This window comes from Grus americana, chromosome 1 (assembly GCF_028858705.1).
Source record: "Grus americana isolate bGruAme1 chromosome 1, bGruAme1.mat, whole genome shotgun sequence".
NCBI classification, from domain to species: domain Eukaryota; kingdom Metazoa; phylum Chordata; class Aves; order Gruiformes; family Gruidae; genus Grus; species Grus americana.
In genome coordinates this window covers 65,636,810-65,925,167 of record NC_072852.1, presented here as the reverse complement: position 1 = coordinate 65,925,167, position 288,358 = coordinate 65,636,810, and the positions used below count along the sequence as shown (strand labels likewise).

The window sequence follows — 288,358 nt, the reverse complement described above, 5'->3', positions numbered from 1 at the left end:
ATCTGGTGAGGTTAATTAGCTGATGTTTGTGCAGTGTTTTGACAAATTAAAAGTGCTATTTACAGTCTAAGTGTTATTATTAGAGTGCATTGAAACTTCTTCATAAAAGCCGTTTTCACTGGAAAATGCAATAATTATGAAAGAAACATTTTCCCTGGGAAGCTATTCTCTTTCTTCTAGAGGATGTAACAAAACAGAAGAACATGGTCCCTTCCCTCTGACAGAAAAAAAAGGGGTAGAAATTCAGTGGTGTGAACTACAAAAGAGGTTTCCTCCCTGCAGATCCGGCCCATCTGCTCCCTGCCTGACACGGGGATCCGAACCTGCATCACACCCATAACCACCCTCATCTGAGGCAGTGACACAGACAAGCATCAGAGCCATCCAGTGTGGGGAAGGTGACGGAGCAAAGCCTCAATTACCTGCATAAATGGGATGGAAGATTAAAGTTTGCTTTCCCAAAACCTGTGTGTGACTCAAGTTATTTGAAGAATGGGCTGGAGAAATTTGTTTTCTATTTATTACATAACTGTATTTGAAAGTCTGAAAAGCCCAAGTGAGAGAAAAGGTGTATCTCCAAATACATGGCAATTCGTCACAGGTATTCCCAAAAATATTTGATTTGATGATGCAGCTATAGCTTATCATTTTCCTGTCCTCGTGTGGAAAAGGAACAGAAATCAAAGTAAGTTATAAATGGATTTTCCAGTGATACAAAGTTCACTGAAAGTTTGCCTTTGGCTGACTTGAGTGGCTAATAATAGAAATGAGCTACTTCTCTCATTTATTTTTCAAAGCCTAGAGGCAAAAGTTGGATTCCCTTATGCTCCTCCTACCCTTACACTTTCTATTTTTATTTGTTTCAATGACACTGGAGGGGAATTGTAATTTTTAGTGTGACAGGGCAACACTGTAAAGTCTTTTGACTGATGAAAAGTTTGACTTCTGATTATTCTTTTTAGTTTTGCAGACATTAAAAGGACGCCTGATTTTATTCTGACTCCACATAGCTCTAATAGAGACAAATAGGTTTGGGAGAGGGGGGTAAATTTTTATTTCATCTTTTGATTTTTAGTGAAAATCCTCACTGGAATATAAGGAGGAATAAGAAGAAAGAAAATTAAAAACTTTAAGAATGTTTCTCAGCTTTCCAAACAGCTCTAACTCAGCTTTTCTGGCATATAAACATTCAAATGAAAGAAGAATCTGTTTTCAGCAAGGGTTTGCTTCCAGGTTTTCTTCTCCATAACAAATACATTTTCAAGTGAATACAGGGAACAAATCAATCACAGACATCTTTACAGCAACCTTTATGGATTTAAAGAAACTTTTCTTTCCCTCCAGCCTCAGAATTCTGTTTCCTGACTCGAACACCCCTGATCCTTTCCATTTTTTCTCACAGGCTATGGCTGCTGAACTGCTTATAGGAGTTGTCAATGTACTCCAGAATCCCTCCGGTTTGTCTACAGCTTTTGTAATAACAATGCCCCAAAATGACGTCATATTCTAGCTGAGGACTCTGCAGTACTGACAGGAGTTCATTAATTATTTTTTACTTATGCATCTCAGAATGATGGTTCCTTTGTCTACCACAGCATCATTTTGTTGACTCCGGTTCAGTTTGGGATTCATTACAAGCCCTGTATTACTATTTTCTGTCCAAACAGGGTTTCTCCATTTCTACTTGTGCATTAGTACTTCTTGAATACCGAGCACTTGTTTTTGTTGAATTTCTATTCTAAGTTTAAACTAATATCTCAAGATACCTTTGAATTTTAATTCCATCCTCCCACGTGTTGACAACCTCTTGCAGCTTGTCATTCACCCCCAATTTCAGAGGCATGCTGTCTGATCGGTTATGCAACTTAATAAAAATATAGAATTCATACTTAAACACGTCCTTTCAATTCCCAGGTAATAAGTCTTCCCAGTGTGGACATAAAGTACTTATGATAACTCTGATTCTGACAACTGTTTTCAAACTGTTCTGTGTCCATCTGATAAGACAAGTTATAGCCATATTCTCTACAATATTGCCATAAACCCAGCATTTTAATTGTTGGTTTGGGGGGTCGTTTTGTTTTGGTTTTGGTTGGTTTTGTTTGTTGGTTTTGGTTTTGTTTTTTTTTTTTTTTTAAGAAACATAACTTATATAAAACATTCTTCTATTAAGTATTTAATTATCTAATACATCTATTTGAGTTTTTCTTGAGGCTTAATTTCTAGGGAGAGTCTATAATTCAACTTTAGGATAAAGGAAACATTTTTTACAACCTCTATTATCAATAATACTCCTATCACTCTGAAAACCAGGTGTTAAAAAATTGGGGTTTGGCAGAGACTTTGAGTTAAATAATTATTGGTCAGAGTCTCAAAGCCTTTGCTTCTCCTGGGTTTTAAAATTTGTTTTACAGCTGTATTTAAGACCAGTAAAATTATGGCTACAGCTAAATTACTTTGCACACTGTTTAGTCTGTCAGGATGGACAGAGTTAAGCCATATTAAGCAGTACTTTCAAACATCCCTTAGACTAAGGGTTTATTCTTCTGCTCCTTACCTTGTGCAGTCACCTGCATCTTCTCAAAGACACTATGTGCATGTTCTAATCCAGCAACATTTCACTTTCAGCTTGCACGCACTGAGACAAATCCTTAGCCAGGGAATATTGGTAATATTCTATTGCCTTCAGCAGAATAAAACCTCTATTTTAAACTAGCTGAGGATGCTCTGGCCCACTTCCTTTAAGTTTTGAGAATAGCACCTACATCCCTCTTTGCTGGGGCCAGTACCCACCTACCCTAGTAGGTAATTTTATTGTACAATCATCTGTTTAGTAGCAAAAGCAAAGCACTGAGTCATTTCTGATCATTGCTTTACATAAAAGGGAGTAAAGGAGAACATTTACCTTTTTTAGTCCTAATTACAGTATAGATCACCTGGTTTACTGCCTCTAGCTGAATCTCCTAATTACCAAAAATGTTTTAATCATTATGTACTCTTGAAGTGAACATAATATTATGACAGCTGTTTCCAATACAATGAACAGCAGCTGAACCGCATCACCACTGCATGGAGCAAATCCCTTCAATGACTTTGTTCCTTTCATCACTCAGATCTGTCCTCTGTATCACGACTAGCTCAGGAGATTTCTCCCCACCACCCCACCCCCCCCCCCCACCAGCTGCTGTTCTTCAGTTCCAGGAGGTGATTGCTGGTGGGATTTGCAGACAGGTACGGTCACCTTTGCACACTTTACAGGCTCATTAATGCTGCCCGCCTGGGCTGATGGTGGAGGAACGCAGGAAGGTGAGGAAGGTTGAGGTTTACCATGCTAGAGGGAAAAGTGCTGCTGCTGTTACCCAGAGTGGATCTTGGTTATCTTGGAGAGCTGTGTTAAAACTCACAGGCAAATCAGGGAAAAATGTCTCTCTAAAGAGAGGCAGAGCTCATGGCTGCACTTGTGAGCACTGCTTTAAATAGTGTTAGTGTTCAGAGCAACAGTTGTGGACAAATTAAGTGGTTTATAACTTTTAAAAAAATTTACAAAGGAGTGATGCATGCCTCCTTGTGCCAAGGTCTACTACATGACACATCTATTTTTGCAACTCCACTCCTGCAATTGCTGACCCTATCAATACCTATGTGTTTTCTTATGAGCACTGCTAAATGTAACTGGGGCATCTCTCATGACCAGAAAGGTACAAAAGTGTGGGAGCTGTTATTGCAGAGCCATTCACGGTGAGCAAGCTGCATGGATGAGGTAAAAATCTTTTGATTCTTCCATTAAATAGAAACTGAAGAATTTGTTTAATTGGAAAAATTGTGTTTCTGGCAGAAATCTAGTCACTTAATTGGGTGGCGAGAAAGGTACAACTTGATACAGCAAAGGGACTGAACAGGCTGTGTACTGGGGATGCTTAATTTTACAGCTGTAAAGAACTACTGAAACCAATCTTGACATTGAGCTATCTACAGTGTAGACATCCAGGGACTTTCTTCATTTTTTTAGAAATGGTTATATGAAGGATTGGTGGAAACTGCTCAGTCACTTGCTTTATATCTAGGAGTTAAGTCTGTATGTGCAGCACCTTTTCAAGTCTCCTTTTTCTGATTGCCTGTTGTGGAATTGCTCCTTCTGTTTCTCTGTTACCTGAGAACAGTGAGTACAGTGCACAGAATGTCACTCTAACTACTGCTGACATTATCTGAAACATATTTTATGCTTGTACTTGAACTAGAAGCCCAGAGTCAAAGCAGCTAATCTGGAAGATTGTTCCCCAATAGATTTTACTAGGCAGTGTTTTACACAGATGTCGCTGAAAGGTCAAATACCACATAATTCTGCTCTGGACCCATCATTGAGTAATTTTTACTTTTACCCAGAGTTTGCTCTGATCTAAGGGCTGCAAAGTCATTGTGGTTTGGCTGTCACTGAAGTAAAAAACATTAAACGTCATCTTTGTATTTCTTTTTTGGGGGGGAGTACAGTGTCTCCAAGCAGATGGAAGGGAAAGGGGCACATTGACTCTCTGGTTTCACCCCTTCCCTAGCATCTGGGACAGGAAAATACCCTTGGCATTTCCATAGCAAAGGGAAGATGGTTTTCCCAAACTCCTGTGCAGCAAAGAGCTCTTCTTGTGCCTGTGTCTTTTACACATTAAAAAAAAATAATTACAATTTGAGCTCAATCTTCCCAGAAAACTAGAGCAAGCAATGAAGAAAAGAAGTAGCAATTTTTTGAAAAAGAAGGAGATAGCTTGTGGGAAATATGAAGTAATTCAACATATTCTCTTTTACTAAGGATAAAGCTAAGACCATGTGGGCAATCAGGTCCTGTGTTTCAGCTGACGTGGTAACTTGTTAACCCACTGTAATTCAGCAGCATATGGGGGTGAAAGGGAAGGGAGCAAGCAGCACTAGAAGCATGTGGAGGTCCCAGAAACTTGGGCTGAGCTGAAATTTGGTGCTATTGAGATCAATAATAAAAATCCTAGTGACCTATCAACAGCCAGATTTCCTTCTGGGTATTCAAAATCAATTACCCGTGAGCCAAGGAGATGGACTTAATGTTCATGTTTATGTTTTTGCAATGTTTATCTTCTGAAATGATGGCGCTGACTGGATGTGTTGGCATGCTGGTTTCCTCCTGACAGTGGGCCAGTGCCCAGGCCTCACTTTTGAGTGCATCACCTACAAACTGCAAGATCTTTCTTTACACTATTCTGGTATCTCTAATTTTTACTAACATTCACTAAGCCCCACAAAGTATCTCTAAGAGCATTAGGGCTTTGGATTTTCCCTTTAGAAACTGGACAAGGTGAGAAACGGAAGTGTCCTGAGTCATACAGAAAATAAGTTTTCTGCAGAGCCTAAGATAGAAATCAGGCCCTCCTTCCCTGATCTCACCACATTTTCACATAATGAAAAAGATGCCCTTGAAGCTGTCTGTAGAATCTGTTTCATTTGCACTATATTCGTCAGCTGGCAATGTAAACAAACAAAAAAAAAAACCCAAAAAAACTCTTGCAGAGGAGCATAGTAGGTTATTAAGGAACATTTCAGAGGGGCAATTTTGTCAGGGAACATGTGTAGAGACTTTTTTTTTTTATTTCTGCAGCAGATTCTTGAAATTCCAGACACTATTTTCTTCCCTCTACTAGACATTCAGCAGCTCATGACCCAGATGTAACACTGCAGACCCCCAAGGGTAGACAGGGAAAATTGTTTCTGAACGAGTTCATTTTGTAACTGCTTGAAAAATGTGTAATAACTTTCCAAGCAAATCAGTGCTTGCTATCTACTGCTTGCTGAATGAAGCACAACTGCACACTTAAACCCCTTGAAATGTCAACACAGAATATCACCGAGAAGGGTAGGGAGTTTCCAACTGATCCATCTATGTATTTTCTCAGAACTGCTTTGATGGGCCCCTTTTTGGGGAAAATAACTCTCTCAAAACCAATCCTAAAAAGGGCAATGTTGTCTGGCATTTTCAAAATAGTGTTTAGTCTTGAAATGTCGAAAAAATCTGTCCATTTGCTAAATTCTCACTGTTCTTCACAAAAACACAATAGTTTTATTCTGTTAAGTGATCTCTTACTACACTGAAATCTAGTCTTACTTTTTTAGTTCATTTACAACTGTTATTTTTCTTGTACAAAATCCTTCCAATACATCCTCTTCACATTTTTTTTCTGTTGTTTTCTTAGAATAAACCATTAGATTTGAATGAATGACAGGGAAAATGCCCAAAACCAAAGTGTGAATGCCAGAAGGCAGAGAATGGAGGGACAGCATTTACAGTCAGCAGCGAACCATAGGAAACTGAAGACCTGTTTTTTTCTACAGGTGCTCATGCTCTTTGACTCCTCTTAACCCTCAGTTAGGGTCGTGGGTGTTCAATGTTTCTGAAACACATCCTCAAATATGCATAGACCGGGGACTGTGGTATGAGCTCAGCTCAGAATAGATCTCGGGAGGTCTGACTCATGGTCTCTTGCTCTAATTGCTAGACGTTGCAGAGTTTGCAGGGAAATTACTATTGTTATTCAGGAAGGCTGTATTTAACTGTATATATAGATCCACATGTTCGACTAGTGTAAATTGCAGTCATTCCATTGAATTCCACCAGCTGAGAATCTTGTCTTTTGCATTTTAGTAACGATTCACATAAAGTTCTGACTATTACAATGGAAACTAGGCTTGCTTTATTCGTTTATGGTTCCCTCTTCCGTCATTGCTAACTGTCCAGCCACAGCAACCATGTACAAATAGACACACCATCATGCTTTCTAATTAATAGCTGCCTTCTGAAATGAATTCACAAGTATGATCACAATCCTATCTTGATATCACAGCTAAAAATTATCACTAAGGAGTAATGAATGTATAAGCAAGGGTGATTAGAAAAAGGATTTTTTTTTTTTACCTTGTATATGGATTCACTGTTTATAATATAAAGATGAATTGATAATAAGGAGAGGATTCTAGCTTATAGGAGTACATACATGTTCCTAGTAGTAGTTCTTTATGAATAGCTGTTTGCTCTTATTAATGTGACAGTTACAGAAATGAGGGCTGATGCGCTGAAGGGCTTTTGGTAGATGGAAACCCACAAATCATATCCACTTATTTGTATTTCCCATCGCACTAAAAAACCCATACAGTTATTAATATTTTATAATAAAATATGGTTGTTCCTTCTTTTTCCTGGGTGCTTTCTGGTGTGATTCTTATTTCAAACTAAAAATCCAACTGCATATTTTCTCTAAGATGATAATCAAGTTATTTTGTGCAACAGGAGAGCAAATGCTTGCTAATGGCATAATGCAGATCACTGTTGCATGCGACACTTTGGTTTTGCTCATGTTAGTCCAGGAAACTTGGAATAAAAGACACATTTTTAACAGCTCTCTGCAGCAAATACAAGCATAAGAAACTGCCTTGCAAGCGAATTCTGATTAAAAAATTACTGCCACTTCTTCTCTCTTCCTCACATGTACACCTTCAGCACAGATTGCATGGAGAGCAGATAAAGCACCTGCAGAAGAAATGTCACACTCACTCCAAAGAGGCCAAATTTTGAAATCAGACCATTTTTATCCTAGGTGAAAATATGTCCCAACTAAAAAGAAACCAGCATTGTTTCCACAGGGTATGGTTTACTGCTGTCGGCTTTCCCTTTTTCATGTCAGCCGCAGTGTACAAGTATATCCTTCCTCTATTTTTTTTTTCTCTTCTATTTTACAACAAAAAGACAAGACATTGCTCTGAGACCTGCACTTACAGATTGTTGTAGTTACAGCAAAGTCAAAGCTGGGGTGCAAAGACTTGCTTCTTTATTGCAGATGGAAGAACTGGCTTGGAAAAAATAAAGAACAGACTGACTTCTGTGTCATAACTCAAACCATATCCAAATTCTGATGTTGAGGAAAGCTAAAATATATAAGATTTAAATCTTGCTAGAATTGACCAAAAATAAATTCCTGCCAATTATTTTTTTGACGTAGAAAAAGCATTTGTACTTGTGTGTGTGTGTGTGTGTGTGTGTAACTTTTGTTACTGGTTGTTTTTCTTTATGTTTGTGATTCCTGATGAAGGAATGTAAAGATTTTGAAATCTATCTGGAAAGGCAATAAATTTAAAAGTTAGTTTAAGCAAAATTTCATAACCACCCTGTTTCTTCAAACCTTTTACTGAGTTCTGCTTATTCACAAGGTTTGGGTAAGCAGCCTCACATTTTCCAGCATTAATCAGAACCAATCTTTGTTTTCTTCCAATTCAGGCTACTGTCACTCCTGACGCAAAGAATGGGATCTAGGTGCCTGAGTAAGACCTCTGGGCTTCAGCTACCACTCTAGAAAGGACAGTCTCACACAGATTTTGTGTCATGTCTGTCAGCCTTGTGGAGATGTCTCAGCCAGTATGTGATGTCCAAGATGGCATGAGAGGCCCGTGTCTGGGCAGCAGGATTGTTCTCAAGGTGTCTAGATATCAACCGTCACCACTAGTCGCTCCAGGGGAGTAATGTTTCATTATTTTCTTCACCCTCTTTAATGTTCTCCACAATTGCCCGATCAATATGTCCTGATGTTTTTATTACATTTGTTCTTGACCTATAGAATTTTCATTTCAATCCTGGACTCAAATGGTTTCCTACAAAATGTCTCTCTGGATTTATTGTTTGACTTGTACAAGCCTTTGCTGGTCACTTCTACACCTTCGTCCTGTAAGACAAAACTTTTCTTCCAGTTGTAATTAGTTTTTGTTTTGATTCATCTTGGGTATTTAAAAAAAAAAAAAAAAATTGATCCTTTTGCATTGGGCTGAATGTTCAAGCTCAGTAAATTTGCTCTTTGCTCATTATGCACTCAGTGTTCAGCCTAGCACTACCTAACAAGCAATTTTCAATCCCTTATATAACTCCTGAAAACTTTCATTTTAATCAGGGCATTGAGAGAGCTGTGGTCTAAGAGAAAGATTAACATCTGGGCTTTCCTAAATGTAACCCCGATGGTGACATTGACTTCCTCTGTGACCTTGGAGAAGTCATTTGGATCAATGTGCCCTTGGATTCATAAGCATTTAGGTCATAAAAGACAAGGCTAATGGCCCACATGTATCTGTCAAGAGCAAGTGGTGCAGAGAAAATGAGCCATAACTGACTATGACAAGGTCCAGATTTTTGTTTAAGGAGAAGCAAAAGATACCTTTGAGTCCGCTAGGAATTTCAGGCAGACAGTCTAGGCTCCAGGTAAGTTTGAAAGTTCATGAACAGCTATACTTGCAGAGTAATAACCAAGCAGGTTTCTGCAGAAATCTATCCCAAATTTTTATTCACATGCAGAGTGATGGCATAGAGCATATGAATTGGATGAGGACAGCAAATTAGCGAGAGTTGTGAGCACATCAGAGGGCAGGGGCAAAATTCAGAATGTTTTTGACTAATTAGAGCAGAATTATGTAATACATTAAGGACAAATACAATTATCTGCACTTAGGAGTAACTGTTTGCCAAAATGAAGTGTGAGGAATGAGTGACTGGAAAGTAATGTCTCATTAACCTGGAATATAGAGAGGAACACAAATTTAACACCAGTTAACAACGTTGTGAATAGGGCAAGGAGTATAAGAAAATACATAAAAAAATGTATCTGCTACAAGCCACTTGAGATGATCTTTCTTCTGGTGTTTGTAAGGCATCATTTGGATCACTATATACAGTTTCAGGCACAGGATATTTTAAAAAGAAAAGGATGTGTGGGAATGATCAGAGTCTAAATACACTAAGTGATTGAAGTGACAAAGCATAATGGATAAATATCTTAAAGAATTTAAATTTCATCTCCTAGTGGCTAACTCAGATGTTTTCAACAATTAGCAGATCTTGGAAGGAGGACTGTGAATTCTCCTCTGAATCTGCCCACACTGCACAATAGGCCCTTTGGACTTTACCAAAATATATAAATGCTAAAGTTGAGGAAATGGGAAAATTCGACTTAAGGAACATTCACGATCCTTTTTCAGTGGAGGTACAATTGCTCCAAAAAAGGAAAAGGGAGAGCAGTAATTTCATTTTTCAACATTTTCTTTTGACATGTATATTACTTTTCACATCTGGAGTTAACCGGTTTAAAGTGTGATTCTGGTCTCTGGCACCAGGGGCTCTGTGTTTATTGTCTCTCTTTAGTTCCAAGAGCAAGTTCAAAAGGGAATGAACAAATATATGAAAAGAAATCTAGCTGTCAGTCACACAAATTCATCTTCAGTCAAGATTGGCTCTTTTATTTATTTCTGACACATTATTACTGTTATCAATACAACTGCCATTTTTCATCATGATTCTTATTTACTTCTTAATTGCCCTGAAAGGTATTCATTTTTTTGCAAGAAATCCTTTCCTTTGGCCATATCTTATCATGTGCAGCTATCTTGACCTCTGGGTGATGCATAGCAAATGAAGTTAAGATGTATCCTTAGGAAAACCTTATGCAGTACTAGCAGATACCTAACAGAAATGGAAGAGTCACCTTCTGTGACCAAAAAAAAAAAAAAATATAGGCAAAATGGCTTTAAGAAGAAGGTGTAGAGAAATCTTGGAGAAAGATAACATTAGTTACTTGTATCACCTTTGCAGTTAGCAAGAGGCATTGCAGACCAAACTGTCCAACAGTCACAAGGTCCTTGTGACTTGTGTACAAACAGTAACAATTGGATGAGGCAGAGAAGGGTTGACCTCAGGCATGAGCTTCTCATGTCATTCCCCGCGGCGCTTCACTGGTGAGACCCCTGAGGTGGAACAACAGCAAAACACTGATAAATCTGGGTCTTGGCAAGTGCTGGAGACTCTCTGTGTGTCACTGGCCAGCTCAATACTTTGTGAGGTTGCAGAGCTAAGCAATAGTGCAAAAGGGCAGAAGATTTTGCAGCAATATATGAGGCAAATTTTATGGATATTTAGATGATTACTTTTCATGTGTTGCTTAATTACCTCTGCAAAACTGCTCTAAATCCCTATCGTGCAAAATCCTCTGAAACTGAGAAAGTTTTCAATTTCTAATGGATTCCCTGAACGCTGTATTTAAGAACATTACTCTAGACCTGATTCAAAGTAGTATATGACAAAATATCTTGATTCTCTGAGAGAGCATGCAGGCATATGGTACAAATACATTTTCAGCTCTCCTGGTCAAATGAGAGCCCCTTTCTTTCCCATTAGGGGGATTATAAATTGCTTCTTTTATGCAGTAAATTCAAATAACTGCTGAATACATAGAACCAAAAGTATTAGTGGGTCTCGGATAAAGTGAATTCGGGAATTTCCAGATAAAAGGTGAATCAAAAGGTTGTGTTGAATAGAGAGGAAGAGCGTAAGACCATTAGCTCCCAGGCAGTGGCTATGAAGCTCTTCTGAGCTGTCACTACCAACAATTTGAGAACAAATGTTTTAATTTGAAATTATTTTTGAACTGAAAGTTTGCAAAGAACAAGAACTTCTGTTAGTGCTAACACAGTGGAGATGAAACCAGAATACCACTAGGTCGGTATATCTTGCAGTTTCTAGTGTTACCGTTGCTCAGTCACTTTTACTCCTGGCTAATACCGTACTGAACTCAGCTGAAGGTGCCTATGCCCGGTTCTGATAGTGCAGTGTGGTGCTGAGGGTGGTAGGGGTAGCTGCTGCACTGTAAGTAGACAAGTTTTTCAGAGGACATATTAAGGATTGGTTTGGTTGCCCATGTGGAAATTAAAGATCCCATGGCAAGTTTTAAAAAGAGTAGAAGATAAACCAAGCAATGATTTGCCTTCAGAGCCACTGGACTATTCAAGCATCAAACTCATTGCTTTATAAACCGCATGGGAATAGTTGCACAGTGTATGAAATGCACTAATCCAGCCATTTTTTTCTTTTTTTATTACCTGGAACTGTGTAGGTTACACAATCTCTCAGCAGAGACACTTTGTTCAGCTCAACTTCTTCCTGAGCAGAGAGGAGCCCTGCCAGCACAGCCAATTCAAAGTCTCTCTGTAGCATGGAGGAGTTTTCAGGCTGAACCAACAGTTTTGCAGACATACTGGTCTCATTTGTCTTTCTGTGTTTGTGATTTGAGAGCAGTGATATCCTCCGTAATCACAGCCACGGTCTCAAGACTGTCCTGTCCCACGCGCCCTCCCACAGCTGAAGGGTGGCAGGTATTCCAGAGCCACTCATGACTGGTTCCAATTGCAGGTGCTGAACACAAGCCAGGCAGCTACTGCTCGGCTTAATTTTCTATTGATTTTACTTCAGAGCACCTACCCAAGAGAGATTAAAGTCTCATAACTGAAATAAGATTATATTGACCCTCCCTTTTAAGAAAATAAATAGCTTATTTTCTTATTTGACTACCATTTTTTGGAGCAGGAAAGCTAGTCACTCTTCATGATTTTTGTCTACCACATTCACATTATTTTTTTTTTCTTTTCTGTTAAGCTGACATTGTTATTGGTGTACTACTTCCAGACTACCAATGCATTTCACTTTCACAGTCTAAGATTTTGTATTGGATGTATATGGTGTATATAAAAGGCAGATGAAAGAATAACTTCACAAACTGATAAACGAGACCTGTGGCTGTAGGGGAAATGGAGGCGTCAATGGGTTGCAGCTAGGAAATAGAGGCAGGTTGTACCCTGTGAACCCTTGAAGGCTCTAGTAAAATGAAATAACCCTTGAGGGCCAGAAACAAAATGTGTTGGCACACTTGCACTCTCTGGTGCATGCGTGAAGGCAGGACGTCAGCGGTCTCAGGACACAGGTTGAAAGACAGGCTTGTTTGGGGAAGCAAATGGCAGAGCAGATTGTGAAGGATCCTGAACTCCGATTCTCGTAAAGTCCACCCTGATTCTTTCTGTGGGTTACTTTTAAGTAGGAATCTACTGTGTATTTGGAATGTCAATGATTTTATTCTCTGTCTCTTAAATTATGGAGAATAGCTCTTGAGCAACTTTGGGAAAAGTTTTAGTTTTTCCATATACTCCTTGAATTTTAACCTACAGAAGAATATGTAGCCATTTTAAGTTACACAACATTAAAGCACTTGACAATTTCCATAATAGAAAAGCATAGGACTTGAATGAAAATATCCATGAAAGTTAATTGAATCAAGAAAAATATTAAAATGTGAAGACTTAATGGATAAAATCATCAGGATCAGGGAAGAAGGTTACTCACTATGTGGAGATAAAACTCTTTAAAACACATAAAAAATTAATTCATGCGACATGGAAAAAGAATTTCCTTCTTAGATAGGATGGAGAGATAACTACTGTACTCTTCTTTAGGTCAGATCTTTTTGAACATAAATCAGAAAAAATTCTTTGGCTCTAGCTGAACTATAATTATTTACTGCAACTGAGAATCTGCTCCTAATAGTTTTTGAAGTGAGGTAAGTATAACTTATGAAACAAAGTGAAATGATAGGTTGTATCTATGTACAGTTTTATGAGTTTGACATTTTGTAAAAGTTTCTACTCTGACAGATGCAACTGAAGGATCCCTAGCAATAACTTTGGGTCCTCAGGCTTGTCTAAATAGTTCCCATCATGCAAGAAATGACATGAAACTGTTTAACCTATTGGACTGACCCAGAAAGACAGATGAGGATATTTTAGGATTGAAAGCATCAGTCCTAACCATTGACTTTGGTGGAATTAGGTGGGATTTACACTGCTGAATGGGGAGCTGGAGTCACTGGCAGCATCCAAGGAAATAAAGAGCAGAGGAAAACGGTGCCCTTTCCACAAAACCCAAAATGTATTGCACAGAAATAAAGGCATTGTTAATGTTGTAGCTCCATGTAAACACGTACAGGAATGGCTGAAGGGATGTGGCAGAAGTGACCTGTAATGTTGTAAACTGTGAGAAGAAATTTCAGGGGACTCTCCCCCTTAAATATCTTCTGGGCCCAAAGAAGTTTGACAAAGCTTGGATCCCCCTGTACTCTGTATGAGAAGAATGCCTGCAGAGTAACAGTTGTTGTTATAGTCATTAAAATTACTCATGTTGTAGCATAGTCATAGAAATAATAAGATTTCTTGATGTGTGTTTATTTCCCACTGGTACGGTATGTTGTATTATGATAGCTTTGCAGTCGCAGTGTGCTTGTTCTGGTTGAAGAGGCGCATTCATTATAAACCCTTCTTTTCAGATGCTTATAAATTTCTGGAAGAGACTAATCCTTTGGCCTGACATTTCCTTTGTTCCTGTCAAACAAAAGGTGCCGATTGTTTTAACTCTTTCTTCTCCTGTATTTGTTAAAACAGATTGGTTGCTTTGGGGTTAACAAGCCAATAATACCCATCCAGTTTGCCATCACATATTCACATAATATTTTTACCCACAGACAATCCAAAATTTACTGTATTTGAATATATTACACTTCAAGTGGACATAATTATCAGGACAAGCTGTCTGGGGAAATCTGAAGAAAATTGAAACAAAGCTCATAGAGATCAGAAAACTCTAATGCTAAATGTCATATAATCTTGATCCATGATGCAAACAGTTTCAGTCTTTCTTTCAAGTCATAAGTGTGATGTTTCCATTTTTACAGAGCATAAATTTTGTTGACTTAAATGAAATGAGTACTTAGTGTATAATCACTATTAGATGGTTTTCCTGAATAACTGAAGCAAGATTTTTGAGACTGAGTATGGCTTTCAAGGTTTGGCTCTGTTGGCTATTATTCGTCTGTCTTCACTTGCTACGGTGCTAAATTCCAGATATCCACTATATGCTTTGTGTACTTGCCACCGCTGACACGTCTGGAGCATCGCTCTCTGAAACACAACAGCAGTTGTTTAAGAGGTGTTATTTAGTCTGTCCTAATATTAGCCGCTCTTGACCTTCTGCACATAGCCATCCTTCCTGTGAAGTCCCGCTAGGATGTTTAGATGAAGGCGTGATTATCATAGCTTTCATTCCAATCAACTTTTTCATGCTTGAGGGCTCTGCATCCCGCAGCACACCACAGCCTACGCTGTACGTGCGTGCCTGCCTCAGACTCGAGCTGGGCATTCGGCAGCAAAAGGAAAGGAGAAAAAAACCTGACAGATCTATTTGGTCCACCATATCAATTCAAGGCTAATCTACCAATTTCCCTGTGCTGCTGCTATGAACTGAGAGATGTTTATTAAAGCTGGTGGACCAGCAGAGAGACTGAAGACCAGACCAAACAACATCTGGACCCCAATTTTAAAAGTTTCTGTGTTTTCTCCCCATAAAAGCAGGGATGTACACAGTTCAGATTACCCTGTCCTTGAAATTTTGAATAGCAAATTTAAAATGCCTTCTACGTCGTACTTGCTCATGAGATCCTAGGGGAAAGATTTATATTCAAATACCTACAGCCATGTCTCTTTAAGGACATCAGACATTTATCTTTTAACAAGAATTTCTGAATTGCACTTCTAGCTAAATGTGCTAGCTCTCTTGTTTCTTGAAATGTGCTGAAGAATAAGTATTACATTTTCTTCATAAATTCAGGGGTACTGCTACAGCTGGCATGAACTGTCATAGCTTTTCTGAAGTGAAAGGGGCTATGATAATTTACAGCAGCTATTCTATAAATGTCAGTAGTACCTTTCAAAACTATGTTCCCTGGCCCAGATTTAGTTACCTTGGGAACAATTATTCTCTATTGTATATTTAGATTCTCATTGTCACATCTTTTCTGGTACTGAACCCCAGTGGTCACTCCCACTGTAAAATCCCCAGTATGTAACATGATGGCAGACATGTCCCATAGCATAGTTCAGGAGCAACAGAATAAGAGGAAATTACACAGTCATTTAGAAAAGGCAGGTAGAAGGGTCTGGCATATAAAGAGAGAACCCACACAATTAAAGCAAGCAGATGTTCTACTATCGGCCTTAGTGGGAACAGGAACATACTCCTTGTTGTGAAAGATCTGAGCATTTAATGACATGGTCAATATAACAGTACAAAAGGAGACAGAGATGACTCAGAATAAAAACAGAGAATGATGTATTGTAGGGAAATAATATCGTGGATGCAATAAACTCCTCAAGGAAGGAGTAAGGGGATGCTACGTCATTCCTTCCTGCTTTCTGAAATCAGAGCTCTGATCCACAAAGCCATTCTGACCACAGTATTTGAAATGATAATGAGGCAGAATATTAATTTCAAAGAGTAACTTTGAGAAAGCTTCCCACGTGGGTGAAGTCCAAGAATCTGAAGAAAGTGTGTGTATGTTTGCAATGTACATGGAGATTCCCCTGCAGGATTGTATCTAATGAAGAGAGACTGGCCATACAACAAATGCAACATAAAACATTCTTCTGGTGCAGAGCAATAATGAATTACCCACTGTCCCAGGCTGTGTGAATGGGAGCTGTGATTTTCAAGCCTATTGAGCTCTTCAGCTGACTAAACCTCTCTTTGTACCTTACAGCCATGTAATAGTATTCTGAATTTATCATAATGTTCCACCATGAGACAGATATGTACTAAATAGTTGGGAGTTACTGATCTTGAATCTTCTAGAATTAGAAAGTATTCCCAAAAAATTGCACGCGTGTTTCCTGTGTGGATCTTTGATGTTTCTGGATGGCAGCTGCATCCTCATGACCTTGTTACCTGAGTTATCTTGATCAAGGATATCTCAAGTGTCCTACATATACTGCAGATATATTTCATTATTCCACTGGAGAAAGAGCCTAAAAGCTCAAAGGAAGAAATCACGTTGCCACAAGTATAACATGTTTTTAACACAGGTAAGTGTTAGAGTGTAGTTGTACCATCACCCAGAGAAGTAGCTGACAAAGATGGTGAAGCTGGCATATTTGAATCCTATCCTAGAAATCAGTTTTAACTGTCCCTGGGATATTATGTGTGACTGCCACAGTTTTTTCCTGGTATTATTAAATTTGATTTCTGTTGTTAATTGTTCGGGTTTTTTTCAAATGTATTGGAATAGCTTCTCTTCTTTGACCAAATCATGCCTGATGTGCATCTATCCAACTTTCAGAGCAAGTTAGCTTGATGATAGGCCTTCCTAGAGATGGGGAAATGTGTTTAGAACCTGAATTTTGAGGTTTTCTGTCCCTGTTTTAAATGCAGTGGAAGTTAGAGGTAGCTAATCTGTCATGAGATTGGTGCAGCTTTAGATGCATATCAGGTCTCTGGTCCTTGTCTCAGTTTTAACACAGATTTTCAGAGCAGATCTGGATATCATCACTAAATTCGCAGTATCAATTTTCTTTGTGGGTAGTGTAGAAGTGATTATAGTTTCTTGCCAATCTCTGATGAGGGTGAGTTATGCTTGTAAAGCTCTTTATAGATCAAATGAGCTATATGAGCTTCACAAGGGCTAAGGTAATGTTCCTTGACTGTGGATGCCCTCAGGAACTGGAGGAGTATGAAAAAAAGTCTCCTCTTTGCCATGGCAGTAATTTTTGGTGCTGAAGGAGACGGATGAAGAATGGACTTTGCCCGCTCTCCAGATCCCATTTGACTCTAGAGGTCTGGGATTAAAAATCCAGTCTAGAACAGGTATTTACAAAGTCTCAGGGACTCTCCGATTCTGCTTTCTGTATGTCATTTTCAAACACTGCCCACCCCCTGCCCCTCCCTGAGGACAGTGACAGGTACATTTCTGCACTTGAAAGGACAATGGTGTGGGCTTTGCCATTAAGGAAAACAGCCCATACCCTTTCCCACTGTCCTATTTTTTGAAGTGGTACTGAATAGATCATCAACATCTGTGATGATCGTGGCCTGGCAGCACCAGACAGTGATTTTCTGTAATGCAAGAAAGTTGGATGCATAGGTTCCAAACTGATTATATTGTACATCCTTTCTACACAAACCTCATTTACATAACTGAATCATGAAGCATCTTTGTGCTAAACAAAGCTACAGTAAAAGATCACCAGTTTTTGGCTAGGTAGCTTGCTTGCTTTTTCTCTCTCCTTTTTGAATCTCTGAAATGGACTGTGGACAAGAGTGCCATTTCCCAAACCGCTCTTTGGAGGTGCAGCATCAGGAATACCACCCCTTGTTCCCTTACTTTCCCTTTTTTGCCTGCCAGTGGTTTATCCTTTGTATAAGCTCCTTTTCCATCCTTGCTTTCTCAACATACCCCCTGAACAAAAAAAGCCTTAGTATTCTTCCCCTTGCTACGCAAGCAAATATCTTGCTTGGTTAATCATTTAGCTGCACACTTCCTCTGTCACAACACCTTTTTGGTCATTTATCCCCTCATATCACTTTTATGAGATTTTATGTATCTTTCCAAGCATGAAATAAGTACATGCATTTCCAGGAAATATATTTTACAGACCAGCGGGACAGATACTCTCACTGGGGTTAACAGCTCTATTCCATTTTTTACTCACTATTTGCATGGTACCAGAGACAGCTGCTTTTCATTGCCACATTTTGATTTTCTTTTGTTATTGTTATTTTTTAATGGCAGTAACATATGAATTTTTAAATTCACTGAAAATAGTCTGAGAATAGTAATTTCAACTTAAAATCCTTAAAATCCCTTGAATATATGATTCCATATCCTTGTTTTAATAGAACAGAACTTAAAGAATTTAGTGAAGCTAAGCACTTTTTAGAAGTACTTTTGTGATAAATGGGTCAAAATCTTCTCTCTCTCCCATGTAAGATACATCTGGGAATTTTTCTTCAAAATGCATTCAAAACTTTTTAAGGTGCTTTTAATAAACTACATGCAAGAATTTTCAAATCACTTGCCTAAAAAAAAATATAAATAATCGAATATGACAGAATGCATCATGGATGTCTCCTCCAGTACCAGCAAAACTATGCTGGAGCTTTCAATTTAATATACTAACTGGAATTTTGTCCACTGCAAATTTCAAATTATCCTTCTGGAAAGTAAGAATCTATTCTTCAAATAGCAAAAGCAGTAGAAAAGAGGCTTCCCATCAGAGAAGAATTTGATACTTAGTCTGAGACAAATTTTTAACCTCCAGAAAAAGCTCCATATTTGGAGCCAAAAGAAATTACCAATTTACTGAAGAACAGCTGTCTTAACTAATCCATATCAAGTGCACGTACTCAAAAGTAAGGGTAATCTGTGTTAGTTTTTCCTGTGTTGTTTGTACCCTCTAAGGGACTGACAGTCAAATACTGTTTGAAGAAGTAGTAACTTACTTGCGTCCTTCACAAGGAGGAAGCAGTGGCTTGAAATCTTTTTTTTTTTTTTTAATTTCTTTTTTTTTTCTGTCCTACTCATCACCTGCATGAATTCTGGTGATGTTACTATGGGCGTTTAAATTTCTGTAGCATATGGAGAAGAAAGTAAGACTTTTCTATCATGTAACTGGGCCAAGAAAGCTGCCTGTTGACCTTATGCTATTTAAACAAGCAGCCACTTAGTCATCAAAGTCCATAATCCTGGAAAGCATCTTTTTTTTCAATGTTTAAGCATAAACTTAACTTTCAACATGAGCTTAAGCCCTATTGCTGTCAGCAGGATAAGAGCATGTCCCCAGATTCTTTCCTGAATGACAGTTTTATCTCAGCTGACTTCGTCATCCTAAACACTTTTCCTAAGATGGGAAAAATTTCTTGTCAGAGGTTTTCTTCATCTTTTATGAGCCCAAACTACTAAGCTACACAAAGCAACTAACTTGTATATATCGCTAAATGGATCTGATTCTTAGAGGCTTTATTAATATTTTCAAGAACAGACTCACCAAAAAAAAAAAAAAAAAAAAAAAGATCGAGCTTACAATCAACTGGAAACATCAGTGGATACACCAAAATGCATTTCCCAATGTTTGCCATATTACAATCAGATGTACACAGTACCCTATTAAATCAGGGATTATATCCCACCAGAGGCTCAGCTAATGGTGTTTCGACTTTCAATGACCCTTAGAACCGTTTAGCCAGACCTTTAAATTGTATAAACAGAAATCAACAGAGTTGTGCCAGTTCACACCTCTTGGTTATCCATCGCACAGTAGCAATTCTGTAATTCTTCAAATGCATGTTTTTAAGTATACGACTTCTTTATTTGCTCATTCAGAACTCTTTCTTTGGCCACTGCCAGACACACAAATGAGGTGTGACCTCATTTGTTTTCTACAGCAGCACACCGATTTGCTTGGGGCACTACACAATTCAGAGGCAGGAAGATGCAGCTCTGCACAAAGCAAACTCACGCGTGTCCCATGGTTTGCTCTCTCTATTGACATGAATATCTCCCAGGGCTTGCTGTGATGGCCAGAACACATGCTGAACCTGGGCTGTCTGGGCTGTGCTAGCGAGGCTACTGTTAATTATTGTGCAAGTGTTTCTAGATTCCCTATGCTCCTGACTTCTGCCGACACTGTGAGGCATGTCCAAATATAGATAAATTGATTTCAGCCTTAACCCACAAGTTAGAGATTTCTGTGAGCTTTGCATAAAAGGAACCAAATTGTTATTTCTTCTACTTATCTGCTCTTTATTCTTTATTCCTGCTCTGTCTTCACCTCATTTCAGTGCTCTTAAGACCTTGTTCCATTTAATTCACTTCTGGGGCCTTCTGGTTATTAATTTTGAGTTAATTTAATACAATAGTTTGGATTTGATTATCTGAGAGGCTATTACCTATGAGTGTCTCCATGGTAAAGAGCAGAAAAGTTCAAGTTGAAAATGGGTTTGAATGAAGCACTACTGAATTGCTTTAGATAAACTTGGACTCCTTCCTCAAACTTTTACTCATTGCTAGTACCACATGTAACTGATCTTTTTTTAAAAGATCCATATTTTATGTATGTATGCGTGTATATTCATTTGTGTATGCATACTCTCAAACTTGTAGGCTTCTCACGTGACAAAAACAATTCGTTTGGTATTTCCAGCTGGGATCAAAACCAGAACTGCCAGGCAGCTTCAAGCAGATTGGTGAGATTTCAGGTCAGGCTTTACAGACCTGAGACTTATATATTTGGGATATTTAATTATATTTAAAGCACTAGCTGTCAGCAAAGCTATAGATGGTCACAAATGTTTCCAATCTATTGCAGTTCAAGACTTCACAACAGGCTAGGAAGGTACATATGAAGTGCAATTTTTGTCCCAAAGACATCATATTTTATCTTTTGCAGATGATTCAGTCCTGGTTATATCTAATGCCTGGAGGGATTTGAGTAGCAGCATACGCCAGAACCAAAAAAGAGTGATGTAGTTGATGCCTTTTTGGAAATACAGAACAATTGAGTGACCAAAAGTTGCATTCTGCATATTTCTGCAAGGGGAGGAGAAGGGACAAGGAATAAAGCTTGCTCAAAGGTCAGAAATACAAACACCTAGGTAAAGTCTGATTCTAAAAGCTTTACCACCTAGTGAGCGTTGATTAAGTCCTCACCTGCATGACATTCACTTCAAGTAAAATTAAATATTGCATTAATTACTTTTCCAAGCTCACTACCAGGTAGCCCTGCCAAGATGACTCGGTCCTGCCTGGCAGTGTGCTCCAGCCTCCTGTTTTGGATCCTCCCCAGCGAACGTTATCGATTGTGCTGCACTCAGGTAGTAGCTCAGTGAAAATGAAATGAGTTGGACCTCAGTGTCCCAGGCTGTGGGCAGAACCCAGGCTGCAGGGGTTTCTGATATAGCCCTCTGATGCTCGCAAGGCTGAGGGCGAATAGTGAAATACGCACAATCCCAGCCACTGCCACCTCTTTCCGCACGCATACCCAGGCAGCCCCCGGGACTGCCCAAGCCCCTGCTCTGTGGGCACGTCCCATAGCAGCAGCGGGCACTAGAGTTTGGACCAGCCAGGGCAGACCATCAAGCAGACTTGCACTCACACTGCAAGCCAGGATTCACGATCACCTTGTCAGATTTATGGCCTCTTTGATGCGACTGCTCTCTCCTTGTTCCTCCTTGACCTGCTGCCATCCAGCACACAGAAATCACCATTAACGCTGTGGGAAACTACACCTTCTCAGTTCTTGTTGCCTGAACAAGCTCTTTGCAATGCTTTGGCTCAGCTGATTTCTGTCTCCTCTCAGACTAAATCTACTGTGTCAGCTTTCTTTCTGACTAACCTAAACATTGTAGCATTTTGTTCCTACTTCTATTATTTATGTAATTGTTTTGATACTTTTAAAAATAAAAAATTGGTCTACTAAATGCCAATGTACAGCTACTTGTTTAATACCTGTGCACAATAGTTATGTGCTGCCGTTTTCCCATGAGATGTCTTTCACTTTAATTAACATTGGATTGTATTTTTGATACAGTTACTCATCTCACAGATGCTCAGACCTCTGTTTGATTTCAGTGGGACTTTACCTGGACTAAGTGGGGATAGCGGCACTTACCTCTTTTGAAAAGTACTTTAATCTGGGACTGGAAAAGTCTTTTTCAAAGCTCAACACTTCTTTTTTAAAAAAAAAAAAACCTACCATGAATGAAGCTTTGCAGGACCGGGCCCTCAATGATACAATCATTCTGTTAAATAAAAACCCATGAAAAATTATTTCAAAATGTGAGGGTATGTGAAGCATCACAAAGAGGCTACAAAACATAAGCAAAGCTTGTCTACACAGAGACAACCCCACAAGATTAAAATAACCCTGTCTGACTTTGCTTGGCTCCTATATAGGACCCAGGACTGTCAAAATTACACAGATGGTTAGAAAATCTATTGGAGTCCCTATCCTCCACAAGAGATAAGCAATCACAGCAGGGAATCAGAAGTAAGCTCTATAAAACCCATGGTATTCCCTTTCCTAATAAAAGAAGGTATTTGTGTGGGTGTGGTTTTTGGCTTGGTTTGGTTTTCAACCTTTGGTGCTACCCAGCAAAGCACTGAACTAATGTACACTTCAGTGGTTGATTTGTTTTTCCACTTTATGAATTTTTTTTTGGCTGCAATTTTTGCACTTTGGAACTACTTGTATTCCCTGTCTATTCAATAGATGTAAGTGGCAAATACTGTGTATGACAAGAATGACTAAAACAAATTCAGTGTAATTCCTCTAATAACTTTCCTCCAGAAAGGTATTACTACAGAAAGAGACAGTCATAGAGCATGTGCACAACAGTGGATTTGCAGTCATTATCTCCTAAATGTGTTTGTTAATAGCTAGATTCTGGGCAAGCAACCCAATATGTTTGTGTACCAGTTCATACTCTGGCTCAAGAACTACCGATAAATGTCATAAAAATATTATCCTAATTCATCTGAGAGTTTTATTTTTTTGCAATTTCATTTCCCGTAATACCTTAAAGCCACCATTTTCACTTACGTGCTTATTTGGGAGCTTGCAAGATTTGGAAGCAGAATGCTGAGTATGGGTAAGATCAATATGCAGTTTTTCTAGCATAGCAGTGTTGCATTTCTGTAACTGATGGTATCGCTGTGTTTGAGCCTCTGGTAGATGAAAATCACACTGTAGCCTAGTAAACAATTTAAGATTATACTCCACTGTAAAGTCTGCCAGGGAATTAATTCCATAAGTAGTTCACTGATGCCAGAAGAAAGCAGGTATGATCATATAAATATATATACAAAGGCTTACTGAAATTAGACTGGATTAATTCTATGCAGGCCATGCGATTAGTTCCAAAGACAGCAGCTTTTTTTGATAGAGAGAGGCTGATTTGAGGTTTTTGGCAATAACTACCTAAAAGCTGAAGATATTACCCCAGGTTTAAGCACATGAGAACAGGTTCAGAATCTGTGAATTTCATATCAGCCTTATCTGAGACCTAGACAATAAGATATGTTTAAGGAAATCTAGATTAGTTTTGTCTTAACATGAAAGAGTTTCATAGCTATAAATAAGAATATGGCATGTATATTTGACTCTCGTTCATTGCAATTAGTGAGACTTCAAGAAGTAATTCAGTAGTAAGAATTATAAGCCATGTTTCTTTTCAAATCACCTGGGGTTTGTTGATAACACTGCCTGATATTACAAGACCTTTCTGGATTTAATATTTAGAGGTAGCTCTCCCACTGTAATGAGATGTGAAACCTCTTTCAAGGCAACATTAATTAATCTTTTTTTAATAATCGTAATCATCCAGAAACTGTAATTGCATGCATACACCTCTGATACGTGTACTTACATTACATATGTGCATGAACAGGCACACGGATAGGAACACGCGTGCATGCAAGCACATGTGCAAATGCACACACTCATGAACTCCTGCACTCTCTAGGAATAGCGTATGCAAGTGCTTTATGACAGATAAACACTTTACTAATACTCCAATTTCTACAGGAAAATTCGAAATTACTTCAATTTCTTTGTGTTAACATGCACCTCAAAAAAGAGAGAATTATTATCAATAATGGCATGAGTTGCTAGGCATGTGCCTAAATATGTTTGATTATTATATCCTGGTAAAACAGCACAGAGCATTCCAACTTTGCAGCAAAAGTGAGAGCAGAATATTAGGTCACTGTTTAATAACTGACAGCCTGCCTGCCTGCCTAAGGAAGACTACAGAATAATAATATCCTGCAGACTGACTCTATTCCTACTAAATTATTCTTATTATTTTTTAATTTACAGGAAGCCATAGAACTGAAACTCCTTAGAATTCATTGCTCTGCAGCTGAAAACGCCAACTTTTTGACAAAGCAAACAAGCAGATAGAGTTGGGGTAGAAAAGCAGAGCTGAATTTCAAGTCTTAGATTGTAAAAAAACCATTTCTGAATATTCTGCAAATATTGTTTTGAATCACTTGCCCTATCTCTGCAGCAGTTTTCTTCAACTGAACTTAACGAAATGTCTAACACAAGGTGTATGGGGGGTGTCCTCTGTATGGCAGGCACAGTGCAAACACATGATGAGAAGTAATACCTTTGCTAAGATGCTTTCAGCCCCAGCTGGAATTTCTGAAGAGAGATGGCTTCCATACCCCGCAGCCGTTTAGTAGCTTCTGTCATCTTTTTATGTAAACCCCTTGGGAAATTTCAGCCCAGATTTCTATCAAATACAGATAAATAACAGGTTGGGAATTAAGGCATAAAGGTACCTGATGAGAAGATTCTCTCTAACTGAGGAAGGACATTTAAGTGCATGCCAGAGTGATTTCCATGTGGGTTAGGGAGATTTAAGGTGCTGTTTCCAAAAGCAGTTCTCTCTCCTCTTTTTTAGATAACCCATCACAGCTTCATCTATTAGTGTTCTTCTTTGGAGTAGTAGAGCATTTTGAAGCGAACTGCCTGTCTGAATGAACTACAAACAGAAGCTCCACTTCAAAAGTTGACCAAATGCAGCCCACTTCCTCAGGGACAGCAGGGTCCAAAACAAGACCTGGTCCTATGGACAGTTTCAAACCATTTCTTCAGTGATGACTCTCAGTCCAGGAGATCAGACTAAATCTAGTCCGAAGCAGAAGTCTCAAACTGCAAACAGTGGGCACACAGGAAGCTCAGCATGGGGTACATCAACCTACTACTTTGCTCCTCTTGCACCAAATTACTCGGTAACGTAGATATAGACATCGAATGGGCACATGTCTGACCACAGTCTTTGGTGAAGTCCCACTGGTATCCTGACTGAATTCTGGCCTGATCAGCCAAGTCCTTCCTGGACCAGCATCTATGAAGATAATGACTCAATGTGGCATTTAACAGATATCCAGCATTAAGTAAAAAAGTAGAATAATTGATCAAATTATTTAAAAGTATTTAAGTGTTTTGCTGACCTGAGGCCAAGCGAAACTGCTAAGGCCTCTTGAAAATCTGGCTGTTTTCTTTGGCGAAGGAGCTGAACTTTTTGGAAAATCTGACTGCTGTTAATTTGATGGTTCTCATCAGGCTAGTGTCCTTCAAGTCCAAAGTTTGTTGCATAACCACAAAACCATTTCTTTTGTCACTGCACAGGCTCCTCTTCGTCTCCTTTCCTATTACAAGTAACTGTGGCAGAGGCGTTCCCCAAGCACAGTATTTCCTTGAAGGGATCGTGCTGGTTGAATCTCATGTGAATTGTTTAAAATTACATGGAAAATGAAACAAGTCAAATTTCTGCTCTCCATGATAAAGTGTGAGAGAATATAAAGGGAACAAAGCAAGACTATGTATCTTACCTATCATATTTTGGGGGTTAGATTTCCTTAAATTGTACATGGTATTAATCTAATAGGCTTAACAGTGACAAAAAATGTTTATGAAACAGACAGTTTCTTCTTTTTTTTTTTTTTTTTTTAAAGACTGACCAGAGTATTTCTGTAGCATTTATAATATCATTAAGTGAGGACAGAATTCACTGAAGTGAAATAACAATTACTGACTTTTAATAGATAATTTTGTGCTATTCTATTATGTTCTTACGTGTTTTATCCATTGTCACCCAAAATGACTAGAAGTGGCTTTGGGTAGTAAAAGGACAATTAAATAAATTATATTAGTGGCTGTTTCATCTTCTGGATCCCAAATGCTTCATATTCACTAATATTCATATATTATATTATATGTTTTATATTCAGGAATTGCTTTACCACTGAAATTGAGCCAGTTGCACAGCACTGAGGAGCCAGAGACGGGGTGAGGGATACTGAATAGCTGTCACACCCCTGTCAGAGAGGTCTCAATTAGGAGACTCCAAAATGTCTAGTCCGAACCCCTTGGACTCTGTCCCATATTTCAAACATCTGTAAAAACACATGCATGTATAGTGTTTTTTACTACAGCCAGGGAATCAGGCAATTCTGCTTGTATTTAATGTAAAGCATTCTTTGTGAATAGGTTTTCAGCTATGTAACTCTGTAGCTAAATTCTCTGCCTTTTGTTGCAAAGGTAGAGAGTCCAAAGCCCAAGGGGTTTTATTTTATTAGGAATGCTTCATATCTATTATTCTTGCAATTTCAAATAGATAGCTACATTTTCAACACATAATTAATTCTGGCATCCAAAGGTACTCTCCAAATTTAACAAAAATATTTAATCTTTCTTTCATTTAAGCACATACTCATTGTAGTTATAAGTTCATGAAATTCGAAGAAAAAAAAAATGCTGCATCATATGAGGCATATCTGTATGAACAGCAGCCACAGACGTCAACCAAAGGAACTGGCTGGCCACACATGTATGACTACTTTAATAGATATTTTGTATTACTGAGAAATTAATATATTCCCATAAAACCCTATGTGTGTCCCACTCATCAGAGAACTAATCCAAAGCCCTCAGTGATATTGATGGAAAACTTCAAATGGCATTTAAAGGGCTTTAAATTAGGCCTTCAATCTCTTCAGCGTGGGCCATTGAAAGTCTCCTATCAGTCAGTTTGACTGTGAGCTTGTTTATCCTTTTCTGTTTTGTTGTGAACTACCAGCTTTAAAACTACTGAGGAAACTAATTAGAGGATCTTATTCTTTCTCCAGCCAGCAAGACTGGAGACCGAGAGTGAGTGTATCTGTGGCCAGAGGAGATGATAGACGGTGTTTGCATGAAGATGTTGCCTCCTGCTTTGTTTCCCCTGCAAAAGAGTAAGGTGCTGGTTTTTCCTCTCTTTGCTGCAATCCATATGTTGCAAGAGAGAGACAGAGGAGAAAAAAAATGTCATGATTCAGTATATGTGAGTCTTGAGCAAATGAACTCTAAATCAGTCCAGATGATGAGGAAAGTGCATGTGTTCCTGGTCTGGAGTCAGCCTATGTCCACAGTTCAGGTCGGCTGCAGCGGCCGAGGGAGTGTTTAACTGGGTTTGCCCTGTTTTACCATAATTGCCATTCTCCTGCAGGAGTGGGAGAAGGTGTCTTTGTCCTGCATTGCTCTCAGCAGACTGTGGGTCACTTTGGGCTGTGGAGCAGGCCCCTGGCATCCTTAAAAACCCATCAGGAATTAGAGAATTTGAAACTGTTCTCACTTATGCCAGGCTTTATTTTCGATTTCCAAATTCCCAGAGTGACAAGGAGTCGCTATGTACAGTCCTAATGCAAGTGGCTTTATCTGACACAAGTCAAAGAGGCAGGGAAAGATGCAGAGGATCAGTATTTCTATATCCAATACTGTTATGTACGCTATGGACATTTAGCAAACTATTGCCTTTTGTAAACATATCAATTCCATCCCTCCTTCAAAGGCACAGCAGAGAGATCATAAACCCCATGGGTTCTGTGGAGTTTCAAATCTCCTGCAGGTGAAATCCAGAGAGGAACTCTCCCAGAAGAGAGACTCTCACATCACAGAGCATCATATCTCCAAAATGGGGAGCTGAAAGTGTTTGTTCTTGGACTGGGGCTTGACAGAGAGAATAAATAAGATAGGATACATACTTTACCAATGTGGTATCATTTTCATTCACTTTAATTCTTTAATTTGGAGTCCATCCAAATATGCCTTTTGAAAGACATGTTCACGGTTTCTATCAAGTGCATAAGCACAGCAAAGTACTCATTTTTGCAGAAGAATACCCAAGTCCCTGCTGCATGGCTTGGTGTGCGGGCAGCAAATGGCAGCTCATCTCACTGCACTGTCTTCGCTCTCCCATTCTCCACACATGGTAAGATGAGGACAGAAAACCTCTTCCTTTAAATGTTGCTTTGAGATCTCCTGGTGACAAATGCTTTAGAATAGGTAGGATTTGCCAAGGATCTTAGTGGTCTCACCCTCCATGTCAGAGCTTACAGCCAGAGTTTTAAAAGAACAAAACAAGCTGAGGGACATAATTAATAAAAAGTTACTATTAATCTATTTTTATGCCTAAATGGGAGCTTTAGTCACAGTGTTGTCCTCTGTAACTGCTTGTGCCAGTGATATCTCTTGTAACTTGTGTCCATTAGGGTTTTTAACTTTTATAAGAGCAAGCGTCTTTAACGTATAAGTAATGCTTGTAATGGCATGGACTGTCCTGAAAGCAGGGAGAGAGATAGGGAATGCATGAATTTGTTACAGAAAATCAGTTTGCTGTATTACCTTAGTGTTTGAAAGTCCACTTCAGGAAAAAAGCTTCTTACGTTTTCCCTGAAATGTAAGCTTTGTACGGTCCACTGGTCTTCAGCTGATATGCACAAAAGCAGAAGAGACATAGGAAACCAAGCCCGTGATTGCATTATGAGCCTGTTTGCTCCTTCCTAGTGATGCTTGTACATTGGCCAGTTTCAAAGTAAATTTAACAAGATGGGAAAGACCTCACAGTTATTCAGTTTCTGTAGATTTCAGGAAAAAAAAAAAAAAAGGATGTGAATGGAGGAAAAGATGCAAATAAATATCCCTAGCTGAGAGGAAGGTTGAAGAGTGTCCTGGTTTCAGCTGGGATAGAGTTAATTTTCTTCCTAGTAGAGGGTATAGTGATGGTTTTTGGATTTAGGATGAGAATAATGTCGATAACACACTGATGGTTTGGTTGTTGTCAAGCAGTCAAGGACCTTTTAGCTTCTCATACTGCCCCGCCAGCAAGAGAGGGGACATGGCCAGGACAGCTGACACATACTAGTCAAAGGGATATTCCATACCATATGACATCATGCTCAGTATACAACTTGGGGGAAGCTGGCTGGGGGTTTAGACCATGGCTTGGTAACTAGCTGGGCATCAGTGATCTGTGGGTGGTGAGCAACTGTGAGGTGCATCACTTGTTTTGCATATTCTATTATCATCATCATCATCATCGTCATCATCATCTTCGTTTTCTGCCCTATTAAACTCTTTTTACCTCAACCCACAAGTTCTACTTTTTTTCAGATTCTCTCCTCCAACTCACAAAAGGGGGAGTGAGCGAACGGCTGTGCAGTTGTTTTAGCCACCTGCTGGGTTAAACCACTACAAAGAGTAGTCTCAGAACAAATTAGGCATTAATGAATCTACATCACAATATGGATGCAGAAAAACTGAGAGCAGAGAAACATAGCACAAGCATGAGGCAAACATCTGAAGGAAATCAAGTTTCATTAGTTCTATTGCTCACAAAATGTTTTTTTACCCATGCATAGCTAACAACAGGTACATTGCAAAGACAGATCATTTCCATCTCTGGTACAGCTGAACATCAGAAGGAATCAGCAATATCACTTTATCCTCCCCAGCTTACCCCATCCTTTCTTTCAGCTTGGAGACTGCATCTCAGATGCCTGTCAGCTGACAACCCTCTTGAGCATGATGGAGGTGACCTTGGGTGAATCACTTAACTTCTTTTTTCCATTTTAAAAACTGATATAATAATAATAATAATAATAATAATCTAATATGTACTTCAGGGAAGCGGGAGGCTTAATTAATGTTTATGAAGTGCTTCGAGATGAGATCTGAGGATGAAAGCACTATGTAAGTGCAAAGTATTATTATTTTTTATTATAGCTTACAGCTATATAATTGATGAAATATTCCAAACCTAATCCCACACAGACTCACTTCTGTACTATAAACCTTGATTATCTTCATGCACAAACAGCTGATACTTACCTTGACCTGATGACATTAACTGCATCAGTGGTCTCTTTTTGCTACTATTTCTACTGCCCAATTGCTGACCTTCTCCTCCATTATCATGTTTGGCTTTAAATTGAAATTACTTTCTTCAGTCACCAATGAATGCCAGCAAAGGGTGGTATTGGTATTAAATCACATTTTTAGGTGGCAGGTAACAAAGTGGCCTTGTTTAACCATTAGAATTACTTGGGCCCATATAAATCATTTAAGCTTTCCTGAAATCTGTGGGGCTGTGCCAACACAAACCAGTGGATGGGCTAGGCACCTTCACTTTTACCATGGTGTCTGCATGGGAGAGGAGGCAGTGGCCCCACCTTAGCTGGGTAAGAGAGGATAAATGCAGTGCACAATGCAAATAAGTCCCTGCAAAGTTCCTGAGACCTAAGCAGTAGAGAAAGGTTAGGCTAAGGGGGGAGACCATTAACTGCAGGACACAATAGAGACCAGTGCAGCAATGCCTGGATTTAAACCAGTTAAACTAAGTCCAGAACTGAGCCTTGTCCTCTGTATGAATGCACCAGCCTGCTCAGAAATAGTGTGGGTATCTCTAATACAGAGCTTATAGACTGGCCATGCAAACACCTTGAGTAGGAATATTTGAGAAGGGCTTTTTCAAGGGAAATAAAGATATGGAGAAAGCTAGACAATGGCAGACTGTCGTGGTTTAGGCCCAGCCGGTAGCTGGGTGCCACGCGGCCCCTCACTCACCCCTCCCCCAGCGGGATGGGGAGGAGAAGTGTAACAAAAGGCTTGGGTCGAGATAAGGACAGGGAGAGATCACTCACTAATTACCGTCACGAGCAAAACAGGCTGAATGTAGAGAGGAGATTCATCTAATTTATTACTAGGCAAAACAGAGTAGAGCAATGAGAAAATACAATCAAGTCTTAAAACACCTCCCCCCACCCCTCCCATCTTCCCGGGCTCAACTTCACTCCCGGCTTCAACCTCCTCCCCCCTCAGCGGCACAGGGGGCAGGGAATGGGGGTTGCGGTCAGTTCAGCACACGTTGTCTCTGCCGCTTCTCTGTCCTCAGGGGGAGGACTCCTCTCAACGTTCCCCTGCTCCAACATGGAGTCTCTCCCACGGGCTACAGTCCTTCACGAACTGCTCCAGCGTGGGGTCTTTCCCACGGGGTGCAGACCTTCAGGAGCAGACTGCTCCAGCGTGGGGTCCCCCACGGGGTCACAAGTCCTGCCAGCAAACCTGCCCTGGCGTGGGGTCCTCTCTCCACGGGTCTACCGGTCCTGCCAGGAACTTGCTCCAGCGTGGGCTTCCCACGGGCCACAGCCTCCTTCAGGTGCCTCCACCTGCTCCGGCGTGGGGTCCTCCACGGGCTGCAGGTGGAATCTCTACACCCCCTCATCCTTCCTCCATGGGCTGCACGGGGACAGCCTGCCTCACCATGGTTTTCACCACGGGCTGCAGGGGGATCTCTGCTCCGGTGTCTGGAGCGCCTCCTCCCCCTCCTTCTTCACTGACCTTGGTGTCTGCAGAGTTTCTTACATCTTCTCACTCCTCTCTCCGGCTGCAAAAGTTTTGTTCAACTGTTTTGTTTTCCTTCTTAAATATGTTATCACAGAGGCGCTGATTGGCTCGGCCTTGGCCAGGGGCGGGTCCATCTTGGAGCCGGCTGGCATTGGCTCTATCAGACACAGGGGAAGCTTCTAGCAGCTTCTCACAGAAGCCACCCCTGTAGCCCCCCCCGCTACCAAAACCTTGCCACGCAAACCCAACACACAGACTAATCAAGGTTGTGATGGAAAGCAAATTTGAAGGCAGAGGATGGTAGAATAAAAGCCCTTCTCGACTTTATCCAGTTTGCTTTGACACTGAAGAGCTTTCACAGAGTTTTATCTGAAGAAGGCAGCACACACAAGCCTATGAGGAAGCTCCCCAGTGGCTAGCTGAGCTCCTGACCTGTGCCTGGTGGGTTTGTTGGCTTATGGGTTCCAGTTGCTTTGTGTGAGCCTAGTGCTGTACAGGGATGTCATGGCAATTACAGAGCCGAGCACTTTAATGGGACACACTGCCAGGCATGCTGACATTGGCTGAGTAATTCCTTCCAGCAGGAAGGAAGAGGAGAGACTGCTATTAAAATGGCAAACACTTTCTATGCCGGTACACCTGTAAGAGAAGTCAGATTTTGCAGTGAAAGTGGAACATACTCAGTTCCTCCCAAGTGTGACAATGAGGTCTCATGATGGGTACTGGTCATCCTGGGTTGGCCTTGTATCGACGTGCCTACAGTAGGACTGCGCTAGGGGTGAGGGTAGACAAGCCCAGGCTAGAAAAGCCCAGGCTTCACTGAGCTGCCCTCAGACGGCCGGCACATCTGGGCTAGCTCTCCTAAAGTTGTCGCGATCTCTCTACGCTACCACCCACCAGCGGCCACCAGTACCAGACAGTAGTGTAGACAAAGCCATACATAACACCGCAGTCCCCTGTCTTCTAAGCACAAGAGGAGCAGCAAATTAAAGAGACTGTGACAAAAGCTGCTGGGTGTTCTGTTTATTTAGAGATCCTGAAACAGAGTCCAAGTACTAACAGCACCCCTATTCTGAGTGAGATTAAGTTTCTGTAAGGGTCACAAGAATATATAGATCATCGTCCCCCTACCATATCTGTATGTGAGGAAAAGGTTATTTCCTCACTCAAAATATACAAACCAACCAAGTTTTGCAATCTTCAGAATGACAACATTGCAGATATTTACAGCCAAATATAGGTAATCACAGGGTTTGGGTTTGCTTCCTCCTCTCCCCCACCCCACCCCCCCTTCAAAAAGCCTTCATATCCATTTAACTAGTCTCAGATTTTACCTGGGGTCTTGTCATACCAATTTACATTTTTTCTGGTGCCCTTTGTTCTCAGTATTTTGGGGGCTCCCAGGCACTATATTTCAGCTGCCCAAATGTTGGCTGAAAGGGAGTGAGGAAGGAAAAGGTGGTTCTTTGTAATCTCCAATGGCAAACAGTCCTCACATCCTAAGAAACCCTCAAAGCCTACTGAAGGAAACAAAAAGTCTGAGTATACACAGACTGTCATCCTCAGCACTAACAATGTAAAAAGGGGACAGGGGTTTGCTAGGGGGGCTTAATGAGCAACTTGTTTCCATGGCAGCCAGTTTGGAAATCTGTATCTTGCTGCAACCCTTGTTAAGAAGAACCTATTAATAAAGATCTGCCCTGAGATCAGGGAAGGTACCAAAAGATAATGGCTCACAAAGCAATTCTAACTGCAGAGATACTTTTCCCATTTACTGTAGCCTCTTGCCCTTTTCATAGCACTGATCTCCTGCCAATCTCACAGATAATTATTTCAAAGTTAAAAATATGCAGAAAAGGCTACAAATGGGTGCTACATACCTGCTAGGCAGAAAACTGAGAGCTTAAATAACCCATGATAAATCTTTCTCCCTTCTACATGACCTCTCAGACAATAGGATTTAAACTGACTGGCATTTGACATCCCTTTGTTTCACAGACACTAGGAAATGAAATGTAATCTTCATTTTATAATCGTGTCTGTATGTACCCCCTCCCTCTTTTGTGTTTTCTTGTCTTGCTGTTCCTCAGAGGAGTTGGTAAATGTTTGTATTCCCTCTACTGCTTTTCAAAGTCAATTCCACTCCATTATCCCCAAATTAAACTGTCACAGAGAAATGACCTAGAAATGATGGGCTTCCAGTAGTTAAGTACAAAATTGAAAGTTAAAAGTTAGAACAAGAATGCAACAATGGATAGAGATTTGGACTACGTACCTCTTACTCTGTGTGAGTTATCCCTACCTTGGCTTCCCCTGTGGAAGAGAATGTGTTCCCTTCCAGAAGGACATGGGCAGTCCAGAGGTTATAGGCTGGAGTTGCTGAGGCCTTGCAAGCTGGGCAGCTGTGGGGAAGGGTCACGGTCAATGGCCAAAAGCAAACTTCTGTCTTGCCCCAGGAGAGAGGAAACCTGACTGAAATCTGACTTGATACCTCAGATCCAGAACAGCAACCCTAGAAAACTGCAGGTAGCCTTCCAGGGGCACATGTAGCTCCCTTTTTGTTCTTGCACAGGTTCATTTGGTACCTTCTGCCAGTGTTTGGTTAATCAGTTGCAGTCACAGAAACAAACAGCTTTTTGCATGCTGTGGTTGATGGAGAGATAAAATCCTCTGTCAGGTTTCCTTGTTCCATTCTCAGTGTGAATCTTTCCTTTCTGCTTTATTTATATGGGGAACTCCCCTTGGCATCGAAAGGGCTGTCATGCCAGCAGCTCCAGTGAGAGCAATCCATATAGCAGTTGTGGAAGAACCAGCTGGGCCTGGACGAGTATTAATCATTAATGGTAATCTTATAATAAACATGGGAGCTGTTATGCTTCTGCAGGATGCTGTGCCAAGCTCTTTGCTCTCTGACAACCCAGCTGTGGAGCTCTTCACAATCTAGTCTGTGGGCTGATTTTTGCACCTTAGGAAGATAATTGTTTGGTCTTGATCCAGGTTTTGTTTTCTTTTTTCTTTTTCTTTCTACTTGTATTGAAGTATGTGAATAGTTCCTGTTATTTCTGCAGAGAAGTGCCTCACAGCCTTGACTTTAGTGATCTCCACAGTATTCTTATGACTTCTAAAACAAAGTTGCAGAATTTGTCTGAGAAGACAACCTAGTGATGGTCATGTCACTTGAGGTGGGAAGACTGCCCACATTAAGTGACATGACATGTCGATGGACCTCTTGATGGCCTTTCTTCCATCCTGTATCCCTTTTCTCTTGACTTCTGCTGTGGTCAAGTCACTGTGGTGTTAGGACCATGTCCTTAATCCACAAGCCACAGAGAAGCACACACCTTGTCTTGCTTCAAAAGCCTGCCAGCCAGAGGTCAGCAGGTCTCCCTTCTGCATGTGACACGTAGGAGAAAGGAGCCAGTGAGACACTCTGCAATATCCAGGGCTTGCACACCAGCACGGGGAGCTAGGACCAATGCAAGGGCTTCCCCATGGCAGTGAATGCCTGCTTGCTGAAATCACAGGACTCACAGAGAAAATCCATTGCAAAGCAGAGATTTGAACTTATTTCTCCCGAGCCTCAGAGTTATTGCCAACTGCAAGAGGATAAGCAGTGAGAACCTCCATGGACCTTGGTACTCACTCACTTCCAGATGGGGCCCCTCCATGTCCCAGCATGTTAAGAAATATTGTAAGCTCTTCACAGTGTTTCTGTTTGACGATATGAGAAAACAGGTCTGCAGAGCTCTGCAAGGAAATCCCTGCAGCCATTTCAGCTTGTTTCCTGCAGGTTTCCAGCATGGGACAAGAGGGGTGTCAGAATAAGGAAATTTAGATTCTTTGTCATTTTTCTCTAGGCACGCCAGACAGAGCACACCATTCTGCATACCAGGTGCCATCCCTGCAGCAGGACCTCCATGGCTGAACTAGGACTGGATTGAACCCAGTACCATGTTGACCTGGTGGTTCCTGACTCATTGACAGGTTTATCTATGACTTGGAGGGACTTCTTGGAACATTTTTCATGGGCCATTGAAATGTCTAGTGCAGGTCTTGCTTTGCAACAATATTTAACTGACAAACTTGTTTTCTAGTGACAAGCTGACTTAGAGGCCAGACTGATTCCCAGATGAAGATAAAAATCATCAGTGCCAAGCAGAATTAACAGTGACTGGGAAAAGAAAACCAGTCACAACTTCACAGCATCTAAAATGCAATTATGGGAGAGTGTGTTAAAAAAAATTATTGGAGCAACATAGTGAATCAGAGAATTGACAATGCACCATCTTCATTTCATTTTTGCTTAATATACAAAGACTTACTTTATTAGGCAAAAATATCTCCCTGTTTATGATGCTGGTTGTCTTTGTTCCCCTCCTCAGAAAAAAGGAAACATTTGGAAAAAAATAACCTGATGATGTCTTAATTCAGTATTTGCAGTGAGTAGGCTGGGCTGATGATCCTCTTTGTAGAACAAAGAGGCAGACAAAACACATTGAATAACCAGAATGGCTGAAGCCCAAGGTATTTTGGACTCAGAGACAAAAATAAGCCTTTAATTGGTATTGAAAAGTAAACTGGGCAGAAAAGAAGAATAAATAATAAATATGCCCTATGGCAGCAGAGCAAGAGGCTGCCTGTTTGTCTGCTTGCTTCCAAAGCGGGCCAGTACATCGTGTTCTCCCCACACAAGTTCCGAACAACTTTGTTTGGACTGAGAAATTTAAATCCATGCTTCTAAAACAAATCTATCTAAATATTTTTATATTAGCAGCAGCACAAGAAAACCCAACCTGTCTTCACTTTCTACACAGCAGTGATGTGTTATTGTTATTGTTGCTATTAATTACAGCTGCTGTTATTACCAGTGACGGCAGAAGATCGCAGAAGACAGTCCAGGAGCACTGCACCTCACCTCCCGCAGTGACAGACTGTCCCGTCACCAAGCAGGCTGTAGCATATAGATAGGATAGAAAATGTTATCCCCACTTTAAAGATGAGATATAACAAGGGTACAATTAGTACCAAAGTAATTTACAAATCTTCAGAGTTTTTTAAACAATCATGACAGGAGTCTCTTACTGGAAGATCAAGAACCTCATGTCTCAGGACCACAATGCTAATAGACACACAATAGTATCTGCACACGTCTAAATGACAGTTTCAGAGCTATTACCTTCAGATACAAAAAAAACCCCCAAAAAACCATTGCGAATTCATCCCAAAGCACTTAAATTGCTTTAATAATGAAAAAAAAAAAAGTCATTTAGTCTTTCCACCCAAGAAGCCAAAAGGTAAAATTAAATCTAACTCTACAGAGTATTTAGGGTCCCTGTAGAGTTTAAACTGTGCTCAGAAGAAATGGCATTTGCTGATCAACTACATCTTTAACACACAAAATGTTTGTGGGAGCAACACTGAGGTAATCCAGTTGGTATGGAGAGGTGAGGAGTGATGGAGAAAAAATATCATTACATACTCAGGAGTGTATTTATCTCTTAGTTTTCCTGAAAGCTGATTATCTCTCCAGTTATGGAAGTTCATCTGCTTCTTAATAAAATCTGTAAATGAACAAGAGTAATTCTATCGCCTTTATTTAAAAAAAAAAAAAAAGAAAAAAAGCAGTAAGAGATATCATTTATTCTAAGAGTTACAGGCATGAAACTTAAGAAAAATAATTTATTAGAGATGGTTGAATCTTTGGAACAAAGAGTCTTTATCTTAAAATATGTGCTGTATTATTCCAATTTAAATATTTAGCAAAAAGTTGTTTCCATTGCTATTATTTTTCATGGCGTCTGAAAAGCGTTACTGTTGTGATTTAACCCAGCAGGCAGCTAAAACAACCACACATCCGTTTGCTCACTCCCCCCCGCCCCCTGCCTCAGTTGGATAGGGGAGAGAATTGCAAAAAAGTTAAAACTCGTGGGTGAGCTAAAAACAGTTTATTATGACAGAAAAGGAAGATAATAATAATAATAATAATAATAATAAAATATGCAAAACAAGTGATGCACAGCATAATTTCTCACCACCCGCAGACCACCAATGCCCAGCTAGGTCCCAAGTTGTGGTCACGTCCCCAGCCAGTTATATACTGAGCATGATGCCATATGGTATGGGATATCCCTTTGGCCAGTTTGGGTCAGCTGTCCTGGCTGTGTCCCCTCCCAGCTTCTTGTGCACCCCCAGCCTCCTCACTGGTGGGGCAGTATGAGAAGCTGAAAAGTCCTGGACTTGGTGTAAACACTGCCTAGCAACAACTAAAACATCAGTGTGTTATTAACATTATTCTCATCCTAAATCCAAAACCCAGCACTATACCTGCTACTAGGAAGAAAATTAACTCTATCCCAGCTGAAACCAGGACTGTTACACCGTTAAGGTTTTAAGATTCTTAAAAAGATTATTTAAAGTTATTAGCAGGAGGGAAAAAAAATCCATAGTCATTTGATTCAATTTCTTAATAATGTTTACAGAGAAAGTCTGCAGGTAAAGGTTATAAAAAAAAAGTTGATGAAATTAAAAATGGACCTAAACTTTTCAAAAGAGAACAATTTTTTTTCCTGAAGACTTGTGTGTGTGTGTGTATGTGAGTAGACTAATGATCCTATTTTTAATTATTTCCTCAAGATTTCTCCTGAAATGTCATCTTGATTTTCAAGCTAAGGATAATTCCAGTCTTCCCTCACATCTAGAATGGTTATTCTGTAAGGAAAGTTATTTTTCAGCATAACAGAATGAGAAGGAAAAGAAAAAGGAAGGAAGGAAGGAAGGAAGGAAGGAAGGAAGGAAGGAAGGAAGGAAGGAAGGAAGGAAGGAAGAAAGAAGAAGGCTCACGTGCATATTGGGAAGCACCTGGTTATCAGAAATGGACTAATGGATTTGAAGCATATCTGCGATGGAGGTTCATCTCACCTGCTTTCAGACATTTCATTTAGCTGAGGCTGCTAAATTCCGTCTATGACCAATGAAGGGAGACAAGAGTCATGGGCTGACAATTCACTCTGTCCTCAGTTAGTGCCTGTGATAGATGGGATGTGCTTTCTTCAGGATATACCTACACCCCTTGCTTGGCTATAGCTGGAGCCTGGATAAATATAACTTCCAGATGAATCCTGCTCTGTCTGCTTCTGTCTAGTCATTCTTATTGGCAGACAGGAACCTCTGCCTATTTCTAACACGGAAAAGAGATTATCAAAGCTGATTGAACAATGAAACAAAAAGAAGTTGCTTTGATATGTACAGAAATAAAATGTGGGTAAGGTTTTCTGGCTGTGGACACAAGCAAATGCATATGTTTTATTTAGATGGTAGCAATTTCCACTGACTCATTCAGGGCACTGCTCAAGTTCACTTGTTCTTTAAAACACTGCTTTTTTGGCTGTCACCCTAAATTTATGACAACTGGATATACCACTTTTATTTTTCTCTTCAACTTTTCTAGCATATGAAGTAATTGAATTTTAAGGACTTTACATCCTTGATGTGGACATTGCTGAGGGCCACAGAGAAAGAAATAAAATTCCCTCATGCCATAAACAGGAAAATTGCATGTGGTCTTAAAATGCACTCTTTCATTAGTGAAAAGTTCTTACACTTGGAAGGAGAAGCTGTTCTTCACAAGATCACTCCAAATCGTTTAGATCTTCCCATCTTGTAATATTATTCACACAAGCCACGTCTGCCCATTCAGACCATCTTCTCCTCTGAAGAAGTTTGTTTGCAAAAGAGAAGCTATAATAAAATTATGCCTCATCTTAAACTTACAATTCACAATTGTGAAAAAGAATTGGCATCAGCAGAAAAAGAATCCATCTCACTGCTGTTTAGTTTAATTTTGTGCAAATCTTGTTCCCTTTTTATGCTTTGTGAAAGCAGATCTGGATAGAAACAATAGCCTTCTGTTTAAGCTTGCAGCTTCTGGTGCTGTACAACAGTGACAAAATAGCCTTTAAAAAAAAAAAAAAAAAAAAAAAGCAAAACCAGAACTGTAGCCTTTAACTTTCCAGATTTCCTGTTCACCAACCTATGTGTAACTCTCCCCGTGTATCTGGCTGAGTCTGCAGCTAGCTGCTGCTGCTGCTCAGCTGCGTGGGAGACGGCACCCAGGTGTAGCAGCAGAGTTATTGCAGCGAGAGACCTGTCTGATGGAGTGTGAAGTCAGCGGATTTCCACCCTGCGGGCCTCTAGAAGTGCTTTCCTCTAAAAATGTGATGGAAGAGCAGCAGTTCTGCTTCCATAAACCTGAGACAGTTGTTTTTTTTTTTTATTTGCAAAGAGAAAGAAAAGTCTAACTGCCATTGAATAACATGGGCAAGAATACTCAGGCAAAGCCAGCAGTATATAGTCTGTAGTAAGTACATGCTCCTAGAATGATAATTATATTTACAGAGGAAATTTGACACAGGATTAAGGAAGAGGGAGGGATGAAACTTCGCTTAAACATTTTTACTTGACTGCAAAGAAGAAAATTCTTGCTGATTGTGAGTGGTCCTGGGATTTGTAACCACAGATTTTAAGCAAAGGTAAACATTTTGATGTGTGTGCCCACTTTTAAAACATTAGCCACCGAGTCTCACCTGGTCACCCCTACCCTAAGCTGAAAAACATGTCAAAAGGTCTGATCAGAGACAGACACTGGTTTTGGATTTTCAACTTTTTTCTTTTTCACTATGACCAGCCTGAGTAGAAGAAGAGATACTACTACCTGAATTTTTGGCCACACAGTCATTTATTTACCTCTCAGCTTTCCTGATAGCTTTCAAAAGATATCTCATTCAAGTTTCTAAAAAAACAGTCTTGAGTCTCCTTCATGTGTAACAACAATGTGTGTGTCACCTGCCTACACTACCACAACAGCAGGTACTGTAAATCCCAGACTGATCTCCAGGAACATGAGGAAAATGTTGTATCCATCTGTACTTTAACATTTCTCCTTTGCAAATTTTAATTAACTTTTCCAATATTTTCTTTATTTTCCTCTAATATACGCCTGCTGCTTGTGAGAGACTAAGTTTAACATTTTTAGTCTTAAATGCTTGCAGAACCATGAGATGTGCTAGAAAAGCACATACAGAGACAGTGGGTGGTGGGGGTGTGTGGCAGAGGGCATTCATTCACTGTCCACTGAGATGCGATTTCAGAGCAGACCAGGCGGAGGGCTGAGATGAATTCAAGACTGTTGGTAGCAGCAGGAATCTTTTGAGCATGTCTGAAAGTCAAATCCATGGCATCTCCCCTTGGAGAAACCCTGGTCAGTGAATGCTTCTGAAAAATGGAATGACTTTTCAGCCTGTGCCTTTGTCACGTGTGCCTGAGAGAGGGGTTGGTTGTTACTCTCTTTTTACCCGTAGCTTCTGCCCTCTGCCCTCTGCCCGCAAAGTTTGTAGGGATATACATGTGTGCACGTGTATATCCACCCAGGTTTCTACCAGTGGATAACCTTACTCATAGTTCAGTAGCCTTGATGAAATTTTAATGTCCTTATAGAATAACAGTCTTTATTCCTTACTGGTCACTGAGATTTCAAAATGATGTTTTGGTTTATTTACTTGGTTAATCTTCCTAGTTAAAAGATTGCTGTTAGACTAATGTACCTCCACTTCTGCTAAAACAGCATGAAAAACCCTGTAAACTTATAAACCAGCTGCAGAAAAAGAGGCAATAAACAACAGCCATGACTATTTCCAAATCCTCTCTTTGTATTACCCTAAAAACCAATAACAATAAGCAATTCAATGTGGATGGTACTAAGGTAGGCTAGAAACAGCTGTTCGCAGGGGCTGAATCAGATTTTCAATTGATATAAATCAGGTAAATCCAGTGACTTCAGTAGAGGGATGTTGATACACTCTGAAGATTTGGGCTGCTGCACTTCATGTCTGTTGTGTTTTCCTTACAACTTCCTTTTTAAATGGCTTGTAAATGACTAATGCTGTAGAGAGAGAAGGGAATAACAGTCAGCTTGTTTTGTTGGGTAGAGTTTGTGCCAAAGCTATTACCATGAATGGTCTGCATCAGTAAATTTGGGAGGAGTTCATTTTAAGCAGTTACTACTGATGTCAAACTTTTTTTACCCCTTCCAAGAAGTAAGGGCACTTCCCCTGTAAGGAATCTAACAGAGTTTCAAGCTATTATTTTAATGAAGCAAAAATAAATTTTGGGATAATAATGTACGTGAGAAATATCTAACATAAGAGAAGAAGGCCAAGTATAGATGCTTCTTGTCATTCAGAAAGCTGAAAGGCTTGCCAAATAACTTCTTGTTAGACAGTACAGAAGTGGGGTCTGTTTTCACAGAAGACATCTGCTTAAAACAAACAGCCACCCCTGCTCTCTCATATCCAATTCATCAGTTTGGAAACATTTTAGTCAGTATAAAAAAACAGAAACCATTTCCAATAGCAGTAACTGATATCTGTTTATTTCTGTATACTTTTCTGTTATAGTCCCTGTGATACGATTAAAAAATCTTTAATGTGCAACTACAACCATTTGTCGTTGCACTAGGCTAAATATTTGCAAATGATACTGAAGACTCTAAAAGTCTAGGCCAGTTCTGAGAATAGGATTTCAGCATCTGCTTTGCTTGTTTGGGGGTTGTTTGGACAGTTCAGGTGGGAAGGGACCTGGGATGGTCTCTAGTTGAACTTACTGCTCAGAGCACCTTGTTCAGGACTTGATTAAGTTGGTTCTCAAACTTCCAAGGGTGGAGACTCTGCAAAATCTGTGCACAGCTTTTTCTGATGGTTAATTATCCTCACAATGAAAAGCTTTTCTAATATCCAGTGGCAGTCTCTTCTGGTTCAATTTAGGAGCCCTGTTCTCCACTGTCCTTCCATGCACCCTAGGAAGGGTAGGGTAGGACCTGGGTTGCTCTTCATGGTAACCTCCTCCTAGGCAGAAGGCTAATCCTAAAACTTCTCTAAACCTTCTCTTTTCCAGGATACTGCTGATTCCCATGCACCCTCGCACTCAGTCTGGGAATCAAGCTGGTTGGTTTGGGGTTTTTTGGTTGGTTGATTGGTTGGGTTTTGGTGGGTTTGGCAGAAGGGGAGGAGTAGTTTCAAACTGAACAACCAAACTAAAATGTTCAGAAAACATAACTTCATACTGTCCTTTAAGTAAACTACTGTATACACCTGTCTGTATATAAATATGTATGTATTAAGAAGCATCAGTAAGGTTTATGACCCCTTAGCATATATTGTTAATCCTTCTATCTCACTTTTTTTCCTGTCCTTTGTTGTGGTTTGTTTTGGTTTGTTTTGTTGTTTTGATTGTAAATTCTTCAGAGACTGAGTTTTCTCATTTGGCTCTATAAAACCTAAGACAATGGCTAAGGATCTAATTTGTGGTGTTTAGGTGTTACAACAATAGAAGTAATTATCAGAAATATCAACATTGTTTTATGTCGGCTAAATCCTGCCAAGAACAAATAATAAGATTACTTCATTCTCTGCAACCATCTCTGGCCTCTGTCATTGCAGAAAAAAGTGAGAGCTGATTTAGGCTGAAAAAGAATATTTAATCCAATTGTAGCTGAAGAGAGGATTTGGGGTAGGCTGAACAACTGCATTTGTCATACAGTTATGTATTGTAGTCCTTATAGCAGTGTGAAGAGGAGCCCAGAGTGTGTTTGCATACTTGGTTTTGCATTATAAAGTCAATATTTTATATAGCAAAGATTCTTCAAAGACATCATTAGAGATAGGACATGAAAGCAGTTAAGCAAAATGGACAGGTCCTTGATGGCCACTGCCTTACAGCCATGCATAATATAGGGCTATTTTACATGAAAGTGACAAACAAAAATGTAATTGATAATCAGACTTTCTTCTAAAACTGATGCACCTGTCAAGATCTTTTGAGCCAAAGAAGGAAAAGATTCGAAATATGTGAAATAACCCAAAAATTATTTTGTCTCACATTTCGTGCTAAGTAGCTACATCGCTCTGATGGGAGAGCTGGTAAAGACAGGAAATTTCACCTGCTGGATGAAAATTAATTCTTTCCTTCTATCAAAAGCGAATAAATAAATAAATTCAAGATTTCTTATAAGCTGCCGCTTCTAAGAGATTTTAACTTTTGAAACATCGACAGATGGCAACACCTAGATTGGAAACCAGGTAGCAGATGTGGCTCTGCTGTCTTGAACCAGGACATGACTCTGCCATGGTTTGAAGCAGGTCCTTTGGGTACAGTGAAGCAGCTGACTGAGTCTAGCTCTGTGCAAACCCTCCTCTGCATGCAACCTGCATGATGAGAGTTCACCACAAAAATAAAAATAGTACAGAAGTGACCATCACCTGGAAGGCCAGCCTCAGCTAGCCAAGTTACTCTGCCAAATACTGAGCATGGCATAAATAATATTTATGCCCAACACTAAGAGTAAAATGTTATCACTTAGTTCAGTACTGAACACATGCAAGGAATGCTTATGGGGCATCTAAGTATTGTTAGAGGGCAAATTCTCTGCAGAAATTACTGCTGATAACTATTCCCTCCCCTCTGATCATTACTACATTTAACACTGGCAGCACAATGGTAAAGCTTTCATATAAGAAGGAAACAAAAGCACTGTACCTCACATCATCAACATCATCTGGAAGAAATCTTACAGACTCATTAGGCAGCAAATTAACACTGTTTAGAAAAATTATGATGCAAATATGAAACACGGTAATCAGCTACAGCTAGTGAACTGGAATCCTCAGTTTAGCTAATTGAGGAGATCCATAGATTAGGCATGTATATCCCATCCTTCACTTTCTGCAGAGAAAAACTTCACCTGCGCTTCAGATGTACGGGAAAAGTCTCTGTGACAGTGTAATTCTGTCCTGAAGTCTGCAGTACCAGTGGGACCAAAGTTACCTCAGTGATGTGTGCTCTTATGACTGGTTGAGCCTTTTGCAGGGGACAGTCACAAGGGCAGGGTGGCTCCATCTTTAAAGGAAATCTAAGTTTCCAGACCTTTGTAGAAGATAGGCTCCAGCTTAGTAAAGCACTTCAGCAATTCTGCAATAATGGAGACAATCAACCTGGTTTTCACAGCAACAGTCAGGCCTTACAAATCAATGAGCTTTGTCCACAAAGTGCTGCGAATAAATGTGATCAGCTGCAGTGGGATTTTTTCCTATAGCTTCCTACCAAAAAGCTAATGAAAAAACTAAAATTTCAAGAAAAGAGGGAAATCATCTCTGTGATTTAATAACTGATTACAGGCTGGAAAAGAAAGGGAGGAGTTCCTTTCTGAGTTTTCGCAGAGGTTGGACATAGCCAGTGGAGCCCCAGAGGAACCCATGTTGAAGACCATGTTGTATCTCACTCTTGTCGAATCTGGAAGCCTGGCAAAACAAGTGTAGAATGAGGTGGCAAAATCTGATGACACCAAGTTAAGCAAGGTGATGAAATTACTATGTAGAGTAGAGAACCACCTCACAGCACTAAATGATTGGGCAATGAAATGACAGAAGAAATTTGGTGCTGATAGATGTAGAGTAATGCAGACAGAGAAAGCCTGTCCTAAATACACACTGGTGGACTCCAAACTGTCTATCAAAAAAAGCTTCTTGGAGCTGTAGCAGATAGTTTTATTAAAATGTCAATTCATCACGCAGTCGTGAGTAAAGAAAAGAAATTAATAGGAAAGAAATGGAAAACAAAACAGAAAACACTTTGTAGCGATATAAATCCACAGTGTGCCCAAATCACGAAGAGCAAAAGCATTTCTGGTTGCAGTGTCTTGAAGAATTGATGCAGCAGAACTAGAAAAGTTGCAGAGAGTGGTGATAAGACTGATCAAAGGTATGAATGTCTTCCATTTGAGGGAGATTAAATAAACTAGGGCTCATCTGCATGAAAAAAAGAGATAATTAAATAGGATAGAGTATGGGACTGTGAAATTATCAGTGGCAAGGAGATGATAAATAAGGAATTATTATTCACAGGGTTTGATAACACACAAATGAGAGGCCATCAATTGAAATTATCAGGAGGAAAGTATCACCTAAATTATATGACATTATTTTTTTCCCCACCTTTCAATTCACAAAGTGTTATTCAACCCAGAGATAGCACCTCTGGCTTAGGAGGGTTTTGATCTGGGCCAGTAGATAAAGAAGAAACATTATAAGCTTGGCCTGCTCTTACAATTTTCCCTTAGTATCCATGGCTAGACATTTTGTGGGGCTAAATAGACCTTTGGCTTGACTCTCTGTCTGTTGTTCTTAAATAGTAGATATCAAAAAATACTGCAGTTAGGCACATTTGCAGACTTTCCAGACCAGAATGCTTGTCCTTGCTACAAAGGCTCAAACTGAACTTTTCCATCCCAACATGGCTGGCTCATGTGGTGGAGACTTCCTGGTGTTATACTTCAAGCACTCAAGACTTTCCAGATAACTGCTATAGGAGACCTAAAATTCTTATGTGGTATAGAAACTTATTCCCTGATTCTTTTCTAAAAAGTAGTTAGTCTGGAGTTAAGGTAGACACGAGGTACTGAAGAGAAAACACTAACAGAGATGCACTGAGTTTCAGTTTGAATACTCTGGGGTTCTACTTCTTTATTTTACTTAATTCTTTTAATGAAAACTTTTCCTTAATTGAAATCTGTGTGCAACCTTCGTACTGCTCCTGTATGCCTCCTAGTCCGCTTTTCTGGGACAAGCTTTTCCGCATGGGGCTGTAGAGAGCTAAAGTTCCTCTGTTAGCAGTGCCTACCTTGTTGGGGGTTCCACGTTACGTGCAGCAGAGCAGCACATAACCCGCCTTACTCTCTCCTTTTGAGTCAGGACATGTCTTACATCCATGAACCCTGAAAACTGGAATCATTGCTGAGACATATAATTTAGCATCAAAAGCACAATAGGAGTTCTTGGATACCCTGACAGTAACCCATGTGCAGGTGCATGGCGAGAAAGAAAATACACATAATTAATGAACCAGGCTTCTATTTCTGGCATCTGTCATTAGTTATAAATGGAATAATAATGGTTTTATGCTGGAAAACAGCTTGACAAGACATATTACTTCAGTTTCCAAGCTGCTGTGTATATGGGCATTATTAAAACTGCTACTAAATATGAAGAACTACTAAAAAATTCCATGAAAGTAGTATAATGCTATCACAAAAGAGAAGATCATCTCACTACAATATGGCTTCATGCTTAGCCTAAGGCCATGGTTCAGCTCTGCAAAATGACAAAGTTATGATTTCTTGATTTAAAAATCTATTCTTTGTGTGTATTCAAAGTTGCCATTATTTTAGGGACAAAAGTTGCCACTCCTTTTAACACTGCTGACACAGCCCAGATATGAGGAAATGAAGGCTGGATTTTTCTCCTGACAAATCTGTCTTCAAGAGAAGTGTTAACTAATTTCAAGCAATGAAGGTAGAGTCTGCCTTCAATCACAAGCAGACAGTTCAGGATTACACAAGTTTTATGGCACATAGGACCTTTATTACTGGTGATGATGAACAAGCTAGACAAAAAGCAGCTGGGCTTTTAAACTTCAGGTTGTTTGTAGAGCTGACAGTTAGAAAAATCTCTTTTTTTTTTTTTCCCCTCTCCAACCTGAGAAGTTGTTATGGGAGTTCCTAGGAGATAACAAACATGGAACTTAGGCTGACGTTTTGTTTTTTTAAAGGTACATGTGAAGACCAAACAAAATGAAAAAGAAAAGACTCCTAGGTTACATCCAGTCCTCCAAATCACCCTGATATAAATATCTGCTCTCTGGGCTGCTCTTACTTTTGGTCACTACATGGCCAGTCCCTAGAGATTGTTTTACCCAGCAGCTGAATGTGGGCATCTCTAGAACTTTCTTGACCTCGAGGGACCCCAGGTGTCCTGAAAGTGCAGTGTCTGAAGCAAAGGGGAATACAAAAGAAATCCTAAAGTTTTCCATTGGAAGTAAATGAGTGGAAACAAAATTTAGAATTCAGTAGCTTCTTTTTGCTATTCTTTACTTTTCCATTCCACTTTCTCATTTATAGTGAAGCCAACAAAATACTTCAAATTCTCTCCCACGTACATTCTTGGTATTAAGATACAGACCCCATTTGTTGTTGAGTGATCCCCTAATAGGCACCTTTCCATTCTATATTGCTAGGAGAATATTTTCCCCTTAACATATGGTTCCTGTTATGTTGTAATTTATTGCTACACAGCTATTTGTTTGTTTAAAAAAGTTATTTTTATTACTCTTCAGAAAGGTCATGTAGGATTATTCTTGTCACTCTCCTTAACGAATACAGGTGGCTGGAAACTTAGGCTACATCCAAAAAAGTAGCACTGAAATCTTCGTTTACTCAAACTTAGAAGGAAGAAAAAGCGCATTTGTCAAGGCACGGCACAGCTCTGAGGCAGTTATTCTGCTGTCAGCACACAGGCTACACCCTCGGCTGCTGTGCAGCCCTCAGACATAGTGCTGCATTGCATAACATCAACAGGCAAGAGCTTTCTAGTGTCGTGTGATGGTTTAATTTTACTTCCTGACTCAGTAGTGTTCTAAGATTTATTTCTCTCTGTAATTTCTCTTTTTTTAGATGAACAGAAGTTCACTTTTATACAGAGAGCTTGTACAGTATAAAGTCCCATTTAAGACCTTCGTGGAATAGTTTATAGGCTTCTGAATTAAAAAATCTGTTTAGATTCCTAAATTCAAATAAAAATCCCATCTCTCTGGATAGCAGTTGCTCAACAAATATAGATGTCACCAGTGAAAACTTATGAATTACTGAGCTTGTTTCAGAAAGTTTGCTCTTAACAAAATGCCCATTCAAGAAACCTGTCACATGAAAGCCTACGTTAAAAAGCCAATTACGACATCTTGGTGCAGAGTTTGTTTTCTGAAAAGGCAAATGTCTATTTTAGATGTTCTATGTGTTGGATTCTGTGTGGAGCATTTTTTATTCACTTAAAATATGAGATATTTAGTGAGAGGTGTCTTGATATCCCATCTTAGATAATAGGAAACAGAATACGGAAATGCCTGTGAAATGTCTTCAAAAGCATGGAAGAACCATTTATACACTAGCTTTAGCAAGAGTCACTGTCATTCTTCCTGTAACAACACAAGCACACAAGACTCTGAATGCATCCCTTATGGCAATGGCTACCTAATGGCGTTTCTCCAATGAAGTTTTTACTGATCCCATGCAGGTGACCTTGCACTCCGTCCTTCCCTTCACATATGAAACTAAATATAGCACCAAGGTGCAGAGCACATGTGGTCCTACTTTGAGTTTGTGAGCCCTTTGGTGGATTTTGTTTAGCATATTTACCTCTTAAGCATGGTAATTTGGACCCTACATCTATACCTTTTTCATACTTTTATTACTCTTATATATCACAGAAATGGGGGGGGGGGGGGGAACAAGAAAAAAAAGTAGAACAGTTTTGCTCCTGCATATAAATATTTGTCAATCTTTTTTGTCATGTCCTGAACACAGGATAAGATAACAAGATAAATAAAAATTAAGGAATAACACTACAAAATCTGGTGATAGCAAACTATTGGAACCGAAATTGCATCCACAGCAATGTTTTAAGTGCCTTTCTGGAAAGATAAATTTAAAAACAAAGTTATAGCAGTACATGCAGAAGCACATCAGGTTCTTGAAAGTTATATGGTGTTTTCAAGTTCTTTAGACTACACAGAGGTAGATCTGAAGGGGAAAAAAAAAAATCCTACCAAAAAGGCACGGACAAATCTTTTTAATTCATATCAGATAGACTAAATTGCTTCAGTCAAAATGCAGAACAAAGACAAATGAGAGAAAATGTGAATCTTCCATCTGGTATTTCCCAGGCCAAGCATTTCAGGGCTTTCAATTCAAAGTGTTTCCTTTTGAAATTTATGGGGCAAAAATATCTCAGGCTTTCATTTTGCAATGGCTTTTGTTTCAAATTTTATTTCATTTATTGTATGGAAATAGCTGACAATCCCCAACCACTACACAAAACACTTTGTTTTATCTGAAATTAATACTTTCTGACTCTTCAATTAACCAAAGTAACCTTCAGACTCTAAGTACTGCAGGCAGTAAATGTCAGACCAATAGAAGCCTACCCTCCTGCTTTTCTCCCACCCTTTTTCTTTCCTTTTCTTTTCTTTTTTTTTTTTTTTTGGTAATGAAATTTAATGGATGAATTAGTTACTTGGGTAGGATTGCACTGAGACTGAAAGTGTTACTCGATGTTTTGGCTGGTTATTACACGAAGAAACATTCAGAACTGGGGCCAATGTGCTGTGTTTTGTTGGTTGGGTTTTTTGGGGTTTTTTTGGGGGAGGGGTAGTCTCATCCTTTTAAAATTAAGAGACAATGGTGAAATAAAGTCTAAATGGTCAAAATTCTTTAAAATTAAGTCTATTGCAAGATAATTTGGCAATAGACAGATACAAAATACAGAACACTTTATTCCGTTTTATGTAATCAACATCAAGTGCTGATAACATCAGATAAAACCTTAAGTTGCATTCTCTGTGCATAATTCGCTTTATTGTAGGCTGTGGTGTATAACTTAAGATATTTAGTCACATTCATGCAACCTGATCCTGTGATGATGTTTATGCTTACAGCAAAATAGAAATACTATTTCAAAGATCAGAGCACAGACGATTGGCAAAATAAGTCAACTTGAGGGGAATCATGGAGAAATCTTCATGGAGTTTCATATAATGCGTTAACTTTGATCACAGAGATCAGAGTGTTCTACTGGAAAAGCAAACTGGGAATAGCTTAAAATATTTATTTTAAATGGAACAGGGGAAGAAATAATCCACCCTCCCATAACATGTACTTGCAAGAGTATTTTGGGGGAAAACATCATAAATGCTAGTTGATGACAAACCCTTTAATTAACATGCCATATCTGCTTAGGTATGCAGCAGTGGAAAATTAGGTAGCTTTTACATATTTAAGAGGTTAGAATATTAATCAAGGAAGGGCTTATTATTATTATTATCAGACCAGAAAGGATGCAGACAGAATAGTTAAACAGAGATTAGCCAGAATACATTCCCCAGTGTAATTCAGGCTGCAAATACATCAGTTTCACAGCTAACCAGTATTTATGGTGCCAGATCGTCCTCCTGTTCAGCAAGGGAAATGGGACAGGCAAATACATCTTTCTGATGCTAAGGCAAGAGTCATGTCTATTCAATCCCTGACTGGCCCTGAAGTCTTCATATATCAGAAACTTCTACTTGAACATATCTCTTTAGCCCACCTGAAGGACCAGAAGTACATTAAACATGTTCTGGGCTCTCTTTAAGCTTATCTTTCCAGGAAATGTTGGACATGAGTAAAGTCTTTAGTCAAGGAACTCCTTAGATGCTATTCTGGCCCTAAAAGTTTGTCTGAAGCTCAGGGATAGGAGCCAAGGTAAGACACACAGCTTCAGTCCTCTTGCCTTATTCCAGAAGGAGATACACACAATTTTCTCTTGTTCTGAGGCTGCTAAAAAACTGCCAATAGACAAAGCCCAAGTCAAATTGCACTACTTTCTGTCAAAAGGGATAAGCACCCTCTTCGACTTCTTGGCTAGTGAGCACACATGAAAGCAAGACACTAAAAAAGCAGCCATCTTCCCTGCTCTGAGCAGAGGGCAAACCCCATGTGATAGATGGTATCTGCACTCCGGAGTCTAGTACTGGATCGATGCAGAACTCAGCAATAAAGAACATGTCAAGGACAGATTTGTTTCAGATAGCTTGTAAGGTACCACAAACACGGCCAGCTGGTGATCGCCCCAGGCGCACATCTACTGCTGGGAGCAGCAGGAGCAAAGCAGGTGTCGGTCATGAGCTGCCCTTGGCTTTCTCAGGATGGACACCTCTGTTGCACAGCAGCACATGAGAGATGGTGTGAGCACCACTCCTTCAGGCCACCAGCTAATGACTTCTGTGTGTTGGAGAACACCCATTGTAGAGGATCAGTGTAAAGGGAATGAGATGGGCCATAAATATACAGTCTCACCATCCCCTCCTGGGAATAATGAGCACTGGGGAAAATGGGGTCATGCATTTTGCCATAAAAAGTTAATTGCTCTGGCTGTCTGAAGGGAGAACAATGTATAATTTAAACTGTTTCTTTCCTTTGCTTTCAACAAGTTTCTCATCCGTTGCTTTTGAGAGGCATAGACCTCTTCAGATTGGTGAAGATTTTTATTTTGTTTTAAAGTAGTTAATGTTTCTACTAAGCAGTTAGGAAGCATCCAGCTGTTAAAAGCCTTTAATTGGCGAGTTGGCACTTCTTCAGCCCCTAGGGGCTGGTGACAAATAAATAATCTGGTCTTTTAGAAATACCAACAATAACTGCAGATGCTATTGAAGTCAAGGTGAAAACAGATAATTTTGACTTACTAAAACAACCAATTCAAGGACTAAGCGCACCTTGTTCTTTGCAATTGCAGTGGGATACCCAGAATTTTCCATGCTGCAATCCAATGATTTGCTGCTTACATTGTTTTGCACTTCTTCAATAGGACCCAAGCTATTGGGAACTACATCACCAGTAACCCCAACAATTTACTTGGAATGTTGTGATTTATCTTCCTTCATTACATTAGAGCTTGAAATACAGCTGCATCCATCAGTACATTCCTAACTTTTCATGACATGATAATTTGAGACTTTTGTGAATTTCAGTGCACTGAAACCCAATCAGCAGTGGCTGAATTCCAGCATATCTTCAATTTATTCAAATATTTTAGCTACTTAAATTATTTCAGAAATTCAGTCTTTCTTTGACAAACATGACATCAATTCCCCACCTGGAATCTGTATTCTTTGTCTTATATCACTACAAGTTGCAAATCCTGCAGCAGCTTCATTTAAACTTTTTAGTGGAAGTTTGTACTGCTGTCTCTTGTACAAGCATACAAGAGTACAATAATTTTCCTGCTGCCTGGCTTGAAAATAAGCTCAATGCATTTTGTATTGTCCTCAGGTCTTCTCTGTGCTGTGGCTGCTTTAATTCGTTACCATTTAATGGCATTGCCAAGACTGCTTTGGGAAGGTGACTGACAGAAAGAAATGGAGTCTGAGGGCATAAGAGAAGGGTTGAGAAACATTTTGGAGTTATGAGGGTAATTAATCAGTGAGGTGGTTCTGGAAGATGGGTGGTTAATTCCTCAGGAAAATGTCTCCTGTAATGTCTCTGTGCCTCATGCTTCCTATAACTAGCGTTCAGCCTGTACCGTCGGCTGTTCTCAGCTCCCGCATACTGCTTGCCAAAGAGGGACGGACTGTTGCCTGCCGATCTAGGTGGTGTGCAGGATGATCTGTAGAGCTGCCATGTCTTCCCTGGCTCCTGCAAGGCAAAGCACAGGAATCTCCTGTCTCTGCTTTCATTCCCTGAGGCACCAAGTCCCTGGGACATCAGTCTGGCCTGGGCAGAGAGACACTGTCTGCAGAGTCAGATTTGCCTAAGTCAAATTCTCATCCAGTTCAATCTTATTACCTGACTGGGTATAAATGAGGTCAGTGGACCAGGTGAGAGTTAAGCACCTATATACAGCAGTTACTGGATTATGAAGAGATAAAACCATAAAACATGTTGTTAATAACTTCACTGCACACTTAGTTGAGAGGTAGGGATTTCTCCCTCAAGTAACTGCTCGGTCCTCAGGCTAGAGGCATATCCCAGCAAACCTTACCTCTGCCAGGACAGAACTTCCTCGCTCTGTCCTTTCCTTTAAGTCTAGCTCACCACTTGGACACTTGTTTCATCAGAGCCATCAGGGAATGTCAATGGTGTCTCAGTAGGGGTATCTCTGATAAAAATGCCCTTCATTTTTGCCATCACGTTCCTCCTGTACCTTAGCCAAAACAAGATGGAACACAGACCTTCTTACTTGCTCCACAGTAACCTTCCAGGTACCTATTAATAAAAGTGTACTGGTAGAGTAAAGTATCTGACAGACCTAACAGTGCTTTGTAATGCCAAAACTGCGTGCTTCCCATGGATGACACACAACAAGCCAGAAATTACATCAATAACTGGGCAGCTGGAGTCTCTCTATCTCCCAGCTTTGGCATATCTAATCAGTTTTGTCACCTTTCCCACCTACAAAATAGTGATCCAAGCTATATAAATGCATTATCAGAAAACTTTTTAAATTAATTAAGAAGGACACAAGGAATTGAAAAGTGTTGTTCTTCACAAGTGCTGCCTTTCTCAAAGGCTTCTATGTCGACATTGCTGATTTTACAAATCAAACTTAATGTTTCTAACTGCCAGTGTTGCAGACCCAAACCAGAGCGGAAAATTGAACTGCATTCTTTCTCCATCATCAGAAATAGAAGTCCTGCAATCAGAGCTGAGCTGACAGGTTTATTAATGATGTGTGAAGCAAAACTGAATCCAGCTCAGCCTTCCATGGCTGTGTTGGCTCTGCAATTCTAACAGTGGTAAAATCATCGTTACAGTTATCACTAAAAAGATCCCCAAATGCAATTCAAAGAGACACAGAGGGAGCCAATACACTGAGCATGATGATACTGGCTTCTACAATCCCTCTGCTTGCTATAATCACAATTTAAGTAACAGTTTGTGTGTGTATGTGTAATTGTTGCTGTATTTATATAGAAATAAAATGTAATTTGATGACATTGACTTCCTTGGAGAGTGAAGCTACATTTATAATAACCTTGGAAGAAAGCAAAAAGGGTCTCTGAAATAACTGAACAATAACTAGTCAGAATCAGAGACTGGAACAAAAATTTAACATGCAGAGAAACTGGAGAAAGCATCCAAATAGATGATCTTAAACTTCAGGAAGCAGAAAGCCGTATAGAAACTATGAAGTTAAAATCTAAAAAGACAAAACTCTTTTAACAGTTATGAGAAAGTCTGCATAATACTGGTAAATGGCTATGGCTCATAGGTTTGATATTTTGTAATAGAACATGTAAGAGAAAGAAAAGAGCTGCATTCTTTGAAGAGTGCCAACCACAAAATATTATATAATGGAGTATGTTTTTCGATCTCCTCTTATGATGATGTGTTTAGGGCTGACTTTGGAAGGAAAACCTTATGGGATTATTCTTCTCTTGTTTTCTTTCCTTGGATTTATCTGTAAAAGAGAGCTGTGTGAATGTCAATGGCTGTTTGCTTGTCATTGAAGTAATAGTAGCAGACCATCTGAATTCACAGTTTTGCATTACAAAGCACAGTATTTAAAGGATTAGAATATCATTTCCAGATAATTTTTTAAAAGGGGGGCTGGCAGTGTAAGAGGAATACACCAGATAGTGCTAATTTTGGTCCAATTCTATTCCTAAATAATGTCATACTGTGAATAAACAAATTGGATGTCATCCAAGTACAAAATATCACTAACAGTAATTGTGCTATATAAGCAAAACAGAAATCCTGATATTGATTTAAATAGGACAAAGATGTTATGCATGATCAGAAGTAAAAGATTACAAAGGAGGCTTTTTATATTTACATTATTCTGTGTTGTGATTTTGCTTCAAATGGAAATGCTTCATGCATCACTATATCTCCCTTCTAAGGAAAGGGTGAGACTTTGGGGTCAAACTACCATAGAAATCTAGGTCTCAGGCTGGGTCAGCTTTCAATTATTTATTATTGAACACCGCCCTTTTATTCTTACTATGACAAATACTTGTGGTTCATTACCTTACCCAAAATACCAGATTGTGAATAGAAACATGCTTAGGGAATGTACGATCTTATGTGTCATTATTGCACTTTATTGATACCAGTCATTAACTATGTCTAATTAAGAGCTTTCCAGGCAAAAGTACCTCCAGTTGGTCTCCTGAGTTAGAATCAAATGCGTCAGAAAGTGTAAAAGTAAACACAGCTGAATATTCACATGCTTATTACTTGTTTAGATTACAGCAGTGACCATGCAGTTTCCAGATGGAAAGAGTCACAGACCACAGTTCAGAAATGCATTAAATGCTGGTTTAGGGCCCCCTGTGGTGTTGAATGAAAGATAGTGATGGCACATAACATTCTACTGCTGTAAATTAACACCAGTATTGGAAATTTGTTCATTAACTTTGTACCTGTGATTATGATGCCAGACCAGGCACACTCTATGACATTCTAATATGATGCTCTACCAAGTACAGCAGCTTCTTCCGCAGCTGGCATCAAAGCAAAAAGTCCATATAAACTTTGTACTGTGTGTTCCTGCATATGAGAGAAATTCAGTCATATGCACACACTTATTTGGATTAAGTTTATACTGGTGTAAAATTCCGGCAGTAGCTGATCAGATGTTCAGGACTGTGAATCCAGAGCAACCATCACTGCCGCAGACCATGTTTAGTGTTTGCTGTGGAAGAGCAGGGAGCCAAAGTGAAACAGTGATTTGCTGCGAAGTCAGGTTGAACACCAGACAAGCACAGCATATCACCAGTCAACAGGCTGCCACCAAGGGGCTGCCATCCCATCTCCCAGGCTGAGAAAGTTGGGCTTGTTCAGCCTGGAGAACAGAAGGCTCCAGGGAGACCTTATAGCAGCCTTCCACTGCCTGAGGGGCCTACAGGGAAGACGGGGAGGAACTCTTTGTCAGGCAGTGTAGTGGTAATGGCTTTAAACTGAAAGAGGGCAGATTTAGATTAAATATTAGGAAGAAATTCTTTACTGTGAGGGTGGTGCGGCACTGGAACAGGTTGCCCAGAGAGGTTGTGGATGCCCCATCCCTGGAAGTGTTCAAGGCCAGGTTGGATGGGGCTTTGGGCAACGTGGTCTAGTGGAGGGTGTCCCTGCCCACAGCAGGGGGTTTGGAACTGGATGATCTTTAAGGTCCTTCCAACTCAAGCCATTCTATGATTCTGTGGTCCACTAAAGTCAGATGCGCGCACACACACACACAGTCCCAGTAAAATGCTTTTTTGTGTATTGTACTTCACGAGTAGGGTCATAGATTTGGATTGGGTCTAGAAGTCCAGTCCCTCCTGTCGCAGGCAGCTGGAGCCACTTCTGAAGGAATAAAGTGTTTGCTCGTCCTGCTCCTCTGGGAACATTGTTCCCGAAGCTCACCCTTCTTGTGCTTAACAACCTTTTAAAAGTAACCTGGATGTACTCATAGGTGATTTATCCTTATCTGGTTTTGTGTTAACATAATTCTTTAGCTCAAATGACACTCCCTTTTTCCTTTGTTTTGGTATACACTACTTTTAAAATTAACAGTCATATCTTCTATCACCATCCAGTCTAGTAAGCTTAAAATCCCAACTCTCCAAGTTTCTTCTGATAGAATAAACTCTCCTTTCTTCTGCTTATCCCACATACCCCATTCATTTGAGCTCATACTGAACCTTTCTGGGCAGGTGACCAAACTTGTACTACATAGTCCCACCAGCACTTCCCCAGTGGCACACTTCTTCGCTGAATAACTCCCACCTGCAATACTTACAGACTGCATTTGCTCTCTTCAGAGCTACATCACATTCGTGGCTTAGTCAGGCCTTCATCAGCCACAGTGCCCAGGTTTTTCTTCTCTTCTTGTGGTTCCAGTAGGCAAGACCCAGCTTGTAGCAGAAGTTCTTAGTATAAGCCCTTCTGCATATGGCCTTGCACGTTGCAGCGTTAGTATTTCATTGCATTTCTGTTAACAACGTCAACCATTACTTTTTGCAATACGCCAAACCTTATCAATATTGATAGCTTCCAATGTGACACTGTAAGCAAATTTCATGGAAGTACACTCCCACTCTTTCTATTTGAATCACTAATAAAAAATAATAAGTAAAAGAAGTGTAGTTAAGCTCCAAATAATCATATCTACCAGCTCTATACACTCCGGTGATGCTTTACATTATTTACAAAGAACAGCAATGATTATTTCCTAGTTCATTAAGTACACAATCTCTAAGAACATACATGGAAGTAAACTGTGTACTTCTGCATGATTGCAAGGCTCACAGGGCAGTGAAGAGGGCGGTCACTTACCTAAAGACTAATAGGTGCTGAATAAGTACTGAACTTTGTCAGAACATTAAGAATGAGATAAAAGGAATTTTGTTTACAGTCTCTGCTTTCTACACAGAGGCAGCTCTTAGCTCATCAGCAAAGGCACTAACTCCTGGGTCTCAGATTTTGTAATATTAACCAGTAGACAGATGTTCATATAACATGGTTATCAGAACAACTAACATTGATGGTAGAGAGGCTAGCAATCTAATCTGAAAGACCAAGGAGAGAGGACTAGAGGTCTGCAATGCAGCCAGAAAACCACTCCTGTGCATCTGGTTCAGGATCTAGAGTATGGGTGGTAACGCTGTAGCACAAACTCTGCTCCTCCTCTGGCACACTGGAGAAAGAGGGAAAGTCAGTGGTGCTGTTTGTCCAGCAGCATTAATAGTCTCTTGTGTGTTTGTGACACCTGAGCCCTGTCTTTTCTCATTCAGGGTGGACATGGTAAGATTGACTGACCCATTCACCCTTCCTTACCTCTACATCTAAAGCAAACAGAACTCAGAAATGAATCAGTGCTTAGGAGGATCTCAGAGGTGGATGCTACAGAGGCATTGCTGTGATTAACCTTTCTAGCCACTGAGTACCTCTGATGCTCCTTGTAAATCCAGTAGAACTAACAGAAACTCACAAACAAGCCTCCTGGAGAAAGGAAGAAAACACAGTGACATTTCTGATAGGCAAGAGAATGATGTGGCACTGTAGGACCAAGCTGTCTTCCTCGGCAAAAGCAACAAATCTTATGTAGCTTCTCTGCTAGGACATGAAGAAAGTAAAGGGGTGCTTCCTTTAGGATGTCATTTCTTTGTCCTCTACAGATCCTTTAGGTGTGTGTGCCTGGGGGAATGACATCTGAGGGAGAAAGTGCATTTTGAGGCAGTCTATGGAGAAAAAACATAATGTTATTCATTTTGCCCCTTGGAACCTGTACACTTATTAATACTGCAGAAAATTCCAGCATGTTGGCATTGATTTTTTTTTCTCCTAATCACAGCAAAAATTAAAAAAAAAAAAAAAATCAAACACAAAAACCCCAACAATGTGAAATAGAAATTTCAAAATTTCAAACGTTGAAGATGTTGCATTTACTTTGACTGACATTAGTCCATCTGAAAAGCTGCAGCCCTTCCGCGCAGTTTGTTTCAAGACTCTTGTGCCCATTTTCTGCCCTCTTGCTCCTTCATGCACTGTGATTTATTCATGATGCAACCCCATCAGGAACTGGAAACAAAATGTTTTCATTATCTTCCTCTGGTGAAAAATTCAACTAAAAACATCCTATTTTTTTAACAGAAATGTGTTCAAACTTGACAAAGCTGTGTCCTGACATTAAAAACACTGTTGCAGTATAGCGTTTCATGCAGTCCTAATTTGAGCCCAATCACATGGATTCATCTGGATGGCAAAGAATCAGATCACAGCTTTGGTGCTGTATATACAAAACATATTCTTGCTTTGGAAAGCACAGTGCCCTTTCCACAATGAAATTAGAGCATTAGCATGGTGACAGAGACAAAGCAGAGCCAGCCGTGTTCATCCAGCATAAGAGAATGAGCACTGGTTTTGTTCCCGAAAACGGTCATGGGCACGATGTGTGCACGGTGAGTGGCAGGCGCATTGGAGGAGCGTGGCCTTTTCTCCCACGGCTGAGACCGAGAGCCCCATTACTGGCTCATTCAAGTAGTATTTCATGTTTGTGCTTGGTCTGCTTATGAGCATAAATAGCTGCATTTCAACCTCATAAATACTCATGGCATATGACTCAAAGGGCAAAGTTGTACTGATGAGCTGCTCTTGTTCCAAGGCCTGTGTCTGTGCTTTAGGGGTGCTTGGGGTCTGAAGCTTGCTGCGTGGGTGATGCCTTTAACTATAGGTCAGCAGCAAACGTGAGAAAGCCAGAGCCATACCCAAGTCCTACTATCGAAAACACATGATGTCAGCTAACCAAATCTTAGGGAAGAAATGACTGTACCTTGCAAAAATAATATGCATGAGGAGTCATTGTGAAGACAAGGGACCTGCTTGTGGAGGTAGTCCAAAAGCCTTGCAGAACTGCTATACTCATTAGACTCTCTTACGTTTGACTATTATCAAACTGTAGGTTTTAAAATGGTATCTCTGTGATACAAAATAAAAACTGCTATTTTTTTATTATTCTGATTGTTAATAAATGGAAATTCTGGAGGGATCATGAAGCATTTTGCCATCACACATAGCTGGATAGCTGGATTCTCATTTTATTCATTTTTCTTCTGCTTCATCTTTGAGGAAAAGCAGAGGCACCTACTCTTAGCATGAGTTTACATTCTGAAGTCAGTAAATTTGGACAAAATCTGTACTGCCCTGTGCTCTTCCCACTTCTATACAACCAAAATAAAATATCTAATTGCAAAGATAAGTGATATTGTTCTTTCCCAGGATTTAACATTCCAGAACAAATCATCAGCCTGGCACAATGGTTAACACACTAACTTTCTTTTAAACCTCAAAGAGGGCCAGTATCTATTTGTCTTCTGTATTTTGCTTTTCTAAAATTGAAGCCTCCAGAACCGAAGGCTGTCCTGAAATTCTCCACCAGTGCAGAAAGGGAGCCCTAGCTCAAATGTTTCCTGAGTATCAGGTGTGACCATATTTTCTGAGAGAGGAAAATGACATCACTGGTAATGAAATTTCAATCTGTTGTAAGATAGTCTTCCATTCCAATAGGATAATTCCTTGTCAATCCAAGCAAGTCCCAGTATGAATATCTTAATAATCAGCTTTGTCGTATATACCAGTGTCAGGGCTATATTTCCCCACAGAGATCATGAAATAAATGCAATTTCCAGATGCAAAAGCATACAAAATATGGCTAGGTCCCTCTTCTAACGGAAAAGTTTGTGCTCTCTTCCACGCTTTTAGCTGAATCTATCTGATCATTCAGAAAAGAATGGGAATCTGTCACACATTTAGACAATGTACAAATACAACAAAATTACTATCCCTGATTTGTCAGTTATGGGTGACAGACTGCATCCTACCAGTCCTTCCAAACTGGAACAAATTGAATGCAGTTAGTCCATTCCCAGATGGATCCTCTTTCCACTAAGACATCTGCAATATAACACAAAGACAAAATACTCCAGCAAAATGGATCAGAATTTAATTTTTTCTTTTGCATGTTCTGCAAATGGAGGGCACCAAGTATCTTGATTATCAGCTTCCAGTAATAATCATAAAACCTTGCTGACTCAATAACGTTGCCATTCAATGACAGAACTTCATCAGTTTATGGCAGCGTATCAAGCTCCCAAGAAGTGAACCACTACATTCAGTCAACATCAGGTATGCCCTCAGTCCTCACTGCCTTCGATCTTGGAAAAAATGCTGTTCTTCCAAAGGGTTTCACATGTACTTGAAATTCGTCTGATTATTAGTGGCAAACTATGCATTGACTACAGAATGTGAAAGTGAGAAAGTAGAAGTGTAGGTGGCTTAGTGGAATTATCATATCCAAAGTAAAACTGCTCATGGAGAACAGGTGGAGATATGAAATCATGGCACATCCCAGAATTAAAAGACTAAGTATTGTTAAAACCACTTCCTGGGCTACCGCTCTGCAGATCTGCAGCAGCAAAGAGCTTTCTCTGCTACAGCAACTAACACCACCCACTCTCAAAAGCAACCTGCAGATCCCAGTGGTAAAATTCAGTTTATTTTAATGAGAGAGAGAGAGAGAGAAAACATGTACTGTATTTTGGAAATAACCTTACAGAGTATATTTAGTGTGATCTTTATTTTATACCAGTAGAATGCAGTGTAAGTTTTTTGGGGGAGGTTGTTCTGAAACCCAGATAGTTAAGCTGATACTGATACACAACTGTGAACTGACTATGAAGGAAATTTTCTGAGACATAACCTTGGTATATTTTTCCTGCTTCCTGTTAAATTATCTGTCAGTTCACCAGTAGTGATCAAATCACCAAGGGGCTAATAAGAGCTCAACCTTCCTGTTTATCCAAGTCCTGTCCTACACAGAAATAATTCTTCTCCTCTCTTCTCATGAGTATGTCATTCATGAGTGCAGGTATTGCTATTGTCATCTTCCTGAAAATGAGTCATCGGTGGCAGGAACTTTTCTACTACTTTGATTACCATCAGAAGAAAATTCAGTCTGGGCCTGGAATCTATGTAATTACTTTGTACTGACAACTGTTTTTTCTTGCATTCAGTCTGAAGAATCATTATGTATCCAAGTAGTGTGCTGTACTATGATGAGCTGCACTATAGAAACATATTCAGGCTTCAGCAGGGAATTACGCTAGTGAAGGGTCATTTTGGCCATTTATAGCCTCCCACTGTATTTAAGATGGGACGCTTTAGATTTAAAAATTCCATTTATCTTTGTGTATCTTGAGGCTAATTAAGCAATATCTAACAAACCCTAAATTGCTTTAAAAAAAAAGAAAAAGAAAGAAAGAAAGAAGACCTCCTTTGGAATTAACATTGCCAATAACTTTAAGTAAATAGGAGAGGTTGTCAGGACTTGCAAGAGATGTTCCTTACTTTTATGTCACCTCAGCTTGTAGCACTGCTAATGTGCCTCATTCTGGACAGATTAGTGAGAATCTGATCTGAAACTTTGCCTGAGGAGAAGGAGGGGAATGGCTTGGATGCACACATTTGCTCAACATTTGGTCTACCTTCTGCTTATCAACAGTTCTTCACGTAAAAAAGAAACTATTGACCCTGTACCATTATGGTCACTGCCTGGCATTTTACATGCTATTATATTCCTTTGACACATCCTGTCCCTCTGGGTGGTAAATTTTTTTCTGAATTTGTAGAAATAACCCCAGAGGTTTAAAGGCTTCCTTGCTGTGGAGTGAATTTTTCCCCATTTTTAAATAGAGTCGTTGTACATTTGTCTTTTCTTCATTATCTCCCTCCCATTGTGTTTCACTGAAAATAGCGAGAGGGGAAGAGCTAACAACATGCACAGAAACAGCCTCATTATTCGTGAACCGATTGTGTGGAAAACATCTGTTTTCTGACTGGGTTCACTTGTTTGCACACACTCACTGCTTCCAATGATGCAGTGCTGTGAGGAAAAAGGACAACAAAACACGGCAAATCTGCCTTGCTTGTTCATTGTCCTAGTGGCTCTCAGCCCCGCTAGTGCAGCAGCTCCCAGTTCATCAACAAGAAATAATGAGACACCCAAGTAAGTGTATTAGCTGAATTCAAGTCAGTACCGTACTGTCATCTAAGGAATCTTCATTTGTGTATGAAGACTAGTAAGCTTTGCCTTTGCCTTTTTGCCCTGCCTGTGGACATCTGGGGTTTTTAGGTAGTCCCAGTGTGCAATTCTGAGTGCTCTGCTCACTGTCTGCCTTCTGGATATAACCATATGATGACATAAATGTGAATGGTAGATGACAAATAGCACTATTCAACTGTATACCAAGACTGGAATCAGGGTTATCGAATGGGAAAAGCATTTGTTATATTTAAATAGATATTTAGATTTATCACATTTTTAAACTGTTACCTCTTCCATCTCCCCCTTTGCAACTGAAGTGCTATATGAAGTTTTCTTAAAGTTTGACATTTTCTGACAAAGAAAACTAAGTCAATAGCATTATGCTTCCTAGCTGTTTCCGGTCACCCGCTTTTCTTCATTGCTGGATTCTGTTTTTCCTTATAGACCACCTTTCCTCTTTCAGACTGGTATGCTGACAGCTCTCATTGAGTAAGTTCAGCAAGGTCCCCTTTCACCATCAGGTGATCTTTCTTTACGCTGGCCATCCTCACTATAGCCTCACTTGAACTTGAATCTGGTGTCATTGTTTTCTCTGAATAATACTGAGTTCTGCTGGAAGTCCCAGACATACCTGTACATTTTTTATGTAGTACAGTTTGACAAAGCATCGTGATATTTTGAAGTTTTCTTACAGTGATATCAGAAGGTCCCAAGCAAGACCAGGAATTCAGCTGCACGCTATCCAGTTATACAGCAAAAGAAAATATTGACTGGAGAACTAGCAATCCAGGAAGGAGGGTCTTACCTCCCTAGCCCAATCCTCTCACAAGGTTTACACTCTTCATGCCCTCCAAGAGTCTTTCATGCAGTGGCTTATGGCCTCTTCCATACTGAGATGAAATTCTGTGGTCGTAAGTCTCTGTTATCTCTTCATTATGTATGTACTTTGTCGAGCAGGCTTTTCTAAAATGTCTTATCCCAATGAACATGAGTACTTGTACATATTCTGCTGTTGCTAATGAACCCAACTTCTTTCTCATTTATTCCCTTACAAAAACTGCTGCTTCTTCCCATGGCATCTTTCTGACAAGCAAGGCTGGATAAGGAGCATTCCTTAAAGTGTTCCTAAATGTTATTTTTACTCAGCCCCACATTGTTTTAATTCAGTCCCAGAATAAGGTATTTTGCAGAAATCCCACAGGGAAATGCTTTCAATCTTCAGTGTAGACCCTGGCCTCCATGATGCACTCACAGCTGAGAAGGGGGCCAGGACATGGGAAGATAGGCACACCCTGAAGCTGGCCCAGATCATTACTTGTTGATCTAATTTTGTATCCCTCAGATAAGGTGTTTTCCAACTGAAATGAAACTTGTTTCGCAAAGGCACTATGCTGTTTTCCCCAAAGCTTCATCCTAGCCTCTTTGCTGCAGTGGTCTGTGGTTTGCAGTGAAAAGGGTATTGTGGGAGAACCTCAGCAAGTGTAACTCAGTGTAGCTCTGGTAGAGTCAATGGTGGTGTATCGACTTAAATCAGCTGAGGTCCTTGAGAGGTGGTTTTGACTGACAGGTTCTGTTCCCTCGGAAATGGATGGAATAATCAATGACTCGTGCTAGCATGGCTTAATATTAACAGCTCTTTAAGAGACAAGCATCCCCAAAGCTTTGTTCAAAGAGGATAGAATTGTGTGGACCCTGGAGGATGGCTGTGGTTGAACACAAAGGAAGAATAATCTTTCTTGTGGAAATCCTCTAGCATTTTTTTCAAATGATTTCCATGTCAGCCCTCAGAAAGGGTTCTTTCATAATCCTCGGCTTTTGTAGGGGAGTCATATTAAAAAGCATGGCTTCTTATTTAGAACAAATACTAAAGGAAAAAATTCTTCTGAACTGGAATTGGAGGAATTCCTCTCCCCCTACCACCCCCAAAATAAAGTTTGATCACCTACTCCTTCCATTCTATCATCAATATCTTCATTTATCAACTAGAAATATGTCTGTGTTCAATGTCAGTTTGATAAGCTTGTTTATAAAAAAATTATCTTCTATCTTTTTTTTTTAAACTATCGATTATTCTCACCATGGTCAAAGGCAAAGGTCCAGCATCCACAAATAATCTTAAAAGAGAAAATAAGTGTCCAAAATACACCACTACTGGATAACCTGCTCCTAGCATACCATATTCTGCTAATGTTGAGTAAAAAATAAAAGGCAGTGAGGACATTTATTTCACTCACTTGATCCCACAGACCCTGTGAACAGTGTGAGAGCACTATTTTACTATCAGGAAGAATGTCAGTAAACATCCTGGCAAAATTAATTTTGTAATTCAAGGTGTTCTCTGTAACTTTTTAATTTGTATTAACATTTGGTAGGCTGAGCTGTTTACCTTAATAGCTGTTCTTCTCTCATCTCATTGTTTTTCACTCTTCAGTCCCACATAAGTTATTAGTCTGCAAAGAGCCGTCATTATTTTGTGGTTCTTGCAGGACAGTATGGCTTGCTAGCTTTTGCCTCAATGCACTTCTATTGTTTCTCTTATACAATGCATGCAAACCACAGTGTCAAAGACAATTTTATCGCAGATCTAATAATAATGTTCTAGTGTTGGAAAGGGCAATGATCTGCTTTTTTCTTGGACACAAAGTATTTGGCTTTGTCAACTTTTCTATTTAGAAGTTGGATTAGTACCTATAAAGGAGTACCCTTGGGCCCTTCTCACTTAATTATAGCTCACAGCCTCTGCAAGTAATTCTACTTGGAGTTCTGCAGTCATTACAACCAGCTCTTGCAGAATGCTTTTCTTGCATAGATCTCAAAGCAGTTTATGCAAGAAGTCAGGGTCATTCTGCAGATGTGAAACCTGAGAAATGAGGAGATGGAAGTGAGTTGCTGAAGTTCATCCAGAATTTGAGTAGAAAACAAAACATAGAAGAATATTAGTTCTTAGTACTGTAGTCATTACACCATAGCTATCTTGAGGGAAAAATACAGGTTCAAGTCTAGGGGCAAGTAAAAAGATACTAAATACAAAGGAATTAAAACCATCCATCAGAGTGTTTTTCAAAGTTTAAAATGTGTCTCTTCTTTCTTTCACCTATTCCTACAGAAAAAAAAAGATGTTCCTGTACAGAATGAGTCCCTCTTATCTTCATACCTTTTTATAATAATGCTGTGGATCTGAACATTATATCTTATCAAAATTTTAACCAAAATTTCTCACCTTTTCAGCAAGACTATAAGGTTCTGGAACATGCTCTATTTCAGTCAATGTCTAGATGGACTACTTGGAGAAACACAACTAGAGATGAGAAATCTCATGGAGAAAGGGAAGCAGCTTCAGCCACTAGAAGCAAGACCTGAAGATTTGAGTTATTACCCCTCAATAAACCCTGAAATCTGACCATTAGAAATATGGTCTCCAAAGCCTGTTGTGCAACGCAAGTCATATGCATTTTTTCAGCACAATTTCAATTTGCTTGGTTGAACTAGAAGTGATTTCTCAGTGTTAATGCATAAATGTGTAACATCAGCTGTCCAGTTTTAAAGGATTCATACAGTGATGATACAGACCCTAGTATTTTCAAACTGCCAAACACTTTTTGACTTGGATGGGAATCTCACAACTAGCTAAATATCTACCCACTGTCATTTATGCTAGCTCTAGCACAACTAGCATTTTCTAGATGAGCAGCCAGATTTATTACACAAAGTGGGTTTAGATTGAAAGATTCTCCAAAACATTACAAGTTGCATAAATGAGTAACAGATGCATCAAGAATTTTCCATCTTTTTTGTCCAGGTCAGTCAACAAAGATGTTATCCGAAAATGTCTTCACAGTGGCCTGTGAACTTCATGGTATACTTCAGTAAGACGTTAGTAGATTAGCATTCACATCGAAATCATGATAGCACTTGGCACATTAAGAAACCTTGCTAGAAAGGTGAAAAAAATAATTATCTGACAAATGGATGTGTCTTCTCATCAAGATCAGAAGACTCAGGCTTATGTAACACCTCTGTGACTTAGGATTTCACATGAAAAAAAAAAAATTAAAACATAACAGTACACATTAGATCTCTTAATGCACATCATCCTGACACAGCAGTCTACCTTGAAAGAAGGAAGCTAGGGACTCTGTCTCAATATTTATTTTCTTCTCTTATACACATTCTAGTAATAACCCAAGTGTTTTATGATTAACTTCTGTTGATGTGGAAATCAAAGGTAATCCAGGCAGATAGCTGTCAGCATGTTCATATGCTTTTGCAGCACACTGTTATCACTGGGGCAACAGAAGAGGCGTGACAGCCTCAAATTTCAGGCATGGGTCAAAATGTGGGAAGGACAGGTTCTGCATCCAGGTCACCAGAAATCATCTGGGAGTGGGGCACCTACATCCTGTTGGCTCCCTTTAAAAACTGTAGTTTGAGTCTCTCACCAGCTTTGTTACTTTTCTTTTAAAAAGGATTATTACCTCTCTCTCTGCTTGTCTGCTTAGGTGATATATGCAGTGGGGTCAAGGATCATCTATTAAGGTCTTGATGCAATGGAGTTACATTCTTAAATAGGAATCTTTCATTGCAACCATACTGTGAATCTGTCTTATGACAGCAGAAATTTTTTCCTCCGGAGTCTTGAACACAATGTTGTCTGTGATCATTTAGCCTCAATATTTAAAAAAAAAAAAACAGAGCAACACCCCCACCCCCCAAATTATTCCTATATTTCAAACTACGTTCCTCTTTTTCCCTGAGGAATACAGATTTTGAATCAATAATTACTTTGAGATGAATAATAGCATCTTAGCTAAGAAACTTTCAGTGTGATTTTAATTTGAAGATGAGAAGTACTGATTTGACTCTAACAGGACGTTTACATGCTACACAGAGATGTCAAGTACAGAGATGTCATGTGGCCTCTCCATTTAACAGAATGACAGCAAGAGGAAAAGAAGGCTCTTGGGAGGTCAATACAATCATGACTTTCAAGATGCTTCTGTTTGAAGGAACCATCATTGTACACAGATTAATTTCTTGAGAAGAGGAACCTAAAGCAAAGCCTGTAAGGGCTCACCAACCGTCTGAGAAGGATCCAGGTCCAGAAGAGGCACAAGGGGCATTCACTGAGCGTATTTTCATTAAAGCTTTTCAGACTTAACTATCAGCACCAACACTCGTATCCCTGCCACCTTGACTGAAAAAAACTCTTTTTCTTCTCTCTGACTCTTGCTTTAGCTATGGCTCATAAATCAAGTCTGTCACTAAATTCAGCTAGTGGTTTCACTGCAACATACCTGAAAGCGCATCCCTCTTCAGCTAAATAATAATCTCTTACTGTCCTGGTTTCAGCTGGGACAGGACACAGCCAGGACAGGTTACCCAAACTAGCCAAAGGGGTATTCCATGCCATATGATGTCACGCTTACCATAAAAGGGGGCTGGTCAGGGAGGGGCAGGGTGGCTCTGGGGCAGGCTGAGTGTGGGCTGAGTGTCCGGTTGGTCATCAGGTCAGTAAATTGCCTTGTGTTATCACCTGTTTTTTATATTCTGTTATAAGTACTGTTGTTGTTTTCCTCTCCCTTTGCCGTCCCAGTAAACTGTCCTTATCCCAACCCACGAGTTTTACCTTTTTCTTCCCATTCTCCTCCCCATCCAGCTGGGGGGAGGGATGAGCAAGTGGCCACGTGGTGCTCAGCTGCTGGCTGGGGCTAAACCATGACACTTACACATCTTTCATCACAGTTACTTCTACATAGTCCTCCTAATCCCCACAGTAGACAGGAGTTACTGCAAATCCCATAAACCACTTGGTGCTTGTATCAGTTTATACCTAGCTCAGCTCCAACAGAAATGCAGAATCTTGGTAGAGAAAAGCCTGGAACCACCAAGGTGGTCTCCATAACCCAGCAGGGTCCAGGTGCCAGATATAAAAGGGAAAGAAAGCCCTTTCAGGAGCTTTATGGGGGTAGGGCTGGGTCTGTGGAGGTGGTGTTTTCTTACTAATGTCAGAAGGGCTTTTTCTTTGAAACCCTAGGGAGGATACAGGAAGGTTATGGAGCTCATCATTGGTACTCTATGAAAGGCAGAAGTGCCCTGATGTTCAATGAGATGGAGTTTTGAGAACTGGAGTATGTGGAGAGCCCTCTTTTTCTAAATACCTTGCAGTTTATCATCAAAGTAGCAGTTACTAATCTCTTGGAAATCCCTCCTAGGCTATATCACAGTCTATCTACACTGCCTTACTGCTTCCTTCTGTTTTTAGCATCAAATTAATTTGTTTCATCTTCTCTTTTTGTTCTCCGAGCATTACTTCTACAAGGATCTCTGTTCTACTTTCACATCAAACTGATTGTCCTTGCTGTATTGCTTTTCTAACTCACTACCCCTTCGGTTTCTGATTCTTTTCTTTTCTCTGTATTTCCATCTATATCTTGAATGATCTCAGTTCACACCATTAGTAAAATCTCACCTCTATCCTTATAACATCTTAGAGCCATGCAAATGTTAATTCACAGCAGTTGGTTAGGCAAGGAAAAACAAACAAGAGTCTTACAGTGCATCATATACTGGTAAATGAGCATTTCAGTATTAATACATCACCACTAAAGACAAATTACTTAAAAGCTTAACTGCCTCTGAATTTGCATCTTTTCATATGCTGGATTATTAAGGAAAGGAGACAGTCATCTAAACATGAATAATCTAAGATTAGGTAAGAATTTGGGCATCAAAATGAACTCATGAGTGCAAGGGTAGTATCTTATTCTTCACATCCTTAACATAGTCACAGTAACGATTCCTCTGTACAATAAGAGGTGCAAAGGTAAAGCACAAACAGCAAACTGAGGACAGGACTTGAGCCTTTAGATTGCAATTCTTGTTTTGTCAGCATTTTATTTAACAAATAGAACCTGAAGTAAAATATCCAAATCCAAAAGCTCTGCTTATTTTAAAATACTCAGTATTGAGTATGAGGGTGAAGAAGTCAAAATAACTACAAAGGATGATATTATAGTATGTATTCTCCACATTATTAAAATAACACTCCGTCTTAACTTCTTTAATGCACTTTCACAGAAAAAAACAACTGACTTATTTTTATATGTTAAGTGTGAGAGCTACTAGATTTGATGGACTACAGGGGGCAAGTCCTTGGACATCAGTGTTGGTAGGGCTGCTCAAGTGCAAAATGTAAGGGTCCTTGCCAAGTTTGGAAGTCAGAAAACAATTATTTCTCTGTAATACAGATATTTTCACATTGCAGTTATGCAGTGATCTAGGTGATTCACATTTACCCTTTCTTGTCAAAAGCTCATGTATTGAAAGAGGTTTTTTGTTCTACAGAAGCTATCTGGAAAAAATAGATAGGTAGTGCCAGATATTATTTAGGTACCCCATGTAATTTTAGCCATAAACTGAAGCTAATAATCCCTCAAAGATGACAAAACACTCCCTAATTTGAAGCTTCCTTGTTATCTAACAGGCACAGAAACTTTCTTCAGAACAGTAGTAAAGACGGAAATACCACTTACTGATCTATGTCTCCTCGTTCTCAATTTTTTTTCAGAATGGGATGTGTACTAAATGTGCACATTTTCTAGTGCATGCGTGACCAGGGTGTTCACTACAACAGTTTTCTGAGAATGAATATGGAGTCTTGCAGTATGGAGAACAAGGCAGTCTGACTGAAAGCTCCAACACAAAGGCAATTTTAAGTTCAGAAATACACTTTATCTCCTTCTATTCCCAGTTCCCTGGGTTTTTCATGAGAGAATTTCTTCTGCATAACGCACACTGTGTTCTTCTCTTCCTGTCTCCTCCCTGTGGAGTCAGGTCACCATTACCATTTCAGTCTCCCTAAAGTTTGTTATGACCTCTGGTATCACTAAATGAATTATCTGCTCTCTTTGCATTCTTGTCACGCCTTGCAAGGAAGCACTAAGGCTGGAATTTAGCAGCCCTGTAGAGGGAGTGTAATTCCCAGACAATGTTCTACAAATTGGCAAATTCCCTGTGGCTTTATAGTGTGTAACCCTCTGTAGCTGTTGTCTTTCTCCCACTTTACTTTTTTGCTACTTCAGTGCAAATAGGTTTTCCACTGTGAGTTGCCTGGGGCAGGTGAGTTTACAAGATGAGAGCACCATCAAACACTTTACACTTCCATCGGTTTTGCCCAGCAAACATTGAGAGACTTGAACTGATTACTTTTTTGGAATTTTGAGGAACAATCAAGGTCATGCCATGTTGATTGATCCCTTGTTTTCTACTGAGGTTACAGTCTTCTGTCTACATTTTGGAGATAAACTATAAAAGCAACAGAAGGTCGTGGACTATGAATAAGACTTACTTAGAAAAGTGGAAACTAAATGAGAACGTTGATGATTTTCGTGAAATCTGTGTAGATTACAACTATTTTTAAGGCTATAAAATCATGCCTTCGAAAGGTCACACTCCATGTAAGGGATTATATTTAAAATCCTAAATAAAAATAAAATCAGGGAAGGAACAGATCCACCTGTAATTTACCCAAATAAAATGAAATGGTCAAGACCTTTCCCCTGACCTCAAGTCCTGTAAAACAATTTACTGTCTGAAGACTTCTGCTGTAATATCTACATTTTCCCTGTACAAAGACTGTAATTTCATGTTAGAGTCACAGTAACAGCTCTCCCAATGCCTTCATTTCTATCAACAGTAGACACGGACAAGCTATGAAATGCTTAACATTTTTTTTTATTATTATTCTGAGACACTAATGAAGCCTGTAGAGACATTGTGAAGTATTAAAATAAAGTATCTATCTCCATTAAGAGACTGACAATAATATGCTCTCTATTTTATAAACATTTTATTGCCTACAAGAGAGACAAATATCCATATGTTGAAGTTCCAGGAGTCCAATGCTATAGAAAGAAATTAGTAGAATTGAATAAGATTCTTCATTAATTGAAGCTGAATGGTTTATGGTTATCCTCTTGCCAACCCATACCACCAGTCTCCTCACAGAGTACTGACCTTTTTTTTTTTTCTGCTCTCGTTATCAAAGCTACTATCTTTCTATGAGTCAGCAAATGCAGAGGGCTATTTTCTACTTCTTACTATGATGAAAGAGCAATTTTTTACGTATTTCCAGCTCTGCCTGTGTAATCCTGCTGGTCAAGAATTATCAAACACTGTCATCAAAATGAAGTACAACAGTGGCTGCTTCAAAGGCCTATCAGATATATAAATAGTAATGATGCAAAATACAGTGTGGTGAGTTCATACTGAGCCAGCAGCACCTATATAGCTGAAAAACTCCAACATGCTTCCAAGACTGCCCTCAGGGATTTACCCCACTGAAGCACAGCCCTGAGATCAGCAAAGACAGGCGGGATGCTAGACAGCCTGTCTGTAGAGGTGAGCTCAGCAGTAACCATGGCATAGTCAATCCCCAATGCCAAAAAGTGGTAATACAGGTTTCAAAATGATCACAGAGTGGGTCCACATATTTTAAACTATGGGTGTTTCTAAATGTGTTTTTAAATATCAAGGTTTTAACCATCATTTGGGAGACACAAAAGTGAGTGCATGAACAAGTCATAAAAATTTGGAGTCTGAACTACTAGCAAAAACACAGACTTCTCCATCTGCTTGCTCCATCTATTCTCTCGCTTGCCAGGGATAAGCTATTGGTTTACTTTCCTTTACTTCTCACTAGTCTGCCTTTCTCCTTTTTTCCACTATCCCTTTCTCATCCTGTGCCCATTCCTCTCATCTCATGCCCTCTCTCTCTCTCATTTTTTCTTTTGGATAAAGTATACATTTCACCCTGTTTCCCTGAGACAAAATTTGTTCATAGTTTCTAAGGATCTCCACGGTATCCTAGACCTTCACCACCATCAAAACTGAAAGGATCTATGAAGCCTATGGAAGGAGCTAGTGAATATGGCCAGGATATTATTTTTCCCATTTAGATATCCTGTGTTTGTATTTCACCTTGTCTAGTAGGTGACTAGACTGGAAATGTCCAGTTGTAACGTTGTATAAGAACAAAATGCAAAGAATTGTTTTCTTGCATGATAAAATACCTGAAACAAATTAAAAATAAGAAAAAAAACCCAAAGAGAAATTACAGCAAAAGAGAAATATCCTACTGAAGATAAATCCTACTTGCTTAGGGAAGGCGTTATTTAAGCACGTACAGCTTTGTGTTTCTGTAATAAACTACATAGAATTTGGATCACGGTTGGTATTTTAAACAGCAGGCACTTACATGGTTTTACACACAAATGACAGCATTCAGGGATGAAGTACAGCTCACATCACAGTCAAAGGAAGTAAAAACTACAACTAAGCTACAGATTTGAAGAAAATGAATAGATTCATTTCTCAAATTTTATACCCTGGCAGTCTTTTTCACAAAATTACTGTTGATCAACAATCATTCATGATAAGTTTTTGAATAATACTTGCATTATTATGCAACTCAGAAATATAACCGAATATTTGTAAACTGAAGAGTGGTAATGTTCACTAAATGCAATCACTATAAACTTCATTCATTTAAATGTATTCACTTAATGCTATTCTAGACCTTTAAGGAATTGTTTGAAACATTATCTTTCCTATCTGCATTTCTTGATATTTATTTTGCAATTAAAGTGAAAGAAAATTCCTTTGAGATGCAGGACTAAAACTTTGTTCAATTTTCAGCTTTTCCATTTATTGTCCTTGTAATCTAAAGCAGGTTACTCTGTAGACCCTCACTTCAGCCCCCTGTCTTTAGATGACAATAAGACGACTTCTATCTTTTTTCCTGTCTTGTCTATTTTAGTTGAAAGTATTTCAAGGCCAGAATTCTCTCTTTTTGCAAATACTGCAAAGATAGCCCAAAGATGCCTGATACTAGCTAGTGTCACTAGAAGGTGTTGTAAGACAAACAACTCACAATCACACCACTTTTGCTAATAATTTGGTATAATTTATCATATAGTTTGGGGTTTTTTTTCTGATGGAATTCAAAGCAGTTCAATGTGCAAAGAGTCATGTCTTTGGAGAAAGTTGTGGAAGGCTCTGCAGGGAAAGGCAGTGTTAATTTCTTTTCTCTTAGTTCGGTTTTCTGCATTTAGGACTCAGCATATGCAAAAGCACCTATTGAATCCTCTATAGTGGATATCTACTAATCAATAGGCAATTGTGCTCTTACTGAGTCCAAATGGAAAATGATGCAGCAGAAAACAAAATGTGCTAGGCTAAAACTTGAAGTCCTCACATTTATTTAGTCACATCTCTAAATAAACCAGAGGGACTGCAGAATTTAACTTCCTGCATTTCTGTTATTGTTGAGTTTATCTGGGAGGTTATTTCACTCTCTTACATAGCAACTGTGGAAGAGGCTGGTATCAAACTAATGTTACCTGTCCTAACCAGCTGTTGTAAATTTTGAAAATGTTGACAATTACATTACACTAGCAACTCGGATAATTGGCCTTTGGTAACAGCCTTCATCAGGCATTTAAAGATATAATAATAAATAAATCCTGGGTGCAGCATCAATATTTCTGAACCAAATAATTTTCATTAGATTACAAAAAAAAGTTGCAGAGAGATGACGCAGGTAAAAGTAGTTCTCCTCTGATCAGCCAGGGATTAAGAAGAAAGGTTCAAGCACTGCAGTCCATCTCTCCACCCTCTTCATAAAAATCTCAAACCAAAAAGTTGCAAGCCCTTGCTTTTCATGAGTTTCCTTTAGTTCCTCTGAGGCTTAGAAAGGCTTTTTCAAAAACAGGAAGATTTTGAAAACCTTTTAGTTGGTGATTGCATTGACAGTGTGAAATTTTCTTCATGTTCTTCATGCTCCTTTGCAAACAGGCACTATGAGGAAAACAAATCTTCAGAGCTCAGAGGTTTTATCACACTACTTCTTCAGGTATTTTGGAAAACTTCTGTTCCTCTTCTTCAATTAGGGCAGTCCTGAGCTTCCTTCAGATATAAATAAAAAGGATTTCAAATCTTTTTTTTTCTTTTTTTTTTTTCCCCACCAGCATCTGCCAACTAGTCCCTCCAAATGTGAGACATACAGGATTACTGAAGCATTATTGTAACAGACAAAATGTACAGAGTGAGAGGAAAGAAAGTTCAAGTGAGACATGAAGATGATGGACCTGAGTTTCAGCAGAGCATCTGTGACTCCAGTGGCAGACAATGACCTGGGTGCTTTGAGGCCGTTAAAATGAGTGAGGTAAAAGTACTATTTAAAGTGACTGTGTTGGGTTTGCGTGGCAAGGTTTTGGTAGCGGGGGGGGCTACAGGGGTGGCTTCTGTGAGAAGCTGCTAGAAGCTCCCCCTGTGTCTGATAGAGCCAATGCCAGCCGGCTCCAAGATGGACCCGCTGCTGGCCAAGGCCAAGCCAATCAGCGCCTCTGTGATAACATATTTAAGAAGAAGAAAAACACTTAGAGAGAGAGAGCTTTTGCAGCCGGAGAGAGGAGTGAGAAGATGTAAGAAACTCTGCAGACACCAAGGTCAGTGCAGATGGAGGGGGAGGAGGTGCTCCAGGTGCCGGAGCAGAGATCCCCCTGCAGCCTGTGGTGAAGACCATGGTGAAGCAGGCTGTCCCCCTGCAGCCCATGGAGGAAGGATGAGGGGGTGTAGAGATTCCACCTGCAGCCCGTGGAGGACCTCACGCCGGAGCAGGTGGAGACACCTGAAGGAGGCTGCGGCCCGTGGGAAGCCCACGCTGGAGCAAGTTCCAGGCCGGACCGGTGGACCCGTGAAGAGGGGAGCCCACGCCAGGGCAGGTTTGCTGGCAGGACTTGTGACCCCGTGGGGGACCCCACGCTGGAGCAGTTTGCTCCTGAAGGTCTGCACCCCGTGAGAGGGACTCCATGCTGGAGCAGGGGAACGATGAGAGGAGTCCTCCCCCTGAGGATGAAGAAGCAGCAGAAACACCGTGTGATGAACTGACCGTAACCCCCACTCCCCGTCCCCCTGTGCCGCTGAGGGGGGGGAAGGTTGAAGCCGGGAGTGAAGTTGAGCCCGGGAAGATGGGAGGGGTGGGGGGAGGTGTTTTAAGAGTTGATTTTATTTTCTCATTCCTCTACTCTGTTTTGCCTAGTAATAAATTAGATGAATTCCCTCTCTAAGTTTGGTCTGTTTTGCTCGTGACAACAATTAGAGAGTGATCTCTCCCTGTCCTTATCTCGACCTGCAAGCATTTCGTGATGCCTTTTCTCCCCTGTTTAGTGAATGAGGGGAGTGAGAGAGTGGCTCTGGTGGGCACCTGGCCCCCAGCCAGGGTCAACCCACCACAGTGACTTAAAAGTGTTATCATCCCTATAGATGTGAACTGTTCCAGCACAAGTCCTGAGACCCATGTATCAGGCAAACAACATGTAAATTCCTTTGTTTCTGCTTGCTGCTCATTAAATAAACAGATTTTGAAGAGAACAGGAGTAGGTCTTTTGAGTTGGTCCATGCCAGGTCCTGAGGAGAATGCGAGAGCAGCAGCTCTCCAGTGCATATCTCCACTGGATATGGATGCTCTTGTGTATCTCCAGTGAATCTTCACAGGGCAATATCTTTTCGGCATCTTCCCGGACCCCGCCTCCGGTACCTGTTCATGGATCATTTCCAGAATATGTGACCTTATGAAAGCTTGCTTTTCAAACATGGGGACATAATTAAAACCTTTGAATTTTGCATTTGTACACTGAAACCTGGCTCCAGAGGAGTTAGCAGTTACACATGCAAATGAAAAGAACAGTTGTGTGTTTTAGTACAGCACCTGTCTTTGGCAAAGATATCTTTGCTGTGCCATGGAGAATTATTACCAATAAGCTGAGAGTATATTGGTGTTTTGGAACCCATCTGTCTCTTCCCATCTGCCTCTAATATAAACGTAAATATCTCCACTGGAATTTCTGAGTGTGGAAGTTTGTTGCCGCTCTTTGTTGGTTAACAGTCATGATGACCCTGGCAAATCTACCCAGAAACTCAGCTCTTTGGGTTGAATTTAACACATTTTTCTCAGTTAGGGATTCATCAGTATGAAATACCTGCTTAAAGGAAAGGTTGTTAACGCTAATGGGCTCTATGCAGCCTCCCGCCAGTAGTTACTTTCCCATGTGATGAATCACTGCATCCCACACAGTCCGAAGTACCCAAGTGCAACCAGCTTTCCTGGGCAAGAGAGGGCTTAACAAATCTAAATGGTCCCCCCAATGTAACACAATATGTATGTCACTGACAAATGCAGTCTTACTCCTGTGATCAGTGGGGTGTTTAGAAGCAAAACCTCTCTGCCTCTTCTGACAACCCTCCCCACGCAAGTTTTCCTCCATTTGCAGGTTCCAAGCTTAAGCCATGTTTCCAGTCAAAACATCGGATCATTCTGCGGCACAAATTTGGTCCAGATCAGAGCACAGAGTCATGTTTCTGCCAATTACCTAAGTGCCCATAGAGAGTGGAAGCTGGCTTTCTGCATTTACATCAGCTGTGGGAGGAAAGACACGACTTGATCTGGCATAAAGTCTGTTCATATAAGGTGGACCTGGCAACATTGTTTTTACTGAATAGTAGTCTTTATGGGATACTTATATCTCTTTATGAGATACACATATATTTTTAGAGGTGTTATTATAAATACAAATCGATTCCATGACCTGATTTGCACACAAGCAATTGTGTTGGTACAACTGTGACATGGAGGCAGGAACAGCCAGGAATGCCCAGAGCTGGAATTCCCTCTGATGTCCCTATAGTGTGCATTTATGACCTCAGCCTCTGTATGGTGACGCCTTTAACAACACAGGTGTGTAATTGTACAGGTGGAATCTTGTAGATCACAGTAAATACATTTACATTTATGTTTTTATATTCTAATGCAATCATGGGCATTTTAATTCCACCTTCTGATTTAGGGTAACAATACATAATGGAGTCAGGGTGGAAACTAATGTATCGCAATTTATAACTTTGTGTCTACAATTTCCGTGGAGATTGGTAAGTAAGGGGGAGAAATCTGATATTGTTACAGCTGATATTAGTAACTAAAGTTAAAGCATGTCCTAAACAACTGTCTCATTAACCTTCTCCAAGTTCATAGGCTGGACAGGAATATGACTACAGCTGACAGAAAACATCTGGTAAGGGGAGGAAAAATAGAAAATCATTTTCAGGCTTGGGCTAAAAATCTTATAGCTGCTCTGACATACTAGAGCAGGGACATGTCAGTGGTAAAGGAGTTTTGACAGGACTTTGCTGCTACTGATTTCATTATGCCTTAACTTCAGGCTGAAGTGGCCTGTTTTTTATGAGTAGCAAGAAAAAAAGTGATAAAGGAAGTGATTTATCTAACAGTAAAGCGGCCTTTAAACAGAATCCAGCTATTTTAAATCATATATGCATCAATATGATGCCTTGTCTTTATATCGATTACTATTTTTTCTCTTTTACTCATTCCTTTCTGCTCTTCCTATCATGGTGTGAATTCCCACACATCCCTGCAGTTCCAAGAGAAAGCAGAACCTGGCATCAGCTATGCACTGCCATCTCCAAAGGACATGAGCAAAAGATGCTACTGGCAAGATGATGTACTGAAGGTTCACTGACCACTGTCCAGGTCTGTCTGGAACTCAATTAATCTATGAGCAATTAAGTAAATGAAATCTAAAGCTGTTTCCCTGTTTCTCTGAAGTATCAATACATTAGTGCAGTCTGCTTAGGCTCCAAGCCATTAAAATAATAGAGTTAGGAGTACCCACACACTCATCATTTTCAGGGAATTCGGCCTCATGCCCTGCTCTTCTCATTAGAAAGAAGACAGATCATATTTATCTTTTTTTTTTTTTAATTTGTCTTTTTTTTTTCCGTTTTTTTCCCTCCTGTTTATATTTCCCCATCCTTCCTTCTGGAACCCTTCCCAGAGCAGCCTCCCCGCTCCTTACCTGCCTTGCTCTGGGAAGCACCTCACTGCCAGCTGGCTTCCCAGGGGAGTTGAGGTAGCCAGATTTATTGCAGCAAGGCGACCTGAGCCACTCTCTCGTCTGGTCTGTGAGTGAACAGGAACAACAAACCCTTTCTAATCACCTCTCTAGGCCACAAATGCATTTGGGACTTTCTGATCACCTAATGTACCATTTAGCCAGTGCAAGCATTTTGTTTGTAAAATCCTGAAAATTAACATTCACAGTTAAGACACCAATTAATAGAACAGCATCTATGGTGTCCTCTGTGGCTGTTATAGCTCAGCAACCCACAATCTTTCACTTCCTTATCCTCAAACAATGAGGATGTGCCTCACAATGCACTGAAAAGAGATTCCAGAATTTGTCTTTGTTACTTGCTTAATTTGGTGAGACAGTGGTATTATTTAATTACTGGGAGTTTTTTGGGTTTGGGGTTTTGGTTTGGGTTTGGGTTTTGGGGAGTTGGGGTGGGGGGGTGCTATTGGAATGCAAAAGATGAATCTGTGAGGAAAATCCGTATATTTTTATAATCTTACCAACTTGTCTTAATGAGGAAAACAAGGTTTGGCCTTTTCCTCTTCCACCCTGACTGTATGTTGCACACTTCCTTTCTCTGCACTGCATTGCCTCTGGGGTGATGAATAATTACTTTCTCTGTTCAGGCTTTGCCTATAGCTTTCCTCATGCTCAAATTTCAAATATCTTCTGGAAAGCTCAGCCTGGATAGGAAAAAATGCATGAATGGGCATGAATACCTATCTGTGGGCTTGCAAATGCAGCATGACCCAATGTGAAATGGCTTCTATTCAGCTGTTATGCTATCTGGCTTCTCTGTGTCTCATTTATTCCTTCTGTAAAATGAGAGGTGCTCACCTTCTTTGTTTGAAACAAACAAATTCCGTCTTGATCCAGTCTTGGATCTTTTGATGTTTTTCGGGATCATTTTTTCCATGCTGTTTATAAAAAGAAGTGTCTGTATTCTGTAGGCATGCCCCAAACGCCATTGAGACATTACATTTCCATTGCTTTTGAACCTGCAGTCAAACTGCTTCTTGTTTCCATTGCTGAAAACCCTAAACTCGGACTTAAGCAAACTCCACCATGATTCCTGCTAGCCCCTCCAGGCAAGTGCTGCTTCATATTACATGCAAACTAATGTCTTTGGATGGGCTGCCCTAAGCCTGTTTATTTCAAGTCTAGCTCAAGAATTCTCATCTTTTGGTCATTAAAAGCTTCTTTTCTTTGGCTTGATTTTCTAATTCCCTGAGGCTGCCACAATACTTCTTAGCCTCCCCCAAGACTTGGGTTCTGGTTTATGAGCTGTCAGATGACTGCTCAAGCAGTAAAGAAACCACAGTTTTGGATTATGTATTGGTAGCAAGTAGCTGGAAAGTAGCCTGCCTGGAACTATGCAAAAATTGAGAAGAATTAACACTTTAAAAAAAAAAAAAAGACAAAACAAAACAAAAAAAAACCAAAACAAAACAAAGTCTTATCATCAATAAGCAGGGACTTATCAGTAATCATGAAGAGAGAGTCATGTTACACAGTACAGTTAGCCTCCAGCCCTGCTTCACTTCACTGTCTCCCCTGGGGTACTTTTGATAAAGTTTGTTCCTTGGCTCTACCCCAATGGCTGGCTTCCTCTCACTGACCTTTGAAATCAAGTCAGATACCTGAAATAGTGGCTGTGGCAAATACAACCAACCTTCTACAAAAACGAGCTGTATTATGTCTAGGGATGATGGAATTGGTACTTTCCTTCACAAATAGCCCAATTCAAATTTTGTGCTCACACCAGCACAACTGCTTACTACACTCTGAAGGCAATGGGAATGTTTCACAGTGAATGGGGAGTGAGTGGAGGAGGATTTGGTTCAAGCAGGGCCATTTGTAGCTTACTTGGTAGTTAGTGAATTTGGTGCTAACAGTTGTGACGCCTGCTGATGACTGTTTTTTTACTGCCAAATACATTTTGCTATAGGTACTATTGGTCCTCAGAAGGCTCCACATAGAATTTCCCAGATGACATTAACTTTAAAAAACTTCCCATCCTCGCTTCAGAAACTCCAACAACAGCCAACTACAAACTCTTGAAATTCTTTGTTTTAAAAAAAATTGTTTTCTGTAAATTCATGCAACCCATTGTTACATCTCATTAGGGCCCTTTAAAGCATAACCATTTTGAGCTTTTAGTTATTTTTTTATGGTTGAAATGTGAATTAGAACTTTAGTTTGTTCTTTCATGTTAATTTAATTTAGTGTAAATTTTAGAATTACTTTGAATTACAAAACAGATTTTAGAATAGCTGATTTTTCTTCAGGAGCAGAGAGTTTCCAAAGACAGTTTCATACTTCCTTATAAAAAAAGACTTTCTTTCACTCTGTAAAATGAATTTGACACTGGTAGAAATGGTGGCCAATCGCACCGAATAGTAAATGTGCTGTTTATCTGTAAAGTCCCATGAAACATTCTTGGCAGCTATCCTGTAAGCTTTTCGTCTATGCCTAACGTTACATTCACCCAGGTGGGAAGCTCAGACCATATCTTGGAGTGCATGCGGAATTTTGCTCCTCTAAAGGTACTGTTTCCATGCATGGCTTTATCAGAACTCACCTTCTGTAGATATTTCAGGTGTCCTCCTCACTCTGCCTATCTAGATGTTCAAGTGATTAGCTCTCTGAAAAGCATGCATTGTTAGATTGAGGGGTGGCTCTGTCTAAGAATGGACACAGCAAACCACACCGAGGGCAAGAGAAAGCCCCCATTCATTTCAGTGGGATTTGAGTTAGATCAATTTGAAACAAATAATACCTTGAGGACTTGAGGCAGGTTGATTTTGTTTATTTTTGCCTTAATCTCACTGTGATTGAAAAAAAAAATCCTTAAGGAATAAGCTGACTGCTCTTGGCAGGTTATACTTGCACATGCAAAACATGGTATGATGCCAAAATATTATAGTCATGTTTTATTTGAAGTGGACACCTGCACACTAGGAGCTGGCTTACAACCAATGATTCATTCCTCAATTCAGATCAATTAAAAAAGATTTAATTGGCATGATAAGCTATACAAGTGTAGCCAAAGGATTAAGACGGCAAATCTTTCAGATACATGTTAGAACATGTGTCTAATCTACTCATATAGGACCTAGATATTTGGAAGAGTTTGGTCTCTGACACACATTTAACTACTAGCGTCCAACCCTATTCTGATATGAAATTAATGTATTTTTTTCTCTACAGATTACTTAGATTTTCCTTGAGGTTTTTTGTATAAATATATATCTATGCGGACATGACTGTGAAGTTTGTTCCTAACTACCTCAGCAAAAAGATTTCTTGCAGACCTTCACGTTTTGGACATAATAATGGAAGTCACATCTTTGTCTTCCCACTGTCACTTTGTTTGCAAGGTCAGTAATAGCTGGGTTGGTTCTGTAGGTTTCCCTAACTGTTTGGAGAACTCATGACCCAAATGCATATATTCAGGAGAGAGGATTTAAAACAAGTGACTCTGTTTCTTATGAAGAATTTATTGAGACAGGCAATCCTTTCCTAAAAGATATGAATATCTAACTTCTAAGAACTTTTTCCCAAAGGAGATTCATCTCTCAAATATGAACCTAAAAATTTACACATTTTTTAAAGTATTTTTTCTGAAGTTAATGCCAACTGTGATGGTAGGCCAGAATCTGTTTTAGCATGGTAAAAATGCTGAAGCACTGTTTGAAATCCACAGTTTACATATGGCATGATATGGGTGAAATGTCACTTTATTTTTCTCTTTGTACCAACTGTAATCTTGGAAGACTGTGCAGTAAAAAAATAATGAGTGTACCAGGAAAGAGGGTTTACATCTAGATGTTCCTAACATTTTCCCTGGGTAACTGATTCTTTTCCCCTTTTCCACCTTCACTGTGTCTCCAATGACTTCAGTGAAGCTTCTTCTCACACATACTAGGTCAAGTACTTTGGCTGCAGTACCTGCAAATGGAACAGCTCTTTTTGCTGAATTTTAACCTTCCCATACTTTTTGAAGAACCCATCTCTGAAAAATCTGTCCCAGACATCTTAACTGACCTGAGAGTGCACATGGATAGTATAAGAAAGAATCCACTAGAAATAAGAATAATCCAAATGTGGAAAATGCATTGAAACTAAATGCTAAAAGTGTTGCTGCAGAATTGACTACTAGACATGAAGACCGATCACGATGACCTCTAAGAGATGCACTTATAGCAGGAGAGTTGCTGAAAGCACCTAACTTCTTTGTACGTTACTTGCTGTGGCCTCCCCACATGAAGAAGTGGCTGAAGTTTGGCTGAGCTCTCAGCTTTTGAAACTCAGCCTCCAGCACAGGGAGGGAGGTGATAGGAAAGGGAACCCTCGCTCTGTTCCCAGGAGGATAAGCTCTAAGTACATGTTTCTTCTCTTCAGCTGAACATGTTCTGTAGCTTTACTTAGTGAAATTTTAAAGGCAGGTTTTTGGTTATTAAATCTTGTAAGGAAGACTACTAAAAGCAATGTTCCTTATCTTCACACTTGCATTTATGTAATAACTACACCAAATATCTGTTCCTGCATTCTACCTTTAAGGTAGTTTCTCTTTGACTCACACATCTCTTCTTCCTCATTTAAACATTTTTTCTGTCTGTTGTGGTAGTGCCTGTAGGCTTCAGCGATGGATCAGAGTCCCACTCTACTATGCTTTGTGTACATAAATAAGAGAAGAGGGAATTCCTACCCCCACAGATTTAAACGTTACAGGTTTGCGGCCCTTGAAACAGCTTCTGCTTTAACAACACAGTTGATAAGCTGAAGAAGGAAACTGTCCTTCAATCTGCTCTTTCATCTCAGGTCATCTAAGTCTGACTGATACCATCCAAAACTGAGTAGGAAATGATTTTTCACATGTGAACATTTTAAAGTTCTTTCTTCCTCTTTCCTGGGATAAAACTAAGAATATGAAGGCTACTCGGGTGTTTGTTTCTTCTTAAGAAGAAAAAAGAAAAAAAACCCCAAACCACTAAACAGACTGAGAGAAAGACACCCCACAAGAGCCCTGTTTCACAATAGAGAGAAGACTGGAAGTCACATCTCTGTAATTTTTTGGTGAGCACACTGAACATCTTCCCCTCCAGGACCATTTCTCTCAGGATCTCTCCCACAGTTCAATACTCTTCTGCCAGAACCCTTGTCTCTGCACCCCAGCAGCCAGAGCATACTCCTGAGAAACGAAAAACTGGAAGATGTTGTGCTCCACAGCTTGCTGAGCCAGGGCTTGGGCCTGAACTTGGACTAATCTGCAATATGCCCTAGATCTGCAAAATGTTTATGAGGAAAGTTCTTCCAGAATGGATAATTCCTTGCCCTAGAAAATGTTCTGGTTCAATAAACAAGTTTTTTCCAGCAAGGAAAAGAAAGATTCATTAAAAATGCTCAGTCTTACCCATGATTTCTATTGCAGAACTGACACTACCTAGTGTATTTCTTAGGCTTTCCACATAGTAAAATATCTTACATATGAAGTCAGATCTCTCCATCTTCTAAGCAAGACGTAATCTGTCTAACCAAACTGAAAAATAGAAGGCTAAGTAGTACTAGTCACAGAGTGACTGGTTGAAATGAATGCAAGTATATAAACGCCACATCAAAAAAAAGCAAAATGCACAAGTACAGTAGGGTACAATTATGTTAATTTGGAAACATTGAGACTTGAAACGAGACATCATAGGCTTTGAAAGTTGCCTCTCAGACTGCTGGATGTGGAAGCTCTCTGCTTTATTAACATTCTGATAACAACTCCTGCATCTGCCTTGGTAAATACTGCAGAGAGAGGGCAGCTGCAAGATCCTATTGTATGCTGCTAAAGCAAATGCTAATGAGGCTCCTGAAGCAGCCCTCCTAGTTCCAACTGGGGATACTAAAAACATGAAACCTGTCCCGTAAGTTAGAAAAAAGAAAAAATAAAATAATAAAAAAAAAATCAAACAAAGGACTAATTTAACAACCTTCCATTATGAATTGTCAAAATACTGCTTCCCAAGGGGTTTACTCCATCTGATGCAGCTTCCTAAGTACTGGCTCTATTGGAAGAATCAATGCATGTGGGTGGTGGAAGAAAACAAATAAGCCAGTTATTACCAACTATGTTGATAACCAAACGTTGGAAATTTCCTTCTTGCAGCAAGCTGTATTTAGTTTTCTTCAGAAACAAACTAAGATTTAGATGCCACAGAGCCACGCTTAGGGCCCCATTTGCTGGTCACTTTTCCACAGACACAGGTATAATTTTCTGACTCCATCTTTGAAAAAAGCACCCTCCTCCCCATATAAACATTACAGCAACATCTGTCCACCTGCAGAGATCCTAAACAATAGTTTCAAGGGGAGTTACTTGATCCTCAAAGGCTGTTCAGCCCTGATGCTATTCCTCATCTCCCACCACCAGCAGAGAGCTCCATGTGGGGCAGCACTGAGGAACGACAGTGAGCTCAACCAGCCCTCCAGTCTGAACTGCTGGGGTTTCCCTTGCTGCCAGTGTGCTTCCCCAAGAAGAGAAAGGATAGAAAGGTCTCCAGCTACAACTTATGGGGAGGTGCTAAGAAAAAATAAATTAATAAAGAATAGAAAGACACTTAGTGGAGATGTGAACACAGAGTCCATGACTGGCATGGATGTTGAAGTGATTAAACCCCAAAAGCATGTTCATTGGTCATGAACTGTAGTGGTATCTGCCCCACACAGGACCATCTACATTGTCTTCACACTCAATGTAGGAAAGTTTTTGATGGGGAACAGTGTCCCAGGCGGTCAATGCATACCCCACAAGGCCATGAAGCATGGCCCACACCACAGTATTTTCTTGCCATGCACCAACTTTTCTGTATCTTCCTGTGTAGTGTCCTGGTCACAAATTCCTCAACACATGCAGGATGTGCACTTTTCTCATTTATACTATTATGATGCTTAACACATTCTCCAGCAGGTGGTCACATTGTGAGCTCTGAATCTGGGAAGAAGATCAATCCACAACATAATATGGATGGGATAAAACCATCAAATCTTTCCAAAAGAGGCATGTGAATGAGGAAGCTATTTCCCAGCTATCTCCACATAAACGCCAGTGCAAGATAAAAATTAATAACAAACAAAATTGAAAGAAGGCCCACAACACAATGACCACTCCCATTTTAAGGGCAGGAAGCCGTTGCTGCCCAGGATATGGAGCACTTCAGGAGATCATCAAGAGGACTGTGCTTGTGCAGCACTATGAGCCTCATCACAGACAGAAGGCTGTCTTTGGAGAGGAGGAAAGTGAGATATCTCACACACCTGTGTGGATGCTGGCCTCTTCTCATCACAGGCACAGCAATAGTTAGTTACACTATCAGCAGAGCTGAGATCAGCCTATAGCTCCGTTAGACCTCCAGTCCCACCACAACGGATGTTACTGTTCAGCATTATGGTCCTGCTATCCTACAAAGGTTTCTTTGGTACAAGGCTTCAGGGTTTATTTTCCCCTAGTAAGTCCTCCTTCTCCTCCTCCTCTGACCAGCATCAGCAAGTTCTTCAGAAAGTGAAGTTAAACAATGTCTCTCCTACAATGACCCTGTACAAGCCTTCCATGACTAGCTTCTCAGGGCATGCCAACCTCTTAACTTCATTGAAGAGTTATTGAAGAGCCCTCAAGAGTGCCTGGTCCTCTGGCAGACCAGGGTGTGGACAGAATTTTCTCCTAGCCTTGCACAGGTTGTATAGTGCTCAGTATTTATTGGTGATCAGGAAGGAGTTCTCCATCCTGGCAAACAAATATGACAACTTCAACAATTTTGCAACTTCTCCTCAGAACTGGAAGCCTGCACTGATAATTGCAAACATTATTGTCTTCAGCCTAAACAGTAATGATTGATTTTGTACCACTGACATCCAAACTAGCCTTAGGATACACCCTCCCAAATCTGCGCCAGTATTTGGTACTCATATGGCTAGATTCCACCCACCTCCAACACAGTAGAACTGTACAGTCTTACAATGAAACACCACAGTTTCAGGACTAAACAGCCTGAAAATATAGCTGCTGAACAAGGACTGGAGAAGCCAAAGGAAAGGAAAATCACAGCCTGCAGGTGTGTTCATCATCCTGTTTGCCTCAAGATCTCCATCTGAACCCACGTGGTCATGCACTCAGGCAGACTAATTTTGCATTGGTCATAGACCTCGTGCTCTAATAAAAGATTATATTCATTATATGAGTGTTATTAACTTAAAGGATGCCTCATTTTACACTGACTTTCAAAACTACTGGCAATCAGCCTGTCCCAGGTGGCTCTGTGCCAGGCTCAGCAGGTTGTTGGATTTATTGCCCACAGCCACCACTTTTGTCCAGATTTATCAAACCTCACTGTGACCATTAGCACCCTTGATTGCCTCTTCATCTTCAATGGTTTGAAACACGAGTTTGATGCATAGGATCTCCTCAAGCAAGGACATTTCCTCTCCAATGGCAATGCTGAACTGTACACAAATAATTGGAAATACCACATCAGCTTTTTCAGATGCGTGAAGTTTGTGGCAAGACTTTCACTCAGGTCTCTGAAATTAATTTTAAGAATATCAAGGGATTTTTTTTCTGATGGCTATTCCATTCCATCTAGTAGCCATCATTGTATGCCTGTGTTGTGCCTTTAACTTAGGATTTGCCTTAGCCAATGGAGTTAGTGATATCTAGTGTCCAGAATGAGAAAAAAAGCAAGATTTATCAGCATTTTGCCCTCTCCAGCTGCAATGAATGAACTAGTTTTAATGGGTTTGTGCAGTGTGGACTTTTTCAGTCAGAATAATCCAGATTTGGGACAATAATCTTAAATAATAAATAATAAAGGGAGTGGAAGCTTATCTAGAAGTCATAGGACCTCTTTATTAATTCTTCAGACAAAAATCTCCTCCCATACAGTCCTTTGTGCTTTGACAGACCTACCCAGAAACATCTGCAAAGCTCACCTACGGTTGTCCATTAGCTCTCAAGTGAACAGCAAAACCTAGGCTGACTCTGGTATATCAAGGCTACTGTTTATCCCACTGACACAGGGGTCTTGCAGGTTTTCCTTGTATTTCCTTGTCTGCCTGAATTCACCTGTTGTCTCTTGCTGCATGCTACGAAATTGCTTGGAGCAGAGAGCGGATGGGTTTTGTCTAAACCCGGTAAAAACTCGTGCAATCCATGTTATCCAATGATAACGGTAACAATGAAGATTTCTCTAAAGCATATTGCAGAATAAAAGGAATTATTTTACTGAGCTTTCTCCTCCAGTGGACTACATTCCTATTACAGTAGGCAAAAACTTCATGGAGGAGACCCTGAGGGACTGAGTGCTCCTGCTTCTCTGCCTGGCATTGATGGCAAGTAAGCTGTTTCATAAGACTCCTACAGGATTTGTGTCTGGGTATTTCTGTTCTTGAGGGACATGATTCATTGCAAGGCTATCCAGGAAAAAACAGCTGGAGAACTATGAACATTCAGAAAGTCCTGAGTCCAGCAGTACCGGGTCAACAGATCAGCTCAGTCACCTTGCCTCAAACAACTTGTCCTCCTTCCTGGCACAACAAAAATCCCAATGACTGGTGGGTGCTGAACTAGCTGTGAGCACAGCTATATGCAGACACAGTGCTCATAGAAGCCAGGCTATGGAGACAGCACATTTCCCACCACTTTGCATGAAATGGTATTCACCACATGAGGCAGTGCTAACACAGGGGATACCAGCTTGGTAAATCCACCTCTGATATGAAGCAAAACAACAGGACATTTCACAGCATGACATCTGATGAACTCTGCTTCCTTCACTCTGCCAACTTTAACTGCCTACTATTCTCTTTGAGCTGTAGAATTCCCTGCCTCTCTCCCACAACAGTGAGGACCACGGGTTAAAAAATTGTTGTTTGAGAGCAATATTTCAACCAAACACAGTGAAGAAAAAGAAGACACAAAGTCATCTTATTAGGATATTATAAAAAGCAGAGGTATTATAGAAAGGGCTTCCCAATGAATGGAAACATGGCAGAATGGGCTCCACCCTCACTGGGCATCAGAAAATACAATTGCAAAACACGGTGCAATATAAATTCACACCCTTGCAATGACCCTTGGAGTGCTTGTTTCACTGTCTACTTACAGGAAATCCTTGCACATCTTTCCTCTTTACACTTTACCTCCAGTATCCTGAATCATTTTATTGTCATTCTAGACACCTCTTCTGCTTTTGTTCCATTCCCTGTTTCCTATCCTGGCAATTTAAGTATGTGCCTTCTCCATAACTATAAATAGTCACACATAGGAGGGCTGTAATGGCCATTGCCCTGTCAGATGGAATAAAGATTACAGTTGATGGATAAGGAAGAGGTTCAAACAGTAAAACTGTAGTAATGAGTCCACCCAGTAGCCTGTGTTGTCTTAGTTCACTTGCCGCTTGGATCCTAACAGCCACCAGACCACCTGCTTTCTGTCACTGCAGCTCAGCTGTTGTTCACAAATTTCAGATGTTTGTGCCAGTAATTAAATTGTGCCAGCAAAGCACAATTAAATTTAGTTATTGCAGAAAGGAGCTAAAATAATTGATCAGATCTGAGTGGATCATCAATGTGTTTTTGAATATAATGAAAATGAGAATTGGATCAGCAGGAGGAAGAGGACACATCAATTAAAAAATATATCTATACTGGAGTCTCAAAAGCCATTAACATTGATTTCAATCCAGGACACAGGGCCTGGCTGGCAAAAAGCATGGAAGGATAATTAAAGAGGCGCTTTTTTTTTTTTTCCTGTGGCAGAATACAATAACAGAGCTTCAAGAACTTGAAGTAAATAGACTGTAATCACTCCAGAGAGCTATAAAGGGTTATGGGAAGCTGTTGATGTTACTGCTTTTGTTTGGTCTCCTTTCCTAGCTTCATTTGCATTTTTAAGGTTTAATATTTGCTTTTAATGGACATGAATGCAGAATTAGAGCTGGAATTCCTTCTGCCCCCTCAAGCTACTCTTTCCACAGGCTCATCATTGCCCTGAAGCATTGCGAGGGCTCCTGTTGCTGAAGATGATTCAGTCAGCCAGGTTCCTCACAGCTGGATCCTGTTCAGGTAGGGGTGGTAACATGGACTAGCTTGGATTAACTGTAGTTTGATGTTTTTAATATCCCCACCATAGATAATGTAACAATTCTATTCTTGAGTCAAACATGCGTCACTTCTGAGTCAGCCCACTCCCGTGAACACCATAGATGACATAGATGTGCTTCTTCCATCTTCCTGCAAGTAAGCCTTACTCCCTGCTCTTAGCAATCCCTAAGAAATAGCATATACATCACCTAAGTCTTGTTTATATCCTACTTTAAGAGTCTAAGTAAACTTTAAGCCATTCATTGGTATTTGCTGGGCTGTCATGGTAGAGTAACATTCACAAGGAAGGAAAGTTTGTATTCTTCCTAAACTTATTGTGATCAGGCTAGAAAAATCAGAACAAAGCAATCCTGTATGTCCTCTGAGTATGGCCTTGATTGACACATTATTAGCCCTAATTCCACTAATTAGTGGAAACCAGCTGTCCAAAGGGACAGGACAGTACTTGAAAACTTTTCAGTGCTACATCAGACACACAGGTTAGATAGTTTACATGTGCGAAATCAAGTTACCCATCAGAACCATAATGTCTGTCTTTTCTGAAAACAGTGATTTACTTCATTCAGAGACAAATGTGATATAAGACTATGCTACCACTTATGTTGGAACTAGTTATCAGAAGACTGCCACATCTTGATTAGAGATGTGGTTGGTCTGAGACCTCAGAGCTGATGGCCAAATATCTTCTAGGAATCACTTTATTTTCTTCCATTTGTTTTTCCTATTGACTGCCAGAATCCAAGCCAAACAGTATTTAAGAAACACTGCAAAACTCATAGCTCTTGCCAGATTGCTGCCTGTAGGTATGGAAATTGGAGCTAGTTGTTATTTTTGTGTCTAGTTATTTCATATGAGTTAGTGTAGTTAAAAAAGATGTATATCCTGAGATGCACGTTCAGGTCATTTAAAAGAAAAGCAATTCAACAGCAGTTGTAGTTTTGCAAGGCAAACGTTCCCTGATATCTGCCTGGCAGATACATTTGAACCTGTATATTACCCAAAACATTTCCCTGTACGTTCATGAATCCTGCATCAAATGCCCACTCTAACAAGTTGGTTTAAAAAAATATCAGAAAAATGACCTAAGCTATTACACTTATATTCTTTCTTCTCTTTGTTAGATAGAAATCAACTGTGGTATCACTACTGTCTTCATTAAATTACGAGTCAGTCAGTAACACATTGCATGCAACTGTTACACATTGTTGGGAAACAAAACTAATTGTCCTTAAAATGGACAATTGCAGCATGAGCAGAGGCAGGAGGAAAACAGGGAGACAGATCTTCAAGAGAATATCACACTCTGACTGTCGCTTTGGAAAATAATTTTACCAGAGTATGACTACACTTTTTAGGAAAATCACTTGACAAATAGATGGCCCAGCAATTACTGTTTTACCATTATAGCTGAAGTCTCATTAAAGCTAAACTCTCTGACAAAAGAAAGAAGCATTTTGGTGCAGAATATATGTACCTAATGTCATGGAGGGGGTCTGTAGATAAGTTGGAATTCAGCTCCTTTTGTTCACTTGCATCTGCTTGCAGCACATTTTGGCATGATTTCTTGTCTTACATTTACATCGGTCTGAGAAGAACAGGTGAGTGATCGCTGAAACCTCTGGACAAAAACAAATATGTTGATTGGTTAGTCTTCTTTTGTTTTGCTGTCTGAAAATTTGGGAAGTTCAAGGGAGTACTTTATTAACAATTTCCTAAGTCTTAGCAGAATTTTTATTTTTTGATCAAAATCAGAGGCTCAATTTAAGCCTGTTGGCTTCATAGTAATGACATTTATAGGCTTAGTGAGCACCAGACTCGCCCCCATACCAGCTGTTGGAGAAGTCATTCCGTTTCTGTAAGCATTTGCTCAGGTAAATAAATTCACTTTTAAACTCTTCTCAAGTGTTGTCTTGCACAGAAATGACCTTATGATGAATTTAGGAGTAAGACTGGAATGGACGTAGTGCCCTTCACTACTTCTGGAAAAATAAAATCCCATGGCACCTTAGGCTCATTGGTAAACCATCTGATAACCCTTTGTTCACAGAACTAAAATATTCTTCAGTGTTCAGTGTCCCCATCAGGACAGAATGAAGGTCAAATCAAATGTGCAACAGTCAGTGTTAGAAGACCCCAAAAAAAAAGTTTTAGAGGTTGTGAGTGGTGAGGTCAGGGTTCATGGGTTGCAAAATAAACCTGCACAATGTCTAACATTCCCTGGTTTTACGTGGGCAGAACCAAGCACTGAACAAATCATCCTGAGGATATCAGTCATATTTGTGAGTGCAAGTCACATGTGCACAGGTATATTTGTATGTCCAACATGTGTTGCCCTTAAAACTGCAGATGCTAAAAAGGGAGTAATTCCTAAAACACAAAATGTCCTGACTATCTGTTTACTGTCTGCTAGACAGCACGCTATCATAGGGAAACCACTGGGAAGGGTAGGTCAGAGGCACAGCGGGCATAGCAAGAGAATTTGAAGAGCCACACCAGATGAGTGGCCTTAAAGATCTGAGGGGAATTTATTGTTATTTGGACCTATCCCTATGCCGACTGCACCTGGACTTAGTAAATAAATTATGACTGAAGGCAGAGTATTGGGTGGGTTTTTTTCCTGTAGAATTCCAAGTTTCTTTTGATTTAACTGTAGACCCTCCCCTGGGCTTCTCTGCTTCTTGGCAGCAAGCAAAATGCTGTCCACTGTCTTGTAGCTGTCATACCAAAAACACCAGTTCATATCCCCGCTGTTTCCAGAGAAATCCCTGAGCCTCCCATTCGTCTCAGGCACTGACTGCTAAATGTCTGCCTTGTTAGCACACTTCCAGACCTTGCGTTTGTCTAGCTCGCCTCCTCCCTCTACGTTTTTAACACCAGCTTCCTCTCTGTCCCTCCACATAATCTCTCTCTTGCATCTGGAACAGCCTTCCAGTATCTCTCTGCCTCATCAGCTCTCCATCTCTTTTCAGATCTCATCTGCAAACATCTCTTCATTCCCCTGCCTGCACCTCTTAATTTCTTTCCCTCTCTTCTCTCTGTTACTGGCCTTTATTTCTCTTTAATATATTCTACAGGCAGCATCTTTCTGCCACTGTTTGTCTGTAATTTATACAATATAATATCCACAGTCTTGTATTATTTAAACTTGTAAAGCATTTTGGGATATAGTTCACATGAAAGGAGCTATGAAAAATAAAGTTGCATTGCATTATTGATAGACTGTTAAGCTGAGCTTGTTCTATAGCTATCTCCTTTCTTTTCTTTCTCTTCTTTTTTTCCTTCTCTTTAGTATCCCCCGTAGGAGAAATCACTTCCCAAAATATAGACAAGTATACATACACCCACACACTCATACACTTTCTGATTTCAACTCAGTCGTGAAGAATGCAAATTTCAACAACTCCATTTCTAGGGAGCAGGGACAGGTATTCTGGGAAGAGTATAGGGATGCTGCCCGATTGTGTAGAGATGTGGTCACAAAGGCCAAGGCACAGCTGGAGCTGAACTTGGCAAGGGACTCAAAGAATAATAAGGGCTTCTATAGTTATGTCAACCAGAAAAGGAAGGTCAAAGAAAGTGTACCCTCTCTGATGAACATGACTGGCAAACTTGTAACAACAGATGAGGAGAAGGCTGAGTTACTCAACAAATTCTTTGCCTCAGTCTTCACTGGCAACCTCTTTTCCCACTCCTCTCAAGTGGACGGACCACAAGAGAGGGACTGGGGGAGCAAAGTCCCTCCCACTCCAAGAGAAGATCAGGTTCCTGACCACCTGAGGAACCTGAACATACATAAGTCTATGGGACCTGACGAGATGCATCCCAGAGTCCTGAGGAAATTGGCTGATGTAGCTGCCAGGCCACTGTCCATGATATTTGAAAAGTCATGGCAGTCAGGCGAATTCCCCAGTGACTGGAAAAAAAGGAAACATTGCGTCCATTTTTAAAAAGTGAAGAAAGAAGGACCTTGAGAACTACCAACCTGTCAGCCTCACCTCTGTGCCTGGGAACATCATGGAACAGATCCTCCTAGAAGCTATGCTAAGGCACATAGAGAACAGGGAGGTGATTGGAGACAGCCAGCATGGCTTCACCAAGGGCAAGTCTTGCCTCACCAACCTAGTGGCCTTCTACGATGGAGTGACTACATCAGTGGACAAAGGAAGAGCTACAGATGTCATCTATCTGGACTTCTGTAAGGCCTTTGGCATGGTCTCCCACAACATTCTTCTTGCTAAATTGGAGATGTATGGATTTGATGGATGGACTGTTCAGTGGATTTGTTGGATAGTTGCATCCAGAGGGTAGCAGTCAACAGCTCAATGTCCAGATGGAGATCAGTGATGAGTGGTGTCCCTCAGGGGTCTGTACTGGGACCAGTACTGTTTAATATCTTCACAATGACATAGAAAGTGGGATCAAGGGCACCCTCAGCAAGTTTGCAGATGACAGGAAGCTGAGTGGTGCAGTTGGCACACCTGAGGGATGAGATGCCATCCAGAGGAACATGGACAAGCTTGAAAAGTGGGCTCATGTGAACCTCATGAGGTTCAACAAAGCCAAGTGCAAGGTCCTGCACCTGGATTGGGGCAATCCCCGGTATCAGTACAGGCTGGGAGATGAAGGGATTGAGAGCAGCCCTGCAAAGAAGGACTTGAGGGTACTGGTGGATGAAAAACTGGACACAAGCCGACAACATGCATTTGCAGAGCAGAAAGCCAACCGTACCCTGAGCTGCATAAAAAGAAGCATGATCAGCAGGTCAAGGGAGGTGTTTAGCCCCCTCTACTCCACTCTGGTGAGAACCCGCCTGGAGTACTGCATCCAGCTCTGGAGTACTCAGTACAGGAAAGAGGTCCAGAGGAGGGCCACAAAAATGATCAGAGGAATGGAACATCTCTCCTATGAGAAAAGGCTGAGAGAGTTCAGCCTGGAGAAAAGAAGGCTCCAAGGAGATCTTATTGCAACCTTTCAATACTTGAAGGAGGCTTATAAGAAAGATGAGTATAGACATTTTAGTAGGGTCTGTTGAGATAGGCCAAGGGGTAGTGGTTTTAAACTAAAAGAGGGTAGATTTAGATTGGACATAAGGGAGAAATTTTTTATGATGAGAGCGGTGAGGCACTGGAGCAGGTTGCCCAAAGAGGTGGTAGATGCCCCATCCCTGGAAACATTCAAGCTCAGGTTGGATAGCACTCTGAACAACCCGATCTGGTTGAAGGTGTCCCTACTCATTGCAGGGGGGCTGAACTAGATGGACTTTAAAGGTCCCTTCTAACCCAAACTATTCTATGATTTGACTAGATTCTAGTCAAGAAAACTTAGTTGGTTCTTACTCCTCTATTGCTCTTCTACCCTTAGAATGCTGGGCCCATTATGTGCCCCAGAAATGTGTTTTGTCTGAGTCCAGAGTATGCACCTCCTCATATCTGAACAGTGCTGAGTTCACATAGTTAAATATGTGTGGTTGGTAGGATCTGAAAGCAGTCCTGTCCAGGCCACCTCAAAGAAAGTATGAAATTTTGAAACAGAGGTGACCAAAAGAAAATGGGGAAAATAATTTAATGTAATTTGCAGGGTTTTATGGCCTTGGAGAATCAAAGTGCACAGTCACAGTCCTGGGCACAGAGAAAGAAGAAAGCAGCAGGAGGCTCTGACAGTAAGATTTGTTAACTTGCAGATATAGATGCATCACAGACCTAATGTGAATGAGCTAGCAGGTTGGGCTGCACAAGTAAGCACTAAGGAGAGATGAAGAGTTGTCGTGGTTTAGCCCCAGCCAGCAGCTGAGCACCACACAGCCACTCGCTCACTCCCCCGCTTCCCCAGTGGGATGGGGAGGAGAATCAGAAGACAAAGGTAAAACTCGTGGGTTGGGATAAGGACAGTTTACTAGACAGCAAAGGAAGAGGAAAGTAACAACAATACTAATAAAAGAATATACAAAGCGAGTGATACACAATGCAATTTGCTCACTGCCCAGACCAATGTCCAGCCTATCCTGAGCAGTGGCTCCTCCTCCCCAGCCAGCTCCCCCCCTATAAACTGAGCATGAGTCATGGTATGGAATACCCCTTTGGCTAGTTTGGGTCAGCTTCCCCTCCCAGCTTCTTGTGAAAATTAACTCTATCACAGTTGATGTCCTAGTTTTAGCTGAGAGGGTTGATTTTCTTCATAGTAGCTAGTGTGGGGATATGTTTTGGATTTGTGCTGGAGACAGTGTTGATAATATAGAGATGTTTTTGTTTTATGGACGTATTGTTGAGCAGTGTTTACACGGGGCCAAGGCCTTTTCTGCTTCTTGCACTGCCCTGCCAGCGGGATGGCTGGGGGTGCACAAGAAGTTGGGAGGAGACACAGACAGGACAGGTGACCCAAACTGACCAAAGGGATATTCCATACCATATGACATCATGCTCAGTTCATAAGGAGCTTGGGGGAAGAGGGGGGGCAGTGGCGTTCGGAGCAATGGCGTTTGTCTTCCCAGGTAACCGTTAGGGGTGATGGAGCCCTGCTTTCCTGGGGATGGCTGAACACCTGCCTGCCCATGGGAAGTGGTGAATGAATTCCTTGCTTTGCTTTGCTTGTGCGCATGGCTTTTGCTTTACCTGTTAAACTGTCTTTATCTCAACCCACGAGTTTTCTCACTTTAACTTTTCCAATTCTCTCCCCCATCCCGATGCGTGGGGGGGAGCGAGTGAGCAGCTGCGTGGTGCTCAGCTGCTGGCTGGGGTAAAACCACGACAGTTGAAAACCAGGACAGGAGTACAAATCTCTTCCTCCTTCCAGAAGGTCATGTTTGGAGAACATGGTAGAGGTGCCAGTGTCTCCAGAGCACAATAGTCACCTGGCAGATTTCACGTCCAGAGTATTGGCCAAAAACTTTACAGGCACACAGTAGTGCCAGGCCTTTAATAAGTTGGCAAAGGGTCTTAGAGAAAGGGAGAAGGTGCCAGGTGGGAATGAAACCTGGGAATGAATCTTCTTCTTCTGGTCAACTGAACAACCCAGCTGGATAATTACAAAGCAACAGCAAAGGCAGTCAGGCAGAATAATTTAAAAATATATCTCAAATTTATTCTTTTCATTTCCCTTCCAATTCTTTCTTCACAAATTTCATAAATATGAATATAAGTCATCAATTAGGGTAGAAGATCTTAAAAGTCTTTCATCAAATTCTCATTTTAAGTCTCCATTTTCATTTTGCCTTTCTGTTTTTCTCGTGCACTCTTTTTTTTTTCCATTTTACTTGCAATTACCTACATGAAACTTATATATATGTTTAATTTGTGTTATGATTATAGGTACATTCTCATACTCTCTGGGAATTATCACTGGAGCGGGATGTGATTGGCATACATAACAATGGCTAGTCTCAACAAAAGAGTTTGCAGTTCTCTCCCTTCCTCGAGAAATGACATACAGCTTTCCTTAGAGCTTCACAATGAAAAGAGAGTAAGGTCACCTTAGTCTAGAGGCCAGTTGTTACTGCATTTTGTAAGTCAAGTCCTCAGCTGGGGCAAGTCATTGTAACCTTGGGTTACTGTAAGTGAGCTACAATGTTAGAAGCTCTGCTCCCTTATTTTTGTGTACTGCCTTTCCTGCACTGTTAATATTGTAGAATATTTTATGGACACTTTTATGTTCTGGGGGTAAATGAGATGTTCTGAGATGTTGGGGGAAATGAAAAAAAAACAACAAAAACCCCCAACAAAACAAACCAACAACCAAAAAAATGAACCCCAAAAAACCAAACCAACAAACCTCTTATTAAGGTAACATCTATAGAGAAGAGAGTGTAAGAGTAAAGGGTAAAAAGGCCAAATTGCAGCCAAAGAGAATATTTGAGCAAAACATGCTCTGAGATTTATTGTCTCAATGTAAAGAAGTTTAAGAGTTACCCCGCTATGAAAACTGTGTCCTCAACCAAGGGGTGGAGAAACCACCACCACTAGCTGTACCTGGTGGCTGCTAGAGAGCAGCATGAGAGGAGGCAGCGGGTAGGAAAACAGAGGGGAAAGGAAGTCTGGTATTAAGGAGCTTAGGATTTGTAGGTCAAATACAAACTCAGCCAGAATAATGAGAGACATGACAGTGTCTTGGCCAGTATTGGATCCAGATGTGGCTGAGCTGCCCCACTTGCTACAGGCAGCAGGTCTCCTCGCTCCACTCAGTGCTAGGCTGCTGCTACAGGAGGGGACAAACTGTATTTCAGTTTAGGAAAGGTGCTTTCAATAAAATCAGGTGGGTTTTCTTTCCCAGTTGAGTAATACATTTAATGAATGAAAGAATAGTAAGGGCAAATGATCTGGTATTTGCATTCAATGTTGCTTGGAATAAATTAAGAAAAAAAATTCTTGTTTATACCTCCAGACAAAGCACAGCCTAATCAGCACTACATCTTCTGAATTTGCATTCGAGGACAAAGATGATGGATTTTTTTAACATTCATGTAACAGAAGTTGTGATGCAACAAATAAGAAATAAGGCTACACGATGGTTTGTTATGGATGAACTACTGTGAGGACAAATTATTAGATGACATTTAACCTACGCTGACATTTTTGCTTGCCCTTAGAACATCATATAATTAAACGTGAATTTATTCTGACAAGCCAGATGGTTCTGTGGTTACTGCACAGGAGTCATGACATACCAGATCTATTCCTGGCTCTGCCACTTATCTGTTCTACGACCTTTGCAAATCACTTAACCTCTTCACACCTCCAAATTTTGTTTGTGATACCAGAAGAATAATGTGGTTTTCACTGTGCAAAGGCTTTGTACAGTTCAATGCGTTAAGATCACTAGCTGTTTCATGGTTAATGAGAGGACAATGGACTTAAGTTTGTGGAACTACATAATCAGCTGACATTAACTGGTCCACCTCTCCTGATGTAACTGGACTCTGACTAATTCATATTGTCTGAGGATTTGCCTTATTTTGTGCTCTCTTTTAATTTGTAGTCTGAATATTTCACTGGTTGCATTTTTCCATCAAGGTCCCATTCTGTTGCAGTGTTGTTAATAAACTATTAACAAATTTATTAAAGGGTAATAAATCATTATGAAGTCATACAAGTCAATGACTTGCTTATTATCATTGCTAATGGACACCTCACATTTCAGTAGTGTGTTTCCAAGGTATTTTATTAAAAATAGTTATTGCTATGTGAGTCTTTATCAGTAGCCTTTCAAAAGTTTTAGAAAGCAATATACATATTTTTATGCAAGTATCAGGACCTGAAACTTAATACGATTCTTTGATTAAACTGATGATGATATTTCACACTTAACTTTTGTTAGTTAAATTTGGGATTAAATTTCAGATTAAGTATATTGGTAGATACAATGGAGATTTGGTTTTGATCACAGAGGAAACATATATCCCATATTATAAAGATTTTATTTCAAATTGCCCTCTATCTCAACCTTGAAAAAACAGTGATAATCTGAAAATGAGCAAGAGCTATATATATATATTAAAAGCGTTACCTCTAGTAAGATGTTTTTAGCAATATTTTTCACTTTGGTACCTTTTTTTTGAATAGTAGTTAACTTAAAATTTTGAAGTTACAAATAATTTTAATCTCTTCCCAACATTCCCAACATTTGTTATGAGATACTCTATGCCTTTGAAACTGTGTTGGGTTTGTGTGGCAAGGTTTTGGTAGCAGGAGGGGCTACAGGGGTGGCTTCTGTGAGAAGCTGCTAGAAGCTTCCCCTGTGTCTGATAGAGCCAATGCCAGCCGGCTCCAAGATGGACCCGCCCCTGGCCAAGGCCGAGCCAATCAGCGCCTCTGTGGTAACATATTTAAGAAGGAAAACAAAACAGGTGGGGGGGCTTTTGCAGCCAGAGAGAGGAGTGAGGAGATGTAAGAAACTCTACAGACACCAAGGTCAGTGCAGGTGGAGGGGGAGGAGGAGCTCCAGGCGCCGGAGCAGAGATCCCCCTGCAGCCCGTGGTGAAAACCATGGTGAGGCAGGCTGTCCCCGTGCAGCCCATGGAGGAAGGATGAGGGGGTGTAGAGATTCCACCTGCAGCCCGTGGAGGACCCCACACTGGAGCAGGTGGAGGCACCTGAAGGAGGCTGTGGCCCGTGGGAAGCCCACGCTGGAGCAAGCTCCTGGCTGGACTGGTAGACCCGTGAAGAGAGGAGCCCATGCCAGGGCAGGTTTGCTGGCAGGACTTGTGACCCCGTGGGGGACCCCATGCTGGAGCAGTTTGCTCCTGAAGGTCTGCACCCTGTGGGAAAGACCCCACGCTGGAGCAGTTTGTGAAGGACTGTAGCCCGTGGGAGAGACTCCATGTTGGAGCAGGGGAACGTTGAGAGGAGTCCTCCCCCTGAGGACAAAGAAGCGGCAGAGACAATGTGTGCTGAACTGACCATAACCCCCATTCCCCGCCCCCTGTGCCGCTGAGGGGGGAGGAGGTTGAAGCCGGGAGTGAAGTTGAGCCCGGGAAGATGGGAGGGGTGGGGGGAGGTGTTTTAAGACTTGATTTTATTTGTCATTCCTCTGCTCTGTTTTGCTTAGTAATAAATTAGATGAATTCCCTCTCTAAGTTCAGTCTGTTTTGCTCGTGACGGTAATTAGTGATCTCTCCCTGTCCTTATCTCGACCCAAGCCTTTTGTTACACTTCTCCTCCCCATCCCGCTGGGGGAGGGGTGAGTGAGCGGCCGCGTGGCACCCAGCTACCGGCTGGGCCTAAACCACGACAGAAACTTAGGGGGTTTCTTTCCCTCCCAAATTGGGACCTTTATCAGAACCAAGAAAGCATCAAAACCTGTACTTCCACATTTCCCATGTTTTCCAAGAAATACCAAACTTAGGGCCAAATTCTGTGTCTAGTAACAAACTACTGTTTATATAGTCAGTATTTGCTGAAGAACAGATGTGCAAAGTGACTGGTTTTTAAGGAAGGAAATCTGGACAAAAAGCTGTAGCCATTACATGATGCAAGTACAGTAGTCGATTAAAAATTCTCTCCATTCCTTTATACTTTGTTTTCCCTGGAGACATGGGCTCAGGGATATTCTTCAGGTTTACATAAATGTGATCCTTTCAATCAGACTAAATAGTCAGAACTGATAGACTTGTGTCCTTCACTACTTCTCTCATCTTCCTCTCCTATATTTCTGTATTTTTTACATACTTTAACATTCTGTTGCACATTTACAGATGATTCCTTTGATCTACAAACTTCATCAAATGATCTAGCATCACTTCAGAAATAAATGGGTCTTTCAAAGTATTCTGTGTTAATTTATTTGCAACCCTTCCAGTAAAGTTGTGTAGACTGCTAAGCGGAGGCAACAACTGTTTTCCCCATGTTTTGCTGATGTCAAAACTTTCATTTTTCAGTTTTAAAAATAATAATTTGCATATTTAATTATTTGCTTCTATAAATTCAACTTTCAAATGCCATTGTGCCTACATGTGGAACCTGAGGTCTCTGAGGCATGCAATTAATTGTTAACACTTTTCTCTTAAACACTTTTTCTGTTGAGTTATTTACTTGTTTGAAGATGATGGTAATATAGATGTGTCTTTTGCATCCCAAATCACAATAGCAAAGTTGATGCATTTTCTGCAACTCCTTCCTGCCTTCCTCATGCTATGGATACTTGCTTCAACTTCTTTAATAACAGAGGCAGATTTTAATGTGTCTTTTTAAATAAAGCAAAATGTGAGTAAAAGGCATTATGGCATCACTGATGTGTATGAGATACCTGCAAGAACATAGCTCAGTTTATACCATATTGGATTGTAATTGGGTACTGGAACTTAAGCTAGATTGAAATTGGCAAGGTCAGTATCAGATTAGATATTTCTATCAGAAATCTCTGTGCTTCATCAAGTAAACAGATGGTTACATTTCTGCAGGGGCTCAAGATGTATAATGAAGTTTCAATAATATCCCCAGGAATCCAGTTTTAAGAGCCTGATTTAAAACTCTTGGGAGGGAATCTTTCCATTGGCACTACCAGGCTTTCAATCAATATACTCACACCTCTAGAGAGCCTTCATTTACCCTGGGCGTAATACTAATGAGTCACTACACTGGATCACTGGCACTGAGCCCAGGCAACAACATTTGGCTCTAGAACCAAATTTACCTCAGGCTGGCGCATGTGTAGATCTGGGGTTTTAACTCCGACTCCTCCTTGAAATGTTATTCCTTCTTACCTCTTAACTGAGATTTAAAATTATTAGAAGATGGCTATCCCATGGTCTCGGTGCCTTTTCTAACACCACCGAGATACTCCTCCTCGCATGTGACTTCTCCAACCCAACACCCACAGGGACTCTTCCATTGCTCCAGCAGTGTGGGCATCATTCAGTGTTATGCTTTTCCCCAGCATTCTCCTGGCCTCTCAAAGGCTTGTCTTTTACGCTGTACTTCATTAAAGTAGCCATGTGTTTCTGTTCCCCACCAACAGTGGCAACAATCCTGCTTTCCCAGGGAAAGCCCTGACACTTGTCAAAAAGATGTGCTTTGGTGAGCCCAGATGTGTTTCGGTGGGTACAAGAAGGGAAAGACTATCTAGGGTTCTTAGCTCTGTTTTGTTAGTCTGTGCAGCTTTGTATTGGAACTGGTTGCAGGCTGTATAAACAGCATCCAAATTATTTAACCTATTTATTAGAGGTTTCACAGTTGAGTCATGTTTGCTTCTTTGTCTTTCATGCATTTCACATGGATGCTGGAGACCTAGCTGTGGATCCCTTAAATACCCATCCAAACATGAAAACTAGGATCTTTCTGTGCAAACAAAAGTGTTCACTCTTCCATTTCTATTTCTTGTGCATTATTTGCCAATTGCAAAATGTTCACTAATTCAGTTGGGGAGCAGAAACCTCATCATGTGACTTAACTATTCACCTCCTGTGAGCAACAAGAGATATGTAAATAAAGCCAACAATGTGTGGAGCTGCCATATGCTGAAAGCTACTGCTAGAAACTACTTGATGAGAGCTGTGACTAACAGGCTTTTGCAGTTTTCTTCCCAGACATATCCGGGGTAGCATGTGTAGAATGAATACTTATGACCAGCTTTTCTCATAGCATGCCTGGGTTTACAAGAATATTTTCTAGTACAAGTTTCTTTAGAAATCTCAAGTAGGACTTAAAGTAAAAAAAAAAAAATCCTAAAAATTCAGCAAGTGGCTTTTTTTTTTTTTCCAAAATAATGTATTCAACTAGTTTTCTTGGTGGTTTTATTGTTCTGAAAATGTGAGTCAAATTCCATGAAAAAGTTTGCAACAATATTCTGAACAAAGACAACTAAACATGGTGATACTTGCTGAAAAGGTTGTATAAATTTTAAGTCCTCCCAGTATGAAGAGCACTCGGTGGGATTATAAATAAAGAGGTTGTTTTTGTTATGTTCCAAACTATATCTATGCAAAACAAAGGAATAAGAATGTGAGTGAACTCATCATGGTTTGAAAAAAACCCCAAAAAACTATTTATTTCCTGTGTTTGGAAACAGAACTGAAAGTAATCCTTTGCTGCAAAACTAAAAAAAATCAAGTGGCTCTCCAATGACTATGGAGGAGGACCTGATCCTATATAAATCAATGACACTTTTGCAATTCACATTAACAGAGCCAGGATTTAACTCTCTGACTTCAAAGTCATGAAAGGTTGTTACAAGTTTGTCATATTATTGCTGTATGGTAAATTTCCTGCTTACCTGCAAAGCAAAAAAAAATAAGGGGGGGGGGGCGAGCATGAAGGACAAAAATTCCCATTATTTTTAATTACTTTTTAACAAATCAACTCTTTTTTTTTTTTGGGGGGGGGGGGGTGTCCTCTCTTTGAACAGAATACCCTCTCCCTTCACTTTCATTTTTGGGTATGTTTTGAACGTGGGCAGGAATCACCTCTCTTGCAAAAGACTTTCTATGCTGCGGACCCTGTTTCCCTCTCCATATAGAAAGTAATGACATGGTAGCAAGAGCAAGAAAGAGTTTGTCTTCTGTTCCCTGGCGTCAACACACAGAACTATACCTACTTGATATCATTTGAAGATGTTATCAGAATCTGCTAATCTTTCAGCAGTACATCAGTTTTCTTTTTTTTTATTAAATCTTTGAACATCTATTATTCTTTACTTATGGTTTGTGGTCACTTCAAATATACAGTGATGTTTGTTCCATGTGTTTGAAGGAAATGAATTTTTATGAAGATGCAAAGCAAAATAATTTTCAAAACGGTAAATGTAAAGTCTCATTGTACAAGCCTGCATGTTAATTATTATTTTCATGAGCCTTCATATGGTGTTTGGGTTTGGCAATAATGTTCTTGCAAATTGAAGAAACAGTGAATACAATTAAGAAGAATCTAAAATGGAACCAAATTAGGAATTTGTTTGAACTTACATAAAATATTTTGTATGGCAAGTATCCAGCGCTTATTACAATCTTGTCTGCTTAGACCAAAGGCCATGATTCTCCTTTCACTTATATAAGCACTAACTGAGAATAATTACCTTAAAATAAGCTGCCCTACTGCAAAACCAGGGTAATTGGCAGAAAAATCAAGCTCCATAGATTTATGTTCATTTCTTGATAATAAAATTGCTTGATCTTATTTTAATTTCTGATTCTGTTTTCAAAGCCAGAAGAGAATAACCCAACATGTTTCCTCAGACACATAGCTACAAGCTGCTTAAATTGATCTCCAGTTTGGTACAAGCTTCAGAAGCTTTACCCTCATTCAGCAGAGAATTCTCAGCGAGGCCTTGGGAATATTCAGTATCTGCCTCAAACAAATTAATCCCTTGGGAGATAAGTATCCAACATCTTAGAAGGAATTAAAACTTTTTTTTGAAGTGAACGGTTTTATTATTTATTACAGTCTTTGTATAAGTTTAATCAACAGAGAATTGCGTAGATGCCACTGACTGCTTTTTGTGTAGGTGTTGATGCACTTTCTGGAATACACGGGAAACTGCTGTAAATTTACGGAAAAGTTTGCTTTGGTGCTTCTTAGTCACAGCCATGTGTGTTCATGTCATGAGTAATTAGGCAGGCACAGGAGGTGTGTATAACATCTTTACTCCTTTTAAACAACTGTCCCTTTTCAAATTCCCTCCCGTTGTTTCCTCAGGCTGTGGCATGGAAGTTTCTGCTAGCACATCTAATTAAGTAAAGCAGAGATTAGTTAAGACCCTTCTAGCTCCCTGAAATTAAAGCGTATTCCTCGTAGGGAAGAGACCACAAAAGTTTTTCTAGATCTGATCGTGACCACAATTTCTGAGTCCTAGAAACCTCCCGAATGTCTCTGGTCTGTGCATGCAAAGGCAAAGTTTGCCAGACTGGTGTGAGATGTACAGTGAGGGTTGATCACTCAAATAATGGCTTGATGCTATTTTCTCAAGTACTGCCAAAAAGGGCTTTGCAGCACAGATTTGAGGTGTATCCTAGCTGGAGCCACCAGTTTCCAAACTGAGGCTATGGTACCTGCTCCACGACGTAGAGCTTCTGTGGGGGTCTGGGCAGTAGCATTCTTCCCTGGGAGGGTTTGTATCCACCTGCCACTGCCAGCGGCAGTTTGTCCGTCAAGGATATGCTACTGGAAACTGCACTCCTCCAGCAGAACTTGTGGCTGGTTGAAGTGCTTTCTTTTATGAGGGCTGACCTCTGGACCTAGTAAATCGCTGTTGATGCTTCAGCATTTTAAAAACACCTGCTAACACAGAGAGAGAAGGCAGTAGGTTGCAAAGCTCTGTTTAATGGTGTACTTTCAACTTTACTGTGGGGAGAGGAATGAAAGCAAAGATGATACCTCAGATATGGAAACCACTTTCCTATTCAGTAATCCAGTGCTCGGATTTTTCACTCGCTGTGGGAGGCTATACTCTTTGTTTGTTAGCCAGAAGCAAGAAAAGGGCTAGTGTTTATTAGAGACATTTAAGCACTGTTTTAGTCTGGACACTCTAGAATGAGTGCTCTATTGAGATTTTTTATTTTCTTTTATTTTTTACTTCTGTGCAGTCCATGAGAGATGAGCAATAGGTAATCTAAAGCAATTCAAATCCGTAGCTGTGGGTGTAGAATGATCCAACGAGTGGGATCATTCGACTAGATTAGCATGGGCTTCCTTCAGGCTTTCTGAGCTGACTAATATAAGATCAGTAGGGAAGACCTTGCTGGCAGATGAAGACACGTTGTTAAGAATAGATTTTAATCTCTCTCCTTTACTCACCCAAGCTGTTACAATATCTGAAGTGTAAAGTAATAGGTTTTTAGGAGTGAATATAGCACAAAGAAAATCTAGAAAAATCTAGCACACCTAGTGGCATTTACAAACAGGGAGAGCAACTGGTTCGTAAGAGTCAGAGTGCAAGTGTCTCGCTACAGCTGCAACAGCAGTCTAGCCACTGCGTCTTCACTACTTCTTCCTTTCACCTTAAGGAGAAAGTTCATACTGTCTGCACTGCTTTCCCATGGACATTTTTCATTTCTTATGAAATTCACAAGGGAACTTCAGACAAGGTCCAGACTCAGAGACATCTACTGAAAAGTCAGGAGCAATTCAGAACTAGGAAAATATAGAAGACCTTAGGCCATAAAATACATTTACTATTAGAAGAAAAAAAGAACCTATCCTTCCTCATGCAGCAACTGAAGTTATACATGCATGTGCACATGTATAGAGAGATCCCATAATGATTTTATCCAAGGATCCTTCAATGCATACATTTACCCCTCTGAAGTTGTTATTAAATAAACCTGGAATTCTTTATCTAAATTTGATTTCAAATATAAACAATAACTGAGTTTGTAAATCTCATTTTTTATTTCAATTGATTTGTAGTCATATTTAATCTTGAAGTGTGAACTCTTTCTGAAAAACAAATGCAAGTTATGCTTTTTTATATTCAGACATATGCTGAAATAGGAGCATTAAGCATCATCTTCATAAATCTATTTGACCATGGCAAAGAGCCATCTTCTGAGGGTGACATAATCACAGAATTATTTCTCAATATCAATATCAATTGTCACTGATATCCTATTGAGAAATGCAAATCTGAAATAATTAAATGAAAAAATTATTATATGCTACATTAAACAACAAATGCTGGTCTTGCAACCAATTAAAACACCATACACACGTATGTGCAACTTCCACGGCATTTTTCTGAAAGAAGAGTCATAATGGACAGTGCACTTTTGCTTAAAGAGCCGAGCCCCAAAAGGCACCCCTCACTCTTCCAATAAAGAATAATTTTGTATAATGTTATCATAAGTTGTCTACCTTGAGACATTGAGATCTGCTCCTGCCAGCTTAAAAAAGTCCTGTTATACTCCTTAGTATAAAAATAGTTTCTCTCTCTCTTGTTGTTACGTGTCAGACTGCATCAACTCTCTTCCACAAGATATGTCTTGCTACCACAGCCTTACATACATGCTGCCAGAGGAGCCTTCTCAAACCCAAAAGCTCTACTGCACCTGAAATTTTGCATGACTGTAGCCTCAAGGTACAGAAAACTCATCTTTTATGCCTCTGTTTTCCAGTTGCTCATCCACAGCCCCCGGAGATACTTTGGCTATTTCTACAAAAGGCAGGAAGTATAGCTAAGAAAAACAAATTTGTTCTCACTAGTCTTATATTTGCAGCTCCATTAGGAATTTTTTTAGGATATATAAAACACAAAAGTTTGAAAACTTCTGCTCTAGGATCTTACAGTCTAGACGTTAGGCACTTGGAAGAAGGCATATGGAAGAAGGACAAGTAACAAGGGAACTGGGGGAAAAAGGATGCCACTGGAGGAAAAAAGATCCAGTAATTTCTCACATTAGAAATGGACATCTCAGAGATCCTTTCAAAGGGGTTGTGTTTTATCTAATGAAAAAATATATGTAGCTCATTGTGTTGGGTTTGTGTGGCAAGGTTTTGGTAGCAGGGGGGCTACAGGGGTGGCTTCTGTGAGAAGCTGCTAGAAGCTCCCCCTGTGTCTGATAGAGCCAATGCCAGCCAGCTCTAAGACGGGCCCGCCGCTGGCCAAGGCCAAGCCAATCAGCGCCTCTGTGATAACATATTTAAGAAGGGGAAAAACACTGAGAGGGAGAGCTTTTGCAGCCGGAGAGAGGAGTGAGAAGATGTAAGAAATTCTGCAGACACCAAGGTCAGTGCAGATAGAGGGGGAGGAGGAGCTCCAGGCGCCGGAGCGGAGATCCCCCTGCAGCCCGTGGTGAAGGCCATGGTGAAGCAGGCTGTCCCCCTGCAGCCCATGGAGGAAGGATGAGGGGATGTAGAGATTCCACCTGCAGCCTGTGGAGGATCCCACGCCGGAGCAGGTGGAGGCACCTGAAGGAGGCTGTGGCCCGTGGGAAGCCCACGCTGGAGCAAGTTCCTGGCTGGACCGGTGGACCCATGGAGAGGGGAGCCCACGCCAGGGCAGGTTTGCTGGCAGGACTTGTGACCCCGTGGGGGACCCCAGGCTGGAGCAGTTTGCTCCTGAAGGTCTGCACCCCGTGGGAGGGACTCCATGCTGGAGCAGGGGAACAATGAGAGGAGTCCTCCCCCTGAGGATGAAGAAGCAGCAGAAACACCGTGTGATGAACTGACCGTAACCCCCATTCCCCGTCCCCCTGTGCCGCTGAGGGGGGGAAGGTTTGAAGCCGGGAGTGAAGTTGAGCCCGGGAAGATGGGAGGGGTGGGGGGAAGTGTTTTAAGAGTTGATTTTATTTTCTCATTCCTCTACTCTGTTTTGCCTAGTAATAAATTAGATGAATTCCCTCTCTAAGTTTGGTCTGTTTTGCTCGTGACAACAACTAGCGAGTGATCTCTCCCTGTCCTTATCTTGACCTACAAGCATTTCGTGATGCCTTTTCTCCCCTGTTTAGTGAATGAGGGGAGTGAGAGAGCGGCTCTGGTGGGCACCTGGCCTCCAGCCAGGGTCAACCCACCACACTCATTCTGTGTCCTTTTTAAACCAATGAATTTCTAATAAGGTTAGAATGTGCTGTGACAAAGTAGACTGTTGATTTTAGGTGAGGTTTTGCTCTTTTTTAAAAATAACTGTGTGCTTAAATCAGTACCAATTAATTAGTAGATTTCCCTGCCCCTTAAGATGTAAGAAAAACCACATGAATTCCTAGGAGTTTCAGGGTGGGGGGTATTTTCCTCATCTGTAAGGGTGACTTTTTAATGAAATTGCAGATGTTGACAGGGATGGCATTATTATTATTGTTGTTGTTGTTGTTGTTGTCATCATTAATAACCTAAAAAGCAAATAATACTTCAGCAGAAAAATATCAACGTGGGGAAAATGTTCCGTATGCCAGTGTATAAATAGATCTGGCAGAAAACATAACAACAGCTCTGCTACCGCTCTCTCGGAGCTGGGCTGATCCTAATAAAAACAACGGGTGATTGTTTCTTGCTGTCTTTCACTGTAGATGAGAGGGAGCCATTGTAACGATACTGCCTATTAAAGAGGATGTAACTCAGTGAGGTGAACAGTAATTATACAACAGGAAGAACAGACTAGGTAGGTTTGAACTTGTTCACAAATAGGTCGTCTCTGTTAGAAAGTAGTGGCGAGTTCTGCCTCTGCCCCCCTGATATCCAGATGGAAGCACAGAGTTCTTTATCGCTGCAAGTGGTCGCTGCCCTGTGCTGTGCTGCGAATCCCGGAATTGCCACTTGCTGTGAGCAACGCCTGCAGAAAGCAGATCCTTGCTCGGTATACCGGTAGATGAATGTTTTGATGTTAACTTGCCTTGCAACAGCTGTCTAAAGGTTGCGTGGCCTGCCTAGCAATGGTGAACTTTAATAAAGGCAGCACACCTGCACTAGCAAGGGCAGGGAAATGATACAGTCGTTAGTACTGGCAACAATTTACTTGTTGACCATGCTCCCCAAAGCAAATGTAATTCTCCGCTTTGCTATTTTGAGAGGTTGTGTGGCCTAAAGGCTTAAAATAGGGAGCAAATATCACTTACCTGCTTTCCCTGCCCTGTACAGTGGAGATGTCAATATCAGCTGTCCATTACTGAACTCAGGCAGAATAAATTAGTTCATATTAGCACGGTTCTTTGCAACCACGCTTGAACCTGCTTACTCTTGAGAATCTTTATCCCAGAAGCAAAAGGAGCCCAGAGCTTCATAGATCCAGAGAGGCATGAGGAACTCTAGACTCTAATGGTGCCATCAGCGACTTCCTTCAGCTAACCTGGTTAATCAGGGAGGGCCTCGGATCCTGGGTGACGGGTGCTCAAATAAAGGATGCACAAATAAAAATACTACTGATCCAAATTGGTCTTCCAAATTCACTGCATTGAGGGAAGAGGTGGAATAAATCTTGTAACAGACAAAAAGGGAATAAGTTCAGGCCACAAAAATAGGTCAGATGATACAAAACGTTCCACATCCATGTTCATCATACAGTATAAGAGGAGCTGAACCTGCTCTGTGACCTCAGAACCAAGGCAGCTCAAAAGGTGCCAGTTAGCTGATCACTGTAAAAATAAAGAGAGCAAACACACTTCACGTTTAGCTTAAGCTAATGGGTATTTTCTTTCTTCTGGAAACAAATTATATCAAAATAGCAAATGTTCCTGATCTTTTGTTGTTGTTGTTGTTGTTGTTGTTGTTGTTGTTGTTGTTGGGTATAAATTACCTTTATCCTAGGAGTCATGAACAAAGATAATATATTTTCATTTTGTGGTAATGACTTTGATTACACCATGCAGGGTACCATGCAATGGGCAGTATTTGTATGATTTAGTGAAGACAAATATTTATCTTCCTTAGAAGTGTTGTGGCTAAGCAGATCATATGCTCATTACACAAATCACATCTGGGATCTACTTCTCAATCTATCATTGTACGTGATGCGGAATCAGAGTGCCTGCTCTGAGCCATACTTCCTTACCTGTCAAAGCCTGGAGGACGAACATATCTATATTTTTTTTTTTTAGTTATCTGTCTGAGGATAGATAATGATAAGAATTATTACATCTCTTTGGTTCTTCCCCCCTTATTTTTACTCTTCCTGCTTTTAATGGCCAGAGTCTACCATTTAGATCCAATGGAAGGATTGTGTGCAGAGTATATTTTTTCTATTTTATTGAAGCGTATATTTGTGTGTGTTTTCAAGACAGAATGTTTTGGGGACATAAATCTTTCCGGTCACTACTGTGTGTGGAGAAAGACCCTTCCTCCAGCCTCCTCCTGAAAGACTGACTTCTTAGATTCACAACTGATGTTTTGACACAGCTCTCAGAATAAAAACCTTTTTTTCAGTGTTCTCATCTTTACAATGCAGAACAAAAACAAATTATGAAACACTGATGGGTGTCACTAAATGAAACTGGCATTCTCCAGCCAGCTCTAATTTCCACAGTAGGCTCACACATGACTGTTACTTAGTCCTTTGTAAATTTCTCTAACTGTGACTCCCTGCGTAGCCATTATTCCATGAGCTGTCACTGTTAGTGTGTCTTCAAATGGATTCAGTGCTATTTACCTTCAAAAATTTTGCTCAAGAGAAAGATAACCTGTAGTCCAGATTATTTTTCCTATGACAGAAATGCTGGACAAACAACACAGTCGAATAAGAACTTTATCTTTGCTAGATTTTAAAATATTAACAAGGAAGTTCTATTAAAACCAAAACAGGAATTAGTGAATCCAGCCACTCTCCTGCTAATGATCAGTTCTATTGAAAAAACTCATTCTACCCAAAATGTGGATGACCTGAGCCCCAGGGTCTAAAGTACATCAGCAGACATCTAGAGATCAGAAGTTCCTCATCACTATGTCTGGGCTAGTGTTGTGGTTTAACCCTGGTAGGCAGCTAAGCACCACACAGCCGCTCAGTCACTCCTCCCCCCACCCCCACCAGTGGGATAGGGGAGAGAATCAGAAAAATAAAAGTGAGAAAATTTGTAGGTTGAGATAAAGACAGTTTAATAAGTTAAAAAAAAAAAAAAACAAACACCAAGAAATTGATACCCCAAGCAATGGCAGCCCTGGCAAACTCCCCCTCTCACCACAGTATTTATACTGAACAAAACATCATATGGTATGGAATATCCCTTTGGTCAGTTGGGGTCAACTGTCCCAGCTGAGTCCTCTCCCAACTTCTTGCCCATCCCCAGGTTACTCATTGGCAGAGCAGCGTGAAAAGTAGAACAGGCCTTGACGCTGCGTAAGGCATTGCTCAGCAATAGCTAAAACATTGGTGTGTTATCAATACTGTTTTCATTACAAATCCAAAACAGCACCATATAAGATACTATGAAGAAAATTAACTCTACCCCAGCCAAACCCAGTACAGCTAGCTACCAACAATATGGACAGAAACTGAAGTTATCAGCAAAAAGCCCCAAATCTCCTTGCCCATAGACACACACAGAGGCTGGAACTTAACCTAGTGGTATATAAATAGCCAGAAAGATTGAGCACAGAGGGTCATTCTTCATCTGGATTCTTATTAGTCAGTTCACACAGTTGCCTGCTGACTGAGCTATCTTCCATGAATCTTAGTTCTTAAACCTCTACTGGAAGACCCAAGCACCTGGCTCAGTGCTGTGGACTTTACAAGTTAATGTAGTACAAACTAGTTCATTTTGCAGGACTAGACCTAGTTCCTTATCCTTCAAAGGCCCAGAGGATGGCTTGAGATGATAAATAGAGAGTTTCTGTTCTCTCTCTTCTTTATATGTTTCCCTGTGTATTATTATTGCCTGGAAGTAAAGAGATTTTGGTCTTTGTTCTCCAGCACGTTTTGTTTAGGCTCTGTTCAGATAACAGCTTGTACAAAAAACTGGGATTGATATAAGGAACACTTTTCTAGGCATTGTCATTTTCTTTTCATAAATTTGTGCTCAATGTAGATCAGAAGTGGAACTCTCTGTCAGAAAGGACTATTAGAGAATAGCATGAGTCTGTAAAATGTGCTGATGTTCACCAATACATTAATATATGGAAGACTCTGGGAGAAAAAATAAAAAAAAAAAGGAGAAAAAAAAGTGGGAAAAACAGCACAAAAAACCCACCACAGTTCACAGATAAGGAAATATGGAAATTCTCTGACACATCTTTCTTTGATTTTAAAGAACAATCCAAACCACATTATCCAAGTTTCTGGTTACTGGTACAGTGAATCGACACTGATTTAATGAAACACCAGTCTAGAGATGTAATATTAATCATGTGCTTAAATCTATCTCATTTCATGAGTATTTAGACACATAAAGTTTAACTTTGTTGAATCAACGACATGAGTAGGAGGAACAAATAACCCATCCATTAAATGAAATAGGTAAGTTCCTGGTTGCTGCTCTCTTAATAATTTGCGGTACATGACCTTTTCCACATGTGTCTTTCCACATATTACTTGAAACACTTTAATTAGTAATGTCTCATAACACTCCTTTGAGGGAGATAATCACTGTAGTGATTTTAAGATTGGAAAAGGAAGCCAAGACAGATTGTAGCCTATATTTTTGTTAAGCGCTTTAGTTTTTTAACAACTAACTTGAAATTCCAAAGCCCTGATTCTCAGTGATAGCTGCTCTGCACAAGAGCCACGCAGACGTTAAATATCCAGTGCTTCAGCCAGAGCAGCCTTGTGTTTGGAGCACAAGTGCCTGCAGGAACTGTTTTGAAAACTGGCACTTAAGTGATTCATTAAAGCTATAATCCTAACTCCTGAGCTTGTTCTTTAGTCCCTGAGGTCCAGTTCAGAACATAACATCCCTATTCAGGAAAGCAACTAAAGATCTGTTAACCTTTAAACCAATACTTTTGTGCCGAACGCTGAGCACTCACTCAGGAGTTCTCATGAACTGATATTCTGATTACACCCTTGGGAATCATCATAGAACATCCCCAGGTGTTACAAAAGTTACCAATAACCCAGACCCTACGTTTGTCTTGCATATGGAAATAGGAACGAAAAATCTTCTCCCTCATGGTTTACGAAAGTAGCCTTTTTACTTGGGTCAGTTTCTGTGCACAAATTCAGCTCCCACGGTAGCTCTAATATTTCAAAAGCAGTCATGCAAAATTAAATAAGTACAATCAACTGGAATAACACACCAGTCTAGGCAGTCCAGGTAGTCAGGTATGGTTGTTCTCCGAAGAGACAAACCTGGAGCAGAATATTAGCAGTCAGTATTTTATTAAGTTTGCACCAGGGAGTGATTTTTTCTAAAACTTTTAAAAAACTTTGACATGTGAATATTCCAAGAGGCTCATAATTAAATGCAGCTAGATTTACTTCAACATGTTTGTCATTAATGTCAAAAAGTCTATCTATCTACTCTGAAGGAAAAAAACATACTTTCTTCTTTCTAGAAGGCTTATATAAAGTTCCACTGCATCATCTGTTGGCTCCACAAGTGACGCGAGAAGGAATTGCTCTTAGCAAAGGCTATTCAGTTGCTGAAATGTGTGTGGTACAGTGAGGAAGAGTACAAATTATAGTAATTTGGTATTGGTGGTAGAAAATATGATTTCATGAAAAGACACTGTTTTGACCTAGCAGAAGTTCACACTGATAACTTGGAAGGTGGAAGAAGATATGAAAACAAGTAAATCTTTTCTATTTCTTATTCTAAAGATTCATACAGGAAGCAGACAGCAACAGATCCAGGTCTCCATTTCTGTAGAAGATTACCACATTTTGTGATTTTAGTGTTGCTGGATCACTAAACAATATTCAAAGGATGTCTGCAAGATGCATTTCTAAACTGCTCCAGAGCTCATTCACTTTGCAGGCTGAGCTTGACCACATGTGATTGATTGCTCTTAATAATCATTGCAGCAATGTAGAACTTCATCTGACACCTTTCTCTTTTTAATTTAAAGGCTTATTATAAAGGCTGCTTATACTTGATTTAATACCAGCCTGAGCTACAAAACTATTGTCATGTCTCCTCGAGAGTTCACAGGAATGTGAAAACAGGTAATTTTAGAACCTACAATACATACAGAAGGTCCAAACATCTTATGTCTGCTGAGTCAAACTGCATCAGAAAATTTTATTGTTGCTTTTATTAATATTATCATTATTAAACACATGCTATTGTCAGGAAATGACCTAAAATAATAGAAACAATCAAAGAATGGCTTCTTATTGTCATGTTTCATAAGCCTTTCTAGATGGGAATAATGCACAGTTTTCAACAAAGGGCACAAGGAAATTCTCCAAGCTGCTTAGGAATATACTTAGTTTTTTTCTGTGATGATAATGAAGATGGAGAAGGAGAAAACAAAAAACAAAAAACAAAAAAACCCCAATACATGGCAGGATGTTTAACTGTTATGGAAAGATATTGGCTACAGTTCAAAACTGCACAGGAAAAAAAAAGATCAATCAGAAAAAAGATTATTTAAGAGTAAAGAAGTGAGTTGTGGAATATGTGACAGTAACTTGCTAATCTTATCTCGATTCTCAAACTGAAGTTTGAAAAGCTGTAGATATAAGGCAGTACAACTTCACTGCAGCTGCTAGAAATAGGAAGGAGGGGAAGTCTGAGCATCTTCATTTGGTCGACTTTCTCTTTTTTTTCAAAGAATAAGCAGATAAGAGAGGTATGATATACTGGAGTAAAGAAAGTAAGACTTATAGTTCAGCACTCAACCATCAGTAATAACAGTGTTTACAAATTTGTTCTGATAAATGGACTCCAGTAGCAGTTCAGAAGAGTGCAGTGAATTGAGAAGGGGTTTTGTAATGAACTGGAAGCAATAGAAAAGGTGAAGAAAGGTGAATACATTTACAAGTTTGGTGGCTGAACAACAGCACAGTGAATGAAAATCATTGTTGATAAATACAAAGCACTAGATGTTAGAGAAGAAAAAAGAAAAATGCATCCTGATGTATTTTGCTGAAGTTTTTTAGTTAAACATATAAATGGCACAAGTATGATTCCAGACAGATTAGCAAAGATGTGTTCAGTGTTCAGCTAAGCAAATAAGGCAGAAGGATCTTAAGCAACAATGTTTACACTGATTTATGAAATAATATTAGGCAATCATATTAGAACATTATACAGGCTGTCTATCTAAGTGGTTTCATCTGGAATAGTACCTGCTAGAAAATGACCTTGTCTCAAGAAAGGTACTGTAGAGGGGGATCAGAAAGTGAAAAAGAATTGTCATGAAGCATGAAAAAAACAGAGACCATTGGCTGAACAGAGGGTGAAAAAAAAAAAAACCCAAAACAGAATCCTTACCCTTAGAGAGTAGGGCCATAGGAAAGGATATGGAAAAAGTAAAGATCCAGTGAATAATTCCAATATGGCAATTTTCTGTTGCAAGATAGGAAATTGCTGTTCTTGTCATGCCAGACAAAAAGATGTAATGGAGGCCATCGGATGAGGTAAAAGATATCAACTTCGAAACTCATAAAAGAAAATAAATTTTTCACAAACTTAATTGAACTGTAAAACACATAATTACACTGTAGTTCTCAAAGTCAAGGATGACCCTGAGCCTGAAAACTTCACAAGGTTCAAAGAACAGGGCATTTCCAGACATACCAGCAATATCCTAAGTTATAGTAGCAAATGCTAAGACAAACAGAAGAGACAACAAACACCATGCAAGAGAATTTATGCAACTGTAATTCTCTGTGATTAGAAAGACACTTCTTGGAGGAAGCAGATTATCTCATGTCTAGGGGAGAAACTGCTTTGCTCTTTCTATAGAATTACCTGATTCTGGCCATTGTTGGAGAAAGGCTGCTAAATTTGTCAGTCTACAAATTGGGAATTCTTTACTTTCCTCGTGCTGTAAGTCTGAGACACACAAAAAACTTCAAAAGAAATTCCAGCTGTGAAGGAGAGGAAGTGAAAAATATAGAGAAAATGAACATGGAACTCAGTTTAAAGAGCAAGGGAAACAAAAAAGAGATGTATTTTTAAGGCCATATCTACAGAGGAGAGTGGAGTGTAATGCAGAAACTGCCAAGCTGGCCCTTAGAGAGCTGGCACACCACACAGCACACTACAACAACTTGGGAGCTACCAGTTCAGGTACTGAAAACAGAGCAGTCACAACAACGTGAAGTTTTGTCTGAGCCAGTAAGCCCTACTCCATACAAGAGTTAATTAGACAATATTGTGCCTAATTACAGAAGCACCTTTGTCTCTGATGGCTCAAGACTCCTTGCACTGTGCAGTGCAAAGCCACGGTGAGTGTGTCACTTGTGTCACTACCAGCAGGTGAAAGGAAAAGGATAAAACAGTGTGGTGGTGTTCCTGACAATGATGAGTGATATCTGCCCCAGCACATATGACAAATGGAACTCCTTTCACTCTGATTCAAATCAGCAACGCACTAAGGAGAAGGTGCTATTCAGCATAGTTAATGGAAGGTTATTGTTAATGTCTGGGTGTAAGTGAACTTGTTGTTGTGGTTGTTGCTATTATTGTCTGACTTCTCATCCCAGCTGTGTGCATGTGTGACCGCCGTGAAGATAAGCCATTTAAATAGGCAATGTTCTTCTCCAGCAAGCATCACTGCTCCAGTAAGTGATGACAGGCACAAAATGCAACACTTTCAGGAGGAGAAAGCCAGAGAAAACAAGCATCCCATAGGAAAATGCTCACTACAGCCTAGTGAGGTGTAGGTTCCAGTCCCCTCTTGCCCAAAGAAACTGCATTCGTTTTCCTGTTTGTATTTTCTATCAGGATGGATCTGAGCTGCCTGCAGAAGTAGCTTGCTAAAAAAGTGTTCAGGAAGTCCTATTTTAACAATTCTGTTTCTGGATATATCAGATTTGAATGGGCTTCAAACAACCATTCACTCTGTATGTGTGTTTGGGTGAGTAGTATCATTACTAGAATGACTTTGTACAAGCCTTGTGGCAGAATCAGAAGTACAAAGGAAAAGTGTCTACAGAGTTATGCTGCAGGAGAGCTTGGTTCCTGGGTTTGAAGTGCTTAAGAGCAGCCAGAGCCCTTGACTTCATGCCCTGTGAAGATGAATTCTTGAGTCTGTTCGTAAATTGATATTTTGGGGGAAATACTTCCCACAGAACTGTCACCCTCTTTAAATCTCTTCACCAAACCAACAGTCCTCAGTGCTCCTCTGGAGTCACTGGAGCTTTGCATATAAAGCTGCCGAGGATGTAGCTGCCCTGAGAAAAATTTACATTTGAAATATCTCTTGGTCTCTCCCCAACTAATTAAAATAAAAAGAAATGCATGGCTTGCCTGACGTCTGCCTTCCTATGTCCACACACTATCCCTATGTATAATGCGAGTGAAGTGGACAGGTTTCCAGCGACTGAGGCTGTCTGCAGAAAAGTTCCAATGACACTTTCGCAATAGCACAACTATTTACTTGTAGCCTGTACCGGAAGGCGCTATTCGGAGTCCTGTGCTTCACGTTATTGTGTTCTTCAGTGTATGTCAGAGCTTCTGTGATACTTTTAAAGGCCACAGTGAAATCTGCCTCATTTCTAGACACTAAACACTGACGCCAGCTAATGGGTACGTGCAATGCACAGAAGCAGCCCACTCCAGCTTGCTGCTCGGAGTCATCTTCCAAGGAACGCAGCATTAAAAACAACAGATGTGACCTCAGAGAACATCACACCAGATGTGCAGCTGGTTGTTAGCTTGCATTTGCCTACACAGCTGCAAACACACATGCGAGCAACGGCCATATGTGCAAAGGTGTGTGTGTGTGCGCGCGCGTGCACACAGACACGCACACACAGACACACGGACACACAGGCACACAGACACACGGACACACACTACGCGCAGACACGGACACACGGACACGCGGACACGCAGACACACGACACACGACACACGCACACACGCACAGCCCGACACACGCCCGGCGACCAGCCGGCCGCTCTCCAGGGTGCTGCAGGCGGCGGCTCCGCGCTGCTCCGGCGGCTCCCGCGGCTCTGTGGGTTGCAGGATTTTCCTATTTACTCCCGATCAGAGACACTTCAGGCTATAAAACCCTGAGTTTCAGGTTAAGGAGGGTCTGTACGTCTATAATGAACGTATGTATGCGGTAAGTAACCCACTCCACACACACGCACACAATTTAGAGAGGATTTTATTTAACTCTTGGCCTTTTAAGAGCATTGTGCCACAGCTGTAAAACATATCCGGCTATAAACACAACCGTACGACTGCTTTCCCCCTTGTTAATGTTTTTTAACTCCCATATCACGCAAATTGAGGCCATATACTTCCTTCTTGTTTTCTATCTCCTGAAAGTCACATTTCTGTCTGTAGTCAGAGGTATGTCTGACAGCCTTGGACATGTGCTACACTGTCATTTTCAGTAGCTGTCTTTCCAAGCCTGGACAAAGATGACACCAGTTCTCAGCAAATATATTTTGCAGATTGTTGTGAAACTATTTTCAAATCTGCCCACCCTTATTCACTCACCTGGGACACTGCAACATTTGTGAAGGGCAATTATTCCTTAAAAAAAAAAAAAAAAAAAAAAAGTGCAGATCTGCAGTTTATAGGGCTTTATTGATAGACAAAATACTTGCATGTTTACATTAAAAAGTGCCCTCTCAGCTTTGCTGTGCCCAGCAGGATGTTCTTCCAGATACTGTGTTTATCCTTAATAAAACTGTAGATTTGGTTTTCCAGTTCGCCACCTAGCTGTTCCTCATGAGAAGGGATCAGTTTGGCTTTGAAAATTAGACTCTGAGCCCTGTCTAAACCTGCTGGGAATTTCCATTTCATCAGTGCGGTCTGTTTAGAATAATTCCTAGTATGTCAGGCTTTGAGACTCAAAGGGGTCACGAAAACACTGTTGTCGTGCAGGGGGAAACTGAAAGAAAAGCTTGGTGATTTTCTGCTAGTAAAGCAGTGCTTAATGTTGCTGGTGGGTGAAAACAACACACCTCCTCATTAGATGTGGTGGAGGACTTAAAGGTTTTAACTGGGAAGAAGAAACCAAGATGCTCTTAGTTCCCTAGCACTAGCGAGATCCAAGCTGTGATATGTCAACGTTTTGGTACCTTCCCCTGGCAGAACTAACTATACTTTACAACACTCCTATGGACCCACTGCTCTGGACACAGTTAAGTGATTACATGCCCTTTTCTGTTAAAGGTTTGAGCATCAGTTTATTTAACTCATTTAATTTCCGCTGGTAAGTGCCTATTAGCGATTTATTTGCATGGAGTCTGGCTCGCCGTTGCCTAGGTTTGGATTTGTTCCTTCCTTTCTTCTTGCTCTCTGCGGTCCTCACCGTCAGGATGATTTGCTGTTCCGTTGTCCCATTCTCGCCAGAATTTTCCCGTCATGCGTCAAACACCTGCCTCCCCTGCGCGCAAAACTATTAAAATCGCCTGCCTGTTGCAATGCTGGAGGTAAACGAGCGTGGAAGCCCCAGAGAGAGCTAAATAGCAGCAGACCAGTGTGATGGGTGGTGGCGAGCACAGCCCACAGCTGGGGCGCTGTGGGCAGGGACGGGGAGCAGCAGCCCTGGGGCCTGCGCTGGTTCCTGCTGGGAGTGAGGTGTCAAGCTTGGCTGGGCAAGTGCAGCTGCCTCCCCCTCTCGCCTTGCACTTTGTTTAACAGCCCTGCACTGCTTGAGTCAAGTGCCCATTTGCAGGCGTCTCTCCAATGGAGAGATGAGGGCTTCTCCCTGCTCTTCCCACTCCTGTTGGCCTAAAACTGGTGGCAAAAACTCCAAGGGAGTAGGTGCCCTGAATAAACGTGGCTCTCAGAGCTACTTTTTTACCCTGAGAGGCAACGTGTTCTCCTCCAGCAGGGACAGGGGAGAGCACCAGACCTGTGAAGGGAAATCAAGCGTCTCGGTTTGCAGAGCTGGCTGTATCTTTGGCTTGCTCTCTCAGTCCTCTGAGAAAACCGCCTGCTGGCCAGGAAGCCCAGTCACCTAAGTCATGGCAAGCAAGTTGGGAGGTAGTCAAGCCATTGGGACTCCCTCCACCGGGCACCCATCTAAGGGTGCACGTCCTTCCTTCCTTCCTTCCTTCCTTCCTTCCTTCCTTCCTTCCTTCCTTCCTTCCTTCCTTCCTTCCTTCCTTCCTTCCTTCCTTCCTTCCTCGGAAACGTACAAGTCGAAAGCAACAAGTGAGGGGAGCCAGGCTGCTTTCCTTGGCCATCCTTATCCATCTAGGGATAGAAAGGGGCTAGCAGGAGGAAAGCTCTCATCTGCCCTGGCTCCGGATGGACATGAGTGCCTTTGGGAGTTGAGAGGGAAGCCGGCAGTTTCACCTGGCGTCTGTCCTTTTCTCATAACCCCCCCTCCTCCAATCCCAACCCCGTTGCAAGGGGGTGAAGTAGGCATGGAGGGGCGCTGAGTTAGGGGGAGTGAGTGCCGTGGGACGGCACCACGTGGGGCACTTTGTCCCCGGCCCCTCCGTAGCCTCCCTCGCCCTTGAGGGGACCTTGAGTCACTGCAGATATCACTGTTGGCCCCGGGTGCGGGTGAGGGCTGAATCGGAGGGGGACTGCACTCTCCCGGGTATAAAAGAAAAGATCACTTTGGAAGTGGTCCCCAAGGACACCCCTCGGCCCTCTCCACCCCTCGCCCAAGATATAAAACGCTCGGGACAGGGTGCTCGTCTTCCCTTGAGAGCACCCCTCCACGCCCGGGGGAAGGAGCCATTTGGGAGATGTGTATCCAAAAGCAGCAACTTTTCCTGGCTGAAAGTTGCTATCTTTGCCTCCCCTCCCCGGGAGCGTCTCTCGGTCCCTCCGCGGGAGGGGAAGACCTTCAGTAGCAAATAACCACTTCCTCATGCGCTTTCCTTTTTTTCTGCAAGCGAAGGGCTCAGCGCTTTGTTCTGTGGTTTTACGATGGATTTATCTCTACAGCTGTTTAGCACACTGTAAATGACTCGGCTCCCCCGCCCTCCCTTCTCTTGCATGAGCGGAGAACGGGGAGGGGAAATGCATTTTAAATGTTTTAAACTCAGGAGCAACATTTTTTTTTCCCTCAGGAGGTGTGTCTAACACGTAGCTCTCTAAAGACAGGAGCCGGTAATAACAGATGCTCTGTCAAACTTAAGCGCTGCTTACCGCGGAGTCACCAGGTGTCATCAAGATGTATCTGCTGAGATTGATTAAGAGCAGGGCTCCGTGGGCTCAGGAAGGCAGCGCTGCGCACACGCGTTTCGGTGGGAGGGAATGTCCGCTCCCCCCCCGGGCAGGCTGCAGACAAGGCAAGGTGGAGGTGGGGGGAGTCACACGGCAGGGTTTTCAGCAGCGGCCTTTTATTTCCATGGGAGGTCACAGAGGGGATGCGTGCGAGGAGGGGAGAGATGCTCCCCGGTTTGGGTGAGGTTTGCACGGCGGAGGTTGCCCCTCCAGCGGTCCGAGCTCTTCAGCCGTGAGACCACACGGCGCTGAGCAGCGTGGCATTGGGGAGCCCCCTGCAGCTGGGTAGAGCCGCGCCGAGCCTGGAGGTACCTCCTGTCTTCACTGCAGCCGTGGGAAGCAGCGAGCTGCTAGAAGCGGCCCCTGCCCCGAGACCTGTGCCCCCCTCTTCTGCGATGGAGGGAGGGACAGTCCCAAAGAGTGCTGTGTGCTGCCGGGGTCGCCCCGGGGCAAGGCCGCCACCCCCTCCCTGCTCCTCGGTGCTCGCGGTTATAAACTCTAATTAAATCTCCGCAAATCAACGTGTACAATTAAACACTTGCGACGTTGCTGGGAGGGAAAAAAATAACACCAATAATAATAATAAGGGGAAGAGGAGGCGGGCATTGTCCCTTTTGAGGCTGCTGATGATCTTGATTAATGAATGTTAAAATATGTTAAGCGTCAAAGTCTCAGAGACGGTCCCTGGGAAAAGCAGGGGGTAGCCAGGGCTGAATCTGGGGCTCCATCTCACAAAGGATGGGGCAGCCAGGTTATGGGGGTGACTGTCCCCTGCCCCAGTGTGGCTGCACCTGAGGTGAAGCAGCTCTTCAGGGCCACAGCCTGTTCATGGCTTGCTTCAAACCTCACGGTGCCAAATCTCATCTGAGTTGCCCGGATAGCTGTCTCCTAACTCTGCTGTGAAGTCCAGGCAAAATTTTCCATGAGAGCTAAGAAACCGAGGAGCAGACGTCAGATCCCAGCTGCCTTGATGCTCCCAAAGAGCTAGAAGTGAGCCAGCCCTTAAACCCTATGGAAGTGTTTTCAGGTAGAGAAATACAGACACTGAAGTATGAGTACTTCCAAAATTCAGAGCTCCCTGCCTCTAAATTAGCCCTGCCACCCAAGACAGGGGAAATACTCACCCCAGGGCCAAGTAGAGTATTTCCAGAGTTCTGCTACCCTGAAGGCACATCACCCTCTTGGGAGGAGGGTACAGGAGCAGTAGCTAAATGTATGTGAGTAGTGTAGGCAGGTCCTCTGCCTGGGGCAAGCCTAGGCCAAGAAATACTTTCTGCAAAGCAAAGGGGGTTTTGAAGTGGACAGGAGGGAAGCAATTGGGCAATGGCTACATCAGACCTTCAAGAAGAGACATGGAGCCAGAGAGGCAGGGCAAACAGCAACCAGAAGCTGGGGTCACCTTCATAAGGTGCACCTCTCTCTCATCTTCGCTTATCACTTGCCCCTATTAATCTTCAGACAATATATGAGACGGGCTCCACTCTCCTACTTCCCACCCCGACAGCCCTGACTCAAAGGGAAAAAGCATCACTCCAGACCACAAATCAATTTCAGTCCAGGAGAGATGCAAACAAAGACAAAGCAAACCTAAAGATGTTTATATCTAGGTTATTTCCATCGAACTGGCAAGTTCCCTCAAGCAAAGTAAATACTTCTCAGCCTAGTGACTATTAATTAAAGGGGAATACTTTACACCCAAGGAGAATTAACTCTTGTTCTCAAAATGTATCTGTTTCCCCTAATTCGTTTGTTGTTGTGCTGGGGAAGCAGCTTTCCATGAATATTTCAGCACAATAATCAGTTTAAAAAACTAAACTGGATTTAGTGTAACAACATTTTTCCACAGTGCATGGAGACTCCAATGACTGCAATAATCTAAAAGCAAGATCTCTTTCTCTCTCTCCTCCCGTATGTCACTTGAGACTTACAGCTATCATGGAACTGAGAAAAAAAAAGTAACCAGAAATAAAGAGGAGAGCATTGCAGGGAAAGATGGGAAAGAGGTAATTGAAAAAAAAGGGGGAAAAATCAGTTCTGATGTGCAAATTGTAGATAAAGACTTCTGATGAGGAAGAGAGGAGTGTCTGATGAGGAAGAGGGGAGAGTGTGTTGAGAGATAACAAGAACCAGTAATTTCTATTCAGTAAAACCACCAAATCAGAGAGCAGTGCTGATCTTATTGGAGGAGAGCCTTCAACAGCAACTAATCCTGTCATATTGAAAGAAAATTGTAAATGTTCTCTGCAGAAATTGCCTGCCCATTGCAGCTAATCGAGCCCACTTCGCGCTCACACACACCCACACACCACACACACACCACACACACACCACACACACACCCCCGGCGGGCAGCAAGCGGACCCACAGCCGCAGCATCCCAGCAAGGACATTCACCCGAGATGCTCACCTAGGCGCCCCGTTTCCCTCCCTCGCTACCACCCCCACGAAGGTGGCACCTTGCCCTCATTTCCTCAGAAGCGCTGGGGGAAGTATGAATTATTACCAGCTCACTTAGGAGTCCCAGCGTCTGCTATTTTTAATTTCTCCTGGTTTTTTTTGTCTAAATTGTTAAGCCAGGTTTGATAGCACTATTGCTCTACATTATTATATTATTTTTTTTTCCAAGCTCAACTTGTCTGCACTGAAGCAGAGACTCCCAAGGGCCAGAGCCACGGAGAGTGTGCGTGTATATGTGTGTGCCTGTGCGTGTGGGAGGGAGAGAGCGAGCGAGGGGGAGACAAAAAACTCCATCAGCCCGGACAATGCCACCTCTTGTTTAAAGCTTCCAAACTGTTATTCTTTCCCCCCATTATCACGGTACCAAGTAATCTGTCTTTCCCTCACCCCAACCCCCCTCCCTCCTCTTGGAAGATATGGAAGAGAAAGATAAAGCGGCTGCCTCTGGGCTCTGACTGCGCGCAGCCCGCATGCCTCTGCCGCCAGAGCCGGCGCGACTCCGCAGCCGCCGCTCGCAACGAGCCGCTTGCAGCGGGATGGGATGCAACTTCTGGTAATTGGATCACAGGTAGGAAAGCTTTGGGTTTTACTGACGTTTCCTCTTTCTCTCTCTCTCCTTTTAATTTCTTTTTTCTTTTCTTCTATTTTTTTTATCTTCTTTTTTCCCCCCTTTTCTTTCTCGCCCTCTACCCTCCGCCCCTTCTTCGCCGCACCTAGGATTTCATCCGCTGCTGTCATAGGAAAGCTCCCGCCAAGAAAATAACGTCCAAGAAACGAGCTTACGTTTTGCTTCCTGGCAGAAGGAGCAGAACAAAACATAGGGAAACTTTTGCTGAAAGGGTCCATAGCGGTGCGGGTCACCGGGGAAAGGCAGCGAGAGGAGGGAAGGCAAAGCGATTGCCCCCAACACAGAGCCTGCCTCTGTTGAGTTACAGTTGTGATATTAATCCCAGAATCGAGTCTAGCATGTTATAGCGGGGAAGAAGAGACGCAGTAGCCTGATTTAGAGAAATCCTCACATTTTCCAAGCACTGTCCACAGGTTTTTTATATAAATGCTGCATTCCGACACAGGGACATCTCCCGGACTATCTATCCTTCCCAAATCCCGCTGTGACATGCTTCTTGACGACTCCTGCAAAATGTCACCGGGAGCCGGGAGCGGAGCCGCCCCCGGGGAGCGGAGCCTGCCCGCGGAGCTCGCTGGCTGCCGGGCAGGAGGGCACAGACGGGGCAGGGGGTATCCCTGCCCTGTCCGGGACCATGCAGGGATGCGGGAATAAGGGGAGGAGGCTTCCGCTGTGTCAGTGCGGTCCCTTGCCCCCCAGCATCCCTCCTGGGTAGCGTGCACTTGCCGAGGGTCTGTGCCCGTCTCCGTTGCCTCAGGTCTCAGGTCCTGCCTCGGGAAGGGGTAGCGTGGGCGCGGGGAGCCCCGGAGGCGGGGAAGGTGTGGGGGTTCCCCGGCTCATTTCCGACCACGCTTCCCTGGCTCGGTGCCCCTGGGGTCCGGTCCCCGGTGCGGCCAGGAAGCCGGGTGCGGCGGGTGCCCTGGCAGGGCTGAGCCGGTCCCGGCCGTGCCGCCGGGCTCCCTTCCTTTTCTCCCGTGCCGCCGCCGCGGGGTGCTTGTGGCCAGAAGGAGCGAGGTGATGCCTTGAGAGGCAGCTCAGATGAGGCTGTGGGAGAAAGACTGCCTCCCAGAAACAGCTCTGGGACGCCGAGGTCCTGGTGCCCACCCAGAATCCAGCCATTTCGGAGGCTCTGGAGGGACGAAGTGCTTTCCGGGCTGCTGCTTCTCGGGAAAAAGCCGAATCCCCCCATCTCGGACCACTCTTGGTTTCGCGTCTTCCCACCGGTCTGCTCTCTCTCCGTGCTTGCCGCCTTCCCCGCGGTTGCCCAAGTAAGTGCCAGAGTGATGCCCCGCTGGGGGAGTAGGCTGAAAGCGGCAAGGCCGGTCTCTCCCCTCCGCTCGTCTTCCCGCAAGGCAGCCGGGCCGGAGGGCCCTGCCCCAGCCGGCGAGGTGCTCCCGGAGGGCCGCTTTGCCTCCACAGCACGGCCCGCTGACATCTCCGAGGGGAGTCTGCCAGGGCCTGTGACTCCTTACCACGGGCCTAGGGATGAGTCCTTTCCCCTTCGCTGGGGAAAGGACAAGGGACTCTTCCTCTCTCCCCCATAAGATTGTTTTTGCCTACTATTTTCATGTGCTAAATTTCCTTTAGGGAAAGGAGAGGTAGCTTTTTTTTCAACTGGAAGAGATACACTTTGGAGGGGGTAATTCCTATTGCAAATCTAGTCAGACATCTCTCCCCATTTTTATGTGTTAATCAGTGTGTTTGCACACATTGGCTTGTCTCTATCCCTTACAGAAGATCTTCCCTTTGCAGAAGGGAAAAAGGCAAGAGCAAAAAAAGGACCAACCTCTGCCTGACAGCCTGCTTTTGCAATTTTTTTGGGGAAAAAACTCAAGACAAAACAAAACAAAAAGATCTCCGACTGATAATGAGCAAGGTTAATAGAGGATCTCAGAAGTATGCAGGCTGTCTACTTTTATGGTATTGCATCGCCTGCAATAGCAGCCCCTGTCTAAATACTTGCCAGCCTTGATCGTGTATGGTTTACGACACTAGCCGCTCTCAGTGACTCGTCTATAAACTGCGTTAAGCAAACAGAGTATGCTCCCTCTCTCCTTTAGTCTATTTTTGATTATAACTTTGGTCTAATTTCCCCTTTGCAGGACCCCTGGACTGCAAAAGCAGCCCAATTTTGCTTTTACATCAGGAGAGTGAGAAGTGCAGTGGGCTCGCTGACTTGGCGAGCATGTACCCCACCGAGTTGCCCTTTCTGCCCCTGCCTGCTGCCCCCTGCTATTTTTGCATTGCAGTCTGCCCAGGAAAGAGGCTCAGTACATGGGGAGGGGTGTTTGTGTTGTCCCCCTGTTGCTTTGGAGGGAGAGCAAAATAATAAAGGGAGAGGTCGTGTTCTTCTCCCTTCCAAAACCAAGATTTAAAGTCATATCCTGCACTCAAAAGGCTGTAACTCTGCATCTGGGTAGAGCTTGCAGAGATCTGGATCACACGTGGTCAGGAGTGTCCTGAGGAGGTAGAAAAGGCAGCAGCTGTGCCATGCTGTGCCATCGCCTAGGAGGCAGACCAAGACACAGAAAGGGGGAAATCAAGGCCACCAGTGAAAAATAGCCTCTGTGAATAAAAACATATTTTTTTGCCTGCATGTTCAGTCCTGTGCCCCACTGTCGGTTTGTTTTTCACCGCTGGACTGACTCCCTGTGTGTGTTTTGTGGCTCTCAGTTGCTTGTAAGTGCTAGGATCTTTCGGCCCATTGCGTGTCTAATTCAATAGTCTTTTGAGGACATCTACTATGAAATCCCCCCACTGTTGCTGATACAGTCCCAGACGGTTACTCTGCCCCACTTCTCTTCTGTAACCCACTCACCCATTCACCCAGACTTTCTCTTCTCCACTAATATCATGACCTACATGCAAAAGACTTATTTTCTGGTCCTGTTTCCATAGCAATGCAGCAAGGGGAATGCAGACAAACCAGTAATAATGAAGCAGATTCCCTTTCTGTGAAATCAAGACCTCTTTGAAAGTTGAGTTCAATTTAAGGGAAAGTAGGGATCCGCGGAGAGTTGAATTTCCAGCCCAAAGCCCAGATCTCCGCGCCCTCTAGTGCCAGAGGCAGGCGAGGGAGAGCATCCCCGGGCACAGGGATGTGAGGCTTGATACCAAATTACAGGGAAGGGAGAGAAACAAGTAGTACAAGATAAGGACGTTCCTCCCAGTGTTTGTTTCCAGCCAGCTCTTCCCTCTTCTAAATCCCAAACTGCAAAAAAATGGCAGGTGGAGTTCAGCTGATCCTGGTTCGGTCACCTGGTTCGGCTAACGCTGCAGGTCCTGTGGAGTGGGTTAAACTACAGAGGAATAGGTAGGAAGAAATTAAAGCTGGGAAGCCCAGTCTGCATCTATCCAATTATTCACAAATTTTGGATCTCTCCAGCTTTGAGCTTCACAGCTCGCAGCAACTTGCAGCTAATTCTCAGAGATTTGAAGGCATGGAAGAAGATTACTTGCTTGTGAAAATGCTGCCCTGACCTTCTATAGGCTCTTTGAGTGGGTGGATGGATGGACAACAGTAATCAGGCTAAGGAAATCTGAAGGGGCTTAGATCCAGCTCATATGAATGACAGGGATAACTTTTTAACAAATGCTTGTAGCCTTGAATCTTGAAAAGCTTAAATTGTACGGTAACATTTCAAGCCCTGTTAAATCTGAGCCTGGATTCCCGTCTCTAAGAACCAGGCTGCACAAAGGACCAAGCACTGAGAACTGCTGTAGCTAAATGAGACAATTAGCATGCTCCCCACACACCACCCTACCCAGCTTTTCCAGTTCCTATATTTGGGCAAAGATAGCTTTCAGCTTTGCCAGAGTCTCCATGGCATTTCCTGGGTTGGAGCTGCCCAAAAGATGCAGAGTTTTCTACCTTCTTGTCCTCATCCCACCAGCTGAATGCCAACCGCCTTGTGCCTAGCAGATTGCATTCCTTAGCCCTCTGTACCAAGCTGAGTGGGGATTGCTTAGTGACTTATCCCGCTGCCTTCCTACATCTCCCCGGTACAAGTGGGCAGAATTAAAAGATGAGGCCACCTCTGGAGTTGTATTAAAAGGATGAATCCTTTTCCCGTGGGCCCTGAGCTTGTTTCTGTGTAAAAATGCTTTAGGCTGTGGAGCTACCTGTCATTTTGGACCGTCTGTCCTACCTTTAAAGCTGTATCATTACCTATCTCTAACATCGTCTATTCCCTGTAGAGAGAGAGATATATCAGCAGGTGTTCCAAAGAGACATCTCTCATATAACATGATTTTAAGTCCCAAGAGGATAGGACAGGGTGAAGTGATTTTCAGCTCATTTCCATCACACACTTGCTAAAGAACGCTCACCAATGAGACTGAAATATGCAATGGGATTTCAGTAGTCCATGTGCTTCATGTATTAATTTTTAAGAATATGATAAGGATAAAATGAAACAGACCATCCTTTAGGGCCAGGTGCTTTGCTGAGAGCCTTCTGCATGTTTTCTTTTTGACTAGATGATCCTCTGATTCCTGTCTTTCCAGTATCTCTGTTGACTCCATGGGCTAGATTCTGATTTTAATTACATTCTTTCAAATCAGGGATGACACCACTGACTTTAATTACTTCTGGTTTATTCTAGTGCAACTGAGCTCAGAATTTGACTTTCACTGAAACATAGTAAGTGTTGTAATTAGAATATGCCAGTGTTTTGACAACTGTTCATGGAACAGCTCTGTTTCATCAGCCTCTGCTGAAAGGGAAATAAAATGTGATAATGGGCATTGGGAATAGTATGGAGCACCTCTGACAGTGATGACAATAAAGATCTCTACGAGAGGACACAACACAAATAGGTGAGAAATTCGGTAAACCAGCATCTCCCAGGGTTTTCCTCAAGCTCTTAGAAAAGCTCTGAGTAAAGTGTGGGCAGCTGTGGGGCTTTTTCAGTTTTTGTTCTTTTTTTTTTTTTTTTTTGAGAAAGAGGTGGAATGAGACAAAAAATATCTTCATAGATCTTTCTTCTGAATCATTGTGAAAATTAGTGTTGGAAAGCAAGGAGATAAAATAAACCTAGTCATTTAAAAGAATTCTCTTGCTTAGTAATTTCTCTGGATCAGGATTCTCAGGTAGTCTGCGTACACAGAGCTCTCTTGATTTCGGTGGAGAAAGGATGATCTGAAAACTTTGAGGATCAGACCCTTAATTTTTATAATCCATTCCAGCATGGGAGAAATGAAAGTTAGCAAAAGCTGTCCGTGGGAAACAGTAAGTTTCTGTTACAGGCTGTAGCATTTTCACAGATTCCTGAGAAATTTTTTCTAGGCTTTGCAATGAATTCCTGATGTCTCTTTTATACTCATCTATCTCGTATTTAGTCAATTAGGAAACAGACTGGTCATATACAGAAAATAATTCACAAATTTGTTCATGAATAATGGCAACAAGCCCATTCCGCTATGATTTCTGATGTCATTTAGTGCAAGCCAGTGACCAATGATTTATTCATGAAAATATTCATACATCTCAAAAGTTTCATGAATGATAGCATGAATAATTAATGTCAGTTGTGTTATTTGTTATCATTACTCATTATTTTCCTATTCAAAAAGGCATCAGTCATCCAGTTAAAGAACATTAGAACATAGTGACTGCAACATTGGATCAGGCAGGTATTTTGTCTTGTCCACTATAGCGTCTCTATGAATGTCCCTTACCACATGCTTCAGAGGCAGGTGCGGGGAATGCTGCCCTGGATGAATGCACTGCCCTCAAGTGAAATGTTTTAATACCCACCAGCTTGTGTTTGCTTGCTGCCCGGAGACCATTTCCAAACGAAAACAGATACCCGCTTTCCTCACCAAATGGAAATCTCTAGCGATTCCAGACAAACTGCAGATATACTCAGTGGCCAGATAAGCAGCTAATCCAGTTTTGCCTCCCAGTAAGCTCACTACATTAGTGATAGCACGTAGCAGTGAGATCAGTAGGTTAATTACATATTGTCTTGGGAAAACCACACTCCAAGCAACCTTTGATCTATTTAAATTAGTCGTCTTTCAATGTTATTGCTACCTCTCTGTTATATGACGTGAAAAGGCCAGCAGGAGCACCCACTTCATTGTACAGGTGCCATTCATTTACTCAACCATGAACCCTCTTGTTCTTTTCTTCTCTCAGACTGCCCGAGGGTTCCCAGTCACTTTGCATGTCTTAAAAGCTACTAATTCTTCTATCTCCTTTTTTGGTGATGGATTGACCAATGTGGACACTGTTTTCCAGGTGAGGACTATTGGCTTATACAATAAAACCATTTACATGCTAACACCTTTAACTCCTTCTATGCACTAATGGAAATTTTGTTTTGTATGTTGGATTTGGGGTTTTTTTTGACTGCTGCTGTAATTGAGCAGAATTTGCAACTGAGTTGTCCACAGTGATGCTGATATCCTCCCTTGAGGGGTCACAGTTGGCTTAGAATCCAGGAAGGTTTCTAAATATTTCATTCCACCTGTGATTGTTCTGCATCGGCTAACACTTATTTCCATTTGCGATCCGAATGCTAGGTTCACCCAACTTAATTAGCATACTCTGAAATACTTCAGTCCTTATTCCCTTTTTCTAACAGCAATAATTTCAGTAAACAAGTTATATGTGGTATAAAATCTTGGACAACCTAACTATTAATCTTTTACAGTGAAAAATGATCATTCATGTGTGGTTTCTACTTTCTCTCTCTCTTAAACAGTTTCCAGCTTGTAATAATAAGCTACTTATTCTCTGATGACTTAAATTCTTCAAAGGAAATTTGTCAAAGAATTTAAGAAGATATATAAATACCTATATAAACACACTTATCAGGTTGTTTTTCTTGGTCTATTAGCTTGGTGCTTCTAAGAATATATAGAAGAGACAACATTTCCTTGAAAGAAACTGTGATGTATTTATTTATTTCTCTCCTGTATATAATTCTAGCTTTTGTCAGTTTCAATTAATTTGCCTGGAAGTGTAATAAGACTTCTTATTATATAATACCTGAAATCAATCCAGTGCCTGTCCTAAAGATAGGTATGCTAGCTGCTACGCTCCAGTCCTTCTGTAGCGTATCTGACTTCAGCGACAGCTTGCGTATTTTTTGCTATCAGCACAGCCACTTCATTTTCAAATGCTTTCCAAACCCTTGCATATATAACCATGAGGTCCTTGTGACATGATGCTATTTAGGTTATCAGTTTGTTCCAGTGTTTCCCCTTGCAACGTTTCACATTCCGACAGCTCATGTCCTTTCTGTCTTGAAAAAAAAATAAATAGATCTAGCACGGACATTGGCGCAGCACCATTTGTGGGGAAGATTTGCCCAAATGAATCATTCAGAACCTCTGCAAAGTCCTTTTGCTCATTAATTATTCCCATTACCCCCTGGATGTGCAGCAGATCCCATTGGTTCCCTCCTAAACTGGGTGAATTTAAGACCTTTCAGAAATGTCCTGCAGTTCCCTCCTCTGCTCCCCCTCCACAAAGCTCTTGTCAGTTAACGCATCCTTGGCCCTCTTCATTTACGGCTGACATTTTGTTTGTGTTTTATTATAATTTCCCTCCCTTAGCCAGGGGCTTTACGAGAGCCGAAGTGTCATTTCCTGAAAGCTGGTTGCTTGGCTCGAACAACCTCTTGGACCTTAACATTTCACAATAGAGGGTTTTTTTTTTTTCCGATCTTGCCTTCCAGTTTGCTTTCTGCATGACTTCACTGAATCAGAAACTGTCTGTTAATATACCTGTTGTTTTGAATCTAAGGATTTTCCTTTATTTTTCTTTCAATCTTTGCTTTTTTTCCCTATTTTCCTTCTACCACCAGTACTTTTTAAGCAGTTCACTAATTACTATCAGTTTTAATCTCACACTCCTAATGTACTAATAAGTTCATTACTATTCAGTGGCTTGATTGTATCATTTCTTCAGCTACTTAAGACTAAGCTAAGAACCCACACTGTTACATTCTCCAGTTATTCTAGAAATCACCTAGAAATTGGGGGTTTTAAATCCATTTGTACCAGTTGACCTACCAATGTACAGGTGGGTGACGTCGCCCATGATTACCATTTTATTAGACTTAGATACTTCTTTGATCTCCTTCCACATAAGTCATTGAATATTCCATCTATTTCCTGGACTAAATGTGCCAATGCTTTGTGCAAGTATCAGGATTGAATTAAGGAAGGATATTTTTATGCTTAGCACACTGGACCGAGACCAAGGAGATCGTGGATAAGCTCCTGAACATGCCACCAGTCTCCTGCCTGACCTTTGACAAGTCCTGTGGCCTGACACAAAGCCTGCTGAGGTCAGAAACAAACTCTTGTTACCTTTGGGTAGGCTTTGGCTCGGCTTCCTGAGGTGGGGAGAGACTGGTCTCATGACAGTGTTGTGAGCATTCCCTCGACGCGGTTTGTCGGTATTGAGGCTCAGCTGTGGTGCTCGAACATGAAAACAGGAACAGACAAGCTCCATCCACAGGGGTTTTTTTTGCACTGGGGTGTTGGAAAGTTGAGCCTTTTGGAGGTGATTATCAGGAATTTTTTTTTGGTTCAGAACAGAGGATAAGCTAAAATATTCAGCATCCCTCCAACAAAAAAGTATTGAAGGTTGTAACTGCTCCAGACCTGGTTGAGGAGTAAAAGGATAAAATGACTAGCATGGCCAATTTTACATGGAGGAAAGTAGATTTCATAATCTGTTCTTATCTGGAAAAAAAAAAAAAAGAAAAAAAAAGAAAAAAGAGAAATAAATTGAAGGCAATGTTTAAGGACTAGTTCTAGGTTTGGGGTTTACTCAGTTCTGTGTGTTTTCAGTTTAGTCAGTGTTCAGAAGGGATAAAAGTGCCAAAGTAGGGTTTACAATGACTTGACCTCGCTCAGATCATACACTGCATCAGAGTTGTTTGCAAAAATTATGAGGACTTGCTTGTCATCCTGCTCTCCCCTGCCCCAATACTCATTTCTGATGTAAAACAGAGTTAGTGGACTCTGAGAGCATGGCACATGGATGGAGCAATGTCCGTGTGTGGACAGAGAAGGTACACTTTTCTTCTTCACCATTACCTTGGGTCCTTGGGGATTTGCATTATCATTACTATGGTAGATTAAGTGCAGTGCTTCACACTTCATTTGATACCAAGGCCAGATGATGTATTAAAAAAGGTTGCCCTCGAGACTTACTTTTCTATGGTCCAGCAGCTTTCTGCCATGGTGGGAAATTCAGTTTACTCTATTTTATACATAGTATTGCATGACAGTAAATTGATATATGGGTGGAAAATGAAGGCAGATGAGGGCTGCTGGTGGAAACCTTGGGGAGGGGCTTGATATGGACAATTTGCTGCTCACAAAACTTTAGAACTGTTGCTCAGCATGGATGTTGGGGAAAGACTGGCTTTTAGGGGAAGGGGACTAGCCAGGGAGATGTCTTCTCTACTGTTGCTTTTCCATACTTAGACTAAGCTTCAAACTGATCTCCTGATCCATTACTGGCATCTTTCACCCACACTAATTTCACTTTTCTAACAGTGTATTCTCAGCTGATGAAAGCTCTCAGAACATGAGTGACACGAGAGGCCATCACCAAACAAAGTACTATATTTAACCTGGCAAGGCCATGCTTTCTCAGGTCTGACCTTGAGCCCTAGCAGTGAGGATACAAATGGGGCATCTTGGTTGTAAAGTTTCTTCCTTTAGCCAAACATGGAAAGCTCTTAAATATAAGGAGAAGCAGGGAAGAAGGAAGGTAATACAAGTTATCCTTCTGCTTTTGACATTTGTGATAGCCAGCACACTTAGCTGCCACTGGAAGGAAAGAATACATGAAGGGCTCACTGTTAAATTCTCATTAAAAATGTCTGTTTGATGTCTGCAAGTCATTTTCACAATCTTATCCACTGGGAGTAAATGTAGGGATCTTTACTGAAAGGTTTTGACATCAGAAGCTGTTCCCTACGAGGCGTATCCTACTGTTATTATTCATTTTACAATGTGATTCAGTAAAGGGAAAAAACCCCAAAAGTATACAATTGGAAAGAAACAAGGAAGGAAAAAGAAAGAAGATGAAGAAAACAATTTGGTCTGTTTCATTTGTAGAAAGCTTGTGACTATCTCTCTTCCTTTCTTCAGCAAAGAGTGAGACTGTATACGTCCTACTTTGAAGCACAGGGCAATGCAAAATGCCTGGCTTCAAAACCCTCAGATACCTCAAGCATTGCCATTCTTTCAAATGACACATTTGACAATCTTCCACATTATTGTCTTTTAATGCCTCTTAAAAAATGAAAGTGGGGTGTGGAAATGACACATAACTAAAAAGACGAGTAGCAATTTTCTTGTTACTTCTTTTGGACAATAGTGTCAAGGGCTGAATTTCTGGTTTCACCACAGATTGCTGATGTGACCTCAAACAAACTCAGCAACCTCCTGTACCTCAGCTTCTAACATAGAAATTGTATAAAATAGCATTTGCATTCTCACATGCTTTGTCTGCCCTTCCTCTTCAGATTTTAAAGTGTTTGGCAGAACACTCTGCACAGAGGAACCTTACCTACATTTGGGCATCCATAAAAAGAAATGAATGATACAGTATCTTTCAAACATTCAGTTGCCTTTTATTCCATATGAAAATTAGCTTATAACATGGACCTGGTCTTTCTCATCTTTAGAGAGTAAGAGCCTTTCCATCCACCCCTGGGGGTTACTGGTACAGGCAGCTGTACGTGGGATACCTCTCAGCAGCCTCTACCTGGCGCGGGTCCCGTCATAGATCTCCTTAGACCCTGAGAGCAGTTCTGCCCACGCTAGTGCTGCAAGGGTTCAGAAGAACTGGGAAAGGTGCACAGGAAGGTGACAAAGACGGTGAGAATTACCTGCCTTCCAGAGAGGAGGTGTTCAATAGACTAGGACCCATCATCCCAGAAATTGTATGACTTGTGAGGAATACATGTAACTCTAAGCCACCTTGAAGAGAGGGAGGATGTTGTGTTTTTTCACAACATCAGACCCAGAGTTTTCAGGTGTATATTAACAGGCATAAATTTAAAAAAAATCACTGCATGGTTGAGCTGTGTCACTTAATGCCCTATGATATTTTGCTGACTCCAAAGGTATAAATGAGAAAAAATGATCACACTAGACAAACAAGTAAAGCAAGAAAAACAAAGTAAAGAAAAAACAAACAAACAAACAAAAAAAACCCAAAAAAGATTGTGATTCAAATAAAGTCACATGGTCAGGAAGAACTCCACACTACTACTTGCTTCAACCTAAGAAATGTATGCTGGGGTGGCAACACTGTATGCCCATTTCTTTTGCTTGCTCTTTGCTACTGGCCAATTTTGAGGGAGGACAGTGGGTAAGCCAGCTTCGGGAGAGCTGTTCTTGCACTCAGAACCTCACTTGGAGTCATCAGGGTAGCCATCGTCTTTGCAAAATGCTCAATCTCTTTTACTTTTGCTGCCCACCATGAATTTGTTGTCCTTCTTGTTTAGGTGCTTATTAAAACAACCACAAGACACTATGGAAAGCTGTTTAATTAACCCCTGTCTCCCCAGAAAGGCCCCTTACAAATAAATTCAAAGATTCTTTGTTTTATTTGTTCGTTGTAACAGTTGGAGAATTTTAACATACATGATGCCAGTCACAGAGTGTGCTTTCCTGCCCCACCGTCTGTATCTCTAACAGTCTGAGATAACCACACAGACACACTTCCTTTTCAGTTTACTGCCTTTCTATTCCCTTTATAGGTGTCCCCTTTACAAGGGAACAGTGAGTTGAGAAGGGGAAAATGTGGTCACAGCTCTGCCTTTAGCCTCTTCTCATTCAGTCTTCTGCTTCCAACAAGTAAACTGGAACAAACAGCCTATACATGCCAAAAATGAGGAAGGATGTGACAAGCATTGAGAGAGACCTTTGCGTCCCTGTAAACGTGAAAGGAGAAAGCCTCCCTCAGCAGCTGCATTTATACAATTTCTTACCTCATCAGAGCAGATCTGCCCCTCCTAAATTCCAAAAGAGAGATGATTCCTTCTTCTTGCTTTTCACTTGAAAGCTCCAAAATCACAGCCTTCTCAAAGCTCTGTATCATTTTGTGTGCTGTATCAGGATTTAGACAATAGCCTTTTAACTACCGAGTCCTAGGAAAAACCCTTGAATGTTACAGAATAGAAAACTAAAGCTGAAGTTATGATGAAGGAGATACTTCCTGAAGATGATCTCTGCTTTGCTGACGTCTTTTATGTCAAAATGTAAGTGGTGGGACACGGGTTCATTGGAAAGCTCTCCAGGCCAGAGTTTTCCTGTTATGACCATGGTCCCATGGGAATCATGACATCATTCTTTCACCTATGCAGGATTGCGCTGTACTGCAACTACATGCCAATTTAATGGCACAAACTTAAAGGTGAGTTGAAAATCTTTGAAATGAGTAGAAGCCAAGCTTTCTGTTTGTTAAGAAACCCACAAAACAGCAGTGTTAAAATTACATTTCCAAGCCCATAATAGCTGAGGCCCCCACATTTTCTACTGAAAAACTGTAAAAATGATTTCAGGGTGCTTCGCTTGTTTAAAAATCAAGTTGTTACTCTGTTCTTGACTATGGCTTTTGAAATCCAAGTTTAGGTACAGTATTTTTAACTCTAAGCCAAAATCTTTAACAAGGAAAGCAAAATACATCTCCAGGAAAACGTGGGCTTGGTTCCATTCTATCTGGAACCTAATTTCTTTCCTTGCTACCCACAAGGCTGTAAAAAGCTGCAGCTTTGCTTGGGCTAAACTTCAAAGCTATTTTATATACATACAGATGACTGCAAAATACTGAAGGCAAAGGAGAGCCAGGCCCACACCGCACAAATTGGCAATGCATTTTGTTCTGGAGGCAGCGTTTGTGGGTTTTAGAAACCGGTGAGCAACTTTGCAGGTAGATGATACAACATTATGGGAGGCCCCAGTGGGTTGGAGATTTTCTCCTGACAAATATTTCAATGGCATTCACCAAGTTATTGTGAAAAGAGGACAAGGGAAAGAAGCTAAGTTTGGGGACACACATCCTTGCTTTGTCAAGGTTGGCTAGGGAAGAAACTGTTCCCAGCAGTTTAAAAGTTTAGCACTGCCTTTCACCTGCAAGTTATCAGTTCCCATGATCTATCACCAGATCTGATTTTTTTCACTTTTCCCAACCCATTTCAGTCATTTAGTGGTTTCCTCAACATATTTGCTGATACATATGTAAGCCAAATAAACAACATAAACCAATACATGATATATGTTATGTATGTTAGTGTAATAGAAATTCCCTCCTGTTACGGCTGGTTCGCACAAGCGATGTTGAGACAGGTTCACATGCATGAAGATTTATTAGTGGAGTCCATAGCTGATGGTCTACACTGTCTCTAACTGTGAAAAATTGGGGAAAAAATAAGCTGGGAAAAAAATAAGCCAGGAAAAAATAAATCAAAGAGGACAGACAGAAAGGAAAGCTCTTCTTGTAGCACTCAGCTGGGAGGAGAAGCAACCAGGGTTTCCAGAACTCTCCTGGACATCTGCTGTGCAGCAGCTGGTCCCCCCCATAATACTCCTCCCACGGTAACTATACAGTTTCCAGCAGGACATACTGAGACCCTGAGCTGGTTGTCACTGCTTACCGTTAGTGTTGATTGGAGCACGCATTGATGGGGGCAGGGGCTGCATGGCCAGTTGCTTTTGTGCATGTGAACATTACTGGGTCCCTTGCATAAACGAAAAGCTATAACCAACATGTAGTGAAAGTGGGGGAAAAAATGTCTGATTCTCTCACTGCTGGCAATCACTGCCCATGAGAACCCACCACAGCAAGACTACTGGGGTGTGCAGGTGCAAGGCTGTAAGGCTAGCAGCATGAGAATAACAGCGTGGGAACGGTGAGGGGAAAACACTGCCCCAGGGGATCTGAAGACACTGTCCCAGCAGCCTACATGGGAGGATGCAGAGCTGTGAGGGAAGGGCAGGCTGAAAAGTTGCAGAGAGAAGACCCTTAGCCACACAAACGAGCAACAGCAGTATTTTCCTAGTATGGGAAGATGTGACAAGGTGACATAGTGGCACCCTAGAAGTCAAACGTGTGTCTGTTCAGGGAGAAGCATTGGCTCTGGCTGCTTTGGACTAAAGGGTACAGTTTCTGAAGATTCACTCCCGCTGGAGACTGACTGAACCGCCTTTCCTTGTGTGATCTGGGGCACGGGCTGGCCACTTCCTCTCTCAGAGGGGATCTTCCTGCTGGTGACTTGAATGAGAACCAACCCCTTCCCTTCCCACCCCTTCTTTTTCCTCATTGTTTGAGTAACAGTTGAACCATCAAGTTTCCCCACTGTAGGTCAGCAAGACCAGATGAGGATGTGTTGATTCTGTGGTAAGGATGATAGAATAATAAATAGCTACAGTGCAACAGCAAAGGAGAAGTGCACCCTCTGCATTTTCTGATACACTTTAGATGCTATGTTCAGTTTGACTCAACTAGGAGGAGCAGAAACTCCTGACTGCATGTCCTAGCAGATGAAAAACTCTCATTTTACCCTTTATTCCATCTTGGGTATATGGAACAAAGAAAAAGGTCTTCAGCCCTTTCCTTCAAGGCATGAGGAGGCTGTGGCTGAGCTTGTTTCCTAATCTTCTGGCAGTGTTGTTAATGCAACACAACAATGAGAACAAGAAGAAAAACCCGCGAAAGCTTGTGCTTTGTTTTGGGGGGTTTTTTGTTTGTTTGGGGTTCTTTGTTTGTGGGGGTTTTTTTTAATTTATTTATTAATTTCACATGGAGAGCTGCATACCAAGATTTCATTTGTTGCACTTTATTGCTTCATAAACCAAGGAAGAAAACTAAAAGCACAACAGCCAGGAAGTAAGAAATTTTTTGCAGCTGAGTGCATAGACAGCAAAGAGATAATAACTAAAGAAAGAGGAATCATTTACTTATTTCAAAGGTCTGTTTAGACCTCTTTGATAGGGATCACACCAATGTATTTATTTTTGTTGCACTGACAAGCACCCCATCTCTTCAGCCTACTGTGCTCTGCCACGAAGCCAGTTCCTGCACTGCAGCATTAAGAAATAATTATTACCCTTTACTGAGTAATGATTAGTTATTGCACAGGCCACGTAGAAGACTTCTGCAGTCGTCATGCCAACTCTCTCCTCTATCCTGATTTAACCCACTCTACTCTGCTGCAACGATCAGCCATGGGCGTGTGTGTCAGCATTCCGGCTGTGCACATCCCATTCTGATTTCACTGCGTCCTGGACACTAAAAGAGCACGTTTCACCTCGTGTGTAAAGACACAGGGATTTTAAAGACTGTTATCTCTTGCTCAGCCCGAGCTTCCCTGCCATGATCTGAGAGGATTAATATGTATCCTGAGTGTCAGACCTCTTGCTGCTCCAGAGTGAACCCCTCTGGGTGCTTAAAGTGCAGCCTTAGAAGGAGCCTAATCCAGCCCTTGTCAGCTGGCAGCATGTTTCCTCTGATACCAGGGCTTGGAAAGCTGGGGACTGATGGGTGTTTAGGAGAGATGCATAAAAGGAGGGGGAGAGGTGCTAAAATGAGGCAGCATCTCACATAGAACCCAGATGCACTTAGTTGCTCTGGTAGGAGCCAGCGTGTCTTTCCAGTTACCTCTCAGTGCTGCTGCTGGTAGGATCCTAACCTGGCTGTTGGTCCTTTGTTGGGGGGAGAATTGCTTAGCTATAAAGTGACAAACATCACTGCCTTCGCTTTAAAGTTGTGGGTATGTGCCAGTGAGGAGAAGGGAGAAGGGCTGCATGTTGCCTGCTCTCCCACTGTTCCTTAAACTCCAGTGTGAATTGCACAGCTAGGAAAATGAGAGCTGGTCTTTGCTTAGATAAGCATTCTCCAAGCAAATTTACCAAATAATGACATAGCTGTTTGTGTTCCTATAGGAAACTATATACATGCCATCCCAGCTTTGAGTTCAGTCCCGCATGCTGAAGGGTGCAGGACCAGACCCTTTGTAGCTACCTCAGCTCTTGAATAGCTTGGATTTAATACAATACCTATATTTAAGACTTTTTTTTTTCTTTTGCTGCTTGCTGCAGTTACTACCTCAAGGGAAAAAGAAAAAAAAAATCTGAAAAAACACCACATTCTCCACAACACAGCAGATCATGTCATACAATTGCTCTTACTGTTATTTATACATAGATGACTATGCTATCTGCCACACAGTAAGGAATGAAGGGCTTAATTGTAGAAATAATCAAATAATTCTTTTCTTGATGTTTCTTCAAAGATTTTGCCAATGTTGCTCCACATTTACTTTTTTTTTTTTTAAAAATCTGTCAATTCTGTAATTAAACATCTAACTGAAGGGAGCAATATTTTTCTGAAAACAAGTGAAATATTTATTATTTCATGGAAAGCAGCACTCTGGTAACCAGAGCTAATGGGAGACAGTGAGCAAAGGATGAGGAGAGAAGAAAGTTTCTCTCTTCAGATTTCTTTTTTGTGTTTCAATCTTTCTTTGAATTCAGCCTACATCCAGGAGACAGAAACAGAGGACTCTCCCATTCAGATTCTTTCTTACTACTCTCTCTTCCATACACCTCTCCCTTCCACTCTGCACTTCTCATCAATCTTTGAAAAGAGAGAGCCCAAACAGTCATTAAATGACATCATCTGCTGTTTAAGTCTTTGAGTCAACGATCACTTAAAAAGCCCCGCTCACACTTAGAGGTACCACCTTGCTTGGTATTGCACATCCATTGTAGGAGAGCATCGCCGTTGTGAACAGTTTGCAATCTGTCTCTGTTGTGGGGGTCGTCTGGCTGTTATCTCTGACCTCTCAGTCTAAGGAAGAGAGGGCGGGACACAAAAAGTTGTCAAGCTTTAGGTAAAGAATAGATGTGGGACAAAACCGCACAATTCCAGCCAGCTGCCCTCTCTGCTCAGTCTTGCTCATGTGGTCATTATAAGCTTGCGCCATTCTCCAGGGTAATGGTGAAGAAATTTGTTTGCAAGCAAGTCATCTGATCAGGCTGGTGTGCTGGAGCGTAATGCCAACACAAACAGTTATTAGGGAGACATAATTGGTAGGCTTCTATAGAGGAAAATGGCTGTAAATGATTGATTGCCATTAACCTGAAAGACATGAGAAAATTTTCAGCTTTCCAATAGCCTCAAAGACAGCTGTGTAAAGATGGGCTTTTCTGAGAACAGACATTCCCTCAGTCCTGAGTTGACTGGACACCGGTCCCATCAGGCAGCTGATGTTTTGCTTTCACTGAAAAAAAAAAAAAATGACCTATGCTGAACAATCTGTTAATTGTCATTAATTTGTCCTCTGGATATTTCCCCCCTATATTTTGAATTGTCCATCTGCAAGTGTGCAGGCTAAGCTTAGCAGTCTGATTAATAGTTGCAATGATCATGTCAAGGCCAAGAGATGCTTCTAAGTTTTTCATGTTCAGCATTGAGAATTCGGTATTTTTCACATGTGACTGTTCACTTAACTCATGTGACATAGCTTCCTACCTCTAATTCAATGACCTGATATTTAGAAGCAGAAGCTGAGGGTGCCCTAGATGGTGGGACAGACAGATAAGCTGGCCAACAGCTGTTCCCGTTTGCTCTAAGGGAGCAAGAGTGGCACAGCTGAGGGAACAGATACCAAACCAGAAAAATCTTGGAGAAAAGACAAAATCATAGGGGTGGGCTGCTCAGCAGGGGCTGTATTTATTGTCCTCTTTCCCACATTAGATAATTACTGCAAATCTCTGGTGGCTGACTCCATTACCTCAGCCGTTCTTGATGATGATGGCTTGCAGCAGGATCTTTTGGTTCAGTACTCTGAACATCATGCTGATATGTTACAGTTTAAGGCTAGAAAGGACGTTATTTTACATTGTCCACTTGTCTTTTTAAAGGGAAAGGTAAATGTCATTAAAGAGGTATTCGGGCCAAATGCAGGTCCACACTGTGGGTATTTTGGGGGCAATGGCGGGCAGTAACTACCTTTGGAGACATTTTCATTGCTTATACCAGGACTGCCGCCACACGTGGTGCTGCATCTCCTCCACCCTGGCAGCGGCACAGGGTTCAGTCTACTCCAAAAGTACAAACCTGGTTGCCTGTGTGTGTCCCAAGGGAAAGTGTGTGAACCCAAGACAGGTTTGGCTTCCCTGGGAAGTTAATTTCTGTCTTCTGGTTTCTTTCACTTCAGCATCTTGCTGCTCCATCATCCCCTTTCTTGAATGCTTTGGACCTGCATTGCAAGCAAAGGGATTCCAGTCTTACAACATTTCTGCTGGTTTAGCACTGCCTTTTTTTTACCACCTGCTGTCTCTTCTGTTCACTGTAGGCCAGACGCTGCTGCTCTTTTACTCACTTTAAGTAGTACATCACTCTTGAAAAACATCCCAGAAATATTTGCCATATCAACTGCTACATACTGTGAGTGAAGGTCCCCAGGTCTGGCACAAAACTGGGACAGAATGAAATGGTATCCAGTCTGAGCAAAGACTGCAAAATCTTTCATGATCTCTCCACCCCACACTTCTTAGTATCTCTTCTCCCACACATACAACTTGTTCACACACGCTGAAAATACAGGGCAGTACATTTGAAAATGTTTGCAAGGGATATTTTGCTCCGTGAGATTTATGCTGTTAGGTGGCAGACAGTGGGCAGTTACTGAACTAAGCAATGTAAGGCATTTTTAAAAAGCTTTGGTGAGTCACACAGAAATAAGCATCACTTCCAGGTACACTAATTGTTATGCTTTCTGTGATCAAAATTACTACTGGTATCAGTTCTGATGTGCCTGGTTTTATGTCAATTACCAAGTGAGAGCTCAAAGAGGTATCTTTCCACTTAAGAAAAGACTGCTGATTGATGAGCATAGTGCATGATTTTCCCTTACAGCATGAAATATAAAAAATTATTATATGTCAGCATGTATAATTACTGTACTCTTGAGTAGGGGCATCAGTGATCTCTGCCTACATGGAGATTCTTATCTTTCAAACATGTCTCAATCTCATCAAAGAACAACCAAAAAGAGCATGAGATATGCACAGGACACCAGGGACCTGTAAATAGACAGAGAAGTGTCTCAGCTAACACCGTCAGAGAAATTCTATTATTTGAGACATCATTTCTAAAGAGTCTGTTCTTCATTTGATGCATTTTGTTAGCAAAGCAGAGCTTATAAAAATCCATTTCTCTGCATCAGAGTAAACAAAGGCAGAAAGAAGAATAAATGGCTTCTGTCTAGTCTCATGTTTATGCCAAGGGGACTAGAACCCAGATGTCCCAACTCTGCATTCAGCACCCTGCTCTTATTATTGGACCATCATTTTACATGGAGTGCCTTTTTTTTTTTTTGGGGGGGGGGGGAGTGGTGAGGGGGAGGTATTTGTTCACATCAGCCAGGACTGCAGGAAAAATATTATGCCTAATTACAGAGCTAGACAGGCTAAAACGTCACCCATCAGAATTGTTTAATCTCTGGTATTATTCTCTGTTCTTACTCACCCTCATGTCAGTGCGGCTTCTCCCTCCGCCTCCAATCTTTAACTCCTCCTTCCTCTGACAGGATGTACAATAGCCAGAGCAGCATAAATCAAAGCCTAGAATCAGGAAAATTAGAATAGATTGGAAGTGCCAGTTCCTCAAAAAGGAAAAGAAAGAAACAAGACTGCAGGAGATCAGAAGAGTGATTGCAGCTTCATTACGAGGGCCGTTGTACCATCCGAACAGGTTATTGCCTGTCACAAGCTGTTTTTATTTTCTAGCTCCTGACTGATGCAGAGCTTGATCTGAAATAAATGCCGTCTATTCACTTGCTTTATAAATCTCCTTGTTGTACTCACATTTGATGTTTACGGGTCTTCACATTTTTCAAGTAAAATATAATTTTATACTTGTGGTATCTCTATTATAAAGCGGCAGGAGAGAGGTTGAGGGCTACGTAGGAGCTCTTACTGGTCTATGCTGAGGTGGGACTGAGAGGGAATGAACTCAGCTGCATCAAAAGGCAAGATAAACCGTGGTGGGACTTACCAAGCAGTGCACTCCCAATGTAAACTTCTTCCTTAAACTGTGTCAGGTTCAGCCACTAACAACAAATCATACCAGTGGTCAAAATACTCCAATACTGAATTTTAAAAGATATCTTTTATGAATTTGCTCAACAGTTTAAAAAAAAAAAAACCACTTCTTCCCAGCAATGCCATAATATCAAGTTTTTGATTACAGAGGGGTTTCAGCATCATGTGTTTCGGAGTTTCAGATTTCAAGAGAGCAGTGAAAAAATATCTGGAGCAGAAAGAGGTAGAATAAAGATGGTCACTGCCTGAATGCTGGCTCTTTCTCTGCTAAGAACCTTTGTTGAGAGCAGATCTCCATACTGCCTTTTGCTCTGGGCCAAAAAAAAAGAAAAAAAAAATCTCTTTAGGATAAAGATTTTTTTTTTCTTTTAAAACCTCTGTATAAAACAATAACCAATCTTCATATTAGCAACAGCTATAATTGTTAGACCTGCTGCTTACAGAGCCAGCACAGTACACCTGCGTGCGTTGTTTAGAACAACCACAACACTCATGAATTAGTGGGAAGGCTTATTCTCCCTACGCTCTGTAAATAGTAAAGCGCTTCAGGTTATACTTTTTGAGTAGCTGCCGTCTTTAAAGCAGCCTCAGTGCCCTTAGCCTGAGGAAGAGTGGGTGTTCTGCTCCTGTTGACAGGGTATTGAAACTGTCACTCTCACAAGCAGTCCCTTGGATGTAGGTAGGAGATTTGCATGAGTAGCGGTGGCTTGTTCAAGCGAGGACTGGAGAATTGGACTCCTTAGCTGGGAATGAGGAGCTCTCGAACAGCGACTGTCTCCAAACAGTGAGGGAGTGATCCAGCTCCGATTTCCCACCTGTGTGTTGTAACTCCGCGGAGGAAGGCTGCCAATGACATGGCACAGGAATTATTATTTTTAGAAAGTGCATAATGTAACTGTACACGTACAAGCATGAGAAAATCTGCTAGTATTCAGCATCAGCTCACTGTAAAAGCTGGTAATGAACAGACTGGTTAGTTATGCATCAGCATAACTACATTTTACCGCTGCTGAAGTTTTGTCCCCTGGTCCCATTAATCATAATGTTTTTAGCGCATAGCTAGTCTTGGAAGACAAAATGTTCACTCCATGTTTTAGAATAGATTGTCTGAGAGCAAAATTACCTTATTTTGGTACTTTAATGAAGTGCACAGTGTTACTTCAGGTTAATATGTCATTGACTGAGTATTTGTCCTGGATGGCACCAGGCTAAGTTGAAAGCTCATGGCAACAACAGGAATAAAAAAAAAAAAAAATTCATCAGGTTTGTTTCATGGACCTCTTTCTTGCCTGAGATGTGTTTTCACTCTCTACATGGAATTGAAGAGTAAGATTTCAGATATGCTTACCTCTGTTGAATGTCCAGATTTAGGACTAAGTATTACCATTTTAGCTCATTTTTTTGACCCTTTCTCTTTACACTCCTAATTAATTTTTAAGACTCTGAGCTGATACCACAGTTGCAAGGAACTTCTCATTTCTTTTTTAAACAGTCTGCCTCTTTCATTTTCAGTTATTATAGTGTTTCTTTATGCATTAAACTTCCTTATTAGTATATGCATTATAGAATTACTGCTGCATCTAATGAAAGAAAGTATTTTAGAGCAGAGGGGGGTTATTTCTTTTCAGATATAGTAATTTCCTATGTATAGGCACTAGAAAACACCTAATAGGAGAGGAAGATAAAAATAAAAAGCTCAAACTCCCAATAACTGCCATTTATTTGTATTAAAAAACAATGACTGCCAAAAAATACAGAAACTCAGGAAAGTTATTACTTTAATATACTTATTAAAGACTTCTCAGTAAAATATTTTATTTTCTATTAGCTAAAAATTCTAGTAGAAAATATCTGCCTGGATTAAAAAAAAAAATAATTTCTTCAGTAGGAATTCAAAACAATGCATTTTCTCAGTTTTTGGTCAGCTCATTGAACTGTTTGCTTTTAATTTATTTCATTTTTAAACAAAATTTTAAAAACTTTGTTGATCTTTTTTTCTTAATATTGTTTTGAGAGATGACAGTGCCAGCTCAGCATTGTGCAAGGTATTTGTGGAGAAACTCACTACAATGCCAGATGAAATTAGTGGAGGCAAAGAAGAAGAGAATAAGGACATATATACCTTAGGAAATAATGATAATTTTACAAAAATATACTACTACTGTGATATAGCCACAATCTTATAAATTATAAGATTGTGTCCCAAAAGCTTGGCATTTTTCTTGTGTAAAATAGAATATGTATTTTATTTGTCTGGATCCATTTACATTTGGAATGCTTTGCAATTTCCTATACAAAAGTTAATTTTATCTATTTTTTGGGACTAGGCTACTGTGAGAATTTCTTAGAGGAGACTGCATTGATTTGCTACAAGTACACTTTCTGAACCTGAAAACACTTTGTCAAGCTTGTCTAGCTTTGAACAGAAGGCACTTTTTTGTGCCTTCTGTGGGACTGTTCATGTGTTTGGGTATGTACGAGTTTGTAAGTAACCCTTGTTCCATCTTTTCCTGTTGCCTTTCTATCATTATCACCGTGAAACATAAGTGCTTGTGTAGGATGAAGTATTGTCACAGTTGTTTGTGTTTGCCTAACTGTGTCAGGGCTTTGACTACCAGGCAATTGCATTGCAGGTAATTTAAATTGTCACCTCGTTCAGTTTCTTTCACAGATGGAGACTGGGGGGGGGGGGGGCGGGGAGGGGAGAGGGAGGTGCAGGCAGCAGCGTTTTGGGGTTATTATTTTCTTCCAATAAGTTTTCCCTTTCCGCATGAGCACTAGCATGTAGACACCTGCTTACATGCTACTAAATTTAAACAACATGCTCAACTGACATTCTGCAAATGGGATTTCTGTGGGTGATGGATTTTGGACAGAGACACTGGTGGATACAGGAGAAAACAGAGCAGTCTGACAAACTACCACTTGCACCAAAGCTGGTAGGAGCGCATGGGTGGGCAGGTGTTTGGCGGACTGTGGGACATGCCCACCTTGGTGCAGGCACGAAGGTACGAGGAGCACTTCAGGTATGGAGAGATCTGACAGTGCTGGAAAGTGAGATTTTGACCAATGGTCAGGGAGATATAGGACAAAATAGAAGGAATTTAGGGCTTACACCAACACCAGGACCACATGCCATTGCAAAAGACAGAGAGGACAGACCATAGAGCTGGAGGGAGTAATGCTGAGACAACATTTTTTTGGCTAGATAAAGCCAAAGGCATCCCCATGGGGTGGGGGGGATAAAATCCTATTAATGATATTGCTCTTTTATGGTTTCTGCTATCTCACCGGCTCTGGAATAGCAGGTGGGAGCTAGATGGAAGGGAGAGAGCCTGAAACAATCAACTCTGCTTCTTCAGGAAATAACTCAGTCTTGAAATCTATTTTCTGTTTGCAGGAGAAAGAAAATCATTATAGGATCCGGAAGTGGTCACCTATACATATAAGTAAAAAATTATACCTCCACAAAAGTTATCTAGCTTACACTATTTTTCAAACATGATTCCAAAGCAATTAATTATACCTCTCTATTCTGAGCTAAAATGAGTAACTGACACCTTTCTTATTTTTATTGTATGTAAAGAAGTATGGGAAAATAAATAAAAACATCTAAATGCTTCCTGTTATCTGGCCATAGAGAATGTAATTTAAAAATGAAGGAATGAGTTAAGAAGACACAGTTTGAGATAACCATTGTATCCCTCCAACAAAACACAGGCAAACCAATTGAGTGAGAAATGAATGACGTTAGCAAACTATGTTCATTGTTTCAGAAAAATAGATTAGGGATGGAAACATCCCAGCGCTTTGAGCCAAACTCTGATTTGCCTCTTAAACTCTGTTTAGCTGTTCAGTCATTCCTTCTTCAGCTGCCTTCCTCCCTACCCCATTTTTCTTTAAACTAGCCTACATTTTGCTGGGGCTCACAAGGAGTTTGTATATGTTACCTAATTTACCAGCGTTCGTTTTTTTTCTTTCTTTCTTTTTCATTTTTTCTTCTGTTATATTTCTGTTATATATTTCTTTTCCATCTTTCTTTTTCATTTTTCAGGAGCTTTTTTCACACTCACATGCAGGGATTTTTTCACCTTTTCCTTGCCTTTCTCTTCTCCACTTTCCTACTTCATATCTTGTTCCCTATAGATGTAGGTTCATCTGTAGTGATTTTGCAGAGTGAATGAGATGGCACAATTCTGTCCTCTGATCCTTTGCAAGCTATGAGTGTCACAGAGGGAATTGTAAACCCAGGTGAAGTAGCTAGGATTTGGTTCACAAATCTGAGAATTGTTTCTTATTTTACTTTTAATGTATACTCTTGAAAGTGCAATACAAACTTAATTTTCATTTTCTGGCTCTCCTTTTTTCTACCAGCATTGAGGGTTTCAGCATTCCAGCTCCTGTCACACAGGGTGACTGAAACAGACCTATCGCAGGAGCATTTATATCTTGGTTTCCAGCAAAGCTGCACCGGCTTTGTACGTTATACCGTGCCCTTCCATCATGTTCACAGCTAGATGCTGGCAAAGAGAGCCCAGCCTCAAACCCATTGACATTACGAACCTCCAGCCTTGGAGCAGGCTCACCCCGGCGTTTGCACAGCAGCAGTCACGCTGCCGTGGCGGTTTCTGTCAGAGCGCTTGCATTTGAATTTCTTTTAGAAATATCTGGACACAAGAAGTAGGTAAAAGCAACGTGTCTCCATCACACTGTCAGCTAACTGTAACAGCAATTATTTCAGGGGCATCAAATGCCAGATGAACAACCTTTTCCCGCCTGCCCCCAGCACCTTTGCACCTGCAGAGAACAACCTACCAGCAGTGGCCACAATTGCAATAATATAATGAACACTAAATTAGAGAGACTGGCAATTGCAGTCCAGAGGGACTTCAAAAGTCTTCTACGTTAAGTGCTTCATAATGAGCCCCGAAGAGTGCCAGTGCCTGGAACAGAAGTGGGAGCATACGTGCATCTGCTCCATCCGTGCCACATTGCCGTAGCACAGCTCAAAGCCCAGGGTACTTCCAGGCTCTCTGGACTGCCCATATGTACCGTACCCACCTGACGCTGCCTCTGCGAGTGTCTCTAGGTTAGCCTGCTTCGATCAGCGACCTGACTGCTCAGATTGTGCCGCAGCAGAGCTGGCAGAGGGTGACTTCTTCCTTCATGGTCCCCTGGGGTGAAAAGAAGCATCTTTTAGCTGTAGGGATGGGAGACAAATTCTTCTCAAAGCCCAGGCTGCTCTGGAAATAAAAGGGAACATAGTCCTATTCTTTATGCTTTTATCAATTGTAATCTTCATGTTTTCTATAGCAAAAGATAGTTTTTCTGTGTATTTATAAGCACGCTTTAAAAACAAAACAAAACAATGCACAAAGAAACCCTAGATCCTTATTCTTTCTTTCTCCTTTTCTCTTCTCACTTTTATTCTGCATATCTGTGTGGATTTTCTTTAAGTTTTACTGAAGAAGCTTCTGGAAGGCTTAGAAGAAGTAAAAAGATTAATCTTAAAGCCCTGCTTGCTTTTCATTCTGTAGTGTTCTTCAGGAGGAGACTTTTCCTTGTTAATGATAATGTTTGAATAAAAATCTTTTTGTCATCCATGGCTGCTTGCAGCTAGCATCCTTTTATCCAGGAACAGTGGGAACAAGTCTTCCAGTTTACCATTAAACCATTTAGGAAGCAGTTAGGTCTTTTGATTGGAGAAGGAAAATAGTTCCCAAGATAACTGGAGTCCGTGGGTGATACAGACACCTACAGAGATTTACAGAGAGCCCTCTACTGAGGAGAATAGTTTTGTGGTATGTTGGGAAATTACCTGACAGCTGGTAAATGGTGCTTCTGTGTGACATGTTATCCTGCTGCTTATTAATGCAAAAAGTATGGGTCCGTCCAGAAAAATGACCTAGAGCCTGGGATAGCAAAAGGCCCACAAGAGCAAGGATAATCAAAGTACCCTTAAAGAGTCTGTTGTTCCAGGTTATTACCATGAGGTTGCTTGCTGTCCGTCACCTGCTTGCTAACAAGTTGCAAAATATTTCATTGTACTGCTTAACTAACTCTGTGCAATGCAGTTCTAGGAATTAACATGACAGTGGCAGAAGTAATGAACATCTGCTCCAGTTTTTATGTTGGTGCACACTGAGCTGAGTTGCATTCTGAATTTCTTGGTGATATCCTGTATTCTACCAGGCTGTTTTACCCAATTACCTCTGCTATGCACAGCAGCATGTTCCAAAAATACCATATTTCTTAGGAGGTTCAGCGGTCAGAGAGGAAATCAAGTTTCTACCCATTTAACTGGGAAAATCAGTTCTTCTAAAACAATGTTTCAACTGGTGGGAAGAACAATCATCATTTTCTGAAAGCAAAAAGTAATAAACAGCTTGTCTTCCAGGGTTTTGTTCTGTTGGGTTTTTTTTTCTCTTTTTGTCCTGCAATACATCACAGCCCTTTAATGTAATTTTGTTTTCTCCATTTTAATCAGTTTATGCTCTAACTATATAACATTTCTCTGCCTGCTTGTCTTTTCCTCTTAGCTTTTAGAAAAAATTATCACAAACTAGCATAACCAAAAGAAAAACATACCAAACCAAAGTTGGATTTCCAATTAAGTCCCCAAACAAGACCATCTCTAAATGAGTACATCCTGTTAGAGATAATTCTGTTTTGAGACCAACTTTCTCTTTAGATAAATGTCTAATTTTCCATTTAGTTTGATCAGTATCAATAATGAGAAAAAAGATCATCGTACTCTACCTATGTATTTTTAATTTCACACATTCTGTAGTGTGGTTTAGCCCCAGCCGGCAACTAAGTACCACATGGCCACTCGCTCACTCCTCCCTCCACCCGGGGCAGAATCAGAAGAAATTCTCTGGGCTGGGATAAGGACAGTTTACTGGGACAGCAAAGGAAGAGAAAAATAACAACAACGATACTGATAAAAGAATATACAAAGCAGGTGATGCACAATGCAATTTGATCACCGCCCAGAATTCACTGCCCAGCCGGTCCCTGAGCAGCAATTCCTCCTTCCCGTCCAGTTCCCCCCTTATATACTGAGGTGACATCATATGGTATTAAATATCCCTTTGGCTACTTTGGGTCAACTATCCTGGATGTGTCCCCTCCCAGCTTTTTGTGAAAATTAATTCTATCCCAGCCGAACACCAGGACATGTAGTAACCAGCATATGATTTTTCCCAGATAGGACTAGTGACCCCTGGATTGTTCTTTCTGCTTTAATAAGTGTTCTTTCTCTTTGCCACCTGTCAAGAATGATGCGTAGCAGACTTATAGAAATTAGGAGCTTTCAGATACTGGCAAAGCAGCACGCCTCCCTGAAAATTAACCTAATTTCCTGAGCTTGGCATTACAGCAGAACCACGATGCCGTGACGTAAGAAAGCGGTATGTGCTCTCTTACCTTCCTCCCACTCTCGACAGTTTCTTTCTGGCATCATGACTGCTTGCCCAGTTAAACAAACAAGCAAACAAATGAACCTCAAAAATAGCATAAGGAACAAAACTCCAAAGTCACTAATCAAAATCCTACTGTTAAAAGTCACTTGCTTTTCAAGCAAGATCATGTCTTTCTATAAATGTTAGTGTTGAATTCTTAATAGGGCAGGACCCTTGTGAAAACCCTGGTTCTTCTCAGACCACTAATATGTTCTGTGAAAATCCTCTACGTGTGAGGATTGACATCCTACCTAAAACACAGTTATGAAACTATTTCTATAAGAGCATTATGAAAAAGGATTACTTCTGCCAGGCCAAAGGTTTTGACAGTGTAATGGATAGAGCTCAGTTTGTTAAAATACCATGTGGCTATCTAGAATCTGAAGTTCAGCCTTTGAGTGCAGAAAATGGCTTGTGCTGTGCTTGAGATATTTCCATACATGGATGGCTCATTCTCTGGCATTAGGCAAATGACTAGCACCATAAGGAGCAAGCTGGCAAGGAGGTAAAAACCTTAATGTGAAAGAGAATCTCTCTTGAAAATGCCAGGGACACCAGGGTGTTTCTTGTCCCACTTGGTCAAGATTAAACATCCTGTGTTTCTCACAGCAGAAACTAAACTCATTAAAGAGGCAAGTTTTTGTAGCCAACCCCCAGCAGGCTATTTGTTTTCCATATGTAATGATACAGCTGGTAGGAGTTTTATTCATAGAGCTGTCTGATTTGAGTCCCTAAAGGAAATAACCACCCATGGACTGGGGTAGGATTGTCTCTTAGGTGCAAATAAATTCCTCTGGTGGCTGACGTCTCTGATTTTCCTGTGGATTACTATCAGGCTGGTAATATTTTAGAATACTGCCCTATATAAAACTCTCCTCTCTTTTTTATGGGTACAGCTGATGAGCAATTGTTTCACAATGATGATGTCTTTAATTACACACCCCAGCATGGATGAAATTATTTCAGACCTCTTCTTTCTCTTGGTTTCTGTCACAGTGTTGCCAGATAGCTGCTTCATTTTAGAAGACAATTAAAGCAATTGGAGTAGACCATTCATCATTTCAGTATTGGTTATGACTGTTTGAAGGAAGAGGGCATGTGGCAGTATTTGAGGACAGGCAGTTTGCATGGTCAGTTGCTAAGACATTGGATAATGTCAAAACCATGTCTGAAATGATGGATTGTGCTGCCTTTTTAAAAGATTTTAGCTGCATGTTGGTCTTTATTTGTCTCCAGAAAAATGCTGGCCCTTAGAAGAATCATTTCATTTTTGACATACTGCAAAAACTATATGACCCAGCAGAGTGAAATACCCTCTATATACAATATCCATCAGCAACTATTCATTAGTTCAATAGTACACAGTATACAGTTCACATCAAATAAATTCTGCCTGGCTTTGCCCATTAGGTAGAAATCTCAGGTCAGAAGCAGCTGTCATGGGTGAAATCTTGTTTCCACAGCGGTCAAAGTAGATCTGCTTTCACTTCTAGTTGTCACAAAACTTCATCTTATGCCTTTGTGGACAGGTAGTATTAGACAACATCTTACTTCAAATTAAAATGAACAAGCAGAGACATACCCTCAGAGCTCCTAAGAGATGAGGAACTTTTTTAATCTTGTGAGAAGGCTGTATCTTTATAAAACAAGTATCTGTCTTGATCAAGTTCTCCACAGAAATTAGTGGAGGGTTCACTCAGCCAAGATTCCACCCTGGTAAAAATTTTAAACAAATACTAATCAATTTCTCTGACATGTCCCTTTGACTAGTAACTTTACATAGGCATGAAAAGCGTTGCCTTGGCAGGACTTTCATCTTATATGCTTAACTTCCATCCAGTAACTTTCACTTCTGCGATGATTATAAAATTTTCTATCTAACCAGAGATTTCATCTTGTCTGTGCTGCATTTCCTCATGTAACTAGCAATAATTACAGAAAAGTCCTCAGTAGCATTTTAGAGAAGCCTGTGAGGCTGATTTTCTGAGATTTTGGGAATCTCTTGCTTTCAGAGCCTTCAGTTGGAGCTGTTATTGCTCAACACTTCCAAAAATCATGTTAGATTCTCCATTATGTTTAGTTGGATGCTACTGGAAGTGGTTTACATTTTCATGTTATCTATCACCTTAAGGGAGTTAAAAAAATATATTACCAGTTGATTGGACTTCCGTACACTGAAAACTCCCCACTGCATCGTATTCAGTAGACTTCTGGGCTGAAACACGCCAGCTGGTTCTGAATCTTTAGCAGAATTACATGTTATCAAAGGATAGGAAGTAGAGTCTGGTATCCCATTGTAATGCCAGGTAGAATTTTAAATATTGGAATTTAATTACCCAAGTTGTATTAGGGTAACGGTTCTCTATCTCCTTTAATCCAGCTCATTATCATTTGAGAGAAAAGACTTCTGAGTCAAGCATAATTGCTGGTAATTAACTGCTGGTGATACCAGCGGTCTCTGGAGTCAGTTTTATCCAGCCCTCGTAATGTTAAAAGAGAAAGACCCAAAACCAGAACCATTTAAAGCACCAAGTGAGGAATAAAAGAAAAGCTACTTTGAGGAATGTCTTTCACATAACTTCAGATCAATCACTGAAAGACTTTGCAATAACATACAGATGAAGCCTAGTATTTTACAGACAATAATATTTTGTGGCATTATAACAGTAAATCTAAACTTTCTACTTCAAACCAAAAACCACTAACAGAATTCATGAGTTTGGAAGGAATACACTCTCGTAAAACATCTCTCTGCCTTCTGAGGAGAAAGGAAATCACAGACTAGTTTATCTTTTGAGATCTGCAAAAGAGCTTTATCCTCTTCTCCATAGCAGTACATTCTGCTTAGTATTGGAGATGGACAGTGATCAGTCAGCCAGCAGTCACTATGTGTGATTAGGCATGTTAAAGAAAATCTTGGAGCAGATCCCCAGTCAGGATATTTGACACAAGCAGAAACAAACTCTAAATATTTTCTGTATCCCGTTCCAAAGAAAGAACATTTCAAGCTTTTTATTGGCACATTTATCAGTCTGCTCTGTTGTTGACATTCAGAAAGTTCTTAGGAAACTTTCTCTGGTGGTGCACTGGAATTTTCTATTATAGTGATAATATCATAAGGGAGAGTAACTGAATGCAACATCAGTTACCTTCCCACAGTACTATGGTATCTTGCTGTCAGTCATCACTGCAGCATATTTGAAGTATAGGTTTACAGTCCTACCAGATAAGTGAAGGAGGCAGGAGAGGTATGTGAAAATGAGAAGAACATTGGAAGGTGGGACTACAAATTTAATCTTAATCTGTCTTTCACCTTCCCTGGTACCTTAAGGCAGCTCTCTATCCCCGTTCTTTAAAGATTTTCTCATGCTAATTGCTTTGGTAAAAGTATGTTCAGATTTGTGCTTGTTGGAAATGGAAGAGAGAACAATAAATCTACAGCGCCATTACACAGTAAAGTGATCAAAGGGCTGATGATGCCTTGTAGGAAACTTTCAGAAACACGATCTTGTAATTTAGTTGATCTGTCAGATGCAGTGTCTTTTATGTCTTTTTTTTCCTTGCAGTTAGATTCTGCCACATTTTTTCATTCAGAGAAGAACTATTCTTCCTATCTATCATCAGCTTCACATGTTTCTATGGGTTTATTCAGCAGCACTCCATATATTCCAATTGGGCTACTTGAAGAATAATGGCTTAGTAAACAGGAATCCCATACATTTCTGTACAGCAACTCAGGAAGTAATGTACTATTCACTATGTAAACTGAGTATATGTCATCATCATAACTTGAATCACTGTGCATATGTTTACTTGAAATGTCTATTGGCAAGTGCATAAAAGCAAGGAATTATAGTTCATTTGTTCTTTCTGCTTATATTCATTAATTGCCCCTGCTGTGACATCATAAGCTTCTCTGCTGCAACTGAAGTTAATGGTACAAACAGCCCTGCAATTTCAAATTAAGAGTAAGCAGCAAGAACAGATACACATCCCTAAACCCCCTCAGTTTTAGCTGAGGGTTTGTCTCTGGGCAAATATTCATTGCAATGCATTGCAGAAGAAAACAAACTCCAAACATGTTCATTGTAGAAACCAGAAATTTATTCAAATCAAATACTTTAAAGACATCCATGTGAGGCATCTTTATAGGGATGCACTGCAAGATGCAGCAATAATTTCTTTGCTTTAAGTAGTACTTTCTTGATACAGTGTAGTTTTCAAAACTGAATCACCACAGGCATCTCTTTATATATTTTTTAGAAATATGTATCTTATCTATCAACACTAAATGTCGGATCCTGCTTTTTTGTAATGATAATGTAACATCCTTTTCCACAGTTCTAGAAAAAGAGAGGATTAGAGAGTAACTTTTACTATGCTGTTGAACAGGAGCCTAAATGGGTGCAAGGTTTCCTCTTAAGCTTTTCCGGAGTTATCCATGCTTTTACAGAGTGAGCTGGCTGTGTGTGCTTCTTCCCTGTGGCAGGTTGGTGGGGCATGCATGAGGAGTCTTGTCTCTATGACTTCTTTACCTGCCAGGAAATGCTGTCATGTGTTGTCATATATCAATAATGATTACTGCCTTGTTCCCCCCAAAAAGGAAAAAAAGATTATTTGGGTCACAGAAAAATGAACTGCCAACCTACCTGCCAACTTGCAGATATCAGGGCTTTCTAGTTCCTATTTCCTGCTTTCCTATGTGTAGTTGACTTGTGCACAGCTGCACAATTTATCCTAAGTCTACCTCTCAAGGTTTGCCTCTCCACTCATGTACCCATAACCTCAGAAGATATCTGGTGATTCGTCCCCCCGCCTTTTTTTTTCCTCCATCACCTTTCACTCATTAGGAACAAATATATATATATATATATATAAAGCAAAGCTTAATTAGATTTGCACAGCACCTGAAAAATTAAGAAACTTGGGCTGCAAACAAGTAGGGGAGATGAGTTCCGAAATAGATTCCTATTTATTCAAAATGTATGGCTATTACTCCTCAGTAGAGCAAGCTAAAGACTCTTGCCAAGAGTGTATCACCACACAATTTAATCACCACATTGGTCAGCTGTATGCATAAAATAGTAATGTGGCATTTAGTCTTTCTGTGGACCTCAGCATATACATTTGTAAAATGCATAGTATGTTCTAAAATTCATATAATACCTTGCAGGGGTTTTGTAAAGCTAAGCTAATTAATGTCAAGCAGTCAGCTGAAATTTGCTCTTTAAGTGAAATTAACTTCTCTAAAACTTCACAGGAAGAAGATCTCTTAATACTTTTCCATAAAGCTCCTATAGCCATCATGCTGGCCATTTATTACTTATACATCAAAACCAAACTGTAGGAGAGAAATGGGCAGGCCAGAAAGCTTGAAAATAATAGCCATAGGTTGTAAGAGAGGTCTCATTAGGGACACAAAAGTGAACTACAGAATCGCTGGAACCAAAGAACAGTTTACAACATTGTACTTGCATATTTGACAATGTCAGGAAATTATATTAGAAGATCATCATCGCTCTGCCATAGCATCTAATCTTCCTTGGACATAAGCATGTGATTTGGGTTTTGAAAGATTCTTGTTTAGCACGTAGAAAGACAATCTGGAATCTGACCATCTTTGAGACATACTGTGAAACCTCCTTCTTTTATAGAACTTTCTTGGCCATCCAAGAATACCTTTCATAATTATTTCTGACTTTCTTCACCATCCCTGCAAAACAGAGCAGTCACCCAACAAACTTACTCAGAAATGGTTAGACGTGAAAGGAATCGGAGATTTTGTAATTCCTGCTGGGGGTCTCCACCTTGATAGTCTAATTGATACAGAAGCTACTGAATATGGAAGGTGTAGAGTGACTGCCACTTACCAAATGCTGAAATGCAAGGTGTGCGTTACCTCTTGTCCATGTGTATTAAACTGTACAATGGTGGAAAAGGGGCAGCAAAAGAAACAAAGGAACTTGCCTCTGATAGAAGGAATGGTAAAGCATTCAGCAATTCCAGGACTGTTCGACACACTGAAGATGAAGAGGAACTCCCCCACCCACTGAAGGCAATGCTGTCTTCATAAGTTCATGGTTCGACACCATGGATCTCCAGGTGGGTCAAGATTATAGAGATACACCAACCTGGAGGACTCCATGCTGTTGAGCTGTTCACAAGCAGCGGAAGCCAATAAACTCTTCTCAGCTACCAGGTTATTTTCCCTGTCTGCCTCTGGAGCTCTTCTGACTACATTACTTGTGCTCACTTTGGAGGAAATTACCCATGGAGAAAACCAAAAACCTTCCACAACTGAGAAGAAGGAGCAAACCATCTCACTGCTGAGGACTAAAGCACAATCAATGCTGATACACAACTAAGGAGATTTCCAGTTACCAAGTGTGTACAAGTGTGTGCACGTGTGTGTACCTGCTTCTGCAGTGGACTTTCTTACACCTTTCTGTGAATACTGTAAATTTCCATTCATTGTCAAAGGGAGAGGCTGAATGGGTAAATGATCTTCTCTGTGAAGCAGTTAAAATACTAAGTAGATAGTTATCTAAAGGAAAGAAATCAAGCATGTTCTGAAAGGGTATGCCTACACTATCAAAAATTTATCGGTATGAGCCCATTCTCAAACCCATACCTGCCTTCCATCCACAGTGATTAACTGGAGGGGTGCTAGCAGCTCTAGGTTTATGTTAATCTATGATTTTTCTGAGAGAGGAGATCCTGAGCCAATTCCCAGCATCTGCATGAACCCAAACTCTTGTTTAAGTGATATAGACAGATCAGGCTGTGGCGAGGCAGAACATGTTACACTCCCACAGCACCAGCAGATAAGTGAAGTACAGCTTTTTCCATGTATAGTGTGGACATTTGAGCTACAAATACCAGTGTGGATGGAACAGTCTGAGGTCATGGGGAATGGCTTCCTTGCATCCACTTTTAAGCCCTTTTTTCAGCCCTCTTGTCTGGAAGTGTAGATATACCTATAGAAGATCATGTTTTCTGCGTGATAATAAGTATTTATGTGCATTGGTATGATTCATTATTGATTCCTCTGTTGTTCACTTGGCTAAAGACAAGTCTTGTCATACTGGAAGAGGGGAATTACCACAGAGCAAAAACCTGCTGCTCAGATCACAGACCTTGGTGCTGTTGGGTCACGCACTTGTTGCACCTGAGAGCACTAGGGCTCTTTGAGGAGGTTGGCAATGAACCATTGCAAATCAGTACTGCTCTCGGGAATTGTCAGTGGCAAAGCTGAAGCCATTGCTTACTGGGCTTATTTACATTCACAAGATTTCTATCTAAAGGTTGAGTAGGAGGTTGGAAGAGAATAAACCTGAGCAAGAACTCTATAAAGCAGGATGTATCCTTATACATGCTGCACTGAACTGTAATTTAAATATATCTGGGCTACCACTGATGAGCGATTTAAAAGTGATGGAATTTTCACAGCATCTTTTGCTTTCCATAAGGCTTTTCTCTTTTCTTTAGGGGGGAAAAAAAAAAAAAGAGAGAGAGAGAAAGAATTCTTTGAGGAATAAAATTTCTTTCAGAGACGAACAATGCATCTGCATTATACAGTATTGATTGTGACGTGGCTGTGAGTTACATGGAATTACAAGCTCCCTTGCTCTCTGTTTCACTAGGGCTGTTCTATGTGTTACGAATTGATATGGGACCCACAGCTGAGTGGCCATTTGTTTTATTCTTTTACCCGAGCCCTTAAAGCTGTTGGTAATGATTGGGAAGAGGGGGGAGTTGATAACCAGGGAGAGTGGAGGCAGTGTATTACTCACTCTAGAGTGCCCTATTAGCATACTGCTGAGCTGACACCGGGGTAACAGCCCTCTCCAAAGAAATCTGCAGTAGTGCCACTTGCCAGCAGCAGACGGAGAGCAAGAAAGCACCCGCGGTGTAATTTTTTGCTGGTGACCTAATGTAATAAAAGAAATTTTTCTGGGTGCCAAAGTGGCCAGGAGTCACCAGGTCATTGTTACTAAGCAAAATACTTTTAATAGGGAACAAATGAATGCTCCCTTTTATTCAGAAGAGCTTTGTGGTGTAGTGTGTTAAATTTTGGTTGTGTGAGTGGATTGCGCTCAAGCAGATCCCTGATGTTTTTGAAAATAATGTTCACCCAGTAATGTATCTTTCATTGTGCTTAAACAGCTCCTGGAGCAGAGTGGGACCCTGCTGAGGAAGAGTGGCTCAGATCTGTCTGTATCCATCTGTCTAGACATGCCCAGAAAGAGTAGGGTGTAATCACTGTCCCTGTTTTTCCCTTGCCTTCTGAAGAAGAAAATATATTCCTACTCCCTCAGGTTCCTTTAAGAAACTCTGAGCTAACTTTTATGGGTTTAGGGCTTTTTTTCCCTTATTTATGGCTTTTATTTTTAGACTGTGATTGGTACTGAATTACAATACACCATGACAGCTGCTTATTCACATGTTATAGCTGTAGTTTTAACTCCAGGTGCTCTCTGTCTCATTGCCACAGTCTCTTAAAAATGCAAACATACTTAAAAAATAGATTACATTTTGAACCAAAGGGGGGGGGGGGGGAGATGACCATTTTAATTGTTTATGAAATTTCACGACATATGGATATTTGTCAGCAGGCTAAGTAGTTCCAGCTGGTGTGTTTAGTTTGTGAAGTGTAAGGCGTACTGCAAACTGGCTAATCAAGTTGCCCTTTTCAACCTGCTGATTTTATAAGGGTTATAAATCTATCCTTTCCATTCTGGTATGGCTGGATAAACAATGCAGCAACTGTTTGAAACTGGTCCATATAAAACAGGGTACAACCAACTGCAAAACTGATCCATCAAACTAATCCAGTGTAATATGACAAGGGTGATGCTTCTAAAACTTTTCAGCATAGCACACCTCAATACAGGTTAGAATTTGCTTTTTACCTTCCCTCCTTTCATTATACACACATGGAAAGAAAAAGGAGTAAAGACAAGTGAAGAAAATCTCATCTTCTAGCATGTAAGCTAATAATAGAGCATAGGTTTTAAGTTATGTCACCATCATCAAAGTAAGGGTTGCTGTCTTTCCTCACTAGAAGCACAATCCACTTCATATATAGAACACTAGACAGCAACCCAAAAACCTTTACACGGTGTTAAGGTTTCATCTAGCATTAGATGGCTCCTTTGTGATTCCTTTCTACAAACATCAGATATGGACTCAGCCTCACCTCAGCCCTGGGAATCTCCCCAGATCAGTCTTACTGAAGACTGTCCATCACAAAGCATCTTTTAAAATAAAACATTTTGGTTGTTCTCAATTCCTTCCAGATGTTGGAATGTTTTGATAGAGCAGAATGAGGACTGGAAAATTACTTTCTTTCAAAATATTAGATGCTATCATTACCTGATTCACAGAACTGGGATTTTAAGGGAGAAAAAACCAAAAAGAACAAATATATGACTCATGTTAAAATTACAGGATCTGGCAGTACTAGATTTTGCATCTGATTTATAGAGAATTTTTTTTTCCTACTGCATTATTATTCTCAATTTCAGGAGAAAAAAAAAAAACAACAAACAAAACCCACCAAACACCCAAAACCATAAATAAACATGAGTTCTCGGTAATGATTTCTTCCCCCAGCTGTAGCTGCTAAGATTATAATTCTGTTTGTTGTTCAATATTGTGTTATTGGATAAGGAAATTAACACACTTTTGAAGGACTTCAGTAAGATGAAAGCCAGTTTTAAATCGGAACAGAACCTATTCACAAGCTGGATTATTGCTCTCCCTTTCTTTCTATAGTTGCATGAAAGATGTAGCCATCTCATTGCTGTGTTTTCTACTCAGAGAGTAGAAGCCATGACCATCATGCATGTTCCTTCCCACTTCTTACTACAGCATCTGTGATGCGGGTTGCTTCTTTGAGAGCTAGGTGACAAGTGCACTAAATTCCCAGCCTGAGCTAACATCATGCTTATACTGCTTGCTACCTTCTTGAATATGTACAGGAGATGCTTTCTTGCTCCTCTGTATCAAAGATCTTCATTACTGGCACTCCTCAGCAGGTGCTTTTAATGGGCTGTGGTGGAGTAATACCATTACCAACGCCATGAAGGAACAGCAGAGCACAAGTCTACATAGTTAATGTAGCCTCAGTCTAAAGTGTGAAAAAGGCACTTCTTGATCCACATTATGTATGTGTCCTTGAAATTTTCTGCTTCATTTACTGACCAAACCAAGATTTTCTATTGTTAGCACTGCAGAGCTATTACATTTTGAAAGAATGTGCTGTGTTCTGTTCTGATGTATGCACCGTCAGCAAAATTGTCAGCTATGTCTTAGTCACTGCACTTTTATTATAGAAGGTTTCAGACATGAGGCTGGGTTTTCAGGGCTTGCAGACACTCAGATTGTCTTTTTACTTGTGCACTGAGCAAATATGGCATAGAAATCTACGTAAACCAGCAAACATGGACTAGAAACCTACTTGATACTTTTACAGTGTGACTTTTGTGGGTACTACTGATCTGAGGGTAAAAAAAATCTCATTATTACTCTATTTCCAGAACTCCCTTCCATCTCATTTCCACCAGCTGTGAGTTCTGTCTCACACACATAATGGAGAGAAGGAAATAATGCCTTTAGCTTGAAAGCTTTCTAAACACAGGCTAGAGGATTGACATTTTACCTAACAATAGCCAAAGAAATCTATGTGCTGTAAGAGCCCTTGCTAATGTCAAAGAAAATGAATAATAGCTTTACTATTTAGTAAGCACCAAGACTTTCATAACACAGTTGTGATGGTGTCTCCTGTTTGTAGTGGGGAGCTCCACAAGTGAAATCAACTCAGTTCAGTGGGGTTCTCCAGTTTAGTACTGGAGGTAAGATTCCTCCCAGTTAGATTTCAAAGTCTACTTACACATTGGGCTTCTACCCTGCAAGGTCTGGCTAGGGTTTCTATATATAAACATCCCCTGGTGGCAATTGATTCCATCCTGTGGTGGGGCTAAGGAAGAGGGGATGAATTCGCATCTAGTGGTATCTCTTTGTTGTGCTTTACTGTAGAGGGATCCTAGATAAGTAGCTTTCATAAGGTATATAACTTTCAGAACACTAAAATCAGGCAAGCAGAATCCCACTGAAGGAGAAGGAGAGTCACTTCTGAAGTCTGTTTTGCATGTTGTCTTCTCTTTTCAGCCCCAGCCCCCAATGAACATTTGTTTCCACTGGAAAGGGGTACCTTCCCACGGCCCTTGATATAAGGCTTATAATGAAGTATGAAGAGCAAGGAATGATGGGCAGAATACCCTAGTGACAGAGACCTGCCAATGATTGTAACCCAACAGAGAGTGGGTAATAACGGCAGCTCACCTGCCGACAGACCAGAATGTCCATCATGGTATTTTGCACAGAAATTCTGGGGATAAGAGACTTGAACTCTGAACTGTGATACATATGCTCCCATTTGTCCTGTGCGCCCTCAAAAGACCTTGGATTGGGTCAGGGTGCAGATGATAGCATGACTGTCTGGAGCTACATTGAGTGTGGAAATAACAGGGCATGCTTTCCTGCAATTTGGTTAGGTTGCTGTTTCTAATGGACTGCCCCTGCTGGCATCTGAAGGTCTCCTTGCTCCTTGAAAGCAATGGATTTGACAGAAATGGAGAAGATAACTGGTCTACCTCCAAGAAATTCCTGCTTTAAAGATCTCTATGCTTGCCTACTCAAGGGATATAGCAAACTGCTTTGTTAGGACTAAAATATGGATTATAAGGGTGCTCTTCCCAAGCAGCTGTTACTTTTGTTTGGATATTAACATGAAGGGGTACCCTTTTAGGTGATGAATATGGTCCCAAAGGAAGGCCTGTCCTGCCTAACTGCTTAGATGCTGAGCAGGAACTGGCTTCTAGGCAGAAAATGAGGATGGTCAGCTGAAGCTACTCTATCTTCAGATAGGTTTGAGTACTTCCATAGGATGTTGTCAAGGAGACAGAGATGTTCTGGTGGCATACAGGATGTGCATCTTTCCCTTCATACTTGAAAGAAGAGATTGTGCTTGTTCTCCCTTGCCACTTTGTTGAGACTTTAGATTGTTCTGTGGAAGTTACTGGGAGCTGTTCCATTGTTTTCAGCAGGAGTTTTATCAACAAGGCAAGATGTATCTGTGAAGAACTTGTCATGCATTTGCACTGTGGCAAGCATTTTAGTAGCCTGTTTTTGAAAAAGAAAATGTGTATGATCTGGGACCTTGAGCCTGGAACATAACCTAACCCCCAGCACAATATTTGCTAATACTCTGACTTAGTTGTAAGATACAAAGCAAGCTAATTCTGTGTATTTGTTTTTTTGCTAACAAATAAAGGTATGCCCAAATTTGCCATATTTAATTCCTATTTAATTAATGTTGCCACTAGACAAGGATCCAAAGTTCCCAAGAAAATGCTAGATGCTGAACCAACAGCTTAGCTCCAGACAGCTTAATTCCTTGGACATGAAAGCCCCACAAATAAATTGTTTTCAGAATACGTAGATAACCAATGTCCAACTGAGATACTACTGTCAGTGATCTTAGTCCCCCTTCCTAACTTAATGTTCCCTATGCCTCTGAGATGTTTAATGCGAGAACTGATCTCCTGGAGAGGGAAGAAATGTTGTGAATTTTTGTTTTTACCTCTTTTTCTAACTCATGTTATTTTATAAAACTAAGACATGCTGCAGTCGCATTTGCACTGTTTGTCAACTACAATTATATTTGCCTATGTATAAAACTCTCTGATGTGGCAAAGGATTTATTTTCCCAGCAGAGAAATTAGATTTCAAATTACTAAATGCCATATGAGGATTTTATTTTGGTCACATATTAATTCTAAAATAAATCCATCCATGCAAGATTTCTGGCAATGAAGTTTGAATTTCTAAATTTTTTTTCTGATGCCAGGTAAAAAAAACAGTGAGTGAGTCATTTCTTCCTTTTGAAATGTACAGATTTCAAAAAAATGCTATTGAATTGGGCCAGTAGTTTGTGTAGTTTGTGTAGTTCCCCAGTGGGATGGGGAAGAGAATGGAAAAAAGAACCCTCGTGGGCTGAGATAAAGACAGTTTAATAGGATAACACAGGAAGATGAAGATGATGATGATGATAATAATAATAATAATAATAATAATAATAATAAAAAATCTGGGTCAGCTGTCCTGACTGTGTCCTCTCCCAACTTCTCGTGCACCCCCAGCCTACTTACTTGTGGAGTGGTGTTAGAAGCCAAAGAGGCCTTGGCTCTGTGTGAGCACTGCTCAGCAGTAACTAAAACATCCCTGGGTTATCAACACTGTTTTCAGCACAAATCCAAAACACAGCCCCATACTAGCTACTGTGAAGAAAATTAACTCTACCCCAGCCAAAAGCAGCACAACTATCTTAATGTATGTATACTGACATTTTCTGGAGTTTACAGTTTTTTTCCTGCTGTGAAGGATTGCTTTAAACTCCTAATTCTCCTGATAGTCTTCCAAAATGGACATATTATTTGAATGTAAGGCTCAGCTGAATGTGTTTTCAGATGTTCTGTCAGCAAAGAACTGACTCTTAAAAAATAAAAGCACAGGAGGGGGTTGTTTTACTCTGAGGTCACTCACCTTCGTCGCCATGCCCTGTGGCATTTTACAAGTATTGGAACTGGCATTTGATTTCAGATTCCAAAGATCTATGCAGGAAGTTTTACATTATTTCCTTTTACTCTTTGACCCGTTTAATTCTTTATTTGATCTTGGCAAAAGTATTAAGGAAGCCCAGTAAAAGTACAAAGTGACTTGATTCAGAAAACATAAATAGATAAATGCTTCTATTTTCAGATTGTATGTAAAAATAAATGACTGTAAGTAGAAATCACATTAAGTCAAAAGGCATTATATCTTTAGCCAATCCTAATGTCAGAGTCTCAGCAACTGTTATGTGACACAGCTCCATTACAGTCAATAGAATGACAATTTGCTGTAGCCAAGAAACTATCCCATAATATTTCCATCAGCTCAGGAACTACTGGGAGCCCTGTGCAGAAAATTCTTCCAACGACTGCAAGTCATTTAAGTTACTTTTAGAAGATCAAAATGATGCAGCAAGTAACTTCCTCAAATGATGTCAATATGGATAACAAACTTGGTCACGCCCACACCAGAAATATATTTTTGTTCTATTCTCCTCACTTTTACAGCCGCCACCACCACATCTGTAGGTACTCTACCAGTAGTTCCTCCAATTTGTCCTTCCTGAGCTCATTCCAGGATTTTCTAGGAAGAGAGGTGCATGCAGATAATGTTACATAGCTACACTGAAATTGTGAAAGAGATATCTTTGCTTCTTCCCATATGTTCACGGGTTATAGGAGACAATCACCTTCTTCATATAGAAGAATTACGATTTTTTATATAATTTAGCCCACTCTGATATAGAATAGTATTGTTGTTCTGTGCACTCATAGACATGCAGTGTACAAAAATTGTGCGTGAATTTGCTAGTCATCCTCAAGAATGCCAAACAAGCTCAATAAGGTAAAGCTGAAAATCACAGTGAGTATGTAAAAGAGCTCTTAAATCACCCAGTGGTGTATGCCTCTTCTCTTTCAGGGTTGTCCTGCAAGCATTTTCATGGTGTCATGATTCGACCTTTTAGAAATTGTACCAGCAGATGCTAGAAGGGGACTCACGATGGTCTCTTCTCGCAAGTTTGGTCTCTTCTCCCAAGTAACTAGCAAAAGGACAAGAGGAAGTGGTCTCAAGTTGCGTCAGGGGAAGTTTAGATTAGATATTAGGAAAAATTTCTTCAACAAAAGAGTGGTCAGGCATTGGAAGAGGCTGCCCAGAGAAGTGGTGGAGTCACCATCCCTGGAGATGTTCAAAAAACTTGTGGACGTGGCACTTCAGGACATGGTTTAGTAGGCATGGTGGTGTCAGGTTGAAGGTTAGACTTGAGGATGTTAGAGGTTTTTCCCAACCTTAAAGATTCTATGATTCTATGATTCTATGATTTTACTCTTCCTCCTGTGAAGCAATATCAAGGATCTCTTGATTATCCTTGATAGATGTTTGTATAACCTCATATTAAAGACCTCTGTAGATGCAGATGCTACAAAACTCTTTTGGTACATTGATCCAGTGTTTAACTCTCCTTTTAGTTAGAACCTTTTCCTAATTAGGAACTAAAATCTTTTTTTGCTGCAGGTCAAAGTAATTATTGCTTATGCTGTTGCTTATGACTGTAGAGAACAGTTTCTCATCCTTTGAACTAGCCTTCTGAAATTCAAGCTTCTGTAAAATAAAAAATCTAATTCTCCCAACTTTCCCTCTATTGCATGATTTCTTGACTTCTGATCAGTTTAATTCTACTGTCCTAGGTTCCTAATAATACATCTATGCATTTCTGAAAGTGATGTGCTAAATAGAATGCAGTATTCCAGCTGAGTACTCATTATTTTAAGGTACTGGAATAATTATTTTCCTCAACTTGCAGATTTACACATTCCATAATCAAATTCATCTTTTCATAGCAACTTTGCATATTGGCTCTTACTAATAACCGGATCTTCTTCTCCACAAGCACTTTATTCTCTATTTCATGTTTGTCCATCTAATTTTCACTTTATGAAACACTTCATTCTTGCCTTTATAAAATTTTATTTTATGATTTCATATTAATTTTTTTCCAGTGTACTAGATCATTTGAAATTCTGATCCTTATGATAAGTGCTTATCACTCTTACCCACATACTAACATTGGCAAAGTTTGAGAGTGATGAATTCTCATTAACATACACAGGGTTTTTAGGGGGAGAGATTGCCATCTTTGTGGAGCCCTCTGTAGTTTGTCTTCACGTGGCCCACTGAAAGAAATACACTAGTCCATGTTGTGGTTTCATCACAGTGGTGTGGACGGCAACTGCTGCTTTTTGCTTAGTAAATGACCTTTCTAAGAAAAGTGATAAGTCATACTGGTCCTTGGTATCTATATTGCAGTGCAAAATGCTATCTCATTAATGTTCCCTATTGCTCAGGCCTCTCAATATATTCTTTTTCTCATTTTCATTGCATATTTGTATACTGACTAATTTTCTTCAAACTTGGCAATTGATATAGCTTTTCTCCTGCTCTGGTTCCAAATCTCCTGAGAACCCAACTCATGAAAATATCCCCTTGAAGAAAGTATTTAAAAAGACATTTAATGGCAATCCTGAGTTGTAAGTCAAAATTACAGCATCAGATTTCACAGCTAAGGGGAAAATAACTCCTCCCCCCTCTCATTCCTGTGGTAAAGTGCACTCACGAGGACACATGACAAAAAGAGGTGTCATTGTGCAATGTCTTCCATCAATATTGTGGCCACCACCAGCTCTAGAGATATATTCCTAAAATTTGACAGGTAATTTTAAGCATTTTCCTAAGTGACTGCTTAAATGTTTTCCCAAATCAGAGCTCAAGCCAATTTGTATTATTTTTCCATCTGCTCTATTATTTCCTATATTTACATTGTTTCATTTCCAAGCCATTTATGTTCTTGTATTAATGCATATGTTAAATAAAATTAAATCAAACAGCTCTCCCAGTAGCCACATTAGAGGATAACTCTCCCCAGATCAGATATATCACAGAGCTGTCATCTTTATTTGCAGTCTTTTGTTTTTCATTAGTTCATGGACAGTAGTGTTCCTATTTAAGTCAGATGGGGTTTCTGGGGAAAGCAACATTTCATGGAAATCTACATTAGATACTTTAATATAATAAACCTCCATTTTGGAAAACTATTTGATATTCTGTCTCCTAGAGCGTTATGTGCAAAATTAATATGCAGATAGGGCATATGATATGAATGCAAATTAAAAAATCTATTACTCATTTATCTTTTAGTACCTATAGATACTGAACTGAGGGTTCTGGTACTCATTAAACACGCTGTGATCTTTCAATGAAACTATGTGGTGTCGAATCATATAACTCAGAGCTGGGTTATAGCTTCTCAATTAAGACCACACTTGCTACGTCTAGCATAAGGGCCAGGACAAGGTAGAGATAAAAGGCATAAGTAGAAGAGGGAGCCAAAGGGTGAGAACTTCTGTCAGAAGCCATCACTGCAGCAATATCTGCTTTTAGGTGCCTTCTGCTCTTTCCCCCGGCAGCAGCAACTGGGAATTTCCAGAGGTGCGGCACTGGCAAAGCGGGCAGCAAGACCTGAGCTGTGTTACTGCTCTGGTTCCCTGATGCTGCACACAGGGGGTGGCTCTGCCCATCACGAGACCTGTCCCTGAGAGTACTGTGACCAAACACTTGTTAAATCTTTGCTGAGCTGGTTAAAACAATTCCACTCTCTAGTATAGACAGGATTCAGCCCAGATTCCAGCGCACGAAACATCCAACTTCTCACGCAGCTGGCAAAACACAGGGCTCTGGTGGCACTGCTGTGAAGTGCTCTAGCAGGCTGGGAATATGCAGTCAATCTCATTTCATTGCAAGCACCAGATGCTACCCCTTAGTTCAGGCTGTGGAGGTGATAAGGCAATGTACCGGGTCTATTTATAATTGTGACCTTTAGAGAGTTTATTTTCAGGACTAAGCTCAACAACACGATAACACCACGGGGCTGCATCTCAGTGTGGTGGTGGTATAACACAGTGTCACAGTGGCATGGTATAATGTGGTGTTCTTATGTCATATACTGGCTCATATCACTTCCAGATAGAAAGCACAATACCGCTAAGTGCTCTGGGGGCAGGATGCAGTCTCCTCTTAGAGTTACTATCTGATATTAAAACGGTACTATACTCAATTGTACTTAAAAGCACTAGGATGAGCAGGAGCATCCTGGAGCACAGTGAGAAAGCAAGTTTTTAATGGTATTTCATTCTTCCATCATTATCCTCTATCAAGATCTACAGTATACCTTTTCTAAGGTAGAATTTATGGCGATCTGATGAATGTAGAGATAGGTGCCTGCAACAGCAATTTTTTTCTTTAATTTTTGTTAGCTTGAAAAAAAGGAAAAGGAAAAAAATCATCAGTCTTCCTCTATCAACAGGCTCAAGCTTTTCTTCCTACACATGAAAAGAACAAGGATATTCACTAATCGTAGGCTGCTTCCAGCTATTGTGTAGCCAGAAACCAACTGACACTTCTGAAGCTTTAAACACGGGGTAATTCAACTACAACCACTGGACAAGTTCTCCAGAGAAAACCTGTACAGTGTTTGAAAAAGCTTTACAACTTTTCATTTTCCTTTTTTCCTGGTTTTCACTTTTTCTCTCCCCATTTTCACGCCTTTCGTTCTCCTCTTTTTTCTCTTTTTCCCTGATCTTCCTTCCTTTCTTCCTCTTTTCAGTCCTCTATCATCATACGCTTCCCATTGCCTTCACTCTTTTATGTGAGGGTTTCCATCCTGTGGTATGGATGGAGCAGACGCTCTCGCAGAAGGTACTCCAAACAGCTTTGAGACATCCAGCGTACTATAAGGGAAAATCTCTCAGATGCCAGTATTCAGCCAGGATTGGGGAGCTACTCATTGCAATTTGGTTCCTGGGACCCCAGAGAGTCCCATTGACTTCAGTGTCTGTATCCCTGGTGGGTACCTGGCAAGGCACAACCAGTGACCTCAGGAGATTGCTGTGAGGTTTTATTAATCAAAATACACAGAAACTTGCAGAGATGTTATTGCAGAATAAAGTTCCACTTATTGAAAGAGAGAAAACCCGTGTTCAAACCTGCCAGGGGCTGCAGAAGGCTTTCAACAGGAATGTTTTTACCTTGCAAGCAGATTTGTATTCATTAGGTAGTCTCTAGGACCACTGGTCCACTCTAATAAGTGTTTTGATAAAAGAGGTCATGTCCCCAAAGGATGTCGGATTGGGACATGTCATTTCTCCTGTAAGATATGATTACAATAGGCAGACACCGATTATCTTCTAACATTCTTAAGGTGAAAATCTTTTTTTTTTTTTTTTTTTTTTAAACTAAAGAAATTACACTTCTCCTTCAAGGTTGTTCAGTGCTGATGAAACTTATTAGACTGTAGCATAGGTACTGTTGGTGTAAAAAGATTTTACATATTTAGCAGCATTGCATGACCAGCAGTGTTCAAACCCTCATCCAGAGACAATCCTCAAAGTCAAGGATAATACGACTTTCAGTTCTTCTATTCCAGCTAATGCCAGGAACCACTGCCATGGTGCCGCATGTGCTTTCAGTCCATCATCTCCATATAGCCTTTCAGCTGATCATCACACTCCCTTTTTCTGTCTTTCTCTTTTGAATCTCTTTGCCAGAAAGGATACAAGCGTGTTCATTAAGTATGCTGAACATACCCATGACTGACCAGGCAACCTATCTTTGAGCACAGCCTGAAGGACGGCCTTCCTTAGAAGTCTTAATCATATCAACATTTTTGAAGGAAAGAGGCTTTTAATTGACTTGAGAAACATCCTTTCAAGTTTGAGAGAGTAACACTGATAAGTCAGTGCAAGAGTTGCACAGCTGATTCAGAGTGATACGCTTAGTACACTCAGTGGGTCTCAGGCTAGACAGATGAAAACAGAGCACCTTTAAAAACACTGGCCTGGTGCTGTTGATGGGAAAGTAGAGGTGGAGATGGAAGAGAACACTGAATACAGGAGACAGGTAGTAAATATGTTTGGAGGTTTTTTAGACAAAGGCATAATAGCAATTGTTTTTTCTAAAGATGCTAAAACAAAAGAATCTGAGAGAAATTACTCCAGAAAATGTTTCTCAGTAGCTCAAACATTGCACAGAGGAAATCCTGCCTTAGGCAGGGCATGACTATTAGAGCAGATAACCCAGCCTGCAATTTAGTCCTAAGAGATTTCAGAGATGGGTGTGGAGTGAGGTGTGAGATAGCTAAATTATTTGCGGGAGCCTCCTCTTTGCTGCACTATCTCCCCATATCAGCTGACTAGAAGTGTCTTGTCTCCTGCCTGGATGTCGTGTGTGTCATGCAACCGAGATATCATAGGATCAGGCATGAGCCTTGCATGAGAGGAGAGTCACAGCACTATGAGTCTGGGGAGGAAAGGGCAGAACTTCCAGTCCTTGCATGCTTTCGTTAGAGGCAGTGGTGCCTCCACATTGCCTTCACAAGACAAAAGGTTTTCCAGCCATGCCTTCAGAAATGATGAGACCAAATGTCGAATCCGAGTGGCGGAGAGTTGGGGAAAAAATCTAGAAAGCAGAGGAAGCAAATTCTTTATCGGTTCTTCACAGAGGACTGAATTCAGTAGAACACAGCCCAGTAGAAAATATCAGGTGTAAATAAACCAAAACTTGCTCCAAATAGTTGCTCTTCATTCAACTGTTTATTCAGGGCATACACTGTAATGTCAACATTTAACTACATAAAAACAACAAAGACAGCTCACTATGCTCTCTTTTCTAGCTTTTTTGTTTCCACTGTCCAGTTAAGTTTTCATCACTCAATTTCCAGGAGTGTTGTAGGATGAACTAATTCATCTTATGGTGAGTTTGTGAAGTGTTCAGATAACAGTGACACAGAGACTACACAAAACATAGATGCCCATCTTTCTTCTGCTTCTTCCTTTTCTTTTGCAACTTCCTCACATTTCCAATTAATGACTTTTTCAGTGCTGGAATTCTAAATTCTCATTTACCCTCACTGGTCAATCTCTGGGTGGTAGTACCTCAGTGTTCCTTTCCAAATCTACATGCTTTTTACTACACCATATTACTAGCACAAATCACAGTCTGATGGCCTATAGAATAATTTTCTTTTCATTCTTCTTCTGTGATGTTTTTATTTCTTTCCTAATACTGTATCATTTTGAAACATATCTGGATGTTAATTTGTAAGATGAATGGTGATAAAGATATTTACACCAGTCAAACCTTTAAACTAAATGACAGTAAAAAGAAAAAAGGAGACAAGGCACCTTTTTAGACTAACATAATTGTTTAAATAAAATAACTGCAGGAAAAAAGCTATACAGTATCATGAGCAACATTTCCAAATAAGCCGTATTCCATATGTAATGGAGAAATGCAGGAACCCAAATATCTTTTGGAACTCAATGAGAATTGCAGAAATCCTGCTGCTCTTTTAAATTTGCAGCCTCCTGAAACAGCTAGCCATGTTTCAATTTTTTCTCTTTTTCTGCTGCTAATATGATTCACCTGGTCTTCAGCTGGAGGTGAAAAGATTATAGTCGCTCCAGGTACTCTCTCACTGGGAGTCACTGGGCTGGTGCAATATGCCATGCCATTTAGTGGCACTAGGAGGGGCTCATTGTGGTCCTGCTGCCAGAGCTTTCAAAGTACCTTTGCACACAACAAGTCCAAGTTCCTCTACAAGACTTGGTTCCATATTCGAAACATAGGTAAACTACAGTGCTTATTCCAATCACTCTCCTTTCAGACAACATTACAGAATAAAAGGATAGGAGAAGAAGAACCTGGAACATATTTTACTTTCAGTTGTCTTCTCTCACTTAGAGATCCCCAACATATTCTTTATTGAATTTTAATATTGAAAAAAGTCATACAGCTAAATGAGACATTTGCTTGGTGGTGGAGCAGAAATAATTGCTGGCATTTCAGTTTAAATTAACACTGAGTTCTTTACTTCAACATGTGTGGACCTTCTGGAAGGACTTCTTTCTCAGACATGCCACATTTCTGTTCTTAAGAGGGGTAATTCCAACTTCTATGAACAATAGTTAACATTTCCCTCCTTCTCCCTCCAGAAGGGTCTCCTTGTCCTGTGCAATTTCATGAAATTAAAAGGATTGCCCCTTTTTTTCTTTCCTGACTTCCAAATATACACTTTCTTATCCTGTCCCACTAGGTTTTAATAGACAAAAGATATTAAAACTCCTATCTAAAATAGCAGCACTGCGCCTAGTACTGCACTTTAATAACCCCCCTCAGCTTGGGGACACCTCAGAAATTGCAATTATATCTGTTTATGACTGGGGATTATGAGCCAAGCTTTCTGCTCATATAACCAATGGATTTCTCCAGTTGTGTACTGGAATTTTGCCAACAGGAGATTTGGCAGAGGGTCAGGCTGCCATGACTAGAGAGAAGTCATAATGGAATTTAACAGAATTTCCTTGTATTTGTTGTTAGAGAAGAGGAGAGGAGAAAAATGGCCAACTATAAGATTTGATTTCATTTCACTCACGCTGTCTCAGGTAGAAACCTAAACAACAATTTTTTATAAGATTCAATTTCCCAGAAAAGGCCCACTCAAATTCCACAATCAGCTCTTTCTAGTGACCTTTTTCCTTCAATTTCACGTAGCCTTGAAACGTTGGCATTGGTGGCACGGAGACTTTGCAACATGCTCATTACTGCTAAGATATTTTGTCCCTTGTGCTTCCATGGCAGAGTCTCAGCCTCACCCATCTCATTCTTAACCCAGAACCAGCAATCAGGTTGTCACTCACATCACATTTACCTGCCTCTGGCAAGAAGAGAGAAGCAATGTTTTCTTTGAAAAATTTCTGCAGCCGTGTTGCCAAATATAAATTAGCCAGGATAGACATCTTTCATTTGCTTAAACAAATTAGACTTCTAATGTCAAGTCAGGGCATACAGAATAAGTATAGGGAAAACAATGTAATTAGATCTTTAATCACACAGCTTTCCTGAGAAAGGGGTCTGTGACCAGAAGCACTAAGCTCAGTTATGATGCAGTACCACGCACCCTCTTAGGGCATGGCTAAGAGCTGCCTCTTCTCGGCGTTGCTGCTCATTGAAAAGGAAATTCTTTGCCCTCCTTAGAGCTGGCGCTGGTTGCAGCCACATTTTCTTTGACAACTTTTGGGGACACATAAAGGGATAAAGGAATTGACTGCTGGCTTATAATGAAGCCTTATCTTTATAAGGCCATTTCCTTAGCTTTATATAAAATATGACCATTGTTGTACAAATACTGTTGTCTCACCTGAGGCCTGGAGCGCGGGGCTTTGCACAGAGGTGGCCTTCAGCCTCACGTGTGCAAGCCGGAAGGTTTTGCACTCTGGATGAAGCCCCTCTGCATAATTTAGCTGGAATGAAAAAGTAAAAATTATGCTGGAAATTGCAAACAGAAGCCTGCTTTGAAGATGTCAACCCTGTCACCCATCATGATTTTAGGGACAAACTGGTAACTGAGGGGACTGCGCAAAAGTAAAGTGTGTGAGACCAGCCCTCCACTGCCATAAGTATATTAAGTGGAGTTCAGATGTAGCTCAATTTGTATATTACATAGTCAAGGATCCTTGACCGTTAAACATCCCCAGATTCATCCATCCTTTATCGCCTTCTGTAGGAAAAGACTGAAAGAACAAATCATTCCCAAGTGCTTCCTTGCTTTTAGCATGGAGCTTCTCCCTGGTCGACCACCGCACGTGCGTTTAAGACACAACAGTTGAGAATTATTTCTATCGGAAAAAACAGCCTCTGCAGGGAACATTGTTTTCCACAGGGAACGTGATCTTATCTCACAGTTCTCTGTTACCCATATATTGTCTGGAAGAGGACTTCAAATACTCAGGCCTAACATGATAAACAAATACTGTCATTTGCATTATCAAAATCCTAAATTCTGCATCTTGGTGAAGATTTTAAAAGTAACAGAAACACAGGGGTTATCAGTTTATGTCAAATTCAGTGGGGGATTTTCCTTCAAAGTTTTGTTTCGTTTGATCAAAATTTTTTTCAAATATCTTTTAGAAAAAAAATGTATTTTTCCCCTTTTAAACAGGGAATTTACAATATAATTCTGTAAGTTCTTATAAACACCTAAACCATTAAATAAACCCTTCAAAAACTCCTAACTAAAATGACTTCAAAATACTTTCTGAATATTTAAGATAATTCTGTCATAGCAATATCCAAGGTCTTTGTACCTTCTTACATTCTTGTGTTCCTTGGTTTCTCATGTTCAATGAATATTTTGAAGGCAGTCATTAATTGCAAGATAACAGTTCTAATATGACTATCATTTATATAAAATGTGAATATTAAAATTCATTTTTCTGAAGAAAGATAATCTGCAAAATGCATCATAACTAGTTACAGACACTTAATTCCAAATGCTTAAATCTTTGTAAACCAGTACTGAATTTGACAATTGCTATAAACAGTGGAATTAACATGGATTCCTCTGTGAAATGGGTTGTGTGAAACTGCTGTTTCTCTAACACTGTCAAGAATCCAAATAATATATTTCCCCTTTTTTACCAGATGCAGTGTCTGGCATTGTTCTGAATTTTGTAATTCAAGGAACTTTTGCCAGTATTGATCGTATTTTCCCTGACAAATATGAAACCAGCCATAAATAGTGACATTAAATTGGCTTCAAGAAATCCAATAGTCTGGAAGAGTAGCTCTGTCTTTTGCATCTTTAATGATCAGTGTAATCGTACAGAAAGACTTTTGAGTTATGAAACACCTTTTAGTTAGGTTTTATAAAGTCTCCTACATGTAAAGATATGCCCTGGGGTGCTTTAAAATTCAAACTTCATGTAGGAGATGTGCTGTTCTCCTTACACTCTATTAGCTTCATAGTTTCACTAGTACCGTGTGGCAATTTAAAATATTACTTTTTGTATTAAATATATGATGCAGAGAGTCTGATCTTTCATTCTTAATCCCTGATTACACTCTACAGTTTCTCTATTTTTAAAGTGCAGATAGATGTCTATGCAGGGAGTGTTTGCTATGGACAAGCCACACAGATGATAAACCTTGGCACTGTCCCATGTCTTTCTGTAAAATTTTCACTGAGCAGACTTCAGGTGAATCATCCAGCCCACTTCACTTAATAATACCTCTTTAACGTGCTCTGCAATTATATCATTTGTGCTATTGAGCTTGGCCATTTTCCTTCTTTGTTATTCATTTATCCCCAAGGAATGGCAGTTTAACAGATATTTCCAGTGATATAGGTAGTTAAATGAGGCCATAAGTTATCTCACTGACCACAGGGTTTCTCTCTGATGGCAACCACTACAGCCTCGTTTCACGTTCTTTTCAGGAAGGATTCATCTTCCAGCCTCAGCCACCTGGGAAGACTGGTAGACCTGGTCCCTTCCTTGCAAATATGTAGCGGAAGCTTGGACAGAGACGTCCATGGTTTGTGTCCCATTCTGTGCTTCCTCTGGTGTACCCATCCAGACTCCAGAGAGCCCAGCAGCAACACTGCTCAACAGCTGGCAGAAGGCACCAGAGGGATGCTTCAGCTTATGCAGGCCATCAGCCGTGCATGGCTGCCTCAGCGGGTTTTGGATTTGCAATTTGCAAATGCCTGCCAACAGGTTCCAGAGAATGCCACAATTCCAAACCTCAATTTTTACATGAGGTACTTGCACATTTTGATGAGTACATTCTTTCCTGTTCCTGTAATGGGATCTGTCACCATGAGGCAGAACACAAAAATATGTTTACCTCACCCCATTTAAGCTCAGATCCAGCTCCTGACAACTGTGGGTCACTGACAGGGCCACAGTAACTTTTACCCTTGTGCTCAACTGCTCTTATTTTTCTGTGGGAAAGAGGCTTTCCTTCCCTTTCTCCTCTTCTCCTTCCTCTCCTTTGTTCTTTTAAATGGTGTAGTCATTTAAAAAGTGGGTTCCTCATACAACATGGGTTTTCATGCAGCTGTGACACTCTCAAACCACTGCCACCTGACTCTAGGTTACCCCTTAATTGCTGTCTCATTTTTGTAATAAGCAGATCCAAAACATTTTGAAATCTACTGATACGCAAAGACCACCTCCTGACCGCAAGAAGAGAAACTATCTTCTTGGACAAGAAGAAATGCTGACAGGGTGGCGTTGCCATCATTTCCTATGAAAACTGCAGTGAGAGGTTCTGGTAGGATGGTGAAATAGCATTAGGGTTCTCATACCTGTCCTCATTTGAAAAGGAGTATTACCTTGTGGTTCACTATGTGTTTTGTCTGTGACTCCACAGAGTCACAAAATAACCCCATAATGTCGGCGACATGGACAGTGGCATCAAGTGCACCCTCAGCAAGTTTGCTGATGACACCAAGCTGTGTGGTGTGGTTGGCATGCTGGAGGGAAGGGATGCCATCCAGAGGGACCTTGACAGGCTGGAGAGGTGGGCCCGTGAGAACCGCGTGAAGTTCAACAAGGCCAAGTGCAAGGTCCTGCACGTGGGTTGGCGCAATCCCAAGCATGACTTTAGGCTGGGCAAGGAATGGATTGAAAGCAGCCCTGAGGAGAAGGACTTGGGGGTAGTGATTGATGAGAAGCTCAACATGAGCCGGCAGTGGGAAAGGAGAAGTCAACAGAAATTTTAAAAGAATTTACATAGAGAAGAGAGAAAGTCTGTTAAATATAAGCAGACATAAACAAACCAAAAGATTAATAGGAAGAGTATGTAGAGGAGATTAAAATCTATGCTCCTGTGATCTAAACTGAACAGAAGTTGCATTGAAGAATATCAGACCACAAATACAGTAGTGGGTAAGAAATATCTAAATATGCCATAAAATTATTCTTGTAACATCCGATTCCTTTGTATCTGTATTTGATTGATAAAATGTCATCATGCATTTTTTTTTATTTTGCACAAAAATATTTTGGAGAACAAGGTACTCCCATAACCAGGAACAAAGATACAAAAAAATAAAATCAGGAGGAAGGGTAATTTCATGAACAGGAGTGTTAGAAACATCCCCAAAACTGGGTTCCAAACCGTATTCTGTCATTGACTTCCCCAGCTTTCCTTTAGAAAAAAGTTCAGAGCAAAGTTTTCTTATTTTTCTTTTAATTCACACTATCTGTGAAAAAGATTGGTGTCCTTGCTGCTTATACTCAAAGGGAATTCCTCAGTGCAAATTAACTGCAACGGGAGTTTGCATCTGTCACCTTCCTTCTCCACTTCAAGGAAGACGCACAGACAACAAATCTCTTTTATACCAGCCTTCCAGCCATGGAAAGTCCTTTTAGGGGACACCAAGCATAAGACCTATTCTAAGATACTACTTGTCTGTGACTGACCATGTAAATTAGTGTGCTGCAACCGCGTTCCTGATGTCTTCCCCAACTCTGCTGGAGACTTTTCTTGGTGAAGAAGAAAATGTGACTCTATGAATTTATCCCTTAATTACCTGCCTGTAATAAGTAAGTTTCATTACAGACAGTAATATTTCCTTTCTTCCATCCTATCTATCTAGCTGATAAACTCATTGAGAGGGAAGAGTTTCATTCTTCAAACATTCAAGGGCAAGATGCTCAGGCACTGGTATAATTGAATTAAAGCCACAATGGAGTCATATTGATTTATCTGAGCTGGTGATTTTGCCTTGAAAATTTTAAAGCAACATATCCTGTTCCTGCTAGAACTCTGATCCCAAAGTGAGGAAGAAATCTGTTCTGCCCTGAAACAGATTTAATAAGTGCTGCCATCAGGTCAGACAAGCAGCATGTCGAAAACTCTGCCACTCCCTAGGCCTTTGATATGTCTTCTGCAGTCACCCTGCACCTCCTCATCTTGCTGCTTTCCTTTAGATTCTGAAAAGCTAATAACACTGTCAAGACAATCATGCAGTTACTAGACAGTGTCAGTTCCTGGACCTTTCCCCTACCCTGTTTTGCTTCTGGAATAAGTGTACTGTCTATATACATTGGAGACTTAGATTAATCGCTCTATTAGAATCATTGTTTGGCCATGAACTGTGTTACCTGAAAGTAATTGAAACTTGGAGAAAGTTGTGGTTGTGAATACAGGGGAACACTAATGAACTGCAGCTCCTTCTCAATCCATAAGCTCGCAGAAAAGTTATTCTTGTTGAGGGAAAAGCTCACATTCAGATTAGGTTTTGGCTGAAGCGAAGATTGGTGTTTGATTAGTGGAAATAAACGGTTTATCTAAAATGAGAAGTGACCTTAATATTAACCTAAAGCTCAGACTAAATCCATTTTCAATTATGGAAAGATTTGGTTCATGTGTGCATTTGTCCTTTTGTTATTTATCCATACATGAAAATACCAACAGAGCAAAATAAAGACTGTTCTCAACAATTTAGTTCAAAGAACAGAAGAAATAGGAACTCACATAAATATCAAGGAAAGAAGTGATCAAAATTTCAAGGAATGAGGCCAGCAACATTACAAATTCTGGTAAACAAAGTGGAGAGCTATTCAGTAAATTAATTTCTATTGCATTTTGGTTAATTTTGACAAAATAAGTGATTTACATGAGATTTTCAGTTGGATTTGTTTACCAAGGTTCAGAGAAAGTCAATTTCTCGTCAGGCAGAACTCTTAAGTCTTGGATGCTTATCTATTTTCAGTTAAGCACTCAGAGGGTCACCTACTGCAAATTCAACCCAAAACCTTAAAAAAAAAAAGAGAGAGAGAGAGAAGTTGATGAAAAGCTTAAACAGGTCACCTGCTCTATGTGACCCTACTTGACTGGAAGGGTAGACAAGATGACCTCCAGAGGTCCCTTCCAACATCAACAATTCTGTGATTCTAAGATTTTATTTTTTTTTAATGCTAGTATCCTAAGCTCACCCTAGTCATTAAAAAAAGTGCAATATTTTCTCTTTTTTTATTCAGATATCGGCACTGAAATTTAGAGACTGTAATCCAGCTATCTGGCACCTTCACTGGTGATGCACTAATGTGTCTCATGGTTTTGAAGGTTAAGCTGGCAGGTGCATTTGTGTGCTTCTAATTTTGTGTGCAAAGCCTCAGATTTTCATTGTCAAAACACTTACGGAGGGTCAAGGTGCCTACTCAATGTTGAGGTTGCAGGACAGCAGAACTGTAGAGCAGCCTTGAAGTTGCTGAAGATGCTTGTCACACCTCTTTGAATGAAACTCCATGAAGGACACAGCAGCTCTAGTGCCACCCTTCTCTCAACAGTCTTTCCAGGTGGTGTAGCTATGCAAGGAGTGTGTGGGCTGGCACCCAGGCTTCGTAGTATTTGGCAGTCATTGGTAATTCAGAAGGCCTTCAGAGACCAAAGCCTTGGTGGCAGGGGGATATGAGTCTTAACAAACAGCAAAACACACTTCTCTCTCCTCTTTTTTTTAGCATGTTTCAATCATTTTAGGCTTCAGCCCTAGGATTTCTGCGTTCAGAAACCTCTCATCCTGGCAGAACCCAACTACTCATTTAGGCTCACTGTGTGTTCATCGAGTTTGAGTCCAGCTGTATTCACCAGTAGAGTTGAGGAAATGTCCAAGGCACAGCAGTGATGAATGCCTGAAGACTTGAACTCATGTTATCCCTCAGTATAGTCCTAAATATGCCATGCCTGCATTGTGAGTGGGGAGATACAGCCACAGATTAACCTCTTCGACTGGTTCTTCTACCACATCTCTTAAAAGCCAAAGCTCAGTAGACAAAACATATTTTAGAGGGGCCTAATCAGGCATGAAACAAGGTGCAGTGGGTGTTACTGACAAGTGCAATATAAAAATTTTCACTGTTGTGATACAGGGAAATGGAGCACATAATTTGGATATTAAGTGCTCTTCTCCACGAGTATCAATTAGAATAGTGTGTCCTACCCCAGTCTCATGCCTGCTTCCAGTGACAGCACGAAGATAGACCCTGCAAGCGTTGATGTGTGTACTCATTCATGTCTCATTTACATGCTAAAGCATCTGAATTCCCTTGTATGATAGTACCAGTTGCAACTGTGCACCTTTCCACTGTTAGAGAGCTGTTGACATTGGCTAATTGAAACAAAGGCAAATAAGCAGAAAGATTTCAGCAGTCAAAACGTTAGCAGCAAGTGCGCAAGAACCCATCTTGCATTGCATTTGAAGAGAGAGTGACTTCCGTAGGATAGTTTAGTTGACACCTACCTGAACTGTGCTGTTAAACATTTTCTGGAGTTTGTGGTTGTGGATTTTATTATAACTGATATATACTGCTCCTACTAAGTTCTTGTTTTAAGAGTTCCTTGAAACTGTCATATATTAGCAAATTCTTCTCATCCTAAACCAGAGGAAAAGGAGGGGAAAGGATTATGGACCCAGCTCAAACAAGTGGACACATAGAAGAATCAGAAATGTTTGCATTTGGTGATGCGACTGACCTAACTTTAACTTCAGTATATTTTTTCCTGTTAAAGTATTCAAACTAGAAAAGCATATAAATATTTACGTGCAGAGCCAAATACACAAACATGCACACTACATACATCTATAGATGCATATATATATACATACAGACATACTTGAAGGGCAGGTGTGAGTGAATTGAGTTATGAGGCATGAAGCTTGGCTCACCACTGCTTTATTTCAGTGTTATACTGCTGTAATATAATTTATTTTCATGTGGGCATACCAATATAAAAGCAGATTAATATAGAAAGCGTCTATCTGCTGCGCATTGCAGATATAGGGGAAGGCCACAGTGGTAGTAGTGTTCACTTCTGAACTCTAAATAACTTTATACCAGTCCTAGGTTTTCTCTAGGAATTCGGCACCGTGATTCCCAGGAGAGCACTCATAGCACCGGCAGCTACTCACAACACGTAGCAGAGCAGCAGTTAGTGCTAGGAGGTAAGAGTCGCTGTACCTAATGCTGTGATACTGTAGTCACAGGCTGTAGACCATGAGAGCAGCAGACATTTATTTCCAGTGTGGTCTCTGACAAAAGACAGTTCAGGTGTTGAAGTGTGTCGGTCAGAAAAAGGGATCTGCATCGCTCTCTGTATCAGCAACTTGAGGCAGGAAGCACTTCTTCGGGGGCTTCGCCTTCTCTCAATATCCCCTACCGTTTACACAGCTGAAAACTCCGGAGCTTAGCGGCAAAGAATTTTAACCAAACTGCTTAATGCGAATAAGTGCTGAAGAGAAACTGCAGTAATAGAGTTAGAGAACAGAATTGCTGCCAGGAAAATGAAAACAGGTTTAAAAAAGAGAAACACTAGGAGCAGAAAAACAGCTTTGGAGGGAACTATGTTGCATTGACCAGCCATCCCTTGCGGGATTTTAGCAATTCAATTAGAAACCTTTACAGGTTTAGCAGCTCATTGTTGAAAATACACCTCCATCCTACAATGCCTGCTGTTGACACATAATATCTGGTTCTGTATAATCAGGATTTCTCTGTGGCTCAGAGGGCAAGTGAGCCTGAGGCTCTCACATCTGCTGAAGAGCACTCGAGGTTTTAAAAATGGAGCAAGGATAACCCGTGGAGAGAATTGATGAACACCAGCATCTAGACCCAGTATGGGAGAAGAGAAGGAAAATGAGCGTGCATGGGAATTAGAACTAAAGGGACTTGCCCCCAAAGGAGAAGCTGTCTCCTCAGGGCGTACTGTTGAGTTTCTGGGGTAAGAAGTTTCAGAGTTGCTTTTTTAGCCTTTGAAATGTGCTGCATGGAACTGCAGAGAGGCTGGCGAGAAGGAGGCGATGCGGGAGGCTGGGGTTTGGGAATGAAGCGGTTGTCTAATCCAACAGATGGTCAACTTGCAATGTTTTTTCTCAAGAAAATTCCCACAGAGAAGAATTCAGCTTGAGTTTGAACCATAATAAAAAAGTGTTATGAATTCAGCTCTGTTTTGGGGGGGAGAGAGGCGTTACCAGTCTCTTAAGTATCTGGAGCTTTTATCTATGCTAAAACAGTCATTTCTCAAGTGGCAAAGTGTTCAGAGATATGTTTGTTTTTCACATAGAGACAGCAAGAATGAGGCACCAGGACTTAAACGGTGACAGAATATGAGTTTTTCACTTGGCAGACCTCTCCATTTCTATTCACTATTATTTTAATTTTGAATGTAACACTTAAATGTCCCAGAAAATCAAAATGGAACCTTTTATTTCACTCAGTTTTCACTGGGAAGTCTAGTTTGTTTGAAACAGGCTCCATATTTGCAAAAACAGTATATGAGAGATGATGAGTAGGAATTAGGCTTTAAATATGTGCTCAAACATATAGTCAGAGGCATGTTGCATGGGTAAAGCTTTGCAGAGAACTGCTTGCACTACTGTTGTTAAAATTCCTCTAACCCATCTTGGGTTACCATAACCTTCACCAGTTCACTTGGCTGCAAAATGTGTAAATTTAAACCCATCTACCCCATGCCATTACAGAAGAGCTTTCAGAATTTATATTTGTGAAAGGTCTTCGTATACAAGTGATTTTGTGAACTAATATATAGCAATATTCTACAGAGTTGGAAGTAAGAGCAACTAAAACCAAACCTCAAAAGCACAGTTGTACTGACTCTTTCCAATTACATGAACAATGAAGGGGGATAGAGGCAAGGCAGAACACCACTTCTAATATGCAGCTGGGTAACCCAAGAGGATGGAAGGTGAATGAAAGGCCAATGCTAGTTTAGAAAATGAAATGGCTTCTTGATGTTATTTCACTGTGCTGTTTGGTAATGTCTGAAAGTACAGTAGCAGCAGCATGCAACCGGAAGAAACAAAAAACCAAAATCCTAATTATAGTTTACTCTGTGGCCAAATTCTTTAGTCACATCTGATCTAGTTTCGCTCTCTGATGCACTCAAATTTCATCACTAAGAAATGAAAAATCCCTTTGCACTGTCTCAGATGGCTCTGCTGGAAGGCAGCACTGCGGGGCATCCTTGTGCCTCACCTGGTGCCATTTATTCCTTCTGTTAAAGATCAGCATAAACCTGCCACTTCCAGGATGAGTGGGAAGTTGCCTGTCAGCATGAAACACTTCAGAGTTTTGTACAGGCCAAATTTAAGGAGAACAAAAAAAAAATCGGGGGGAGGTAAAAAAGTTTAATTAAAAAATTAAATTTCTGTCATATGCAAAATGTCAGTGTAATTAAACCAAAATCTGTGAAAACATACGTATGTAGCCTCTCCTGGCATAAGACACCAACTTATGGGGGAAACATCTATTGTTTATTGGCAGAAAAAACACATATGACGTTGTCTTCCAAAACCCCTCTTACCATTTCATGTAGGCACAACACCCAAAAGAAGCATTTCTGCCTAAATTAGCTAGCTATTCTTCTTAATGACTTCTGTCATCAATGCAGAGGTAAGCTCCTCCAGAGAGAGACTCTGAGGAAGCACCTCATTTATGTGCTCAAAGCCACCTCGGAGAGGGCCCTCTTTCCTTTGGCTCTAGAGAAGACCACAGAGACAAGCCAGGTAATTCACGTTACTGGAAGTGGGAGCAATGAATCCCCCTCCTCCTGCTTCATGTCTCTCTGCTCATATATTATTGTAGTTTCTCAGGGAACATCGCTAGTGCAGGGTTAACTCAGGTTACCAAAGATGGAGACATGCAATTAAAAGCAATAAAATCTCTGTGTCTTATTGAGTTACAGCTCATCAACTGATTAGAGGTAACTCGTTAAGCCTCAGTAACTCAATTGCTTCCAGTCATGTGCACGTACCCTTAGAGGCAGCTTGATTTCTCTGGAGCTGGCCTCCCTTGGGCAAACACGGTCACGCTGCAAACATTGAAGCTGCGGGGAGAGACTAGCTAGTGACACACTCTGTGCAAGGATTAGCAGCGAGTGGCTGAATTCCCCCTTGCTGGTTTGAAAATAAGCATTATTCAACCTTTAGCCTGGGCCTGTGACAAACCAGCTAATTCAGCTCTGTTGCGGTATGGCAGACGGCACGGCCAGCTGTTAGCAAGCCTCCCCAGCCAGATAAGCCAGACACCAGGCATTTTGGTTCATCCACCAGCACGGATGCAAAACACAGCAAAGGCGTCTAAATCATCGCTTAATTCAAGTTAGAGAGTGCTCTGTGTGTGCAGGAGTTCAGCCAGGAACAACGCTGGAGTGATACCTTATGCTAACACTTCACCGAGGACAAGCCCTCCTCAGAGAAAGATTAAGCTACGGTAGCATGCAGACTCTTAACACTTGAAAGGGAACACCCGCAGGATTTTTAATGCACTTTCGTTCACACCATTAACTGATTCAGTTTGCCTTTGCCACACGTCCCCAGGTAGCCAAGCCTGCGGTGAGGGTTAGCGCATCATGAGCTACCTGCCTGTGGTGGCAGAGGTGAGAGGGAGCCCCCTTGAAATCTGAAAGGTGGCATGTATTTTGCTACAGAACCCTCTCATCCAAATAAACCAATGTAATTCGAATAAGCCAAGGTAGCTGGAACATTTAATTTCATCACCTTTCTCTTGTTGTTGTTGTTGTTGTTGTTGTTGTTGTTGTTGTTGTTGTTGTTGTTGTTAAAAAGATGTTCCTGTTCCACAGATACTTACCTGCAATCAAAACAAGGACTTTGGTTCCTATTATCAGGGTATTAGGCTCCATTTCCAAATTGAAACAAGATTTTCTCCTTTATTTCCCCCAGTATTGAATTAACAACAACAAATGAAGACAGGACTACCATAATTTATCAAAAGTATTTTAATGAAAATGAAAACTGGACACAATTAAGAAAATATGTTAACCAGGGTGTCAGCAATAATCACTGGCCCAAGATTATTAAATAAAAACAAGTGAATTTCTGAGTTCATATAGAAAGATGTGGTGTCTTTCTAAAATGCACATCTCTTCAAAATGCCCCTTCCCTGGCACAATGCAGGAAGAGCGCTTGCATGGATGTGCTTGCATGGATGTTCTCTATACCTTCAGCAAGCCAAGTGAGAGTCCTCTCAAAGACGATCCTTCTTTTTTATTTTTCTGTTAGAAAATAAATAGAGAGTAGGAGAGAAGAGAGAATTCTAAAAAAAAAAAAAATTACTTAATCTTTTCCTTAAAAATTTAGACTATCAAAGAAACAAGTAATAATAATAACAACAACAACAATAACAACAACAACAACCACCACCACCAAACAAAAAAAACCCACCACCACCACCACCCCCGGTGTTTTTCCTGTAATAATAGTTATAGGATATTTCAAGTAGAATACTTCAAACAAACCTCTTTTTTAATCTAAAAAAAACCCAAAACCCAACACTGATATTTCCAGTTTTCAGAATTACTGTAGATATTTCTGAATATCAAACACATCAGCCTTTAGAGATTAAAAATCTTCTCTTTGATCAAGAGAGTAAACAATTTGCAGTCCAATATTTCCAAATTGAGATTGCTTTCCACTTTCTTTTATGTGAAAATAATTGAGATGTCAAAATTTCATCAGTGTGGGTTGAAAACAAATTATTAATATTTCCTACAGGAAGACAATTTAATTTTCCACATTTGTGTGTCTGAGAAGCTATTCAGACCGATGTGTGGGTTTATAGCATTCAGGCTTTGAAGTACCTAAATACCCTCATGTCGTATTAAGACTTGGTTTATGTACTGTGTAAGCAAAGACTCTTCACCTCCATCCTTCAGCTCTCCTCAGAGCCTACACTCTCAAGGAAAAAAAACTTTCACAGATAGTAAGCCTACAGGAACAATATAACATCAAACCTCAGTATAAGGTCAGACAGATAAATTAACTGCTACCTGGATTAGTTGCTCTTAATTAGTTACAGTTATTAACAACCTAAAGAAGTTGAGTTGGCAAAATTAGCTGATGGCAGTGGTTAGGTTAGTGAAGATAGAACAGGTAGGTTGCAAGGCACTCCTAAAGAATTACGTTACATACCAAGGTGGTAAATACAGACACACCTGAGACTGCCCATGTACACTGACAGGCTTTGAAATCGAAGTAACCTTCCTAGGGAAAGAAAATAACAATTAAGGACCTCTAGTTAATCAGAAACAAAACACTGATGAAGAAGGAAAAGAATAAAATGGAATGTGAAGTGTTTCATCCACAGTGGATTCACCCTTCTGTCTTTGGTTTCGGTTGTCTTGTATTTAAGAAAGAAAAGACAGAAATGGGAAAGTCTAAAGGCACTAAGGGAACGCAGCAGTATAAGAAGGAATTGAAGAGGCTACGAGAGTTTACTCTGAAAAGAAAAGTTATATTAATCATGATAGAGTTATAAAACAAATGAATTGCATAGAGAAGGCCAAATAGAGATGTCTGTTTACCTTGGGTTCAATAATACAGGATGCATTAATAAGCAGCAAATGTACAACAAGGGAAAAGAAATACAGTTTCATGCAACATTTAATTAAATTGGAGCGGCTCACTGCAGGGAAATTTTACTGACAATAAAAGCTTGGCAAGATTTAAAAAAAGATTGTGTTTGAATGAATTACATGGGGTATCCATTCCTATGTTTTGGAAATTGGTTGATTACAGAAGGCACATTATTGTTGAACGAGGTACATGGCTGGATACCCGGGCCTTGATCCCATTGTCAGTAAACTATGTGTAGAGCTTTTAGGATGGGAAAAATTTCAAGCCCCTGTCCTGCTATGACCCCACTACTATAAATGTCAAGAGTACTTTGTTATTGACTTCAAGTTGTAAACAGAATAAAGCAAATTCTAGGCACTTTTTGGAAATCCTTTCTTTAATTTTTGTTCTGAGACATTCAGTGGCAACCAAGGTGGTAGACAAGCTATTGACCTTTTCCAGCATTCACCAAAGGCCAGCTAAATACTTCTCATCTTTATTCCTTCAATACAATCCACCTCAGCAGTGTGAGAACTCTGCAGTCTACAACACTAACTGACAAGAAAGAAAATGGAATTGCTTATATGGTTTACCCCAGTGTGTTATTGGTGATCCTCTGGCACATCTCCTACCATGATATGCTGTTAGAAGATAAGCCACCAGTAACAAATCAGCACTCAGACATAGAAGCAATGCTAGGTTTGCAATGGAGACAAAATAATTTTAACAACTGTTATCAAGTGCTGGTTTATACAACATAAAAATAATATAATAAAAAAGATAAAAATAAATATATTAAAAATATATCCACAGAAGCAGTAGTTGAGCAGTCTAATGATCAACAATCCGATTTTACAATACGGTCTATTTTATCTTACACAAGTTTACAAGGCCTCAACCCCAAAACTATTGAAACACAGCAGAGAAAATGCCTCTGACTTTAGTAAGCTTGGATTCAGCTCCAGAAATATATTTAATTTATGACATAACTTTTTTCTTTGATCAGAAAGCCAGTTTTCTATGTTCCTTATCAATCCGAGGTGCCATTCATTTGCATTTCTGGATACTTATCCTTTATAAATACGGTTTGGGGAAGCTAGGGAGAAACGCCTGGAAAGCACCTACTAGTCTGGAGAACATCAACCAATGGAAAGTTTTGCTGCAGTGAATTAACCCCGCTGATATGTGTCCAGAGGTACTGCGCAGTACTATCTTATATTAAATTTGCATGAAGCAAAGAATTAATGAAGCATGAGATTTGTCCTATCCTCTTTTCTGTAATAGTTACTGTTTTCTATGAATTTTTTCTTTTCCTGACCTCAAGCAAGGAATTGGTCTCCTCAAGGTCTGTGGTGTTCTGCCACTCTTCATTCTTATACTTCTATCTTGTTTCTCTTTCTTCTTAGTTTCTGGAAGTCCAGTCTTTGGACCCAGGTGCAATTTTTAATAATAAATAAATTTAGACTTGGATAAATTCCCCAAATAAAAGTGGTGAAGGAAGAGTGCTTTTGTCTCCTGTGATATACTTCTGACAAAGTATAATTAAAATATTTTCATGCTGGCTTGCCTGCTCTGTCTGCCTTTCATGATTGATGAAGTCTATCAAGCTATTATTTGTCTCCACATTGTGTGAGGAAGGATTAAGCCACTGAAGTGTTCAATATCAGTAAATGATCTGGAACTCCATAAAAACATCAATTATTATGCAGTTAAAGATGTCTTAGTGCTCTCTGAGGAAGCTGGAGTTTTGTCTTCATTCCTCAGGTGATGGAATGTGAGGATGACTGTCTCCAGAGACAGAGAGTGCATGTACAATTAAAATGTAAGCTATGGGACTGTGCAGAAGAGACAGAATTTTCTCAGTTACTTATTCGGTTATACTGGAAGAAAAATGGAACCTAAGTCAGTGCAGAAAAAGGTGCCCTGCTCATATCTCTGACAAGATGCGCAGCTCTGCCTGAGTCCCTCCATTTGGGGCTGACAAAACATAATGGGACCATGTCCTGGGGCCACATAATCTTTGAGATCTTTTTGATGGAGCAACCAAAAAGAATTGTAATTAATTTGAATATAGCAGTGCCTTGCGGAGTGGTAGGCAGCCTGGAAGCCTGCTGACTAGGGAATGGAGCCCTGCTCAAATCCATATCATCAGACTCTACTAGCTTCAATGCAGCTCTACCTATTTACAGCCAAAAAGGATCTGAAACATCAAGCAGGCAGATACATCACTAAACTCTCTTTACAGGCTCTGATGTCTCAGTATCATGGCTCTCAGACCTAGTCGAATGGGAATAGTATTTCATATATAACTGGGGAGATACCACAGGCTTCACCTTTAAGACTCTCCAGCTTTCCCAAAGACTTTTCCCTAAGTATAAAACTAGTTTGAACTAAAGCAAACAATATATTTGTATTTGGTGGGCATTGCATATAAGTCTCAATGTAATTATAACTACTTAAAAATAATGCTAGTGACCTTAAATCACACAACAAAATAACAGAGGACATCTTAAAATTAATTCTAACTAATTAAAAGCATTATTCAGTTAATGAATGATTCATGATTCATATTGCTCAAGTTGCCAAACATTACCTCAAATTATAGATTGGACACATCCTTTCACCACTATTAATAATTGCAATTACGTCAGTGTACGTACTTTCAGATACAAACCCCAATATGTTATCCCCTCCAAGCCTTCCTGTCTCATGCTCAGAGTAGGACTAAACTGAGGCCCCTAGAGCATACAAGGGTGCAGAGGGGGAGTACGTTTTTTCAAGAGAATGATATCTTTGGGGATCTAATGGCCTAATGAAGGCTGAAAGATGTGCACGGCCAGGGGTGATCTCAGCACGCCCTGTGGTAACCAGTGCTGGACCATAGGAACACAGGACTTACCCAGTGAGTTTTTAATCCTCCCTCTGCTAGTGTCTGACAGCACTTCATATAATCTTATCAGAGATATCAGAAGCTCCTAAACAAATACCAGGATAAATACCTGTTACTAGGAAAAAAAAATTAAAAAATAATAATAAAAAAAAAATCTGTGTAAGTCAGACTGCTTAGAAATTGTCCCAACCTGAAATCCAGTCACAGGTGCATTAGAAGACCGGCATGCCACCTCTCCCTGCACGTTGCAACCTTGTATTATCAACATTTTACATACACTTGTTATAAGCACATACGTTCAGTCCTTTTTAACTGCTGATGGGTCCTTGATCACAAACCTCTCTTGTGGCACTGAGCTGTGCAGCTACATGTACAGTACATGAAAATCCATGTCCTTGTACCAGATTTGTATCTGTGGAGTTTCCAATTTCTCTAAAGTTCCCTTATTTAGTTACTCAGCTGTTGGACAACAAGGAGCATTTAAGCTAACTTTTGAGGTAATGAAACCATAACTGAACCAGGGTATGAAGAGAGGAATGTAAGTTGTGCTTGGATCTTTTATAGCAGGAATTTTTCATGACTCAGTGAAAGAAAAGAAAGGAGCAGGAAAGCTTCATATATAGTAAAGAGCAAAATGTCTCTGCCTGCTGTATTGTCAGGATTAGAAGATGTAAATACTGTGGAGTTGTAGAACTATCTGCTTTAGGATTTGAGATAAGCTAGATGGTGTGATTTGGGTTTCTGACATATATTAACCAGAAAGGTTTATTGACCTTTCTAGAGCTGGGCACACTTTAGTTTCATTAAGTACTAAAAATCAAGGCACTCTTTCTTCATGTTGAAAGATTAAAGAGGGCAAAGTCACTTTGTTGCTGATTGAAATAGATACTGAACCACTATCACGGCTGCCATCACTGCATTCACTGACCTTTTGCCTCAGTTTGACTCAGGGTGGGAAACTGAGCAACTGCTTTCATAGAAATTTCCGCTATTGTTTTCTGCAGCAAGGTACTTGAATTTTTCTCATTTCTTTGTTCACCCTCCCCTTACAAAACAAATAAATACACCCTTTTTCATCCCAGGTGAATGTTGCCACTCTAGCGGAGTCCCAGCAAATTTACGCTCCTCACTTTAGTAGTAGGTAAACTCTGTTTTCCTGTACCTACCCTCAACTACGTTACCACTGCACACAGCTTAGACTATACTATAGCTTTTATTCCCCACCCTGAATTCCTCTTCTATTTCTCCGGCATCTCAAATAAATGATGCATAGCTGCCTTACATGCCAAAGCAATGCATTTCAGGAATGTCCAGTTGCAGTCCTCTATAGCAACAAAACAAAAAGTCAGGAGAATAAATTATAGGGGAACACTTGCAGTTTTATGACACAGTTTATTTGCCATGAGCTGGCCACTGCTGGGTCTCTTCACCCCAAGAGAGCTCGAGTGCATGCAGATTTGACTTGTAACCCAGCAGAAGATGAATGGGCAGCATCAGGAAAATGACACTTGCAGCTGAACATAATAAAGAGCATCGCACGAGAGAGGCTGGCTGGTCAACTTTATTGCCATGCTGTTTACTCCACTCATTTCAAGGTATTTATAATATACTTGATTGACTGTCATTTTTCTCTAGATGAGATTGCAGAATAAGTCATGGAGGGGAGATGAGACAAAGATGAAAGATTGAAGCGCTCCCTAGGATTAAACTGGGTAACAGAGACTAAATGGCATAGTTCACTCTTTGGCATGGTGGAGATTCATGCTCCACATCCCCAAGCACCCAGCTGAGGTGCTTGGGTTAGGAGCCTAAGAGAGAGCGGAGAGAAAGGCTTCAGGAGGCTAATTCAGAGCTCTGAAGAGTGTGAAGAACCACTCTCCATTCATTGCAGAGCTGAAGATGAGGCTGCTAACTTAGGTACCGCAATTAAACATCAACTTCTATAGGTATGAAAACTCTCTTCTCTATCCTTCTTTTGTTCTACAGTAAGTAACAAATAAACCAGTAACCGTCACTAGCAGCCAGGTTGACCTGCATGGTGGCACAGCAAGGCCATTACACCTCTGTCATGATACCATTCCACCTGCGTGTCTTTTATTCCTATCCATGGACAAGGACTTTCTCCTAATTTAGCTCCTCTTTGACTTTCACATTTTCTCACTCTCTATTTCTTTACTTCCTAGTAAGACTAGGACAACTTAGTTGTGTAATCCTGGAGTGGATAATCCTGAGTAGGCTCATGAAATTTCAGAAAAGGGAACTGCTTATTTCTCACCCTTCATGAGGCTGAAAATGTCAGTAAAGGTTGTTATCATCGTTACAATCAATGCAGAAGTGACTTTGAAGCATGAAGGTAGCAGGCTCAGCCCTGCTTGCCAGCACAGATGAAATCTCTAAACTGACATACGTCACACATCTCACTTGCAATATCCTTCCCTGTATGTTCCTCTCTATTTTCAGATAGATTTGAAAGTAATTTTTGTGTACCGTTCTGACAAAAAAGAAAAGCAAGTCAACAGAACTAGGTGACCTAACCAGATCAGGCCAGAGTTCAGAAGTCTTAGATGCTTGTCAGCTGCTCTTCAAAGATCAAACCCCCTACTGGACATTATTCCATTTCAATCTGTTTCCAGTTTTATCCTGGAAATGTCTCACAAAGCAATGCCTGCCATTAAGAGTAATAACACAGCACATCACAATTTCCTTGGACAATCCAGAAAGGATTCTTTCCTGTTGACCCTGAAGTCCACCACACTGAAAAAAATTTGGACTAGAATGACTGAAAATCTCTGTTGTGGTGTCTTGTACCTTGTCCATTCTGGTGCACAGTGTATCATCATCAGTATTGCCATGAAAACAGAAACTGTTGTCACCGGGGACCCAGCCTTTTCTTCACTGGGTTTCTGATGCAGCTTCTGTTCCTTCTAACATTGCTGTTACACCGGGTCCCAATAATCAAAACAGGGCAATCTGTGTAACGGTCACATGAAGCTGCTAAAAAAGTACCTGAACGAAGGCAGTTCAGCTGCTTCTTTTCAGGCAAATCTTTGTTCACAGTCTTGGGTGTTCTATTGTCAAGAAGGAATATGAATACTAAGTAACAGCTACTCAGTACACAATTTTGGCCACTCAAACAAAAGGAGAAGTGTTTATTTGTGAGATGAAAGAACCAGTGTTACTGTTAACTGGAACATTCTTTGCAGTGAGCTGCTCAGGTTCCTTTTGAATATTGTCAGATATGCCATGAAACAAAACAAAAAAAAAACCTACTTTGAGCCCGCATGCTTTGACTTCTTTTACAGGGTTCAAATGAGTTGCCATAATGTATGATTTCTTGCAAGGAATCTCAGAACTGTAACTTTCTTTAAAGCTGTGAGTTTCCCCATTTAAGGGATACTTTAAAGTGATATTTCAAGTAGTTATGATGTTGTTAAGGAATGAAATAGTCTAAGTGTCATAAAGGAGGTTTTAGACCATGAGTTTAACAAGTTTTCTGGACAACAACCAAATATTTTTAGAATATGTAACACTAAGTGATGATCATATGGAGCAACTCTTGAGACCCTGAAAATATACCAAATAAGTGAATAAGCATAGGAAGAATAGGATCTGTGGTAGTCATAGACTGTTCGGGGTAAAGAGCACTTCAACAAGGCAACCTGCTTCCAATCCTGACATATCAAGCAGCAGCGAATGTGAATGCTAGACAAAGAAATTGTTGAGGAATCTCAGCTGGTAGGCTCCCAGCAGAGTCTGGCAGACTGCTGAGAACCAGCAGAAGAGCAAGGCATGGTAGAGACCCTGCTCACACAATACCAGAAAGGCCAGAAGAGGAGGAAGGAGGAAATAACCAAGTAGTTTTCTACTAGGCATCTGTCAGTTGACATGACAAAGATCTAAGGGAGTGGGTCAGTGATCAGAGAACACCACTTGCCCCGCTGAATGCTGCTGCCACGAGCTTGCAGATAACTGAGGGGTTACAGGTGATAGATTCCTTCAGATATCTGGTGCCTCAGTTTACTTGTTTCAGTAACAGGTGGAAAGAGAGTTTGAATAAGGCTGGTATGATCTGAGAGCTCAACAAATTGGGGACACAAGTACCATTTTGCAAAAAGCTACCTTAGCTCACTGAGGCACCACCAATGGTGGAGGACTGGAACTAGAGACACAGCATTGAGCACTTAGAAGTGACAGACTGGCGCACTTGCTGCTTGAGTCTTTTTCTGGACTCAGAGAGCTCTTCAAAAAGTTTGTACAAATGTTTGCAGAAGGAGCAGCCAAATGTAGGGGGCTTGCTCTGAAACCAAAGAACGCTAATGATTTCACAAGACATTTCTTAAACAGCTTCTAAGCACCACACCTCTTCAGGTCTCAGAACTGGCACTTTCATTTCCTGAATGTCTACAAAATTCGAGGTAAGGATTTACAGGAAAATCAAATATCAGGCAGAACACGTTTCAGAAGTTTGTTCCGGAAGGAAGGATATTTTCTCTGAGTAGAAAGAATGACCATGAAAAAAAAAAACCACTTTGAAAGCAGCCCTGTGGAGTCATCAAAACCTCAATAACTTATCTTTGCTAATCTACAGGGAGGATGGCAAACCACAGAACAGAGACACACGGTGCACAACTTAGTGGATACAAACGATGGAACACACTGCGGTGTGCATCAACCAATCTTTAGGGAAACGTGTGTTTGGAACATTTTCAGCAGTTTTATTTCAAATGGCATCAGAGGACCAGTTATGGAAATGGATGAATTAATGAGTCAGAATATATAGACATTCAGGGGAGTTCTTCTGTAACTGGATTCACTGACAGATCTTTTAAAGCAAAAGAGAGGTGGTTAAGATGACACAGTCTAGCTGGTATCCATGCTAAAACCAACCAAGCCAGTGCTGTCAAAACATATTATAATTGATCAAGAAAATTAGAAATTCCTTGAGATTTTTCTGATCTTCTCCTTCTGTGTTGTGTATTATGCTTTCCAGTATCTTTTCTAAAGGACAGGAAATGTGAATGAGTAATGATGAAAATTTAGGTCTTGCATGCATCTTACTAGGTATAGAGCTAAGGTTTTGTTGCATGAATACCAGGTGCTCTCCCAACACCAATTCCTAGTTACTTAAGACTAAAAGATGTCAGGCCATATGTAGACAATGTAATCTTGATAATAATAACACAAGGTAAGGGTTTGGGATTTTTTTTTTTATTATTATTATTTTGAAGGGAGGTAATTAAGAATTTGTTCATCTGTGCAACTATCATCTACCACCCTCCCTATAATCAGAAATAACGGTAACCCCTGCCTGATGTACACACTAGCTATAAACCAGTAACACACTTTAAAAATGTAGTCTATATCTGTGTCTCACTCTGAATTTTCTTTCCTACTTCCTTCTCTCTGTGTATCACAAAGTCCTGTTCTAGCTTTCAGCTCTGGTTTACTGTACCTTTCCTTGGCCTCCTGTTTTTTTCTTCTTTTATTTCTTTGTCTTCTACTATGTTCCCATTTTTGTTCTACTGTCTAGCATATCCCTCATGACTGTTTTCATTTTCATCCTAAGATTACTGCTGTTTACCTCTGTACCATACCTGTGCTCCCCTTATCTGAACAGTTCAAGCTCCTTGCTGCAGTTTCAAATCTGGCAATTAATCATCCCAAATTCTCCCTGCCCTATGGAGGCACAATCATTCCTCACATTCCTTCCGTCATGTTACTGGCTCCATCTTTCACAACACTCTTTGATCACCAGCTGCTGTTTGACACATGCACTGTCCATAACAGCAAAAGACTTAATTTTGTCAGAAAGGCAATGCAGGAATACTTTGCCAAAATACAGGTAAGAAATAGATTCCAGTATATACCAGACCACAAACAAATATGACTTATGAGCAAATAATTCAGTGATAAAATAGATAATAAAAAGTACAGCAGCAAAACAGGAAAGATGAGCACATGATGCTGTAGGAAAGTCACCTATGCAAACTGTAGGGAGTCACTTTTTCCACAGTAGCTACCCTATGAGAGAGATAATTTTCTCAAAATAAATGAGATCTGGTAAATCCAAGACCCTGTAGCAAATAGTAACAGTGATTTTTACAGGTGTTAAGCCTGTAAGTCCACTCTGATGCAGGGGAGTGTACGACATGACTCACAATGTGGCTGATGAGAGACTCCGTCTTTCAGGGTTGCTTTCCACCTTGGGAAGGGCGCAGCTCTTCTGGAAGCAACCATCTTTACCTTTCTTTAGGACTGGAATAGTGACACATTATAATGTCTTAACTGTAATGTAATATTATAATGTTAAGTGTAACATTCAAATTGGTAACATTTGTACAATATCCACCCATTGCCTCAGTACTTTTCCTTTTTCCTCTTCATATGAACATCTCAGACAATTTCAAAACTCTTTAGTGAAATATAAGATTAAGCTAAAAGCATGTTAGCAATTTTGACAAGGGCTGAAAGTGCAATGGAAAGTCTTTAAGAAGAAACTGTGTTTTAAAACACCTGTACACCATGCACAATTACCAGTGAATATGCAATAACAGGAAAAAAAAATCCTTGTTTTCATTAAAGTTATTTTATGGAGCACTCATGAAAAGTGTATTGTAATGGCCTGCATAAAGTAATGAGGTAAAGTGTCTTCCGGATGAGTCAGGAGCTGACCTCCTAAAACAGTGCCTGAGATGTGCTGTCATCAGGGAGAAAAATCTTCTCTGGGTTTGCGAGCCTTTGTCATTACAATAATATTCAAATGGCTCCTCAAAATGAAACCTTGATAGCCCACTTCTGCAAATACACAGAAGGAATCTCTTTGCAGTATTCAGAAAAATCTGAATGCTAATATTTGGCACTAGACCAACGGTTTAAAGATGAATTAAAACACTCAAAAAACACTTTAACTAACAACACAGTTACGTTGTATAAGTCCTTACTTACAACCCAATTAGAGAAAAGAGGATATTTTTTGGTCAGGTGCTTGTTGTTTTTTTCTTCTCCTAGAATCTTCCTTCTGATATTCCCCTGTACTTTTTGACTGGATGAAAATGTCCCAGAACACTTCCATCTTGCGCTTTTACAGATACTACACAGATGCTATGGGGTAGTCTGAAATGAGATTCTGCTCACAAACTATCCTGTTGATGGACTAGGATTATTTTCAGGCTTAGGACCAGATATTATTGAGTTATTTATGTATCTAAAGATGTACATAGTCATTTAATGTGGCTTACAAAAATGCCGAAGCAGGCTAGACACCATAGAAAAGCTAAGAGATGCTAGAATCTGGCCCTGGGACATGATGGAAATTTATCTTTAAAACTAGGACTTGCTGGGGTTCCATCTTCCAGTGAATTGATCAAACACTTTGTAGTACTGGCCAAATTTCTTCCTAATGAGGGAGGAAAGAGACGCCACCCCACCATGTCCCTCTCTGCAGGAGGCTGAATTCCCCTTGCAGTGATTCACTGGGAATTAAATTGCTGCAGACGTTGCAAAGCTGCATATTGGCTGAGGATACAGGGGTGTTGAAGAAGCTACAGTGAATATCAGCAACTTTACAGTTCATTTATCAAAGTGCCAATGGCTCCCATTTCAAGGTAGGTAAGGCAATAATATATAAGGATTGAAGAGATTATCTGCTTCCAGAGTAGTTTAATATATAAAGAAAGTGATGGCGTTTGGAGTGGTGGGGTTCTTGTTTTTTCTTGCTGTTTTTAGGGAAAATACCGCGAACCTGTCAGGCTCTTGCCAGTTCTTGTTATTACAGCTGGAGCTCAACACTTGCTTATTTACTGTTTCACTAAACACAGCAATATGGAATAAGGGCTTGCTTACCTTCAGCACGTAAAGATGAAAGAGAAGGGGAATGATAAGCATGAATCACTTATTATTTAGCACTTACTTGGGCCAGTTCTGCCAGGCTCACACCAACTTCATGGTATCATTTCAAGGCTTTGATCCAGGTTTTAGCTCAGCTCCACTGCATTAAATGAATCCTCTTATCTTCCTTTACTCCTCTCTCAGACCCGGCTTTCTTCTTTATCTTTGAGCATTGTTCTAGCCCTCTCTTAGCAAAAGCTCTTTGTGTGTACATGGAAATACCTGCCCTCAGCAATGCGCCCCAAAATCACACCAGTTCCCAGCAAGCGCAGGCTCTGTGTAACAAGAGGGAAGCATAGAGCTAAAAATAAACTCAGCCTCTGCCTATTCAAACTGGATGTCCTGCCTGAAAACAAACAAACGAGAAAAGGTGAACAAACCTCCAACTCCCTCCTGTACCTTGAATGGTGGCCAGCTGTGTAGTTATATACTAGCTCTAGTGTCTTGAAGACCTATTGTGCCTGGCATTGCTCAAATGTGAGTGAGATATCTTGCATGTCCTATAGATCTTTCAGGTCTGAGTTGCAAGATAAACTTGGAGCAGGAGAAAAATAAAATGCACACAGAAGACTGAAATGGAGAAACAGATTTCCATAACCAATAGGATTTGGGTGCCTGAGGTGCTTTTGGTGTCAGGGGTGATGGCTGTGCCCACATTTTTCAGGGACAGACACTGATTCCAGACAAGTTCAATCTAAGTCATTGCTTTTACTGCAAAACCTTTGTTCCTTCAAAGCTATGTGTTACCGTGTGCAGTATCATCATCACGTCTAGTGTAACGGTTCTGCCCTGACACATCCTCCCAGTTCTTTCATACTCAAGTATTTGGCAAAGTATTTTTCTGATGCTATTAGGACAGCCAAAAAATGAGAATGCTGATTTGGCTGGGTTGTAGTCAGAGCTGGACTAATTATGGAGATAACTATTCACTGAAGATCAGTATCATTTTTGGACTATTCTTCAAATGGAGTGAATCTGTATACCCTCATCCTCTTCAATGATGGTTGAAAATCAGGACCGCCATGTTAACAGCTGAAATGATAATACAATGAGCCTGGCTACTTTCCTGCAAGCCTTGGTGGTGGAACTGTATGTGGTTAATCTACTTGATGTTTCTGTGTTGAGCCTTTGCACTGGAAAATGAATCGAAGCCGAAACATCATTGCAGACTGCATTCATGTCAAGGCTATTATACTCAGAGGGGAAACAGCTGGTCCTTCAAGGCATGCATGCTTGGGACCAGAGACGGACAGCCATCATTGTTGCTGGTAAAAACAATTTGGAGGGGAGGGAAAAGACACACATTGTGTAATAGAGATGGAAAGGCTTACCTCTGTGTGATCCTGTTCACTAGTATTCTGTGGGTCTGCTAAGGTCTGCTAAAACAGTTATTTTTATGACTTATGCATAAGCTAGCACTTGTTTGGAAGACAGTACAGAGCTTGGGATCTTCTCATGTCCTTCAATACAACAGGTATGTAATTTGTGGTAGGGTAAAGAAAGAAATAAGGGCTAAGGGCAAACATGGGGCCTGATTCACCTGTGCTTAAAGGCCTTTTACTTTGATATGAGCTGAGGCATGTACCTGAGCAGTCACTTGTGGTTGAGTTTCACCAGCATACAGCTTTGCTCCCATCATAGATGCCCTGCTCACATTTTGCCTTGCACCAGGAAAACTCTGGAAGTGGGGCAGAACTGGAAGAGTCTGATCCATGCTCCTTAAGCTGCTCTCTACGGGCCCTTCCATCCACCCTTGGGGTCCCTTTCCTTCAGACTGGTTGAAAAGGGTAACTGGTGATGAACAACAGGGCAGAGCTGTGGAAGTCAGGGCAGGGGGATCTCTTTCTGATTCTCTGGGGCAATCTCTTAGCTTCAGCTCCTGAAGGAGACAACCTGCATTGCAGGCTACAGACTGGTGACTCCCCCTGGGCAAACCCTGGGACAAGTAATTCTAGTGCAGACCAGATGCTGTGGGAGCCTTGATTTGTGTCACCTCTGAGTAAGAAGCCAAGGATCTGCATTATGCTAATTCCTGCTTCTCTCTAGTGTGCTTTTGCCAGACTCCCAGACTGCTTTCTGCACAATCATATGGGTTGCTTTTATAATATCTGACTCCATAATAAACAAAGTGATATGTGCTCCTGCTTCTCTGGTCCATAGCACCTGCGAATTTCATGGCATGTGCTAGAATCACATAACCACAGAAGCACAGAATAGTTCAGGTGGAAGGAGCCTCAGGAGGTCTCTACTCCAATGTCCTGCTCAAAGCACGGTCAGAGTGGAGCTCAGACCTGTTTGCTGAAGGTTTTACCTCTTGTGTCTTTAAAAGCTCCAAGGATGGAGCCTGCACAAGATCTCTGGGCAACCTGGTCCACTGCTTTGCTGTCCTCATGGTGAAAGAATTTTTCCTTAAATCCTATCAAAACCTTACGCATGTTTTCTCTCATCCACCCACTGCACACCACTATAAAAAGAGTGGCTCCCTCTTCTCAGTAACTTCCTTGTAGGTACTGGCAGGCTGCTATCAGGTAATCCCAAAGCCATCTCTCCTTCAGGCTAAACAAGTCCATTTCCCTCAACCTCCCCACACAGGCCACGTACTTGAGGTTATTAAATAGTATATCCTCTATTGCTGATCTCAGACCTATGGTTTGCTCTCAGACTGTTTTCCAAGATTCATCAGTCACCAGAAAAAAGCATTTTTTAATAGAAATCTTTGCTAGATTGCGGATATTTCTTGTCTGTTGGACACAGCTCTCCCTGGACATACCTTCTGTCTCATGGCTGGTGTGAAACGAGGAGGTATGCAAAGCCGCTGCCCATTGGATGACAGCCACCACCACCACTGTGGTAACACTTAGGAGAATCAGGGCAGAAAGCAACGTGAGTTGAAGGAGGAAACACCACACTTCTACCAGTGGTGGTTCTTACCCCCAGTCTTGCAGGCAGAGCGCAGTTGTCCCTGGGAATGCTGCACTGCTTCTGCCACTCTGTATGGGTTCAGTGACTGAACTGAAAGAACCAATCTTCCATCCAGCAGTTCTCTTAGGAATTTCCTGTAGTCTCCATTGATTTTTTTGGAGAGGGAAACATAAACACAGCATTGCCTTTTGCCTTTCCTTTTACACAGAGATGACTTTAATTAGTGCCCTTTGTGTTAAACCATTAGATGTGGCCACCTGCGGTATCTTGAAGTTATTCACATTTTTAAGTGGTTTTAAATGTTGGGTCTAAGCCACCCAGAGATTTTCCAGCAGGGGTAAAATATTCAGTTGCCTGGAAGTTTTTCCATTACCTTACGCCACAGGAGTGACATAAAGGAGCTAAAGAAAAGCCTGAATCTAGTACTAATGTTTCTACTACAGGGAACATTGTTTTTCTTTTTTAGGAGGTTGGGAGGGTGAATGTGTGGGCTTTCAATTTGTTTTGCTGATATTTTTTTTTTTCTGTCTTATTCACTTAATGACAAGACCTGAGTAAAAATGGTGATAATTTAGATCTATTTTGTTTTATTCAGAGAAATACTTGCCCATGGCAGTCATATAATTTCTTTCCCCTCCTGCTGTTTGCAGTATGATGACCTCGTCTTTGCCAGGACCTCCTCCATCCCATCCCACCCCACCCCATCCCAGTACCTCTTCTAACTGCAGCTATTTCCACAGTTTTAATTTCCATTTTGTAAAGGAATGTCTGTTATCCACATCTCCCGAATGGCAAAGATGGGATTTTATTCCTTAGTTGTTCTGCTGCTTATCGTGTCTGTTCATAATACTATTACTATGCTCTTTGTTATGGTGCTTTAGCTAGCCTCTGTCATTTACAAAGTGCTTTTATGGGTTAAGGATTCCATGTTACTTTATGAACTTAAAATGGTTATATAGAGATCCATTTGGCCATAAACAGAATGTACTGGGTGAACTGCAGCAGGTGCTTAAAAGCCAGGAAGCACTGTCCAGTAAACACACCTGGAAAAAAAAGTCTGCAAAGCAGACTGCATCTGCAGCTCTGGGAAACTCAGAAGCCCATTAGGCTCCAATCCTGAACCCAATGTTACACTTTGCAGATTTATTTTGCAATAAATTATGTGTGCCGACTGCCTGGCAACGGTTACAGCCCCAGGTAGTTTTGTAAGGCCCTGTGCTGAGAGGAGAAAAGGGAAGTGTTGTCCTTTTTGAAGGGGAAAGCTCTTGGTTGGACACTGAATATTACAAAGGTGTGCTGGAGACAGAATTTTCTCCTAAGTGATGAATAGCAAGCATGATCCTAGGACAGTTTAAAGCAGGGAACTGATGAATATTACTCTGGATCCAACAAAACAATGAACTGGGAATAGTCCCCAGACACCTATCCTGTTTTTTTCCTTTTTTTGCAGAAAAGTCCTGAACCTACCAAAAGCAACAGAAGCTTTGCCATTGGCATATATTTTGACCTATTGATTTTTTTTCAGAGCAATTTATTGTGGGATTTCAGGCTCTGAAATTGGAGTTTGGATGAGTAGTGTAGTCTATACAGTAGAACCCTACTCTCAGTGCTCTCCAAGTCAGGCTTCCACTGCCAGTGCTGATGTGTGGAAATTCACAGCTCACTTCATGAAAAGTCTGTAATATCCTCCTGGTGGCTACTCTTTTCATGAGCACCCTGATATTTAATTCATTCTTAAGAATATAAACCTGCACAAAAGTAGCATGTTTGCAGAGCAGATGAAGTGAATCTAACACAAGCAAATACTATCTGTGCCTTTTTGTCATGAATAGATAGCTCTGTTAGTTGCAGAGGGAACTCAGATTAATTCTGTGAATCTCAAAAACAAACAATATAGAGGAAGAGACATCGGATACACTGCTCATTCAACAGGTGTGCACTTTCTGACAGAAACACCAGTTATTGTTGATTAGCCCATATAATTTGGATTATATTGGATTTAATGTCCTTTGTCTAATATTCACAGTTCTGCCCAAAACCCTTGTGTACACCATGCAGGAAGACAGATAAACAGGAAAAAAATGCAATAAAAATCAAATATATCAAGAAATATATCAGTAAAGGACAAAAAGTATAGGAAGTAACAAAACTACAATAGATATTAATATGCATTCCATACATAGACACACAGAGGAAGAGAGATTATGCTTTGCAGGCATTGTGGGATTTTGATTTTCTATCTGTTGCAGAAGAGGTTCCTTTTAAGGAAGCAGAAAAAATAATTGCTTGAATAGCATTTAGCCCCAACCACCTTTTGTATTTTGTGGAGCAGCTGCTGTCACTGTTGGTGATATAAAGGTCCTTGATTAAAAATCGGATGAAGAGAGGAGATAGCCAAGATGACACAAAGAATAAAGCATCAGGGTCCAGGTTGTAAGAGGAAGGAAAGAAGGAAGGAAGGAATACACACAACTCCCTTCCTTAAAAGGACGGAAACACTCAATACTGAATTAGGATGGTGTCAGCTGAGCTGAGTAGGATCAGATATACAACGCACAACAGAACCTTCCTGATGTGTGAAAGAGCAGATGCCAGACGTATCTGACACTGGGATGCATTTTCATTGTTCACAGACTTCCTACATGTGTCCTGCAAGAGAAAAAGGCACACAGGTATCTTCTGAATATTCTGAAAGTAGCAGGTGATGGACTGTGGTACTTAGCTAGCTGTGCTGTTTGGGGTTATACTGAAAGCTCCTCACAGGTACCTGATTAAAATTGCCTCCTCTGTCTAGCTGATATGTTTGTCACAGTGAAAACAGCAAGTGAATAGGGAAATCTTGGAGAGTAACTGTTGCCCCATATTAGTAATAATCTAAGTGAAATGGTACAAATAACAAAGTGTAATCTGCCAAAAGTACTCAATAGATAAGTCATGGATGCTTTAAAGAATGTTAATTAAGCTTTTACTTCGAGAGAAGTATATCTACAGCTCTTTTGGAGACCAGAAGATCTGATCTCTCCATAGACCTTTGATATGATTTGCCAGTTATGAACACAATTATTCCCTAATCAATACTCTACCAGAGTAGAGGCAAGAGGCTTCAGGCAGAGTAAGGACCCTGCTGTGCTGACCACTGCCCAGCTGCACCAGAAACAATCCCAGCTGAAACTCATACGTTCAGTGAAACTGTACAGTGGCTCACCATACCATGCTTGGTTCAAATTAAGGTATCATGAGCTAACAGGTATTAAAGAAATCCATTGGCCAGCAGATGCCCACTGTCCCCAAAGATAACAACAAACCATGTTAATGTCAAGAGGGATGAGACACAATCTTTTAAGCTCAACGGATGGGACACAGAAGCCTATTTGGTTGGTGAGGTCCTTCCCCAAGGCTCCCAGCTGCAGAGTGTACAGGGGGGAAATACACAATGTGAGGCACTTCCCTAGCTGCAGTGTCAAGGGCTGAGCTGGTGATGAGAGGCTGTGCCTGGGCTGGAGGTGGGGGAGATGGATGTCACTTCAACACGATTTTGGTGGAGATCATGGAGAGGGCTTCTGGGCCACAGAGGCCACTGCAGAGTGCCTGCCAGGGACAGACTTTGTTAGTGCTCCTGTCAACCCTGACAAGGGAAACAGAAAGGATTCCTGTAAATATGGAAATTTCACTAGTAATTAGTTGTCTTGTGTCAGCAGTTTCTCACTCTGAAAGAAGCAGTCCCATCAGAGTCAGAACAGTGTTAACCACTCAGGCTGGCGAGGCAAAATCATGTGGGCTGGTTTTCTTATAGCTGACAAAAGCATTTAGAAAAAAAAACCTCACAAGAATTCGAAACATTTCTTAAACCTTAACACTGGTTTTAACCTGTCTGGGTAGGGAGAGACAAACATAGCTTATTCATGACAAGCTCTTATTCAAGATGTTCTTTTGAGGCTAGAGAGAGCTTTCATTTAGCTTTTCTCCCAGGAGACTTTCCACAGTCCCTTTCCTGGGCTCCAAGGCAATGAGAGAGAAGCAGCCCTAACCTGTGTGTCTTGGCTGTCCAGGAACAAGAAATGCCACATTCTTGTGAACAGTCTTGAATTCATAGGCTTAAGAAAGTAATACATGACCATCCTAACTATTAACTGTTTATCTAAAGTGAAGCACTAAAGTTCTTGGCATTCCCCATCGCTAATACTAATACCTTGGTCAGTTTGCTTATAAATCTCAAAAACAACTTTATGACCTTCCTGTTCAGAAAAAGAAAAATCTCAAACACTTTTTGTCACTTCCTGTATAAAGCCTTGCAAAAACAAAACTTTTGGCTCACCCATCCAGATTTACTACATAAGCTTTATTTTTATACTGGCTGTAACAAACACAGGTAGATTGAACCACTCTCTGACCACAGAAGCACAATGTGTGTCACGAGATTGCGAAAGAGAAACTACGAAACCTATGAACTTTTCCTCTTTTTACTACGTTGTCTTTATTCTCAGCCAAATACCAGTCCAGTCTTTGCATCAGAATACATCGGCTCGTTCTTTACTCGTTCTCAAACATCACCCTGTTTCCCAGTATTGAAAGAACAGAAGGTATCGCAAGCTATGTGCAGCAGGTTCACGATAAATTTGCTAGAATGCCTCAAACTCAAATTTCTATTTGTGTTTGAAGTCCATGTGTATTTACACGGGAGTTTAAGGCATATCGGCTCTGCTTAGTTCAAGGTAAATTGCATCAGTTTCTCACTGTCTGGAGCACTAAACTAGTCCAAAGCAACAAACCCTCTTCACCTGTGAAGACTACAAGGCAGGAAGAAGAGGTTTGCCCCGAAAAAGTGTAAGAGTTCAGTTCTTTTAATCTCTCTGCCAAATCTGTAGTTGAAAATAACTATGAACAGTGTGACTATGTTTGGTTATAAACAGATTATGCAGAAGTATGAGGTATGAATTAAGTAAATCACAAGACCCAGCAGGAGCAGCTAGAAAAGACATTTGTCTTCTTACCAGATATAATTGTGTTGTTTGGGAATGCCGTCTTTTGGATGCTTGATCTTCTTTGCACAGGTGATGCAATTCAAATGTGCTATCTTTGATCTAAGTGGATTATGCATTTGCAATACCTACCTTGGTGATAATGAAAGAAAGAATTAATACACTTCTGACAAAATGTAAGAGATTGTCCTGTATTTTTCCACATCCCTTACATTTTTTTGTCCATTGCCTGTTTCCAGCCTGTGTGACTGAGACATCCCTTGTGTCAGATCTTAGAAGCATAAGCGAGATTGTTGATGGAAATGAAGCAACGATGGTACCACTCTTCACGTTCCTTTCTGTCTCAGCAGAGAGTTCCCAGGTCCCCATGGGGCATCTTATTGCTGTGTGCAGGACTATGAGAAGTGGGAAGATATCCAGTGCTGTCATTCTCCATTGACCACCTAGCTGACGATAGAGGTCAGCCTGGATTGTGTTAGCTGATATTATGAGGCAGGGTGTTGGATACCATTGGACGCTGTGTTGATAATTATTTCCTTGCCGTCTATTCCTGCAGGGCCCATCCTTATCACATAGTTACACCAATGCTGGTTTCATCTTTCTGTTGCACCAGACAGTCAGAATGACAAATGTTTTCAAAAACAGCAGACCCCCAAAATATCCTCCATGAAAAAAAAAAAAATCAAATATTGTTGCCTGCTCTTCCAAATGTTTGAGAAATTGATATGAAAGTATAGATAATGTGTCGACATAAGTTGTATCTTTGTAGATTCCATACAAAGTTACTTCCTGAGAGTTACTTTCTATTTGTCTAAACATTAATAATTTGGACCTTTTTCTGGAACAATTCTTTTCTCATGACAATGCCACCCATCCCTAATCAGTTACTGAGATTTTTACTACTTGGGTTACTAAAAGGCTTTTCATTTAGATGCAAAACCATACTCTATTAAGATTTGAAATGCTTCTAATATGTGGTGGGGTAAAGGGGAAAGCACACTGTCCCTTGAAAAAAATGGTCCTAGATATGCAAACTTCAGGCAATTAAGAAGAGAATAAATGATGCTGTCTGTGGCATGGTGGGTTGAGTGGTATTGCTTAGGATGACCAGTGTCATTACGAGTGGATACAAAATTATTATAGATCTCTGTAAAGAGAGATGACTGACATTTTTAAATACTCATTTGCAAAGTAGTAAATGTAAAGAAGCAGATAATTAAATTTAAAGGACATTTTTGAACCATAACATTAAAGAGATTAAGAGGTTAAATATTAACCTGACTGTAAATCCCTCCATTATGTCTTTCTACAAACAAGAGTGTCTGCATTTTAACCATTCAGTGTCAAGTGCTTTGGCCATTCAATATGATTGCATTGCATATCACAGACTAAAAGAAAAAGATCCCAAATTAACTCATTAAAATTGTAAAACCGAATTTAATCCTACCTTAGATATAGTTTTATACCACCACCCCCCAAAAAAAAAAACACACCAAAAAAACCCACTTCAGACACTTTATGAAAACCATTCAGGCATTCAGGACTTCATTTGTGCGGAGGAGATTGATGTTATGGATAACATGTTTAAAGTCTTGAAATGGACTGAATTTAGAACTGAACCTCATTTGCGCTCAGAAACAAGAGAAAACATCATTGTAGTGAAGTTGCTTATAGCCTGGAAGGGCACCACCAACCCTCAGAGACTTTTTTTACCTTATGACTGCATATGCAGCAGGGAGCAGTACATGCATTTCGGTATGCTACTACTGAAAGTCCTGGTATGAAAAAGTCTGAGAGTCGCTATCTTGGACATCATTCCAGCTCAACCCAAGGAGCCTGCTTAGAGATGGAAAGTCACTTGCCGGCACTTTGACAAGGCCACTCCAAGGTGACAGCATCTGGATTGGGATCACACAGCTGTTTTCTTCCTCTCTGCCAATTTCTTTTTGTGGTCTTTGTAAAGTAAGAAGCAAAAAAATAACCCACTGAGAAGCAGTTATACCAAAGTATCTTAAGCCTGTTACATCATGAGCAGAACAAAAAGGGACAAGCAGACAATCTTTCTCTCTCTTTTTTTTTTTTCTCCAAACATTTCCTTTCAGATGTCCCTTTGAAGTCACAGGCTTATAGTGTGAGTGACTGAGAGCAAGGAGCTGTGAAATGCGCCTTTGAGCCATAGACTTCTCAAAGAATATCACAAGGCATATATGACTGGGGTACATGACATCTGCAAATCAGCATGGCGTTACTGAGGATTTGTTCAGCCTCAACTCTGGGAGCTGCAGAGAACCAAAAGCTTCAGCAATGGAATATCATTTCTCCCATCCTGATTCTACCTTTCCACTTGAGGGGTCTCACTGCTACTGTGTGCAGTGCCTGTGTTGGTGTAATTTGCTTATGAAGAAATAATTGAACATACACATACATTCTATTTAATATAACTATTTATTATATGTCCATAAATTAAGTATAGTTACCATTTTCAGTTCCACTCAGCCCTGTTATTGCTCCGCTAGTACTGGATACTTTCACTTTGTTAAAAATGTACTGACACTTCTCTGCTGTTGTAAGGTCGTCCCTTCAAAATACCCTCACAATACACCGTTCTTCATACTTACCAAAAACAATTCCTGCTTGGATGGATCTGATTCACTTGATAATCAAACACATAGATCTGCAGAACACCTCAGTCCTGACTGGTCACATCTCCTGATTCTCCACTCACAAGTCTTCCGTGTTTCTCAACCAAAACAATTTTCATTACTTCTCTTACATAAAGGATATTATATAAATGATACTCTGCCCCACTGATAATTCTTAAAAAGGGAGCAAAACCGGCTCTCATGATTTTGGAACAGTCAATAGTGACTTACCAGTTTCTTACAAACTTCAGTGGAAAGCTGATGAAGGTCAGGACTATTTCTGTAAGTTGTCTGGTAGAGCCACTGAGCAGCCTCACCCAACAGTCATCTCGAGTGGGAGGGCAGCACCGTGGTGTGTCATTACAGCATTGCTTCCTGCTAGACCTGCTAGGAGGCTTATATGAGACTGCATGAATCTTTTCTGCCTTTCTGCAGTTCAAAGTGCTCAGAAAAATGGGAGCCGAACGCTGCTGGCAAAGGGAGTAACGGTTAGACCAGAAGGTGAGAAAAACAACGCAGTGTAACTGAAGGAAAATGATAGCCAGAAGACTGGTCTGAGCAGCAGAGAGGTGAACAGAACAAGATGAGAAAGACCAGGGAGGCTGAAGGGTAACCAGATGCTGCACTAGGCAGCAAGGAAAAATGAAAAGGGAATGAACAAGAAGGGTGATGTGGGTCTGTCCCAGACCCACAGGTTACAGATCAGAATCTGCTTCTCCCTAAAGCAGAGCTGCTGCAAAGATGTGAGGGAGGACCGTTACCGTTAAGGAGAGGAGATGCGGAGGCAGCACTTAGTAATACAACCAGGAGTGGGGAAAAAAGATACCAAGACAGCTCAAATTCCCAGGACATGGCTTCACGGAGAGCCGTGGCTGTTCCACAGCACTGAGCCTCTGCCAGTTCGGCTGAGACAGCAGGGACGTGGTGTGCTGGACAGCAGGCTCCAGGGGTCCCTGGAGTTCGGTCACAGTTTCCCTTCATTCCTTATTTTATGTAATTTCTCCCCATTGTACTTTTGCACGACTCGCATTCCCCAGGGATCGCAGGCAGAAATACAGAAACCCTATGAGAAATGCTAGCTTTACCTGGAGATAAACATCTGAATCCTGCTTGATTATCTGAATCTCATCCCTTTTAGAGGCAGATCCATCACAGAATTGATTGCTAATGGTCCCAGTCCCAAGGTCGTGGCTTTGCTGCAGAACTGAGCAAGAAAAGAAAGACAGGGCAAAAGGGAAATAAGTTCATGTCCACAACATAAATAATAGCACAGAAAAAAACCCCAAAAGCAATCTACGGGGGGGAAAAATGTATCTATAGGAAAATTGAATACACTGCAACTCATACTTAGGGAAAGAAGGGTAACTTTTTAAAAAAAAAATCATTTTTATTCTCTTCTCCAAAGAGGTTATGGAGGCCAAGTCTCAGTGAATGGCAGCAGGATTTAGGAAATTAAAGTTTTGAATGACTATTGGAGGTGAGATTTCAGATCTTCAAGTCACTTCAGTGCTACAAGAGTACTGCTCAATGTGCAAGGCGTGAAGGAATGCTGGCCAATCTCTCTGTGGGCTGGCATGGGGTAATACAGACAGGTACTGAAACTGTCTCAGTGAGGAATTTCTCCTGAAAACAGGCAATAAGGCATGGCAATTAAACATAAGGATTTTTAAGCTGCATGAAAATGTTTGTAAATAATTTTCCTATTGTTTTAAATGTTCCACTGTTTCAAAGAAGCAGTTCAAAACAAAATGAAAATTGGCATGATTCAATACACTTGAAGGGATTTTGTTTAGGAGGTTTTGCTCATGTGTTTGTTTATTTTGTTTCTTTTCTGCTGGGGAGAAAAGAGGTAAAGAGTAGAAAAGGGCACCAGTGTTCAAACAACTTTTAAAAAAATATACATTTTGTTGTTATTCAGTTCTAACAGAAAAGACAAAAATTACTTAATTGCAAAATAGGAAGTATCAGGAGAACTATAAACCATATAAATTGTTGTTTCATCCAGAGGTTGTAGAAATTCAATCATACTTTTCAAAGAGCCCAGCTGAGGGCTCTTGCAGAACTCTTCGTTTCTCTTGCAGTCACTCTTTCTTGCTTTCTCCTCATTAACTTCCTTTCTTTTTCATTCACACCTCACTCTTGTCTTCATTTCCTTCCTCTTGCTTTCAACCCATTTCTCTTCTCTTTTGTCTTGCCCATGCCTCCTGATATGTCTTTCTTCAGGCATGGACCGGTCCCCATCATATAGGTTTGTGCTGCTTGGAGGCACGTTGCAATGCAGCAGTCGCTGCTGAGTGATGCTGCTGCTGTTGCATGGCACAGTGGGAGGGATTTAATCTCAGACATGACAATCCAGGGACTCAGCAGTTTGATGGAGGAGATTGTTCCCTAAGTAGATTACTAGCTAGTATTCCTATCTAGATAGCATTTCACTTCCCATAAGTTTACTTTACCATCAAGTCCCAATTTAAAGAGTTTTTAAGTAAAGATGGAATTAGATTGAGAGAACTGGACCATGTAGGTGACACTGCAGAAGATGAGGGTATAGTAAAACCTCAGGGGAAAAAATGTGTTAGTAGTCGTCTTCTCCTCAGACATGTTTGCTGTGGGAAGGTGGTCTGAGATGAGGAAGAAGAAACGGCAAACTTGCGGACATTAACAGCTAAGCTTGCCAAAGCAAGGGAGTGAGTAATCCACAACATAATTATGGAATTTCAGGATATTAATGAAAGCATTTTCACTACCAGAAATGGGAGAGCAACTGACAATGCAATTCAAGTCATTCTAGCAACAGCCTAGGTGAAGCCGATGTGGTGCTTCTGCCATGAAAGAGATTCCCATGCAGTAAACCATAATGGCACAGTCTCTAGAAGTCTGAATTTCAAAATCAACCTTTCTTCTCAAAAGTCTTTTTTTTCTTTTTTCTTTTTTTCTTTTATTAGTTCATCTGTGAATTAGAATGAAATGTGCAAGGGATGTGAGGTATATTCATCACCATCACGCTGTGGAAGTTCTGTATCCCATAGACTTCGTTGCTAAAGTGACAAGAGCAGTTTGCAAAATCCCATGTAGGATAACAGTATTTTCTCTACACACTTGTGTCCAAGCAGTTCCTGTGACAGGGGCATAAGGATTTGTGTTTAGTAATCATAGTAAACTGCATCCCACGTGGGAGAAGCTGAGCTGAAGCGTTGTACCTAGGAACAGCGTGCTGCGTAGCCTTTTCATGCCTCACAGCGCAGATCTAGGCATATGATAATTGCCTGCTCTTCTCTGTCCTGTGTTAGTTAATGCCCCTCAGGCTTTTAATAGTTTTGGTTTCAAATAATGCCATTTAGAACTTTTGAAATCTTGCATTTTAAATGTTCCCATCATTTTATTTTTGCAAACATGCAAGAGAGGTCAAAGTTTGTGAACAACTCTTGCAATATCCCTTTAAAAATAAAAATAAGCAGAGAGCTTGAGAATATTTGCTTATGCATTTTAGTCTTTCTGGCCCAGTGATGCTGAATATATTTTTAACAGAAGGTACACGGTCAGAGACAAGTCCCGCAGTTTCCTGTTACTAAGTTAACCTTGTTAAACATTACATTATTGTTTAACATAGGATAGGGGGTTCTCTTAATGCCATGGTGAATTATTCATATGCAAAGCTAAAGTATTTTACCTTGTTAAGTGTAACTGCAGCGTGTTGAGACCAATATCTGGAGCTATGCATCAGAGCCAGAATTAGACATGGATTTCTTAAACCTGTAGTGGAGTAAAAATGCAATTAGTCTGCAACTATGGTCTATGTAATTACAGTAGGTAGCAGTCACTTAGTGAAACATAACACCATCAGAGACTTAGAGAGCCTATAATAATGTAGTAACTGTGAACACAAATGCTGCAGAAAAACTGCTAAATAAATATTTCCTTCCTTTGGCAAGGAATATGTAAACTTTGAGGTTCTCTGTCCACAAAAGGGGAGATGATCATGCAGGCTCACAATAAACATTCATAGCTGTGATCAACATGTTTATAATTAGCTGTAGCAAACACTTAATTTGATATTTTCAAACATTTTACAAACATTTTATTAAGTATTGTTAGCACTTTTCCATCTTTCACAAACAGATTTCTCTCAGACTACAGAATGAGTTTGGAAATATGGATTCTGATTTGGGAATTGAGGTACCACTCCTTTCCGGTAAAGTAAACAGCTAGCTAGGTTACTTCTAACTCCTACTTCACTATCACTGCCTTAAATATGGTCTGCAGAAATACAAGCCTAAAAAAGATTTAGCTGTCCTCTCAGAAACAAGTTTGAACTTGAGTTCAATATATGCTTAAATTCTTGCAAAGAATTTGAGCCAACTCCTTTTATATCTGAGTCAGCTTCCTTTTTGGTGCTTCTAATCTACATCTTAGGTAAGCTGTTAAGTAAGATGGAAGATGTGTAAAAATCTCCAGGATTAATGGACACAGGAGCAGAACTGACTAGATTTTCAAGCTCTTGAGAACTTTGTGTAAGAGTGACCATGATGGACTTAAAAGAATTTCAAAAGCATTTGCTGAGTAAAGAAACTGGGTACTTTCCAAAGCAGGTTCAGGGATCATGTAGAGGTATCACCAGTGAGTCTGCTAAATCGTGAGTGAGTAAGGAAATCACTCATAAAAGCAATGTACTAACACCATTTCCAACCAAGGGAAAATGAAAGACTTTCTTTAACTTCAGTAAGAGTCCCTTTGGGCCCTCCGTACGTTGATATTCCTGTCAGAGACATTACTGAAGGCTGCAAAATCTCTGAGGAACAGTAAGAGTCTCCATGGGTTTATTCAGGGTCCCAAAAGGACCTCCATGACTTGGAGGGATTTGCAGAGATTCACTGAAATACCACAATGTCTCTGCTGGACTCATTGGCAGGTTGAGGGACTTGATCAGTGTTTCTTTGAGAGACGCCCTGTACTGTATTATAGCTCTCTGTTATTATTTCATCACCAATATTTCTTCAGGCTTTAGCAGAAAAATATCATTCAAACCAGGAAAAAACAGAAGGAGTATAGTTTGGGGTTTTTTGTTTGTTTGACTTCTGTTTGTTTGTTTTGTTTTTTTTTTTTTTTTAAATCTACCTGTAAATGTTTTAAATAAGAGATGTGTTTCTGTTATTCATTAGTTCCAGGTATTCAGAAGAAACTGTGAGCTGGTTTCAGTCAGCCTTCTGAACCCTCTCCTCTTTCCCTAGCTTTGCCACTTGTCACCCAGGAACTTTGACTACATCTCATAAGATTTTTCTATTTAATAGCACAGGCATGATAGCTGATACAAGAATAATGAAGTACTGTGCCTCCAATTCGTGCTGGGCTCCAGAGGGAGTACTTACCTATCACGGCACTGTTGCTTCAGAGGACATATCCTGGAATCTAATGATCTTTAATTCAGTCTTAACAGAAGCTTAAATAACTCTTCTGCTGAGGGAACCTTTCTCATGACTGAGGCTAGGTATAATTTTAATCTGAGATCTGGTATAAATATTTTATCTAAAATGCTTGAAGAAGATACTTATAGTCAGATAAAACTTGTCTTGTTGGAGTTGACTGGTGCGAGGAGCTCCAGTCAACTTCCAGTAACAGTTGGGGGAAAATTGAGATCTGTCACTTTGATCTCCCTTTTCTAGCTAGCCTATAATCTATGCAATGGAAATCAGCATAGGTCTGCTGATGAAATCTGTGTGTGGCATGGCTTGTCCCTAGTTTTGTCACCTTTTGATGACAGCAGCCACTCTTCTGACCCATTCACAACCTATTCTGAAACAACACTTTGAGTTGGATCATGCCCAAAGTGACAACTAAATAATACTGGTTGCAATGGGTAAGCTCAGGCCGGAGCACGTGTGTCTGTGCAGTGGCTGCCCCAGTCTAATTATACCTCAGTATTCGGGCTGTTTGCTAGAGGAATATCTAACTCTACTGGTTTCAGAATTTCATCAGATTATATATCTATCTGCTCTGCAATTATAATAAAATGTAAATTGTAATAAAATGTGGGGCTCCACCATCTGAGAGACACATAAGTATCTAAATTTTCAGCACATACTGGAGGCATCCTACTGCTGGAAATGACTGCTTTCTGTGGTAGCTGCCCTTTTGTGCCTCTAGATGGAGATCCTATCCATTTAACTCAACCCTCTAGAGAAAACGGTGGGATGCTTCAATAAGAGCTCCATTTTGCCTTTCATACTCCATAGACCAAAAATTACTCTGTTTTCTGATTTCTGTGTTAAAAAATTATTTTGATCTTTGTAACTAGATTTTCAGACACACAATGCACACTTCAACGCTTACTTGAAAAAGGAAAAAAATTGCTATTCTATTCTAACTTTCCACAGCGGAACTGCCCTGAACTATTTATTTTGCTTGAAATATAGTAGTGAAACACTCTGCTTTTTCAATTGCCTTTCTGGAAATTCCCTCCAGCATGTAAGCACTTCTGATAAGCTGAGGTGCGCAGGATTGCAGGTAGGACTGAAGGAATGATATGGACCATTGTATTCAGTCACTTTTACATACAGGCAGCCATATCACACGGTTCCACCAGCGTGCAGAGAAAAGCCTTGTCATATAATCACCAAGGCACTTGGCTATTTGCTCACTCGTCTGGGACCAAGGTTTCTTTATATACAATCCTAGCAAGAATAAAGAGGCACATGAGTGAAGTTATCTCTTCTAGTCCAGGAGGTAAAAATCCCTTTTTGTGGATCAAAACTAGTTAGATAAACCCATGCATATTAAGCATATTTTTCAGGTTTCCCAATGAATTACGATGCAGAATGTAACTTGAAATGATGTCAGCTTCCCAAAGACCAAATGCAAATTCTCTCTTGATTACACTGGTCCTGAAAAACAAAGACATCTCTGCAGCCAAAACTACCCTTACAGAAAGATAATAGTTCAAGTGCCCTAGTACCAGTGAGTGACTATCAGCATAACAATAGTAACAGTAACAAGAATAGTACCAATAAAGTAGAAATACATAATTATCCAGATCTTTGGGGGAAAACTACTTCTTTTTTGTTATTTCCTGAAACTAGAGAGATTATGGCTTTTTTTTGTCTATACTGACTATAGTTTTCCTTGTGTGGTTTTGTATCAGGAATAGGGTGGCCAGCCGGACTAGGGAAGCGATTGTGCCCCTGTACTTGGCACTGGTGAGGCCGCACCTCGAATACTGTGTTCAGCTCTGGGCCCCTCACTACAAGAAGGACACTGAGGTGCTGGAGCATGTCCAAAGAAGGGCAACAAAGCTTGTGAAGGGTGTAGAGCACAAGTCTTATGAGGAGCAGCTGAGGGAACTGGGGTTGTTTAGCCTGGAGAAGAGGAGGCTGAGGGGAGACCTTATCACTCTCTACAACTGCCTGAAAGGAGGTTGTAGCCAGGTGGGTGTTGGTCTCTTCTCCCAAGTAACTAGTGATAGGACAAAACGAAACAACCTCAAGTTGCACCAGGGGAGGTTTAGATTGGATATTAGGAAAAAATTCTTCACTGAAAGGGTTATCAAACATTGGAACAGGCTGCCCAGGGAAGTGGTTGAGTCACCATCCCTGGAGGTAGTTAAAAGAGATGTAGATGTGGTGCTTAGGGACATGGTTTAGTGGTGGACTTGGAAATGTTAGACGAACAGCTGGATCGATGATCTTAAAGGTCTTTTCCAACCTAAATGATTCTATGATTCTGTGATTCTGAATACAAACCAATTGGGCTCATGGCACTATATTTGCCAGTTTTAGAGTACTAGAACAGAAGTGAGCAAGATGTAGTTAATAGCTGTACAAATCCTCAGACCCTAACAATAGCACTAAAGCAGCAGTGTTGATGCCAGCACTACCACCTACTCATGTACAGTTCCCAGCTGTTTTAGGGGGAGTATTTCTATTTTTGCTTTATTTCAGTTGTTGTTAGTGGCACAGTTAGTGTGCTTTTGTTAATGCTCTACAACTCTGATCTACTCCTTGTTTCAAGATATGTGCAGAAATTGTTTATTTTGCCCTTAGGTACCCTTCATGATGAAATGGGGGAAAGTAGATCCAGACAGGCCCACAGAATATCTTTTTTTTTGTAGGACATGTGTTGATTAGGAAAAACAAAAGTGCATGAAAATAAGAAGAACGGACCACACCAAGGCAGTAACACTTTGCAAAGATGTTTCTAGTTTCAAATGGATTGCAAAAGGTAACCCATGTGGTGAAGATTTTAGGCTTCTGATATTTAGGAATTTTCTGAAATGTATTTTTTTACCAAAAGCCAATTTTTACCAAAATCTCTAATCTCTCTTAAAGTCTGTAATAAATTCTAACATGCCTAGTATATTTGTCATGTGCTTAGGGGTTTTGTTTCTTCCCCCACACACACACACCATGGCTTTAAATAGTGCCAGGAAGGAATTGAGAATCAAAATCAGTGCAGTTCAGGATCTGAATCAGTTCAGGAAAAAAATATCTATTATTGCTACAGCAAAAATCAAATCCATTTGACATAGGTTTGGACTGGAGAGGAACTGGATCAAAGAGGAGAAGTTAAAAAAGTGTGTTTTACTTTTGTTGGAGAGTTGAATGCTGAAAAGTGCTCAGAGTAGCAATGCACATAGGTTCCTGGGTCATCCCATTTAAATCACAAATATAACTTTCAGGTACAAATCCTTTGTTTCTCTTTCATGTCTTTATATGGTTTCAGAGGATTCAAAGAAGCCATTAAATCCTTACCATATTTAACTTGGGAATATGCACAATACAGAGGAAGAATTTATCTAACAAACTTTGACAGGCATGGCATATCAGCCTTTTTTTTTTTTTTTCCAGTATACACAACATTTCCATAGTCTGCATTGTGACAGATGCTGGAGATATATATTCTAAATTTAAAATTACAATGATTGCTACAAGATTCATCTGCACCAAAGGGATGGGATCCTGTCAGGGCAAGTGGAAAGCACAGTCGGCAGGATGTAATATCTAAGTACCTCCCGTTTGAGGATCATGATCCTAAGGGTGACATGCAGTCTTTGTCCCTTCTCTTTGCCCTCCTGTTTCTGCAGGCCTCCTCATCATGGTCTGCAATGGAATAGGATGAACACTCTCAGTGGCATCACTTTGCTTCCTCACACTCACCACAGTTCCCTTTCACAATGACACAGCTTACAGACTTCACCCATCACACCTCTCTTTCCCTGTTACAAGCAACTGCTAGGGAGGTAAACGAAGGAAAGCGAAGCGGACCATGGCTGTCAGCACGCTCTGTGAAGCTTTACTCCAGCCTGTGCCAGCCTGGACTACGTTTCTCCTTGCGAGTCGTAATGGGGGCCAGGTCAACCCACTCGTGCCCTGCTTCTGCCTGTCTACTACTCACTGCAAAAAGACCTGGCATCACACCAGGCCAAAAGTGCACGTACCATATAGCCCACTAAATCCCCCAGTTCTGCCCCAAACTCTTGTCTAGTCAAGAGAAGGGAAGGGAATCATTTTCAGCACTATGAATTCTTTAGAGGGGAGAAACTACTGCACTGGAAATGTTTCCCAACTACTTATCAAATATCAAACAATGAATTATTTTATACGCGGATTTCTTGGCTTTGGACATTTTCCATGCAGTGATTATGGTGTTTGCATTCCACAAAGTCATATATATTTTAAAATATATTTCAGAAAATTAACTTGGTTGGTTTTTAGGTCACAAGAGAAATTTCTTGCCTTTTCTGGATATTGTCTGTTGAGCAAGAATGCACTTAGTATACAAAGATAAATTATGGTAGCCCACGGGAGTCAGTGCCATATTGTGCAACTCACACAAACACCCATGGGCTTGCAGAGGAGAGCTCTGTTTGTTCAAGAATAAGATCTGGTACTTCTCATAACGGGAGTTCATATTACCTTAAAATGCCTCTGCCCTGTAGGTCTGGCTGATGAATAACATCTGTTCCCGTAACAACTGCCTCTCCAGCAGGAGAGATGGGCTCCGTGGCATGACAAAAACAAAAGTAGTCCACAGGCAGTCCTGTACCAAGCGAGCAAATGGCCACAATAAGAAACAGCAACCTCACTATGGGCCTGATTCAAATCCCACTGGAGCCAGCAGGAAAGGGTCCAGCAGATTTCAGGGGGTCTTGGATTAGGAAGCATGCATACCCCTGTCTCTGCTCACATAGTGGTAGCACTATCAGCAGCAATGATATATGTCCGTTGACATCAAATGCTTCTCCAGCCCTACACCTTCTCATCAACAACACAGCAACACCTGGTTCACTTTACAATCATATTGATGCAAGCAAAGGAAGACTTCGCTGGGGTAAGTGATAGCAGGTATGTTTCTCCATACCTAAGCAAGCCGTGATGGTCAATGTAATTTGCATTCCAAAATTACCAGGCTTCTCCTGGCAGGAAAGTTTTGTGCAAAGAGAGATCACAGGGAAAGGGACTCCTCTGCTTTGTTTCCATTCAAAAGAACACAGAGAAATCCTATTCCTAACAAGTAAAATTAGCTCTTAGGTCTCATCTGGCTCCTTGCACCAGAGATAATAAAATCAAGGGAATTTATACTGAATTACCAATATTTCCACTGGAAGTGGGTAAAAAAATCGGCTGAAAAGACTTAGGAATCAAGTTAGCTGGGAGATGGTAATTTGGTTTCACAACAAGTTTTAAGGTTTTAAAATCAGTTTTAGTTCTTCAGTGGAATGAAAACATAACCTCTGAAAATTTTGTCAAAATTAAATTGTAGAGAAACATCTGTTTTCTTACCATAAAGCATAATTTTTTTAGCTCCAATCCTCTCTCACTTCCTTCCCTCCTTGCTCCCCCTCTCACTCTCTGTCACCAGAGGTAGCTGCAGAGCCCTGGATCACAAACTCTTTCAGCTGATTTTTTTTTTTTTTTAAATCAATACATCTCTGTGAGTTATTTTGTCTTTTCATCAAAAATGCATTCTGTCAAGAATGCTCATAAATAACTCTGCCTGGGAGAGGTTCTTAGCTTGTTCCAAAAAATTGATATCTTACACATCTAACTGGATAGCCAGCTGCTCAGCTGTGAGGCTTTGGGTGAAAAGCACACAGTGAACTGCTGAAATGACAGTCCTATATATTAAAAATGTCTGGGCTATTCTCCTGTCTATTTTTTGCACAGAGTATAAATTCTGTCATATTCCCCTCAGCCTACTCTTACTATACAAAGCACATATTTAATTAAAGCATTCCTCCTCACAGTCTTGTTCTCTTGAACCTGATCCCAAGGATTTTAGGGATGTACCTGTGAATAGACAGTAGGAAAAAAAGTCTGTCTAGCCTTATGTTCCTCTATTTATCCATGTGTTCACTTCAACATGGAATTGGCAAACAAATCTTAGCTGTTTCTAAAAGCAAAGGCAAATGCATGAGCTCCACCTTCTGCCAGTTATATTTCTTTAAATATAAATTACAAAGTTGCCTCAGACAGAAAACCTTTACCCTGGTATAGCATTTTGACTTTTCCATAGAGAGAGGCTTGCTTATTTTTCCTTAGAGGTCGGAAGGGTTTTTGCTGTTGTGCTGACTTTTTGCATCATCTTCTTCCTTTTGCATCTGAAAGAAAATATGCAGTGATGAAGTGACAGTGAAAACGCATTGCTCTGTTTAAGTGACACGGATTGTATGTTTCTGTGCATCAGCAGGTTAGTCACAAGGGCCGGAGAAGGATTCCTTAATCTCTGATGTATGGAGGAACCAAGCATAACTGAATTTTTTGTCTTTCTTTGATTGCACCCTGGATTTTAGAAGCTCTGGCTTAAAGAAGTGATGCCTTATGGGTGGGGAAAAAAGGAGAATATTCCAATTAGAAAAAAACCTAACTTCTCTGTCACATCTGGCCTTCATGCCTCAATAATCCCTTGAGCACAGCTCATAAATAATGAGCTCTCGGAGACTGGCTGTACAATTCCAGTGCATTCTATTGACTTCCAGGGGATGCACAAAAGGATAGCATATATCCTTAAGGCAAAAGTGTGTGCTGTTTTCTTGGTCTTCTATCAAATGTATATTGCTAGTAGTTTAATTACTATTTATTGAGTACTGCTGGTAGGCTATACATGGTGCAAAAGAATTGCTGTAACAGAACTGATTTTTATCTCTTTCTTTCTTTATCATTACCCTGATATCCATTTCATACTTTTTTCATAGCTTTATGTGATACAGATTAAAAACATTTTGATTTGAAAGAAACTGAGGAAAGTACAAGCAAGCAAGCATCAAGGGATAACCTCATCATGTTAAAAAAAACCCAGACAAAACCCCTCTTTTTCCAGGTACAAATAGTCAAGAGGATGTAAAATATTACTTTAATCTCACCAAAATGGAAAAAAAAAAAATTATTGTACACATCTAACTAGATAGCCAGATGCTCAGCTGAGGTGAGTTTACTAATTCTATTGACTTCAACAGACCTACTATTTTTTGTTTATTGGCAGACTAACTTTAGTTTGATGCAGTGCCAAAATCTTTGCAAGTGTTGACAAAAAAAGTAACTGCAGTGTAAGAAAATTAGAGGGAAACATGACACAAACATATTCCATAAACTTCACAGAAGCATACCCAGGTGGAACATGAAAGAAAGATAGAAACAAGTCACCTTCATGTGATCTGGCTCCTGGTAAATCACATCTTCACCTCAGGTTATGAGAGTGGCATACCCTTAGGATTGAATTTTTTTTTTTTATTTGGAATCAGGCTTGAAATAAGAAAAGTGGACTGTTTTGTTAGTAGGAAAGAAATGAATACGCAGATCCAGTTCCAAAATTTTCAAGTCATTATTAGTTTTATGACAGGACAAAGAGAAAAATGCATCTGAGAACTTAAAAATCTAGATCTGGATTCAAATGTTGTGCCTTTGTCACATATTTAGAGGTATCCTATTGGTATGTTATTCCTAAGAGGATATTATATGTTGCAAGGTGTTTTCATTAGCCAAAGCTGACTGGTCCTTCTGCACACATTTTCTACCTTTAAACTTTTTCCAAGTAGTTTTTCTGGGATCCATTTCCTAAAGGCAAAGAGACTAATGTCACGACACTATCTGTTTTGTTTTCTTTCCTCTGCAGGCTTAAGTGATAATTGGGTACCTTGTTAGCAGAACAGAAATGAATAACTCAACGTACATAAACTCTTCCACTGAAAATGTGATGGCTCTGGAGAGCCCCTATAAAACTGTTGAAGTGGTCTTCATCGTCCTGGTAGCAGGGTCTCTCAGTCTAGTCACCATAATTGGGAACATCCTGGTCATGGTATCAATCAAAGTCAACAGGCACCTACAGACGGTCAACAACTATTTCCTGTTCAGCTTGGCCTGCGCTGACTTGATCATCGGCATTTTTTCTATGAACCTGTATACCCTCTACACTGTGATAGGCTACTGGCCCTTAGGGCCTGTGGTGTGCGACCTCTGGCTGGCTCTTGACTATGTGGTCAGCAACGCCTCTGTAATGAACCTCCTCATTATCAGCTTTGACAGATACTTTTGCGTCACCAAGCCTCTGACATATCCTGTAAAGCGGACCACTAAGATGGCAGGCATGATGATCGCAGCTGCGTGGGTGCTGTCCTTCATCCTGTGGGCCCCTGCAATTCTCTTCTGGCAGTTCATTGTGGGAGGAAGGACTGTCCCAGACGGGGATTGCTACATCCAGTTTTTTTCCAACGCTGCTGTCACTTTTGGCACTGCCATTGCAGCCTTCTATTTGCCTGTTATCATCATGACTGTCCTTTACTGGCAAATCTCTCGAGCCAGTAAGAGTCGAATAAAGAAAGGGAAAAAGGAAGCTGCCCAAAACCAAGATACAGCTTCCCCCAGCCTTGTCCAAGGTAAAATAGTGAAACCAAACAATAACAACATCCCAACCAGTGCGGATGGGTTGGAGCACAGCAAAATTCAGAATGGAAAAACCACTGGAGAGACGGTGACAGAGAACTGTGTTCAAGGGGAGGAGAAGGAGAGCTCCAATGACTCCACCTCTGTCAGCGTGGTTGCTTCCAACATAAAAGAGGATGAAGCTGCCAAAGATGCTAGACAGGCTTCTGCCTCCCAAGACCATCTCAAAGTGGAGAACTCCAAGCTGACATGCATCAGGATAGTCACCAAGTCCCAAAAGGGTGACTGCTGTGCCCCCACCAACACTACTGTGGAGATAGTAGGCACCAATGGGGAGGAGAAGCAGAATAGTGTAGCCCGGAAAATCGTCAAGATGACAAAGCAGCCAGCCAAAAAGAAACCACCTCCTTCTAGAGAGAAAAAAGTGACAAGGACTATTTTGGCCATCCTCCTGGCCTTCATCATCACCTGGACCCCCTACAATGTGATGGTGCTCATCAATAGCTTCTGCACATCCTGCATCCCCGGCACTGTATGGACCATAGGTTATTGGCTCTGTTATATCAACAGCACCATCAACCCTGCTTGTTATGCGCTCTGCAATGCTACTTTCAAGAAGACCTTTAAGCACCTTCTTATGTGTCATTACAAGAATATAGGAGCTACAAGGTAAAAATAATAATAATAATAAAAATAATAATGGAAAGGGTGAAGAAGTTCCAAATTAAATTAAAAAACAAACAAACAAACAAACAACAATGCCATAGCACTTTATGCTCTTCTATGGAATGTGCAATCCAGGATGTTAGTGGAAATACTGACATGGGGCATCAGCTCCACCCCTGAGAACTACACTTAAAAACACTTTTTTAATTGTTGAAAATAAATCCTGAGGACATGGAGATGTTTGAGGAGTTATTCAAGTATGTGGAATGGAGGCACAGTTCCTTGCTTTTTGAGAGTATTTTGCAGAAGGGCTTTAGAGTCTACAATTTTTTGTCACTCTGTGTAAAATACTTGTTCCTTTTTTTTTTTTTTCCCTGTGTCTGTTTAATACGTCGTCATCTAGGGGGAAAAAAGTTAATTTTAACAATAACTGTGGAAGAGGCATAGGTGTTTGGAAGATCCTTACATAATCCAAATGAATCATGGTAGAAGGTTTCTAAAGCTCAAAGTTGTCTACAGTTTTTTTGTCACTGTCATGTAAGAACCTTAATGTTAGGTAAATCATGATGAAAGTTATTTTATGTTGTTTATGACACTACCATTTCCAAAACTGCATCAGTTCTGAAAGTGTGCTTATGCTCAACATGTAATCATTGCCTAACCTGTGTATCATTCAAAGTCTGCTACTTGTCCCCTTCTACGGGATCTTGTTCTGTGATTCCTTCATCATGTCAAGATAAAAGTGAAAAAGGTGGTCTGTTCCAGATCGCTACATCCCAAGACTGTTTCAGCATCTATGTAAACCAAAGCTTTTAAGACAATTTTGTTCACTTTGTTGGTCACATAACATCCACTCGTGGATTTGTCTTTTACCTCCATCAGCCTTTTCTTCCTTTTTGTACCTTACTTGTCCAGGGCACGAAGATTGAATATCTAAAGAAATTGTAAATTCAAAGATCTCAGCCACTCAGCCACCATGGTGGCCAAACAAAGGGCCTCAGCTGAAGAATAGAAACAAGATTATTACTAGGAAAACGGAGGTTACATCCTTTTAAAGCTGGGTGTATAGATGAAGAGGTATGCTAAGCTCCACAGAATGGATAGTATTAGATGACTGCACTCTTGACCAGTCAAAAGATGATTCACATTCATTTATTGAAGAAAAGAATAAGATGGACTGACATGCCCACATGGATCGAGCTCTGCCTAACCCCTTAGTGTGAAACCAAGGTCCTTCCTAGGTGTATCCTGGACAAGATGTTTACTTTGTGGAAAAGATATTGGCTACATTGCCTTTTGCACCAGCTGGGAGCAATATTTGCACTGTGAGCCAAGGGAACACTATAAAAAAGCAGAGAGGAAAACAGTGATTACACAAAAACAGATACTGAAATAGTCTGGATGGGGAGCTGGCAGGGGTAAAGTCCAAATATTATCTGCTACTCCACACCAGCTCAAATTCAGATTCTTTCTGCCTGGCAAAGAATTTACTCTTTCAATAGTCGATATTTATTGTAGCACAACTGAGCACTGTGTGGATAGGACAAAGTGTATCAGATTACTGAACACAGCAATTGTCTGCGAGTTATGCATATACTAGTTACCTCCTTCTTAGTAACTCTAACTTCCAGGCACTAGTGAAGGTACACCTACAGATTTTGTTACCCAAAAAAGTAGTTTGCTGCTTAAACAGTGTCCTGAGAGACTGTCTTCTGGAGTGAAAGCCACCTACCAAATAGGGCACTAAGTCATTCTGTATTAGTCTTCCAAAACGCACTTCAAAATAGCAGCCTTTAAGATTACAGGGAAATTAATCTTGCAGACTTAAGTTTTACATTTGACAAGCTTATTGGAACACAGTGTCAAACACTTTGGCAATATGACAATTTTCATGTTTCAAAGTACAAGTTCCTAGCAGAAAGTGAAAATGAGGAGGATTAAACTGCAGTAAATTAAGGCCACATTAAACTCAGGATTAATGTGTCTTAATATGCATTCATTGATTTTATACCCCTAGTGATTTCATCCTAATATATCTAAGTGTCTCCATGCCGCCAAGGATCTAATTTTGCAATCTTCACTTGCCTTGAGTCATATTTACTATCACTATTTTCATCTTCCTGATTGTAAGGAAGAATAACTCAATGATAAGGCTTGCAAAACTGAGTGCTGCTTGTCTTTCAAAACTACATTCACTACGCTTATCTTGACAGGTCAAAGGAAAGACTTACATGATCATTTCTAGGCCATTTATTCTCTTACAGTGTTAAATAATCCAGATAAAAATCAAAGATAATATGAAATCTGTTAATTTTCTAAATCTTACTTCTTTAGAAAAGTTTCATAAAAGAAACACATTTGCTTCTTTCTTTCAGCAAGTGCTGTGGGCATCAATAATACTGATACTCAAATTGGGAAATAATGGTTTGTATATTCTTATTTAATCTTTTAACTCCAGTTTTCCAGCAGGTGTGCAAATCCTTTATTCTGACCTTTGAAGCTGTCACTTGTTCATTAATTATTAATTTCTCTAACAGCTAAGGACACTTCTACAGGTTAAGAAGTGGAAGATATAGATTAAAAGTATACTTTTTCATATTGTATTTTCATGTGATGTGATGACACTCAAAATACCATGCAGAAAAAAAAATATTTTGGTGCCAGCATTCATGAAAATACAAACAGAAAGAAAGAAAGAAAGACAGACAGACAGACAGACAGACCTTCAGCTTGAAACTTTCTAGCACTTTTCCCCAGCACCACCGCTGCTTTTGATCCTAAAGGACAAAATGCTTTGGTTTGTGTTTTACTATATTTAAAAGGCTTGCAGGACATACAATCCTATATATTTCCACCTTGTACCAGTTCAATGAAAATATATCTCCATGGTACATCCATATTTGCAGCCAATTAAACAATGTACAAATACATGACATAATGCACCTACCCATGTACACACAGGCATGCAAACACACACACCAAGATGGTTTATATACATGGAAAATAATCATCTAACATTCAAGATATTGCATGGGATTGTGTCCATGTTGCACTCACTGGCAGCTGGTGGGAGGTGCAGAGCCAACACTTCCTCACGACACTGTCTACCCCCTCCCGGAGGCAGAGAGGAGGCAGAGCCGTGCCCTGAGATACTGGGAACCTCTTGGGTCTTCAACTGGTTGTGCCTCAGTAAGGCAAAAAGTGGGATAATCTTTCAGACCCGCACGATAATTTATTCTTTTGAACATCTTTTGAGTTCTCATGTCTTTCCTTTGTGTCCCAAACCACGTTCACCAGGTTTCACTTCCCTTCTGAGTGATAGTTCTGCGAGATGTAGATGCCGGTCTTGAAGAGCAGCACTCCCTGGGTACCTCCTCCAGCTTCCCTGGCTGTCACCTGCGCCCCGTCGCCCCCAAGGCCCCAGGTGGCCCTGCTGCTGGTGCTGCCACGTCTTCACCTTGGGCTTGGCCAGAGGATCCCAGCGGCACGTCCACACCATGTGCTGCACTGGCCACTTCTGTTTCACACAGAAATTGAGCAAACTGTGCAGGTGACTCATGAGGGGGGAAAAAAAAAAAAAAGGCAAACAACAAAAAGCTGCAGCTAGCACTTCTTGCCCTCTCTTTTTCTTCCTCTTAATTATTTCAAGAAACAGGCTAAAACTGAAAAGGCCCAACCAACCCTTGGCAGTAGCCCTGCTGCAGCAGGATCTGTCACGACGGCAGCCCGTGGGGAGCAACTCGTACTGTCAAAGGCCAGACCTACCTTCACTCTTCAGGGAGAGGACAACAGCCTGAAGATATGTCAATCCAACTGGCACCTTTTCTGAGTATTAAAGACATCCGTGGTTAAAAAAGGAAAAGAAAGAAAAAAAAAGAAAGAAAGAATGAAAGAAAGAAACAAGCTGAGGTAATGTTGAAAAATATATTTTCTAGTGCTTGCTTTCTTTTTTGCCTCACAAATGCTCATGGGGATGGGAGTGTTCAATTGAACCCCAGGGATTAGTTGTCTGGCATCCACAAAGCATAAAGGGGACAAAAGAAAGTGCTAAATCTATCAGTCCTCTGTTTTATATTTTTCTGGTGGAGGAAAACATATTGACAAGAGGAGGCGTCTTTAGCAAACGTGAGAACAGCCCACACGCCAGTGAGGAAACCCACGGGGTGTCCCAGCTGCTTCTGGTCATCCCAGCAGGGGCAGGGGCAGGAGGCGATGGACATTTTATTGTTTGTTTCATCTCCTGACGGATTTGAACATATCCATGTGTCTGCTTTGCAGTGAGGCTTGCTAGTAAGCTCACTGGCCCCTTCCCCATTTTTGATTAATTTTGATCCCTGTTCTTCATCCCTATGGATGCGATGGCTGCCCCAGCGCTGCTGGTGGATATGGCTCCTGGTTTCTTCTTCGGTTCTGAGGCAGCGGCACACTTTGCATTTTTCACCTCGACTGCCGGCAGCTCTCCTTGCCACTTCTGTTACCTAAAACCGTTGCTGGTACCGGCCTTGCAGGACGAAATAGGTAAAGCATCCTCACAGCCACTTTATGCCGCAAAACTGGCGTGATGCAGCTGGGGGGCAGAAAGAGTGCTGCTGGTATTTGTTTTCCCTCCCTCCCCTTACAATAGTTCCTGTAGATCTTTATTTTTTGACAAACCAGGTTGCTTCTCGTGAGAAGCCAAAATTCTTAGGAAAGAAACAGATAGCCAGAAAACAAACTCCGGTCCTGTGGGTGGGGGGTTTTCGCTGACAGGTAGTGGGTTTGGCATCTAATAGTCTTTAACATTTTTAAAGATCTCCAGGATCCTAGATGGCTCTGTACTCTCAGCTGACAGCAGTGCAAGTGGCAGAGATTGAGAAGCTAAAAAGAGGCAAGCTTTTTTGGCAAGCTTTTTTTCATCCCTGGTTCTACACATGTTTTATATAACAAGTCTAGAGACACTTGCTAGGGCCGTGATTTCTATACAGTATGCTTTTATTGTTCCTGTATATAAGGAAAAGCTCTAGACTTCTAAGAAATCTTTTTCCTTTTTTTTTTAATTTATAGAAAATCTTTCCCTGAAAGAAGCTGATAGATGGTCCTTAATTTGTTGTGGCTTCTTTTCTCGTTTCTCTGCTTGTCTTCCCTCTTTTGTCTTGACAAAAGTCTTGACACAGTCTTGACAAAAAACTTTCCTCCTTCCTCACTTTAAGAAGATGTCGCTTGTGTTTCAGCTACAGGTGTGCAGTTTCTCATGCCTTTCAGGCACTGTGAATGCTGGTATTTGAACTCTTTAATCCCACCAAAAATACTGCCTTTCCTACCATGCAAATCTCCTCCACTGAAATCCAAACTACCATGTGGAATGAGAAGTTCCACAAATTCTTTCTGCATGGGTTTTAAATTGGAAGCAAAAAAAACCCCTCACGTAAAACAAAGCCGAATCAATTCTATTCTTCTCCAGTTTTTTCATTTCCATATTAGAAACAAGGGTGGATAATGGCAAAGAGTGAATGTTCTTATAGTGGAATATCACACAGAAACATGCACGGATTAATTTTATGCCCTGTGCAATAGTAAGGCAGCCATCCCTTCCCTTGAATCCCCTTTTATTCCCGTGCTTACTATCAGAGTATTCACTGAGATACCAAGCCTAAGAATGTAATTACAGCAAGGCTGAGTTGGACATGAATCATTTACCACAACCAATGCAACTATTTCTCCTCCATTTTCACTTCCGTCCCTTTGCTATGGCCTCTTTTGCTACACTGTGGAACTTGAGGGTTACACGAGCGTATCAGTCCTCCCAGGCCTCGTATTTCAGGATATCGGGTAGACTTGTGATACGCATTTTCTTCCAGTATTAACCAAATAAAGGGAAACAAGTTCTGGTGTCTTTTCACCTTCCAAAGCTCTGCATAACCTGAAAAGTGCAATTAGGTAGCTACTCTTTTTCATCTTTTTATAGTGAGTTTCTTTTTTCCGTTGGGTTTTGGTTTGGGGTTTTTTTTTACCATACTTGCCAAGAAGCACATGGACACTGTTTTCTTTGCAATGCCCCAAAGTGCTCTGAGTCTCTGGGCGAAGCGGCTGCGGGCGGTACGTGAGGCAGTATGATCACAGTCCGTGTCACAGCGGCCTTTGGAAGGCAGGATTTCACTGGGTGCTTAGCGTTTGGACTGTCTCACCCGACAGCACTGAAGAAAGCACAGAGGGACACGCTTGGCATGCCCTGACTTGCAAAGGGACAGGCAGGTCATGGTCGGATTGCTTTTCTGCTCCACCCAGCTCATATAGGCTATGGGGAGGGGGGGAAATTTCTGCCCCCGCCGGAGGCTCTGTCTCTACACCTCTACCCCAAAGACGGCCCTTCTCTGAAGCACATTATGGTAGCAGTGGTAGTGACAATAATAAAAAACTCTTGTGAGAGTGCCATGGTTGCCAATAAACAGACCTTCTTATATCTTATCTCTTAATTCTGGTGTCACTTTGCAGAGGTGGTTGGTAAGTTAGAGACTTGCAGTTTGTAAATACCTTTAGATAGTGTGTTTTAACATGACCAACACCATATCTTGACTGTGTAAAAAAAAAAAAAATTAATACATTATGTGTAGTACTATCCAGATAAGGTTATAATGTAAATATATCTACAATGAATGTCCAATTACTCTTCAAGCTCTATGTACGAGGAAGAACCTCATCTCTTCTTGAGACTTTTTTTAACTTAAGGGTATGGAAAACCTGTTATTCATTTATATAAAAAAACCAACTGCAATGTTTTCTTCAAAACAAAATACTACTTCAAGGAAGAAGGGAATGCTTTATGTGTATGTGATATCCAAAATCTTATGGTAAGACTGGGAACTGAGGATCTTACAAGTCGGTTACTGGTCAAATTCTTGATGCTGTACATTTGATCTCATATAAATAAGATAAGCACAAGTTTATGGTTAGCTGTGTAAAGCTGACCCACTTGATTACATATACATTATAGATATATATTTATATATGCTGTATAGATATATACATATTATACACAGCATTCATACAGTGAAAGCAAAGTTTGATAAAGTCATATTAACTGGGAATTTGGATGTAATGTTGTGCTCCATTTGGAAGAAAAATGTCTGTGTTATTCAGCAACATTCAAATACGTTATGCAGAATGGAGGAAGAACGTGCTTCACCAAAACAACTCATGAAGGACTGAGATGATGAGGGTTTGAAATATCTAAAATTACATGCCATATATGTGTATGTACTTCTGCTGAGTTGTATTCCTAGTTAAAGCATTGCATTAAACAGCAAATTATAACAATAATAAAAATGTTTTTGTATGTGGTATCTCTGTTTATTTTTTCTTTTTACTGAGTGAACTACCCTGTGAAATGTGAAACTGGGATAATATGTGGAGAAAAATAGTTTCCCTGCAGTAGCCACAGGGTTGTGAAACTGTCTGTAGTAATTAAGAGAAAAATTCTAGCTTTTTTTTCCCAGCTTTCTTGGCAAGTGTGAAGTTCAAGAGAAGTTTGGAATACCACTTTACTTGCCCTTGTCTTGCCCGCGTCTTTGCTCCTCCCTCAGTTCCCCTCCTCTGGTGACTCTGCTTCCTTCAGAAGATTTCACCTTTAACTGCAAATTCAGCAATCTGATGAGGGGCTCCAATAAGATATTCCTCCATATATTTCTGTCATCCAAGTGTTAAAAGGGAATAGGTAAGACATTTTTGTAGCCATCCTGTTATATCAAAGCAAAAGAAATTTATAGTTAATTATGGAAGGGAGATGGCACTACTAATAACCAAATGTATTTTGAGCTCCCTTTGCCTTAATGCAAACCTAACTGGATGGCATGGCTAGAAAGCATCTGGGAGTAGGAATAAAGAACACAGGTTGCATATCTCCAGCTCCTCAGGGTCTCAGGATACTGTCTCACCCCCACTTCAGGAGCCAACAGAGCTCGGATGCAGCCGAGGAAGCCAGTGGTAGTGACTGAGGACCATTCCTGCCCAGGTAAATCCGGCTTTTGGTGCACAGTCAGTCTAGCAATTTGACAAGTGATTGACGAGAGGGTCTCTTGGCCATCGTGGGTGCATCAGCTCTGCCAGGATCAGGATACTTCAGCCCAGCCGCTCCAGAATGGAAAGAATTCATTTCGATAAGGTGGTCTATATTGACTTCTTCTTTCTAAATTTTTCCTTTGTTAATATTTGAGCATTTTCACTGTTTCCAACTTTTCAGGACTTTACACTTATCTTTGTCCTCTCTGCCTAAGGCTTCCCACCACTGCCATTTTCTCTGTTGTTTCTTCAGTCCAAGCTCACCTTCAGCCATTTCACCACCTTCCTGTCCATAAGCTCTCCACAATGAAAGCCAGAAAAGTCACTTTTTCATCTTCCTTTTTCTCAAAACAATCAGATAAATTTACATGTTTGAATATATTCCTTTGCTTGCCCAGTATTTAAGTCCCTTGCACTCTGCAAAGTCTATACCGATAGGCTGTGAGGTGAGAAAACACTATTACATCTCTTTTACAGGCAGATCCTGACGGTCAAAAGACACTTGTCAAGATCACAACAAAGACACAAATAGGTACCTGAACTCTGTTTTCCCAAGCCGCAGTCTACTTATTTCTGATTTATCTCTTCCCTTCAAAGAACAGATTACCGCTTTCAGACCCCGCTACGCTAACCATCACATCACAGACCATGTGCATAACTCAAATTGTCAGTATACCACTACGGTCCAAATAATTCTCTCTCATACACACTATACCATCCTATAATTGCCAACATATGGCTTCAGGGAGGCCTCAAGATGCCAATGGAGAGAGTTTTAACAGATGGAAGAGGTTTCTGCAAATATGAGGGTTAACTTCTAAATGGGTGGAGTTGCCAATCCTCTTTGAAACACAGCATGGCAGGCCAAGACTTAATCCTCTGCTCTGTGTTTTGGAAAGCAGAGTCCAAAAAAGCTGGTTTTCCAGCATGCACATTTTTTTATTTGTACGTGTATTTAAGTTCACTTAATATTACAGCAAGCCTACAACTAAGATTACCTGTAAATTCAGAGCGCTGATGCTAAACTTTTGTTTGTCTTCCCAGAGAAGGTTTAGGCACATTTCACTGACCATACATATTTTGAAAATTTTGTTGCAAGAGTTAATCACATAGGGGAAAAGGGACATGGTTGGTGCCAAACTACTCATCTTCCTGCCTAAGCCATTCACTCAAATTCATAGTTTCACCACTGGGCTGTGAACAGGTTTATATTTTTTCTTTAAAAGAGTAGACTCACACTCAAGCACAATAAAAATTGCCACCTCAACCTCCACATACAGCCAGTAATATTTACAGTTAATATAATATCTAATAATTTTCACCCTCTCCCCACTGGAAAGACATCTTCAGACAATATTCCCCAGACCAGAAGTGTCTTTATTAAGTGCTTCCCTCTGAGGGCTTTTATTAAGAGAAAAAATTGTTAAGTGTAACTACCTACTTCTCCCCGAGTTCTGGAAACACCCTGAGAAAATCAATACAGAGAAATGCTGCTATTTTGTAAATCCATTAACTCTGTTTCTGGCCTTTTGCCAACCATTGTATGCACCATCCAGACATGGGAACCTACTTGGCAGCGCTAGGAAATTGACTTTGCTGCCTTCTTCTCAACGGAGCTTGCCATCTTCATTTCTACCAACACAAAGAACCAGGGAGAATAATAAAACCGGCGAGAATGATATCAAAGAAATGGAGACAAAAATACCCCTTTCCTTCTGCCCTCAATCACTGTTCCATTTTTCCCCCCCTCCCTCCTTCCCTCCTGTGCTCCTTTCTCCTTCCCCTGTCCCTTTCTTCCTCTCCTGTCTCTGAAGTGTCTCAGCTAGCTCTCCAGGTTTCACTCTCTCATTAACAGCTTGCTAAAGGTGCTGAATAAATCACTATGAAAGCAAAGCCTTTGGCTTAAAAATATGAAGAAATGTAGGAGGGAAGGAGGGAAGGAGGAATGTCTCAAAAAGCCCTTGAGTTAATTCATTTCAGTTTAGAGACCAAAGGCTTTCCTTGACTCCCACCATAATCGTTACCGTGATTTTTGCCTGCAGTTGAAAATGCTCAGGAGCAGGGCTGAGCAGGGGTGATTGGATCCATATGGCACAGGCGCAGTATTCCCAAATGGAAGCATTACTGGTGGCAGCTGCACCAAATCGCTTTCTGGGAGAATGGGTACAATGAATCTATGGCATCGTGAAATTCTTACTGCTAAAACTCCAGCCTAAAAAAGAACAGGGAGCAAGGTCAAAGCAGTTAAATCCCTCCAGCATAGAAGATATAGCTCAGCTCCCCTTACAGATGGGAAGACTAAGAAATGCCAGTAGCCCAAAGGAGCAAGAACTTCCCTTTGTAAAAGTCACATTCTTTGGCACAATTTAAGATACTCCTGGGTCGTCTGGCCAGGCTGTGATTTTGGGTAACAAGGGCTAAGCTACTGCCAGTGACTGCACGTGTTACAACAAGAGAGTTAGGCTTCAGCTTTCCTGCCAGTAGCCAACAGATAAAGATGAGAGCAGAATTCAGTGTATACAGGCTTGGTTATTAAAATAGTGGATGTTCTATAAGAAATATAAATAAGACATTAAATATGGACATCAAATCCCGGATTTTGTTATGCTGTCTTCCTAAAATGAGAAATGAAGAAACCAAGAGTTTTCAATGTTTTTAATTGGTATATTTTTTCATTAGACATATGGAAAAAAAAAAAAAAAACCACAAAATTTTATACAAGGGAGGGGGAATGTCTTCTGTTTGGTGGCTTTCATATCATGCTGAGAAGACATGAGCTAGACAATTACAAAATAATGGAGTGGTTGGCAACTTTCCAGTGAAACTTTTTTCCATTATAAAATGCCGATTTGTTCATTTGTTTGTTTGTTCATTTGTTTGTTTGTTTGTTTGTTTGTTTGTGGGAAGGGGTCAATTTCAATGGATTGCCTGGTTTTGAAATGTTCTAGGAAAAAAATCAAACTTATCTTAAGAGACTATCATAACACTTTTTTTAAAAAGTTCATTTTTTGTTTCAAGTACCTTTCATTCAGAAAGCTTAAATACCAAAAATATTAATAAGAAAAATGAAAAGGCTTTTTAAAACATGTGTATTGGTTTATCCAGTCTTATCTGGGTGGCAGGAAAGAGGGCGTAAAACTCTTCAGAGACTGATTGTCCACCAAGATTTTGGAGTGGAACAGGAAAAATTCTCTGCCATTCAACTGCCCATTACCAGTTTCACTTGTGCAGTGGACACAAGAGCCCTGATCTGTCATCACTGGGTGTACGACAGTGCCTGTACACAGCGGTCTGGGAGCCATTTACTAGCAAAAATACCTCTCAAGCATGTGCTGGCAGCAGATCTGTCTCCACACTGGTCTGAAGTCCTCTCCAAACCTTGTTTTCCCACATGGCTAGCTTGTCTGAGGGGATGCTTTAGGTGGCCAAGCACAGGGTGTCGGGGAGGTCTACACGTCAGGGCAGCGCACTGGAATCAGTCCTGCGTAGGCAGCCCCTGGAGAAACTGCATATAACAAAGCTACAAATAGATATAGGCGACAAAACCAGCTGAGCGCTGCTACTCAAACACCTCATTGTAAATTTGCACAGGGCAGGGAGAGGCTGTATGACTTATGCACTGCCTTGAGCAGAGGACATCAAAGAGATGTACCATACTTAAACAAGCATAAGCAGATTTCCATAGCACTTCACAGAGAACAGAAATGAGCATGCTTTGTGTTCTGGGCATGCTTGTGTCATACTCCAAAACAGACAATCATCATGATTACGTTTTTATGAACACTTGTATAAGTGTTACTCTAATACTTTGGACCCTGCAAATCGTAACTACAAAAGGGAGGATTATATATTTTAAAAGATAAATGCTAAAATGTGTATTAATTCCTGGGCAGACACAGTTCAGAGTGGAAAAGGTTGAAAAGTGAAAATCAGTGGTGTTTGCAAAGAACTACGAAGCCACAGCAAGAAATGAAGGTGAGCGATGTCATGCTTCATCCATCAAAAGTAGGGCACCCTCCTAGGGGCAATGTAGAAAAATAATTTTCTTTAGAATAGAATCCTTATTTAAATAGGTTGAAGGCCTCTTTGGATACAGTTTTTTCTGCCTATACTGACAACAGGGAGAGCCAGGGGGACTAGCTCAGAAGACCTTCTTTTGAACAGCTACAGTTAAATGAGATTCTTCCCAGCCCAGGTGTGCACAGCCCCAGGGTTTCAGTCTTTGTTAGATTTTATAGATGCAGATGTAACAATAATTATAGTAACTGGTATTATGCTGGAAAAAAAATAATTACTGCTTAATGATTAATTAGTTGCTTGTGCTTACAGTCAGAGTCACAATCTCAGATGTACTCCTTCTGACATGGGTTGTGCAAGGGATGAGATAAAAGCGTAGAGATGGGAAAGGAGAAATCCTTTATGCAAAGTTGCAAACTGCATGGAGGAAGAGAACAAAATTAATTGGCTCTTATGCCTTCATCCAGGAGTGGTTTTAGTCTACATCCCTCTGGGAGAACATTTGGTTCTTTTAACAGCTACTGCTGATGCTGTGATGTCCAGTTTTGCGTGTCCTTGAAGGCAGCAGAACCTTTGAGGTACGTTTCCCAAGGGTGTAGGAGAACAGTTGTCTTTCCCTGCTCTGACTGCAGTGCTCACAGCTGGCATGGAACTGCCCTCCTCATCCCCCACAAAGGATCTGCATGTGAAGTGAACAAAGAAATATGGCAAAGAACTCCAGCTTGGTGCAGCACAAGCTGGAAAGAGCAGAGCAGCACTGCTCTGCTTACGTCGTCTGACATCCCCATCACGTTAGCTCCTCTCAGTCACTCCCTGTTAGCATGCATCGTACCGAATGTGCTAGGAAAGTCACTTTGCAATAACGTTACCACATATGAATACTAACCTGAAATGAGAGGAGCCTTACAAAGGAAACTGCTAATCTGATTGCAAAGGCCTAATGTGACAAAGCCCCAAAGGGCAAGCAAGGGACAGGCAGTAGTTTCCATGCACTTTTTCCATTTCCATCCTCCCCTCCCTCTCCTACTTTGCATATTGTGCAGAAGGGACAAAAAAATTAACAGATTTGGGTTCAATTTCATGCAAGCCACTGCTCTTCCTGTTTTGTTGGACACTTTGGTTTTAGGTTGTGACCGTGATGGATAAGCAATGAATATACTGAATTAAAAAAAAATAAAAATCTACCCTTTGTTATTCATTTGCCAGGAGAAGCCCTGAGATTCTAGCTTAAAATAATTTCAGCTGCACAGCCTATCTTCTGCTGTATTGCTTTTTGCCTGCCGCTCAAAGTTACCTCCTCCAAAGGGCTTATTTTCCATCAGGTTATGGGCCTAATCATGCAACAGTAATTCCTCAGGGGCCCAGATAGTGCTGATTATCTTCTAATGAGATAAAGTACCTCTCATCTCTAGGTCACTGCCTTGAAATCATCTCTAGCTCCTCAGTGGCTAGAAGTGATCACAATCTGTTGACGACAAAATATGTTAATGGTGGTCGCTATTGCTGCCAAAATATGTTAATGGTGGTCGCTATTGCTGCCCCAAAGCAAAGCACTTAAAGGAAGAACCTAGATGAAAATGTAGAACTTGGGTAGAGAGGACTATGGTTTTTATCTTTAATTTCTGCTGGTTTTCATCAGGTCAGTAATTCAAAACTAACCTTCACCTGAGAGCAAATATGAGCCCAGTAACAATTCATGAATATATCTCACATATATTTGTCAGAAAATTATATCAGGGTGAAACCTCTTTTTGGCAGTGTCATACCTGAAGTGACATAAGCATCAGAAAAGCAATTCAAAACCAGAAATTATAAAGTCAGTAAAAATGAAAATTTCATTTAACACAATTCCATCATTTATTCATTGCTTTTGGTATGTATTTCTATATTGTGTTTTGACAAATCAGTGGAAGTCATGAACCATATAATATACAATTTTCAAAACAGATTTTTTTCAGGATTTCTCGTTTCATAGGAAGTTGTAGAAACAAGTTTTTGTTCCAAGTCTAAACCAAACAAAACAAAATAATAATTTCCTAGTCTTCCATGAATTGGAAAACTATATTTCAATGTCTCTAATATTTGCATATCTTCTTCATATGCATATACACAGACATATGTACAACTGAAAATATTTTTCAGTCTCATTGAAAAAGCCGAAGACCAGGATGTTGGCATTGTGGACATTATACAAAAGCAGGCACAGAAGCTGAAGTACAACAAACTACCGTCTCCTTAGTGCAAATATTTATTTCAAGATTTATATTAAAATTTATATTCAACGTAATTGTTCAGTTAGTATGGTTTGAGCAGACCAGAAAAGAAATCTGCTATTTTAAACCTCAGGAAAACACTGAAAAGCAGTACTTTTTCCCAGTCTAGAGCACGGATGTTTGCTGTTCCATTTTTATTCTGTACCTCAGCTGGGAGGAGGTGGCTCAGCACTGACACACAGCCTGTCCTTCATGCCCGGTGCAAACATGCCTCTCCAAGCACCTGGGAGTGATGGACCTCTGTAAGGGTTTATGCCAGCTGAGCAAAGGGCAAGAAGGACCCTTGTAAGGCAAGAAGAGAGATCTCATCTCTCTGCACAGCCCGGGTGCCAAATTCCCCACACCCCTCTGTTTCAGGAGCACAGCTCTGTGTATTGATCAGCACAATACAGCTGTCCACCCACGTAGTTATTAATGGATAATAAACAGCTCAAGCACCCACAAACAGCATTTTTCTTGGTAAGCACCAGCCTGGAATCAATTAAATAACAAGAAAGGCTCTAAGAAGTGCCATCAATTGCAAAAGTTATTACACTCTCAGGATGTTTCACTGAAAACTCCTACACAAAGCAATTAGATGTCAGATGCTGCTGTGTCTTAATCAGGAGTTTTCAGCAGGGTCAGTGCCCCTCGTGGGCACTGTCTGGCGCGGAGCGGCAGTCCTGTGCAGCACCATCGGCTCCCCAGGTCCCTCCTTGTTTAGCAACCTGGATTGACTACTGTGTGGTCTTCAAGAGTGACAGAGAAAACTACAACTGCCTGAAAGGAGCATGGAGAACAAAGCACAGAAAAAAAATCATCTACATCTGGCTTCCAGTAAGGAGCAAATCCTGTTTGCTGGCCAAAAAGCTCCAAAATGTTGTGCGATTTCCAAGGGAGGTATGAGGAAATGTGTGGTATCCCATTTTCACCGCTTCATTTAACAGCTTACTGTTGTGCATGTGAAAAAGGCAAGGGTACAAAAATACAGAGCAAATTCACCTAATTTTAAGGCCAGTGAGAAAAAGAGCCATATATATATATACACACATATAACATTTATGTTCAGGAAAAAGCAAGACAAGGTTTCTTTTCCTGGTTGTTTTTCTTAGTAATAAACAGTTATTTTAAGTAGTCCCACCTATGTTCTGTAGCATAAAGCATCTTCCATCCTGGCTTTATCACATTTCTCATACTGAGACTGTAATGGGCAAAGCAGAAAGGAAAGGTGATTGATTTCAGGTCACTAGTCCACAGCAAAGAGAAAAAGCGAGCAAACATCTTCAGCATAATTCAGCAATACCAAACAGGTCTCATTTCCCCTGTGCCCACACTTCTGACATAAGAAACAAACAGTCCAGAAGTTTCAGCAAGAATTATAATACAGGAAGATAACAAAACGTATCCAACTTACCCATACTTTTTGCCATAAGGACAAAGAAGCAGCCATACAAAATGACAGAGAAAAATATTCTACTTAAAGGTGCTAAGAAGAATTTACATGGTAGCTGAGCAAGGACTTTGAGTATGCAAGTATCGGGCGCAGGCTCCCTGTGTAGTAATAGGACCTCAGGCAGAGGACTAAGTAAAGGACTGGTAAAACATCTCTAGTGCCTAAATACTTGTGGCTGCATTGCTAGAGCTGCCTCTGCCTGCTGAGCGCTCACCAGGGAGGCTCTCGGTTCATCCCCAAGCTCTGCTGGGATGCAAAAACTCATAAACAAACATTCCTCTGCCTGCCTGGCCTGAAGCAATAGGTGTTCTCGGAGCAAACCTGCCAACTGGGCTCTGCTGCCCACACTGCCAACAGGGCAGCACAACTCACCCTGCGCATCCTCCCCCACGGCCACGGCACTTGGGCAGAGCATGCCAGCCTGGGCTCCCACACCCCTGGAATGATGCAGGACACCGACAGTGAGACCGGGCTGTCAGCAGCGTCACCTCATACCTCCTGGATGAACTTTTCCTGTTTTTCAAGAACTACTTAAATTAGTCTAGAGCAAAAGAATGACTCCTTATCCACTGGATACCTGGGTTAGGATACTCACCTGGGGCAGCAGGTACCTGTGGATGCATAGATATTAGCTGCACCAACTACCAGTAATGACTTTTCCCCTTTTTTGTCAATCCTCCAGCCACAAGGTTAGGTGGTCACTCTGTTTAGCCCCATAAGCAGAAACTTATCACTAAGCCGGATCAGTTACTCTTACAGATTCAAATGGAAGATGGATGCTTGGATCTTCTTGGACATGACAGACAGGGATGTGAACCAAGGTTTTCTAGAGCTAGGCAAGCATTCCTGGGCCGCTGAAGTAACATTTCAAGCCTGAGAAACAGGCAGCAACCTGGGGCAAAGTTACATGGAGGAATACAAAGTAGAAGAAAAGTGTTCAATTTTATTAAGCCCTCTTTTTTTTCCTCGCTGCCTCCAGTTAACCAAAAAAAAAAAAATGCAGCTCCTTCCCAGCAAGCCAGCTTTCAGGCCTTCCTCTCCAAGGCACCCAGCCCCTTACAAAGGAGCTTTTCAGGGCCCTGTCATGGAAGGGAAGCGTACCGAAAGGGGACTGCAGTGCCCAACTCCTCATGTGCCTCTCAGTTTATTAATGAGGTAGATGGATGTTTTGAAGGTCTGCATCTGAACACATCCCAGAAGGTCCATTCCTATCCATGACATATTTTGGCAGCAATTCAAACCCAACAGAATAACTACAGCAGTAGCCTAGAAAAAAGTTATGATTTCTTTCAGTGCACCGAGAAGGCAGTATATTCCTCATGACACATTCATCATTACAAATGTGTCTGCAGCTGAAGATGATTGTTGCCTGCTGTTTAATCAGAGGGAAATGCATTACAATGATAAATCATTCCCGTGGAGGAGTTTCACAGGCGGCTCTCCCAGCTGGGGACCCCAGGCTGCCACCCAGGATGCTCTGCCACCTGTCCAATGCTTTAGGCTCTTCAAATCAGGATCCAAAGGGGTTTCTTCTCTCCAGCTTTTGAAGAGAGATGTTTCATATGCAGCTCTGTAACCTGATTTGCCAATCGACCACAAACACAAAGTAGACTAATAAGAATTACACAAGGAAACAGGCCTGGTAGCTGAGATGCTGAACAAACTCAAGTTTCATTGCTCAAAACTATTTTTTGAATTAAAATTAAGCTCTTGATCTCACCCAACCATCTCCAGCCCTGCCACCTTTCCTCTTTTGTCTCCTCCCATCCCTCAGTTTTCACCTTGGGGAAAGACATGGTGGCAAATCTTTGTCTTGTGCTGAAGTGCACAAGCTTCTGGAGTCATGGAGATGCCGGTGGTGATGCTCTCACCATGCAAGAGGCTGCATTTGAACATGAACTCGCTTCCTTGTAGGCAGCTATCTTCCTCAAAAACTAAGTTTCAGGAGTTATGAGATCCCTGTTCATCTTTAGGACTATCTGTAATGGGATGCCAAAACAAATGGAGGTGGATTCTGAAAGCTTTTTCTTTTCTGAAGTCACAGCATGCAAATTTTTGAAAATAATGAGATTAGGTGATTACTGCAGTCTTCCAGCTGAGATATTTTTTAGATGGCACTATTTATCTTAAAAATAAAACAACAGTTCAGGCAGAGACTCTTTGAAACTTAATCCATTTGCAAGCTTCTCATTTTACACTAAATGAGGGAATGTTCAAAAGAAACGTATTTTAACAGTGCGTTAGATTCACCACACAGTAAGAAAGCATGAGGGATGCCATTCCAGAATGCCCTCTCTGTGGTTTTAGGTACACCACCTCTCCATATTCCTGGGAGCTTTCCTCATCTATGGCATGCTTAGTAGAAAATGAAGAAGAGGACGTTTTGAAAACAAATCATCATGCATTTGTGGTAAAAATCTTCTCATAACCTTTCCCTTTCATCTCCGGGGAAAGTTGCATGGGTACATCTCTGTGTACCCTTTGGAACTGTCCTATAAAATCTCAGTGAAAATAGACTGAAATTGGCAGAATAATCTATTTCCCGTGCAGAAATCATCACTGATACTGGTGAGATTCAGCATCAGCATTTTCTTGTGGCCAGCTACAACCCTATTCAGCAGCGAGGTGGTCTGATACTAATTGGCCTCCAGCAGCTATTTATCCACCTTTATCATGGCAATTTGCTACTTTTTATTAAGCATAACTAGTGAACATCCATATAAACAAGAATCCACAGTTTTTTTCTATCATCTCTCTAGAACTAAGACGACTACTTAGCAAATCTTCAAGGGAGAAAGCTGGCATGTAAGCCCAGGGCTTATGTGCCCTTCAGTACGGGGAAAAATATCAGAGCACGAATTCAGATTATTTTCTCAAAATCCTGTCATTTGAGCTCAGATGACAAGGTATAGACTCTTCCAGTGCTGGAATGAAAAGCACATATTTGAGTCAAGCAAAGCTATTTGTCTAAAGTTTCTCAAAAATTATACCTGGGAAAGAAGAAAGCCAAAGTTTCAGAATGAATAATTGAAATATTTTCATGAAAATGTCACAAGAAAGCAATATTTTTGAAAAATCACCTGAATTATATTTTAGTAAGTGGAAAATTTAAGGAAAGGAATGGAATAACAAGCTTTGTTTCATTTAAATAGATTTTGACAGGATGTCTACTGAGAAATCATTTTGTTTGACCTAATATATTTATTATCGTCATTCACAGTAACTTATGAGGCAAAAAAAGTATTTTCAAAACTTTATCTAGAAATGATCAATACGATTACCTAGTCTGACCTTCTGCATAAGACAGACCATGGGATACCATGAAGTGATTCCTACAGCAAGTTCAGAAATTCCACTTGAATTAAAACTTGTTTTATAGAAAAACTTTCTGCTGAATCTCGAGACAGTTTTAAAATAATCCTGGTTTAATGACAACAGTTGCTGGCAGATATAATCCATTTCTCTAAAAGGTGCTTCAGTGATCGATTATCCTTATCTTAAACATTTGCCATTGATTTCTGTTCTGAATTTGAGTAGCTTGAGCTCCCAGCCATGAGAGCCTCTTTGCAGTTTTCTATGCCTTCAGAAGTTTAAAATGTTGTCTCCTAGTAAATCTGCTCCTCTTATAGGCACTTATCTACTGTGAACAGGCACCATTTACCTTTAAAGATAAACTAAAAAGACTGAATGTCATGAGTTTTTGTAGTAAAGAACATTTTCCAGGACTCCAGTATTTCTTGTAGTTCTTTTCTAGACATTTCAGTTTGCCAATATGCTTTTTAAAATATGAAATATAGCTGATTGTGAATACTGTTTTATTTAAAACACCTTTTCTCAATGAAAGCCAAAGCTTTCCATGGAAACATATTGATTTACAGGAGATTTCTGAACTGCCTCAGAGTTAGACCAACAATGAAAATATTTTCCAAGGATGTGGCTGACACATGTTCAAGTCTACCCAGTTCAAAACAGGGATCTTGAATCTTTAACTCCTGTAATCTGAGGGATTGACCTAATCACAAAGACAGCAGTGCTCTACATTGATGGTCTCCAGTTGGAGTTATTGCAGTTTTTGTAACTCGCTGAAGCTCAGTGGACACAAACTGAGAAAACAGTAGTTCATGATGTGTTGTAAAAGACCTCTCCTGGCACCACTCCTGGCATGAAAATCTCAGTTTCAAATCCCTGATCCAAACTCAGCAAAGCAGACACCCACAAACCTTAATCCATGACCTGCTAGGAAGAAGCACCACCATCCTAGGTGTCCCAAAGGGCAAACATGCCCAGGCGTTGCTGCAGCACTCCCACGGGATGGGAGCTCTGCGGTGGCAGGGAAAGGAGGTGGCTGGGGCTTGGGACCATCAAGGAGGCTCAAATGCACCAGTGGCCAAGATGTACCCAGATTCCAAGGTGCCCCATGAAGCACTCAATCCAGCCACTTAAATTTAAGTCCGTGATGGCTCAGGGGAGCGGTACCACCACTTGTGGCTAGCTTGACTTCCTTTGTGTTTTCTAGCTTTCACACAACAAAAAATCAAACAATTTCAGTTTTCAGGGCTAAAAACAATGACTATACCTTGAAACAGTCTTCAAAACAGAATTTCTGCTTTTCAGATAATCTTGGTTTAAATACAAAAAGCTGTATACAGTCTTGCTACATATGGCGGTAACAGCACCTCTGCTTCTGATTGATATTTATTTACACAATCAAGGACTGCATAGACTCTTGTCTTGCCACTACATCATCCTTAGAGCTCATGTTGCAATGATTATCCACTCTGATCCTTCAGTCCTTTATCTCAATGAATGTTTTTAAAATACAATCTTCATCTTATATAAATACGGCCTACAATTTTCATTCCTAGATGAATAACCTTGCATTTAGTTGTATTAAAAAAAGATGTTTGTTGTTCATCTGAGCCCCCTGTGCTGTCATCAACATACAGCTTTGGAAAGTTTCCATTCATCTCATCCTTCCAGCTGGAGACAAGACTTCCACAGCAGATGTGACTGAGGGAACTGAGCAAAGGGAAAGGGATCAGGACAAAGAGGATGAAAACAGGAAAGCTAGGGAGATTTGCCCTTACTTGCATATAGAAAGGCAACTCCGAAAACTGCAGTGAAAAGATTTCTAGTTCTTAATGACCTACCATCTGTCTTTCCCATCCAGGAAAACCAAGCCTCTGAGAAATGTGGAGCATCCCACACCTTCTAGAGTCCTCTCTCACTCTGCAAACTGGCATGAATACCGTTCATCCCTCCTGCTGCTCCAGTCCGTCATAGACACAATCAGTTTTGAAAGCTAGTCATGCACTTCTCCCTCTCTTTGTGAGGAGAAATAGAAAGCAGTCCGAATGGGAGATTTTATATGTCTGTGTCCAAGTCTGTCTGTGTTTTCCCAAAATACAGATATAATTACTGGGCCTCAGGCAAAGAGAAAGAAAGACAGAGAAAGAATGTGTGCCTAAAGGTGCCAAGCTTCAGAACTTAACAAGCTCCTGCACAACCTTTCCAGGTACTGTTCAGCTGAATTGTTGCACGCCTGAGAACACATGGGAGCCAGGCTCTTATTTTTCTGAAGCACAGGGTAGCATTTAATGTTTGGTGTGGGGTTTTTTTTAATGACTATCCAACTTGTACTGTCTATTTTAGTACTTGTTCCAGCCTCCTAATACAGAGCAACTTTCCTAGAAGAATGATAGGAACTGGTGAAGTGACTGTCTCTGTGCCAGGCAACATGAGTGTACAAAGGAGTCTTTTCTGTTTGGCCTGTACTTTACGAAACTCTGTTCCCAACTCCTTCTATATAAAGTGTAGCTTTTCAAAGATGTGCACGAGCACTCTTGCAGGACTATACAGGACTTGCCTTATACACGCAAGTTTGCCAGTGGAGTTCGTCTTTTCAATATACTCACGTATAGTAGATTATTTGTAATTCATCAGCTTGAACAGACTCCTCTCATCAGTATTTCTTTTTCCTGTTTATCTCTGGATGAACACAATGGATTTATTCACCCTAGCTTTTTTTCCAAGACAACTAACTCCATCTTCTTGAGAGAGATCCCTGAAGCCTTTGGTGTGCTGTCGAGGCTCCTGAATTACCCCTCCATTTCAGAAGACAATAACTTTCTGGGTTTTTTTATCTGTAGACACCCAAAATGTTTTTCTTGGAAATGCAGCCTCCTACAAAGCTCATTTTTGCCAACAAGCAATAAGCTTTCTTTTCTCCTCTAACTTTCATTCATCTCCCCAAAGACAATGGACTTCCAGGGCCCACAGAGCATAGTCTGAAGGAGCAGAGTATATCCCTACATGGAAAAGCACGGTGTGGGTAAACAAGACAATGTGTTCAATATATACAAGTCTTGTGACTACAGGTTAATCCAGGCTCTCCCAGTCTCTACTGGTAAAACAGTTCCACTTCTCATCGAAATACATTCCTAGTTAGTTATACAGTCCAAATTTCAAAGTGATGATCTTTGGGAAAATTTTTAAAATCCCACAGTTAAAAAATTTCTATCCAAGACTGCCCAACACTCTCATCTTTTAACTATAATGAAACCTCCATCTATTAGTTTTAAAAGTTTTCAAGTACAAGCCAATAAAATTCCCAAGGAAAACAGACAGCTCTTATGAAAGGAATGTTTAAGGGAAAGAGCTAACATACCCAGACAATAATATTTCAACAGGAAGATTCTCATGAATTGTAATTGCATGTTCTAAAAGATGTAAAATGTTCTTGATCTTATAAACCACTGCATGTGCAAAAAGAAAACACAGAGCGCTGTACCTTCCCTGGGGCGGTGGCCAAAGGGAGGGCCTTTAATACAGTGCCTCTAAAGGACACCTAGACAGCTCATGTCAAGCAACAGTGGCTCTCTATCACCCATTTCCCAAACCTGCCTCTGAGCCTCCGGGCCCACCAGCGAGGTGGCACGGGCTGCGGCTGCTGTCACACAGCTACACAGGCACAACATCATTTCTCACTAGGAAAACAGTGTCACAGCAGATTAACATAAACCCCTTTTCTTTTCCAGAGTGGGGAATTTCTTGATTACCATAAGCTGCAACCTCATTAAAATATCACAAAGAAAAGCATATTTCTGACATTTCCAGTGCTTTTGGTTTTTTAATTCACTCATCCTCACCAGGAGAAGTTATCAAGAGTGTGGGAGGACAACTCCTGTTAACCAGAAGCAGCCTTCAAGGGCAAACAGCTCTGATCCAGGCTCTTGAGGAAAGGGGAGAGACAATCCCCAAATGAAGTAAATCTTCAAAGGGTAGCATGAAATCTGTTCTGGGCGAAAGCAAAATGTGTGTCCCCCTCAAGTTTAACATCCCTTTTTTTCTCAATTTTCAGCTTCTAAGCTAGACGAAACATAAACAGATTTTTTTTTTTTTCCTCTTTTTTTACTGAGGTACTGCTTTTGGACTTCATTGGGCAACACTTTACAAACCCCCAAACTGGTATTGATGATGCTGCAGAAAATGAACAGCATATGACTTAGGGTGAATACAAAATATGGTAAAATACTGTCAGCCCTGTGAAAGGTGAGATGGCAACAGAACAGTGGAAACAGTCACATATCTTACTAGCTTACCAGTTTGCATTTGTTATGATGTCTATGGAGAATGGCACTGGAAGAGCATTTGATTCATCTTCAACTGAGGTGAACCAAAGAACTCATGTTTACTTCAGACAGCTTGTTTCAAGCTTTCACAGAAAACAGGTGGTGGCTTAGGGAGAAATGTGATGGATTTTCAGTAGGAATATGAGTACAGGTTTCCCTCCATCTAAAGCAACTTTTGGCTGCTGTTTTTAAGCATTATATAAATTATTGGGCAGACTGAGCTAAGGAGGAGGGGTGGAATCCAGCCTGGAGGTAGTTCATTTCCTCCAGCAATGCTCTCATGATCACTAGAATATGTGGGACTACATTAATATCAAAGAGGAATTGCATTTTGAGAAAATACCTGAAGCTTTACTACTTGTTTTCCTCCTGCACTGGATTAAAGGCCAGATTCAGTAAAATCAGACAGATTGTGCTTGAAGATCAGTGCAGGATGGAGAACGCTCGAGTTCAGGTCCCTGCTGCTCTGGAATTTGCTTCGTCCCAAGTACAAGCGCCCCCACAGCAAGCTACAATGTCAGTCTCCATGGGGTTATCCATTTGGCAATGCTACACATTCCTTGCACATGCAACAAATAAGTTTTATGTAAAAAAGGACATGAACCAGACAGGTTCTGTTGCTCTCACATGTTGACATTAGCTGAGAATCAAGAGAGTTCAAGTAACCCACCCCAAGCAACTGTAAGGGATAAAAAGAATTTTTGTTTGAAACTGCAATGCAATGACTAAATAAGTAAATAGTATTTCATACATATCCTGTCACACAGAGATATAAAGGGTAGGCAGCCAACAATTACACTAAGAAGTGCATATGATATGAAGGACTATACAAAGCTAATGTAAAGATTATTTCTAAAGAAATTAACTTACTAAGGCAGAAATCTTACCCAAGTTACCTAAATTCATGAGCTAAAGTCACAGAGGTATTTTTAAAGTATGAATAGATAAGAGTCTCTACATGAGCGCAGGCTTAATAGAAGGACAGCACCTTGTCCATGATGGTCTTTCTTTTATTTTAATTATTTGCATAAATTTATCTCAGTATATATAACTTATATAAGGTGGTCAAATACTACAATAGTGCTTTATCTTAATCTAAGTTATAAAATAAGTTTATCATCAGCTGCCTTGTGATCAGATCAAACTCTTCTGACCTGCATCTCTAGTTTTCCACTTATCTAACTTCCTGATATACTAACTTAAGTTAAACTGGCATGAGCTGCCTCTATTGTTGCTCATTTATGCAAAATTACTATCCCCATTTTCATCTTGTTCCATCCCTAATGGTTTCTATATACTATTTCCTACACTGTCTTATGCAAAATCTTACACTTAGACTAAGACACAAAGCCTTAAGATTGAATGGTAGCTCTACTTTGACCAGAAGTCCATTCAGTCTGATGTGCCATCTTGGCAAACCTGCAACATCCTACAAAAAGAAAAAAAAAAAAAAGTTATCTCTGTTATGGAAGGAATATGTTGAATAATATTTATTCTTAGAAATTTGCAAATTATTAAAATAAAATTCTCTATTCTGCTTTAATGAGGCTTTGAATTTTTAAGTAAAAGAAAAACACAGAAAGAAATATCACAAACTTTTAAAATCAAATTGCTAAGATAATGAATGCTTCTAATCCAGCAGCTAGAACATTTCACTTTGAATTAGTTAGCACAAAGGATGCACAAGACATGTCCCTTCTAGGATCCCTCGGGGCTTTTATTGTCCTAAGTACACAATCAAAGAACAAAACTGGGTGTCTTCAAGGCATCTAAAAATCATTTCAGGGACAACCTGTGATTTTGCTCTTCATGCAGAGTGCATCGCTGCATTAATTGTGAATGGAAATTTATGCATATTCAAATCCCAAATAGCCGACAGGCTTTGGCTGGCTTTTCCTTGGTCCCTTCCGTTAAGCAATCATTAAAATTTTAGAAGCTCAGTTTTGCATAAAAAGTCAGCTCTTTATTGATTAATGAAGATAGTGAATTGCCAAGGTACACATGCTACCCCTCTGAAGAGAACATGCCCTTACATCATCATAGGCTAGATCCCCAGTTAATTCAGTGCAAGGGCAGAGAAAGATCCAGCTTCCAGTTTCCTCCAGTACACAGAACAAGGACTCATTTCCCTGAAAAAAGGAGATGCTCGCCTCTGTTTTTCACTCAGCTTGCACTTAAGTGTATATTAGGTAGGCGTAATTACCGCCATGTCTAAACAGGGTCCTTTTTGCATCTCTTTCAAACTGCTGTAAACAAATGATACTTCAAGACAAAAACATTAAGCCCAAAGAGATAGATTTTACTGGCATGAGAGCATGGGACTATCAATCCCAGGGCTGTGGGTTGTGCCCCACGTTGAGCACCAAAAAGGACTGTTGCGTGTTAACCTCAGTTGTCACCTCAGCCCCACGCAGCTGCTCACTCAATCCCCCAGTGGGATGGGGGGAGAAAATCAGAAGGGTAAAAGTGAGAAAACACGTGGGTTAAGGTAAAGACAGCTTGATACATAAAGCAAAAGCCATGCGCACAAGCAGAGCAAACCAAGGAATTCATTCCCCACTTCCCATGGGCAGGCAGGTGTTCAGCCATCCCCAGGAAAGCAGGGCTCCATCACACATAAGTTATTTAGGAAGACAAATGCCATAACTCCAAACATACCCTTTCCTCCTTCTTCCCGCAGCTTTTTATTGCTGAACACAACATCATATGGTATGGGATATCCCTTTGGTCAGTTTGGGTCAGCTGTCCCAGCTGTGTCCCCTCCCAACTCCTCGTGCACCCCCAGCCATCCTGCTGACACAGTGGTGTGAGACGCAGAAAAAGCCTTGACGCTGTCCCTATGTTGTCTACACTGTTTTCATTACACATCCAAACCACAGTTCCATACAAGCTACTATGAAGAAACTTAACCATCTCTATATCTTTTCAAGCCTACCAGCTTAACTGGAACATAGAGGAATAGAAACTTTGATTCAAAGGGTTAATTTTACATTCTGAATCCCAGGCACGGTGCCTGATTCTGCCTTGCCTTGCATTTTCTCTCTACACCTCTGAGAGGGAGACTGAGAAATTGATATTATGAACATGAACTATTTTCCATTGGAAACACATGCATGTCTCAGGAAAGCATTGTGAGCAGGTGGCTTTCTGAAGCCAAGCAGCATGCAGGTCTGAGCTGCTCAAACTGCCCTCCACAATTCCTTCGTTTCAGCTGCCCCAGTACAAGCCAGAGACCACTGGAGGGGCTGGGCTGGCTGCTTGCACTCATCTATTCTGTCAACACTGAGGCTGATGTAATTAATAATTCCTTTGCAGGTTTTAATGAGGAAGATTGAAACCATCACCACCAGCTCCTCCCTAACTTTCTTTTTTCCTTTGCTGGTCATATCGGGGAGAAATTGAATATTGTTCTTTACTTTCAGAGAGTCACTAATGAAGTGCAGTCACCTCCCTCTATGTATGCCCAAAATGTTCTAATACTTTTACAAGGTGTCACACAAAACAAATATTAGCCCTAGGCAACAGAGGACAGCAAAATAAAGTTTAGCAAAATAAATGCACTTATACTCATGGGTGTGCTGGTTTTGGCTGGGATAAAGTTAATTTTCTTCATAGTAGCTAGCACGGGGCTATGTTTTGGATTTGTGCTGAAAAAAGTGTTGATAATATAGACATGTTTTCGTTACCACTGAGCAGTGCTTACACAGAGCCAAGGCCTTTTCTGCTCCTCACCCCACCCCACCAGCGAGTAGCTGGGGGTGCACAAGGAGTTGGGAGGGGACACAGCCGGGGCAGCTGACCCCAACCGACCAAAGGGATATTCCATACCATATGACATCATGCTCAGCATATAAGTCTGGAGGAAGAAGAAGGAAGGTGGGGGGGACATTCAGAGTGATGGCGTTTGTCTTCCCAGGTAACCGTTAGGCGTGATGGAGCCCTGCTTTCCTGGGGATGGCTGAACACCTGCCTGCCCATGGGAAGTGGGGAATGAATTCCTTGGTTTGCTCTGCTTGTGCGTGCGGCTTTTGCTTTACTTATTAAACTGTCTTTATCTCAACCCATGAGTTTTCTCACTTCTACTCTTCTGATTCTCTCCCCCATCCTGCCAGGCAGGAGTGAGCGAGCGGCTGCATGGGACTTAATTGCCAGCTGGGGTTAAACCATGACAATGAGTCTCAAAGAATTGGTCATAGCTCATTACAGAATCCAACAAAATCTAATGAAACTTAAGAGGATTTTACAAAACAATCACCATGCTGTTATTCTGTGGATAGTCTCAAAAGTATGGGGCTAACAGAGAAGACACTTGAAAAGAAATTAAATTGAGTGCGCTACAAGTTCACGAAGCTAGTAGGAGTATTTTATTCCCACCAAATGCAGGAAAGATGGGAAACAGATTTTTCCTAACAAACAGCCCTGGTCCTCAAGCAACTAAGATAATTACAGCTACACTTGTCTTGAGAATGGCATGCGCCACAGGGGAAAAGAAAGAGATCCAAAAGTCCCAGCTCATTCCCACCTCTCTTCTACATTCCTGGAGATCATAAATTACAGGAAACTAATGGGAAAGGGCTTGTTAAGCCCTTCCTCACTTTCCCTCTCTCCTTAGGGAATCGCCAAGTCCATATAATGCAATAACCCCCTTTTTAATCCTCTATCAAGGTTAACAATACTGACATGATAAATATATGAGGCTAACACTTGCCTAATTGTTCTTCCCTGTGCGGATATTAAATTCTGAAGGTGAGAAAGTAATAAGCTTTTGTACATTTATGGTTACAGTGGAATGGAAAAACCTTTGCTTCATCTTTACATGCGCTTGGGAGTATGTGCACGTGTGCCAATATATATTGTGGGTATGTGCATATATGTGGACATAGGCTGATGCCTGTGCGTGTGAGTGTGCGTCTTTTTTTGTTGCTTACTTTTCCAGAAGAATATATGGTGGCATCTGATAGTTTATGTGTGTTTATTTGTTGTGCACTAAAACTTTCACTCATACACAGTCCTTCGAAGTTTCCCATGGCCCTGCCTGGGGTTTTTTTGCAGGGCATTGCTGCCCGTAGGAATGCTGCGAGGGAAAGGGAGAGCTTGTTTCCAGTGTCAGTTTATCTGCAATAAAACCACTTTCACTGCCTCACCAGAGAAATAAATCTGGAACTTGTAACTGCTCTACAGGTTATTCTGAAATAGGTCAGTGACACGTTGACAAATGAACTGTATTCATTCTTGCCTACTGCTACAGCTGCAGGGAACTTCAACCTCCTTGAGACATGCAGGAAATAATAAGGTGGAATTATTTGAATATTGTCAGGTAAAAACATACCATGTGCTTGAAATTCATCTTCACCTTCACCTTGCATCACCTCTGAATTATGTTGATTCCTCATCAATTTAAAGAAGAATTTTCTCAATGCAGAAACCAGAGATCAGCAGGCACCACTCTGTCAGGATACAAGGATAACATTTCAGAAGCATCTTTGATGTGTTATAGTCTGTCCTAACCAGTGCTGCAGTACAGCTTTTTCAGGAAGTAGATTTCCAAAATTAGAGACAGATAGATGTCTTTTAAGATGTTGTGACACATCCTTCAGTAACTCTGTTAAGTGCACTTTCAGTGTAATGATATGCCACAATGCCTTGTAAAAGATAACAATTGGTGAGTACAACAATTGTGCCAAGACTAATTAAGAAAATTTATGAAATCAGAAAAAAAAGTCAATGCAGAGATTAATTTAAACTAGAAAAGTAGCTAGTTTTTGCTGTCTTTCTCTTTTACAGTTTTTTGCTCTTTCTTTCTCCTTCTGTGCCTTAGTTAAAGTCTAGTTCAAGTCACAGAAAATATATTTGTTCAACAGAATCCTCAAAATATTCTCTTAAATTTCTTGGCAAATCAAATTCCTCACCTTTTTGGGGAGAGGAAAAAGTTGTAGGTGTGTAAGAAAAAAGAATGAATATATGTAGCCACTAATTTACTGATGCAGCACATCAAAGATGGAAACATTCACAGGGAATTTTTGGGTTTCTCCACAATATTGAAAATTTTAAAAACAAACAAAACACAAACCCAGCAGTAATTTCTAGTAAAAGCAAATTTTCCAGCTCCCTGAGAAAGGCCATCTGGGGAGGCAAAAAAAATGTAATGTGAATCTGTGTCCTGCTTTCTTTTCACTAAAGGAGAGATTACATAGAACAGCAGCATCATTGGTTTAATCATAGCATTTTTCACTCTGAGATTTCAGAACATTGCCAGTATTTATTTTTCCACTGGGCTCATCCTCAAGCTCTTTCTGAATATGGATAAGTAAATGCCTGCTATATATATTCATTTTTAATAGCAACAGTTTAATTGCTCTGGTCATAAGAGCCTATAAACTAACATTAACAAAGAAGTTATGCTTTCATTGTGATCATTCCTCAAACAACACTACTCCAACAATTCAAGAGAACTGGCCCAGGCAAAACTTTGTGGTATAGGAAAAAACAGAAGGAATTCATGGATCCATCTGAGCTCTCAGACATGAAAAGCCAAATTTTAGACCATCCTGGATGCACTTTGCAATAAGTTAAAAGCAAGAAACTTCTCTGCACTCTACATAAGCATTTATATATCAGCAAAGGGGCTGTCTCTGCTCACAGTCAGAACAGGGAAAAGCTGGTTGTAGGCTAATGGCTCGTCTCAAACTGTAGCAGGTGAGGAAGCAGGACCAACACTTTGGATTTGGCACCATTTCAGTTTGTTGCTGGTGTCAGGAAGAGAATGAAGCTACTTAACACTGCACTTTCCTTCCTAGCCCTGGCTCTGCTTGCAGCCCAGCCCTCGCTTCCCTCAACAGTTGCTTTATCTGGAGAACAGAGGAATGAAGCACTTCCCCAAAGCTGAAACAGCAGCAAAAGTGTTCCCTCATCCTTTAAATAAGATGTGTGTTCTGCTGTTGTCTGTGCCTGTGATTTGCTCAGGTGGGAGCTGCCAAGGCTACCAGCACGGTGAGCATCAGGAGGCATCCATCACCCAATATATCTAACAGGCTGGGATAGCCCTTGCCTACAGCTTTCTGGCTCTCTCACTCACTCTTCTGGCTTGCAGCTAAACAGATGCATGAAGAAATGAAGACAAATGTTTTCCCACTTTTTCCCCACAAATTGGTAATTATAATTTCTTTTTAGTGCACATTTACTGAGGGAAAAAAAATGAGTTAAAGCCACTAATCAATGAAAAAATCTTGAACAAAACTAAGTGCTTGATTCTTCGGTAAGCAGTGTCTCACAGATACATATATAATCCCAAGCTACCACTGTGACAGTCTAGTTTGGCCAACAGCACAACACAGGTGATGCAACGTTCAGGAGTGAATTATTTCTGTTCGCACAAGTGTGTCCTCTATGGGACAATGACCACTTTTAATGTCACGGTTTTCAAGAATGGAGAATCCATCACAATTCAGTAGAAATTCTTCCAGGCTTAACTACATCCATGGTTTAAAATCTGCTTCACATTTTAAGGAATTGTATCTTGGGAATGTCATTTGAAATGTTCAGGTTACTAGATGGCTTCGAGTTCAGAAAAAAATCTAAATAAGGTTTCTGCAGGACAGAATGCATTGCTTTCCTGGAATACTTTTTTATGATTATTATGGGTTTAAAATGCCTGAAAAATACATCTCTCAAACTGACATATCTGCCTGACCTTCAGTCTATCTATCTGAGGTGTGCTGTAGAAGCATATAGGGCCTTTGTTTTTTCTTTAGTCTTTGCACCACTTGGAACTGATAACCACAAATGTACGCTGGCTAACACTCCCCTGAAGAAACCTGGAGCGATGGGAATGTTTACTTCATCGGACAGGCTTCCTGTAAAAGCTTATTCTTCTTGCAATAAGGCACCTACCCTTGTTTGACCCTGCATTTGATGTCAAGATAATATGTTGCTATGGATGTCACAAGCTCAGCATAATTTTCCTTCACTAGAAGAATGCAGTCAAAGGAGGAGATGGGTTCAGAGAAGGCAAGATGCAATTTAATTGCAAACATCTATAAAATTAGTGAGAGATAAATCGGTTTATGACTTATGAAAAAAAAAAAAAGAGCTAAGATTTCAATTTCTAGTGTGGCCCTTGATCCCACTGGCTGTCACAGACGTACACTTTTGCACTCCTTATGTATGTGGTAAGTTAATGTAACAACACAACACCAGCCCTATCCATCTATTTCAGAAGGAACTATCATATTTACATATCTTACATTCACATACTCTGTAATATGTATACTAAATTTAATCAATGGCAATACCTCTGTTGAATTTTATATTCGCTGAAACGTGTGAATCAACAACTACTACACATTTATGTATTGCAGATAAAATTCAGTGAAAAAAACAATTATAATTTTCATATTTTACTTTCCAAACTAAGGAGAAAATCCCACATTTTTTCCATTACAAGTTGTTTTTCTTCCATTTTAAGGTTTACACCTTCAAAAGTCCTTTTAATGGGAGCATTAGCTTTTTGCAAGACAATTGCATTAAATAGGCTTTATCTTTCCCAACACCTTCTAATACTAAAAAATTGACCTATGCCAGTGATACGAACCTCAGGATATTGACACCATGTAACTTGAAAGAGATAAGAGAACTAACTAGTTGTTGCTGAGCTCTGGTTCAGCAGAGGATCCTCTGAGAAAGTGTCTCCAACTCCAGTGTAACTGAGTGCTGAGATTTTTGCCTGGGGAGGGCAGGAGGTCAGCGTCATGCATGATTTAGAGCAATTCACTTCCTTTTTGAAAAATGAGAACTGATACTTCTCTAAAACTTTGCCACTGTCAGCACAAGGCCCAGAGACAAGGTGCAGTCACTGTGCTCTTCTTTACAGAAGAGGAAAAATGGTTATCTCCCATGCAAAGTACGAGTAATTGTTTGGAAACCCTTCAGACGGGACATAGGAATTTTTTGCAAGTAGAGAAAATTCAGTGTAAACCAAACTGAGACTTTTCCTCTGCCACTTCCCACTGTCATTGACAGTTGTTATTAATGACAATGAAATCATCCATCACAGACGCTGTATTGCTTTAAACCCTCAGAGCTAAAATGCTACACCATGTACTTACAACATTTTTACATCACTGACATCATCTACATCACTCTTAATGGCACAGCACAGGGTATTTCTCCACACGCCCACAAGTCAGACAGGAAGCTCCCAGGTGTATTTGCCCACTGTCATCCTTTACGTAAAATGAGTGTAAAATGTTAGCAAATGGTAGAGTGGTGACTACAAATGACTACAAACAGCCATAGATGAGACGAAAACTTATGCACCAGGGATCATGTTAAAGGCATGATTCTAAGAGAAAATATAGCATACTCTCAAGACAGATAGCTCCCAAATGGACTTAGTTAACATTTTAAGATGTTAACTGTGCTGAAGCCCAATGTTGCCCAAATCATGCCTCATTTTCAGAACCATCCTCTTATAGTCTTCCATAGTCTTTAGGTAAACTGTCAAAGCTCCTTGTGCAGGTAAATGTCATCAGAAGATTACTCTTACATAAAGGAATCCTCCAAAGGATAAAATAGTCACAGTAGAACTCAAGACTGGACTCAAGTTTCACTTCACCTCTTAAGAGACTGCTTCTTTCATTGTTTTTTCTCAGGAAATATAATTGGCTCTTTTTCTTCCCTAAATGAGATATTTTCTTTGCATCATGTCTCTTGCTACTGTGAAAGTTAATCTCTGTCCCTCTTTCCTGCCTGCCTTCATTCATTTCTTCAAATCATAGGCCACCTTCAGTGTTGATTATGTCTAGATGATTTTAGGACAATACAGAACAAGGATATGACTTTGAAGGTATGAAAGGTTTATCACTATACTCTGTGTGCTATGAGATGCTAAAAGGGCACAAATGCCTGAGACTGCATCAATTTACATGGCACACTAGACAATTCATAATAAATTATAGCCTGTTTCTAAGGATGAACTCATTTAGCTCAGCTGGCTATGAGTTTAAAAACAATTACAAATAAAAAATAAACTGACATAGTGGACAGCCAGAACAGAAATTGAGTAGAGAACAATATAGGACCACATTGCCAGCAATTCCAGCAACTTTCTGAATTGCCTTGAGGTTACTTTTTTCCTAACAGACACCAATTCACTTTTTTTTTTTCCTTTTGGAAGTGAAATCAGTTCTCTTTGACTGAAATTTCTTGTCTTCCCTCCTTACTTTTCCCTGTTCTTCAAACAGCATGGAAATGCTTTGCTACTAGATAGCCACGCAAAAACTATGCTTGACAAACAAAGAGCGTCTGGCAAGAGTCAGATGAGGTATTTCCCTGTATTGGGACTGCTGTGCCAGAGCCAGGTATGTGGGCAGGAGGGGTCAGCACTGCTGAGGTGAATGGGCAGAGCTGGGACACACAGACAGCACTTTTGGCAGCATGGGAATGTGGCTGGAAGATCTCTGACTCTGGCAAAAAAGTTGGCTAGCCTATGGGCCTGCACCAGCTCTGGCTCCAGCTCTGCTTTTCCCATGTCGTACTCTTTTTCATTGCAAAGGATTTACTCCTCCCTCTAAACAGACTAAATCAAACCCCAAAAGAAAGAATTGACCTTAAAGAAAGAGAACTCTACTCTATTCCCTAAAAGCAAGACTTAGTAAAACCAACAAGACTTATAAAACCAAACCAAGCCACTATGCAAAATTCTGTAAGGTTGTATTAATAAATAATATTTCTATTGATTTAGCCAAAGTCCACACTAGTAGACCATAAATTGTCAAAAGCAGCTTCATAGATTTTCTGTTGACCTGTGTTTGGCAAGCTTGCCAGTCAGTTCTGATGTGTTTGCTCTTTGACAGGCACCTTTGCTGCACTGATGCTCTAATTAGCCCTTGCAAGCCAGGTAGAAGAACATACGGTTATTATTTGACCAGTGTTGGAGAGCAAAGGGCTGCTTAGAATATTCTAGTATGTCAGAGGGTTTTTCAGGGAATGAAATGCCCAGGGACAAATCAGATCAAAGACTCATAGTCTGTTTTATCACTTCACTTGAATGACAAGAAGATATTTCTCTTAAAGCATGGCTGTAATAAAATGGAAATGTTAACAAATATGAAACAGCAAACTATTGCAATGCTACTTTGCAATATATATGCTTCTTCAGCATCTCAGTTTTCATCTCAGTTTCTCCCTTTCTCCTCTGTTAAACTAGAGTATCTCCATCTGTTAAACTGCAGTCTGTCTTGGTTTTGTGGTCTTTGCTGCCTCCTTCTCTCTTGCCCTCACAAGAAGTGGAGAGCACAGAGCTCCTTCTTCATTAATACCAAGTTCATTCCTGCTAGAGTCGTTCCTCCTCTTCTTTCAGTAGCTATCACATAAAGGCTAACATCAAAAATGTAAAATTGGGAAAGAGGACCGTAATTCACATCTATACTGTTAATCTCTGAGTGGTTACTGTCCCAGACATGATCATTTCCTAACATACAGTTCTTATACTTTTTCTAAGCTTCATTTAATTGGACTTTCTTACTCCGGTCCACTTGTAAAAATAGATTCTGACATCTTTATTGCATAAGTAACTCCATCACTGACACTGGCTCCTCTCAGAGTAAGTTACCTGTTAATGTGAGTAAGAGTACCACAAGTGTAATTTATTGCTGATAGAATGGCAAAATATGGGTCTTTGCATAAGAATTTTTTTGAAGGAAGGTAGAGTGACGGAGAGACCAAACTGGAAAGAGGGGAGAGAGCATTTTGTGCTGGCAAATGTAGGCTTAAGAAAGGTGCACCATTACAGCACTTCTGCAAATAGCAGAAAGACACAAGGAGAGTGAGCCCACAGATTTCCCCTCTGGAGGAGTATCTCCTTCCCTACTGTTGTCTTCGGAGATGGCAGTTCTCAGGTAAAAGTTGGTCTGGAATATTTCCTTGAACCTTCCAATTTGACCCTGCAAAGTCATGTTCAGTTGGGGATTACTTTTCTGTACCAGCTGGATAAGACACCACAGTCATCAGACCAGCAGTTCAGATTCCAGAGATTTCAGGTCACCATGAAGAAGAAGAACATACAGCAAACCTCATTAAAGCCTTAGAGTCTCCTTCTGAAATGCTGATAGCTCAGGGATCAAGGACCCCACCAGGATATGGCCTCATGGTTTCAAAACAATAGGATTTCCATTTGGAAAGACCCTATTTGTCCACACAGTACCTCAATGGATCACTGCCTGTATTTATTTTGCCCCCGCAGTGATGCAAGCCTTTCTGCGTTTGCCTAGCCTTTAATGTCAAGGATGGCTTCCATTAGCTATGGAAAGGTTGCTATCACTAATCCTACTAATAACAGCAACTTGCCAGGCCTTCAGTTGCTTAATGGACTCGCAAAATGCACACAGCTAGTGATTTCCTTCATTTGCTGTCAAAGCTGAGGTCAAAAATAATCTCAAGAGACCCCAAACTTGGCCTTTTCAAAATTTTATGCTTGTCAAATTTTAGTGCAGAAGATGAATTATCAATGCACGCACGGGGAAAGCAACAGTTTGACATGTGCAATGCCTCAGACTGATTCAGATATACAGACGTTTGTGTGTCAGCAGAATCAGAAACAGGATGATCCGTCAGTGGTGCTCACTGTGGACACGGCTAGCTCCCATCCAAAATGGACCCATTACCATTAGCATATCCCTGAATTTATTCTTTACTTTCTGTGTGCGAGAGCAATGAGGCAAACAGTAAAGTAATGCCATCCGTATTGCCTCCCACTCCTCTACAATTAGCTTTCCTTTTAAAAGCCTGCTACAGGCTATATTCACTGTGGGAAAGAATTGTGAATTGTGCAGGAAACCTATTTCCCCTCAGGGAAGGAGTGGGCCACAATTTTATTCCTTAACATTATAAATTATGCTTTTCTCTGCTTTAAAGGTTAGAAAATGCAGTGAAGATTAATAACATCAGTGTTCTTAATTATGACCCACCAAAATACAAGTTTCCACAATAAGGAGGGAGTATTCTCAGTGGGAGACTATTCTGCTGGTGAAATGACTTAGGAAATAGCCATGCCTGAGTCAACTGACAGAAAGCAATTAGAGCTCCTCTCCAGCACTTAGAAAACAAGCAATAGCATAATTGACTCATTGTACTTTTTGAAATAAACCAGTCAGACAATGCACAGAAAACATAACCATGATACCTTGTGTCAAACTGGAGTCACAAATCCTGCAGAACAAAATGGTAGCAAAGAAATATAGCAAGTCTGAGGGCAGTAAGAAGACCTTGACCTCAGTGGCAGACTAGATAGCTGGACTGGTACATCACTTGTAAATAATTATGCAATTTTACTTAACATAGCACATGAAAATATTTCTCTTTATGAACCTACCCTCAGGTGTTACATATTCTTTTTACTCTGTACATGTACATGCATGAGGGAAGGGACAAAGATAATTTATGAACAGGCTGCACACACAGTCCATGTGATACAAGTAACACACCTGCAGTGGAGACAGAATATAATTTCCAAAAAGAGTTAGATGCTGGGTCTAAAAAGAAGCTTAGGTCCTAGAGCACTGAGCATCATAGATATCTACTGTCAGGTGCTGAGGAATTTGTACAGTTCACAGACAGTCTGGAACCCACAAGGCATATTTTGAGTGAATATTCATAGAGCTAGCCAAATAGGGAATGTAAATTAAGGGGTACTGCCATCAGGTTTTGTTGGCAGGCCAGTGGCATCTGCCCTGGAAAGTCAGAAGGTGAGTACAGTCTTTAATCTGGAAAAGATGGTGGTCAAACCAGAATGCATTTCCTTACTACAACCTCTTTCTTCCCATGCTCAATCAGAAAGAGAAAAAAAAAGTAAAGGGAAAAAAAAATGACTTAGTTTACATCCATTGCAGTATCATCTCAGCGTATCCTTTGTGGTTTGTGGCATTTAATTATGTTTCTAGGGCTTTAATGGTAATTTTTTTCAACAATTACACAATTAAATTAAATTTTATACTTCTACTGCCTGATCTGTGTTTCTTGTATTTTAGCTTTCTTGAAAAGTTTTTGGGTCAAAATAAAAATGCATTTTTTGTCACTAGTTGAAATAAGTGACATTAAATACTATCTGGAACTGGAGACCAGTGAATTTCAATTAACATTAAATAGGAAACTGTTTAATATCAATTGTTATTAAATGGGAACATTAGCATTAAATTAATGCTAAATAGCATAGACAAACTTTTCCCTTAAGCAAGCCAATATTAAGTGTATTCAATTTTTTACAGTATGCACTATTCAGTCTCAGGTTTCCTCAGCTGAAAGATTCTTCTTGATAAATGGATATTTATCCCATTTATGTCCCTTTAGCTACCAGCTCCGTCTAATCTCCATTATAAATATTCACTGGATAAGACTTTCTGGTAAATTTTGCTGTGCATTAATTCTGTGGCTCCTGCCAACTAATTGTCCTTTCCTTTGAACCTTTTCTTTGAGCTTCATCTCACATGTACCATTAACTATTTTTTGCTGTTACACAGGATGAATTCATAGTGTTTGATGTTTCTCCAATTTAAATGAGGGCCAGCTGCTGATATCAATAAAACAGTACTGCATAGGGAAGAAACAAATACAGAAAAAGGCTTGATATTGTTAAAAAAGCAACCAGTCCCATAACATACTCCTCATTTATGGAATCTGGCAGCTTCTAAGATTCAGGAATCATTTTTAAAAATGAGCACTGTGTGAATCAAAAGATGGTGATATCAGGATATTTGTTCACTGGAAAACCTTGCTACTGGCTGAATGATAAATAGATGTTGAGTTGCATACAGTGGGAGGGTACATGCCGTGAGTTTTACTCAAATGGAAAACCTAACAGGACTATATGTGTTGGACCGTATCTGAAACCTACGTGTTTGGATAGTTGTGATGAGCGAGTGCCAGACTCATCCATACCTCTGAGATTCTGAGGCTCCTCTGAAAACCTTTTTGTTGAGTATATTAGGATACAACTTGAAATCTGAATTATTCATAATCAAAGAAACATTGGCTTTTTTAGTCACCAGATGGGCCTTAAGCCACAGAGTGGACAAGACCTCATGGATCTCTGAGTCCCATCTACTGTACTCACAGAGATCATGTTCTTAAACTCCTTGAACAAATTTATCAAACTAACTTAGAAGTTAGCATGGGAGTCTCTCAAAAGACGCAGCTATGTCTGGTATCTTGAGTTTGGAATTGAAATACCTGCCCAGAAGAGAACCAAAGACATAGGTAGTGTATTAATGAAATCACAGTATAAATATACTTATATTTTAAAAGGAACTCTTCATTTTTATCATCTAAAGATGTGGAGTTCAATAGCCTAAAATGTATTTTTCAGTGAGTTTGTGAAAGCCTCAGCCTACATGTTCTCATATAAATGAGCTGTTTTGGTTAGAATAAGAAGCAATCCTTGCAGTCTGCAAACATTTAGTCTTACTGAATAGTCTTCAGAGAGAAAACAAAATAGCATTATGCAGGAATTCGGTGCAAAACAGCTTGTCCCGTGTTTGTGAAGTGGCCGCATGTTAGAAAACTGGTGCGACAGTTTGATGGGTTTCCATGGAAACTGCTAGACTTGAATGCATGGGTGCACAAGCAAGCTTGCCAGGTGCCCGTTATTGGTTCGGAGGAAGGAAAAATTACATTTCCATGACAGCTATAGATTAGCTGAGCAAGACTCTTTCCAAAGTGATGTACTTGCAAAAATAGATAAGCACCGACCAGATTAAAATTTGTTTGCACTTTCTACAGCAAGCTGTGTAATTTGATCTCCCCTTCAAATGTCCAGATTGCAGTTTCTGCCCATTGACTGTCTCACCCAAGATACTATGGTCTTCTGCTGCAAGGTAATTTTATGGAAAAAAACTAGTAACGCAGCAGGTAGGATGAAGAAACCAAAATTGAAATGGTAGAGTTATAACCTCAAAGAAAACCACACAAGCATTTTGAACACCAGTGAGATTTGTAATGACCCACAAATAGGGCTTATTTGATAATCCTTTATATTCACTACACTTGTATGCTAGGCTATTTTTAAAATTCCGAACATAACCAGGCACCCAGCTAGTGTAAATTGCCATTGCTTTGATGAAATCAGTGTAATACTGAAAGCTTCGCTAAACTGGAGATTTAACACAGTATTCTTTAATAGGCAGATATAGATTAGGAACAAGGGACAGGCTGAATTGTACCTGGTGCCTCATGTATGCTTTCTCAGTGTGAGTCTGTTGTCTTCTTCATTCATTAACTCTTGGAGTACAACTGACATTTGAATAAGAAATGCAAATACCAGAATGTCACGGTCACACAAAGTGAGAAAGGGAGTGAACAGTTCGGAAGGTAATGACAAGGAGGTTTAGACCTCTGAAAAACTACAGGAATACGAATAGGGTAACTGCTCCTGATTGCAAACTGATTTACTTTGGGATCCAACACATAAGAAGTCCTTTCAGAGACCACTTTAAAAATGCTAGGGGTATGTGAGCAAAATCTCACAAAAGTCAGTTCACCAGATTCAGCTGACAAGGAATTTGGGTTTATGCACTGGGGAATACTCAGGGAGGAAAATATGGGCTGAACAGAAGACATGCATAGGAGGAATTATAGAGATCCTGAAGCACCTGGCCTAAGTCCAAAGAACACAGTGCAAGGGTAAAAACTCAGATGTTTCATTGCTTTGTCTAGGTGCATGAATCTCTCGCACAGTTGGAAGTGAAAACTTTGTCAGTATGTAAGAATCTTATAATACCTAGAGTTTCTGGGAAAACCAACTTTTAAACAGACTACCTACAAGTATTGTGCTCTGGGAAACAGCAAACAACTGGTGAATGTTGTGTGTCCACATCCGAGCAGGATGTAATTGCATCCCATGAATTTGCTTCGCTGAAGGGAGTCTACACCCAGGGCATTTACAAAAAACATCAAAGAAAAGAACACTGGAACTTACCCAGACCAAAGAAACCTTAGAAGTACTTAGGCTTATTCCTATACAAGCCAGAACAGCCTAGTAAGTCACCAAATATGAGAGATCTATTAAGGGGTCACTGAACGAAAGTTGAGGACTTTCATGAATGGACCCTCTGAGCTCTGTCATTGCCCAGAAGGGCTACTCTTGCACAACTGTTAGCCCAGATAGTGAGCTCAGATCTTGAATTACTATAACTATTAACTAAAGCCTCATCTATAACAAGTTCAACAATTTAGGAACAAGTTTTTATGGATCTTTGGGCATGTATTTAAAATAGCTTTGTACTCCCATTCGACTTCAGTGAAGACTATTCACTTAGATTATTCATTCCACTGAAATTCAGAAATCTGGAGGACTACCTGTATGTATTTTCCTGTGGTCTGGATGTCTGAACTCCTAACATAGTGACTGGAGATCTAGGGCTCATTCATTTGTCCACATATAGGTCCATAGTGCTGTTTCAATTATCCTATGGTATCTTTCCCAAATTTAATTTATGTGCAGACGAGCACTGGATTCCCTTGTGTCCTGTGTCAAATCTGCCAGGGCAAAGATGATACTTCAGGTACCTTAAAGGCATTTCTGTTGGTTAGATATTTACAAAAAGACAGCTAAATAAAACACTGATTCTCCTTATGCACCCAACTCTCATGGAGATAATCTCTTTCAGATTCCTAATGTAGGTGTCTACAATCCTTAAACAAATATCATCTTCACTTCCAGCCTCTCTTTCTGAACCATGGATACTTGCTTATGGGTCTTTATGCTTAGCCACACACCAAATGGTATCTCTAGCATCAAGAATTCATGTCAGTAATAAGTGATTCTTTAAAAAAAGCTGTATTCCACACAGCAATCTCCTAATTATATATGCATCTGGCTTTATATTAATTCGATGATACCTTTTTAAAAAGACCAGCAGCTCCACAGAGATTAACAGCAATACTCTATGAAAGCCTAAACTTTTTTTTCTTAAAATACTTACTTACTGTTTCACGAATGATTCCTTTTCAAAACACGTTGTGTCTCTCTTAAAGAAGTGGGTCACTGCATCATGTTGATCTAAACCTTTGTGAAGGGTCCATCCATGAGTCCTTCTGAGGGGTTGCTACTGAGACACACAACTGTTGCAGATGTTATTTCTTTTCATACTACTTCTTTCGCAGATGGGCCACTTGTGTTATAACAGTAGAGAAGGTGGGAATGAGCGTTATCACTGCACAGAGGGCAGCTGGCAGAGGTACAGAACAGTCTCCGAGCCCCATATATTGTGCAGCGGGCTGAAAACAGGACAATGTAACAGCTTCAGAAAAGGCACAAATGAGTGTTTTGTACACGCGTCCATTATAGCATGTGGTACTTTTCCATTCTTTTGTTTGACTAAATCACAGCTTCAGGATAAAATGATGAGACAAAAAGAACCTCGTACAAATGTATTTAGTATAATGGCTGAATGAGCTGACTCTGGAGAATCTTGCATGTTCAAGCAATTTTTTCTTTCTGTTTTTTCTTGACACTAATTCTGTCTCTGGCTTCCTATAATACATAATTGATATGGAAATTAAAGCATGAGTGAAGATCAAACAAAAAGTCACAGTACTTGAACTTTGTTATTCTTCCTTTCCTGGACGAAGTAATTCGCATTACAGTAACACAAACTCAGTTACACTAAGCAAATATCAATGTCTGAAACCAAAGATACAATACTGGACAACAAGATGCTAGCTGAAAGATTTGCAGGAGATTTTGGGGTTAATAAAACATATAACTTTACATACTTCTGAATTCAAAGTTCAAATCAGGAAGCCTTTTAACCTCAAAGTACCATATTTTTGAAAGGATGCAAAAGACAAGAGCTGTCAGCAGGACCCCATAACTTCCCTTCATGTTACATGCATGTAATGTTTATTATAGTTCTTATCTCTCTACTGATAAGAAGCCTTTATCAAATGGGAGATTCACTAATGTACCTGTTCTTAGCTGCAAATGACATCTTGCAACCCTTTCAAGCTGATCAAAAAGCATTGGTCACATAATGGGGCTTGAATATAGCAAAGGGTTGTTCTACACTAGATATAACAACTATCTCCATGGAATAAGAGTACCAGAAAAGTACACAAAACAAAATTTTGAAAACGAGAAATGCAAAACAATTCTGAAAAAAAGTACATTTAACTTTCCATGGGGCATCCAGTTTTAAGAGGTTTAAACTTACATAGCCATACACTTACAGATATACGTATTATCCAAATGCTGCAGTGAAATGAGAATGTCTCAACATATAATGCTCTCCCTTTGAGCTTTGTACAGGGTGACTAAAAAAAGAGCCTTAGCAAAGGTTTCTGCAGGCCTGAAACACACTTTGGATTCAGGCTCTACAGTTTTCACTCATACTGACATGAGATACTGTGAAAAAATATCTTTGGCTGTGTGACAGCAAATTAATCAGTTCTATGAATAATGAGTTGACCAGAGAGATAACGTTCTTGTCTTTAGTGCAACAAGGCAAGAATCTGATGAAGCACTAAAGAATGCCATGGACTTCTTGCAAGTTCTACTTTACTTTTAAAAATGCCCCTCAGCTGTTTTGGGTGGATTTTGCAAGGGACAGCAAGCACTCTTGCTGAAATAGTTATTGCTTCTGCAGATGTTGAGGGGGTTTCCTTCTGGGAAGGACTGCACTCATGAGGACGTGAGAGCAGCTTGTGTTTTCATGGAAGTTTCACTTGGAAGACAGATATGCTATTTTGTGAACCAGTAACCTGAATATGGGACACAGATGTGCACAATGTAAAATGTACATTCAGTTTGTCTGACTTTTAATTCTTCAGAGTTAGCCACAGCTGAGGTACCTCAGGAGTAGAACTACCACCAGGAGCCAGCTAAGGACTTGCAAATGCTTTTGATTCATCAAAGAATTATGCATTTACTTTTGGACCTTAACCAAACAACAGATAGATGCAAAGGCTTAAAACAAAATCCATACTTCAACGTTGGCAGGTACTACGAGTCTCCCAGAACTGGGGCACAAGCCAGTGTGAAGAGTTGCCCTATGTTAAACTCATCTGGGAGTCATGTACTCTGTTGCAGCTTTATAACACGTGAAGCACGATCTGGGAGAATAGTTTCCCCATTGTACGTGAAGATACAGTTCACTTCTCAGTAACACTTCATAACTATAGACTGTTCAATTAAAGTTTGAATGCAGCAGGATTCTTTTAGATTGGCTTATGACATCCCTTAAATTCATACAATCATTGGAGCGCTGGCTGGAAGGGATCTCTGGATGCCTCTGGTCCTGCCTCCCATAAGAAGCAGGGCTGTTGCCAACGCTGGATCAGATCATCTGTTGCTTTGCCTAGCTGAGTCCTGAGAACCTCCAAGGACAGAGAGTTCCTCACCTCCGTGGGTAACCTGTTCCAGTCCTGCACCACCCTCCCCATGCAGAAGTTTTTCCTAATGTCTAACCTGAACATCCAAAGCTGCAACATGTGACTGTTGCTCCTTGTTACACCATCTGCCACTATTGAGAAGAGTTTTTCTCAGGCATCTCTGTAGCTCCCGACCTTGTAGCTGTATGTTGCTATTAGTTTGACCCATAGCCTCTGCACCAGGCTAGGCGAACCCAGCTCCCCAACCTCTCCTGGTAGGTCTGTGCTCCAGGCCCCTGATCATCCTATTAGTCTTCTACTCAACCCTCTCTAGTGTCTCCCCTTCCCTCTTGGACTGTAGAGTCTGTGAACTACTGTTTTGTTGTTGATTTCACCCATGTCAAATTATCACCTCGCCTTGGACTGCTGACCACGCTGCCCCTGACATTGCCCATGATGCAGTTTGTGTTGTTTGCAGTGAGAGCGCACTGCTAACTCACAGCTCAGCTGTAACCCCCAGGTCTTTTTCAGCCAGTCTGTTCCCAGCCTGCGCTGATGGCTGGTGTTATTCCTCCCCAGGTGCAGAGCTTTGCACTCCCCTTCCTGCACTTCATGAAGTTCCTGTTGGCCCAATACTCAAGTTTCTTTGGATTGTAACTCTGCTGTTCAGCATGTTAAGCATTCCCCCAATTTAGCATCATCTGCAAATTTGCTAAGGGTACGTTCTGTCCCCAAAGTTGAGTAATTAATGCTAATACAAGCTACAGGAATTAGTACTGATTAGATGTTATTCTGTGGTGCTCCCAAAGCTCATGTGAGAAAAATGAAACATCCCAGTCAGGATTTCTAGTTGTCAAGAAACAACCAAGTAAGGAATGCCAGAGTCCGCAAAGCAGAAACATCTGCTGAATAGTTCTTGCTTGTTGCAGCTCACTGTACTCAGGATGAGTGCAAAATGAAAAGAGAAAAAGATATGCTCAAAAATAATTAATGAGAGCAGAACAGATAAAATGGTTAAAAAAATGTGGATGAGAACTGGCAGGATGGACAGTTTGCCATTTTTATTTTGTCTTAACATTTGTATTCTAGCTGAGTTCTTCATTGTGAATTTATCCTCCCCATACCTCTGAGATACTTCAGAAGTAGAAACTGAAAACAAAACTTTGCAGTCTCTAGTGTTTTAGCCGTAAGTTCCTCCATACATGAAAGGAATCATTTTTTTCTCTACCAGGAGAATATTTCCCCAGGTGAGTGAGGGCTGATGATAACTTATGGGAAAAGTCTAGTTTTCTAGGAGCCAGGCTCAATCTGCACATAGAAGAAAAAGAAAGCAAACCACCTTTTGTGCTGTGCACTGATTTTTTTTTTTTTTAAGCAACTTTCCTGATTCACTCTTCTTTTTTCCTCCAGAAAAGGTATCAATCAGGCTATTTTCACTTAGCACGAGGCATTGCATTTCATTAGGTTAGAAGAGATCTCCATTTTGCTTGACCCTACCCTTCACATATCATCTTTCCTCAGGGCAAGAAAGCTTCAGTGCTCAATATCACATCATATCTTTATTGCAGATTGGTCATGGCAGGGGAAAGGAACACTTGAGACCCACAGGAGGGCACTTTCTTTTGATGGAACTGAGGACTTAGATGTCTCCAAAAACAAAACTCATGCGGTTTTTCTCCTCAAAGAAGGAAGAAAAACAGGTTCCTCAAGCCTGAATGATTGACCAGTTCTTTCAGGGAACATGTTGATCCCGACTCCATTTCAGACACGGCAAGCCTATTTTGTGTCAGGCTAACTCCACCAGAAGATACACTTACACGGTTTTACCACTAAGAGGCTCCCAGGCATCCTTTAACAGGTCTTATAACTTGAAGCTCAGTTTCCTTCATGCTACGTTAGCCCCTATCTCTGTAGGACCACTGAGAAAGGACTGTCTGCTCCTCTGGTGACACAACACTGCACTTTTTCCCATGTTTTACTGTTTGTGTGGTGCCATCAATGTAGACCATCCACTCTGCATTTGTATGCTCAAAGCAGTGGCTTAGTCCTCCTTGCACTAATAAATAGTTAATCCACAAAAGTTGCAGAGCTACAGACAGTTTTCTCAAGACTGTTTCTCTATTTAAATGATCTGATGCATGCAGAAAACCAGTTCAATCTCTGCTCTCAGTGAAGCTGATTTAGGCTCACACATACTAGTGTTATCAATCACTTGGCAATGATTTGCAGGGAAAAGCACTTTTTTTCCTTAGACCTGTTGGTTGATTACTGGAGACAAACCCGAGAGACATTTTGTCAAGCATCTCCACTCAGACTATGCTAAAAGGACCAGGGAGCACCTGGAGATACAAGAAGCATGAAGTGATCAAGACTGCTTTTCATTTGAAGCTTAATACAGACTGAGGAATAACAGTAACTTAGCTTTTACGGTAAACTTTGGCCTTCAATACAAAACATTGACTAGCCTAGAGGCTCACACATCCTCCATCAGATACAGAAACTGTAAAAGCATTTTACCGCCCCAACAAGAAGTAGCTCTCCTCAAGGTGATGATTTGCCCTGAAATACTGAGTCAAGGAGAACCTGAGAAACTCTCCTTTGGCCCCAGGAATACACTGCCACTTGCTTTCCCTATATATGGCATCTTCACTCATTTTTCTTCATCTCCCCTCTCAACCTGGTGCTAAACTGTCCACTCCTTCCTTGCAGTGAAGAACATTTACTCAGATGGGAATTACAAGTGCAAGGGAGAACTCACTACCAAAAGCAGCTGTAGCAAAGGGTTGGCTTACATTTGTGTTGGGTCTAGGCTCAGCTGGAAGAGCAGGGCACCGTGTGGACTCTGACTGAAGTGCATGGGGAAGTCACCTACCTTCTCTAGGCCTGTCCTTCGCTAGCTGCTGTCATAGCAAGCTTCTTTCGTTTGATTTGTCTTTTATCATCAATTTGTACAAATTATTCCTGAGCTAAGTCTATGCAATACATTAACTCACAGGTTCATTTCCTTGCAGGGGTGTGCTCAGCAGAGATTGGTCTATAAAAGCTGCCATCAGCTATTGTCAAATCAGAAATGAGAAATGTTATTAGTGAGAATTGTGATTCTTTTTTCCACTGGCTATGAATCAGTACTCTACTGCTTGTTTATTGAGTTACAGAATATTGGCAAAATGATGCCATTATGCCTAAGGAACATTCTTTCAAATTTTTTCTAATGACACTGCACCCACTGTAATTGTGTAACTGCACTTCCTCTGGATTGAGACAACCTGCACTGTGGGACGTCTCACAATTTAAGAACCAAAGTGATGAGAGTGTCTCAATAGAAGACAATGGCCAGGCAGAAGGGAGCGAGAAGATATGAATTGCCTAGAGCTATTTGCTCTAGTGCTTTTCCCTGGTGTTCCCATCCTTATGGTACTGTATGCTTGGCCCCAAATGCCTCCTCAAAGCACCAGCTGCTCTCTGAGCCCCTGCAGTTGCTCCTGGCAGGCTCCTTTTAGCCATTGCTCCCACCGAACCCTGGCCCCTTCCCTGGTCAGCCAGGCTCAGCTCCCTCTGCCTCTGCTCAGTGCTCCCCCAGGTAGGTACCAGGAGCAGGGAGCCACATTGCTGCAGCTCAGCGTGAAGCAGTGGTTAGGGCAATCTGCCCTGGACATGGGCTTACATTTCTCCAGACCTCTAAGATTAACACAGGAGGTTATGATTAACGAGGACTGTATGAAATGCAGGGCTAGGACTGAAGAATATACTATAGACATAATATATTCAATCCCTTGAAAGACAAACCAGTGCCTAAGACTAGAAGAGAAACTGACTTGCTCTCACCTTATTGCAGCTGTCTACAACACGGACATCTGGAGATGAGCTAGGTATGTCAGGCTCACTCTGCAGCCAATAGAGAAGCATAGGCACTTCCAGAGGAGCAGCCCTCTGACCCTTGGCAGTGCCTCCTTTTGGATGAGGCACAGTGTATTCAAAGCCTCCCACTCATCCCCACAGTCTACAAAGGGGTCCCAGGGTGATGCTGCTGCAGATCACAATATGACACGTCATTCTTTCAGTTCAGAACTCTGTTATTCAAAGGTGGATGGTTCAAATGGAAAAAGCTTTCTGAAGAGCCTGAAACTGTGACCTTTCTGGCATATTCAGCTTGCAAGAGCTGGATGGCTGCCAGGAGAAATGTCCCTTGCTCTGAGAAGCTGATGGAAGAAGTGCTTCTTCCATCAGTCCTGCCCTCCAGAAGCTCTGAGCTCCTGGCAAATGAAAACAAGAGCTCAGGACCTGGGGACAAGCATACCGAATGTAAAAGAAAGGGAAGGTGGTGTCCATCTGGGAAGCCAAACCTGGAGGAGAAGAAACTGTAGCTGATGAAGTCATAACCAATGCCTCTGATGGCTGATCATCCAGTAACATAAAGGTTATGTACTTGTTTTTCAGAAAACTGCAAAGAATCTCTGGACCAAGATGGATCCTGAGTGAATTCCTGCCACCTGAAAGACAGTGAGTCTGGTATTACTTAGGAGAAAGAGGAGCTCCTACAGCAGCTTCTGACTAAGAAATAGGGCTTGATGACTACTGAAGAGAAACTTGGCTCCTATCTGCCATCTGGAAAGGTGACAACTGAGAAAAAAGACAATGAGCTACACATTTTTCCAGCTGTAAACTCTACCGCTGTTCCAGATGGTGGCAGAAGAAAGTTACAATATAATCACAGAGTATTTGCATCCCTATGTATTCTGATGATTAAATGCTATTTACAATTTGCTTCCTTCTGGAAAAAACAAAAGGTGTCACAATCAAAGAGGCAAATAAGCTGAAACTTTGCTGTTACAAAAGCAGGTTGCTTTCTGTAGATCTCACTTTTCATCATGTTTGCTCTCCACCCTGCTCATGTAACCTGTATAATATTATCTTTCTTCCTAAATATGCCAACAGTTATAATTGCACCTGGCAGGGAACTGGAGACCTGCACAAGAAAGTAACAAATCATGAATGCCTCTCCAAATGTCTTCGCTAAGAAATGTCTAAATGATATGAAAGGGTAAAGTAAGAAGGCATTGTCGTGGTCTAGTGCCATTGTATACAGTGAATGTCAGAATGACACCAGTGGCGTAGAGAGGTCCAGATCTGCTGCTGAACACTGAACTACCAAAGTTTCCAGCTACCAGGGTTTTGTATATTGCATGGCAGCAGAAAGATGCTCCCTTCACTTCACTAAAACTCTGCAGTGCAAGTTTTTAGACTCAAACCAATATTTTTGTCTTAGGAATATAGCAGTCTCTTCCACCGCCTGTTTACCAGGCAGATCCAGGCAGACGATGCAGAGGAGCAGGCCAACTGGAGCCATGGTATTAATAGCTGTGAAGAAAAGAACATTATCATGTCTAATACAGTTATGGACAGATGGCCTGCTTGTAGCACAGTAATTCTTCAATCCAGTTTCAGTTTGTAAAATAAGTTCTTTGCCTCAAAATAAAACATATCAAATAATGACTCAAGACCCTCTACTTCCTTTCCAGGGGCAAATCCCATTACAGAAATAAGTTTCCACTTTTCTTGGCTGCTTAAATCAGCAGCTTTTCTTACATTGAAACAGAAGATTTATCATCATATTTTTCTATTCCTACATCCATTGCTTTCCTGTTGAACGTGACTCCCTCTGCTCCATTTTAGCTGCCCTCCTTCAATGCCAAGGTGTCTGCGAGAGCCCCTGCAGAACGCAGTAGCTTGCAGCAAAGGCCTTGCAGGAACAATTCCCCTGTTCCCTCCCACCACCATTCCCCCAGCGTCTGTGAAATCTCAGCAGTTAGGACTTGTCAGGCTGCACTAGAGCTTTGCATAGCTCAGTTTGAAGGAAGCCAGACAAGGTGAAAAGGAGAGGAATTTTTTCCAGCTCCTCTCATTTTTGACAAGTTGACGGTTTTATACGGGAAAAGATGAGAACATGATGATTTTTTTTTTTTAAAAAAAAGTAATAATTAGAGAGAATGAATGAGAGGGGGGTTAATCACATGGTAGCTGAGAGGCAGTGAATCACTGCTGGCCTGTGTCATGACAGCATCTTTGGACTGTGCTAAAATGTCTTGCGTTAAACAGCTCTGTATAACCACCACCACCCCCCCGCCCCCCGAGTTGCTTGGTGATATGCTGGGCACCATGGCCATTCTGAGGCAAGGCTGAGGGCAGCATGAATGTTTTTAGACTGCCTTTAAATCTCATCAGCTTCCCAGCAAGTGCATGCACCCACTAGAGTTTTAAATATGACCTTGGAAGGGCAAAGTGTAAGGCACACGGTGGCAGGGTGCCCTTCTAGACTGTCACAGCTCCAAGTTCCTCCACGCACTCAAATCTAACAAGCCAGATCCCGAATCCCCTGTCTTCCCTGCTCTGTCTCTACGATGATTAATAATAGCACAAGCTTCTGTGCTCTTTTCTCTTTTCTCACTCCTACAGTCCTTTATTTAGATTGTTGCTAATAGCTGTGGCTGCTGTTTCTCCTGCATCTTAGAAATCTTTGCAGTATCCAAAACTCATGTTGTCCTTTCTATTCCTACTGCCAAATCCCTTTATTACTGCTTTTGTTGGCTGATACTGCACAGTGATTCAGCCACCTACCATTTAGTGCAGGCCACACTGGTATGGACTATAACATATCTCAGATGACCTCTAAACCATGTAGCCCAGATACTGGCAGCAGTCTAGCTATTATAAACTGAGACACACAGTAAATTAATCTATGCAGGAGTGCAGCTGAAAAACTGTGTGATTCTGTGGCCAGTCCATGAGATACCATGATCAAAAGTGCCTCAGATATCCATATGGTATTTCCAAAGTGCAAAGTGAATATAACCATAGTTTACTGAGGAGCACCACACACACATTCGCTCCTTCCTGTGCACCTTAGGTTGAAATAAAACAAAAATTCAGTACAGCGTTAGAGATGAAGAGCTAAAAGCATTAAATCAGAAAGATAACATTAATGCCTCAGCAAGTTGTGCTCATATATAAAACAAAACATAGATTTTGTGTCATGAAAAATATATGGGACTAAACTATGTGCTGAAGTGACCCTCATATTCCTCTTCACTTCCTCCCATGTTTTGAATTTGTGGCTGACTTCACACTTGTATGGGGATTGTAATTTCAATGTCTTAATTTTGTGGCTTCCACTCATTTAAATCCTGATCTGTGAAATTTTGTGCAACTTCACTTTGAAAAGATCCTCAAGTCAGAAACGTGGCCCTTGCACACTGCCGCTCAAAGCAGCCAAACAGCAGAATGATGGCAGCTTGACTGAAAAGCAATAGCAAAACAATAAGGATCAGCCTGGCCCTGTCAAACTGCCATGCTCAGCCAGGCTGCTGTTAACAGGGCTCTGAAAGGGCTAGCTGTGACTGGAAGGCAGTTCTGTCTCCTGATAAAGAAAGCGAACGTGCTGCATTTCCTTGTAATCTGTGACGCTGGATTTCCCATCTTTCACAATTCAATCAATTTGTCGTTGTGGAGAATAGGGGGTGGAGAATAGGAGGGCAGAGCCCAGATGAAAAAAGTCTTCCATTCTTCCCTTCTTTGGACAGTCTGGTTTGGTTTATTTTATCTTGACTGTAGGAAAGAATAAAATAGTCTGCCTTAGGACTCGTGTAAACATTATTAGCAGAAAAGGTTTTGTTTGCTTTACCCTTCATGATTGAAAGCTACAAGCTATTAACATCAGCTGTCATTTTTAAAAAGGCAGAGAATCAACTAATCTCTTGACTGTGCATTTTAGATACAGCTGTACCTAACAGTTGTCACTGTTCAAAAAGCCAGGCACCACCAGCAGCCTGGCTGAAGAAGTGCATGAGAATAACACTCGGCACCAAACAAAACATTGCTGAGGTAACGGCACCCACACCACCCTCTTTCTTCCTTCCTCTCAGTCCGTGGAATTCATAGCATTGCTGTCAAAACACAGACTTCCTAGTTTTGTTACTTTTAAAGTAGTTTCAAAATTAACTTCTTAATGACACACAGCTTTATAATAGAAAAGTCCTACACTACTTGCTGACCCAAATATGCTCAGCTCCTGCAAGCATGCTCGATTCCCTTAACTCTCATGAAGCGATGCCAACATAAACCACCACAAAACTGGCCCACGCTGCAGCTTTCCACAGCTCCGCTATCCTCCTCACCCTTCACACGGCTCAGCACACGAGCTCTGACAGCGTTGGAACTGCACGCTCTGCTGGTCCTGCCCACGGAGCTCCTCTTCAAACCAAGTTTGTCCATGTACCTGGGGCACCGTGCGGTCATCAGAGCTCATCTGCTGTCTGGGAGCCATCACCCCTTCTGCTCTGTCCCAGCTGCACCCAGGCTCATTTCTGTTCTCTCCCTGATAGCACTGAGTATCCTCTCCTCCCTAACAAATTCCCGATTCCTCTCCCTGCTGAAACCTCTGAGCTTCTCTTTTAATTGCCCCTGCATGCTCTTTTCCAGCAAGTGAGGCACAAATCTGCTCGATGCTGCTCATGATTGCTTGGGTGTGAATGCTGCAAGCTCTGTGTCTGCCCCCATGTATAAATTACATGAACAGAGCTGGAAATAAGAGATATAGCATTAGAATTATTCCAGAATAATTCAACTGATAGAGTATTTCTGGAGCAACACTTTGATCCCTGAATATTTACTGTTTGACCAAAGCCGATTTTCTGGGGTCGGTTTGTGCAGATGTAAACCTCTCCTCTATTCCGGAATAGTTATTGCACAAATGCTTTTTGCTCAATAGCTATTCTTTCAATCACCCCACGCTACCATGAGATAGAAGAAAGAGAAAAAAAAAAATCACTTGTAAGGGAATTGTGGTCGAACCATTCCTATGGGAAGCTGGATTAATGAAGACGGCCTCCTCAAGTTTACTTTTTCTTTGCTACCCTTTGGAGAAAACTTCCAAATCAGAAAGTATTTACTGGATGGCTTTCATTGCCTTGCTGCCAGTCTAATGACTGATTCTACCACCTCATTAGCTAATCCTCTCCCAAATTAAATATGGACGGGATTCAGCAGACACATATGCAGGAAAGGGTAAAGTAGATGAGTGTAATGGAAGTGTAATTGGTTTTGATGTGATGTAATGTCAGTAAATGCTCTGCATTAATTAGTGTTCCAGGGCAATCTGTCTGATCTCCTACCTAACTGCCCACAGAAGATGTTAGCTTATGGAGGCACATATACAGTGAAAGCTTTTTGGTTATTCCCCTGGTGCAAATGTCAGAATCAAATGACATTGGGATGGGAAAAGAACATTGAATGAAACAAAATGCCTAGGATGGTAGCGTGCTTTCTTTACTTAGACTATAAGGCAAATTTGCCCTCACCTACCTAAGGTTTTATAAGCCAAATACAATGACTTGCAGTCATGTTTTTCACCTAACACTGTCTCAGTCCTCACTTGATTTTTCGGTAAAGGTGGCAAGGGACAAGACTGTGTCAGAAGCAAAAATGGGTTGGGAGGAACCACATTACCTGATGGCGACTCTGACTGGGAGTTCCTGGAGGTAGCCAAGCAGCAAGAGCTTGGCCACAAGTGCTGCCAGATCAGGGAGCACTGGAAAGGACAAAAGCAAGCATGAAGGTGTCCCAGCCAGAGACTGCCTTGAGTAATGACCCTGCAAAGCACTGCATCATGTGCCAGAGCCCCTTTGGGGGAAAAAAAAAGGTCTTGTGCCTGCACAACGGGCACAGCCTGGCTGGCACCAAAACATCTTCTCTAGTCCACCTAGCAGGTGATGGTTTTTTAGTCTATTCCTTGTGGGGAAGAGATGATGGTTTTGGTAGGAGAGCTGGTCAGTACTTGGCCTCCCTGCTGGTAGCCTGGGAAATCACAGCACTGACCTTGTGTCAGTGTGTTTGCAGAAGGAGGCCATCTCAAACAGCAGAGACAGCTCAATGCTGAAAATGTGTTTTCACAGCTATGATAGTGAGAGGGGATAAATTTATGGAGTGCACTCTGCCTTGAAAATCACACGACAATGTAAAGAATGGGCGTAATGAAAAAAAACCAGTAATGATGTATTTAAGGAACAAATAGGTGGAGACTAAATCATTTCACTATAAGCTAACCATGTATCATTTGATCAAATTCACTTATATGACAGATAGGTCAGCTATATTTTTTTAGCAATGACTGAAGAGAAATGCTTCAAGTTTTTAATAGCCCCCAGCAAACCACTTGGATTTTTCTGCTTTCCCAGAAGGCTCACGTTTTCTTCAGAACTATACGGACACAGTAGTAAAATTTTATTATTTGCTCATGGGGTGACAGTACATGCCAGCCCCTGTCAGCAATAGCTGTTTTGCATTCAGAGTATATGGCACCACTTTATAAAATGAGCACAAGTTCAATTTGTAACTACACTCCGGGGGGGGGAAGATAAGCATATTCCCTTCGCAGAAAAACAACCTTCCAGTTTATATTTCAGAGTAGGCAAAATAATTAACTCTACAGGGGTGTTCATCTGTTACTGAAACTTCCCAGTTTACTAGAACTCAAATAAAGCATCTCATAAGTGATGAAGATGAGGGCATGATGATTCAGTCCTTCTGATTGTTAGGCTCCCATGTAGCTCAGTGGAAATTTAGCCAAAAGCAAAAAGTCAGGGAGCCCCATATGAAACAAAAACCTCTCAGTAAATCAAGTGTAAAATATCTTCCACTAATACTAATTCAGATTATAAATGGGTTCGCTCTGAATGCACAGATGCCCTTTTTCTGTTTGCTTTTTGGAAAGAATCCAGCAGCGTGGTTTGTTAGCAAAAATGTCAGAATAAATAGCTCATTTATGTCATTTTTTGAATCTGAAAATATTATAATTCCTAACAGTGAGACAATTCTAATAGTTTCACAGACTCACTTAGGGACGGAGACACAGCCCATGCCATACTGCCTGCGTCCAGCTAAAAACCAGCGAATGCAGCGCAAGATTCCACATAGCGAATCCCTGCAGGAAGATACTTGCAATTAACTTCCAATAATGAATCCATCCCATGCAGAAAGAGCATGTAGGAGCTGTTGAGGAACAACAGAGGTATAGAAGAGTAGACCCAAAAGAAAAAACTAAGTGAGAATTATTTGCTCATTTTAAAAATATTAGTGAATGCAGGGTAAATATGACAGCTTAAAAACACAAACATAGGGCTGATACATGACATCTCAGGCTTTATTCAAGCCTGTGGCAAGACTGTCCCTCCTGCCCAGAGGAGAGGAGGACAGAAGACATGAAAGGGTGGCAGTGGCCCTCACCTTTGTGCTCTGCAGCAGCAGGACACAGAGCCAGGCTCCCTGGGCATGTCTCTGGGCACCGGTCCCTCCGGGCTGTCTGATCTCTTTGTTCTTCTTCAGCTCTGTTTCACTGTGCTCGCTGACACCAGGTTGCTGTTTCAGGGAAAGAGAAAGAAAGCTTGTTTAATAAAGGGTGCAGTAAGGGACTCCATGGCTTACAGCTAAACATTGGAAAAATTACAGAAAACATGAGGACAGACAACCTGGTAAGAGCTGAAGTCCAGCAAGCACTGTGTGCTGCCTCCGCACAGCCAAAATGCTTTCTGCTCTCTTCCCTTTGTCTTCTTTTGGTTATTGCTCCTCGACACCTTTGGTTTATCTGCTAATTTTTGCCTTTTTTTGCTGATGGGGATGGTACAGTGAAGTACTTTTAGAGGTCAAGTATCAGCCCAGCCCTAAGAGTTTTCAATACAGACAGTGGCCAGCGGCACCAGGGGACAGAATAAGATCAGGGCAAGCAAGACAATCTCTCAGCTTCTGGTTCATGTCTACTGCCAACTCAACAGCTGCATCTTGGAGACTTCCTAAATTACAGATGGTAACTTTGCATTTAACAGTCCTGAATGGACTTTTTTTTTCCTATGAATTTGTCCAATTACTCTTTGAAACCGTTGAAATTTTTAGCTATCGTAACAACCCACCAGAAACAGTTCCACAACTTAAGCACACACTAAGTTTTCAAGAGAGAACCCACAAAATGCACATATAGGCTATGTAAAAATATATTTAGATATAGGCAATATATCAAAATCTATATATGTATATATGCCTTCTCTATACACATATTTATATGCTTATATATATAAGTACATAACCATTTCAGTAGGTCTCATAGAGTGCAAGTCTTAGCATGTTGCCCAGCTTGTAGGCCAGAAGACTCAGCTGTTCTATGGCACTCCTACTACTCAGACATTAACCTCTGTCCTGGGTAAACCCGATTCTCACTGTACCCCTTCTCACTTAGACTTTTGTCTCCTGCTTCTACGTACACAAAAGCAGCGCCAATGTTTCATGTTCCACTCCTCCACTCCTCCACTGTATTTTAGGTTTTTCCCCTACATGTGTCCAACAGCTTTCTTGGCTGGAGCTACTAGGGTATGTTTCCAGCTGGCCTCCTGGTCTAGGTGGCCAGTTGCATGAACTGGGCAATTTTGGAAACGAATCATAGTATTCTACATTCTGTATATTACGAAAAAAATATGACCTGCATAAACATTACATAAAACAGTTGTCTCCAGTGCATTCTCCACCTGTGCCAGATAGCAAATGGACTCTGCAGGGCATCATTAACATAAACAGTTGATAAAGAAATAAAGCAGGCTGAAAACATCAGCTGTATTTCTCTTCACCATGCCACTTCATTTCTTTACAGCCCATTCTTGGAAAGAAATGGAGAGAAAAGCTGTGCCAGATGATGCTTGTAAACACGATGCCCCTTGCAGAGTGTCCTGTCCTGCCTCTGGGGTGCTGCAGTTGAGTAAAGGAACATCCAGGACTAGGCCAAACTCAGGCATTTCCTAGACAGCCAAGAATCATTATGAGGGAAGTTATCTGAAATAGGGGTCGGGGCTCTTCCAGACCAGCTTTTTGGAAAAGCAACTGATGTTAGCTCTTCATTCAGGGACCATGTTTTCTGTCAGTTGCATGGAAAAAAATCCAGGTTTCCTTCTAAAATTTTTCAACATGCAAGCAGTTAAAAAGGAGTATGGAAAGTATTAATTTAAAGAAGTCACGCAGAGAAAGCCGGTGAATAGAGAAAAGCCTTTAGCTCCATCCCATGACTGTTGAATACGTTTCATGGAGCAGACTCTTCTGCCGAGGTGAAGACTAGAAAGCAAGTAGCTTGAAGAGGCATAATGTGCTATGACAGACAGCAGAGTATCTGAGCGGAAGTATCTCACCAAAGAATGGCAAGTTAAACTCCCTAAGCTCTTGATACGGTATGAGCGTGGCATGCTCAAGTCCTGATGGATGTTTACTGGGACAAATTATGCTAAGGAAGTAGAGTTTTTATTTCAGCTTTTTGTTCCAAGCCAAAAGTTACCTGTAATCCATTCTCTTCCCCATTAAAATCTCTTGATGCAGAGCTGTTAACTGTTTTGAGCAGCAGTCTGTCTCATTTTATGAGTGCTGTTTTGCAAGCCTACCTGGCAGACTATGAAAACAAGCTTCTGAGGAAAAGATGCTTCCCCTGGCTGGAAGCCAGGGTGTGCACTGCAAGCACTGGATACACGTATTCTAGGAAGAAACCGTATCCTGTCATCCCTACAACTTGCCAGGGAAAACCTCCTCAAAACTGCAGACCAAGCTTGCAAGTTTAGTTTTCTTTTGGCATTTTCTTCATGCACTTCATTGGGAATCTGTCACCTTTCTCATCCAGTGTTTATTCAGAATTTTTCATTTTTTCCTTTCCTCACATAATTCAAGATGACTTTCTGGTGTAGATAGTGGTTATCCCTTCTGTCACTGGAGGGGAATGACTGCAAATGACCAACCATATCTACAAATTGCCCAAACCTGTAAACCTGTTACCACAACATCGCTGGAGTTCAATGCCTTTTTTTTTTTTTTTTTGAAAATGGAAAGCTGTGACTTCTAGGAATGTGAGTTTAGTAGTTCCAAAATTACATGGTTGGCATTATAAAAATTTCATTCTTAGACACATTCTTTTTCTTTCTATATGCATAAAATGTGTCTTCAGGTTTTAATGGCAGTGTTATCTTCTGCTGTATCCATTTCTGGTGGGAATTTGTGTGTACTGTCTTTTTCCTATCCCTTTTTCCATCTCTCACCTCCCTGAAAATCTGGACCATCTGGTCCTCTCAAGAAACCCACAGGACCTGTTGATCTCATAGGCCAGAGGGCAGGCCAGTTTTGCACAGCTGAAAAGGAGAAGGCTCAAATTCAGATTTCTCACAGGAATGTAAGCCAAAGCCAAAATGGATGACATTTTTCTTGCACTTTGTACAAAAATATTAGCACCAAGACTAGTGCGGCAGGAATACAAGAGATTGCAGGAATGTTATACAGGGTATAAAAGTACAAGAAGCTTATTAACAGCCTTGATTTGTTGTTGTTGCTTTCCAGGTGGAAGTCCCTCACTGAGGGAACAGTGACCTTTATTTGGTGTGCTAGTCACGAGGCCTGTAACCTCTGAGGAAAGCAGCTCTGAAAGCCAGTGACCATGTCACTATGGTGCTCCAGGTGCATTCTCTACACTTTGGATTGTGATGACAAAATTGCCTGAATAAATCTGTGTATGTAATTTGGTTTCCACTTACCTGCTGTTGAGGTTTAACCCAGCAGGCAGCTAAAACAACTACACAGCTGTTTGCTCACTCCCCTCTGCCACAGTGGGATAAGGGAGAGAATGAGAAAGAAAAAAGGTAAAACTTGTGGTTTGAGATAAAGATAGTTTAGTAGGACAGAAAAGGAATAATAAGATGATGCTCACCACTCAGAGCTGATGCTCAGCTAGTTCCCAGGCTGCCCCATCTCCTAGCCAAGCCCCCAGGTATATACTGAACATGATGCCATATGGTATGGGATATCCCTGTGGCCAGTTTGGGTCAGCTGTCCTGGCTGTGTCCTCTCCCAGCTTCTTGGGCGCTCCCTGCCTTCTCATTGGCAGAGCAGTATGAGAAGCTGAAAAGTCCTCGACTGCTTGGCAACAACTAAAAACATCAGTGTGTTATCAACATTATTCTCATCCTAAATCCAAAACCCAGCACTATATCAGCTACTAGGAAGAAAATTAACTCTATCCCTCACAAAATCAGGATACCTACTCACACATGCACAAAGGAAGCTCTATGCCTACCACTCCTGCTATTGCTTTTAAGGATGCAGCATGTTCCTCTTGTTTTCCCCAGTTCTTACCCATCACAGTTCAAAGGCTTCAGCTGTGCTCACTAACAAACTCCTTCTATCACTGATTGAGCCAGACCACTTTCAGATGCTGAAAATTGGGTGCATTTTCCAAAACACATTACTGTGATGGAAGGCATGTTTGCTTTATGATTTCTCATTTCCTTTTGGCTTAACCTCTCTGTCTCACCTCTCGTGTTTTATATTTCAATAAGGCATTTGCTTGCAGAATCTCCATTTCAGTTTCTGGAAAGTCTCATCTGATTTCACTCACAAAATCGCTCCACAGGTGAAAGTGCTGTATCAGAAAAGCAAAAGCTGCACCAGCAGAGATTATAGTAGTGCATGAGAATTCGTGATAGTAGGACTAGTAATTCACACCAGAGAACCGAAACTTTTTTATTAGTCCCATTCCAAAGTGAGTCGCTTTTAAAGGCACATAGGAAGAAAAAAAGAAGGGCATGCTATCAGAAGGTCTGCCAAATACACAGACCTCCCCACTTCTCCCAGTAGGTCACATCCTTTGGAAACTACTGCCTGAGGTGGCCTGCTCTTGTCTCAGTCAGCTCTAATCTTTATATCAAATACCATATCATGCTCAATCGACTACAGAGATTTAAATTCATACTATTGAAAAGATCATCTCTGTTCAGCTTCTTGAGCACCACATCTCAGAAGTTTCAAGCACTTTTTGCAATAGTTGACAATGATCCTGGCAGTCAAATGGTCTGATTCTCTCTAGCTCGGTTCTCAGATATCTGCAAGGCAAAATGCTGGAGAAGTTAAGTTTCTTTAACTTACGAAAAGGAGAGTTTTGTACCTTCAGGTGATCTGATCTATAAAAAAACACAAGTCTCTTCTGATTTCCAGGTTTTGGCTTAGATCCTCAAAGGTATTTTTAGGGATCTGATTAAAGTCTTGCGATGTTTCAGCAGATGATTCGGGGGGAAAAAAAAAAAAAGATGACTACAATCCTCACATCATCAGCAGAAGTTAGATCTAGGAAACAGTAAACCCAGAAGTTTATGTGAGCTTCTCCCCACTCTGAAGGTGGAGGCTGCTCAGGACTTTGTATTAAGGGTCCAGCTCATCTGGACTAGTCCCTTCTTAAGGTCCTGAACCCCATATTCCTTCTGGTTTGCTCTACACCTCCTGAAGAGCCCAGCCAGTAGGGAATAGTGATCTTGGGGACACAGGGAGAGTTAAGGCTATCTGCACACAATCCTGGATGCTTCAATGCACCCGAGAGGCGGTCTCTTAACCCAGCACCATGCTTTAGCTCCAGCGGCTGGAGGTTCAGTCCCTACAGGCTGCAATTATCACAGCCCAGCCTACTGTGTCTGATACAGAAAATAACAGAGGATTGGGTTTTTAGTTGCCCAGATTGCTAAAACCATACTCAAAAACTTAAATTTCAAAGCAAGTTCAGTCTTTCTTTTCAGAGGTGACATGATTTGGCTTTGGGGCAAAACCAGCACCAGCTTGAAATGTGTCATGCAGTATGTGGTGAATTCAGCACCCCAACCCATCAGCTCTAACTCATGTGCTTAATTCTGTTTTTCTGAAGCTCCCTGACAGTGGCTGGGCCCCTGGATCAACAGCAGAGCCTGCCAGCCACAGCCTCAGGCCTCCTTTCTTTGATGTTCACACCTCCCACCTGGCACCGAAAGCACAGATCTAAATATGTGGGGTTTGTCCTGGCAGAGGCTCCCGCGTGCCAAGCATTCGGCTTAGAGCTCTTGTCATTGCAGCCGCTGATATGGATGCAAGGGGAAGAGCGTCAGGCTGGCGAGAACTCGCCTGTGCCAAACAGAGAGCAAGTGAGGAACTGGGGTGTGAATAAGAGGGGCCTGTGGGTACTACGATAATTCTTTTTAAGTTTATGTAGCCCCTTTCAACGGAAGAATTGAGAGAGATGTTTTTTGGCCAGATCAGCTTTTCACAGAGAAAAGTAGTTAAGATAACAGTTTTAGGTCTGTCAGGAGATGCTGAACGCCTTGTGGGACGAAGCCCTAAATCTGTCAACGGGCAATGCTAGATAAGGAGTGGTCCTGCAGAGCTATTCCCAAACCATCCCCATTCTCGCTCCGCGGCCCCTTCCTGCACTCGCTTGTTTCCAGGAATTACTGGCCTGCTGTTGAGAAATGCAGTTTTGCTCCGGTTCCCAGCGCGGCCATGAAAGAAGTGGGGACATCCGCATCCACACGCGCATTCATCCGGGGAGAGGAGCTTCCCCTCGCACCTGCTGTGTGGCACAAAGGACCCAGAGCCCGGCGGGGCACAGCCCCTCGCCCAGCCTCCCTCCCTCCCTCCCTCGGCTGAGGCCAAGAAGGGAACAAAAGCGGGGACTTTCTCTCCCCTCTGCCTCAATACCGATGTCAGGGCCAAGAAGGAGGCGGTGGCGAGCTCTCCTCTTTCACCTCTCTCCCACTCCCCGGTCCCGCTCAGGGCCGTGCTATGTGGGCAGCCCTCCCTCCCCGCTGACAAGAAATATTTGCACTGGAACTTCGTATCTGATCACGCTGCCACTATCCATGGTCTTAGCCCACTTGCCTTTTACTTTTTTCGGCCCCTGTCATCAAAGCTGTTCAGTCCCCTTACTTTTAAAATTCCTAAGTATCTTTGAAGTGCTGGCCTTCCGTGTTGCAGCTTGCTATCTTAATGGGAGGGCAGAGCACCAGGCAAAACTCAGGTCAGCCTAATACACTTCATTCCCTAAGCTCCCTCCACAGCTAGCAGAGAGAGGCCCTTCGTGAGGTCTTTCAGCTTTGCTAAATTAGCCCTCTGCTCTGAATCACCTTCTGAATAGACTTGTCATGCTCCATTGACTACAGAGGGACCCTAAGGACAACCTCTGAGATTAACCTTCCACCTCAGGCACAGGCATGGTGGGTACTTAGCACTGACAAATTGCATAAAAGTTTTTGAATCAAAGGTGTTAACTGAGACCATATTTCTAAACTATAGTACAAAGCACAATAATGGCTGTTAAATGGTTGTTGTCATTGCTAATAATAACAGCAGCAAATAACGTCTATTTCTGCTTTTAAGATTAGAGTGTTTTTCATCTCCCTCGATGAAATCCATCCACTCCAAGGGACCTGTAGCATAAATGCTGCAAAATAGGAAGGTGGCTGTTTTTTCCATTGGTTTTTCTTCCTCTAAGAACTTGTCATTCTGCCTTTATTGTACCTCTTTATTGCAACCTTCACGTTAAGGTTGCAGAGCACTTGCTCTTTTGGATACACACCGCACTGAAAGAAAACTTACTGGTCTTTTTCTTCCCATGCTGGTAGATAGAGCAGTGGCTTATTTAGGGAGCTTTCCTGATAAGACAGCAAGTAGCACTGATGATACACAGGCCCAGTTCAAATTCAACTGCTTACTAAATAGTCTTTATCAAGGGGAGCGTATGTTTTGTCTTTGCGACACTCAGTTGTGCAGGCGGCTTGATGGACCCCTGTCATCAAAGGAGGACAATAGCAAAAAGAACAAATGTTGTAGTTCACTCCCAGCCGAGGATCAATGGAGTTCTGGCCCTGCCACTCCTTGGGTTTTTGCACTGGGAAGTGTCCTGTTGAATCAGTAGGACTATCTGCAGTGCATAAAGCACAGCACTCGTGTAAATTCTTATAGAACTGAGATATTGTATATTTTAGGATCTTTATACCTTATATTGTAAGTCTTAAGATACTTCTCCAGGCTTTAAATGGTCCACTTCACATTCAGAATATATCCAAAATCAGGTCCTGAATGCAACATAAATCTTTTTTTTTTTTATTATATCTGGTCAGAAGACAAAAGGAGAAATCTCTGGCTTTACTTGTAGCCAATTCCATCAACTGCCCAGGTTGATCCTATTTTTGGGACGGGACTCTTCAGCACCTCAGTCTGGGCCTTTTTTTGTATCTTTTTCTGACATGTGTACCTACTTTTTTGTTGTGTTGAACTTTATATCAGGGATTCTATTCCCATCTTCCAAAATCACCTCTAATCCTTAACATTTATCCCCAAAACTCCCAGCCCCACAGAAGTTTGGAGACTATTTACAACAGTCATTCCATGCAATTGCAGACATCACAGACACGTCCCTTCCCAGGTAATCACTTACTCCCTGAGTTCTGGGTCAGCAGTACGTGGCCTAAACCCAAGCAGAGAGTGGAAGAAAGGAAGAAAGAAAGCAAGGAAGAGAAAAAAAGAAAGAGAGGGAGAAAAGCCAATAGGGATAATAGTGCCCTGTGTTACATCTCTTTGGCCACTACCTCTGCCATAAATGCAGTGAGGAGAAAGTGGAAGTTGGTCCATTCTTGCAGCTGGACATTCCTTTTGCATCAAGCACATCCCCAGGCAGTCATTTCATCAGACTGAGGCCAGCTGTGCACCCTGGAGCAACACCAACCGCACTTGACCAAGGTCGAGTACCTAGGTCGCATGGGCATCTGTAGTGCTATGTAATGAGTAATAGAAGTACAAGAATTCATGTAATAAAAAAGCTGAAGTTTTTCAGATAGAAAAAAAAATATAATCACTTGGGTGTAGAAGTCTTTTATTATGAACAGTAGGTTTTTGAAGTAAAAAACAAAAGAAAACATACTAACAGCCCATATTTCAAAATGCAATAGTATGCAAGTTAATTATC

At 40.9% G+C, this 288,358-nt stretch overlaps 1 protein-coding gene and 1 long non-coding RNA gene across 13 annotated transcripts; one reads left to right on the top strand and one right to left on the bottom strand.

The window, feature by feature from the left end:
* Positions 1–124,257: 124,257 nt before the first annotated feature.
* Positions 124,258–232,104, top strand: CHRM2 (cholinergic receptor muscarinic 2). Of its 12 annotated transcripts, XM_054849021.1 has the most exons (6): positions 125,461–126,707; positions 130,044–130,081; positions 131,582–131,683; positions 133,637–133,742; positions 223,359–224,794; positions 228,089–232,104. In XM_054849021.1, the coding sequence occupies exons 5-6, from the start codon at positions 223,398–223,400 to the stop codon at positions 228,108–228,110; spliced, it is 1,419 nt and encodes a 472-aa protein (XP_054704996.1). In that variant the 5' UTR covers positions 125,461–126,707; positions 130,044–130,081; positions 131,582–131,683; positions 133,637–133,742; positions 223,359–223,397; the 3' UTR covers positions 228,111–232,104. The 12 variants fall into 12 exon arrangements, 11 of the variants coding, with proteins under 11 accessions (XP_054704975.1, XP_054704966.1, XP_054705025.1 ...); XM_054849000.1 differs by lacking the exons at positions 125,461–126,707; positions 130,044–130,081 and adding an exon at positions 124,258–125,379; XM_054849041.1 differs by lacking the exon at positions 130,044–130,081.
* On the bottom strand, positions 187,310–199,998 carry LOC129215608 (uncharacterized). Its single transcript, XR_008580044.1, has 2 exons — positions 199,740–199,998; positions 187,310–188,589 (listed from the first exon to the last, which is right to left on the bottom strand). It is a non-coding gene; the product is annotated as an uncharacterized LOC129215608 (long non-coding RNA).
* Positions 232,105–288,358: the final 56,254 nt, after the last annotated feature.

Excerpts from the sequence above, each read along its gene's own strand:
- CHRM2 (XM_054848991.1), top strand. The coding sequence starts at position 223,398 with ATGAATAACTCAACGTACATAAACTCTTCCACTGAAAATGTGATGGCT. Across the intron at positions 224,795-228,088 it reads AAGAATATAGGAGCTACAAG|GTTTCACTTCCCTTCTGAGT; the intron begins GTAAAAATAATA and ends CACGTTCACCAG.